The sequence below is a fragment of the Amphiura filiformis genome, chromosome 1, assembly GCF_039555335.1.
Source record: "Amphiura filiformis chromosome 1, Afil_fr2py, whole genome shotgun sequence".
NCBI lineage: Eukaryota > Metazoa > Echinodermata > Ophiuroidea > Amphilepidida > Amphiuridae > Amphiura > Amphiura filiformis.
Window position 1 is genome coordinate 83,277,460 of NC_092628.1, and position 288,358 is coordinate 83,565,817.

Sequence of the window (288,358 nt, forward strand, 5' to 3'; positions counted from 1 at the left end):
TAAGTGAGTACAATTATAGTTACAATATTTACAATCTATTGCTTTTTGACGCTTTCATTAGAGATCATATTTTATACATAAGAGTTGGTGACTCTCACTGTTTAAATACCAACGGCTTTGCTGTTTGAAGGCTTTTCATTCGTAATAAGTATTCTACTTGCTGCATAGACGCTGACGACTGATTCATAAAATAGAAATAAGGGTAGAAGTAATCATCACACTCAGTATTGATCTGTGTGTGAGTTACAATAATACAAAGTTGTCGGAAACATAAACCTCCATAGGACAAAACACTCTATCACTGTCCCTAAAATGATCGATTACCATGTTGTAAATGACCCTTTCAAGTCATGTTATGAACTACTCGTTAGTGAATGATGTATATGATGAAGAGCAATGTAAAGTAGAAATTAGTATAGACTTCAAAGTTATTGAAATTTCGATTTTCTTTCAAATATTTTCCGTGTTATGATAGAAAATGACCTGCGTGTGGATAGTTTTTAAAAACATACATGTACTTCAAATCACATGCGTCACGCCTTATGTTAAAAACACGATATTCAACTTAGTTTCAAAAGACGTGTCAAATTGACCTCTTTCGTGTGTGAATCGTTGATGTAAAATTGGAAATTGGATTGGATTGAAGTTGTACTAAAATATTAACAATACCAATGGGGTGTGTGTGTGTGTGTGGGGGGGGGTGTAGTGATGTGTAACGATCGGCGGCACATTTGTGTTTCAAGCATCAATTTTGACCACTATTCTGTTTTTCACTTGACATTATTGTACAGCTCAACTTACCGTACTTTGCCTAACCAGACAGTCCATGCCAAAATTGATACTACACCTTTGAACATCATACTTGAAAGATGTATGCTATGTAGAAACTTAATTTTGCAATTTCATAATTTGCATATTATTAGCATATTTGCAAGAAAAAACATGAAAATCAATAAATACCTATATTTTTCACAATTTCAATATTTTATTAGAAATTAAGCATGTAGGCCGTTTGTTATGACTTGATGAATGAAACTGTTAGACAGATTTTGATATTTTTGCTTATTTTTCCTTTTTTGCCCCAAAATGTGTAAAAATCACAATTTTTTGTTTTTCCTATATTTTCTTTGACTATTTATCAAATTTCTTAATTTATCTATAATACATTCCACAAACCCATGTCAAAAAATCTGTTAAAGCAGATTTCCAATAAATTGTTCCATTTTCCATTTTGGGTTAAATACTCAATTTTCATGCGTGGGATATTTGAAACATAAAATGAAAACATGTCCATTGCACTTTTTCCTCGAGATGTACTAAGGTTACGGATATTATAATCCCTTCTTTTCACTGATCCATCAGATACCTATTGTTATGAATGATCAATGAAAAGGTTCAGAACTGGGCTACTAATGGTCTTGTCAAGTATCTAAAGTTATTTTCATGACTGTGTCAACTCAAAAATCATTCAAGGTCGAATGTAGGCAAAGTATGATAAGTTGAAAACTATACATCTCACGCCAACAAAATTAACAATTTTCTGAAAGCTTATGTCTGAGATATTTAAAAATTCTTAGTTGTTATACATTGTGAAAGAAAACATATATCATAAAAAGAATTCTATTTCTCCATGAAATTGAATAACTTTTGGAATTTTCAACACGGTAATGGCACACTATGAGTGTCAATAAAATCATAAAATGTTTTATGGTTTATTATACTACATTTGTATTATTTTTAGGTAACAATCTTGTAAATGTATACCTAAATGAAGAAAACTACATTTTAGATCAGATTTGCACGTTGTTAACGCAAAAATTAGACACTTATATCACTTGAAATGCAAAAAGATGTTCTGTCTCCAAAAATAGTATTATCCTCCGTTAAAATAAGATAATTCCAAAATTAGCCAAAACTTGATGCAATTGGATAAAGAATAATTCTGTTTACGTAAATGCGCCCTAGAAGCATACAATATAGGGCTTCGACTATTTGGGTGTCATATCATACGACATATGACCATATTGAATAACTAATACATTGTTCTTACTACTCAAATAGCTGAGCAATGATATTTATAATGGTGCCCGAGTTTTCAGAGGAAGCTTATTTAAACTGTGATCTTTGCAAATGAGTGTAAAAACAAAACTGCACAGCAAAGTGCTCACGCCCTTGATTCAACACTGTGCCAGACACAACAGGGTCAAAAGAAATTAATGGTTAGCTAAACCAGCATGATCATGTCAGGCAATACAAGTCTGCAACTTTTGTTGTACAATGCATATCGTAATAATTATCATAATCCTTTGAAAGCTTTCAAACGTTCTTTAAAAATAAACTACATTTTGTAAACATGACCTACACTACACATCTGGCATATTATTTTATAAGTATTAATTCTCTTTTGGCTATTAAAAACACAATTGTAGTCGAAAAGTATTCAAGTATCATACTTCCTGAAAATCGTCTCCATGGAAAGGTACAAACTAAAACTAAACATTGTTTCGTCCATTTTTGAAACGTAAGGTATTTTATTTGGATATTGTGGAATTTGGATTTGTTTTCAACAGGAGCCGATCTTGCAACAAAAAAAAATTAAAAATTAAAGTAAAGATGTGAGCTTTCATGTACTGTATTACCATCTTTCAAGAGATGTGCCATATTGTAGACAGTGATATTCATAATTTGAACTCCTCTTTAAAAAGAAGGAGGAACGTCAATATGAGACAGAGGTTGACATACATTTCATGACCTCAAATAACTTTCTAATTTATTTTAATACTAAATATGATGTTGGTAACATTATAATTATAATGTTGGTAACATTATTTGCGTTTAACTTGGGGCCCACCGTAAAGTAAGTAATAATGATTAATATTAATAATGATGTTTCATATTGACCGACCCTTCACAATTCGTTTTTAATACATGCAATTTGACGATAATTCTCTATGACATTTGTAAGCCAACCATGAGCATGTGAAGAGCTTCATTGTCCTAAGTCATAAACCAGGAATAAACCTCGGTGTCTACCTGGAACTAAATTAAAGCATTGCTGCACTGATAAATATTGAGCAACTCTTACCGACTGTCTCAGTATTTGACCAAACTGCAGAATTTAATAACATGTGAATAGAAAATATATTTCTCAAAGCGCGAGCAAGCAATGTTGAATTACAATTGTAGTCATTGAAGTAGAAGCGACCGTGATCATGATGAATTGTTAGAATAGAAGTGGCGTATTCAGAGTAACATTTGTCCAGCTTGCGTGGTTGTGTTTTCCGCGTAAAAGCGTCTACGACCTTCTTTTTTGTACGGTTGAAATAAACACATCTGATCTATAATTAATGGATCTTCGTCGTTGTATATGTACAAAAGAGGCATTGATATATATCAGCTGTAATATTACTAGAATATCAAATTTATCGATTCTTATCAAAGTTTGAAAATACGTAAGAATTCTATCATATTTTACATTTTTTTGAATAGCAGATTGTTTTCATTTCCTATTGCAGTTGAATTCATGATGGATATAAGAATCTATAAGTTAAATTGAAGATTGCTTTCACAAGAAAATGTTTTCTTGTAATGTCATCACACATTCGTAAAAATGACGATATGAAAGAGCTCGGGGGCTTCTACAGTCAATTATATGATTATGGCAACAGTTTTCATATTACTAATTAAGGACATTTTGATGTCTTTGTGTAGGTTGGGTGCTAACTTCAGAGTGGAACATTCACAGTTCATGAAAGCACTGATGGGTATTTCACCTTTTCAACTGAATCTTTATCACGCCAAAGGGTATGAATGTGTTTACTTAATAAATGATTATACCTGGTTGCTGTTACACATCATCACGTCGTTGATATTAATTTTGCTAAATCAAAGCGTGTAGTCTTTTGTGTATTTTAGCAGGAAATTGTTGTTTTTGCTACGAGCAAAATATTTTGCACTGTTAGTAGCGCAATTCCTGTTATTCTTTGGTTTTAATCCAACAACAACAATATGTGTCTGCGCCAGATATACCCCCTCAGAAATGAGAAACTTTTGCAAAATGAAGCCCAAATTGAAGCCATTTGGTAGATCATTTTGGTACTATTATTGTGTACAATTTCTGTTTTGAAGTAGCCGAAAATGGATTAAATGAAGTCAAATTAAAGTCATTTCGTGGACAAGTTTTCACTATTATTGTATAAATTATTGCTTTAAACATATAGCAGAAGCGAAAAGGATGGTGTCTGAAGGGATGTGCCCCCCTTAGAATTGATCAATTTTGATCACTTTTGCAAAATGAAGACCCAATTGAAGAAAATAAACGGTAGACAGACACGTCAACATCTGCATCATTAATATCGCTGTTCATATGAAATGTCTCACGCTTTCTGAATATACTAAATGCGGTATAAAAATCAGAAACTTCAGTTAAAGCGGGGTTTCCTACTCTTTGACTGACTAAAATATCATGTTAAACTTTACGTTCCTGGGCATGAAATCAACTAATCACTGAATGATAGAGCATAAAAACCTTCAAGTAAATTCACACATGGATGGTGGCAAACATAGTTGTAAAAGTTCAGGTTCATGATACTCCCGTCACATGAAAATTCACATTATCTTTTACATCACTGGAGAGCATCTCATGTCATGGATGATGGCTTGTATATATAATGTGGAATATTTATGATATCAATATGACATCCCAAAGGCCTCTTTTAACTTATAACTCATCGTTGGAGCGTGTTAATACACCCGTCCCAAAATATAACCACCGCATCTGAAACGAATAAATAAGACTTCCCAGACTTGGGAAACGCAGGACGGGAAAAAAGAAATTGGCATTCTGGAGTTTTAAATCGATGTGGGGTAGTCCAAACACGGACAGAAAATGTAGCCCATATTAAATAAATGCGAATGCAAGTTACTGTTTTTAATACTTTGTGAGTTTTTTTGAACAATTGTTAATGGTAAACATACTTAATTTACTTTATACGTTATTCTTGTTAGGAGTAATTAGGACAACGAGCGCTGTCTCATTTGTTTTGGAGAGAAACTCCACCACTCCCTCATATCAATCTCTTGCATTTAAAACATATATCGTTGCTCGAAATATATAAAAAGCTCTACCACTTTATTCCATTTACCTTTATCCTAACCTTAAATGTAATGTTCAATCAAATTGTATCCAAGATACAGCTGTAATCATCTGATGAAAACTCTTACCCTAATCTCAAATCACAACATATCAAAATAACCAGCTTTAACTTTATTAACCATATCATATAACGACTTGAGGCTAGCCGTATTTATGGTATTGGCTTTCGAGGTGGTCACCATCATGATGATCAGTTGTAGATCATCGAACGAATGACTTTTATGAATTTTACCAAGGTTTCTGAATGGTTCATCTTAATTAATTATTCTAGGAAGTGTGTGTATAACGTTCCTTTTTGTATCCTGAAAGCAATATTCTAACATTTCCATTAAACATAAGATTTTCCCCACAAAACATTAGTGTTTACTGGCAAATATGCCCCTTTTCAATCTTTAGCCGGACAAATGAGGTAAAAATAATGCAAATTTATTTTAGTCCAGCATCGTTATGTCATCAATGCGTGTTACTCCGTCGATTGTTACTGAGGCTGTCAGTTTGATGTGTTATGTACATACAGTGTTATGAATATTGCGTAGACGATCGACGTATGAAGTAAACGCCTTGCTCAGTCCAGTCAAATTTCACATTTTGTCACATATACAAAACCTAAGGCCTTGATTTTGCAGGGTATGTTCATTTATTAAAGTACATTACATTCAAACCAGAATTGTGAAAAATGAGGGCGTATTCCTCAGGAAATGTTATAATAATTCTTTAATTTACAAATCGGTCTTTCGAATACTTGCATGCAAAGGCGTAACCAAATGGGGGAAGGAACATTTTCCACCTCATTTAGGACCCCTTTCTCCTGACCACTCAAACGGAGCAATTAATTGCTCGTCCATGGTAAACGTTTCGATTGCACCCCTTTTGACATGGTGCTTGCTGGGTTTAGCTCCCTACACCCTCCGAACGCCTCCTCGATTGCGAGAGACTGGTTTACATAAATTAAATACTTTGCCTATACTGACGAAGGCGCTTTGACTCAATAATACATAGAAGCAAGATTGAATTTAGTCACTGGGCAAAAATACTCGCGAAATTGCTGAATTGACCCAAGTGCAAAACCTTTGGGAGCATGCACAATGAATAGTATTTATTTCAAATGTGATCAGCAACAGTTAGTTTGTTGCAAAGTTGCTTTTATTGGATACAATACCATTGAATTACTTTCTAATTCATCTTATATATACTTGTGTCATGCAATAATACTGAAATCATTCCAATCGCAAATCACAATTTCTTTGAATCATAGTTACGTTTGATCATAAAAGATATCACTATTCAAGCAGGAGACAAATATCTGATTTTGGATACGTAATAATTGTATATCTTGGTTTATAGGCCCACAAAATTTCAACAAGCACACTAAGATGATTTACATACTAATTAAATTATGCTAAGTAATTTGATAAATTTGATAACCTCGGGCACTAAACCTATTACACCCACTTTGATTTCTATTTATTATCGCGTTACCGTATATAGCCCCCATAAGAATAATAGTGTGGGTATCTGTGGGTGTATTTTATTTCGTTCCTTAAAACCTTTTGCAAAATATCGACCTAGTTTTACAGAAGTGTCGTTGGAGCCAGTGGACTGGTTTGAATGGCAATTGAAGAAAGATGAAAAGGTGAGAATTGTATTATTTTCCCCCTCAAATTTTACTCGAAAAATGGCACTCCTCGAAAAACAATCTAAAAAGTTTTTACAGTTGTCTTGCTTACTATACGACACAGTTGAGAAACGTACATGTATATAGTAACAACTCGTTTGTGCTTAAAATGAAATAATATTTATATTGAAATAATATTTGAACCCAGACGTATTTGTTGTACACTGCTTGTAATATATTACAATGAGGTTTCGTGTGAAGGTAAATTGGCTATTGAAATCATCTCGTATTTCGAAAGCAGAGGTATTTTTGAAGTACAGTTATATAGCGTGCTTTGAAACGGAATTTCTGTCAAGGTCGAGATTATATACATATTACGCACTAAAGTAAGTAGTACGTGGTGAAAATGATGGGATGCAGCTATTCTGTCTTTTATGTATACATCATCCCGTGTTAACAGTGTTATTGTCCCCTCCTCCGTGGCAGATTTGCCCCCGGCTGCCCCTCGATTTGAAAGTCTAGTTACGCCACTGCACCCTGTGTATTAAGATGCTCAACTAAACCCCCAAATGACTTGGGGGTAATTGTGGAGCCATCCTATGTGCACATGGAAGCGGAAAAACACATTTATATTTCGAATTATCAATAAATGTAATTCCCTAAGACATATGTAAGCCAACCATAAATGTAAGGTCAAATTAAAGACTTGAGCTTTAATGCTCAAACGCGATGCATTGTTTAAAAATCAGTGCTATTTTGTGAGGTCTTCTACAAACGGAATATGCACTTTTTCTAAAAAAAAATGAAAGAGCTTAAGGGGGTACTACACCCCTGTGGTAAATTTGCGACTATTTTGCATTTTTCTCAAAAATTAATAACACACTGGTAACAAAAGTTATGTATATTATTGGGGCAAGGATTCTAATTACTACACTGAAATTTCAGTGACTCAAGACAGGCGGTTCAGTATATATGATAGAAAACGAGGTACATCATAGCGGTACCTTATTTCTTATTATAAATAACAAATCGCTTGTCTTGGGTCACTGAAATTCGAGTGTAGTAATTAGATTCCTTGCCCCTATAATATACATAACTTTTGTTACCACTGTTTTATTAGTTTTTGAGAAAAAATGAAAAAATAGACACATATTTATCGAGGGGTGTAGTACCCCCTTAAGGGGGTGTTTGGATTCTAGAGGGAGGGTGTCTGTAAGAGGCACAGCCATCAGAAAATGAATAACTGAGATCGCGCGTCAGTAATTTTCCAAGTCTTTAAAAAAATTAGGCATAGGTGGTAATCGAACCAGGCACCTTTCGGTTCTGAAGCAACGGATAGTACCACTAAACCAACTTCCTATCTGCACTAAAACCTGTGATATTAATTCTTGATAATGCTTAACGGAAAAAATCAATGTACGATGTCATTCAAATAGAAGTCCCACAACTAAAGTAGCAATCGATAAATCTGCTCACTCAATTATCAAATAATAAATAAATAAATAAATAAATAAATAAATAAATAAATAAATAAATAAATAAATAAATAAATAAATAAATAAATAAATAAATAAATTATACAAAAAGAAATTATAAATTAGTTTTCTAAGCCCTACGCTGGAAAAATAAAGCAGCATAAGAAAAATGATGGACGCACGGTTTCGAACAAGCGACGCTCAGAACAGCAACGAAGAAGTCACAACGCCTTAGACCGCTCGGCTACAGAACCACACAGCCTACTCGATGTCAAAGAAATATATTAACCTCTAACGTTACGCAATATTGGCACATGCCACAGGCACATGTCTGCGGGTAAAGATCCTGCATAATAGAAATGCGCACAAAGGGTCTATCCCTAAAATCATACTAACCAAAAGGTCATTGACATGTAACCAATTCTTTGTATACCTTGATACAGTCAACATATACAAAGAAGTATATTATTAGGCGTAGACGCAATCATCAATGCGGGAAGTATAAAACCATAGTTGCCACTCTTGAAAAAAATTTTAGTCTACGGCTATTCCGAAAACGGCCTTGAACCCTGAATTTAGAGGTAAATTTTGGGTTGTTACATGGAATTCAAAGTAATTATATCATGAAAAAACCCACCGAGAGGACTACGATACTTATTCAGAGCCAATCTACATTATGTTATTTGCAAAAGCCGACGATCAAAGTAAAATTATAAAAGTAGCAGGACCAGATATCAACGTTAAATCCCGGTAAGTCTAAAATCGCATCGAAAACGCCAAAATGCAGTCACACCATTTATAATATTACTAAATCACCAAAACGAATTGTAACGTAGGTATGCAGAAAAGAGTTGTATTAGCAACAGATTTGTCTTGAAATATCACCAAAATATCACCAAAATATCTTGAAATATCACCAAAATATCAAATTTCGGAATAAACGCCCCAAATTTTAAACAAAAATGAACCTTCCAAAATAAATGCACATTTGCACTTGGTCATTACCTGGCGCTGTGATTTGGTATTCCTCGTCGCTTTCTATCTCTAGTTACCAGTACTTTTAGTTTGCCCTTACCCCAGCCCTTAATAAATGTGAAAATCTAATGCATCCTTCAATTCCGTGTACTTTAATAGATTACATATCTTCTTGAAGCTAGAAAAAGATTAAAGCGCATTGGATATTGACCATTGTTGGAAATAGGGAATATAATACGCAATACAACTGTGGAGTCAACGAACCCCTTGATTAATAATAGCGCCTGTTCAAAAATACTGGCTACTCCAAATGAATGTGGACTGGATAATAATTATGATCATAATGGTAACATCATTTGCTCTTAACCTGGGGCCAACCGCAAAGTAATTCAAACTAATAATGATACTTTTATATTGACCGTCCATGTATAATTCGTTGTTAATACATGTAATTTGACGGTAATTCCCTATGACATATGGATGCCAACCATAAGAAAGTGAATAGTTTCATTGTCCTAAGTAATACAAGTAAGCCCAGGTGTCTCCAAGGAACTAATGTAATTAAAACATTGCCGTAATAATAATTATTGAGAAACTGTTTTTGATTCTCTCAGATCCTTAATAACACGTGAACAGAAAATACTTTAGTATATTATTCAAAGTTCAAGCAGGTAATGCGGAATTTTAATTGTAGTCATTGAAGTAGAAGACGATGATGATGATAAATTGTTGGAATTAAAGAAGTGCATTCGGTTGGATGTTTTTTCCGCGTAAAAGCGTACACGGCCTTCTTTTTTTGTACAATTGAAATATGCACATTTTCTCTATAATTAATGGATCGTCACCGCTGTACCATGTACAATGAACAATATACCTGTACAAAACAGGCATTAAATCAGCTGTAATATTACTAAAGTTTCAAATTAATCGATTCATATCAATGTTCGAAAAAATGTATATAAAAATTCTATCATAATTTATGCCTTTTTGTATATTAGATTGTTTTCATTCCTAGTTGAATTCCTCATAGCAACGAGTCTATAACTTAAATTGAAGAAACTGTTTTCTTCTAATGATGTCATAACAAATTTGTGAATATGACGATATAAAGGAGCTCACGGCTTCTTCAGTCAAGTATATGCTTATAGAATCAGTTTTGATATCGCTAATTAAGGACATTTTGATTTCTTTATGTAGGTTGGGCGCTAACTTCAGAGTGGTACTTTCACAGTTCATAAAAGCACTAGCGGGTATTTCACCTTTTCAACTGAATCTTTATCACGCCAAAGGGTAAGGATGTGTTTAGTTAACCAATAATTATACCTTGTTGCTGCTACATTTCATCACATCGTTGATATTGATTTTGCTTGAGTCAAAGCATATAGTTTTTGTGTATTTTAGCAGGAACTATTGTTATGTGTACCACAACTAAACATTTTCATAATTAATAGCGCAATTGATATCATTCTTTGGATTTAATCCAATAGAAAGAACGTGGAAAATGCGTTCACTTACTGTATTCACTTTATTCACTTATGAAAATGTCCGCACGTGTCTGTGTTAATCAGGATAATTTAGAGTTTGAATGAGTCATTGATCACGGTTTTGGTTTTATAATAATAACAATTAATAAAGATTCAACTAAACGGAAATGATCATAAGAATTCATTTCAAATGCAAAGTTTATTACTCTGAAAATGAGTAAAGAAAAGGAAAACCGGCAATTACAGAATTGGCAAATATCTAAATGTAAGTCTAAACAATTGATGGGTTCAACCCTAGAGAATGTGCATTTTAAGTAATCGAGGAATGCTTACTCTTATATCAGGTAATGCAATGTAGTACCTCTCAAAAATATGTTGCCAACACTTAAATAACACTATGTTAGAACGTTTTGCAGCAAGGTTTTGAATGTTATTATATTATATTTTATTCGATCCAATTTAAAAAAAAAAGGTTTTTGTAAGAAGTTTTGTATATGTTGAGAGTAAGCTCCATTTTCAGATGGCAGTCTTCAACTCTCACTTTTGAGGGTCAACATTCTAGCTATCTCATTTGATTTCTTTAGCCCTCCACAAAGAGTTGGTACTTCATATCACTCTTTTCACTTTCACTTTCAATTCATATATGCTCCGGCCATCATTACTCGAATATAGGCGAAACTATAATCCTATACCACTTGGTTCCCTTTAGTTTATCCTAACCTTAACCTTAATATTCAATATAATCGTATTCAAAATACAGCTGTAATCATCTCATGCCAACTCTTACCCTAATCTCAAATCACAGCATACCAAAATAACCAGCTTTAACTGTATTAACCATATCATATATATAGAGTGGCTCGAGGCTGTGTTTATTAAATCTAGCCGTATCCTGGCATTGGCATTGGAGGTTGTCATCATCAGGATGATCAGGTGTGTAGATCATTGAAAGAAAGCTCACGGACCCAAAGTTCTGCCCAACGTTTGTTGACACATGTAGTTCATGACAATTATGATTTTAGAGAGGATATAAACTGTGGGTACAGATTGCAAACTGGAAAAATGAATTAGGAGATATAGGTGATTATCTGTTGAAAATATTAAAGAAATTTGCTATATAATCACTAATCACTAAAACTATTCCACCCACGTCCATGACTATGTATTTCTTATCACTACGTATACGGTTTGGTATAGTGTGAGTATATGTGGGTGTGTTTGATAACGACCTTAAGGCTGTTCAGAGGGGAGCACGATCTAGCAGTATTTGCACTCAAATATTTAGGCAAATAAAGCTGACTCACACAAGGAATGGTATAGGTTCTATAAAGTAGATTCCATGGCTTAAAAGGGCTGTCATTTTTACCCCAATATGCATGATGTGCGTTTTAATACATTATTGGCTTTAACGCAAGAATCGCAAGACATATGGAAATAAGTTCAATGTATTAAAATTAAGAAGCACATTGCAGTTTTTAAGTTGATTTGCTAAAATTAGACAAAAATATGTCTCCTGTCATTCCACTCGCCTAAAACATTTTTGCAGTCAACATTCGTACTTCGAAAGGAAAAACATTTTATGCATACTGCAGTTACTGTTCATTTTCCTATACACAATACACAGTGCTCTCACCATTGACGCGTGACCTCTACAAACAGTGTATCTTATAGGTATAGGGCATTGCCTAGTTAACGTCACTCTGTAAAAAATAACCGGCCAATATGTTTTGTACTCTCTGAAATTCTAGAAAATATAGTTTTGTAGCATGTCCTAAATTTTTAGCTAATTTAGATGTTTGAAAATATTCGCACTTTGGTGATTTAGTAAGGAAGGGCACGCATGGCCTGCAAAATTCCCTGTGTAAATCGAATGCAACTTTTAGTGACTATCACTCACTTGTGGACCGCTCTCTTCCGAAGGGCATTAAAGCTAAACCACTTGACAATCAATCAAGAATAATATATAATAGTACATGTAGGCTAAAAACTGAGTAGGTGTGGCATCTGCAAATGTTTGTACCTCCCTGATATGTAAGTGACAAATAACAGCAAAAACAACTCCCATATCTGTCCATAACTTTGGTCAGTGGAGAGAGCCTGGGGATTCCAAGTCGGTGATTATTGATTGGCAAGTGCCATATTTGGGCATAAGTACAGTCCACCATTCAATGTGGAGGATGGGCTAGACTTTATCGATTGATTTTGCTTGAGAAATTTCCTGTTAACCAGGTTTAAGTACTGCAAAGGTCGAATCATGTTTGCTGTGCAGAATAACATTTGCCAATTTTGAAATAGGGAACAGAAACAGTGGCGTCATAGGGGCAGGGGGCACGGGGGGATAGGAAAATTGCCGAAAAACGGCTTGTGCCCCCCATCAGACCCGGTTCCCCCCAATCATGGTCGGTGCCCCCCCATGTGATGACCCACGCAACGCCACTGAACAGAAACAAAATGTACATGTTTACGGCATTGTCATTTTGCACACCATCTGTGTCAGGTAGTTTTTGTGTCCCCTGTTCAGTAAATTGGATGTTTACCCATAATTATGCGAAATAGGTAACATAGCTAGGAAGTTTTTTCTGACCAAGGATCAAGGTGAGACTGTTCAAAAAATCAGTTGTTGTTTCCCCCTCAAATTGAAAATATCCAACAAGAACGATGACACGTCTTGAAAAACATTTTACAAGCCTTTTCAATCATTGTCTTGCATATTTCGAAGCAGTCGAGAAACGTATCAACAACTCGTTCGTGCTTAAATGAAAGAGACGGTGTTTATTTAAGCGTTGTATGAAGCTAAATTTGGTTACTGAAATCATAATTTGAAGGTAGACACATTTCTCAAAGTGCACTTATTACAATGAAGTTTTACGTGAAGACAAATTTGGTTATTGAAATCATATTTTGAAAGCAGATGTATTTTGAAGTCTACTTATTAGAATTTAAGGAAGTAACCTCTTGTATTAAAATAAACATTGAAGTAGTTTTAACTAAAACGGTTGAGACACTCGATTTATTTTTGTCTTTTGATATTGTGTGCTTTGAAAGCGAAGGTCTGTCGAGGTCGAGATTTGACAGATATTGAGCACAAAAATAAGTAGTATATGGTGCGAATTATGGCCTGCGCTTATTTTGTCTTTTATAGGAATACAACACCCTATGTAGAGCATACAGGAGGACATAAGCGTATACTTTCTTTCAAACTTGGAATGAAGTGAATTGACGCATGTGTTATGTAATCGCTAATTTCTTCGCAATCAGTCAACCGATTCCAGTAAAATTAGCGTATAAGATGCAGAATAAAATGTGCTACACACTGATTTTTAGATTCTGATGTCTATTTCTCGACTCACGTCCAAATTCATTTGCCCGGTAATTTTTTCTGGGACACCTTGTATAATGAAAGTCAGACAAATAATGATTAATGATAATGAAAAAGTTCCCTTAGTATAGCTGCGAAGCTTCCAAACAGGGAGCCATTGTGCACTTTTTAGTAGAAGAATTGAAAATGCTCCGATCTTGTAGAGAGACATACCAAATTACTCTTCTCATCACAAGGATTGAAACAATGTATAGTTGTGTTATCTATTGTTATGGAGTTATCGTACAAAAACCACATTTTTAGGCACTTTTTTGGTTATTTCAACTTGCACCAAGTTTGAAAAAAGTGGTGGCAAATTGTTCGTGTAGCTGACAGGAACCAGGAAAAGAATAGTTTTGCCTATGTTCACCTGCAGAGATAGAGGGCAAACAAGGTCAAAGACCATTGGGTGCCGGGTGTCCATAGAAACACTGTTGATCTTTGATTTCCATTGCACACAACAAGTAAAGTAAACAGTTTGAAAGGTAAGTTCTATACCATTTCTTGATTCATATGTCAAGACGAGCAATTTGACACTATTTTTGCTAAAAGTAAGTTGAAATTGTTTACCCCGGTACAACCAAAAATGTGATATTTTACCTAAAAATGAGGTTTTTGTAAGATAACTCAGCAACAATCGTAGATAGCGCAAACTATACATTTTTTTTAATCATTGTAATCAGACGAGTAAGTATCAGTCAAAAAAGATCGGGGCATTTTTGATTTTTACCCCTGTATGACCTTTCGTGACCTCTAGCCATCACCAGGAGTCAAATCCAAAATGGCTCTACGTCTTAAAACCAACATTGGACCGTCCATGTGTGGAAATCCTCATGCTTCTACTAAAAAGTGCACAATGCTTCAGCTTAGCAGCTGTAGTACTATTTGTTTTCAGAAATTATGTGACGGGAAACTCAAGATCGATTGTCAGTAGCCTTTACAGGGATTGAATACGAGTGTCACGGCCCTGACAATAGTCTCTAAGCTTATTTACAATCAGAAATTGAACCCAAGGCTATCAAATGATAGACTAGTGAGTTTAACCCAAATTACTGTCGAAATGCACAATAGTTAAAACAGAAAGTACACCGTCTGTTTAGATCTCCTTTAAAATCGATGGCGCAATTACATCATCAGCATGAGATATCATATCGCCTATGTTTTATTTAGGTTATGTTTGTGTGGTTTTCGTCGAGTTAAACTCATACTTTTTTCCGAGTAATGATCGGCACACATAGTTATATGGGCCCTGTACAAAAAATCGCTTAGAATTTTAAAACAAGACGGTCGATTCATGTTTACTTTGATGAAATCAACTATACCTAAGTGGTTTCTAAGTATTATATTAATAGCTCTGGTTTCCTAACCTCATCCATGTCATCTGAGTGAAAGCATCTGCTGTTCATGCATTCTAAATATAGCATTCAGCGCTGGTAAAAGAAGAACATCTATTAATTGTAGTTCCTCTACACCTTAGTATGTTATTATTACTTTGCACCATTTAACAGTTCTTCATCTGCGACAAAAACGTTTTTAATGACTCTTCTATTGCGATAACCTCAGTGGTCGTAATCAAGAGTAGTAATGAATAGTCACAAACTATCCTTAGGCCCATTCTCCGATAAAGCGTCCAAGTTTGGTCTCGCAAATTGCAAAATTCCAACCACGAAGAATTCATGAAAATCATTCAGAGTCGTAAACTTTAATAGTTTCAGAGCACAAAACAACGCATGGGTGATTTTTCAACAATACTGAATTTTTGAGCAATATTACTTGTACGCATTGGTGGTAACGTATCAGTGGTAACGTATCTGTGAAGCCTTTTCACACTTTTGTCTTAATCGTGCAAGTGTAAAAACTTACCGACTTAATACTCATACTTGATCAGTCATCACCCAAAGTACTAAAGTCTGGTATGGTATTTGGCTTCATTTATCACAGCGTTTTTTCCGAGGGGAGTAGAATTTAGGTAACGTATCTGTGACGACATGAACGTAACGTCAGGATTTTTTGCCATTAATAGACCTAATTTTTTTACTTTGAAACCATTGTGTTATGTACCACATATATAATATAACTATGGAGCCTGCTTGATCCATCACATATGAGAACATTCATATAGCTAGTTATTTTGACAGATTGCTATCCATTAGAAATATGGTAACGTATCTGTGAACAATATTGACGACATAGTCTCAAAGACCTGTTGGAAAAATTTAATAACCTGCGTTGTGATGTTTTATACTTTATAATTAGGGCATGATACCAGCTAATGAAAAGTACCTATAATCCATTATTATGCGCGCATGTATAGCGAACAGGGACACATTATACGGAACGCACCTTGGCTGGCGACATGGAGGAAAACAATGGATATGCATAATCAGCTTTATTGTTTTATACTTTCTAGGCATGTTAGAACCTCTAGCCCCACACATTTTAGAAAGCAACTCCTAAGTATTAGTTATATTTAAAAAAGTCATTTCTTTCTGACGAAACAAGTCTCAATACGACTTGAAACTATGGGCGACACAAATTTGGCTTTTTGAACACTTTATCGGAGAATGTGCCCTCAGATAACTCTATTCTTAATGATTACGTGAACCAAATGTAGTTATTACCATGAATACGTCTGATCTGATGTAGATAATGCACTGCAAAAATATTTTACTCAACACCGAGTAAAAAGTTCACAGCTCAACAGTTGAGTAAACTAAAAAATTACTCAACATTGAGCTCATATAGTTCACAACTCAACAAATGAGTAAAAAATTACTCAATTTATTTTTTACTCAACTGTTGAGCTGTGACCTTTTTATTGAGTAATTATTTACTCATTTGTTGAGTTGTGACCTATATGAGCTCAATGTTGAGTAATTTTTTACTCAACTGTTGAGCTGTGATCTTTTTACTCAGTGTTGAGTAAAATATTTTTTGCAGTGTGGTAATGAATTACACGACTATATAATAGATCCGATGACCGTCTCGTCTCGTGATTTTCATTCTTGGTGAATTAATTTCATAGAATATAATTGTAAAACTTGGTTGTTCGTATTCTTGAAATGAAATTTTGTAAGTGTGACCCCCATCATGGAAATGAGGAAAATCGATCTTCAGATCTTCATAATTTTCATAATTTTTGCATCATGAAAATTGATTTCGAATTCACTTCTAATTATATGTAAATACCATAAACATGTGACTTAGAAGAAAGCCAAGTTATATTTTGAAATGAAAACATAAGGTAAATCAGTTCATAGCTCAAAAACAAATGGCTATTCTATTTGAAATTCATACATACCCTATGTAAGACATAACCTTAATCATCCACACAGGGAGTGTGAATTACAAATGTGGTTACCTGAATGGGTGGCCCCATTATAAATCTACATCCCCTATATGGCTATTTAAGGTCATGTCTTCCATAGGGGGTGGATGGATTTCAACTGAAATAGCTCTATTTTGCAGATAGCTTTCTTATTTTTATTGATCGGGTCGCTGAGCTGAATGCTGAATGTTTAAAACATGCTTGATTTCTCAAACATGTCAAAGAAGCGTGCATGGGCAAATTGCAAACGTCTTTATAGTATCACACTGGCCATTACAGATGGATTTAGATAAAAAATAAAAGAAATAAGACAACTTTCAAAAAATTTAACAGTGTTGCTATCAGCACTGTGCCAAATTCTTGATTCAATCTCCAAAGCCCAAAAGACGTAAACAGCGTTTTCTTTTATTTTATCAGTTAGAATTAGTTCAGGCAATAGTTATCTGTACCGTTAAAGCTCCTGCATTCCGAAAATGACTTGAAGAAACATGTGCCCTACTTTTGTAGGCTCAGAATATTTTTGGAATTTAAAGGGCCGAGTCATGCTCACACGTGGAGCCTTGTTATAGAGGGTCTTAAATACTTCATTCCAAACAAATAATTGCCCTCGACTCAAAAGCTACACTAACTAATTTCTTATCTTTCATTATGCACGTAACTAAACATCTACTAAAAAGCAATTACCACCTTTAAATAATAATGGTCATTGTTCCTAAACCGATTGCCGATGCCAAATGTGGAATATGCAGTCGAAGCAGAATTTATTTCTGCGCATTATGAAACCTACTTTGTTACTATGGTCCCAATTTTGATGTCGCAGCGTACATTTTAATGCAAGTAACCCAAGCAGCAAAATGGGCTATTCCAGAAAATAGACGCACACCCCCTATAGAGGAGTTCGGATATCCGGACTTTTTGTCCAGTCATGACTGTTGGAAATCCAGACTTTTAAAGTGCCCAAAGGCAAAAAAATCCGGCAGAAAAATAGTTCAAAATCAGAAATCCTCAATTTGAGAGCTCATTTTCAACATTTCCGTGATATTTCCTTCATTTGATTGGATTTCCAAGCTTTTTCCAGTAACATTGGCAACTGGAATTCCAGTCGTTTTCAGAAAGCAGACTTGGAAATCCAGACTTTTCTTTGAAAATTTACTCCTCTATAGGGGGTGTGCACCTATTTTCTGGAATAGCCCAATCCTATGGCCTTGCATTCAGTATCCATTGATCCATTGAAGGAAATCTTAGCAGCTCTCATTGGGTTATTCTTTTTGTTTCATGCATTTGAAGGGGATCAAGGTCCTAAATGGAATACAATTGCAAGTTGTCCTTTAAGTGGTAAAGTTACTTTTAAAATTTACTGATTGGGAGGTGTTCACAACAGATATAACCCTTGGTATTCCACTTCTTGTGACCTTCTTGGTCACAGAAAACATTGAACTTGTAATGTTTTAACATGGGATTAAGTAAACAATGACTACTGATGTGAATAATGACATTTTGTTTTATTGTCTTCCATGGACACTGAATACAAGGCAATAGGACTTTGCTGTAACTTTCAAATCTTGAGTTACTCTCATTTAAATGTACGCTGCGATATAAAGTATGGAACCATTGCAACAAATGGGGTGTCATAATGCGCAGAAATAAATTCTGCTTCGACTGCATATTCCAAATTTGGCATACAATTAACGGTTTAGGAATAATAGCCATTATTTAAATGGGGCGATTACTTTTTGATAGTTTATTTATAGGCTACATCTCACAAACCTGCTACTTCATAGAATGTTTTAAAACGGTGTCAGAATGAGTCTTTCGTAAACCGTATAGCAGGTGATTTATTGGTAAATACTTATTAAATCTTTAAACGTATGCGAGTGACTCCTAGTTTACTTACAAAACTGAGAACTGAGGGGCATGTACCCTTTTGAGATTCCAAAATTAAAATGGACAAGAACTTTTAATTTCATCGTTACGGCGTGCTCAAACTTGCTCACTCCTTGTATTTTCATCGTATATCGTTAGATACACCTTATTTGAAATTTATTAAACGACATCACAATATTTCTAAATATTTTGTGTTTTCACGTAGGCATTATGGTATAGGTCCTTTATTATTAGGGTGCAAGGTCCAGGACGTGATGTCCAACAAAAAACAAAAACAAAACACCGCATGTTCATATTGAAAAATGAAAAATAAAAGCAATATTTTGTAGTTCATGTTTTTTCAACAGTACGAGCGTTGCTGTCATCATCATGATGAATGCCTTTGGCGACCCTTGGAATAAAAAGAGACAGAACAAATTAAAAAATCACCTCCGCACTTAAGAATGTCATGTTGCATTGGCGTGAGTGCAACATAGAAATTTCGTTTTTTCAGTGGCTCAGAAAAGGTTTCTTTATTGTTTTTTTTTTGAGAAGACAGATCAATTCAGCGTAAAATTTCCTAACCAAGAAAATTTGAAAATATAAATACTAGATTAGAATTATACTCAAAGGCCTTTGCTATTTTAATGATGTCAGGCGACATTCAGCTAGTGGTCTGCAGCACTACAGAAATATATAATGTGTTAAACTACGATGATCTTGACGGTTCATAGCTGTTTATTGTCCTTTTAGATGGCCAGTGCTTAAGCGAATGTTGTCACCCAGAGTGAATTCGCAATCGCAGTAACACAGCCTGGACACTTGAAGTGGGAGAATATTGTTAACGTTGATTGACCTAGTCGAGTCTGCAAAACAAACATTGGTAATGGTCAAGCAAGCATCTTCAAAAAGACAAGCGATAATGACTATTTATGTATTATTAGTATATTTTATGAGGAGTGTGGGAGATTGCGTAAGTTACACAATGATACCGATGTCTATATTGAAATGAATAACTGGTAATGACAAAAACGAATTGGAATAGGTAGACAGTACTGTCAATTTTCATTTCATAGCTCTCCAGTAATGCGAATCTAAAATGACCAGGAAAACAAACAACGCATTTATAAACATTTTCAAAATTGTCAAAACATGTTTGCTTCTCAGTCAATCACGTTTTTGGACATGCTACGTTTGAAAACACAATCACTTTTGATTTTATTCGCCAATATTAGATTTGCATGTACTTGTCTAAACAATGTACTAAAATTGCACAACATGATAGCTCAAAAGTTTCTCTCAATTCAGAAATCAAAGCCACTTTGTGTTTCTTTTGCCCGTGATGTAAGAAATATTTCAGGTATTCAATGTCACGTTACACTTTTTAAAACAGTAACAATAAGTATTGCATACGAACCACAAACCCGCGGGGAAGGGGATTCATTCGCAGTAGAATGTTTTAGCGACAATTTTCGATTTGCTCAAATTCATACAAACCCAGCTTTTACCAACTTTGTAACAAGAGAAAATGTGCTAATAAACGATGCCAATGGAAAACATAAAACCAAAGACAATGGTTGTGTGCAACTCTTCGGTAATTTCCTTCATTACGTTACACCAATTAAAACATTGGTTGGGTGTAACTCTTTGCTAATTTGCTTCACTACTTTTCCCTACATTAAGGTTAGCAACTATTTTAAACTGTTGCGATTTGGTAGTTCTCGGCATCTTGCGAATGGCAGTGAGCTTTGGCAAAAATTGCATTGATCATTTCATAGCGAGTGTGTAGAAGAATTCAAATATCACAGATATTCTTTTGTAGGTCCTGTGGTTCTTGAGTTATGTTGTAAAGACGGCTGAAACAACAACACTTTTGTCAAACGTAAGGCTCATTAATATGTAAATTTTACAAATATTTTGCTCGAAGTCAGTGCATATAATCATTATGTTTAGGGTATTCCTTTTTGCAGACTTTTGCATTAAAACTTAGTGAAAGTGTGTCTAGTGTATTCTAATGTATTTTATTATGTAAGAATGATAGATAAAAGAAAAGAAATAAAAAAACGAAAGAAAACAAGAAAGATACTTAACCCATTTCCAACACATCCCTTAAAAGTTGCTGTTGTGTAATTCCGTGAACAAAGTTTTGATAAATACATGCAGCCAAAATGTCAACAATTATTAAATCAAAAGATTATATACGATCGGGGCAGGAATAAAATCTATTAAAATATCAGTAAACAGCAAGTCGAATTCAAGATGGTTCACGTCGGTATGCAAAACAGGTTAAAGAAAATGGTTAATAAATTCATTGTTGTGATAAATACTTATCTCGGTCTGGTTGAATCGTAAGTTTAATCTACTCCAAATGAAAGCACTGATTTAGAATAAATTTGAAAACATATGCCCTTGGTATTGCTTTTAAATTGTTATTACCCGCGGGTAAAATTGAAACGACCTGATGAGCCTCACATCCCGCATACATTTTGATTAAAAATAAAATATGAAAGGCATGCACAATCAGATCGTATTTTGTCACTTGCGATTTGTAGATATTTATGTCGTTAAAACTTTAATCGACTTGTTTCTATTTTAGTGGATGTGAGTCGCTTCAATATGGGCGCGAGCTCGGAAACAACAACAATGAACGAGCAAGAACAAGTGGACGACAGAACGAAAGATAAAACGAAATAAACGAAAGAAAGAAAGGATGGGGGGAAAAAAGGAAAGAAAGAAAAAGAAAAAAGAAAGACAATCAAGATATCCGTTTATGTTTCTTTTCCAATCACTCATAATTTGAATGATAATATTTGTTTCCTCACAGAATTGTTTTTTGACATTTTCCTTTTCTTTGAATATTTTAAAATATCATATGAAATTACAGACAACTTGATAGAAAGTAGTATACTGTTATTTGAATGTACTTGCTTCAAGATCAGCTCCCCCTGCAAACTGGTGTAACTGGTTAATTGTTATGTAGAATTGCAGATTAATACGTAGTGGTAATAACAATGAAAATTATTAATTACCGGGAGCGCTTTCGAGGAACTTCCTCGTCATCAGCCGATGTTGTTAGCCCCGTTTACAAAGCACGAGGTGATTTATTCATGTAGTGCGGTAGGCCACATTTTCACCCCTGCGCGGATCTTAAAATATTTTACAAAAACTTTTAGTTTAAACATGACCTTATTATCGATTCGTGACCCATTTCCAACAAATCTCTTTAAAGTTGATGTTGTGTAATTCCATGAACAAAGTTTCGATAAAAACATGCAACCAAAATATCAACAATTATTCTTAAGAAAAGCGATAAATTATATTCGATCGGGGCAGGAATAAAAATCTATAGAATGTATCGGTGAACAGCAAATCGCTTATCTCTAGCAATGTAAATATGAATTCAAGATGGTTCACGTCAATATGGCAAAACAGGTTAAAGAAAGTGGTTAACAAATGCATTGTTGTGATAAATACTTATCACAAATCTACTTCAAATGAAAGCACTGATTTAGAAGAAATTTGAAAACATATACCCTTGGTATTGCTTTTAAATCGTTATAACCCGTGGGTAAAATTTAAGCGACCGGATGAGCCTCATATCCCGCATACATTTTGATGTCCGGCTTTATTAAAAATAAAACATGAAAGGCATGCACAATCAGATCATAATTTTGTCACTTGCGATTTGTAGATATTCATGTCATTGAAACTTTAACATTTAACGGATTTGATTCTCTTGAATGCGGGCGCGAGCTCGGAAAAATAGGAATCTGTTCAACGATTCTCACAGATTTCTTGTGCTGGGTGCCAATTATTGTGCTGTGAATTTGGTCCAGGAAGCTTTTCCATATCAGTGCATTTTGCTGTTGGACAACTGCTTGGTAGCTGACATGTATTTAGAGTAGAGTATAGAGGCAATTCTGTGTGTAATTCTGGTTAATATTGATGACCAGGATTTTAAGATATGACCTTGTGAAAAATTATAAGTTTCTTTTTTGGCTTAGTATAATTTCACGAGTTTATAATATTTATATCATGTTATCATATCATCACTTACTCAGTGAATAACCCTTATAGATGAGTAATGTTAAGGATTTTGAAATATTTTATTTAAGGTCCTTATTTAAAATCCCCTTTAGAGCTGACTTTATCTTATTCGATCTATCACAATACGCTAATAGTCTTCTAATATATGAATGTGGCTGTACATGCGCTTATCTCAGCACTGATAGTGGTTTAATGTGGTATTTAAATCAATGATAAGGGGTAAATATATTGTGATAGATGGACGACGAAATTAAAATCAACTATTAAATATCAAATAGGTATATATTGCAGTACGAGCCTGTACGGCCATTTGGTCCCAGCCCCGGGTCCCAGCATACATTGTTGAAATGCAAAAGGAAATCGTAGTTTTAATACAAATTTCTATGCTATTAATATGTCAAAAAAATGCAGGTAGCTACCTGTCTAAGAATGAATATCGTAGGAAGAAAATTCATAGGGCATCTAAGAAGTAATGGTCCAAGGATTCTTATTTTAGTTTTATTCTGACCAAAAGAAAATCCTTTTTTGCAAGTAAATTTATTTGAATTGTTTACCAGATTCGTGCAGTCAATCTTTTTTCAAATCCACTTCATTTTGGAAAGCTTACAACCAGTGGATTTCGTATACCCAAAAGAATTATAAGGTACCAGTTATGTTCATCACTGTATAGACAAAGACAGATATGTCATAATATTGGAATAAGCAGCCAATAGTCATTCATTGAAATCGTTTAAGAAATAAAGACACGACGATCCAATAACCCAAGGAAGATGCCAATTCTATTTTACCTTTGTTTATCAAATCAATTTCTACTAGGCAATCTAAATAATGTACTCACCATTTACATCCCATAGTAACATAGTTATTCCAATATATGCCATTTGAATATGTATCCAATAAAAGACAAAATATCAAAACGATGCCTCATTATGATAGCACATGTTGTTTCAAAATGGATGCCTGAAATTGACCTCAACCTATAACCTGACCTATGATAACCTACGACCTTAGAAGTCTCTTTTCTGAACAATACAAGTCATAATAGAAATTTGAATTTTGACCTCTGTGTGAATGTTGGCCCGCCATATCTCAAAATTCTCAATGCTGGCAGAGGTCCAGTAAACCTATTTTTGAGGTTGGTGGTCTTCAGAAGCAATATACATCAAAACCAAAACTATGGACACTAAAACAAAAGCATACTCACAGGCAGACGGAGTATTTCCTCTGTATATTGATATACATGTATTAAGAATTACGATTAAGCATAATTAATTTGATTTCGTGCGCTAGTTTGTAATGTTTGAATATTCTATGCTCCAGTGTACGATGCGTAAGCCTTTTCCCTTGTTTAAGTTTGTTGCTTTCACCGCTTAAGAATCTGCATGCTGTGGATTTCTGACAATAAGGTTTTATAGTATGCGATGCTGCAAAAACTGTAGCTTTTCACATATATTTTGTACAACTAAATTGGTGCAATCTAGCTCTAATAAAACAATTCCGTTTCGACATAAGAAGCTCAATGCTATTTGAAGACAAATCAAGGGTGAAATTAGAAGATCAATACGTGGATTTCACAAATTCCGAGCACGTTTAATTGATTTATAAAGTAAACTAAAAGTCATGTAACACATTGACACGTCGTCTTTGGAAATCTTGAAATCATAGAGGTATATAACCAAGAGGGCACGCGCGGGTTACACATGCACTCCATAAATATATATTTAATTAGTTCATTAAGGTAATTCTACATGTTGTTAGTATGTACACTTAAAAACTTTACAGACAAAAACAATAACCGAATAAAGCTAGAAGTGCAGTAATTGAAATTCAACGATGTTGTCATAACAAAAGCAGTCTATATTACGACACACTTCGTGGTATATTTTCTCAGGTCTCAGTTAACCCATGAATTACGAAAGTCCTCACAAAAAATCAGCACTCTAACAAAATCTTGTTTACTAGTATTTGATGTGATTTGATTTGAAGTATTTGATTTATGCTACTTATTTTGTTTACAAGAGCAGGTGCTGTCCAGCGTCCTTCTATCCTTCATATTCACTCTTTTCACTCCTTTTAGATTCACGATACAGAGACTACATTAAGATTGAGCGATTAGATAAGTTCTGAAATAGGTAGAAAATAACCAATCGCGAATAACTCGATCCATATATTAAAACATCAGTGCACAACGACGTAAGAGACAGATGGCGATCAAACCGATGGTATCAGAAGAAAACAAAAGCAATACTAAATCAAAATTGGAAATAGCGTATTCTCACTAAAGCGAACATTACAGTTTCAGGGTTAATCATTGAATTGAATTGGTTTTGTCTTAGTTGTCACGCCAATGACCTTGACACAATTTTTCGCTGTTGCGTTCCATTTTTTAGTAAGACAATGTGTTCATATGGGAATGTGTACAATGTACGTGAACATGTAAAATGTATGTGAATAAACTACTTTGAATTTGAATTTGAAAAATGTGTTATTTGAAAACAATAAATTAAAAAAAGAAAAGAAAAAAAGGACTACAACCCCTTATCAAATTAGAAATTACAATTCTGACACAAATATGTTTTAGAAAACCTTTTGCAAGCGTTTTAGTACAATGATATAATAAATGTTTAATGTTATGATCATTTTGTGACAATATTTTGTTTGTGTTCTGGGAGCACGGTGGCCTAGCGGAACGGGCACTGACTCATAATCGAAAGGTTGTGGGTTCGAGCCCCGGCGACGCCATCGTGTTGTGCCCTTGAGTAAGGCACTTTATCTCGATTACTCCTCTCCACCCAAGTGTTTAAATGGGTACCGGCATTCTTAAATGCTGGGAAGGTAACAGACTCGCTGTAGAGGAGGTGTAGCGATCCCCCTATAGCAACATTACCTGGAGGAGTCTGGCCCAATCGCCAATGAAAGAGAGATGGGCACTCCGATCACTGTTTATACAGGATCGACTCCTTTACTTTTTTTTAAATATTTTGTTTGAAGTTGAAAATGACAGACAAACGTTAAGTGCTGCTGCGTAGACACATTGTAGCGAATGAAAAACAAACCAGCAACATGTATATGAACAAGATTGGTAAATATTTGCCAAATATGGCAATGATTATCTCTTTGACTGCAAAGGAATACTAACCAAAACAATATGATTTCCGGAGTGCAGACAAATAGCCCTAATTGCGTAAGACGATACACATTAAATCTCTCTCTTTACCACCATACAAAGTTTAAATGTAACACAATCGTGATATAAAATAAACCACTTTAATCATTTTTTTTCTTGCCAGTGCATATAAATTCTTGGTCAGTGCTTATTTATAAGCCCAATATTTTATTTTAGTACCGTAATTACTTGGCTTCATTTAAAAGCATTTTCTAATACCTGGCAGTCTTCTCTAACGATTTATTTTATTCATTAGAAGAGAAAACTATAATTGTCCATATATTTGTCTGTGCTCTCATAATAGTACTTCATAATGGTTAATAATGATGGATGCTAATGGAAAATTTATACACAGAATTTCTCTCTCTCTCTCTCTCTTTTGCTTGATTTAATTTGAAAGGTGAGTGGTCTAATGGTTTTTTGATACAATGATATTGTTTTCTAGTATCTCACACAGTGAATCAAAACAATGTGATTCCAAAAATGACCAAGGAATCAAAGCGGATGAGACGGGCAACAGGGCGATAGTACCAAGGCTCAAATTTCACGCATTCCTATACACCTCAATGGCAGCCAGCTGAGTCCCATCCCACCTGAAATGTGATATTCGGCGGATATTTTAAACCTCATTCCATCACGCGTGTTACACGTAGACAAAAGAATGATGAATGTTTACAACCAAATTTAATATAAGATAAATTTTTAAGCAGCTTTAATCCACCCAATTGGGCAGTCACAACGCTAGTGTGTTGCTGTAGCTCGTTGGATTTGTTTATAGTTCAAAACATAAAAAGAGTTCGCTAGTCCGAAGCTAAGGTAAGGAACAGGGTAAGGATAAGGTTAAGGGTTTTTGTTAAGGTTTTGGTTAGGGTTAGGGTTAGGTTTAGGGTACTAACGTACCTTAGGACAAGCGTATGTAACCCAATGATGCATCTCATTTATTCATCATACCATCTAAACATCTCAAGCCTTTTCTCCAGCATGTTCGGTTGCCAAAATTCGTAACTGTGATCTTTTAAAATGTGGGGGAACGATGCCGTCAATATCACCTTTATATTAACGTTATGTCGTGTCTTCACTTTCATGACTTTATTGTTTCTCTGGTAAAGGCTTATGCATCCATCATACATTGGAATATATATAGAAACATTCAAACATTACAATCTAGCGCACGAGATAATGCATAGGCAGATATACCAGAGTAAAAACTCCGGGCATACCTGTCTGTGCGGGGACTTGAATCCCAGACCCCTCGCTTGCGGGGCGAGCGCTCTAACCACATAGCTACACAGACTGTCCCTGAAATTAAACAGGACTTTTTAGGGGGTCGTAACCTTCGGTCACCACCACCCGCTTCCACCGACTATGGTCAAAATGACAGTCTGTGCAACGAGCTTGATCTATCAAGCTCGTTGCACAGTCTGTCATTTGGTAAGCGATGCATTAGTGCTGTTGTAGAAATTCATTTATGGGTTGGTAACTTACCCCTCAGCGTGTAACCATAAAATACGTCGTAAGACAAGGGTTCACAATCCTGGTCTTCTCGTTATATTTTAATAGATACAATTTAACACTGTGTATACCTTTAAATTGTAATGGCATTCGAAACGCCTCCAGTTTTCTGAAACTCTTTTAAACAAACCTCTTCCAACTCTTTATTCTAACATTGCATTTGTCAATTGAAACTTCTTTAATGCAAATCGATGAAGAAGGAAAAACCCACTTTGTCCCCAAATGACTAAGATTGAATGTTACAATTTATTACTTTAACATATCGCTTTAGAATTGCATAACAATGCTTGCCGATTTTAATAATCCACGTATCAACTATAAATATAATGAAATAAATGTAGCATGATATCTATTATCAACAATTTGAAGAGATTCCATCATTGCAATTATTATAATGTAGCAGGTTTAATTGATGACGGGTGATCTCTTACCGATGATGAAATTGAATAAGGCTTGTAGATTTTAATTTCCTATTCGTTATTTAGAAACGCTTCCAAAACCCGCACCCGTAATAAAATGTATAATGCAACGTTTCAGACGGGCAATCATATGCATGAGTTAAATGCAAAAGTTACATTGTATCTGGGCAAGCAGCCTTTTAAGGATATGCCTTGATTTCGAATGAAAACGTTGTTGTCATATATATAATATCTCATAACACCAGTAATATCTTAAATAAGCATCCTTGTGGGGATATTCGTGGATGACATGGTCAGTTTTCAATTAGACTATGTCGAGTTCGTTGTTGAAATAATCATTTATCTGGGTCCCCGAATGTCAGCAATTAAGGCTATATTGCGTGTGACCTAATATTATTTATAGCATCAATACAATAATACTATCTCCATACTTACTGCAATTTAGCGTAGAATAGTTTTAAACGTATTAATTATTTTGTGCTTTTTATTGGACGAATTTGATTATACAAACGATTCAAAGTATAAAATTGCTCCACTTTGATATCACCTGTTAGATGATCACTGTTGTGCCAATATGTCAGTATAAAATGTTTGTTTTTGGCTAAAAATGGAAAGTTTTGAATAGAAATGGACATTTTTCATAATTGCTATTGGTTTTTTTTGCTATACAAAAGCTTTAGCTATAATTGATGTTCTTGATATTAAAGGGTACCACAATTTTAGGATATTTGTAGATATCATAGGTTGGTCAGTTACCAGGTTTCGCGACATTTCAGACGATTTTGCTGACAAAACTGCCAAAAACGATCATTGTATGTTGACCTTTTATATGCAAGAGGTCATAGGTCAAAAACCTTTGGTTTCAGAAAGTTGTCATGATTGACTTTTTTGTTTTGTTTTTAATGCACACATTCATATCGATGTATTGGTATACTTTTTAGTAAAAATATTTTTTCTTGAAATCGGGCGTAGATACAACCATATTTATAAATAAAACAATTTTCCTATTTTAATCCATATTTAATTAATCCGAATATAAATTAGCAAGTCTTAACAGCAATTTTCTGTACAATTTTATTTACAAATTTTTAACTCGAATATTGACTTAAATTTAAAAACCACAAGATTGCTTAATTATAATTTCCCGGCATTGTTTTCTAAAGCTGACTAAAGGATACTTTAACACTTGAAAATGTTCTTGCAATTTTATTGGTTCTTACCCGTGTGATATGACATGTTATAATACACTTTAGCGCGTGCGCGTCGACGTGATACTCGTACGCGCTATTTAATTTAATTAACATTTGGCATACTTAATTTGGCGACATAATTGTTTAAAGTAAAACAACGAGGCGAAACAACGAGGTCGAGTTGTTTTACGCCAAATCATGCATTCATTTCCACCTTCTTTATTTAATTTGAAGCAACGCATTACTAGGAATAAAAGTCTTGACGTCTTGAGTTTTTTTTTTTTTTTCACTCAAAAAATAAACAAATACAAAAACAATGACAAGAGACCATTATATGGCAATTATATATTATTTTGAACGTTGCTTTGTTTGTATTGTACATTTACGCTATGATGGTTTTACTCGGGGTTTAACCCACGTTAAGTTATTATTCTATCTTTTGTAGCACTGGCGATTTTCTCAATAAAATATCTTACGGACTAATAAATGGTCAGATTGAGCAAAAACCTTCTCTTTGCAATTAATTTAAACAAACTATGTACATGTAATAGAACACTTCTTTAAACTGAATTAACATTTTTAAACCATTAATCCGCACACAGGTCTTTCGCTTTGTTTGATCAATTACAAAATTACAACAATAAAAATTGCATGGATTAATATAATCCATAGAGAAGTCGTTGCCCACGTTGTAAAATTAAAAAGGCATAATGCCCAACATAGACAATTACTGTGGTGTTTACGCAGTTGAAGGAAAAAACCTCTCGCTTCGAGGCAATGCTTGTTCTTGATCTAATCGACCATAAAATAGTTTTCACCTGCCCAGTACGATTACAAAGACATTCCTAAGAATGTCAACGCTGTAGGCATTATCCTTAAGCACCTGCTTTTGACTTATAACCTACAACGCTATGATTAAACATTAATTCAGGCAATATGTAACTACCATATTATATAATATGAATCGAGTATTACTTATTTTAAATGTACCCAAGTTGTTATTTCTAAGCTAAGAAGTGTGATCACTAATAACAAACACTAGAGCCTGATATCATCAAATTTACCTGGAAATTCCAATCTATTGTATTTGTTTCTTAAAATATTAGTGAGCGTTATATTTTACGGTTTCAAATTTGAAAGAGAAGTCTGTCATTCACAGTCACCAACATAATACATAGAAAACATAAAACTTCAAATTGCTTAAAGATTACGAGCTGTTGAAACTATAGTTCACATGATAGCAAAAGCTGATTGCTCCCGGGTGTTGTTTTTCTTCTATGCTTCTCTCTAACAGAACATTAAAATGTATAAATAATGGGGTTATGTTGGTATTAGATAGACCAGTGTGCGCAAACGCGTACAATTTTGCGTCTTTACGTACTCTATTTCGTCCACAAACAAACGAATGAAAATGCCCTTCAAAACGATCCATTATTGGATATTGTAAACAATGTTATCATTGTAAACTTAATATTTAGAAGCAGTGGTGGCGGAAGCATTAAAAATTGGTGGCGAGCATATTTTCCTGGGATATTTGCCCGCAAAGCGCGCAAAAATTGGTCATTTTCAGAATTTTAGCCCAGAATGAAGGTCAATGTTGGTATTAGATAGACCAGTGTGCGCAAACGCGTACAATTTTGCATCTTTACCCTATTTCGTCCAAAAACCTGTGTTTTAGGGCTAAAAAGGAAGACACACAGGCAATTATTTCTTTATTTTTTCTTCTTTTAGGAGGTCTTCCCTTGAAAAAAATTAGTGTCCCCGTGCCCCTGCTTCCGCTACCTTTGTTTGAATGCACTTTTTTTTTTGTTAAACCGTTCCTCTCCAGCAGGTATGTAAGCATGTGGAAGACGTTTTGTGACTGTAATGTTAAGGCAAGTCCTATTGTATCTATACTTCGAAGTACACGTAGGTATGTGAACATAATAATGACGTAATCAGACTTACAATATCGATGTGACGGTCGTAAGGGAGGGCAAATACGTGTCCAACAAGCAAAAATTCTAGATCGTCTCCACAGACACTCATGTAAACAATCAGCTAATTTTGAGGGACGGGCATGAGGGGAAGACTGGGAGGTACTGATTACACAACTTGCTGCTTGTTCCCTTTTGCTTACACCGTTGGATCATTGCTAAAAGAGATTTGGTCATACTGTGTAGCAGCCAGCGCTATTTTAATAGTTAAAACTATTTGTACTGATTGAGCCAGTCATACATCCCAGTCATTGAGCCTGTCGTATAACATTGTGTAAAGTAATTTAATTTATTATTAGGGTGTAAAAGATAATGCTACACTCTTTATTTCTATTGTTCCATCACAAAATAGTGCGATTTAAAGAGAAAATAATTTGCCCAAATATATTTACTTCAAGGTAGAACATGTAGGCATATAGATGGCGCTTTGCACATTATTGCAGAATAATACGCCCTCACAGTGCGCGAGTTTGAATAATGGTCTGTAGAGGTTATAAAATTCTAAATAATCAGCCGCATAATGAATGCCATTAAAATATGAATTGAAATGTAAGATTTACAACAGGTTTGAAATTCATGGCAAACGTAACATCTAGCAATCTGTAAATGCTACGACCTTAACCATGATAAGATTAATGGTTAGACATGAATCTTAATAAAAGACACATATCAATCTGTCGTTTTCTTTCTTAGGGAAAATCTAATTACACCTTGAGGGAAATTAAGGAAAATATTTGATATTTACAAAGTCCCTTCAGATAAGATTAGCCTTTCACAAGAGTAGGGACAATTTACAGGTACATGTATTTGATTATATTGAATTTATGTAGAGTATCTTAACTGGTCATTTGTATCCACATTCATTCCTATATCTACTTCTAGGACCCTTGTATATCTAGGTGTTTTTTTCACAAATATTAACCAGGACACCACACCAAACAAACGCAATGAAGGGGGGGGGGGGCAGGGGTGACGTGTCCCCCTCCATCTTTCGCCAAAATGACCCATTTTGTGTTCTTTCCAGCCACTTTTTGACAATTCAGGCCGATTGTTCCCTGCCCCCATACACAATTCAAGCCGAATTGGCGCTAACAAATAACGATACATACATACAAGAGGAAACAAAATTGATGAAACATTCATTGATTAAAAAACATGTTCAAGATAAGGTTAGCCTTCCAGAGATCCAGATATTGATTGCATTGAATTTAAGGTGATCTATGTTAACCAATCTTGTAGAATTCTAATCTTTCTACTAATCTTAGCTTTAAACCAATGATGGTGCCAAACAAACACCCCAGCAAACACAAAACGTTTTCGACATCATTCGCAAAAGGTTATAAAAGGTTGTCAGAAAACGTTTAAATGTCGGGTTATATAAAGGGTACATTAATGGTATAAAACGTTTTCATAACATTAAAAACATTTGTTGGTAATTTACTGCACAGCAAACACAAATGTTTTACAGAAAACATTTAAATGTCGGGTTATATAAAGGGTAAAAAACGTTTTAATAACATTCCAAAAACATTTTTGAAAATTTGGTACAAATCATTCTAAACAGGATGTTATTTTGGGATTGAAAAAAATATTTTACAAAAATTGTTTGCCCAAAATATTTACAATAACGTTTTTAAAATGTTTTCACGACCTTTATATAACCCGACATTTAAATGTTATTAAAACGATTTGTAAAACACATTTTAAGAACATTTCTGTGTTTGCTGGGTGCAAATATTTTAACATAATATTATTTAAGTGTAGACAAAATATTTGGCCAAACATGTTAGCAAAAATAGTTTACAATGACATTTCGAAAACATTATAAAAATATTGTTGTAGTGTGCTTTCATACAAAACGTTTTAAACGATTTCATGACCTTTATGTAACCCGACATTTTAATGTTATTAAAACGTTTTTACCTAAACCAAAACCCAAAATATAACTTATTTAAAACGTTTTAAAAACGTTTTTGTGTTTGCTGGGACGTTGAAGATACAATAGAAAACTAAGATTGATAAACCCGTAGCGACTACTTTTTCGCACTCGATCTAAAACAAAGATTACGAAACAAATGTCACGATTTGTTCAAAAAATACAAATGGATAAGCAATTGAAGAACATTAAAGATGGTGCTGCACCCCTTTACATATTTCTCAAAAAATAATAACACACTATTAACAAAAAGTTATGTATATTATAGGGGCAAGGAATCCAGTTACTACACTGGAATTTCATTGACTCAAGACAAGCGGTACGTTATTTATGATAAGAAAAGAGGTACCTCTTATGTTATTTCTTAACATATATAATGAACCACTTGTCTTGAATCACTGAAATTTCATTGAAGTAATTGGATTCCTTGCCCCTATATACACATAACTTTTGTTACCAATGTGTAGAATTAGTCACAAAATTTAGCAGGGGTGTAGTACCACCTTAACATCGTCCATCCAAAAAGCAGACAAACTGTACACAGTAGAAAAAGCAGACAAACTGTACACAGTAGAACCCGAAAAGAACAACAAAAAAAGTAATGTTAACTGATTTAAAAGCTGAAACTTTCAAGTATAAAGTCTCACCTAAAAGTAGTAAGATGATTTACACATTCGTATCGCACAAGAACTCACATAAAGACGTTACACCGGACGTTACACATAACCCGGAAATATAAGGGCCAGCCTTTTTCATCTATAGACGAATCCAATGAGCCAAGTGATGGTCAAAATTCAGTCAGCCATTACTGAGTCCCGTCTGCACCGAACTGGTGTTGTTAATGCCCAATTGGATGGATTAAAGCCGCTTAAAAATCGATGTTGAATTGTATTTTGTTATAAACTTTCGTCATTCTTTTGTCTACGTGTAACACGGGTGTTGGAATGCCGTTTAATATCCCCGCCAAGGCCACATCATTTCACATTTAAGGTGGGATAGACCTAAGGGTGGGCAGCTATGGCTGCCATTGAGGTGTAGGAATGCGTTATTTATAGCATAATGGCATAATAGCATATTGCATTATTAAAGAATCAAGGAATATCTTTCCAAAATGGGGACGAGGTATTCAAACTACAAACGGATGGGAAGACAAATCTGGATGCTCTTAGTCAGGGAAATCAGGCTCTGGCTACGTAATAGCAGTTTAAACGATAGAAATGCGCTACGCTACAATATAATGGAAAATAAATCTAATTGAAGCTTCGAATTTTAATGCTTGAAAAAGTTACTAGCAGGATTCTTTTGACCTCGTAAACATCCGATAAACCTCCGTTTACTGAACACTTAATAGTGAAGGATCAAGGAGCACTCACTTAGCGCGCACCTTTAGTGCTGTACAAGGCCATAACGGACATCCATATTAACTGTAATTACTGCGTGAGAGTAATTGATACAGATAAGCATACGAATGCGATCGATTGTAGGGTCCCATAGGCACGCTTGATAACCACTTAACAGAAATGACGTTGAGTCTTGAAAACGTTTACTTAAACAACTCATGGTGTTTTAATAATGTCGATATTGTATCTAGCGTCTAAATTGTGATTGCTTTGATCTTTATTGGTAAAATATAATACTTGTGAAGGTTTGTGATTTTCTATTATCTTTTGCTAAATTAAAGGCAAATTTTAATACAAGCACTAATGGTTTCTTCTATGAAGAAAATCGTAGCTGCTAATTACGAATTTGTATGTGTATGTTTGTTTGTAGAGGGGCTTGTTTATTTGTTTATGCGCTTGTTCACGCTTTTATTGTTTATACAATTATTGTAATGTAAATAATCGAGGGAATTTGTGAACTGCAAGTGATGATTTATACCATCTTTTTTAAGAACAAAAAAGTTTAAAAGCACTCATAAAACCTACCTGTGACTGATGCATCAATATTTGGAAAAAGGCACATTAACATGACCATCAACACCGCAATCAGCTTAAAAATCTCCGCAGCTGACATAGCGTTCGTTCCAACCGAACCACACCTCTCTCTCTATCGTAGCGAGATCGCGTAAGTCCCTTTGTTGGAAATCCTCTTTGTTTATAAACCACAGTAAACACGTCTCCTTCCAAAATAAAAAAACAAGTTGTTATTAGACAAGACGAAAGTAATCGGAAATCTCCCGCCAAAATCTCCCGCCGATAAATCGTTTCCCGCCACCACCAAAAACAAAATCACACTTCTCACTGCCGATTACAACAATGCACCTCCCCAAACCAATCAAGATAATTAGCTCTGCTACATTCAACGGAGATGAGTTTTATATGACAGGTTCTGCTTGGTTAAACACTTCTCGCCAAATTTCTTGGTTGAAAATTACGTAAAGTGATTAGTTCGATATCATTCCTCTATGCAAGCAGCTCCTAGGTACTGGTCTATTTTCTTGACGATGATAATCACTCAGTGCTGGGACATGTGAAGCTTCACCCTAATACCATTCATAATGCACACACCTTCCTCCCACGGATAAGTAAAAAGATCAAAAATAATATCTGTCTTACTCTGACGTGCGCCTAACTGGCTGGCTGACTGACTAGCTGCCTGCTGGTATAGATGCTAGTATTCACTATGAAATACTTAACCTGTTGCTGTGTGAAATAAAACATGCATAACGACGGAGCGATATAGCGTGGTAAGCCCTCTTTAGTCTGCAAATCTGTGGTTTGTAGTAATCTTACACAAAGATCTATATTATATTTTATGTCGTTATTATTTTTGTCTTCAAAACCGGAACAATATACGACATAATCGGTGTAATCGATCCATTATTAAAGTGTTAATAAAGTCAAGATTTATTTTACGACTTCTTTTGAGTAAACAGGTTTATATATAGGAAATGATGAAGATTCGGTCTTTTGGGCATCCTGTACTTGGTAAACGCACATTGCAATCTATTGTCTAATAGCTCCTTTAAAGCCTTATAATATGAAATTAGTTAATTTTTTTTTCAAAACTGATTTTTTGGCATATTTGTAATGTTTACACCTTTGATAATTTACACCTACATGGATTCAGCCAAATTTGTTGTGTTTATAGGTCAACAGAGCAATTTTGACATAAAGTCATAATTATGACTTTATGACCACCATAGAACTCCATATTAAACAGCCAAAATAGCCAGTGGGGTTTGTGTCACTTTAACTTGTTATTTATACTTAAAATGGACAGAAACCCTTCCCAGGTTCGAGAATTATTATGTTTTGATAAATCAAAGTGTGCAAAAATATTTGATCCAAAACATATCTTACCCCCAATATTTATTGGTCTTGCTCTGTGTTTTAAAATATTTCTATATATGTCCCGACTAATTTTTTTTAAATCTCATAGCTCGACCAGTAATATGGGCTCAATCGATCCAATTTGATCAAAATGACACATACCACCTTTTTGCACTCACAAGAAATATATAAATCAAAAGTCTGGAGTGTATTCACGTGGTTGGAATAGCTAAAATTGAAAGCGCAAAATAACCTTGACTTTTCTACACACAAGGCGTACGTGTTTACTTAAGAAATAAATCAATGATTTGGTTCATAACATCTAACGATACAGACACCAGATATGTTGAAAAAACAATGATGAGAGACAACCTATTAGCCTATATACTTTCCACTGTTGTTTGATCGTAAAGCAATTGTGCACGCTTCTTGTCTATTACTTTCCCCACTTCTGCAATCAACCATCAGACGTTTTTAATGCTTGAATTATAATTTATTCCGTTTGTGCAATGACGCGTTTTTGAAAATTCCGAAATATCATTAATATTCAAGAATATAATTACAATACAATTGGGAGTCTTTAATGCCTTTTATATGTGTTGTTTCAGAAGGCAATGCACTTAAAGAGTTACCTGAGAAGTCGAAACTCTTAACGTTTAGATCTGATTTTGCTGAGCGACCTTTCATCCATTTAAAGCCATTATAACATTTCCATAAGAAATAGAATTGTGTTTTGTGGTATAAAATGTTAATTTTCACTCTCCGATATGTCCTCTTTAATTAATTTGGGCCCAAATAGATGAGGCAATACAAAACAATTAATCCCGGCGCATATGTCACCAATGCGAGCTATTGATTCGAACGTGAGCCGTGTCAACTCTTTTGATATGTCACGGCTACCCGCACGCCATGCACGTACTGTGTTATGCACATCGTGTACGCGTTCGACTAATATTTCCATCGTAATCACAAAACGACGGTTCCTGCGGTTTATTCAAAATCTCGAATTTCGACAAACATTACAGCTACTTAAAGTCTTCATGTTAGTTTACTAAAGTGTATAAAAATCGTGTAAAAACAGAATTTTGAGGGCGTCCTCATCAGCAAAGACCATGCTGACTGTATCCCTGTATGATTATCTACTGACCAGGTGCTATTAAAACAACTCAGTAAAGTGGATGCTTTTACTGTACCCAATCAAGTCTACATATCAAGGTCATGGCAGGGCATTTACAAAGAATGGTCAAAGGTCAACGTTTCCAAAGAAGTATAGTATAGATGTTGACGCAAGCTAGCTTTCGTGCGGGAAACACAAAAACATACTCGCCAGTCGTGGCCTTTTTATGAGTCTATGGCTGGCCCAAAATCAGTTCAAGACCCGGTTTCCAGACGCAAATTTGTATGTTGTTACAAGTAATTTTATCATCAAGTGGCCCACATAGAGGAATACGACATCTATCGTGAGCCAATCTGCATTCTGTTGCCTGCAAAAGCCGACGATCAGGTAAGAATTCTAAAAGCAGCGTGACTATATATTCGCGTTAATTTCATGATGAGCTTAAAACGCATTGAAAGCGCCAAACTGCAGTCACAAAATATAAAATATTAGTAAATCACCAAAGCAAATGGTAACGTAGGTATGTGGAAAAGAACTGCAATAACTATAACAAACCATGTGCCCAAAGTGTTGTCTTTGGCATGTCGCTTTTTTGAAATATCACCAAAAATATCAAATTTTGGAAAAACGCCACAAAATTTAAAACAAACACGAACCTTCCAAAATAAATAGATATTCGCACTCGGCGGCCCAGTGACTACCTGCCGCTGTGATTTGGGGGTAACTCGTTGCTTCTCCTCTCCAGATACCTGTACTTCAAGTTCGCCCATACCCCACGCCTTAAGTACATTGATGCTTCTGATTTTGTGTAGACATGTGTTATTGATATAAGGTTGTAAAACGTAGATTGAAATGACACTTTCATGTGACAACAAGCTGGACACTTTTTTGCATCTATGTTTAAATTTAGACACCTCAACAGAAAAAAATCCTTGAAGGTAAGCGTTTCAGTTGAAAGTCTTTGTACTGTCATTCATTGCCTAATCGTTAAATACTAATGTAGGCAAACATTACTAACTGTGGTTTTCGCTATTCAAATATTAAAGCCATATTATAACATTTGCTGAGGAGGACGCCCTCAATATTTCCAAGAATATGTCCAAGAATTCTGGTTTTTTTTACAAGATTGCAATATACTTTATTAAACTAATATGCCCTGTAAGAATTTAGGTGCTATAATTCGCGATTTGGAATAAAACGCAGGAACCGTCGTTTTATTTGTACGATGGAAATATTAGTCAAACGCGTACACGATGCTCACATCACAGTACGTACACGGCGTGCGGCATGGTACACACAACCGAAGGAGTGACATGCATTGGCGACATCTGCGCTGGTAGTAAATTTAAGTTTCCTTTGCTTTTCCTCACTTGTCCGGTTCAAAATTTAAAGGGTCATATCTGACAGTAAAAGCTAATAGTTTATGGAAAAGGAATACCAATCTATTTTTATGGAAATGTTATAACATGGCTTTAATGTCGCGTACAAGGGAGATTCATTTACTTAATTTATGATTATCTAATACTTGAGGAGAATCAAACATTTGATGCATCTGGCTGCTGCCACTTCATTCACTTAGAGGCTACTTAATAAAACAAAAACATAAAAAAATAAATCTTTCAGTGGTATGGTTAATTTGTTCTCTATTTTAAGTTAATGCAAAATAAGACATGGCGGTTGAGAAGTTAATTTTCAAGCTTTGTTTCAATCATGTACATGTAAAACAGCTTTCTAATCATTATAGTTCCACCAGGTTTGTTCAATATATAAACATTTTGGATTTTTGTTTGACAAAACCAAGTGACTTTTTACTCACTACAATATTTCGTCCTACATATCGAAGGACTTCATCAGGTATGACTGATGTGGATATCTGGTAAAGTGGATCAGATGACCATGTCAGTCATATCTGATAAAGTTCCCCGATGTGTAGGACGAAATATTGTAGTGAGTACAAATTACTTGGTTTTGTCAAATAAAAATCTAAAATGCTTAGCCTTCTAATAAGTTTTATAATGTAATTGCCATCAATTAAAAACACTCACCAGTTGAAGGTCAGTGGTACTGGCCGTAACGTTGGTTGCTCCAAGGTATGTTATCCGGTTGACTAGATTTAATCTCTAACTTACCAAAGCTGTTTTTAGAAGTTATGTAATAGGCTGTAATATGCTATAATTATTAGAAGGTGATTATTCTAGAATGGTAACAAATTATATATAAAGCCTGGTTAATAAAATGATTGAGAGAACGGTGTTGAGTACAACAGGGAACTCTGTGAAATTTATTTTAGCCAGTGTGGTACGAAAGTTACCATATTGAAGTCTTCAAACTTCGGTTCGCGGTTCTTGTGTGTTGGAGAGAGTAAAATACGCCAAAGGCGGTAGTGAAAGCCAATAGTGCTTGATTGTCTTGCCAACTCAAAGAAGTGACAGACGGAAATATCTCCATCAATGAACTGTGGTATTTTGCTTGACTAACATAGTGTGTTATCTGACTGTCAAGTGTAGCAGATAGCTTGCTCAAAAAATCTAAGAGGCGCTTACGGTCAACCGGTCAACATAGAAGACCATTTGGAAAGCACTAGCATAGCAGCTAGGATAGTGAAAACATAGTCTTTAGTACTTGGACTGCGACTGTGGTAGCCCAGGGGTTTCACTTGGGCAGACAGGATCTTGGACATTGCCGGATCTTGAAGAACTGATACCATCAAAGGAATCTCATCAGAAAGTATGACAATCACGATCTCCAGGCTTAGCTAAGTTAGCATTGTAAAAGAAAGTATGTGTAGTACTCTTAAGTTTAATTCTTGTACGATTTTGTATCGTGATGTGATTGATAGCCATACTGCACTAATTGATAATTAATCAGAAGTTGTTCTTTATATCTAACAGTGTGTTTGCGTGTTTGGTGTTGACTGAACTCGGTATTGATTTTGGCCTGGGTCAATTTAGTGACCATAACAGTAGAACCTCGACTTGATTTAAAGAGAAAATAAATTGATTTACTTTATAATGAATAGCAATAAACATTTTAAAAGCAAGCAAAGTAGATTTAAACTGTCATTCAACACAAACATATATTGAGATAGTTACCTCAATATTTCGATGTGTACAACACACATCCTCATCAGGAGGGCTCCAATGATGAACGGATGGAGTTAAATGTCCTGCTTTCGACCTTTGATCATGTTGATGTCCTTTCTATTGATCGGATTAGGGCATTATATAATGAAGGGAGCTCAAGTCCTTGATCACGGTTGAGCGCTGGAGTGTGTTTTCTGATTTGACATCAAAGGTCGAGAGCAGGACATTCAACTCCATCAGTTCATCATTGGAGTCCTCCTGATGAGGATGTGCTTGATTATCTACCAACACGTATGAGCATACACAGTGATTTTAAAAGCATGTTTTTTAATCCAGTTGCCTAAATTCTAAGAAAATTAAGTACTAAGTACTTTTAAAATCCAAAATTAATAACTGTAATCTTGACCAAAAGTGAAATTCCACATAGTTAATGGTCACTCTGTATTAAGAAAAAGGATCTCTGTACAATGATCTCCAAAGCTGTGCCAATATTGATCTGTGACCTATATCTGTATCCTAGCTCAATTTGTTTTCAAACTTCATATTTATTTCTTTAGTACGTCAATGTACGTCTACCACTCCTTTTCCTTAGTACTTGACATCAGCAAGGTCAGAGGTATTAGGTGTATTTCTGAATCTTATTTAACTGAAAATTTTTAACGTTTCACTCGCTTACATAATATTTTGTCATGTATCATTGGCAAACAATAGTAGTGAATTTTATATTGTTTGCAAGGAGGGCTGTCACTTAGAATAAAAATAACCCGTCTGTTAGTGGAGAATCGGACCGTAATGCATTGCGATATTCATCTAGAATCATAATATATTTCATATACTGATGGTATTGATTTTTTAGCCTACTGTTTCATACATTGGTTGCAATGGTACAATGGTATTAATAGTTTGACTATTCCATTGCATTCGGCGTCGCCTCATGAAGCAAACAAGTTGTAATTTGACTTCGTGCTCTATGTTTTACCATTGCAAGATCAGGCATGTAATATTTATATAATATTCGATGACATATGTTAATTTAATGTCATGGATGTTGTAACTGGGTATCATCGTCACACAACTGTGTGTTTCTTATTTTATTAAAGGTTTAATTTGATTATACCTTTCTCTTTATGCAAACTAAAGCGCACAAAATAATGAAAATGTTAATACTTCTGCTTTTCTTTCACCGTCAATTTATCAAGGTTTATTTTCATCAAAAATTCATTTGTATTCAAACCTTTTGTTGTTATCAGTTGAAACCCTAGGCTCTAATATACATAATATATATTATAAATCTATTAAAACACCATTTTCGGACTACATAATATACATAATGAAATGACAAATAACAGGAGTTATTATGTTTTCAGCTGCTTGTTGAATTGTGTGACTACTAAAGGTGCACGGGTTTGAATAGAAAGGAGTTCCATAGGATAGCTGCAGAGACAATGAAAGAACTTCAAATGACTGCCAATTAGATAAGAGACGCGATATACTGGTATTACAAATGTGTTCGACTGAAAAACAGTTTCTCATCGACATGATAGAAGACTCTTCATTTGCCTTATGTGATGTCGGGAACAGATTAGATGTACAATTTGTTGGTTCTTTTTTCATATTCTACTATTACGTTGATGTACAACAGAACAGCGACAAGTGTGACAAGGTCCCAGAAGTATTCCCACTTCGGTACGGCCATTAGCTGTAGCTAACAAAGTCAGTATGAAGACAAATATTAGGCTACATAAGCGGTCAACAAAATGAACACATTATCGGACGAGAACAGGCTGGGTTATACGCTGCGTTAAGGTGACGCTAACCAGAAACTCTCTGCTTCAGGAAAGATCAAGCTTATGGAGATGGGTAGCTTAACATTGATCAAGACTGTAGTCGGAGACGTGCACGTTGTTACAATGTTGATGTACTATAGTCTAATGCCGCCCTTGGCAGTAGCGTGGCCAACGATGGGAAAGGTGAAGCAGAGTGCCCCCCCCCCTTACAAAAAATGAAAGAGAATAGTCCTCCACTGACAAAAAATGAAAGAAAAAATTGAAAAGGCAAAGCAAATAAAAAGGAGCAAGGAGCCAATTTCCCACAAAATTCACCTCCATTATTGGCCAAAATAATGTCAAATACCAAATTTGTGCACTACACGCGCACGTCGTTCCTAAAAAATAACTTTTGGAAGCGCAAAGACTTTACATTAATATATCCCACCAATAATACCCGGTCAAAATGGTGTAACAGGCAAATTTAGGTCTTTGCCTAGGAAATTTTTATTTTGCCCGACCTAATGAAGAAAGCTGGCTACGCCCCTGGCCCTTAATATAGAATAAAGTTGATCTGATGGGCATTTTGGTTTCAGACATGTTTTGCATAAACCGATGCAGCAGTAGAAGAGGTATTGAAGAAAACTTGTCTGCTACATTTTCTTACAAAAAAGAATGTCATATTCAATCAATTTTCTTGTAAGGAAGATAACCAAGAAACATCATGTCTTGATGCAAAATGACAATAACGGCCAGCGACACTTTAAGTTAACTTGACAAACAATATTTGCAGCTAGTCTCCATCTTTAAACAACTTGAATACTCGGAACGAAGAATGATTGACCTATGATTGAGTCAACTTACCGCGTACTTAATGCAACCTACATTTACATTGCTTTCGTCAATATGACGAACAACTAACGTTCGCATCTTAATAGGGCAAAATTTGAAAGGCATAGACTTTGCTTCTTATATGATCACAAGCCACACTAAATGGTACATACTGTTAATACAAATAATGACAACATTTTCTATCATTGCGGAAACAATAACAGTGCAAGACATTAGCCAAGACTACTACACACATATCTCGGTTAATAACGACCTTGAATACATCCAGGTAGGTAACTCTGCCTTGCTTTTCAGTGCATTAGTGAGAACAATAAATAGTTAACTTTGGGGGGTGGTGGTGGGCAGTAGAAATTGCTAGGTGTCACGGTGGAAGCATTGACGGCCATAGTATTTTATTACCCTATTTGTCAGCTATTAATAATAAGACTGATTTGTTAGAAGAAGTCCGTAACTTAGTACCAAAATAATGGTCACATGGAAACAATATTCAAACAAACAAATAAATGAAACTATAAATGAAACAATGAATATTTTCATATCAAGAGTGATAAACGGCACAAATGATAATGAACTAAATCTTCAAGTACAGTCATAACACCTTAAACAGATATCACAATGATTTCGTTTGTTAAAAGATCGATATGTAATTAACATCAATTACAGAACACGAATAATATACACGTATTTCAATATTTTCAACCAGCAAGTTAGTCCCGTAAACAAATGAAGTCACTGGTTGGCAAGTGCTGTATACATAATATAATATAGGTTCTTTACAGTTGAAAACCCATGCATAGTTTTATAAACATCTCAAAAAAAGTAACTAACCCCCCCTTAAAATAATGGCCATTATTCAAAAACGGGCGATTGTATTACAAAACTGTAAAATTTGTTGGAAGCAGAATTTATTTCTGCGCATTTGTAACAATTGTCTAAATATTAACGTCACAACGTACATTTAAATCAATGAAACCCAAGATTTGAAAGTTGCTGTAATAATGGACGGAAATCTGTGTAATGATATCTGAGTGTTTTTGTATTGTTGTAAGTGCATCTTTTTCTGGGCTATCGTATCAAATGAGGAGTCAAAATGCGCAGAAAGAAATTCTGCTTCCAACGCATTTTACAGAATTGTAATACAATAGCCCGTTTTTGAATAATGACCATTATTTAAGGGGGGTTAGTTACTTTTTTTTGAGGTGTTTGTTTAGATACAACTAAAATGCACCCAAATACGAAAGACCTATAATAGTACCCCTGACTTGTTCTATATATATTGTGGAGCCATGTATATTCATGAATGCTAGGGTTGTTATTAATGTGTACCGTAATTTGGCTTGGCATGTTAATTGAATAAAACACACCCATGTCAACTTATAGTATTAAGTGCTTGTTAAGATAATTACATATTAAGACGCAATGTAGCTATATCGCACAAAAAAAATCACTTGTTTACACACAAGAAATTGTGTTATTTTAAACATTATGTAATTCAATCAAATTAGAGGTTTTATAATACATAAGGTCGTTAAAGGCAAATGCATTATAAACAAATTCGAACAAGAAATTCGTCAACTTATTAGCAAAATTCTTAATTAATCAACGAATCTTTTTAAATTCCATCATCGATTTCAATATTAATTCGTCATGGACGTGGATACAGTGGGTTGGGGCATAATCGGGATTCCAAAACAGTACAAAACTTAGTACTGTTCGGTTCTTTAACTTTATGGGTACAAAAGCTCATTCTCATTTGAGCTATCGCGATATTTGGAATTCAGATTATTTTGGTAGGCCGACTACAGGCAGATTTACCAATCAATGGTTTTGACCTTATAACCCCCATTTCAATTTTACGTAATATACGTATTAAAATTTATTTCATAATTAATATTGTTGTTAATGCAGGTATTTATATATTTAAATAAATCAAATGAACCGTTACAATTTATTAAGTGAACAATGACAACCGTAAAATTCAACGGGACGTAAAGGTTATTGGTTGATTACGCACAATTACACTCACTAAATTATCTTTCACATAGTATTATGTCCTAGACCTATGATTCATATCTCTGAGAGAAATAGACAAATTAAGCTTGAAAATACAAAGAGCGTATAATTATATGAAATTTTGGCTAAACTCCAAAACCAAACCATCAATTTCCAACATCAAAATGTTATCAAAATTACTTTTGCTCCTTCCTACAAATTAGTAAATCTGTCTTGAAAAACACACTCAAATTTATTTTGCTGGAATGTGTCCCATATTCATCATTCTTTTTAGTCTTCACCCCTTTCCTCTTCACCGGAACAAGATGCTTGTGCTGGATTACCGCACACTTTTAAATGAAATAACTGCTACATATTTCACAAATTTATGAGCGTCTACCACATTCACTCAGTTTCACGGACACACATTAAAAAGAACTATTAAGTTCTTCTTTAAAAACCCACACACATCCACACAGCCCCATAATCTAGAATGACAAAAAAGTGTAGGAATTATTTAGTTTGGTCTACCACATTCACCCCGTCACATGGACACACATAATAGAATCATAATCCCACACAAATCCACACAGCCCCATAATCTAGAATGACAGAAAAGTGTAGGAATTATCTAGTTTGGTCTACCACATTCACCCCGTCACGTGGACACACATAATAGAATCATAATCTCACACAAATCCACACAGCCCCATAATCTAGAATGACAGAAAAGTGTAGGAATTATTTAGTTTGGTCTACCACATTCACCCCGTCACATGAACACACATAATAGAATCATAATCTCACACAAATCTACATAGCCCCATAAGCCAGAATGAAAGGCGTAGGAATTAACTTGTTTGAAAATGTTCTCAATTTCACCTTTTGCCATAAGCTTGAGATTTCTTGGAAGATTGTTGATTGATAGGTCGTTTCCAAATATAGCTATCACTTGACCGGTAAGGCAATATTGACATGATCACGCCTTGACAGACCACTTCTTCTAGCAAATTACTTTGTAAGGCTTTTACTATTATTTTATTGATTTAATGCAATGGTTCCATGTGAATGTTAATAATTGTCACTATGTATTGTGAGTGTCAGTAGTGTTTTGCATTTTCCTGCCATATACCGGGTGTCCCCAAAAATGGTTACATGTAGATTTTAAGTTAATGTTAAAAATATAAGTGTCCTATCCATGACATAATCTACAGGGTGTCTAATAATCTATACCAGGAAAGTTGAAATTTTGCAGGTGGGAATGGCATTATTATTGGTGGTATTGCTATAAATTCAAATTTTTACTACGAGGGTCATTCAAAAAGTTCTACTTCCATCATCGTATCTCTGTTATCTTTCAAGCCAGGATATTGAAATTGCCCATGATTATACTCGTAACTCTTGCCTACAAAATAAAAGTTATTTGATTAAAATGTGATGTTTGTTTGTTAAAATGTGCTGGTTAATGTGAATACAGATTTGGTACATCGGAAACGGTCTGGGAGGAAATTATAAATTTTTATTAAAAAGGTTGGCAACATCTATGTGGAAATCATTACAGGTTTTTCAATTTTGAAGCCAGTTTTCAAACGTCATCACGGTCAAGGTCAAGTCACATATTGGGGTGGGTTTGTGTATGTGACGTGTGGTTCTATACGTCACATTAGTGGGTATAAGATGCGCTCAATGTATCTCCGGGGTGGGGAAAGTCATAAATGTAACCGTAGAAAAGATGACCACCCGGCCCCTCCTCGTTTCTAAAGTACAAAACTATACGTCACTATGGAAAACACGCAAAACGCAATACCCTAACCTAACGTTAACCTTACGCCACCTCGATCGCCGTGTAATCCCTATGGCGTTACTCTTCGTCGGCTTCATTCCATAATGGCGTATAGGTCCGATATGTCACTATGACATGTAGCGAGGTGTGTACGCCACTATGACATACAATGTTTTTCATTTTTGCCAATATTTCTCAGTTAATTATGAAATGTGTATAAAAGGTGGCGTATAGTCGATACGCCACTATGGAAAACACAATATATCACTTTGTAACTATACGCCACATTTAATTATTTAATTACTAATTAATTAGCTAATCATTAAAAACATATGTGCCAATTTTTAAAAAAAATGACCAAAAATCACGTACGCCACTATGGAATACAGCCGACGAATTATCAATAATATTATCATCATATCCAATGTTTTCAAAAATGCTGATTATATTCAACTGATCCTTTAATTCGTTTGAATTCTGAATTTAACATTATTTTGTTTTCATTTTTCGTGTAAAAAGGCTACCATGTTTAACCATTAACACTTATATATGTCCTACACCCAAATCGGCCTATTTTTTCACATCCATATTGTCATATCAGCTTTTATAATCAATACGGAACGACCTAATTACAATAGAACAGAATTAGAACATCTTCCGGATATAGAGGCGTTATTATTATCACATAATTCAATTGGCATATCGAGGATAGTATTTCAAGGAGATAGCTATGTTGGATAAAGGACTTTGAGGATGGCATGGGTAGTACAGAAATACACAAATGATTGCACAATTAAAAGTATTACGACCGATTTGCCCCCAAGATTATTTATAGGTTAATAAATGCGAATCACTTGTTGGAGTGTAATTGTACAAAATAATGCACGCGTACTGAGATCTTTTTTTATATATATAAAATGCTAGTGTGAACAATAGCCCATGAAGTGTGACACAGGTCAAAAACTTATATATGCACTATAAAAGACAACCACATGGGCCACTCAGTGATTCACAGCAGCTTAGGAACAACAAGAGTGAAGGGGTTCAGTAAAGCATCAGACACGTGCAATAAGATGCATATGCACTCTGCTCTTGAAGGGTGGTGTGCAGTTGTTAGATACGTCTCCGACTACTCCATCTGGTAGGCTATTCCAAACGTGAACTGCAGTGTGGATGAAGGTCCGGCCAGTAGATATGGTTCTAGAAACTGTTATGGTCACTAAAATGACCCAGACCAAAATTATCTGCTTCCGATTTCACGCAACAGCAAACACACAAACACTGTTTGATATATAACAACTTAATTATTATTTATTAATTAGTGCAGTATGGCTGTACATCAACTAACAATAAAATACCATAATAAGAATTAATCTAAAAATTACTACAAAGAATATATTTAGCTATGTTTACTTAACCAAGCCTGGAGATCTTGATTGGCTGACTTTCTGATGATATTCCGTTGATGGTCTCAGTTCTTGATCCAAGATCCGACAATGTCCAAGATCCTGTCTATCTAAGCAGTCCAAAGTCCTGATGACTATCACTTCTCACTATCCTAGCTGCTATGCTAGTGGTTTCCAAATGGTCGTTTATGTTGACCGTAAGCTCCTCTCTCGGAGACCTCTTGAGCAAGCTTTCTGTTCCACTTGACAGTCAGATAACACACTATGTTTATATAGTCCAGCAAAATGTCACAGTTCATTGATGGAGATACTTCAGTCTGCCGCTTCTTTGGGTCGACAAAAACTGACACTATTGGCTCCACTACCGCATTTTTCGTATTTTATTCTCTCCAACACACATACAAGAACCGAGAACCGAAGTTAGAAGACTACACACAATAATGGTAACTTTGTACCAATACTGGCTAACATAAGTTTCACAGAGTTCCCTCTTATAACTCTAGATTGCTGTCCATCATTTCCAATCCTGGCTTTATATATCATTTCTCACCATTCCAGAATAATCTTAACAACTTATGGGATATTACAACATTTTAATCATCCCATATATGGCACATTACATTATTCTTAAAATAGATAATTACATCACCATAAGCCAATCAGACTCATTAGTCAGTATACATCAGTTCTAAAAATAGCACATTAACAGCAAATAGCAACACAAACCAATAACCATCATTTACTGTATTGTGGTGTATCATGATTATTGGCATAGTGCCAGCACTTACTACTGTGATAATTATGACCAATCTATTCGATTCCTTTATGTTCCATAAACTTCTACACATTGCTATATATGTATTTCTTGTTCACTTTAATCATTAGCATTCCAGAATATTCTATGAATCTCCAGAATATTCCAAATTCAAACAAATGGAGATAAATATCAAAACAAGTGAAAATTAATGTTTGATGACAAAATATATAACTTTTAATAAATATTGTGGAATATTTTGGGGCACATAACAAAACTGGTACTGTAAGAACATGACACGGCAAGGACAAGCTGGAGCGGGTAGATCTTCTGACTGCTGGTTTTGGTAGCAGTGCCTTCAGATCTGGTGTGCACAAGCTGGTGTGCATTGTGTAGAGGTCTGTTGCTGCAGCAGCACTTGACGTCTTTGATGATGAAGAGATGTGATGTTCGTTCAGCTCTGTACTTGCTTCCTCTTTGCTCACGCCTATTATTCAAAGACAGTGAGACGTATTCCATCATACTGCGAACTTGAACTTTGTAAACGGTTGCTCTGCCTCTGATATCAAGTTTATTTGCAACTTTCCTCAGAGCGAGCAGCTTCTATCCTGCTCTGGATGACACGTTGGAAATGTGCTTTGTCCAGGGCAGCTTGCTGTCAACTGCGACTGCCAGGATCTCCAGCACCTCCTTCTTCTCAGCCAGTTTGGTGGTACCAAACAGGCAATCTAGCTTGGTCAGATTCCTCTTTCTTGATATTGACATTGCCTTACATTTCGATGGCTCGAAGGTCACCTTCCATCTGTCTGCCCGGATCCTCATTTTCTCTAGGTCTTTGTTCAGGCTTCATGGTTGTCTCTAGATGTAATCTCATAAAACAAGGTGGAATCATCTGCGTAGAGGTAGAGTTAGTTTTCACACTCATCAACGAGGTCATCAATGAAAACAGAGAACAAAAGTTGGCCCAATATTCACGCTTCGATGAAACGATCTGTCAGGTAGTTCCTAATCCAGGTCAGCAGCTTGCCGGATACTCCTTTTGCTATGTATTTCGAGCAGAGGCCATAATTCCAGACCCTGTCAAATGTTCCTTTGATGTCCAGGGCAATCAGACGCATTTCGTTGCTTCTGTCCAGGAAGTTGGACCACTCTTGAGCCAGAATGATGAGGATTTCAGCTGTGCTGTGGTGTGGCCTAAATCCAAACTGTCTCTCTGATATCAGTTGGTTTCCAAGGAGGTATTTCTGAAGTTGTTTCTGTACAACAGGCTCTGTGACCTGGCTGATGATGCAGAGCAGAGAGATTGGGCGGTACATAGATTGATTAGACTTTGAATCTATCTTGTGAATATGGATGACAGATGTAGTCTTTCCTTGGCTTGGAGAAACCTCACTTGTAGAAGCAAAGCTCAAACAGCAGGCTGAGTGGTCATACAAGTTATGCGCTGCATTCCTTCAGGACTCTTGCAGGGATTCATCAGGACCAGTAGCTTTATCTGGTTGCAGATTCCTGAGAAACTTCCTAACATCTTTGACCTTGAAGGCTGTTTTTTCCATTGAGCAGGTTACTGAATACTGAACTTCAGGGGCAGATTTCCTTCTACGCTGGCAAGCTGACATTTAGCGGCAAAGGTCTGGCAAAATTTTTCAGCTTTGTCTTTTGATGTAGTGTAGACTTGACGTCCATCCTTCAGCACTGGTATAATCAACTCTGGTGGACTTACCAGACAGGGTGTTAACAGTGTTCCACAATTTCGTGCTGCTGAGGCTGCCATCTGAGAGTTTCGACCTTCTCTGAATGATTACATTCCTTTCTACCTTTTGTAAACTTATCCTTGTTTTTCGTGGTGTTATTCTTTTTTAGCCTCTTGGTTGCTGCTCGTTTGCAGTGGTCATCAAACAATACCATGTTACCAGTATTCTTATAAACATGATAAACAAGCATTGCTGGTATGAAAATCTCCGTTGCATCACTGACAATAGTGGTAATGTTGCTTCAAGCTTCTTCTGTGTCATCAGATTGGAGTGCAAGAGACCAGTCTGCAGATGCAAGAAAACCTCTTATTCCCCAGTAGTCTGCCATATTGTACTGTCACGCTTTGCGCTATAGGGTTTATCTTTAAAATGAACTGGGCCGTAGTCCGAAGTACCCAGTATTGCATGTACTGTGCAGGTGGCATTTAGATTAGTGATGACCAAATCTTTGACCCGAACAAAATCCACAGCTCAAACCAAATAAGACATTATGATTTTTAAATATTTGTTGCTAAAATAGGCACTTAGCAGTGGGAACGCCCTAAGATATTGTTAGAAAAAGAAGACACTGAGGAATTCCCAGCAAATTTATGTGAAAACTTACATGTCTTTTGGGGAATTCCCATTGTTTTGGATAGTTTTCGTTCAAAAAAAAAAGCCTGTTAACATCACATTACAAAAGCCCCTAGCCCTGTTGTGCACGACCCACAGTGACATCGCCCCGATATCTTCATGGTAGAAATCGCCATGGTAGGTTGAATCCACAGCCACCCATGGCCATTTTATTCGGACCTTATGAGATGCATAATTAGCGAAGTGACCTGACTAAGGCTACTGACAATAACCGGGGTAATTGATTTCTCGCTGTGTGAGTAAGCTTGTATACGACATTGCGGTCAATGGTTATACTGCCTCCACTGAGTAGTGAGTGCAGCTAGCCTGCTGCGCGCTGTAGTCCATACAGGACCAACGCAATATAACATTAGAGTTTTGGTCAGATTTTGAGTTCAAAGCGCACGGCCAATTTTCAAAGCGCACGCTAACGACTATCATATCTGTTCAACGCGTATTTTCAAGTGTATGAGACCACATCTGGTTTCTTGAGAAAAAATCATTTGCGGGAGATTTTCTAACCCAGTATCCGAAGATTTTCGTCTGATATCAAAATCGTGCATAGCAATTCACGTGTATACATCCCGTGTATTCATTTTAGTGTCTCTGCTGCACCAAATAATTATTAGCCAGGCGATGTCGGTGTGCGACCTCACCTCACACAAATAAATCTATCTCTCCAGATGACCCATTTCCGTCACAGCAACGGATCATTAAAGCTGTATCAAAATAATTGGTACCCATCAACTGTTATATGACTGTTTATAGCATTAACAAACAAATTATTCGGATCCTATGTTGGATTTTGATGTGACAGTAATGTCCACTATCACTGGAAAATGATGGGTACCAATCATTGTGAAACAGCATGTAATCATCTCGATTCACGATATGACCAATACTATTACAGCGAGAAAAACAACAACTTGCTTTTGACGAGCACAAATCGGACATTTGATCGGATCATAAATATATTTAGTTGGATAGTCTGTGTTAAGTTAGGTATGACTTACATTCGATCCAAATTTGAATGGATCATAAATATATTTAGTCGCATAGTCGGTGTAAAGTTAGGCATACATGAGTAACATGTTTTGCTTTAATATTGATATCAGAGGTATATAGCAGGCGCCCTGTGGGTACCCTTGAGCATTCCAAGAAATTCATAGTCAAAGTTTACACAGGGATCGAAACTAAAAATTGTTCCCAATTTTGTTAAAACCTTATTACAAGGATTCATAAAAAAATATTTCGTTTGACCTTCCTGCGACCAATCGGTCTTTAGTTATTGGCGAAAGGGTCAAAGGTTGGAATTTGGACTCCATCTGGGTCAGACACAGAAATGTTACCCAATTTTGATGAAAATTGTCTCTGTTTCGTTACCATAGTAACACACCAAAAGGTACTGCCCGTTGAATACCAATGATGTTGACGTATTGTCAACGATATGTCGGTAACGATATGTCGTTCATCGTAAAAATTATTTTTCTGAATTATTATAAGGTGTATTATATGAGAGGTAGCCTTAATTCTCTCGCTTTCAATTAAGTGTTTCTATTTCAAGTTATAGGTGTTTCTAAATGTCCGTAAAATAGCAATTTAATATTATTTAAATAATTAAACACTTTATCCATTAAACTTTGGAAGCCTTAGCACACTCCATGTAGGCTGAAAAAAATAAAATGTTTACAATACTATTTGGGTAATATTCAAAAAACAAGAAAATATGTTTTGAAAATATATTCAATTTCATCCATCGCCATAAGCTTGCGATTTCTCAAAGATTGTTGTTGTTAGGCCACTGATCACGCCTTGACAGACTTAGCACATCACTTTTCAAGATTTCTCCTGTTTTATACACTCATAGAAATTGTTCGTTGGCATTACTCAGTAAGTTGATGTAAATCGTTGCGTCAACTTTCCGAGTAATGCCAACGCGTACAATTTTGAGTAACGCTGACTCGATATCATTATGTTGGTCGCACTCATTTGCACTTACTTTATTGAATTGTTACAACTCAGAAAATGAAACTAGGTTAGCATAATTTTCTAGAGGTGTGCTATAGTATACAAAATTTTGCACTGATTACAAAAATAAATATTTGAATACTGCTAATTGTGCAGAAAATGATCCAATTACGTGAATTAAGTAACAAAGTACCAAATTGGAATAACTCAAAACAATATTAGTACCAGTAACTTAATATGAACGAGTTACATCAACTTACATGTTGAGTTACAATAACTCAACTAATTGGTTCTTTGAATCTTGTTTATTTTTCTAAGTTCCCTGAACTTGAATTCAGAAGTTGGCATTACTTAAAAGTTGACGCAACGACTTACATCAACTTTTTAAGTAATGCCAACAAAGTTGATTAGTTGACGGAACTTTTTGAGCTTTTTCAGCATTTTTTAAGTTCGGATAACTAAAATGAATTTTGTTTTGGTAACTTTTACACTATTTGTGAGTTGTCCCAACTTACTCCTTTTGAATTGCGCCAACAAGGCGAACAAGTCATTTCTATGAGTGTCTTTTCTCAATAGATAGTTTCTATTATTATAATTATTATAAAGAATTCGTTATACTGCAATTAATGCGTTCAGTAATTGCTGCTTTGTACTCATTCTGCAAGTCATGGTAACTAAACAGGTTCATCCGGTTTGGTAATTAAGAAATAACAAGTCATTTAACAATCAACTGTTGTCCCTCTCACCCTCTCTCTCTAAGATTTTTTCTCCCCAAATTGAAAATATGATCGATCACTAATACTATATAGCTTAGTTCTTTTATTGGCTCTCGGATTCTTTTTTATCTAGTGTATGTGTCCTGCTGTATTCATACTGTTAGCTTATTCTTTCTTCATTAAAGGTCGTACCTTTATTCATTTTAATTTTCTCGTAAAAGGCTATCAAGTTTAAAATAGAGCTTTGCCATTTACAGATACATACCCGACAACAAAATCGGCCTATTTTCTCACATCTACACTGCCATATCAGCTTTTATGATCAATAGTTTCAATACATAATGATCTAATTATAATTGATCAGAATTAGAACATCTTCCGGATATAGGGGCGTTATTATTGTCGCATAATTGAATTCATATACCGGGAATAGTATTTCTAGAGAAATAACATTTGAGGATACCGGATGACATGGCTAATGGAGAATACACAAGTGGGTGCCGATTGGATTTTTATGAGATTATTTCTATTATTATGCACTAGATCACATTTCATATTTTGTTCTTCCTTTTTGTAAGAATTGTACACGGAATAAGCCTAGACTTCAAGAAGGGATTAGACAGCTTTTTTAAGTAAGCTGTATAATCCATCATGTCTTGATACTATGTGGCTTAACTCTGATATGTCTGATATATAAGTATCCTCTTTAATTACGCAACCAACTCCAGGTTTCGAATATTATTTCAATCGATTATAAACTTCACCTACAACCCTCGTCAAAATATGCTGGGACACATACTATGTTACACAGTGTCATCGCCCTGATATCTTCATGGCAGAAATCGCCATGGTAGGTTGAATCCACAGCCACGTATGGCCATTTTGTTCCGACCTTTGAGACGCATAATGAACCGAGGGACATCCGACTAAGGCTACTGACAATAGCCCATGCTCAATAAGAACTGTGCTCGACCTCACCTCACGCAAATCTATCTCTCCAGACGACCCATTCCAGTCACATCAATCAATCATAATATAATCATCTCGGTGCACCACAAGACCATACTATTACAGCGAGAAATACAAAATTTGCTTTTGATGAGCATAAATCGGAAATTTGATAGGATCTTAAATATATTTACACAGACATAAGCTTGAAACAAATTACTTACTTACCGATATTATCTGATGCATGTGAAATACCCGTCCAATGCTTATAAGGTACTTCTTTATACTTGTTTTTTTATTTTGCTAATATCATAAAAAAGAGCAGTTAATCAGTATAAAATTATGGGGTCTCGTACTCGCAACAAATTAATAGTTATGCTAAAATGGATCAATGGGATAATCAAATGAGTCAATTGGGCAAAGAAACTTTAATGAAACACCTCCACACAATCTATATCTGCCACCACCACCCCATTTTGCCGAGGTTTGTGAGTTAGGTATTCAGCTCAAAGACCACTGTTTCATCCTGAAGCTATTACTGACACATAAATTGATCATCAAATAATCTTAAATGAAAAGATAATAATCAACTTTGATGAATTTGAATATATTAGTGGATGCGCAGCTTTCTTGATTGGTAATCCGTCAAACCACGCAACAATCCGATTACTCCGTCGTGTTAAATTGAAGTTAAACGGATAGGGGTTCATACAAAATTTACTACTTTTTTACAATCCTATTGCATAGAATAAAACACGTGGTCTTTTGTTTTGCAAAGAAATGAAATCTGATCAATACCATTTTCTCATGAAATGGCAGTTGGATTTGATATGAAAAATAAATTGTGTGTGGTTAATAATTTGTATTGAAATGACGAAGTCAACCAAGTAGCCTGATTGTTGACATTTAAAAGCGTTAATTGTTTGTGAATATCGGCACAAAGACTTGTATTGAAATCGACATTTTCAAATAGCTATCTTTTTTCATTAAACTTAAAGAGGATAAATTGGCGGAAACAATGGAGTAAGAATTGTTACCTTTATTGCTATATTACAACAGTTTAAATATCAATGGGTTGAGGCTTATTCCTCGTCGCAATTATAATCATCAATGGTAAGCAAATGTTCTCAACACAGATCCAAATAGTAAATTAGGTACTCACTAGAAATATTTGATTCCTATCAGGAAACTTGTTCACTCTAGTGTGGTGAGTGGTAGTGTTTCTAGATATTATCGGCAAACTTTGTGACGGATTTTGATGTCGTCACATGGGTTGCTCGCCGATGGATGATCTGATCGTAGATGCGATCAAGTCTGTACGCCCCCTCGTCCTTTTTCATGGTGGTGTTGCCTCTACTCCTAATCCAGATGGCCTATTTGAGCCAACGGGTTGTTTTATTAGCCTCTTGGTCGATGACTTTGGCCTCCTCCCACCCAATCACGTGATTATTAGTTGCAGTGTGCTCTGCTGTGGCTGACTTGTATGTTTCTGTAGTTGATGCTTTCCTCTGAGCTCTGGTGAAAGTTTTCTCACTAGCTTTTTCTGATTCAGTCTTGTGTTCTTTTAGCCTAGTGGACAGTACGCGACCTGTTTCCCCTATACAGGTTTTAGAGCAGCTCTTGCAAGGGATTTCATATACTGCTTCGTCATGTCATCAAAATCCGTCACAAAGTTTGCCGATACCTAGTGAGTACCTAATTTACTATTTGGATCCGTGTTGAGAACATTTGCTTACCAGTGATTTATGAACGATCCTGATGAATCTGTTATAATAGGTATAATAGGTAACCATTTTTTCTGACCTTAATATAACGTTTAGGCATATTTATTTGTCTAAACATTTATTATACTTCTTTTTCTAACGCTATAAATGTGAAATTATACTTATAGTGTTTTTTAGACGATTATACATGGGAAAAAAATTGCTATATTACACTATTTTGGCTCATGCTCGGCTGAATTTTGATGGAAAACGGGCTTTTTAACACCTTTCTTCTTTTCATTTGCCCTCTACATTTTCGTTTTTTCATTTTGTCCGAGGGGCACTATCCTCTTTCATTTTGAGTGTGTGGGGGTGTGTGTGTGGAGGGGTGGGGTGCACTATGCTTCACCTGCCCCACCGCTGGCTACGCTATTGTTGAAATAATGTAAATTAATGTGAATCTGATGACATGCCTGTAATTCAAGAGATTTACGTAGGAGATAGGTCAAACTATACCTTTTTCTGAATTATAAACATGACAAAGCGCGCTTAGGCTTGTGGGTTTATGCATATGCGTAGCAAACTATAAATCACGGTGCTCTTTGTCATTGGTAAATCAATACATTAATTACAACTAAGATGTTCAAGCAGGAGAAAAGATTTGAAAACGATGAAACGTTGCAAAGCCGTACGAAATAGCATTTGGTTTCGTTAATCTGTATGACTTGATGCTGTATTTATATTAAAGACATGATTGGTGGTAAAGTTGAAGTCCTGGAATTTCGGCGAATACTCCCATACAGAATATATAAATAAATTCAATTGCTTTGTTCTTCAAATGTCACAAAGAGACTCGATTCTTTTTACATGTAGTCTTTTTAGAGTTAAAGAATGCTGCTTGAATATCACCCGAGTTTATTTCGGCACACTCCAATCCATGTAGTAACAATGCCTGAATGATGTTGTTGTGGTTTATTTATCAAATTGTTTGCCTTAAAAAGGCATTCACCATGATCGCCGAACGAACGTGTATAAAGACTCAATTTGATTGCGTGTTTATTTTAGGCCAGTAAATTGCATTCTAAGAACTGTTGGGCCTGTTGACATTTTCACACAATATGTTAAAAGGATGATTGTTACGCGACATACAATTACCTTTACAGAAGCACATGTACGTATCCTGAGAGATGCTAATTATCAATCGGAGACGCGACATGTGAAATTGAAGCCATGCGATTCATTTATTTTACAAGATTCAGTAGCGGAGAAGTCATATTAAGGGTAGAGGTATTGCTGTTCGAAGCAGCCAAAACAAATCGATTTCATTATCTAAATCAATATAATATTGAAAAATAATACTTTTTGCAAAAAATAATGTTTTGCAAAAGTTTATTATACAAAACATATACTTTGAAAGGTTGATTTTATTAATGTTGATAAGTTATGTACGTTTGACAAAAGTGTTTCAGCCCTTTTTACAACATAACTCAAGAACCACAGGACCTACAAAAGTATATCTGTAAGATTTGAATTCTCGCTATGAAATTATCAATGCAATTTTTGCCAAAGCTCACTCCCATTCGCAAGATGATGTGAATTACCCAATCGCCACAGTTTAAAATAGTTGCTAACCTTAAGGGCTGGGGTATGAACGTTTGGACAGTATTTATTTTGGGACATCAGAGCACATCAGACATATCGAATTACATTCTGAATACGAAGAATGTCATTCTGATATCAAATAATTTTGATTTTTGAAATTCGCAATTTAATACACATTTTATGGCAAATCATTAAAAATTGATATTTTTGATATTTAACAGTACTTGAAGTAAACTTTATAAATCTGATGATTTATACTTAAAGTGTATGTAGGTGGGATGAAAAGCCGACGATCAATTGAAAATTTTGACCTCTCGTATTGAAGATATGGATTTTTTTCCCAAAACACCAAAAAAAATTAGGTCTTTTTGGGAAAAAAATCCATATCTTCAATATGAAAGGTCAAAATTTTCAATTGACCGTCGGCTTTTCCTCCCTGCTACATACACTTTAAGAATATATCATTAGATTTATATAATTTACTTCGAGTACTGTTATATATAAAAAATTTGAAAAATATCAAATTTTTATATTTTTTCAAAAAAATTGGATTATATTGTGATTTTAAAAAAATGAAAATTATTTGATATCAGAAAGACATGCTTCGTATTCAGAATGCAATTCGATAGGTCCGAGGTGCTCTCATGTCCCACAAAAAATACTGTCGAAACGCAATAAACGCTCATTTTAGATCCCTTAACATGGGCGGATGCGAAAGTTACTTCTTATGTTCAGAGAAGTCAAGTTTTCTTGATATATCAAATGCTTTTACCTGCCGATAGATTGCAGACGGTTTTGTGGGTTACGTAACTTTTATGTCTCTCGTCTTGGCGAGATAGTTAATAGTACAACCAGCAACATCCTGATTGCATTTGAGTGGTACGAAAAAAAAAGTTTTTGGTTTTATTTCAAGTTAAGATTTCAATTCATTTACATTAACACTATTTTGTTTTGTTTCTTTCTTTTTTGAGGTTATTGTATTAATATTACATCGTATGACACAATTCGCCTGAAAATTCGCCATCATTGACGTAATCCGTTTTTCATTACATACCTGTGGGATTTGCACCAGGAACCCGAACGCTTAAAAGCCATGGTTACACATAACCCAACTAAAATCTAACCGGAATCAGCCAAATTTATTGAGCTTGTATCAGAGAGATTTGAATTAATTAATGTCTTAATAAGGTATTAATTCCCCCATTTAACAATCCAGTTAAAGTTTTAACCTCGAATTATGGAAACATTTGGGACTCATAACTGCTAAATTGTTGGTCTAAAGTATATAAAAGTATATACATATTTAAATGGACAAGGACTTGACGAATCCATCTGCGAGGTCGTTTTTTGACTCAAGTTTAATTCGGGGAACATAACAAAAACATTACTAATTATTTAAGATAGGTTTTTTTTTTTTCAATTTGACCAACTTATAGATTTTTTTTATAAAAACGGTTTTAAAATAATGCTAAATTTTGCAAAACAATCACTGAAAATCTGATTCTCGTCCAAATTCCAAACATTACCTAGATATTTATATCTAAACGACTTGAAAACGACTTTTCTTGTCTTTATGACTCCGCGTATTTCTTCCCTGATTAAAATGTTTTATGGATGAGACAAAATGAGATTATGGATGTGTAATTATCACCTTATCAAAATATGCAAGATCAAAAAATTTTATACAGAGGCCTATATTCAAAACTGCTCAAATTTAATTGTTTGAAAATAAACCCTATTCCAAAATGTGCCTCTGATCATAATGATTAGGACCGATTTGTAGTTTATGCCTAAATATAGCCACTTCGGGACACTATTCAAACTAACACACAAACAAACAAACACCAAAGCAAAACGCATAAAACTAAGGATGGAATCTTTTCATGCTAAAGTAATATTAAAGCGCACAACTGCTACATGTACTCTCCATTAGACCGCGGCTCTGGAAACGGTATGTCGATGACATTTTGGAGATTGTCAACGAAAATCAGGTTGATAATTTAACCTCTCATCTGAATCAGACCGACCCCACGGACAATATCAAGGTCACCTATATGAGAAAGACCATGAGAGGTCAATACCGTTTCTTGATACACTCATCGTCCGAAAACCCAACGGTTCTGACAAGCTGCTGGTTTATAGGAAAGCAACGCATGCAGACCAGTACCGCAATTTCGCTTCGCATCATCCGATACATCATATTAAAGTTAGGGGTGGTCCGCACGCTGTTGGATAGGATGAACTGTGTTATTACAGAAAAGAAGGATGTAGAACAGGAAGAGGACAAAATCAAACGCGCCCTCAAACAGAGTAGACGTTTAATCAAGTAAAACGCAAAATGGACAATAAACAGGTGAAGAAACCGAATAAGAACAAGGATTCCACAGAAAGAAAGAAAGAACTTGTCATCATTCCTTATGTTGAGAAATTGTGTGAAACGACCACTAGAAAGCATAACATTTCCACCGCGATACGCCCTCATATTACCCTGAGGAAACTGGTAGTTCACCCCAAGGACGAAAAAGATCCCCTCTGTACGACCGATTGTGTGTATGAAATACCTTGCGCCAATTGTGATACTACTTATGTGGGTGAAACAGGTCGTCGTTTTGAAACTAGATTGGGTGAACATAAGAAGGAATCGGACAAAGTAGCAAAATGGAAAGGAATCTTTACTAGACAAACCAAGAAACAGTCGGAAAGTGAATAATCCAAATCAGCAATCGCAGACCACGCAGTTCAACATAATCATGTTATCGATTGGGACGGCGCAAAAAGTTCTTGACAAGGAATGTGATCTGGGGGCTTGCCGCATCAAAGAATCTATGTGGATAAAAAAAGAGAGCTCCAAACACCATGAACAGAGATGAGGGGCCCATTTTCTCAGTCACGTATACGATCCACTTCTGGGCGCTAGTTTTTTGGTGACCAATCAACCAGAAGAAAGGATCAAGTACCATAACTCCGATGGTGGCTTTCGACCAAGATGGCCGAAACTGTCAGGTCAGTAAAATATATTTGGTTTTGGCAAGAAGAACATTCTGTCAATTACATGTACTCTCTGACAATTAAAGCAATGAAATCTCCAAGCACAGTCATATCACCAATCAGAATTCGTTACGATGCACACAAGGTCTGAGTAGTTTGTAATGCAACTTGTACAGTTAATGAATAAAATATTTGTTAATTAAAACTTTGATGTGCGATAAGCATCAATTACAGAGCATATAAACGTGTTTTAACGTTTTTCAACCAACAAGTCAACCCAGTTATTTGTGGGTACGTTGTACAGGTGTAATACATAAGTTGTAAAACCGCACAGTTTTATATCTAGATAAATACGAAAGACCTATAGTAACCCTGACTTGTTCTATATACATTATTGAGCCAATTTATATTCATGAATGTTAAGGGTTGTTATTAATGTATACCGTAATTTGGTTTGGCATGTTAATTGAATAAAACACAACCATGCCAGCTTATGGCATCTATTTTAACTACATTGCAGTTTTATATATTCATGTAGATACCGAGGCTTTGGAGATGCATTACATTGTATGACACATGTAAGAGTTTTACGTGAAATGCTTGTTATGAGATCTGTAAACACTTATAATATCACATTAGCATTCATTATCAGACACACATTATATTTAGTAAACATGGTAAATATCTGTTGTCTCAAGTTTATGTCCACAAAAACACAAAACACAATACAAAACTCTGTGTCTACCGGGAATATACAGGGAAACGACTAGGACTAATTGTGGAGTCATTCTTTGCACTCGTTTTAACAATAAAGTAAAAGACCGTCCACCTTTATACCAGGAGTACTAAAGGGCTGCCCGGGGGACCTAGCCCAGACCTGTAGAATGGAGGGTTTATGCAATCCTAGGAAATATTTTATTTCTCTTTTTTGTTCGTATGAAAATATTATAAGGTATATTTATTTCAAACTTGGTATTTATATAGAATAGTAAATTCTTTACATATTTAAGCTAAAATGTAGTTACAATAATTGCACGTTCCTGTGATATTCAGCCAAGAAATTTGGCATATATTTTTTGTACAACATAGATTTCCCATAGTTCTTGCTAGTCGAAAGGGTGTACACACATAACGACATAATATGGTTACATTTTGGTATCAATGGATAGAGAAGACACAGAGCAATACATTGGTATCAGAAACAACGCTATAATAATGTTTTAGTATAGACAATTCTGGAGAGGAGGAGGTTGCAACAAACATATTTTGGTACTTTTGTCATAGTCATAAATGATTTAAATGTGTTAACATAGCCTACTAATGGTTCAGCCGAAAGCCGTGTATTTAAGACAAAAATAAGGAATTTACATGAATCTTTAATTTATGTACTGACAGTATAAATTAGCTATATGTATTTGAATAGGGCCTCGACTTCGTCAATAATGCTGCTATTTTCTTCGTTTTTTTGCCAACATTTGTCATTTCAAAATACTAAATGACAATTTAAATGACTTATCCTTCACTTTTAAGCAATTTATAAACCATTTTAATTTTTTACACTTTCGCTGGGATCACTGAATGGGTCTTTGATAAAGTCTAAAAAACACAAATGAAGACCTGAGCGCAAGAAGACCGTAAGTCCACTTGGCCCTTCAACATGTATACACTAAAGTTGCGTATAGTTTCGTATAGATTGGTAATGTTTTATACATGTTCAGGGGCCAAAAAAAAAATCTTTCACAACCTTTCATGATGTTTTCACCCTGGAACATGTATTAAACATTATAAAACCCTAAGAAACTACACGTAACTTTAGTGTATACATGTTGAGGGGCCAAGTGGACTCACGGTCTTCTTGCGCTCAGGTCTTCAAATGTAATTAAATCAAATGATAGGTTTAATAGTACACACGGTCGTTTGTAGCGACTGCACAATAATTAAATTCAAACGAGAAACTCATCAACTTGTTAGCATGATTCCTAATTAATCAACCGCCAAGTTATTTATAACTTGATTGCCGAAGCTTTTTAAATTCATCATCCAATTCAATATCAATTCTCCACGTCATCATTTGGACGTTATGTACGTGGATAACGTGTGGTTTGGCGGTTTGTCTGGTATAACCAGGATTTCAAATCTTCATGTCTATCCTTGCACAGTTCATACTTGCGCCCGGAACTTGCGCACTAAAACAAAAAGACCTCTGAATGCATAAGGTCAACGTTGAGTTATCCCTGTTGACTAGAGATAATTTAACTACGCATTAGTAACGAGATCATTTTGGCGTATGACCCCACACACCTTTAGCAATCAATGCTTTTCACCTTAACCTCCATTTCAATTTCCATAGTCTACGTATTAAAATCTATCTTTTAAATGTTGCTTTCAATGCATGTAATCTTTAAATAAAATTAATTGGTCCTTATTAAGGTGATACATGCAAGACATGGGCGACTTTGAGAAATACTAATCACATTTGTTCAAAATATTCCTCTGGTAAAATAATTTAGAAAAATGGATTCAATACATGTTATCGGACATCGGTTGCCATGGAAACATCGGTCATCTTTGGATTTAAAGGTAAAAGTTTGCGCTCAGTCTTTTTTACACTTCCCGTGGTCCAAATTCCATTAAATTATATGTATTGTGTTAGAGTAGCTTCAAACTCAAATGGAGAGTAGAAAGCAAAATTATACTTCTATGCTACTCACATTTGGTACACTCACCGGAGCGCTTTCACCGGGTGCGTCTTCAGCGGATGTTATTGTTCTGAAGAGTGTTGTTGCTAGTGATGTAGTACTAGGACAGCTCCGGTGACGTCACAGGTGTTGATGACGTCAAACAGGAAGATGTTGTGCCACCCCCTTGGTTGGGGGGGGGGGGGTCAGGAGGTTGTCTCCGACAGGGTCTATGTCTAAGATAGCAACAAGAAGGACATTTTTGTCACCTTACCCCCAATACGTGGAAGGACTTTCGGAACGGCTGCGCAGGGCTTTCAACTCTGCAGGTGTTAGCACAGCTTTCAAACCTCAGAATACCCTACGCAGATCTCCTGTCTCCCCAAAGGACAAAACTGAACAAGAAAAGCAATCTGGTGTTATTTGTACAACATCATTTGCAAAGACTGTGACTCCCTGTACGGGGGTGTGTCTGGATGCAAGCTCGAAAAGAGGCTAACAGAACATAAATTCAAAGCGGCAGTTCCAAGTCAGCGATCAAGGAACACATCGATAGGAGCAAAGGGCACCCGATTGAATGGGAAAACGTAAAAGTGTTAGAAAGAACTTCACTCGTTAGGGTCTTGGAAGCAATCCATATTAGAATTAAAAGACCCAGACTGAACCGTGACAAAGGGTTAGACATAGACCCTGTCTGGGACAACAGACTTCTGGCAGCTTACTTTTCAAAATTCCTTCGTTTTTCTATTTTCTTAATGGAAGGCTGTTATTATTATTTTATTGATTTACTGCAATGAGAAATGTATTCAGTAATTTTAAAGTAAGCACTCATAAGTTGATTGCGGAGTGGCGCTCCTTATTTTAGCCTTTAGTTTCTCATGATGGATAGGGCAATTATACAGAGTGAAACAAACAGCGTAAATGTGGATGGAAACAGTTTGGAAGTCGGTGCAGCGCTCGGAAGGGGGGTTACAGCGAAATTCTCTGAAACATATTCAGGATAAGAATCGTTTTCTTAATATTGGTACATGGAATGTTAGAACACTGTCCCAATGTGGGACTGCAGAACAGATCAAAATAGATTGACGTGAGCACCTGAAGATAGATGTATTGGAATAGCTGAAACGCATTGGACTAGCAATGGAAATGTGAAGATTACTGATGGATGGAATCTTTACTATTCTGGAGGAGTCAAACACCTTATAGACCAAGTCTACATGCCTGCTACATGTAATATATGAAAGGAAAATGAGATTCTGGAAATTTATGCTGAAATCCAGAGATTTGTTGATATGATTCCAAAGAAGGAGAGACTAGTGCTCGTAATTATGGGGGACTTTAACGCTATAAGGTCCATTGCGTTCCATATTTGCAAAGTTTTGGCACTTAGTCTACGGTTTCGAAGTGCTGCCACCCTGGTGTACCGGTCTTCTGCAACCGTTGTTTTTCTTGGGCGGTCACTTCTGTGGATCTGTCTTTTACATCTCCGGTCTGACGAAACTTGGCTTTTAGCTTGGAGATCATACTGCGGGAAACTCCAAAAGTTGCCGCAACTTGATTCTGAGGTATGCTAGCCTCAAGCTGACCAATAGCTCGAGCCTTATCCAGATTATATAGCGAATTTGTTCGGAATGCAATGTGTCTGATGTGCTCTCAAGTCCCGCAAAAATACTGTGCAAGCGTTGCTATTCAATCCCTTAAGATCCCTTTCTCCGGGATCTCCAGTTTCCTCCTGCATACAAAATCAGTGATTAGTTCTTTGGCTAACATAAACTTCACCAATAGACTTTGTGTAACCCGGCAATAACTCCGTTGAGGGCATTTTCAAAATGGCCACCAAACATGTAATGAATGCGAAGTGAGTCTCTTTTTAACTATTTATTGATGGTATAGGTACAAGAAGGCACTATGACTCAAAGACTATAATGGGGATGTATTATGTAGAGGGCGTTTTTCATAATGACTGCTAAATCCCATTAAATTACGTGTTAAGGCTTAAAACAGGTACAAAATAATGCAAAATGATTCTGTTTTCAACTATTTATTGATGGCATAGGTACACGAAGACACAATAACGGTAATAAATGGTATGATTAGTTGGCATATGTTAAGGGCACTTTTCAAAATGGCCGCCAAATCTCATGGAATAACGCGTTAATACAAACTGATTGTTTAGTAGGTGAAAATATTTGTGACATTAGAAGTGGGTAGAGAGCTCTATTTAAAGTAGACTTTAAACTTTCCAGGTTTGCGGCAAAATCACATCGAAATGAAGTGTTTCTAATAACTCGGATTTATTTGTGAGTATAAAACTTTATCAGCACTTCCAAGTCCCGGTATCAAGTATTGGATAAGTCACAGGAAAGTTGGACAAAACAGAAGGATCGTGACCATTACCGTCGCTCGGGCGATAGAAGTTGCCCGATTGCAATAGACTACATCCTGAAATCAGCAAAGGGTGCAAACAGAATTGACCTGATATTTAATTTCTACATTGAGAGATCAATCAAAGGTTCTGAGAGAATGCGACACCATACCAGTCGTCCAAAAGAACTATGCACGATCAACCCAGAAACACCATTACCAATAGAAATGGAAAGGATCTAAACTTATATCAAGAACAAGCAGAAGCGCAGAAGATCACAAGCTCAATGTTGATTTTTGAGAAGCCGATGCTCGCATTGTTCCCCATGCATTACATGCAGTCAAAAATGAAACATACAGGATCATAGTGCTGTCCTCAGATGCAGATGTATTTGTACTTATGATGCATTACTGGAATGAGCTTCATTCTGAAGGACTAAGCGAGCTACAGGTAAAAACTGGTGTAGGCGATTGAACTCGCTACATTCCCATACACAATTGGGCATCTAGTGTTGGAGCAATCCTCTGTAAAATCTGTATTGTGTTGCATGCAACATTATGAAATGGTCTCACTGTTGTATCCTAACCCTTAACTGAATCCAACTCTATAAGTACTGAATCCAACTCTATATGGGTTTGCAGAGGTTGAGGAGTTGCTAATGCCAGATACGGCCTTCAGACCAGTTCCTACGGAGCTTGCACTGCAATGTAACTGTACAAATTATAATGCAGAAAAAAAGTTATGCAAATGGAAGAGTGTTCAAGATTCAGCTTCAGCTTGTAAGAATCCGTCAGGATGTTGATAAAAAACGCAAAATTGTTTCCCATAGGACATCCGAAAATGCAAGATCTAGATCAACTTTTTTACCCATATAGTTTACGTTATTCGGTAGGTTTTCTGTGGGCATCACTAGTTTATTTTGCAGAAATTTGGCAACCATTTCGTACCTTTCCTCATTGTCTTTATTGAGTCATACTGCCTTGCTGTACCTCTAATTTTAACCAACATTTCAAAGTAGAATCAGTTTGTACTCATTATTACCTATGCTATTAATATATGGTTGATAACAGAATCAGTTCATTGTACCGGTTTTTAAGCCTCAACACATGATTTAATGGGATTTGACAGCCATTTAAAAAAACCGCCCTCTACATATACATCCCCAATGTAATCTTTATTGAGTCGAAGTGCTTTCTTGTATAGAGTTGAAACGAGAATCAGTTTGCATTAATTGATGTGGCCATGAACTCTTTCGCAGAAACTTTTTTCTCATATGTAAATAAAAGTATTCCCAAAGTCACAAAAAAGCGCAAGTTTAAACTTTGGTTCAAAAGAGATCTGAAGCGCATGAGTACCAAAAAACATAAAGCGTACCACAGAGCTAAGCGCACTGGGAACCAAACCGACTGGGATGCGTACTGTACTTTAAATAACCAATTTTCTTATGCCAAAAAGCCAGGCTTATAGTTCCCACTGGGAAGCCAAATTTGCAAAGAATGATAATTCGAAGAGCTTTTGGTCTTTTGTTCGATCCCAACGTGCTGAACCAGATTCTCGTTCTTTTGTTATTGATGGTGCCTAGTCATCAAATTCCTCTGTTATAGCTAATGGCTAAAAAATGGCTAATGCCAGTGGTACTCTTCCTTCTTGTTGGAAGACAGCAAATGTTGTATATAAAAAATGTAATCGGTGTGATCTTAAAAACTATCGCCCGATTGCTCTCACATCCATTGTTGTTAAAATGTTGGAGAGCATTGTTTCCGACCATATTCGCAATGTATTTAAGAAGTGATACATTTTATTATTATAGTGTGTCTCGTCTCAAGTTAAGAATAATTAGTGCGTTCAAGCGGTTGCGTCGCCAGCGTACGGACATATCGCCCTTCTCCACGTTTGTATACGCCTCGCTGGATTAGGTTTAAGCGCGCGATTGAATCTGCCACTGCAAAAATCCAACATGGTGTTACTCTAAACTTGACACTAGACATACTATAGATATTTTAATATCTATACATGACACAAAAAATATCCAATGTGTCATGTATACTGCACATCAAATAAGTTTCTACTCCATTTATATTAGTTTCAAAGAAATAGCTAGTTTTGGGTACAAAACTAGTAAAATTCTAAAGATTCTCCAGACAATTTGACATGTGATTTGTCCATTTGAAACATCTGTACGACGCGATAATTTCATGGGGCTGGCCTCTATACTGCTCTGCGCAATTAACCTTACACTTGTCCGGTGTCCACCTGACACAAATTTTTCCAGACGACCCATTACCATCCCATCCTTCACAAATGAATCATAATCATCCTGTTTCACCGATTATTGGCCAATAATATTACATGAATTGACGAGCACAACTCGGAATTTTGATTGGATCATAAACATATTTTACAGATATATAAGCGTAAAACAAACTACTTATTAAAGTGAAATTCCATTCCCCAAAATGAAATTTGAATAAACCCCCAATATTATCCGATTCAAGCGTGACATATGCCCGTCCAATTTTTGTAAGGTGTTTCTTTATATTTATCTTTTTCATTATTTTTTATTTCGCTAATATCACAAAAAGAACAATCCATCAGTATAAAGCGATTGGGCTGTCCTACTTACAACAATAACTGAAATGTCGGTTATATAAATATGAATTAATATAAAATTAGTACTAGTTGTGCTAAAATGGATCAATAAGATAATTAAATGAGTCAATTGGGCAAGGACGGTTTAATGAAACACCTCCACTCCATCTATATCTGCCACCACCGTCCCAATTTTTGTGAGGTTTGTGGATAGGGTATTCAGCTCAAACACCAGTGTTACATCCTGAAGCTATTACTGACACATAAATTGATCATCATATCATTTTAAATGAAAAGATAAATCAACTCTGATGAATTTGAATATGTTAGTGGCTGTGCAGCCTTCTTAATTGGCAATCCGTCAAACCTCGCAACAATCCGATTACCCCATCGTATTAGATTGACGTTTAGATAGGGTTTCATACAAAATTTACTACCATTTTCGACAATCCTATTGCATAGACTTTGAATAAAAAATGCGGTCTTTTGTTTTTTAAAAGACTGGAAGCTGATTATCTATACAATTTTCTCATGCAATGCAAAGACGGTTGGATTTGATATCAAAAATAAATTGTGTGTGGTTAATAATTTGTCATGCAAATCATCTGGTTATTGTTGACATTTAAAACCGTTAATCGTTTGTTAATATTGCTACAGAGACTTATACTCGAGGTTTTCAAATGCAAACCTAATAGGTATATTTTTTCATTATACTCTAAGAGGATCAAATTGACGGAAACAATGAAGTAAGAAATAATACCTTTATTGCGATATTTTAAAAGTTTGAATGTTAATAATTGAATGTTATAATATTAGCAAGTTAATAAAAGGAGAACTCATGGGCAATTATTTTGTCTGACCTTGAAATTAATACATTTAGGTATATTTGTTTGTCAAAACAAACAAAATGGATCCTACCAATAGAGCATTGACAAGCATCTTTCTGAAATGAAGTCCAGGCAGAAGAAACTCTACATTGCTGACGAATATGGCAAGCCAAATGGCCCATTACGTATTGCGACAACGCGTTGCTTTCGAAAGCAACGCGTTGCTAAGCTCAACCAATAGATATAGAGCTTTTAGCAACACGTTGCTTTCGCCTTCTGAAAGCAACGCGTTGCTTTCGCAAACAACATTGTCATTCTCTATGTCTTATGGCGACAACCAATCCCAGCGACTCTTGTGAAAGCAACGCGTTGCTAAAAGCTCTATTTCTATTGGCTGGCTTAGCAACGCGTTGCTTTGGCAAAGCAACGCGTTGTCGCAATACGTAATGGGGCTTTTGGCTTGCCATAGACGAATTTGTATTGTGATCTTTTACAACGACACTATGCGTGCACGACTAATGGGTTTGTGTGTCAGTACTCAGTGGGGGCATATGTGGGTGGATTGTAGGTACTTAGAGGTTATGCAATACATGACCATAGACTAATAAAACACAGACGAGTCACGATCCACCAAGTGACAAAATCCAGCATTATCTATCATCTGTTAGGGCCAGTTTAGGCACAACTTATAAATGTAGGCCTACCGACGGAAATATTTTTTGACTAAGGAAGTTGTGAATTGTTGACCCGTTTTTTTTTTTTGTTTTTTTGCTAAGTGTGCTCTAGAAAAAAATGGAAGGGAATACAGGGCAAAACTTTCCAGCAATTTGCAACGCGTCTTTCCGTTTGAGAGAGATTGCGATTTCCAAACGTAGGCCTACGTATCGAACGCCCGTACAACTTTGGCACCATATTTTACCATTGTACACGTGGCTAAGCTTTTATACCATAAACTTATTCTGTCGCCAAAAGATGCTGAAATCACTTTACTTCATGAAATGTTTCCAATCCCATCCCCCACGTGAAAAAGAAATCTACGCCACTGGACACAGTTCTGCTCTCCAGAAGGAATTCCCCATGATAAAACAATAAAACAGGTGCCCGGGAACAGGTGGCAGGTATGAATTGTTGAGGGATCGATCTAGAGACCTGTCTCTCTATCATCTTAGAAGTGTCCTCTAACATTTAGAAGTGTCCGCTACCTTTTCAGACAGTACTATGGTTGCTAGGTTTTGTTGGTACTCTTGCATTTCAGTTTTTCCTGAACTCAGTTTGTTGCTTATCATGTGTTTATTTTGCCTGCAATATGCATGTTTTTGAACTCAGTGTCTTGCTTATCATTGTGTATATTTTTGCCTGCAATATGCATGTTTTTGAACTCAGTTTCTTGCTTATCATTGTGTATATTTTTGCCTGCAATATGCATGTTTTTATTATGTTTCAGTTCTGGTTTTTTTCTCTCTGCTCCACAGCCTGTCTGCTTTGTTATTCGCTCTTCGCATTCCCGTGTCGTTGTTTCTTTTTTGCATTCATGTCTTGGAACAGTGAGAAATGTTTCTGCCATTGAGGATATTGATGTCTGGTTTTTGCGGTTCCTTGTGTTTTTTTGCTCTGTAATCTTCATCAAGGCGTGTCGCTCTAGAGTCTCTCTCATCTTTGTTTTTAAATTAAGTCTCTATTTGTAAACTATTTTATGTTTTTATATCTGTTTTAAATTGTTTCATAATGTGTATTTTTATATTGCTTGTATTTCCTTGCTAATTCAGTTTGTAATATTTTTATTGTATTCTGGCGCTTAGAGGCCGCATTTGCGTGTATTAGTGCGCCTTTTAGAAATCTCGTTTTATTATTATTATAATAATAATAATAATAATAATAATAATAATAATAATAATAATTTATTCTTATATAGCGCATTACATCAAAGACCACAAGGCGCTTTACAATTAAAACATGTGTACGTAAAAAACAAAATTGAATTATAAATATACATCATTAAGCAATAAGAAACAAATGAAATAGGCACACGATGAACATTGCACAAAAGGGATTGCACGGAAAAAATGCATGCAAAATGAGCAAAGAAACAACTAAGTGAAATGTTCAAAGTGACGGCATAAGCAATAAAGCAAAATACGTTTAACCAAACAACAATTTTGTATAAACAACGGCAATATACTGCAAACAGATTAATATCAGAGATGAAATTAGAATCATAAAAACACATATTTTTAAAAACGCCAAGCTGTACACTACATTGATAACACGTGAGTAGAAAAAAAAATGAAAATGAAGTATACAGCGAAGCAATTAAACACATGATCAATTCAATGCAATATCAAAAATGGCAAAACACAAAATCAAGTTGAATATGAAAAATTCCAAACAAATGGATACTTTTAACGCAAACAATACCAAAAGTGGCGAAGCAAACATATTTACACCAGGTATAATACTCAAATGAACAGAGCAATCACGAGAACAACCAAGAAAATAACTTGAGTTATACGAGGTGTATAGGCAAAATATTATGCGAAACATATTGCACACTTTTTTTAAACATAATTAATAACCAAAATTGCACAATTATTAATAATACAATAATATCAAAATATCAACAAACAATACCAAAGTGGCGAAGCAAACATAATTATCTACACCAGGTATAATGCTCAAATGAAAAGAGCAAGACACATCACGAGAGCAACCAAGAAAAAATAACTTATACGAGGTGTAGAGAAAATATTATGCGAAACATATTGCACATTTTTTTTTTTTAAACATAATTGATAACAAAAATTTCATAATAATTAATAATGCAATAATATCAAAATATCAACAAACAATAGCAAAGTGGCGAAGCAAACATATCTACACCCGGTATAATGCTCAAATGAAAAGAGCAAGACACGTCACGAGAGCAACCAAGAAAAAACTTGAGTTATACGAGGTGTAGACAAAATATTATGCGAACACATAATGCACACCTTTTTAAACATAATTAATAACAAAACTTGCATAATAATTCATAATACAATAATATCAAAATACGACGCAATAGTTCAGACAATGAGTATACAAAATCCAAATGATGAAAAAATTCGCGGGTAACACGAAGCACAGAAAATGATGGCAATGCTAACTTGATGCAGAACAAATGACGTTATTAACTAGAGGAGAGGTTACTAGCACTTCACTCTAGTTAAATCAGAATAATATTGCGAAAATTAAACAGAAGCAGATGGAATGATATACTGTATGCAAAATGAAGCGATAAGTGACACAAGGGGAGAGATTACTAGCACGTCACCCAAGTGTTGTGATGATGGTTAATCCACGCAAAACTGAGGAAACATGGTAGATTATTATTATTATTATTATTATTATTATTATTATTATTATTATTATTATTATTATTAACATGGCTGCCATGTTAAAGGCCCTTTCAGTGATTTCACAGGAACATTAAAAAAAATGGAAATTTGTCAGAGTTGCTTAGAAATAAAGAATAAGTCTACAGAATGTCATTAAACCACTTTTCCCCTGAATACATCGACAAATTAGTCAAAAAACAGAAGTTTTAGAAAGGTTTTCTAAGTTCAACTCAGATCGACTCGAGAAAATCAGACAGAAAATCGAGATTTTCGTACAGTGCGCCACCAATCGACTGGAAAAACTTCCTAGTCCAGTGTTTCTAACACGGGGAAGTAGAGTCTAAATTGATTTAAAACAGACGTTTAATTTTTGTAGTAGAAAACAAAATAAGCAATTAAAGGTCAGTTAGGTCACCGAGGCAAACTAACGGTCAATTCAAATATGAAAAACAGTTAAAATTGTGTATTTTGTTTAAAATAGTAGCTACTGATGTAATAAGTAGTAGAAACAATACGCAACGCGTGTTGGTAGTTGGTACGTGGAGAGTGAGCTTCTTTCGATCTCGAGTCGGACTTTTTGTACTGTCAGTATCAAAAGTCCAGAATCATGCAAATGCTTTATTTTGTCTAAAATACACGGCTTTCGACCGAACCACTAGCAGGCTATGTTAGCACATCTATGCCAATTACAAAGGTACCAAAATCTGAATTTTGATGATTTTTACGATCGTCCGGATGAGCAAATCACTGAATGGGCCTTTTTAACTGTTACTCCAGGTGAGTGAAGAACTTGCTAACGTGAGGCTAAGAAGTGTTTACTTTACCTTGATGAACGACGTTGACTTCAGGACCGCGTCACGGTCAAGGACCGTGTACGAGACAAATAATCTTCAAGTGGGTTATAGTATAATAGATGATGCCTTTGCACACAGATCCTGCTTTGCAGAACCTCACCATCGATTTAGACAACTCTTTCGTGTTTGTGGCTATTCTATAAATTGTTTACATATGGATCATACACGGTTATTTCTATCTTATAGAATTGCAGATCTGCACGTAGTGGTAATAAAATGAGAATAATTTAAATTAAATACATACAGATATTTATTCGGGAAGCAAAATAAACAAGTAGTATTGAAGTTTAATTTAAATTATTCTTACTTCTAACTTCATTGATTCTAAATAATATAATAGAGTCCGTCTCTTATTTGACTGAATAATGAAACATATCAAGTTCATTAGTCTTGATAGACAGAACGTTTAGGGGGTGAAATGTCAACAATGTTGAGTTGTTGACCGTTTTATTTTAATAGAAAACGAAAATCACCTTGCAGGTGCATTTTTGCTTGGACTTTTTAAAAATGATCATTTCAACATATTCAATAACATTTACTCAAACAAGGGCATACGCGGCATTTCACACCCTCGCAAACTCCCCACTTCTGTTTCAATCGCCTATAGCAAATTGGTTGCAATATTTATGCCTTATCAAACGACGAAGAAAATAAAAATGTACCGGTCACTCGGTCAGAATATACCATGTATTCGCGTTACTCTATATACGATCTTATTACTGGAATTTGAGTCTTTATATAGACCATTTGTTTTCTGATCTTTTGACTTTAAAAATCTGCTGAAGGCAGAATCAGAAATAAATATCTGTGTTAAGTGGTGATCTGACATACATACATACGGCATATGCATACTGTAAAACATAAATAAATTGCAACCGAGCGAGATGATCAAACAGGAAGATGCCTCGTTTATTGAAAAGCCTCGATTATAAAGCAGTTATTTTTGTCAATATCTATGCCCTGGTGCTGTTAGACATCTGTATGATCTGAGGGAAAGTTTCAGTCCTGGAATTTGTAGATAAGTAAAGAAAATGTAGCAAAAATAGAATGTAGTGTTTCAATGAGTTGTAAAAAAGAATGGTGCTTGAATATCACAGTTTATTTTCGTTATGAGGGGAAAATTCCCCAGTCAGAACTCTTGCCCCCCCCCCCGTTATGTTATGGTAATGTAGGTAACGGGAGTACCCATCCTGCACAAGAACAAATATACACAATAGGGAACGATTGCTCGCTACAAGAGAAAACTGAATATAATCAAAAAGTAAGAATGAACTGTTTACCAACCCATAGTGTTGCAATTAAACAAGACAACAAATAAACACAAATCTTGACCGGCACACAACCCAACTTGAAAAAAGCAAGGGAATGTGCCGGCATGGGATTCGAACCCACGACATTCCAATCTCTAGACGGACGCTATTCATTAGGCTACAAGCTCCCACTGATAAACAAACGGTTGAAACTGGGTGTAAGCAGTCGAGGTATACAATACATATAAAAAAAACATTACGCAAATACACAGGTGCAGGAGATCATTGCTGATGCTTAATCGTTTCCCCAGCATAATACAAGTAAAATAGGTAATGGGGATACGCATCTTGCACAAGAACAAATAAACACAATCGAGGAACGATCGATTTCTCGCTACAAGAGGAAACTGAATGTAATTAATAAAAGAACAGTTTACCAACCCAAAGTGTTACAATTAAACAAGACAATCAATAAACACAAATCCAGACCGGCACACAACTGAACTTAGGATGCATATCCGCATTATCTACTTACCACAATGTACGATCTTTTAAAATGAGTTTCGTCAATTTTTTTCAAACCCGATTTTTTTTGCATAATTGTAATGGTTTACAATTTGAATTTACACCCAATTCGATTCGGCCAAATTCTTTGTGTTTTGAGGACAACGGAGCAAGTTTGATTAAATCCCCCATAGAACACCACAGTTAAGCGGCTAAGATAGTACCTTATTAGTTTGGCTGAAGTGGTTGGTCACCCACCTTTGCACAGTATTTTTTGTGGGGCCGGAGCACATCAGACACACCAAATTGCATTATAAATACGAGGAATGCCCTTCTGGTATCAAATAATTTAGATTTTTTTTATTCGCGATATAATATAAATTTGATGGCAAATTATTAAAAATTTATATATTTCGTATTGAAGATATACATCCCCCAAAAAACTCACCAATTTTGGTGGAACAAAATGAACTTCAATACGAAAGGACAAAATTTTCTTATGGTGGACAGCTTTTCAACCCAGCTACATGCACTCTAAGTACATATCATTAGATTTATAAAGTTTACACTGTTAAATGTCAAAAATATAATTCCTTAATAATTTGTCATAAATTTTTGTTTCAAAAAATCTAAATTATTTGATATCAGAAGGATCTACTTCATATTCAGAATGCAATTTGGGGTGTCTGTGTTCTCAGGTCCCACAAAAATACCGTGCAAATGTCGCTATCCGAGCCCTTAAGATGACCAGAAAATTTTTCTGACAGTTGTTACTAATAATATTTCATAATATTTAGCAAAACATAACCAAATTCAAATTTGACCGAAATGGTATAATAGTGTATTGAAGCTTTATCAGCAATATTTATGACTTTTTAAAATGAGTTTGGCCAATTTTTTCAAAGCTGACTTTTTGGCATATTTGCAATGTTTACACATGTCCAAATTTACACCTAACTTGATTTGGCCAAATTCATTCTGTTTTAGGACAACGCAGAAGTTTGGAATCAAGTCATAATTATGACTTAAAATCCATCCGAGATCAGGGATTTTAATGGGACCTCTAAGACCGAGATTTCTAACAGACGTGGGATTCGATCAATCACGTCAATTAAACTGGTCAAACATCGGATTACATTAAAAAAAACGTTTGAAACGGTTTTTAACCACTAATTATGATCAATCTGACATTTCTTAGAATATCTGTTTACAAAAATACTTGCTTTTAAATGACTTTGAATATACTGTCCTGGCTATCAGTTTCTGAACGTTTCTTCAATTTCAGCTGTTATATTACATGTATATATAGACACAACATTTTTAACTAAGTGAAACCAAGTATTGGCGGTTGGGAGCATACGCTCACTTGCATTTATTTATATATTCTACTGGCAGACGGACTTTCCAAGTGGGGTCGCCTTAAAAAAAATCAAAATACATAGGGGAAAACGTGGATATTCACAGCAATCAAATACAATCAAAACCTAGTAAACAAGTTTATAACTCTTTAGCTTTGGTTTTAATACACATTTTATAAAAGCAAAAACTTGCCATTTTAATAGCACTTGCATAAAAGTACATCATACAAAGTACAATATTTGAAGTTACGATGTTGTTAAGTCATCAGTAAGCAGTATAGAAAATGACAAGTCAAACATAGGGTGGATAAAAATAAGATTTGTACCCCAAATTGCTTTTCTATATTGGAATTTCATCCACAAGATTTACCTTGTCACTTCTTTCACAGAAATTCAAAATATTTGCAATCGGTGGTTTTACTATAAATACCCCTAACAAGACAGTTTTGTGCATTAAGGTACCACAACCCACGGGATCCTCCATTTATGTTGCCCATCAATGTGCTCTTCAGATCTAGGAAGGACATTGAAGAGGTGTGATTTTAAGAGGATTTGAGTGTAACAGGCATGATATGGGTGTTTTCAAACGGCTACTTTCCTTCACATGATTCCAAATATTACTTCATGTATTGCAAAATTTCTTGTTTCAAATAATTATGCCAAAATTCTTAGACAAAATGTGTTTAAATAACTCTTCTTCATGAAACTTTTCTTTAACATACTTTTCTGTAAGATATGCAAACTTGCAAAAAGAAGAGACATTATTCCAGACTATCATATACATAAGAATAATGTCAAATATTTTGCAGATTTTGACTAAATTGGGTACAAATCACTTGAGAAACAATCTCTTGAGAAACAAGAAGAAAGGTGACCAAACCACACCTATTGAGCAGCTTGTCAAGGAAATATGTTGAGACATGTGCAAAAAAACTTAAGACTAGTAGTCTAAACAAGGTGAAAATCGGATGCGTGTAGAAACATATTTCTACCGTATTTGGAAAGAAAATAACCCGATTGTGATTTTCTAACTCAACAATCCATCTGGAAATGATTTAGAGACACATGGTTTGCAGATTACAAAGTGAGTCAAGAAAAGTGTGGACAATAATAGTGAGTTACTTTAGAGTTTTAGCAACTTTGTATATTTTGTACCATGTTTCACAAAATAGAAGAGTTCAAAAATCAAAAGAACTGATGATTTATTCACCTGCATTAAACTGAATCATACTTTGACCAACAAAACTTAACACTCCTATAAAATTTGAAGCATAACTCCTTCAGTAGTCAATGACTCCTATTAATAAGTATTATGTACACATTTTCTACACATATACCACCCTCAATATTGTAGGTACAGTACTATTCATTCCGTTGAGCTGTTAAGACCCATGCAGACTTTGTAGTGGATGCAGAATATTTGGTGTAACATGTCTTCGTTGTTTAATCTATTCCCATTATATTTCCAGTAATGTTTAAGTTCTAACAAATGTTTGATGACGTAAAAATGATAATATATTTCCACTAGACATTCCATATAACATATTATGGATTTTATATCATCAAACATTCGCTGGAACTTTAAACATTACTAGGAAGAGAATGGGAAAAGATTAAATAACGAAGACATATTACATTGAATATTCTACATTGAATGCTCACGAGTCTGTAGCAAACCTTAGTCCTATTTAATAGGAAGTTTTTACTTTCATTTTTGCAAAGACAAACACACCACCGCCATCATACTTTTTCCCATTCTTTCAAGAATGACTTAAAAAATACCATTGTTAGATTAGATGCAAACAAATTAAGCTTCTTTCTTGTTCAGCCATGTACTTCTTATAATTTTAGTATACAAATATTGGATGTTTATGAGTACAATGGTAAGAATATTTTCATTCAGTGAACATGGACTGCTTCATTCAAGGAGCTTTTGCTGAGTTGAATGGAAAAGTTCATATTTCACTAAATGAAATAGTCTGAATGAATAAAAACATTCAATATTTGCTTTATACATATGAAGAGCTTTGTTTCAAAACCCCTTACATCCACTTCAGAAATTTTGAGAAAACATTAATAAATCATTTAAAAAAATCATTGATATAAGGGGGTCTGCAACAAAAGCAGTTTTTGGCGGGATGCCTGTGTAGGATGAACATCCCGCCAAAAACTGCTTTTGTTGCAAACCCCTATATATCCATTGTTTTTTGATGATTTATTAATGTTTTCAAAATTCTGAAGTGGATGTAAGGGGTTTTGAAACAAAGCTCTTCATATATAAATCTTTTTCTTCCACTTAACTTTGTAAATCACCAGGAAAACAAAATAAATTAAACATTGCTAAACTATATTTATTTTAGAAGCAACACCAGCATCTATAATTGGCGATTCGAGAATTTGACAGTGTTGACATGTTATCTGTGCGGGAGTGCAATGGAAAATAGACTATTGCACTCACATGGAGTGCAATAGTCTTTTGCCAAAAATAGCATAACTAATTAATAGTAATTGGCCAATCCAATGACAAGAATCTTTGCATAACGTATGTTGATTTTATATTAAAAACAATCCAAAAATGAGAAATATTTGTGAAATAACATATTCAAATAAACAAGGGAATATAGAACATGTGTAAGGTCTGGAGACAAGTACACCCGACAAGTGTAAGGTCTGGAGTTGAATTTCAGTTTTGATTTTGTTCAAAACGTTTTAGTAACATTTAAATGCTGGGTTATGAAAATGTTTCAAAACATTTGCATGGAAAAAGAAAACAACTCAAAAGTGTTAATTGTCATAATTATGTTTGCAAATGTGTAAAACAAATATTTTGTCCACACTTAAATAACATAGCGTGTTTGCTGGTTTAACAGATGTAAGACCTACTGATATGGTAATGGTATTTAACAAACATGCACATCTATCTGTGGTCTATATTACTCATTCTACAACTGCGGTGTGCCATTTTATTACATATAAGAGGCTACAGATGTTCACGATTCTTTAGTATATTCAATAGGTACAAAATTGAAATGGAAGACTTGAAAACATGATTTCATATCATTGATAATTACACAATTGGTTTGCTTGATTCACATGGTTAGGCATAAAAAACACAATTTTTTATTAATTTTGTTATAATATATGGCATAATCTTATGTAATCCAAAAGAGCATAAAAAGAAACATGGAAAATGATGTTGAAATAGTCACAGATCTTCACAATATGAACACCTATCATATGAACCAGTCAGCACAATCAATAAGGTAGCAGTTCATGAAACACGACATTTTACAGGCCATACAAATAATCTTGCTTTTTGGGAAGTAATAAGCCAATTTGATAAAATATCGAACATTTTCTGCAAGTCAAAACATTAAGCTTTCAAAGAGTTTGATTAAAAAACCAAAGTGACCATAATGACAGTGAATAGCATATGCAGCGACAAACAAGTTATGAAACTAATGAACGGTACAAATTCAGAAGTTGCAACCCTATCGGTTTGTACACATCATACATGTCACAAGTGTTCACTTTCTGTCAACATTTACCGTAGCAAGTCCCATTGTCAGAGGCACTCCCTATTATTTAACATGTTGAATAAAGTTATTAACATGTGCACAACCAATAGGGCTGCAACATTTGCATCTGTCCAGACACCTTGCGGTTTTAACTTCATAACTTATTTTTTTCTGCTTTATTCGCCATTAATGATATCTCAAATTAAAGAAAACATCCTTGCTGTCATTATGGTCACCTTCGGTCATTATGGTCACCTTGATTTTCAAAAAAACCCTCTTATTTATGATCTGCTATCTTATTTAATGTGCTGATCTGATTATAGTTGTCACATTATCACTCAAATATTATAGTAACAAGGTTAAGTTTTTCATGCACAGTAGATGTGGATGGGGTGAATTTCAGGCTCCACAGGTGCCAAAATCTTGAAAAATGCTCTGATTTTAACAGGACTGGTCTCAAAGTTATTTGTTGGGTAAGAACAAACCATAAGGTATAGTTTGCATTGTCTGGGATGCTTTGTTGCTGGAGCAAGAAAGAAATTTATGCATCCAGTTCATTCAGTGTATACATGAAACTTAACCTTGTTAAGAAGTTACCAAATTGTATCACCTTACATAATACTAATAATCAAATCAATGTAAATAACAGATGGTTGACATCCTGAATTCAGAGCAATGTGAAATTTCAATGTCCACTTTTGATGAAGATGATTGTCATACTGTGCAAGTTTAGGAAATAACTGTTTGCACAAAAATGCCAATTTGCATTAACCAGTTACAGACTTCTTCCTTTCATGTCTATTGCCAGTTCATGGCTCTCCTTGCATATGGCGGAACCGTGCAATGGGCGGATAGTGTAAAATCTCTTATCAGGTAGTTCTCATTGACAGTTTTATACTAATCTGGGGTCGACCAGTTGAAACCGTCAATCAGCAGAACTGGTTGTCGTTGATGAAAGAAGCATCTTGAAATAAACCATTACAATGGGTCACACATGGTGTTGAACCCGACATCAAATAATACTTCGCAACCCTTTCACATATATTTTGTACTCCATTGTTTACTCAACTATTCCACGAAGTGATCAATAAGCACAAAAATTCATGCATTTTCATGCAATAGTAAAGTAATTTAATGATGTATATATTCAAAAGTAAACATAAATAGAAAGCAAAATTAAACTTATACTCTACTCAAATTTGGTTCACTCACTGGCTACCAAAATTTGAGTAGCGTAGAAGTTTGTCCATTAGCCTATCATAACATGTTTTTTTCAGTCGACTTTGTTGCTTGCACAAGCTTCCTGTCTCTGGGACAAAGAATTACCAAGATCTGATACTTGTCTCTCCTGACACAAAAACAAAGACTTGACTTGGGACTTATTCATTTCAGGAGTCCAGCAGTTACTACATTACTAAACATTATAAACATGTAAAAACCCAGACAAATGTGGGACAGTGTGGTTTGGCAGTGGACTATTCTCTGAATGTCGCTTTAAATCGAACAGATTCAAGATTAGTGCATATCTCTTTAAAACAATTCCTTCTGCATGCTAGCAAAGATGACCAACCTGTTAGGAATTCAAAAGTTGACTCTCAAATATTCCTGCCTACTATTTAATCTATGTATGCATGTAGATCATAAAAAATATGGCACAATCTGTGGCAAAACTATATATACATTATATAGTAAAATAGTGAGACATAACTTCCTGCCAATCACAGCTGTTGCATCATCACAACATCAACAAGCTTTGAAAAAGTCAGTGGTTCACTGAAGAAACTGTCAGCAAGAAAATAGTAATTCCCACATAGGAGGTTTTGAAACTGATACCCTGTTTTACAGAGGCTTTGATTTCACAAAATTTGCTTCTCTTCATTGCCTCAGGATACCTGGCCCTTAAGTTTTGGTGTTTTGTCTGTAGTGCCTTACTGCACAGAGTTATTGGTTAATGGTCCAAAACATAATAATACCGTATTCAACTTAATTAGCGCCCCTCCTCTAATTGATCCCCTGTGATTAGGTTATGAATTCATCATTCAGATGAAAAAAAAACCCTTGGCACTTGAACTATTTTTGTTTGAGCAGATTCAGCATTGCTATTAAATACCTACATATACTTCTAAACAAAATCTTACAACAATCATATTCCATTTCAAATACTCATAGAAAACTTGAGGTAAATAGTAAAAACAAAACAAAAAAATTCCACATGCACAGCCCGTCTTTAAATATCTACACCAGGCAACGAAAAAACCAACCCTGTGCTACAGACAGACAAACCTTTCAAATAAGGTTGTCAGTCTTTTGTTTTCCAAATGATCCCCAAAAGCCAGTGGAAGTTATTTCCCTCACTTCCATCTCATTTTTCAGTTAAAATCAATAATTTTTTAATCCCTCAAACAAGACATCGGGGTCGGTTGGGCCCATATAGAACAAGATTTTTTTGTGTCTCCTCATCCATATTTGAAAAGTGAATACAGAAATAAAATAACTCAACCATCAAAATAAAGTCAATGTTTTGACTTCCAAAAGTCTTATACCAAGGCAAGTTAAACCAGTCCTACCTACTCAAGGCTGCAGCCACCTACATTGGTAAGAGACAAAAGCTTCCTTCTCAGACATAAAAATAATAATGTTCAAGTTTCAGGCATTTGGTTTACTCGTACATTACTTGAGGTGCTGATCCTGGTTGCGATGGTTTTATGTTGGTAGACTAGGAGAATGCGTCCCTGAATATTATCAAATGGTTTAAATGGCTAAAATGTATCTTGGGCCAATTGGTCAATGAAAATTCTATAAAGTGTGCCGAAGCCTATGGGTTGGCATTGTGCACTGTACATCCCCAAATTTATTTATTTTTGGTTCCTGTAATATTTTTTACTTTTGTGTTGGGGCAACCTGTGACACTACCGCTAAACCAACCTGTACGATTAAAGCAATGTGAAACCAGCAACATGTAAAGCTGAATTTATATTAAAGTGATAGTCCGCTGAAATCAAATCAAGATATTATACAAATATTGACTGCTATGAGGGGCATGGTTAAAATTATAGGCCCAAGGTGATCTCATAACCATGACTTTTTGAGATCACCGCGGGCCTATAATTTTAACTATGCCCCGAATAAAAAGCAGTCAATATTTGTTTTATATACCAAATCTTAAGATTCTTGTCATCTGTTTGGTTAAAAGCATCGATTTTGGGAAGAGAAATTAATAGTTTCAATGCGAACAGCACACAGATTACAATCTGCGATTTCTGCGTAATTATAGCGCGTGAAAACATTAACGCGTCGTAATATCATTTTACGCTGGGAAAAACGCGCAGTTTGATCGTGGCGCACGTGACCGGTCCATAGTTCATTTCCATGGACCGGTCCATAGTTCATTTTGCGGGCATAGTTAATTCAATGACTGCACTTTCAACCAATCTGATTACAGGAATCTATATATGAGGTATATAACATGTATTATTGCTTCATGGAGAGAGCCAGTTTGTTGGACAAAACTGAATCATTCTCACTATAGTCCATATATCTACCTGCAGTCAGCGGCACTAGCTTTGAAGTTCAACATGTGCTGCATTGGCTTAGCATTGCTTTCTTGTGTGTACTTACGTGCTACTTTGATCGTGCACATAAAAGTATGTACATGCACCAAGTAATGCAAGGTTAACATAGAACATGTTGCACTTCAAAGATAAGTGCCGCTGACTGGAGGTAAATATATGAACTATAACGACTGATTGTAGTCTAAATTCAACTTCAATGTGTTAATACTTCTCTTCTAGAACATTGAATAGGTTTCTCTTAAGTGGCCTGTTGGACAGACCAACAGATAGACACAGCCCTCTTTAATCTACTTATTTTTAATACACTTGTAAAAACCCAAATATTTCAGACCTGATTAATAGACTTACTGTTATATGCATACCCATGCATACTATACATGTAACCTTGGAATTTACCAAAGGTAAATCAAAAACAAAAATCTTCAAAACACACTGTCAACTATCCTCTTGTTGCTTGATTGCGTAAAAAAACCCTTTCTCTTTCAAAAGGGAACTACCTAGATTCTCAGCACACATAAATTGTAGTCAGCATCTACATCAATTTCTTGTTAAAAAGTCCTGAAGACTCACATTTCAGGGAACTCGCACTCACACACAATGCAGTCTATAATCAGAAAACGTCTCATAATTGTCAGTGTGCACCAACGTGCACCACCTGCAGCTGACGTTATGTACCTCGGGTGTAATTATAATAGGCTACGCCAAACACACTAGTGGCGAACCATGCGGTGCAAGTCCACCATGTGAGGAATGTGAACACTCCTCTAAAAAGTACTGGAGAGAACACATTGCGTAAGTTTGTTAGTGTGAGTTTGAATTGTTCAGCTGCTTCGCTGTCAGGTGCGCTGGTTGGCGGTGTTGCAGGAGACACGTCTGGTTCGACTGCTGCTGACGCTGATGAAGTTGAGTTGCCGTACAGAAAATTAAAAGCTCCAAAGTCATAACCACCTGTGTAAATACAAATGAACATAAAGAGTTTATATAATAGAGTATATACCATTCATGTGAGCCATAGAAGACCATCAGAGCAAACCTGGGGTTATCTACAAGGAAATAAGGCACCGAATGATGCCTCTAAAACAGCCCTTAGAATAATTTGTTGGGGATTAAGACTTGTGTGCGTATTGGACAATTTTTTCACCCCTTTTCCAACTTTGTATCTTGAAATGGCTGAGTGCGACTTATGGCGGGTTTCGTCGGAGCGGGTCACATATTGTTTGACATTGTTTGATCTATTGTGGTTTAGTTGATCTCAGGTATTGAACCCTGGCCTCATGTAATTGGATTTTGTGGCTAGCACCACCCCATTGGTTCAATTGAACTTTTCACAAAAGCTTAGAGAACTAAGTCAAGGCTCGTAAACTAATTGTTCACAAGGAATGGCAATAATAACTACTGGATGAATAATCTAATCTGTTTTGAGGCTATTGCATGAAAATGCCAGAGCTTATTTTGGACCTCCGTTTTTGTCATCAGGAGTGATTACACCTCACTCAAAACAAACCCTTCCCTTCATGTAATAACCTCAAAACAGTCATGTGCATTTATTGTCTAAATAAAAAACTTGTACTGACCTGTAGATTTGAGTAGACATGTAAAGCTGAGTAATACTAGCATAGGAGCCACATATTGCAAGGCTACTACACAAAGGTAATAAAACACTCGTACCACCTGAAAATAGAATCAACATAATGATTTGTAAATAGAGGTTGCCTTTTTTTCCATACATCATAATGATTACTGCATACTGATAAGTAACAAATATTTGTCAACAAATCTTCCTATACACAGTGTTAAATCTTCCTATACCTTTGCACTCCATGGAGTCTACCAATGTTAATCGGTGATGAATCCACACTTTTACAGTAGCGTATATACGAACACAAGTTAACAGAGTCAAGCATACGATACGTGTTACACTTGAAACTAGTGTATGTATACACGCTTACATGTTCTTTGATTCAAGTGCCTAACATTGCCGTTTTATTGCGGATATCAATGGAGAAATCATTATCTTAACTTCTAATGACTAACATGACACTCCTCATTAAATAATCATGTGAATAAGACATCTTTAACTTGTTTTTGTTATTGAAAAGGATTCAATTATATTTCACCATTGTTTACCACCATATAACAACCACACAGACAACGTGGAGTCATGTACATTGTTAAATGGTGATGAACACCGGTGAAACATAATTGAATCCCTAAATAAAATGTCTGCGTTTTTTTGTATTAATCTGTCTAGAATTAACTGATTCTTTTTACAGTACAATGCCGTTTTTGCCTTGCTCCCTATTGCATAAGGCACTTTAAACTTGCCCAACACAACAGCAAACCTGTTATTCACACCAATTCTCGTCATTATGTTATGTTGCCTCAGTTATGTAACATTGTATTGACTATGTGGCTTACGAGTTAGCTATCGTAAGATCTTTGAGCAATCGCTATTCCATCGTGTATTTGATACACATTGATGTGCTCAATTGTAATATTACTTAACTTTGTATAGCCTTGTTATACAAAGTTATACTTGTGTTATTACTTAATTAAGTAAGTTTATATTTTTTTCTACCTGATATATTTGTCTTGTATGTTTACATGTCCGATCCTACTTCTTTTAACTCTGAACTAGTCTCTGATCTTATTTTCCATCCCTTTTCCTTTAATAGCTCACTACACCCGTCTGATGGTTTGTCTGATGATGCTGATGTCACAAATGCTAATGAAGCTCGCTGTACCTACTATGATTCAAGTACTATCTCGAGTCACCAGCCTAGCATAAATGACTGTAATTTATCTCTCTTCCATTTAAATTCCAGTAGCCTTGCTAAACACTCAAATGATGTCATTGACTATCTTTCTGTTTTAAACAACCATTTTGACATCTATGGGTTCTCAGAAACCTGGTTTACTTCGGATGACAATTCTTTGCTTTGTGATTTTGGTGATTTCTCCGTTGAAAATTGTGTTAGAGAAAAATCGTCATGCGCGGCGGAGTGTCATTATTTGTAAAGTCAAGCATCAATTATTCTATCAGACCTGATCTAGCCATCACCGCCGACGATTGTGACTCTCTATTCATTGAAACAACCCATAACTCCCAAAAGATCATCATTGGTGTTGTTTACAAGCCAGAGTATGTCATATTTGCTGATTTTATATCCTCTCTAACAAATCGCTCGCTCTTGTTTCTAGAGAAAAAGACTTGTTTTATTATGGGTGACTTCAATATTGATCTTCTTGTCCACGAGCACAATTCCAAGGTTTCTGAATTTCTTAATTTATTTTACTCACATGATTACATCCCTACCATCACTCGACCCACCCGCATTAAGACCAACAAAAGCGGTCACACCTCTGCAACACTAATCGACAACATATTTACTAACGACATCACTAGTATCATCAACTCTGGTATTGTTGTCACGGATTTATCCGATCACTTCCCTGTATTCATCACTAAACAAACTGATAACAACAAGCCAATCAAAACTACATTAACTCACCAACAGCGTCAATTCCACACGAACAACATCAATGGTTTAAAAAACACGCTTTCTCTAGTTGATTGGCAGGTTGTTGAAAGTTCTACTAACCCAGATGATGCGTATAATATCTTCATTCATAAATTCAATGACCTTCTTAATATTCATTGTCCGCTAAAAAATAAAATAATTTCTAAGCATAATACCCTAAAAACCTTGGGTAACTAAAGCACTTATTAAATCTATTAAAACCAAGGATAAACTTTACAAAACTTACACTTCAAAACCGAACTCGGAAAATAAAAATAAATACACTAATTATAGGAACTATTTAAACCAACTTCTTAGAATTAGTAAAAGAAATTATATTACAACTAAAATTGAAAATAATAAAAATGATACTAAAAAGATGTGGCAAGCGCTCAATAACTTATTAGGCCGTAATAAAAATCTAAACTTCCTGAAGTTTTCGTAGATAAAGATGGCACTAAATTAACCGATAATAAACAAATTGCTGATCAATTTAATTCATTCTTTGCTAACATAGGTATATCACTAGCTAATAAGATTCCCGATCCACCTCCTGAGTTTAAGCATGCGTTCTCTTCAAACAATATCCCTCATAGTCTATTCCTATCTCCTACATGTTCCGATGAGATCATTAAATTAACTTCTAAACTTAAAAACAGTCACAGTAGTGGTGATGACTGCGTCAGTAATAATCTTCTAAAACAAATCATTCCTTCCATCAGCACCATACTTGCACATATCTTTAATTTATCACTCTCCACTGGCATCATACCATCAACACTTAAAAAAGCCAACGTTACCCCTATCTTCAAGTCTGGTGATAAACATGACTTTACCAACTATAGGCCCATCTCCATTCTTCCAACTATTTCCAAACTTCTGGAAAGAATTGTATACATCAGGATCCAAGATTTTATCACCCACAACAACATACTAACCAAACATCAGTTTGGTTTTAGACCAGGAAGGTCCACCAACATGGCAGTAAATGATCTCTACTGCAGGATTACTGACAATCTTGATCAGAAACTGCACACAATTGGAATCTTTTTGGATCTCAGCAAGGCATTCGATACCATAAACCACACTATCCTTCTTGATAAACTTTATCATTATGGTATCCGGGGCCTTGCTAATGATTGGATCCAAAACTATCTCTCTGGAAGAACCCAAAAAGTCATGGTTAATGGTGTTTGCTCTCATTCTTCTGATGTTACCTGCGGTGTTCCCCAGGGATCAATTTTGGGCCCTCTTCTTTTCCTCCTCTACATTAATGACATTCCCTGCACCACATCTATTCCACATTTTATATTGTTTGCTGATGACACCAACATCCTTTTTGCACACCATGACCCAAAATTACTTGAATTAACTATAAATAAGGAACTAAAGATAATATCTAACTGGTTCAAACTAAATAAATTGTCACTAAATATAAAGAAAACTAATTATATTGTATTTAAAAATAAACATAATAATAAACCTGATATTTCATATGATATAAAAATAGATAGCACACCAATTGAAAAAGTAAATACAACTAAATTCCTAGGCCTGCTTATAGATCACAACTTATCATGGAACTCCCACACACAACACATTTCAAAAATAGTTTCCAAATACAACGGTATCATTCGCAAGGTCCGCAATTCATCCCCTCATCTTCACTTTTCACCCTCTATAACTCTCTTGTTCTTCCATACCTGTCTTACGGTGCTCTTGTGTGGGCTGACCCCAACAACACCAACTTACATTCGCTATTTCTTCTTCAAAAGAGAGTTATTAGAACTTGCACCTACTCCCTATGGCTTGCTCATACTGACCCTCTATTTTCCTCCCTTCGCACTCTAAAACTCTATGATATATACAAACTTCAACTTGGCTCTTTTATGTATCAATTTCATAATGGTCTTCTCCTCCAGATCTTCTACATGACAATTTCTTTAACGTAGATGTATCTGCTCATTCTTATAACACGAGACATGCCAATGAGTCATTCATCATCCATACTAACACTATTTTAGCTGGCAATACTTCTAAAACCAAAGGACCCCTTCTCTGGAACACTATTCCACTCAACATCAGACACTCTGTGTCCCATGTTGCTTTCAAAAGCAGGTTGAAAAAATCTATGGTCCTTAAGTATGAATCGGCGTAGCCGCTGCCTATACTCGAAGCCTTCGGTACTTGTATGGATTGCTAATTTTGCCTTATTCTGGTTCCTTTGTGTGCTTTAATTGTCATCCATTGTCTGCCCTCTTACAATAGTACTCACCGAGCTTCTTCACATTAGGCCCTATTACTGTTTCGTCCGGAATCACCAGAAGCCTTCGACACTTGTTCCATCTTGCTCTTGATTTAAGTAGTAGCTATGACCCTCACTATTCTCCTCTATCTCTTTCATTCCTCTCCCTCTTTCCTATTTTCTTCTCTTTCTCTCTCGCTCTCTTCTTCTTCTTCTTCTTCTTATCGGATAATGTGTGTTTTTTTCTGTCAACGAGGTCTCTGCACCCCACGCCCAGCGTTTAGCAGAGTCCTCGTCAATCATCTTTTCCCCTCCCATTTTCATTTTGCTCAACAACCTAATTCTAAAATAAAATCTCTGTCATCATGTATAGCCCCTCTCACTGTAAAGTATGCTGAGATTGACTCATTAACATTGTTATCCATTGTATCAATGGTCATTTATGTATTTTGTAAAATCTAATGTATCATACTTATGATTCTTATCATGCATTACTATGCATTATATTATGCATCCATTGTATCAACATGATCAACAAACATTTAAAATGTACTCTGCCATCACTATAACTAAGAGAATTAGAAATATTATTATTATACTATTTTATCATTATGTTATTACATTATTATATTATAATATTACTATATTATCATTACATTATTATGTTCTATTATGTTATATTATTAAAAACATTAAAAATTTTATATTTATTATCATGTATTGCTATGTTATAGTTGATAGTATGTATTGTATTATTCACTGAGCATGTTTGTAGAGAGCCAGCTTATCCGTTGTAAAGCGCTTATCATCGTAGAAGTACTTCAAAATCAATTGCCATTGCAGTGTGGTATTTCCGTGATAAACTACTATAAGCACGCTTCGTAATATCACTATGCATTTAAAGTGTATTTTGGTCAATCATACATAGTAATGCTATTCTAACTTAATTATATTGATTTAATTGTTACTGCCTAAATGTATTGATATTTATTTATACCAATGACTCTTGTTTACATTTAATTTTATTACTTTGTTGAGCTATTAGTATCACTTGTATATTGATGTTGATGATTGATGAAAATAAAATATGAATGAAAAAAAACCTGTTGGAAGAGTATATGAAGAGTGGTTAGAATATTATTGGCTCTCATTAAAGGTGTCAATTCAATGTCAAGTGGGACCATAATTTTATTGGATATTGATTGAGGAAAGATTTATTAAATTGATATTAAATGAAAAAGCAAACTGTTATCACTTACACTTTTCTGCAGTTCTAAACTGTTAATACGACCAGCCTCTTTCTTGAGTTCATCCACTTTTTCTTTGGCCATGTTTAAGTAGGACTGAAGGTACCTTGTCATAAGAAGCACTCGGATAAAGCACATGACTGGTATAATGGCTATTCTAAACAGATCAAATGTGGTGTCACTAACTCTGCATATGAAAGACAAAATGACAAAAAACAAAGTCATGGCGCATTCTTTTCAAAACAAGGCGGTTCTCGAACCATGAGTCTAGCCTGCTTTCGCGATTAGTTTTGGTAGAAGTAAATGAACCTGCAACAACCCACGGTGACCCCGAAATGACCTTCCAAAATTTGGCTCTAAATGCTGACTGTACACACAAAGTTTCATGCCCATACAATAGTTTTAAGTAATTTGACCTCAGATGACCCCAAAATGACCTTCAAAAAATGTGGCTATAAATTGACTGTACCCACAAGTTTGATGCCCATACGACTGTTTTTAGTCATTTGACCTCAGATGACCCCTGGGTGACCTGAAAATCTAATCAGGTCGAGAACTTCTGGTCGCGCTACTCCCCACCAAGTTAGGTCACTGTACCCCATACGGATCTCCAGATAATTTGTTCAGAGGGTATTTTGCTTGTCACCTTCTGCCTTACCCCCTTCCTACCCCCGTACTGCCCATCCTGCCCTCCCACACTTTCCCCCATTACTGAGCAGCTCAACACACTTGCCCCTATCACTGTTTAAAATTGCCGCTCGATACGTCAAATCATGACGAAATACATAGCCTGAGAGCAACTTAATCCAAATTTCAAGAAAACATTTGACCTTAAATGACCTATGGTGACCTTGAAATGACCTTGAAATTATGTGACACAACTTCATAATGTAAAGACCTTCATACTTCACCTATGGTCCAAGTTTCCTTGCGATAGGATTTGAACTGTTCATCTGAGAGCATTTAATCAAAACTTGAACCAAAACATTAACCAAATTTGTCACATACACACACACACATAGTCTCCTGCCTTCCTTATCAGGCGAGACAAAAATTATTACAGGAAAATTCTTTCATCAACATCTAAAATTTACATTATATTAATGTTGAATTCAGATTCGTAAGAATTTGTAGAGATATTTGGCAATAGACATATATATATATTATAGTAATTACTTTTGAGAGTTCTTTTCACAGGTTGCTTAACTCATATAAAAATCACTTTAATATATTCAGATTCCCTACTCTTAAAACAATCATTTCAAAGTCATCTTCACAACTACCCATTTTATAATTCTATTTACGTTTTGTATATCCTTTTTAGAGAGATCCTTATTTTGAACAACAACTATTTAAAAACATACCACTATAGAAAACCTTGAGCACCCTCTGTTTCAGGGTTAGGGTTTAGGACAAGGTTAAAGCTGAATTTATACTTGATCGCCGAGCGATTGCGATGAAATGATTTTGGCTTGTAGGTGGGTGATCACATCTGTTCATATTGTGTTTTGCACCTCATATCGAAGCCTGTACCAAAATAATCTGATTCCTAAGTTTTGAGTTAAACTGCACTAGTGATTTTGATATCAGAGTTAATCACAAAGAGATGTTTAACAATGGCCCATTGAACATTGAAGGTGATAACCACCATAGAGGATGAGGCTATCACAATTTTTGTTCATAACATGTAAACGAACTATCAATATATGAGCTTTCTGATGCCCAAATCTCTATTTTGATAAGATAAAGTGAGGCTGTCATTTTGGTCACACCCCTATAATTCACAGTCTACACTTGAGGGAGCACGGTGGCCGAGCGGAACGGGCTAGGACTCATAATCTGAAGGTTGCGGGTTCGAGCCCGGCGACGCCATCGTGTTGTGCCCTTGAGTAAGGCACTTTATCTCGATTACTCCTCTCCACCCAGGTGTGAAATGGGGAGCTGTTATGAATATTGTCCATTGAGCGCCGCCCAAAGGTATGAGCATGCCTTGGGCATTGTATGGCAGCTGACATATTCTAATGACGGCGGAATAAATGTAAAGCGCTTTGGTACATGTTCACATGTGAAAGGCGCTGTATAAATACCAACATTTATTTACACACCAGAATAGAGCTTATTATATCAAATATATACACTTACATGGGTTCTGCTCTGCCGGTTAATTTCTTGGCCCATTTTGGGCTGAGTAAGACATCTCTTGCCACTGGTTTTACCCATAACAGGGAGACAAACAGAGGGAACAGGAAGCTAAAATGCAATAACAATCTACAAGAATAAAAAGCAAACAAAGACACAAGTTTGAATGCAAGGAAATAATCAAGTACATTTTGCTATATTTAACTTTAACAGAGCTACACCCAGTTTGAGATGGTTAATTGCCGATCTAAGGGTGATCGGCTAAACACTACCAAAGGCAAGAAGCTGCTCTAAATTTGGCTTTTACATCTGAGAGAAAATGAGAAATGAAACCCACTTTCTTCCAAGGTGGAATATTTGAGGCATCTAATATTCCAAAGTGGAATATTTAAGGCACCTAATTATATAGATAATAACCAGAGAGTATACACTGTACAAATGTAGTTGTAAGTAAAGGTAATGTACAATAATCAAAGGTAAATACTTACTGATAAAATGGTCTATCTGCTGAATATTTCAAGGAGTCCACATGCATTCTACCATATCTCAAGCCAGGGAAAGCCAGAAATGCACCCAAGAAAGAGGCCACCAATGCCAGCAAGAACTTGAAGGCAATCTTAGAAATGGGGCTCTTGGAAGAAAAGCCCTGCTGCTCTAAGAACACTAGTGCATCATGGGTAAAATTTCCATGAGCTGGTTGGGGATATACATGAGACAAAACAGAAAAGGTTTTAGGCTAGAAACTTCATAATTCTATTAAACTGCATCTTATAAGAAGTAATAACTTTGAAAGGGTGTAATTAAAACTTGATCATTTCCAAGTGCATTCGGAAATTACATAATTTTTAATAATGTTTACAGGGACAATGGTAAAACTTTTTCACGATGTGAAATATGGACTGTTCCATTCAGTGAGGCTTTGTCGAGTTGATTGGAACACTTAAAAGATCGACTGTTTGGAGCACATGAAAATGGTTAACTGCTTGTTCAAACCAGTCACTTGTACATCATGAGCATTATAAAAGAGGTTTCTAAAATGCTGATCAGACTATCACATAGCGGGAGCAGATTTTTATAAATGATTGCACTACAGTTTTGAAATGTCCAATTGGCCTTTTCAGTAAATCCCATAATTCCTTGCAGTTAGACACCAGATGTCATAATTTGACGTCACACCGCCGTTTAGTGAACATCGCTACTGTGTACTGCAAATCTCGGGTCTAACGCAAGGTATTATGGGATTTACCGGAAACATCAATGCCCCTTCATGTACACAATACAACACTCACCATCCAGTGTACAAGCGAGTGATTAGAAAAAACACCAAACCTTTTTGTGCTCCCAGCAGTCAATATTTCACTGTCTCCAAATATTTTTTTCCATTCAATGTTGAATGTTGTTTTATACAACTGTTTATTTTATAGCAACAATCAAACCTGGCAAGTCCATTTGAAACACAATATTCTTTCAGTAACAATGATTATGACAATAAGCCAATTATTTGAAACCTACTGAAAAAAGGACACCTCTATATTTGTGGTATTAATTTGTGAAGACTTCCTACCCATTTCATCCTCTTAAATAACTTACCATCATTGAGTCCAAATTCTAAGATACGTTCATCTACAATAAGTACTGCCATAGCTACTACCAGAAAGAAGAAACCAAATAAGATGCAGAGTGAGCGCTCCCCATCCTCCTCACTTGTAAAGTACAAGGCCGTGAGAGAAAAAAGCACTTGACTGGATCACTTGGGTTAAGGAGAATATCTTGTATCAAGGTCCAAATAGCCCTTGGTTCAAAACAGGGTCTTAGCTAGAAATTGTGGGTTGCCCGTCATTTGAATAAAATTGCCTGTCCTAATTTGACCTTTAAAACATTTACCAGAAGTCTATAGCCCATTGGGGGGTTCAAAGAGTTCAAATATGTGCTAATATGGTCTTGTTCTACAAATTGGGTCTACTAAAAAGGTCAATTAGCTTCTCAAAACATACAATTTATAATATGGCATCTGTCAAAGGCATTAATTTTGCCCGCCCAGGAGCAAACTGGCCGTCTAAAAGGACGGCCAGACGGTGGCTAGCTAAGACCCTGGTTCAAAATGACATATCTCATGTACAGGTACATTGTACAAAGACATACATTTAAGCACATAAACAAATCAATAATATTTCAACAGTTAGTTGCCATCATAACATACATTGGATGAGAAATTTGCCAAAATTGTCCTATATAAAACATTTTAAAAATGTTTTCATGACCTTCACATAACCCAACATTTAAATTTCATTAAAATGATTTGACCAAAACCAAAACATTTATAAAATTTGGCAAACATTAAATTATGTTTGATGATGGGTAGTATTTGGACAAGCAGCAATAACCTGAGCCAATACTCTCTGTAGAGGAACATACATGTAACAAGGGAATTAACAAATTTCATAGCTGTTGAAATCTTGTGAAATTTGATGAATTTCTGGTATTAAAGCCTCCATTTCTTTTTACAAATAAACATACATTATTATACATGCAAAAAAAAAAAAAAGAAGATGATATTGTCAAAGGATACAGTGTAAATCCTGATAACATAGCCACCCATATCAAACTCAAGTTAAGTTCCCCATCCTGATACAGCCAAGCTTCAGTCAGTAAATACACCACAAAGGCTATTACAGAGAAGTCCACCAGCCACCTATACTCTGTGTAGAAGCGTAATACCACCACATTGAATGGTTCAATGACGCGTAGACGTAGGTCTAACTCTATATTCTTTGGTACAGTGAAGGAGTTGTCTATGGAACCATCAGCTGCTCTTCTTACCTCCTGACCATGTCTGGATGTAAATATGAGAAAATGAATAGTTAAAATAGACCTTGCCGAGATAACATACATGTACATGACCACTGACATCCGAGGCAAATTTTTGGACACAGCTATGTCAAAATTATGCACCATAAAAGTAAGTTGACATCAGTATTATATGCTGGTACCCTGCAATCTTGGGCTTCGCTTTGGTATACATAAAAGTCCTGCCAAGACTGCAAGCATATTTATTTTGCTGCTTTAAACAATATTTTTAAAATGAACATTGTACAGTGAACCGCAACACACATCTACCCAAATGTTTGGCTATTTAAACTATGGCCATTGTCTTCTTAACTTAAATACAGGCATGTGATTAGGGAATTCCCAGAATGGAGGAAACTTGCGAAGCCGGGGGTCCAGAGGGCTTCTACACTGTAAAAACCCTATTGATACCCTCTCAGGAGAGCAATTTTACAGGAAAAAAAAGACACATAAACATGGAAATGAAGACAAAATGTTTAATTTGAATGAAAAAATACCACTTTTTTTAGTACAATGTGAGTGAAAATCAAATACTTAACCTCACTTATTACTTATTACGTAGTTGTCTCACGAGTCGTTTACTTGTGCCGAGTACTTTTCTCGATGTTTTGTAGATTTGGTAATAATTCTTCCCTTATATAAGATATCATGTCCCCACACACATGCACAGTGAGCAATAAGCTTTACCGGCGACAGCAATTTTTTTGATACCATTTTCCTCCACCGTACAGCTCAATTCGCGACCATCTTTAACATGTATTACTTTCACTTCGTGATCCAGCCAGCTCCAGCGGAACTTGTTTTTCAGATCTTTATCAACTACGCCGACGTTCGCGTCATTTTTCAGAAGCGTTTTCATCTTGATTTTGGTTCGATACTGATAAACAAATCCTGTCGATCACGCAATATCAGTTGTCAAAATTAAAGATGGCCGACATATAGAATGCAAGCTTATCAGTGATTGGTTTATATCGGCAAGTGACGTCAAAATGGACCAATCATAGAAATCGTTAGTAAAATTACAATAGCGTTTTTCGGTTTTGCCATACGAGCTTTAAAACCATCCTTAGGCGACTTTAAAAATAGTAATTCATGAATAATCGGCAGTTTTTCCATTCATGTTCGCAGGAAAAACACATTGGGAGAATTTTTGCGTGTTTTTTTCAGCAGGTATTTGCCTTACGGCCGAAACAAGAAGTTCGTTAAAAAAGAGAGAGATGCTCTTTGCCAATGTTCAGGAGCTTAGAGGGGCCCTACCCCCAAAAAAAAAAAATGTCTCAACGGTTTACATTGATCTCAGGGGGTCGGATTTTGGTCTCAAATCCGCAGATTTCCGTGAATCCGCAGAAAAATCACATGCCTGTAAATATGACTACAAATACATATATTGGTATTTTGTGCAATTTAATATCACAAATCATACTTAAATCACAACTAGAAGAGTCAGTGATTTCATATTCAACACTATTAGAAAACCTACCTATTTTTTCTATGCCTTCCTTTGCTCTGGTTGATTCCAGCCAGTTTCTTCAACTCCTCATCTTTAGGATACATATAACGCACTAAATTTCTATGGATACAAAGCAAGAAATACAAGAATGGGACATGTTACAACTTACAAACCAAACTGTTTTCATATTATTTTGTTTTCCTCTTTCTCGTTAGTGCTCATTGAGGAAATTGCATGTTTGTGTTCATGCTGTCTCTTCTCAATTCTTTCTTCTTACAAGCCGACGTCAAACGTCGGCTTGTGCTGTCTCTTCTCAATTCTTTCTTCTTCTTTCTTCTTCTTTCTTCTGGCAACCGCAAATAAACTGCATCTAGCTCCGCAAGAGATTGACAGATTCCAACCAAACTTGACCCAAATGACCACTGGGCTAGACCAAACCATCCATTTGACTTTGACCTGGCTTTGACCTTGACCTTATGGCCAAAAATGTTGATTTCACAAAAATGCTACTCCTTCCACAAATTACATGCAATGATCATGTGACTCATGCATATGAATCAACGTTAACCAGTGCTCAAAACTTGTAAACAGATTTGAGGTCATAGGTCATTAAGGGGTCATTTCCGGTAAAAAGTCTGAAAAATGTGTAAAAAATATTCAAAAAATCACTGTCTTTACAAATTACATAGCAGAGAATCGCCATTAGCACACATGCATTGCTACTAGCTAGGGTCTTTAGGATACCTACAGTGTTGGGGTCAAAGGTCATTAAGGGGTTACTTCCGGTCAAAAACCAAAATTATCAAAAATGTTCAAAATTTTTTTGTCTCAAAATGTAAACAGACCAGAATAATATAACCATCATACATGAATCAGTGTTCCCTGATGTATGCATGGTATTTTTATTTTGGGGGTCAAAGGTCATTAAGGGGTCACTTCCTGTTTTTAGCTGAATAACTTTAAGAATTTTTATCTCAAGAACTGAACATGTTAGAATTTTTTAATAAAATTGGAACAATGCATTTTGTCTGTGTACATAAGGTTTTTTTTCATTGAGGTCAAAGGTCATTAAGGGGGTCAAAAGGTCAATCAAAAATTTAAAAAATCAAAATCCATGTATAAGTTCCGATTAAGCTGAAATTGACCAGGAATATTTCTTATGACATCCTAAGCACAATGCAAGAGCAGTTGACCCCATCCGTAACCCAGGGGTCAAGTTATAGGGGTCAAATTGCGGCTTGTATTCAGCGTCTGTTGACTCTAGTTACAAGCCGACGTCAAACGTCGGCTTGTGCTGTCTCTTCTCAATTCTTTCTTTCTTCTTTCTTTCTTCTGGCAACTCGTGACATTTTGCGTGACTTGCCACGTTTCGCCCTAGCTCTCTTATGCTTCGACAGATTTCAACCATACTTGAGTCAAATGACCACTGGACTAGGCCAAACCTTACATTTGACTTTGACCTGACTGTGACCTTTGACCTTGACCTTATGGCCAAAAATGTTGATTTCACAAAAAATGCTACTGGTCGCATGTCACAAATAGGTCACCCAAAAATGGAGGAGCCGTAACATGAAAATGCTTTCTTCCCACTTCAAGTTTGATTTATTCTAAAAGTATGATATCTATTTTAGAAAGTTTGGTGTCATTTTGTAGATAATTATGTTCTTTGTCAAATACAAAAAAACCCAAGTCAATTGGACAACTACTTTGAGATTTATACTTCAGTATGTAAGATGTGTCAATGGAGGAGCCGGGGCGGGTGAGCTGGGGCGGGTGAGCTCCATAGGGTTGTACACAAAATTGTGAAAATATGGCAAACTTTAAACCTTTGTATCTTAAAAACTACAACTAGCATGGACCACAAATTGCACATATATCATCCTGGATTGTAGATCTACCTCATAGTAGATCAACTGTAACAAAAGATGTAACTAATTAATTGCCTAATTAATTGCTAATTAAGACAGTTTTCCCTATATGTTACTGTACAAAGTGTGCACATAATGCTCCGACATTTCTAAATGGCCTATCTCTTGCTTGAGTCACCCTGCTTATTTAAAAGTACACATATTTTTTAGGAAATTTGATGAGGAATTCAATTTTGCTATTAGTTTTAGTGCCAGACATGGAGGAAAAAAGTTTTGATTGATAATGTCATACAAATTGTAAAATTATTTTACAATTTTTGACCACCCTGTATGTTTAACGCAAGGGATACTAAACTCTTTCTTCCTAATTTGTTTGAAGGGCCCATGTAATGTCTTTCTGAATCCATATTTATTTTGAGCTACATAGCTTTCATAAAAAGAAAATATGGGGTTTACCATGACAAGAAAGATGCTAATTTTGTTGATGTTCCACCCTGTATATTTCTTACCCACCTTGTATTATGATGTTATACTTTGTTGATTTGGCATCCTTGTAATATAAGCTTTTCAGAAATATATACTTTTAATGGTCTAAAATGTATTCATTAAAAGTTGTGTTGAAGTGAATCAAAATTGGTGATATTTTTATCATTTAACATTATGTTACACAAAAGATGACCAATTCATGACATGCGACCTACTCCTTCCACAAATTACATGCAATGATCATGTGACTCATGCATATGAATCAACATGTGGCAGTGCTTAAAACTTCCTAAAAAGAATTGAGGTCAAAGGTCATTAAGGGGTCATTTCCGGTCAAAATCTGAAAAATTTGTAAAAAATATTCAAAAAATCACTGTCTTTACAAATTACATAGCAGAGAGTCGCCATTAGCACACATGCATTGCTACTAGCCAGGGTCTTTAGGATGCCTACAGTTTTGGGGTCAAAGGTCATTAAGGGTTTACTTGATCAAAAACCAAAATTATCAAAAATTTTCAAAAAAATTTTATCTCAAAATGTAAACAGACAAGAATAATATAACCAACATACATAAATTAGTGTTCCCTGATGTATGCATGGTATTTTTATTTTGGGGTCAAAGGTCATTAAGGGTCACTTCCTGTTTTTAGCTGAATAACTTCAAGAATTTTTATCTCAAGAACTGAACATGTTAGAATTTTTTATTTAAAATTGGAACAATGCATTTTGTCGGTGTACATAAGGGTTTTTTTCATTGAGGTCAAAGGTCATTAAGGGGGTCAAAAGGTCAATCAAAAATTTTCAAAAATCAAAATCCATGTATAAGTTCCGATTAAGCTGAAATTCACCAGGAATATTTCTTATGACATCCTAAGCACAATGCAAGAGCAGTTGACCCCATCCGTAACCCAGGGGTCAAGTTATAGGGTCAAATTATGGCTTGTATTCAGCGTCTGTTGACTCTAGTTACAAGCCGACGACGGATGTCGGCTTGTTCTGTCTCTTCTCAATTCTTTCTTCTTCTTTCTTCTTCTTCTTTCTTCTGGCAACCAATCAACTGCATCTAGCTTCGCAAAGGATTGACAGATTTCAACCAAAGTTGACCCAAATGACCACTGGGCTAGGCCAAACCTTCCATTTGACTTTGACCTCGCTGTGACCTTTGACCTAGCTATAATGGTCAAAAATGTGATTTCACAAAAATGCTACTCCTTCCACAAATTTCATGCAATGATCATGTGACTCATGCATATGAATCAACATGTGGCAGTGCTTAAAACTTCCTAAAAAGAATTGAGGTCAAAGGTCATTAAGGGGTCATTTCCGGTCTGAAAGCTAAAAATATTCAAAAAATCACTGTCTTTACAAAATATATAGCAGAGAGTCGCCATTAGCACACATGCATTGCTACTAGCCAGGGTCTTTAGGATGCCTACAGGTTTGGGGTCAAAGGTCATTAAGGGGTTACTTCCGGTCAAAAACCAAAAAGTTCAAAAAATTTTTATCTCAAAATTTAAACAGACCAGAGTAATATAACCATCATACATGAATCAGTGTTACCTGATGTATGCATATTATTTTTATTTTGGGGGTCAAAGGTCATTAAGGGGTCACTTCCTGTTTTTAACTAAATAACTTCAAGAATTTTTATCTCGACAACTGAACATAGTAGAATTTTTTAATTAAAACTGGAACAATGCATTTTGTCGGTGTACATAAGGTTTTTTTTTCCATTGAGGTCAAAGGTCATTAAGGGGGTCAAAAGGTCAATCACAAATTTTCAAAAAATCAAAATCCATGTATAAGTTCCGATTAAGCTGAAATTCACCAGGAATATTTCTTATGACATCCTAAGCACAATGCAAGAGCAGTTGACCCCATCCGTGACCCAGGGGTCAAGTTATAGGGGTCAAATCGCGGCTTGTATTCAGCGTCTGTTGACTCTAGTTCTTTCTTTCTTCTGGCAACCGCAATCAACTGCATGTAGCTCCGCAAGGGATTGACAGATTTCAACCAAAGTTGACCCAAATGACCATTGGGCTAGGCCAAACCTTCCATTTGACTTTGATCTCGCTGTGACCTTTGACCTAGCTATAATGGTCAAAAATGTGATTTCACAAAAAATGCTACTCCTTCCACAAATTACATGCAATGATCATCTGACTCATGCATATGAATCAACATGTGGCAGTGCATAAAACTTCCTAAAAAGAATTGAGGTCAAAGGTCATTAAGGGGTCATTTCCGGTCAAAATCTGAAAAATTTGTAAAAAATATTCAAAAAATCACTGTCTTTACAAATTACATAGCGGAGAGTCGCCATTAGCACACATGCATTGCTACTAGCCAGGGTCTTTAGGATGCCTACAGTTTTGGGGTCAAAGGTCATTAAGGGGTTACTTCGGTCAAAAACCAAAATTATCAAAAATGTTCAAAAATTTTTATCTCAAAATGTAAACAGACCAGAATAATATAACCAACATACATAAATTAGTGTTCCCTGATGTATGCATGGTATTTTTATTTTGGGGGTCAAAGGTCATTAAGGGGTCACTTCCTGTTTTTAGCTGAATAACTTCAAGAATTTTTATCTCAAGAACTGAACATGTTAGAATTTTTTATTTAAAACTGGAACAATGCATTTTGTCGGTGTACATAAGGTTTTTTTTTCATTGAGGTCAAAGGTCATTAAGGGGGTCAAAAGGTCAATCAAAAATTTTCAAAAAATCAAAATCCATGTATAAGTTCGATTAAGCTGAAATTCACCAGGAATATTTCTTATGACATCCTAAGCACAATGCAAGAGCAGTTGACCCCATCCGTAACCCAGGGGTCAAGTTATAGGGGTCAAATTGCGGCTTGTATTCAGCGTCTGTTGACTCTAGTCTATCCTGGATCAGCTGATCCAATCCTGATCTGTACTGTACCAAAAATGACACATCTAGACTCCTTCATTTTGCTTATCTCATACAAAATTAACAATTACAACAACAGCATCATTTTCTGATCACAACCAGCATCTTTCTGACTGCTTGTATTTGTGGATAGCTAGAGCCTTATTCATTGGAAATTATGTCTATGTCGCGGCCGACATACATGTACCTTTTGTAACATGTCACATTTAATTAAACATACACCAACTCTGTGTAAGAACAGATTGATAAGTGTTTTTTTTTCAGTTATCAGCCTAAAATAAAAGAATACATACCCTCTTGCAATAAGCCATTCAGCTAGGGAATGGTATGGAGCTACTTTCTGTAAGACACTAGCTGCTATAAAGCTAAGAATAAGCTGAGCCCCAAACAATGCCTACAAAAGAAATGATTTACATACACTGTTAACATTTTCATAAACAAACAAGTCAGTAATTTTTATTTCCCCAATATAAATCAAGTAAATATTATTACACCTCACTGTGACTCTGGGGATGAGGCTGGAAAATATTAAGTATAGGATAATGGCCAAGGATTAGAGCGTGAGTGGGTAAGAATGGCTGAGCAGCGGAGCGCGGCCATTCTTACCCACTCACGCTCTAACCGCGCCATTAACCGACAATACACACCTATGACGTCGCTATATTGTTTTACCGCTCCATTATTTTCACGAATGGAGTGTTATTGAAATAGGTTGCTCTTTACAAATTGATCAATTACTCATTGATGCGGACAATACACTAATATAATGATCGTACTAAATTTTAGGTGCGAGTGCAAAAATAGTCCGACTCAGCTTTATGTAAAATTTCTATAGAAATACCCATCATATCACGATCCAGGTGTTTAGTTCAAATCATCCGTAACCACCTTCTTGAATTATAAAGATTTAAAATGTTTGTTACACAAATTGAATAAACGTAGATTCGTAAAATCATTAAAGTGATTAGACCATCAATAGTTCTTTATGCCCACTTCTAATGTATTAACTATTGAAGTAGTTGCGTTTGCATAATAAGGAAAATTGGCAAAAAGGTCATATAGCATGTATAGGCTCATATGAAATGGTCATTACAGTTGTCAACCTCAAGAAAACTACACCTATCGCTATACCTGAGCAATGATACTCTTCTCTGTGAATCGAGTTTACGATTTTGGAACAACCATGCAATTATGGACACTATTGTTTATCTTGGATAATTTTGTGATGGAATCATTCCGAGGATATATATCGTTGATTCGCAGCAGAAGGACCAAAATCAGAGTACGAAAAGGTACGAAAATTTTAAATGTACTACAACACATTTTACCTAGGCCTATTATTGTCCTTGAACTTTGTCGGCAAAAACAAAACAAACTTACGCCGCCTTGACGCTAAATAAAAGCCACCTCAACTTCCAGTCCCCCTTCCGAAATCAAATGGAGCGTCCCTAACATTGTAATATTTAATTACCGTAAAATGGGGGTAACTTCGGTAAGCGGGGTAACTTTGGTCGTTCAAATATATTTTTTAAATGGTCATATTTCCGTACAGCAATATTGTTTTTAGTCATATTTGGTCTCAATTTGTTAAGAAATATATTTGGAAGAAGTCGCTCATGTCCAATTTCTTTGAAAGTTACGAAAATATTGGCATTTTTGACCAAAAATTAGCATTTTTTTACATTTTTGCGGACAAAATAAAAATCGATATTTGTGAGCAAGGATGCGTGCTTGCTTAATTTTGCATGGGGACAAATGTCACAAAAAACAAAATCTTGCCCATATACAGCGAACATCAATTTTTTTCATTTTCTTTTCTTCATGGAATGTAATACTCTGACCAAAGTTGCCCCAAATGCGGGGTAACTTTGGTCAGGCTATTTTCAACCCCTAGGGCACCCTTTCAAAATTATTCAAAAATCTTTTTCAACTTCAAGGTGTAGAAGGAACCCTAACGTCATAAAAAGAGATAATTAGAAATATATTTGGTTTTGTTTGGAAGCAGTGGTTTAAAAACTCTGAAAAGTGCCCAAAGTTACCCGTTTTACGGTATCGGATAGGCCTACTGATCGATGTAAGTAAATATTCAACGTACTTAGCCAACAATTTAACCTGCCCGTTTTGATCTTGACTTACTTTTCACAGATTGCATTGTAAGGGCTCGGATAGCGACGTTTTTACGTATTTTGTTTGTGGCACCTAAGAGCAAATCAGACACATCCTTCTGATATCAAATAATTTAGATTTTTATTAAATTCGCGATACAATACACATTTTAAGGCAAATTATTAAAAATTGATATTTTTGAAATTTAACAGTCCTCAAAGTAAATTGTATAAATCTAACGATATGCAGTAAATAGTAGGAAGTTGGCTTGAACAGCCGTCAATCATATGAAAATTGTGACCTTCATTATTAAAGATATAGATTTTTCCTCAAAACACTAAAAATGTAGGTCTTTTTGGAAACAAATGTTTAAGTTCTATATGAAAGGTCAAATTTTCAATTGAGTCGGCTTTTCATCCCAGCTACATAGGCCTATAGTTTAATTACATATCATTAGATTTATAAAGTTTACTTGAGGACTGTTAAATTTGGAAAAATTTAAAAAATATGAAATTTTAATAATTTGTATTATATCGCGAATTTCACAAAATCAAAATTATTATTATTATTAGATATAGGGACAATCCTCGTATTCAGCATGCAATTCGATATGTCTGATGTGCTCTCAGGTCCCATGACAATACTGTGCAAATGTTGCTATTCGCTTCCTCAATTTATTGTATTAATGAAAATCATTTTCTTCTTGTTTTTCGTATCATTGTTTTGCATGAATGAAGTGATGATAACAATACCGCACTTTTCACAAATACTTGCTTTTCAAAAGTGCAATTGATATTAACACTACATTCGTAAATGCCAATACTTTTTCCTGAAAAGTATTTGCTTTTCAGAGAAAAGAGAAAGGCATTCTGAATGGCGTGTTATTAGATCATCGCTCCATTAAGTGGAAAATAATGGAGCGGATAAAACAATAGCGCGACGTCATAGGTGTGTATTAAAATTATATAACACATACAAATATTTCTGTTACTTGTTGGATACTACATCACCTGACATGAAATATATACTATTTCCCCAATATTTCATGGCTGGGAGAAAAGTTTCCATAAACTAGATGGACCGCGGTTCTCGGATGTCATGTTTTTCGACGCTGGCGTCGACCGTGATGCCTCCACCAAAGGGAGTGATGTGGAATTCACAAGTTGATACAAAGCTTCAAGCCTAAAAGAGGAGACTGAATTTGACCTTAGATGACACCTGGACGACCCCAAAACAACCTTTCAATGACCGCCAAACCGCCCAAAAATCTGGCTCTAAATGTTGACCAAGTTTCATGCCCATATGATAGTTTTTACTAATTTGACCTCAGATGACCCCTGGTGACCCCAAAATGACCTTCCAAAAAATTGGTTCTAAATGTTGACTGTACCCACCAAGTTTCATGCCCATACAACAGTTTTTACTAATTTGACCCCTGGATGACCTCAGATGACCCCGAAATGACCTTCCAAAAATTTGGCTCCGAATATTGACTGCACCCACCAAATTTCATGCCCATACGACAGTTTTTACTAATTTGACCCCTGATGACCCCTGGGTGACCCTGGATGACCCTGGATGACCCCAAAATGACCTTCAAAAAAATAGGCTCTGAATGTTGACTGTACCCTCCAAGTTTCATGCCCATACGACAGGTTTTACTAATTTGACCTCAGATGACCCCTGGGTGACCCCAGATGACCCCAAAATGAACTTCCAAAAATTTGGCTCTAAATGTTGATTGTACCTACCAAGTTTCATGGCCATATGACTATTTTTGCTGATTTGACCTCAGATGACCCCTACATGACCTCAGGAGACCTTGACCCACTAACCAATATAAACTTGTTCTGTCTGGGGTCAAGATGCACCCACCCACCAAGTTTGAGGAACGTCGACCCCCACTCTCCGAGAAAAGAGGTAAATAATGAAAATGGGCCCTCTGACCTCAAATGACCTTTTACCTCAGTATATGACCTTGAACCTCACCCAAAAAAAAGTAGCCAGAGTTTTTGACCATGACCCACCTATCCTGAAAATCTGAAGTCAATCCGCCCATCCATGCCGAGATATCGCATCCGGACGGAAGCACGGAAGGACGGAAAGACGGAAGGACGGAAGCACGGACATTGCAAAAACAGTATGCCTCGCGGTGGAGGCATAAAAAGTACTATTGACAAGCGATAAAGTCATAGCCGGTCAAATCTTACAATGGCATTGTCACACACCACACGGTGATTCAAACCGGCAAATCTTCAATTCAGTAACTTAGTTGTGAAAAGAGATCACAATTCCATTTTAGCTAGTCAAGGAAATTTAAGCCTTCACAGATTCCATGAGGAAACACTTGTGAATCTTTTTCGTAGAGCTCTAACAACATTTAGGTACGGGCCTTAGGCCATGACATAGTCTAGTCTAGGCTATAAGCTTACTAAAGTAGGCCTAGAAGCTTATAATGACTGGATTCAGAAATATGTTTATGTGCTAATAAATAATAAAACAAATATCAACTGCTCTTTATTAGTGAAATTATGGTGCTAAATATCTACTCCCCTTTACAGGGGACCTACTAAATAGTAGGCCCACAGACCCCAGTCACCTTGGGTGGTTGTGATAAGTAAATTAGTCATTATAATTAGTAGATTGATCAATGAATTGGCATGATTAGTTCATAAATATTTACGATGTGTAATAAACACTCTTTTGCTCTGGTGGGAAAATAAGTGGCCTCAGGGCTGAATTCAACTGAATTCTTATACCCTGGGACTGGGAGTTGATAAAATTCAAGTCTATACTACAAATGATCTTGAAAATCTTTTGTAATGAATGGTAAAATCAATCTAGAATCATACAATTCATTTTAACATTATTTCCAAATAATTTTAACAGATGAAAATTAAGATTCTTAGGACTTGTAAACAGAACCTGTCTGCTCAGCCAAAAAAGTTTTGAACTTACCATTTCTGTTTTGAATGGAAAACTTGCAACAAATACACTCTGAATTTGATGCACAATATTAGTTATGGTGTAGTCAGCCTGAAAGCAATAAAATGAGAAAAGAATCAATTGTCAAGTTATCATATTACTGTTCTATTGTACCGCTCATGATCACCCAAGTTGTTGGATCTTTGACAAGATGTAACTTTGCTACGGAAAGCGCTGTGACAAAATGGTTCTCAGTTTTGGCTTTCTTTACACAAGGGCTTTAATTTGATTATAAAGTGGTGTGGTTTGAAAGAAAAATTTAAATGTGCCTTTGTTTTATGCACTTGTCACTTGTAGGACGCACTATACGACCCCGGGGAAACGTGTGTCAAGTTGTTGACGCAGGGTACAGTCATGGAAGCCACTGGTCAGTCACAACATAAAGACATCTAGGTGCGTCAATGTCAGTCACTTTACCTGGGTGCGTCAAATGTCTGTCATCAGGGGTTTCACTGGCTTTTAAAAGCAACGTTTCAGAACTCAAAAGTACGATAAAGCCGTCCTGATAATAAATAAATAATTATGCTTATCAATCACTAGTCGAAACAAAGTACATCTTCTTAAAAAATCCCCATCCCCTCCAAAGATGCATAAAGAGTACTAGCGGCATACTGCAGACCATGGGTTTAATATTGAAAATTTTGCTATTTTATATGTCACTAATGTCAGCAAAAATCATGTCATGTTTCAAACGGCAATATCTGGCGATCCATACCACCGATCATTGTGGGATAAAAATAAAATGGCACCCTTTATAGTTCATATATCGAAAAATGACCCTTCGGCATGTATCCAAAATGGCCAATTTCATTCATATAAGCATGCTCTTTTCCGAACCTCGTCACAATTCCTCCGATCTTGAAGCAAGAAATGATGACATCATTTCATTTGGTGGCGAGCTGTGACTAGCTGACTGGAATGCGCTGGTTTAAAGAGGGTTTCCATGATCTTTTCTGACTTTCTGTTGGTATGAGCTCCTTTTATTCTTAAATTTGTACACATAATAGAAAAAGCTCCTTTGAGTAGTAGCGTACTTTGAAGAGTAAATGAGCTGCAGAATTTCAATTTTTTTACTGTCAATGCAGGTGAAATTTCATTCATATCCCAACGTATATAAATCCGAAATTTATTTTTATTATTATTTAACGTGCGTCACTAAGACAGTCATTTTCAAGAAATGGTATGTCAATTATTAATTTATTGGTGCATCAGTTTCACACAATGGTAAGTCAAATTTGGTGAGGCAATGTGCATCTTGGCATGTAGATGTATGACGTTCATCAGATAAATGGTGCACAATCCCGGGGGTCGTATAGGGCGTCGTACAAGTGAGTACTTTGTCCTTCAATAGAATGAAACCCACAATAGCAAGATGAGAAGTATAAATCTCAAAGTTGTTGTCCAATTGACTTGGGAGTTTTTGTTTTTGAAAAAGAACATAATTATCTACAAAATGACACCAAACTTTCTACAATAGGAATATACTTTTAGAATAAACCTAACTTGAAGTGTGAAGAAAGCGTTTTCATGTTACGGCTGCTCCATTTTTGGGTGACCTATTCTCTCGGTCGGGGCCACGTCACATCCATTTATGCATTGGAGTGAAAACAACTTATCGCATATCTTACCAAATTCTTGAAACGCAATATCATTTGGAATGTTGGCGAATAAAGATGATTTTAGGCGATATAATACCCTGATTTTCATCAGTACCGGTACCCATCTTCTTTTTTTTGTTGCAAATTTATGAAGTACCGGTATATAAATATGTTCATCATCTCATGTCCTGAACTTATAAAATATCTCTACATACAAAGTGGTTTTAAACCATTTTAGAAAATCATTTTAGCCCTATATATTGTTTTGTTTACTGTATCCTGGTAACTGAGATGTGTTTCATAACAAACCATAATTTATTCTATTGAACATGTGCAAGTAGAATACATGAATAGAATACATTAAATCCTTTGTTATACTATCTATAGAAATATACTCACTGATTATAACACTGAATAAATTAAATAGGCCTAATCTCTTCCACATAGACAATTTAATACTAATGCAAAAAAATGCAAAAAAAAATGCAATGGGTGTAGTACCCCCTTAAGAAGCCGTCTCTCTCCCCGCGTCCAACAAAAATGATCACGAATGAAAAATAACAAATTTCACTGCGCGTGCGCACAGAGGTTTGATCTTAACTTTCGCTGATCCCCCCTAATCTTTTCTATGTCGATTTAACACACGATTCCCGCTGTTGTTTTGGTTCCAAGGTCACGCGTGAAAATAGCCTAAATTCCTAGGCCCGATCTTGAAACAATAAACATGGCGGAACAAGCACAACCCGATGATCGAAATTTCAATTTTTTTCCAATGTTTCAAGAACAGGTCGGTCAAGGAAACCTACATAAATATGTTTTCTATACTTCACTTGACCCAAATATATGATTTTTTATGGTGATGAGCAGTGTTCGAAATAAGCCCTTATCCTCTTGTCCAAAAATCACTGGGGACAACCATATTGAGAATTGTACTTATCCTCTGGATAACTAGTACGAGGAACCCATACCGTACTTAGCTCTGCTAGTACGGTATGGGTTGATCTGTATGCAGAAAGCGAGTGCAACGTAATTTCAATTAGAGCAAAAAATAAACAGTACAAGGCTCCAGAAGCTTAAATATCGGCATGTTTGTCATAATATTAATTACACGGGTTGTTGTACTTCTTACCTAAACGTGCATGGCTGAAATTGTAATTAATACTCCATTATGAATCAAGAAAAAAATAAGTTTTCCTGAGCACACAATTTCAATGCAACTTCAACTTTTAGTGCCGTAAATATGAAATATCACATGCTCAGGTGTCACGTGGTACATGTCAGCGCTACGTCATTGGCTCTGTGGAAAAGCGATGACGTCACTTTGTTTATAGGCTGTTTTGTGACTTTGATTTTAGTCCCGTAAGCTTTAGGTATCCCAGGCAAACCTTAGTTAACACATTTGCTAGTCAGACCGGGCCAAAACACAATGCATATTTACATAGAAATTTGAATTTTTTTCGAAAATAGGTCGGTGAAGGAAACCTACATAAATATGTTTTCTATACTTCACTTGACCCAAATATATGATTTTTATGGTGATAATCAAGTCGCACATGGAATTTTAGAGGATTTTGATAGCAGTTCCATTAAAAAAAGCTGCTATCGCCATGAGACTAAGATCTAGAAACACCCCTAAATGCCGTTTTGGGGAATTTTGCTATCTGAATCTTTTTGATGAAAGTCAATCTTTGACAAGATGTAACTTTGTTACGGAAAGTGCTATGACAAAAATGTTTTCAGTTTTGGCTTTCTTTATTCAAGGGCTTTAATTTGATATGTAAAATGATGCAGTTTGATGGCAAATTTGAATTCACCTAGCATACCTATAAGCTTGCACGTACCAATCTCTTCAAAACAGAAGAGAAGCTGCTAGACTCACCAATCTGTATAAAATCAGAAAGGGTGATCTACATGTAACTGCTGCGGATAAACGGCTGATTCCAACTAAGAGCACTCGCTTACATTCTGCAAGATATAAACATCTCAACTCAAGAAGTGAAGTATATAAGAACTCTTATTTTCCCAAAACAATTGTCGACTGGAATGCCCTGCCCCCCTCGGTCATCGAGGCACCTTCTACACCATCCTTTAAAGAAAGGCTTAAAGAACATTTAATCCAGCGTATCTAAACAGCTGACCCTAACCCCCATTAGCGTGATCCTCCACAGGAGGCGGTGCTGATTATCAATCCAGATCCAGATCCAGAAACGGAAAGTGCTATGACAAAAAGGTTTTCAGTTTTGGCTTTCTTTGCTCAAGGGCTTTAATTTGCTATATATAAAATGATGCAGTTTGATGGCAAATTTAAATTCACCTGGCATACCTATTAAATCTGACCATGAATCATGATATACGATACGAAAAGCGAACGTCTAGACTACGGATACGGTATATGATTATGGATTTTTTTCAGGTACATGTACACGTACACGTCACATGAATTTCTAACACCAAATAGTCCAGGAACTCACCATAAAGAAGTGCGAAGGTCGTTATTGTATGCTAAGCTTTACCCGTGTAAAAGACGTCCCAAGGTGACGAATTCTGAGTTACCAATAAATTTTCCAGCATGTACGCAACTATTTCAGTTTATTTAAAACACCTCCGTTTTAGTATATGGCTACACAATGCACGGATTCTTATCAATAATGTATCACTTACCTACACAACCCTCAAACAATAATAGGAAATCTAATTTAACGACGAACTTCCGATTTTTTCATCCTAATCCAGCAATTTCCTTCGCTGAGGAGATCGCCATTTTGTCCTCATTACTGGGCGTGGGCAATATCGATTCTCGAAATTCGACAATCATAAAATAAAATACTTGTACTGTAAAATAATACAGGGTTCAAAAGAAATACCCCGCATCATCCCTCCCCCCCCCCCCCAAAAAAAAAACCCAAAACAAACAAAACTAACATTTCTTTGCATTACTTGATATACATTTTGTTGATTTGAAGATCGAATTAAAAAAAAAAAACAGTGAATAGAGAAATCGTTTGCAAAAACATTTTTTTGGTCAAAAATAAATATAGGCCTAGGCCTAATCACATTTTCCAAAATGCTTTCAGAAAGAGTTGCACTTTTCTACTTTAGGCCTAATTCTTGGGGTTTTCCTTCATCTTTTTTCTGTCTCTGATCCTTCAGGCACCCATGCAACCCCATTCAGTGCAAACCGTTGAACTTAATTTTGACTGATCACCCCGGGGGTCACTCCCATTGTGGCCTGTACACCATCCGCGATAATCAACTTTTGAAAAGCACCCTAAACAAGGATTTAACCCTTGGCTAAAAAAATACCATAAACAGGTGTTTTCACACCCTGGGATTTTATTCCTTGCATCAAATTTCATACTCTAAATTTCATTTCCGCGTATTAGCAATTACAATTTTGCTACCCTTTTTTCCAATACTTCATGTTTTTGACACCCTAAACGCGTTACGCGCGTATCCTGCTTACCCACGAAAAACTACCCTTTTTACGCATTTTCATTATCGCGGATGGTGTATAGGTCACAATGGGAGTGACCCCCCAGGGCTGGTCACGTAAAATAGCTTAAAATTAAGGTTTTTTTTGAAGTTTTTAATCAGCAGTTCAGTGTTTCAAAATGATAAAATCACAAAATATGGAGGAGAAATAAGTTCTCCGTGCATACATTTGACCAAAAGGGTGAACATTTCCCTGTAGCCTAATGGGTAGGTTGAAGCATCTTGTATTTTGATTTAAAATCATAGATTTCTTGGATGATGTGGCTACAAGCCCCGGGGGGGGGGGCACTTCAACTTTGGAGGTGACGCGTATGGAGGTCTGTTAAGACTCCCTTTTTCAGCACAGCTGTCACCCAAAGACCCCATAATTTTTACGAACACATGCTCTGTCACCCGAAGACCCCTATTTTTCTATTTGATCTGTCACCCAAAGACCCTTACAAGTTCAATTTAAACAGCAACTTTCATTTTCACTGATTTTGTTACTTATTTTGAAAAAACAATGAAATTTGAAGCCATTTAGAACTAGAAATTCGATTTTCGACATGTTCGAGGGTTTTTGGCGCTGTTTCGGCTCTCACCCAAAGATTCCATTTAAAAAAGGTCATGTTCTCACCCAATGACCCCATATTTTTACATTTTGCTCTCACCGAATGCCAAAATCGTGCTCTCACCCAATGACCCCATATTTTTTACATTTTGCTCTCACTGAATGCCCCTTGGTGCGAAAGTGCCAGCCCTACACCTATATCCATTTCATATTGAAGTGCCCCCCCCCCCCGGGCTACAGAGCATGAGTGACAAGAGATATGGCTGGCTGCTGACTTCCATTCCAATCTATAATTCATCCAATATCTCTGTTGGCCCGTTTTTCTTTGTCTTGTAGGCCTTAGACGCCTTTATTCAAGACAGCCGTTGCAAGAGAGTCGTTTTGACGGGCCTTGGCTACTAAAAAAATTGTTGGTCTACAATTTTGTGTGTACGGGTGAAGAAACAAAGAACATGTCGCTCAAATCTTGGATATGCTCCTTCCTTTTTGGCTGCATACGTTAGCACATAACTTTGATCACGTATAGGCCTACATGCATATGAGGTTGAAAAGTGCAACTTGTTTTTCTGAAAGCATCGTTTTTGGAAAATGTGATTATTTTTGGCCAACAAAAATGATTTTGAATCAGAAGAATGTTGGGAGGGTAGCAAAAGATTCACAGGTTTTAAAATTTTTTCAAATCAACCAAATGTGTGTATGTCAAGTTATGCAAAGAAATGTTTTGTAATGGGGGGGGGGGGTATTTTTTTGTCAAGCCTTTTTTTCCAAGCAGGCCCTCACAGTCACTGCATGATTGATAAATTATAATACATGTAGGCCTTAGGCCTATAGGCCTATGCATATTGATAAAAGGGTAAATTTGCATTACATGGATTGACTAAAACGCTGGAACCGGCATTTTATTATTACGATGGAAATATTTAGTCATTATGCACTATGGAAATATTTAGTCATATGCACACTCCCGGGAATGGCATTTCAAACATAGTGACCCAAAAACAGTCCCTTTTGGTTTTAAAAGATCATTCATGGCTATACTATTATTAGGCCTATACATCAAAATATTTTGACATGCCAAAATAATCCCCCCCATTTGAATTTAGGCATATCCTGGCATGTTCTATACATCACATTTTAGGTCGCAATATCGAAACGGTGCAAATACCTATATACCCGTGCCAATAAGTTCCCCCTTGTCCCGCCAAAAAAGCTCCCCCCTATAATTCAACACCCTGGGATAAGTATTGCATCACCCCCTCCCCTGCACCTCATCCCGGTGCGGCGCTGGTATGAATTGTAAGCCGATCACACACAAGGGGGTCTCAGCCCTACACACTCGTACGCGTCACCTCCCAAGTGGGAGTGTCCCCCCGGAATCAGTCTGACTAAACTTCTTCGATTGATGCAACGACCGGCCGTGACCCAAGTTATGTAATCACTTCGATGTCGAATAAAAAAAATACAACACTACATTGTATAACAAGGGACGCACCATTAGATATCAAGGTGGGGGGGCTTGGTAGTTTTTGAAAAAATTGTCACTCCATCTGATCAAAAAATTGCTTCACCTCAGCCCCCCCAAAAAAAAAAATGCTCCACCTCGGACCAGAAAAAAGATTTGGTGGCAAGGGTGCGAAGAGAGGAGAGGAGAGGAGACAGACATTAAGAGTGATAGGCCTATAGGCCCTATAGTTGACCTGTAGGCTATGGTCTATATTTTGCGTGGTAAAAAAAAATAATAGGACTTCAATTAATAACTTGTGATGTTTCTGGCGAGATGTCACAAGACAACATTACATTCCTTGACACAACTATTGCTATATTTACATCGCACGTTATAGGCCTACTCGTGCGATACACTCTTTTGATGTGCATTGTAGGCCTATAATAGGCCTACAGTGTAGGCAAAACTTTTCAGCGTCAAGGCGCGGCACATTGACTCGCCAGGGCAAGGTAAATGATTCTCAAATAGCCCAATTTTTTAAGCTTCCAAAAAAGCGCCCAATACAGGATATTTGGGCGGATTTACCAGGATTTTAACGCAAAACACCCAATTGGGCGGGAAAACACTTGACTTTAAAACTTCACTGGGAAGTTACTGACCGATCAATAAATGGTCACAAAACCCATTGTAATTTCAATTTGGAGCTTCAAAGACTCAAAACCTAAATTGATCAGCTCGTAATCGGCGGGAATTGTTAGGCTTTCAGTACCACTACGCCGAAAAAGTAGATCCGCGTTAAGAGTGATATTGTTCATCTGGAAGATCTACAATGTGCATAAGAAAGTAGATAAGTATAGGACTTGAATTAATAAATTGTGATTTTTCTGGCGAGGTGTCACAAGACAATTCTCTAAATAAAATATATTGATATTAATCCGCGATGTTAAAATTCCCGCCGATTACGAGCTGATCAAAGTAGGCCTATAGGCCTACATCAAATTATTGCCGCGGCCTGAGACTTGCAAAAGTAGCCCAATTTTAGACAAGTAGGCCTATTAGCGGCATGCTTTTTTGAGTAGCGGCAAGTGATCGCCGTACCGTAGCCCAATTGTGCGCCTAAGGCGCAGCGTTGGCATCACTGATTGTATAGGAAGGACCTTGTAGGCCTACACAGAAAATAGTGAAAGGATTTAGCATAACAAAGGAACAATTAGCTCCGAGATCCAGCATGAAAGTCATGGAGTATGAAATTGCCTTATTTACATAACAAGGCCTAACATTTTTGAGAGCGGAATTCTCATGATCATCAAAAGATTATATTCCGCGACGTTTTAAAGCCCTTCGATAGGCCTACGACGTGCTGGTCAATCTCTAGGCCCTTAAATAATTATAATAACTAGAGTAGGCTACCTGCAGCTGTGAGGGCACTGTAGCTGTACGTGAGAGCACCACCAGCATCAGATAGTGATGCTGTTTGACCTCCATGACCCCATATGACCTCTGACCCTAGATGACCTTGGCTTGATCCCCTTCGACCTTTGATGACCTCAGTTTTATTTGTAGGCCTATATCCGTTTGAAATTTAGAAATCATTTTCAGCTATGAATGCTGGGAAGACATTGCAGTCCTCACAGGGAGTGGTGAAATCTTCCTGTTCCTGTCATATTGAGAATTCATTATACCATGTTTATAGCCCTCGTATCAAGGATTCCACCCACCAAGTCTGTGCCTGATCAGACAAAGTTTGAAATTTGACCCCTCCGTAATGACCTTTGACCTCGGTTGACCTCAATGGTATTTTGCGCATATATTCCCCTCGTAGCAAGGATTCCACCCACCAAGTTTGAGCCCGATCGGACAAAGTTTGAAATTTAACCCCTCCATAATGTCCTTTGACCTCGGTTGACCTCAATTTCATTTCGGGCATATATTCTCCTCGCATCAAGGATTCCACCACCCACCAAGATTTGATTTTTTGATTTGATTTGATTTGTTCGGGTTGTGAGAACCCTGGATAACCCAAGAAAGCCTCTATTGAAGCTTATTTCCATTGGGGTCCATTTGAACGCCGGGACGGGTTGGGAAGGGCGCACACCACCAATAGCGCGTCCCATTGAAATACACGTGAAAACACGTCTCTTCTTTGCCCGATTTTAGACCTTTTCGGCAACAAATTGAACATAAATATACCACCAATCGATTGCAAATCGATGAAAATTTAATATATGTTTCAATGTACGGGTAGTCTTCCGATTAGATTTCAAGAAATGGGCGTTTAAACAAGACCATGACCATTTTAGACCCGTTTTGACCCTGAAAACCCGTTCCTGGTCATTTTCTCAATCCGAGGGCCTACTTTTTTTCAAAAATAGGATTATGCAACTTTTGGGGATCCAAGTTCGTGTATAGGTCTCGATCTTTTATTTAAGCTATAACATGCTTCTCTTTTCCTTACAAGTCCACAGAAAGGCCCAAAATACCTCAAAAAGATTTCGTTTTTACCGGAACTCATCCACATTACATCGTCCGCGGAGTGATTTAGAGGTGTGCGCCCTTATAATGCACATATGTAAAGTCGATTCTTTTCGTTATAGATTTGCAAACTTTATTAAATTTTGGGTTAAATTGTCAAATTTTATTGCTCTAGGATAAATACATTTAGAAAAAATTACGTTTGAAGTCATGTGTCCAAAGCAGAAAATAAACAGTTTTTGTGATTTTGACCATTCTAGGAGTCTTGGTCATTTCCTTCAAAATGCTACTCGCATCAGCGTCTTTTGAATGGTATATTTGCATTTTTATTTCTTTAAACGTAATAAAAGTAAGTTTAAACATTTTCTACACATTCATATTTTTATATTAAGTATCATTTTGCCCCCGAAAAAACTAACATTTGAGTCGTTTTAAGGACACATGCTGAAATTTAATCATGATATTAAATTAATGAAAACTCTCAGAACGCCGAATTTGCTTACTTTTTCATCACTTTAATGAACTTTAACAATGTTAATTAAGAAATTGAAATTACATTTTCACTATAAAACACTTTAAAATCATTAAGTGGCTTATAAAGTTTTAATTCAAATCGAAAATCGGAATCTTACACATATCCGTCCTGTTTTTGACGTGATTCCTGTAAAAGGCCTACTTCGGGCCAATTAAGCCTATTATGCCTTATAATGCACATATGTAAAGTCGATTCTTTTCGTTATAGATTTGCAAACTTTATTAAATTTTGGGTTAAATTGTCAAATTTTATTGCTCTAGGATAAATACATTTAGAAAAATTACGTTTGAAGTCATGTGTCCAAAGCAGAAAATAAACAGTTTTTGTGATTTTGACCATTCTAGGAGTCTTGGTCATTTCCTTCAAAAATGCTACTCGCATCAGCGTCTTTTGAATGGTATATTTGCATTTTTATTTCTTTAAACGTAATAAAAGTAAGTTTAAACATTTTCTACACATTCATATTTTTATATTAAGTTTCATTTTGCCCCCCCCCCCCCCCGAAAAAAAATTACATTTGAGTCGTTTTAAGGACACATGCTGAAATTTAATCATGATATTAAATTAATGAAAACTCTCAGAACGCCGAATTTGCTTACTTTTTCATCACTTTAATGAACTTTAACAATGTTAATTAAGAAATTGAAATTACATTTTCACTATAAAACACTTTAAAATCATTAAGTGGCTTATAAAGTTTTAATTCAAATCGAAAATCGGAATCTTACACATATCCGTCCTGTTTTTGACGTGATTCCTGTAAAAGGCCTACTTCGGGCCAATTAAGCCTATTATGCTTTATAAGGGCGCACACCACCAATAGCGCGTCCCATTGAAATACACGTGAAAACACGTCTCTTCTTTGCCCGATTTTAGACCTTTTCGGCAACAAATTGAACATAAATATACCACCAATCGATTGCAAATCGATGAAAATTTAATATATGTTTCAATGTACGGGTAGTCTTCCGATTAGATGTCAAGAAATGGGCGTTTAAACAAGACCATGACCATTTTCGACCCGTTTTTACCCTGAAAACCCGTTCCTGGTCATTTTCTCAATCCGAGGGCCTACTTTTTTTCAAAAATAGGATTATGCAACTTTTGGGGGATCCAAGTTCGTGTATAGGTCTCGATCTTTTATTTAAGCTATAACATGCTTCTCTTTTTCCTTACAAGTCGACAGAAAGGCCCAAAATACCTCAAAAAGATTTCGTTTTTACCGGAACTCATCCACATTACATCGTCCGCGGAGTGATTTAGAGGTGTGCGCCCGGAACAGTCAGGGGTTAACACCCTACTCTTTTCGAAACTGGCTGCGAGATACATGTACAGGTATGGCTCTCTGCACACGGGACCGACGGCTTAACGTCCCCTCCGAAGGACGGAGTACTTTCATGATTCATTTACCCAATTCTAAATGAACCATGGGAGAGCGGAAGTCTGAATTTAATCTACAGATGTTGCTAATTAATTTCAGACTTTTTTTCCAAGTCAATATCCCAGCCAATTGCCACCGCCGGGAATCGAACCCGGGACCTCATGCACTAAAGGCAAGTACTCTAACCATTGCGCCACGCTCTCCCAAGTTTGACCCTGATCGGACAAAGTTTGAACTTTGACCCCTCCGTAATGACCTTTGACCTCGGTTGACCTCGATTTTATTTTGAGCATATATTCCCCTCGTATCAAGGATTCCACCCACCAAGTTTGAGCCCGATCGGACAAAGTTTGAAATTTGACCCCTCCGTAATGACCTTTGACCTCGGTTGACCTCAATTTTATTTCGGGCATATACTCGCCTCGTATCAAGGATTCCACCTACCAAGTTTGGGCCCGATCGGACAAAGTTGAAATTTGACCTTTGACCTTGACCTCCGATGATCTTTCAAACCACACCATATGTATAAAACGTGGAATGCCCGATATCTATCTATATCCGAAATATCGGAGCGATGCGTCTAAGCGCGGCGAAACGCATTGCCGGACAGACAGACACACAGAGCTTATTATTTTATTAGTAGGCCTATAATAGAATTGTGAGTGGACGCGGCGAATCAGCCGTAAACTCGGCAAATTGTATTCTGAGTTAAAGTGTAAAATGTATGTGAAGGTCGTATTCATAGGTGTATCAATTCTTTGCGACAAGTGTCTTATCAAACGCTGTTTAAATCAATCAATAATACTACTGCTGAAGAGGATAATAAGCTTCTACCTATTTCTATAGAATAGTTCTTGTCTTTGTTTGCTTTGGCTAAATCCTGTTCAAGTGGTAGATAACAAAGCATTGTATTTTGTCTAGGTATGTATAATCAACAATGAACAATGAGAGGATATTTCTGAACCTCGTTGACTTGGGGATGATTTGAAGTGACCGCCAATTATGACTGTTGGATATTTATTACCAGAAATGTAGAAAAAGGGACACATGTAGAACCGATAAAAAATACAATTTTGTCGAAGGAACAGAGTTCAACAAAATCATAACTCCGCTTTTGGATATCGTTTGAAGTCAAATGATATACCATTTTAAAGCTTATGGTATATATTTTCTTAACACAAAATTGACCGGGGCCGACTTTACGGCTGATTCGCCGCGTCCAGTCACAGATTATTGTGAGCTGCATTAAAATTAAAATTGAAATTGAAATTGAAATTGAAATTGAAATTGAAATTGAAATTGAAATTGAAATTGAAATTGAAATTGAAATTGAAATTGAAATTGAAATTGAAATTGAAATTGAAATTGAAATTGAAATTGAAATTAAAAACAATCAATTTTCATGATTTTTCATTCTGACATAGGCCTATCGCAAACCTACTCCAACACTTCAAGTTGTTATCGAATATCGATATTCGATACTAACGACTGTTACCGCTCAACTATTTTGATAACGTCCAGGCAGTGTTTGCAGGGATTTGGCCAAATGATTAAAAATAACGAATTATAATATAATTAGGGTCAACTGATGAATCGGCAGTAGGCCCTAGTAGCTTACTTGGTAAAAAAAATCTTGTCGCACACATTGAATTCTATTTTTCACGAATGCTTTAGCTCGCATTATGAATTTCTTTTGTAAAATCAAACAACCATACGCACAAAAATGTCTTAAAGCCATACCGGTATTAGGCCTATACATTTGCTGAGGAGAACGCCCTCAAAAAATTTGAAATTCTGGTTTTTACACGATTGTAATGTAGGCCTACCAATACTTTAGGCCGTATAAAATTAATATTTTGGTTCTCGACCCGTCCAGAGGATTTTCATGAATTGATGAGGGAGGGAGGTGTTTTTTTTCAGTGTAAAATCAGCATTGTCTGTAGGCCTACTGAGTTTTCGGTCTTTTCCAATCGAATTCAAATGTGAGATTCTGATGGATAAACCCCCTAGAATACCACAAAAAGACTTGGAGGTGGTCCTTGTTCTCTAATAAACTTATTTATATGTATAAAAAATTCATAAATCATTCCAAAGTCTAAAATAATCGAAAAATCTAAAAAAATAAAAAAAATCTGACAAATCACAGAAAAAGAGGAGGGAGGGGACGAGAACAAAAACATTAATTTTATACGGCCTTAGTCAATAAAGATACTCTGCAAAAAAATCAAGACTTTAGGTGCTGTAGTTTTGTCAAAATCCGAGATTTTGAATAAAACGCTGGAACCGGCATTTTATTATTACGATGGAAATATTTAGTCATATGCACACTCCCGGGAATGGCATTTCAAACATAGTGACCCAAAAACAGTCCCTTTGGTTTTAAAAGATCATTCATGGCTATACTATTATTAGGCCTATACATCAAAATATTTTGACATGCCAAAAATAATCCCCCCTTACACCATTTGAATTTAGGCATGATATCCTGGCATGTTCTATACATCACATTTTAGGTCGCAATATCGAAACGGTGCAAATACCTATATACCCGTGCCAATAAGTTCCCCCTTGTCCCGCCAAAAAAGCTCCCCCCTATAATTCAACACCCTGGGATAAGTATTGCATCACCCCCTCCCCTGCACCTCATCCCGGTGCGGCGCTGGTATGAATTGTAAGCCGATCACACACAAGGGGGTCTCAGCCCTACACACTCGTACGCGTCACCTCCCAAGTGGGAGTGTCCCCCCGGAATCAGTCTGACTAAACTTCTTCGATTGATGCAACGACCGGCCGTGACCCAAGTTATGTAGCTTCTTTATGTAATCACTTCGATGTCGAATAAAAAAAATACAACACTACATTGTATAACAAGGGACGCACCATTAGATATCAAGGTGGGGGGGGGGGGCTTGGTAGTTTTTGAAAAAAATTGTCACTCCATCTGATCAAAAAAAATTGCTTCACCTCAGACCCCCCCCCCCAAAAAAAAATTGCTCCACCTCGGACCAGAAAAAGATTTGGTGGCAAGGGTGCGAAGAGAGAGAGGAGAGGAGAGAGGAGAGAGAAGAGAGAAGAGAGGAGAAAAGAGAGAGAGAGGAGAGGAGAGGAGAGGAGAGGAGAGGAGAGGACGTAATTGGGAATTGAGTAGGTCCATGTCTAAATAAACCGCACTGTCGGGTCAATCAAAAGTACCGGTAGGCCCTATAATAATATAGGCCTAGCTGTGCTTATTTTAGGCAGCTTCCGCCGAAAAGCATGTAAAAATTACTGCGGGCCCGCCGATATGCATATGGTCATTTTTTTTGGCCAAATGCTCCAATTTGAACGAAATTGGTCTCAAATTGCTTGTTATGTAAAAATAAGTCAAATAAGGAATAGTTGTAACCATGTAGGATGTTTCGTTACCTAGGAAACTTCACAATATAGGTCAATTAATAGGCTGTAATGGGGGATTGACCTTTATGGCCAATTTTGTCAATAACGAAGCATTTTAGACAGGGCAAACAATTCCTTTTTTGACTTGCTTTTGCATGACGAGCAATTTGAGACCATTTGCGTTGAAATCGGAGCATTTTTAATTTTTGGCCCCTGTGTGGCCAAAAAAAACTGACCACCGCTCAAAATTTGACCTTTTTGCTATAACTCAAGAACGGTAAGTCGCAGGTAGGTCAAACTATACTTTTTCTGAATCCTTGCAATGAGAGGAATAATTTGGTGTGCTTGTTAACCAGATTTGAGCAACTTTGAAATTTGACCACTGTGTTGACCCTTAACCTTGAACATGGCCGTAGTGCCGGGAAATATTTTTTGTTAACATCTTGAATTTCTTGAATGTGTTATAGGACCATAAAAGGAAGCTAAAAAAGTTGGTTTGGTAGAGTCCTGGGGGGGGTGCACATTAAAACCTGGTAGATACCCGACTACAGCACTTTAATGTTTTAACCAATAATTTATACAATAACAGTGAAAAAAGTGGCTTCAATAATTGGCCTGTCATTTCGAAAATTTTATTTTTTCGGCTTTTTCAAATTTTACACAATAAGTTCTTTTAATCACTTGTGGCAAGAAAAAATGTCTATAATTATTTTCTTTTTCACAATTAATGGTTAATATGAGATTATTTTTGTCAAAAAAGTTTGTCAAACGACTGCTCTAAATTGCAGCATGAAAACAACCCAAAGCTCAACCATGACAGTACAAAATATATATCGTGATTTGCTAACTGGTCTAAAACGTATTAATTAAGGATGGCAAAATAAACACGCTTACGTATTATTCTATAGTCTTGCTGCAAATTACTTTCTCGAATGACAAATCTTATATTTCATGACAAAGTATTAATTAGTCAAATTAGAACATGATATTAACTAATTATTCTATTGTTAGTATACTCAATAAGAAATAATAATAAACAACTCCGGGGGCGGGGGAGCACTCCAACTTTTGAGTTGACGCGTATGTAGGGCTGTTAAGACCCCCTTTTTCAGCATCGCTGTCACCCAAAGACCCCATATTTTTTTACGAACACATGTTCTGTCACCCAAAGACCCCTTATTTTTTCATTTGATCTGTCACCCGAAGACCCTTCCCAGCAAACACAAAAACGTTTTAAATAAGTTATATTTTGGCTTTTGGTTTAGGTAAAAACGTTTTAATAACATTAAAATGTCGGGTTATATAAAGGTCATGATAACGTTTTAAAACGTTTTGTATGAAAAACACACCACAACAATATTTTTAAATGTTTTCAAAAATGTTATTGTAAACTATTTTTGCAAACATTTTTGCCAAATATTGTGTCAATACTTAGATAACATTATGTTAAAATATTTGAACCCAGCAAACACAGAAATGTTCTCAAAATGTTTTTTTTCAAAACCTTTTAATAACATTTAAATGTCGGGTTATATAAAGGTCATGAAAACGTTTTTAAAACGTTATTGAAAATATTTTGGGCAAACGTTTTTCGCAAAATATTTTTCAACCCCAAAATAACATTCTGTTTAGAATGTTTTGTATCAAGTTTTCAAGAATGTTTTTGGAATGTTATTAAAACGTTTTTATACCCTTTATATAACCCGACATTTAAACGTTTTCTGTAAAACATTTTTGTTTGCTGAGCAGTAGATTATCAAAAATGTTTTTTAAGGTTATGCAAACGTTTTATACTCTTAATATACCCTTTATATAACCCGACATTTTAACGTTTTCTGACAACCCTTTATAACCTTTTGCGAATGATGTCGAAAACGTTATGTGTTTGCTGGGTTACTTGTTCAAATTTAACAGCAACTTTCATTTCTCACTGATTTTGTTACTTATTTTGATAAAACAAAAAAAATTGAAGCCATTTAGAACTAGAAGTTCGATTTTCGAGGTTTCTGTTGCGCTGTTTCGGCTCTTATCCAAAGATTCCATTAAAAAAAAAAGGTCATGTTCTCACCCAATGACCCCATATTTTTTACATTTTGCTCTCACCGATGCCAAAAAGCATGCTCTCACCCAATGACCCCACATTTTTTACATTTTGCTCTCACCGAATGCCCCTTAGTATGAAAGTGCCAGCCCTTCACCTATATCCATTTCAAATTGAAGTGCCCCCCCCCCGGGAAACAACTATAGCACTCAAAACCATATGAATTTGTCATTGTCATGAGTTTATTTTCATCATATTGCTCATTATGGTAATCAACCCATCTTACTATTCTGACAGCTGATGCATGAACATAACCATGATGATAACCCTTACACTTTAAATGGATCTACATTAGGAAACGAATTTGGAGAAAACCTTCCGTTAATAAAATACTATGCTGAGCCACCAGCCTGGGTGGCTCACGCTCCAGTAATTTCAGATGATTGAGCTCAGTAATACATCAATGAATGTCTTCCAATTCATGAAAACAAATAGATAATCAGCTTATCGGATTAAAAGCTTAAAGGGAAGGTGTTGCTGCTCAGCGAGTGTTTGTAATTATCAGAAGGTTTTCTCCAAATTCATTCTCTAATGAAAAAATCACTTTCATGTATTAAGGGTTCCAATTTTGCCCTCTTATGCGGGTACATGAGGTCCTGGGTTCGATACCCTTACACTTGCAATGAGACGAACAAAATCCCTTACATGTGAGACTATATCCTGACACATTCTGCATCACGGGTATTGGCCTTCTAGAAACGTGGGACTGGTTCAATTCGGGTCTGAATAGTTTTATAGAAACATGGACTGGTTCAGTTCGGGTCTGAGAGGGAATATGATTTTATAGAAACGTTGTGGGTTCAGTTCGGGTCTGAGAGGGAAAATAGTTTTATAGAAACATGGACTGGTTCAGGTCGGGTCTGAGAGGGAATATAGGGCCTAACTTTTACTGGAAAATGGCAAGTTATGCACCAGGTTGAAATAATCACAATATCACTACAACAATACACCTTGCATCATTTGGATATATCTTGTTTGGCATGACCTCTTCATTATTTGTCCCAGCACGCGATATAATGCGCACAAAATATCTTTACTTCCCCTATGAAATTTCGTATTTTCTTCAGAGTTCGGATTATGCATGCAGAAGAATTCTTTTTTGCTAACCTGGCTACTACTAGTGGCTATTTGTCCAAAAAACGAAACATCTTTTATATGAAACGATCACGGGAAATGAGTCTAATGTCGAAAATATTAAATTTCAAGGTTTTTTTTTATTATCAGCAATAGCCACTCAGATATGAATGCAAACATCATGAAAATTAAACTTCTGGTTACCACGTTATAGGCAATTTATCAGTTGCTCAAAACAAAGGAATGTGAGTATCTTTTTTGCCAATAACTCAAAATTAATATTAGCTACACTAGACTGAAGATGATCAAAAGTATCTTGTGCGTGAGAGGTTAAGTTTGAATAGGTTCTGAAAATGCAATATTCAAGACATTTACCACGTTGTTATAGACGAATCTCATTTCACGCATTCCTACACCTCACTGGGAGCCATAACTGGGTCCCCGTCGGCTACAATGCACCCAAAATGTGAAATGATTCAGCGGGAATTTTAAATTACATTCCATCACCCGTTTTACACCTGCGGCGAAAACACACGTAGACAAAAGAATGATGAAAGTTTACAACACAATAGAATTCCCTTCGGCAAAACACACAGCTTCTACATGGTCTATTGCCTTTTACGTGCGGTACAATGTACAAAGAAAATAAACTCATACACCATATCAAACGGTACTTCAAATGGATGTCTAGTACTTGCGAACAAAGGGACTATGTATGAATAGATGCGATGGGATTACCTGCGGAATTATCTCTATTATATAACCATCCTCGTCCTTGCATCTAGGCGTTAGGCGGCTTTTATTCGCACAATTTGGCGGACAAAACAGTTGGTGCAGCGGGGGACCCGGTAATGGCCGACCAAATCCTGACCATGACTTGGCTCGTGAGATTCGTCTATTATGTACATGTACCGTCTCAAATAAATTACACGTGTTACCTTTATATAGGGTCCACAACTTATAAGTTCCCCCTAAATACTTTTTCAAATAAATCGAAAAATATTCGACAAAATGCAAACGTGTAAACAGGTATGGGTAGCCGTATTTGTTTTACACATGTGGACCAAATTATAGCGTCACACGTCATTGCGTTCAGTCACAATGGTTTATTATGTAAAAAAAGAGACTTAAAGACCTGACTGCTATGGACTCAGGTGCAACTTTTCAAACGGCCTCTTTTCTTACACGATTAACCATTGTGACTGAACGCAACGATGTGTGACGGTATAAATTGGTCCAAATGTGTAAAACAAATAGGGGTATACACACTATTTTACATTTATACATTCCGTAAAATATTTTTCGACTTATTCTAAAATGTATTAGGGGGGAATTTATAAGTTGTGGACCGTATACTTAGAATTAGAAAACTTAGAAAAAAAGATTCTTAACAATCATATTTTATTACTACTCTGTAAAATATCGTCATTGTTTGATGTTAACGAAACATGAAGAGGAAGATGCATACGATAATAATAGCAAGTGATGCTGCCATGGACGATGCACCAGCGGTGGTCGCTGGTGGTTCAGTAGGAGTTGGCCAATCGGGTGGAGCTGAAAAACAGGATGAAAAATATACAAGTCAGACGAAACTTTAATAAACACAAAATTATGGCTTGAATGACAATTATTATATACAGGTAAAGATAATGCAACCCAACTTTTTACGACGTTTTTAAGAATTGTTGACAATTGTCCCACAAATTTCCCTCTAGCTATGATATGCTGATAAAAGATAATTAATTGAAATGACCATTTTATACATATTTCGCGATTGTTGTTGAAAATTGTCTCACAAATTTCCCTGCCTAATAACGATGGTAACATTTTCACTGAAATTCGAAATGTGATAATAGGGTGTTATATCATAAATTCTCAACAATCGGTGTTATATTAACGGTAATCTATATAAATAAAAGGAAGTCGCTAAATCTTGTGCGCGAATAGACTCGGAGATGATTTCACTTTCAGCTCTGATTTATTGGTACATTGATCGGGTACATATTGCCATTAAACCATCTGAGATTCATTTTTGCAAAAATTGGTGGTAACTAAGAGAATAACATAAAAAACTGTCGTGTTGCTATGCAAAATCGATCGCAGTGGCATTGTGGGTAATAAGGACAGTGTGAACCGCGTAATAATATTTCCATTAAAAACCATACGCAGAGCAACATTGCCCCGTTTTCTGCCAACTGCGAGGTGGCCAAGAAATGATTCAGGCTATCTAGATGCACAACAGCGCATAATTTAATAATGATCTTACGAGCTTTTCGTCCCTACGCAGATCTACGCGCCCCATTTACCGCCACTGCATCAAGGTTGGCAGCCAAGAAATTAAGGCTACGACGCGTGAATCAGGTCTTTGCGTCATCACTAAGGTAACGTAGGAAACAGTGGTCTGGTAGTCTAGAGTGGTGATAGTGCCTGCGTGGAGACCCGGGGTGCAGACAGTCAGTGTACAATTTCATTATTTATTCTAGGCCTATGAATCGTCCGGAGATTGAGGAATATATACGGGAAATGCATTGCACTTTATTTGGTTGAAAACGGTCAACAAATATGGTTAAAACCGGATTTTCTTTTCCCGGGCCTTTTTATTGTCAAAACTCAGTGGTAGCGCGTACCGTAACTAACTGGCAGCGCGTTGGTGTTAGTGCGTTGGCGTACAAGGGATGTGACTCGCACGCACGGGTCGCATATGCATAGGCCAACTTTCCGTGCCAGAGAAAAAAAAAAAAAAAAGAAAGTAGGACAAAACTGAAAGGTAGGCCTACTATGGATGGGTTATGGGTACAGGGTTGTGGATTAGAGTAAATAAATAAATAAATCTATAAAAGGAAGACGCATATGCATAGGCCAACTTTCCGTACCAGAAAAGAAAAGAAAGTAGGACAAAAAAGGGGTAATGGGTTTGGTTAAGAGATTACCAAAATGATAAAAATCGTAAGGATACGGGAGGCAGGAAGGAACCTAAAAAATGAAAGAATAAATAAATAAATAAATAATTCCTGAAAAAAGGAAGCTAAAATAATGAGAACAGAATTAAATACAAACGGGAAATCACAAGCTATAACTTATAAGCAGGAAATATGAAAAATGGGAACAAAATAATAGAAAAAAACACCTAAAGCTAAAAGGACAAATCTAAGTAAGGGTAGATTTATAAAATAATGCATATGAACGGGTTTCAATAAATAAATAACATGGGAACGGAAAATCACAAGCTAAGCAGCATATATCTATTGGAACAAAATAGATTTATGTAGAAGAAACTGAAAAGAAAGAAAGAACAAAATGAATAAAAAAGAAAAGAAAGGGAAGACAAAAAAAGATACGGGTATTATACAGGTTACTAAATGAAACGGGAGCAAAATAAAGAAGGAAAGAAAAAAACTAATCAGGAAACGTAAGAAAAAAAAGCTAAAATTAAAAACTAATCAGAAAATATAAGAAAAATGAAGCCAAAATAATGAAAACAGAATTAAATATATTAACATAAATAACGGGAAATCACAAGCTAAGCAGCATAAAAAAGAAGCTAAAAGGGAAACGTAATAAAGGACAGATTTAGAAAATAATGGGAATGCGGTTAGGCCTAAATAAATAAATAACATGGAAACGGAAAATCCCAAGCTAAATAGCAATTTTTAATGGGAACAAACTAGACCCATGTAGAAGAAACTGAAAAGAAAGAAAGAAAGAAGCTAAATGGAAATGCAAGAAGGAACAGGTTTAGAAAAATAAAATTTACCTTTTCAATGATTCTACCTTTTCAGTAATTCCTCCTGTTTTAGTGATCGCTCCCATTTACTCATCTAGCGGGGACCCGCGCGAAGCGCAAAATATCCCATAGTTGTTTTAAAAATCATTTAACATGCATTTTGTATACCTGTCTATAATATTATCTTGTTATGGCACAAAATGGGTCCTCTTTCAAATTCTCAGCGACACCCAAACCAAATTCGAGTACCCATCCGAACTCCGAACTCAAACCTGGTGGATTTTAAAACTAATGCTTAGCCGGCCCTCCTGTCAGGTTAAAAACATATAGCTACCATATCTAAGTGCCACTACTGATGCCAATACAGAATTAACAAAGCAGACATGTCAAACAGCTAAACAGTGATGGGTAGATTTCTAAATCTTGTCATTGCTCGTAGCAGAGAAGATATGGCATCTTCTCTGCTCGTAGTATTAAGTACTTAACTTAGTCTTAAAAGGGCATTTCGTGATCCACAGCCTCATCCCCCATTTTTCTCAAAAAAGTTGAGATTTTTATACCACTGGAAAATTCTAGTTACATACTGTTTATGTGCAAAATGTCTTGCAGATTAATTCGTTTAACAAAAATATCACCATATTTTAATTCAGTGGCCTCTATGGGGCAGTGGAATACACATAAGGCCGTGTAAAATTAATATTTTGGTTCTCGTCCCCTCCCTCCTCAATTTCTGGGATTTGTCAGATTTTTTATTTTTTTAGATTTTCAATTTTTTAGACTTTGGAATGATTTATGAAATCTTCATACATATAAATAAGTTTATTAGAGAACAAGCATCACTTCCAAGTCTTTTTGTGGTACTCTAGGGGTTTATCCTCAGAATCTCACATTTGAAAAAAAAAAGGGCCTCATCGTTTCCTCGAGCACTGTTGGAGAAGACCGAAAACTACTCACAATGCTAATTTTACATTGAAAAAAAAAAAAAACAAAAAACACCTCCCTCCCTCATCAATTCATGAAAATCCTCTCTGGACGAGAACCAAAACATTAATTTTATACGGCCTAATCATGCATTACTCGCGAAAACAAAATCGGAATTAACTGAAAATTGGAAAAGGAGGATGCTATGATCACGAAATACTCCTTTAAGAAACAAACAACGATTTTCAGAGCCGCTATGTTTCCACAAAGAAAGGATAATAATATACGACTCTTTTCAGAACCGCGTACGGTATACGTTTCCAGCAGGAATGTTTTAAACAACAAAATTAAGCACAGGTCTGGGCTTTTTCAGCGCCATCCAGGCCCGTAGCCAGGATTTTTTTTGAGGGGGGTGCTGATTTTGAAAAAGTGGACTTATAGCGCTAACCGGTGGGGTTTGATTGAGTTATGCCAAAAGAAAATTAACAAAACAAACATACCAAACAGGTAAAGAGTGCTGCGTAAAGATGTCTAAAATCATGCAAATGTTAAACATTGAGAAATAACAATAACACTGACCCGATTATATCGATAAATACATTAACACATACATATTAGCGAGGCACCGATTACAACCATCTACCAGGGTTAACAGTATAAACCCCAATTTACCAGGGTAATATAGATAGTGTAAAGTAGTAGAACCATATAACCATGAAAAACCTGAACTTGTTAACTTTACCAATTAATTATGACGTCAGTGTTGTGGCTTTTTACTTTGTTTGCAATCTTTGCATTGCATGCTTTTGCTTGAATGGCGTGGGAGCTATGTGAAATAAAAACAATGTGAAAATGGATGATAATGTAATCATTGAAATAATTTCAAGCAATCTTTCGCAATATCACTTAACGAAACAAAACAAACTACTATCAAATAGCATGTTCTATACTTGGAAGAAAATGTAGCCTATAATCTGATACATGTACAATCAAGTAATATACCTGAATACACTTAATCGTCACTTTATATTTATAATAAAATCATGTTTTGATTTCATTTCAACAAGCGACATAGAAATACAAATGTCATTATAATACATCAATATTTTGGTGAGGAAACAATAGAAAACCGAGTCGAAGAAACAAAATCCAATGAAAGTCTGTGGCCCTTGTTTTATGCACGTTTTTACAGAAACCTTTGTCCATTATTTCAGCCAAAGACTGCTAAGTCTTTAAAAAGGAAAAAAAGGAAGAATTTCCGTCAACTAACATTCGTTAGGAGATAAATATGAGTTGAAATAGATTGAATAAGGAATACCTTTTGAACGACAATTCTACGTCGAGTATAATATGTTCTTAAAGGACATTGGACCTCGACCAATCTGTCGTTTCAAGTTATGAGTTTCAGGATTGGTTTGGGTTTTGGTCACGTGGTTTCCAATTATCCTGCCTAAGCTCTTGATTGACGTCATTACCGACACCTTGTCTGTACCCTTTGTTAGAAACCTGTGTCTGTGGGATGTGTGGGAGGGTTATGGAGAGAGAGAAAGAGAAATAGAGGGGAGAGAGGATCGGAAGAGGGAACGGTAGGAAGGGCGAGTAGAGCTCGAGAGTGGAATGGAATGGAATAGCGTGTTGGGGAGAGGAGATATCGAGTGTAGTAGGGGGAGAAGGTAGGGAGGACGCGAGGGGGAGAAGGTGACACTCGCGACCCGGGAGAGGAGCTTTCCCGGGACAATAAACTAATTCATAATCAAATCATCTCCATCATCATGCATTGCTTATGTCTCATAGAAACAAACAAACCAAATTTTTTATGACGCTGATACTTCCAGCATCATGCCAGTCTTGTTACCGTCCACGCATGATTGATATCCGATCCATTATTATATTATCTAGATAATACATAAACACAAATGTGGATATGATCCGATAATAAGCTTAGCACAATCATGACAATAGGCTATTATATACTTATGGTACAAGTGTGTGTCCTTTCTACGCTAAATTTGAATTTATTACTCTATCACTGGGCGAAAAGCGTTTGGTATTTGCCAATGAGCTAGTGGCGCTTACTCCAACCATGGAAGAAAGAGCAAAAAGCGCTCTACATCATTGGGTAAAAACCAATCGTTGTCGCTCAGCGATGTAGTATAAATTCAGTTTTAGATGTTATGATTACAGAAAAGTTCTGTCCCTCTTTTTAATCCCCCGATTTTCGATTTCTGAACAAAAGAGAAACGAAAACTCATAACTTGAAACGAGGGATTGCCTGAAATAGGAAACTGATTGAAAGATAAGTATTATTGATCCTTTCCTAACTGCAAAATAAATCTAAGGTATAGTGTGGAGTATTAGCCCGAAACACCAGCTTCTCTTGCATATCCGTACTTGCATTGTATTAGAAATACAATAGCATACATCGATTCGGTCATTATTCTGGTCATTTTATGATTTTTATTATACGGACCGGTTCAGACTTCGTGCAGGAGATATCAGTGGAAATCGGAGTGAAAATTCAAGTTTGAGTTATTTTTGGCTTCATGAGTTTAACGAGCCCATCATATCAATTGATAACAAAAATACACGTTACTTCAAATCAACGTGGTACGGATTTAGTAAAACCGAAATTCAAAATTACAATAAAGTCAAACTTACTATCAGGCATCCAATCTGAGTCAGGCCAGCCAATTGTTTCACCCATATCTGCATTTTCTTTCTCTAACCAATCCATTAGCGGTTGGAAATATTTCACTAGTGGTTCAGCACTCATCTCTCTTTGTCCGGTTATCTTCTCCATTGCATCAGGCCATGGTACACTTGAACCAAGTGACAACATATCACTGCATGGGGAAGATAGTTATGAAAAGAGTAGGGGAATTACTGTGTCAGTTATTGTTAGTTGATAGAGAAACGCATTAAGCTTACAAGCTGTAAGAAATTAATATTCCGCTGGTTCGAATCCGAACGGTTCTGATTTTCTCTCCCCTTTTATCACAGTGCAAGTTTGCCTGAGTTCCTTTTTTTATTCACAATAAAAGTAAGTAACAAATTAATATGTTTATATTTGTGACAAAACACAGGAATGTTTAGCTTGAATGCTAGTGTCGCCTTCAAACCATCTTGTTTTAAAATAGAATAGATTAAGGGGCCTAATTTAATAAGTTGCTTAATGTATAGAATACGACCAAGGCAAGTATTTTGTAAAGTATTTTTAAATACTTAAAAGTATATGCTTAATGTAGGATGTAACCTAAATGAATGATGCATATAATGTAAACCAATCTGCCTGGATGATTGATAATATCATGATATTCAATAAAAAAGCGGACGTGATATAATGCGCTACATCATGCCTTACAATAGTTACATGACTGCCTCTCATCTCTGTTCTCCAACTTAGATTTCTCACAGAACTGCATATGGTATCGATTTGGACGGGGAACTCAAGCAAATCTTACCCAAGAAGTTTGCCGGCCTCGTGTGACTTATAGATATCACATTTTAGTAACGGACCGGTGTGTCCGGAAGCATTGCACATAGCTTCATGAAACTGGAACTGAAGAATGTGACTGATAAAGTACCTGCATTACATAAAATATTAAAACAAAAACACAGTAATATACACCAGTCAGGCTCATGATAAAAGGTTTTTTACAGTCCTGCTTCAAATTGAATAACTTTTACTAATACGCAGATCCACAAACTCGTTAATCCAAAAAAGTTGATATTTTTTATACCATGCATCAGAATTCAGACACATAGGACTACGTTTTTATGCATAACCTTTCTTACAGATTTTGTCGTTTGACAAAGACATTGTCCGATTTGTATTTTCTGTCTGTTGAAATATATAAATTATAACACATGTGGCAGTGTAATACATGTTATTTATGTGTAACTCGAAAATTCAATGTCCAAATCAACTGACATGTTGGTAATAGGCATTTTGCGTGGATGTCTATTGAAACATACACTAAGAAATAGGGTGCTAGAACAACACAATACACATTACAGCTATACAGTAACGTATATCCGTATGTTAAAAATCGTTCATACTATACTAAATCAATTCAAAATAAATGGGAACAGTTCAGGCCAGTTGGTGACCTTATTTTTCTGATCCTACCTTTCTGACCCCACCTGACCCTGGTCACTAAATGGCCTCATCGATAATTCCAGGAAGTTCAATTAATATTACCTAATATAGGGAGTATCAGATGGAATATGATACTTGGCAGCAGGATCGAAATCCGACTCGCTTCTTGCCGTTGGTGGAACCAGACCTTGAAAATCCAATCTGAAAAGTGATTGTCAAAAAAGACTATGATAAAATGTGTTACATTGCTTGAAATTATAAACCTGTATGACAATACTCTAAAATATCGTAGCTTATAATCTAACCAATCCATATTTTTGGTAATTTAAAAAAGACCAAGTAATTGAGGCGACAAGATGTATTCAAAGAATTCGAATAATACGTATTATATTTTCAAGTAAAAATAATATTTATTATGAAAACAGTTTGATGATATCAAACATTTCACCTCAATTGCCACCATTCCTGGTTGAATTGCGCATCTTGTGTACTTCCATCAAAGAGACCCCATCTCCACTGATCCATCAATATAGCAAATGGCAAGAAAGCTATTTTATCAAGAGCTATGCTCATAAGGTAGTTGATGTCAGCATCTGCGAGAGGAAATTATGGAAATATCTTATTTATATCTATAGATAAATACAGTTGGTGCGGAAGAAAGTGTTAAAGGGGTGAAAGCCGGGGGGAGGGTGGCGGGGGGGGGGGGCACTTCAATATGAAATGGATATAGGTGTAGGGCTACTAGTAGGTATGTCACAGTGGCTGCACAATAATTCTGCTACACTGTGCATGCAAGCATAACAGTGAATTGAAAAGGGCGCGCTTCAAATTTGGCCAATTTTAGAAAACATCCATGTCGATAAATGAATTTCTTCATATGCTTCATTTATCCAAATTGTTTAAATTTTTAATATATGGTGTGTGAAGCCTTTCCGAGGCTAACATCGGGTCCTTAAATAAAAATATTGTTTTGTTTAAGAGCTACTGCCTGTTTTTATGGATTTTTGAAGATCGCTCATAAATCAGTAAATATAGGCCTATTCAAGTAAAGGAACTACCACCATTTAGCTGAAATACTAATCTTTCTTAGCATGTAAATTAATTTCGTCGACAACGAATGAAACACTTCCCTAATACTAGTTGAAGCAAAACATTAATCAATGATATTTTTAGGGAGTAATTTTCCAAACCACAATAGCTCTAAGCCATTGTGTGTGTCCAAAACCATACTATTTTTTGTATACGCGGTACAGTCAAATAGCTTTTGCTTTTACCGATTATCCTCCCATGTTAATCCAGATGACAAAATGTTAATTTAAAGTCTCATTGCAACTGAATTTTAATGTTTACTTTTCGGACTTGGCTTTGAGTAATGGTGACACATACCATGTTTACAGTAAAAATGAAAATTATATTCCAGACACCGTCAAAATGTCAAACTTTTTATTTTTTTGTATTGTTTTTAAATAATTAACTGCAGTTCATTTATTCAACCTCATAACAGGATCATACTTAAAAATTTATAATGAATGAACAGACGTTCATTAAATATTGAAAAAAACCTAAAATTACTCATGCCTAATTTGCATAATAATATCATAAATACATAATTAGCTGTAATTACCTAATTTGCATAATTAATTACTTTTTGTGTATTTTTGTTATCAATTGAAAGAACTTTGTATACATATGTGTGCAAAAAAAACCGCACCTTTATATCATGTACGGTTTCCTATTGGCATCAATTTTGCATATTAATTAGCTGAACTTAGTCATTTTTTGAGATTTAATTTGTCTGCAGATTGGCCGAAATTGCTAAAATAGTATATTTGGTTAATTTATTATAATTATTCAATGATAGATTTTTAAATTTTGTTTTCGGTAACGAAGTCAGGAAAGATATGCATTTAACATGTGATATTTAAATTAACGCTGCTTTTTCAAGCAAGCGTCCAAATATACCTTCAAAATCTTAAAATGTGCCAATTTTGTCATTACAGCCATTTGTGGCAGGATTTCATTCCATCTACGAGCATCTTTAAATTGACACTACGCCACAATGCATTGACCGATTTCAATTCTGTTTTTTGATTTTTGATGCTTTAATAAAGCTCAATAATGTAGGAACATTAAATAACATGTTTCTGCTGCGATTATTTTTGAGGTGATATGCCTACTACTAGCACTTTCGCACTAAGGGGCATTCGGTGAGAGCAAAATGTAAAAAATATGGGGTCATTGGGTGGGAGCATGATTTTTGGCATTCGGTGAGAGCAAAATGTAAAAAATATGGGGTCATTGGGTGAGAACATGACCTTTTTTTTTAATGGAATCTTTGGGTGAGAGCCGAAACAGCGCTACAAAAACCTCGAAAATCGATTTTCTAGTTCTAAATGCTTCAAATTTCATTGTTTTTTCAAAATAAGTAACAAAATCAGTGAAAATGAAAGTTGCTGTTCAAATTGAACTTGTAAGGGTCTTTGGGTGACAGATCAAATGGAAAAATAGGGGGTCTTCGGGTGACAGAGCATGTGTTCGTAAAAAAATATGGGGTCTTTGGGTGACAGCGATGCTGAGAAAGGGGGTCAGCCCTACATACGCGTCACCTCCAAAGTTGGAGTGCCTCCCGGGGAGGGTGGAAGATGGTGGACGGACATGACTGACTTCGTGGAAGATGATGGGGATGGGTAGATTCTGCGTTGGCTGTAGCAGTGGAGCTTTGATTGAGAAAAAATGTAGATTACTGAGAGATACACACTTAAAAATTACCCTTATGGGGTTAATTTGACCCCGCAGGCAACTGTCAATTATGCACCGACAAAAAAGGGCAAATTTAACCCCTCTGATCTAGTGTAAAATTTGACCCAAATTGCGGTTAAAAATTACTCTATTTAGCATGTTTAGGGTAAAAAAAAAAGATTTGACTCCGAATGTAGTCAGCTGAAAAATCACCTTCTTATACATGTATTAATAACGGTTAGCAAATGACCCCTAACGTGGTTGAAATGACTATTCAGCAGTCCCGATTAGAAAGTGACCCTGTAACGTGGGTCAATTTAATATGATGTCAAACAATAGAAAACCCCGACCGTGGTAGATCTAACCATGAATAGGGTTAAATAGGGTTAAATAAAACTGACCACGATATTTTGACCCCTTTGTTTTAAATGTGTGGTTTGTTGGTTGTAAATAATTTCTCTTTCTCTTGGGTTCCTTTCTACGTCCTTTTACATTAATATGGTGAATATTTTTCCAAATTACATTAAATTGTATTGACAGACTTTTAAGTTGTTCTATATTTGAAAAGAAAATATTTTGAGGGTTTCGGACCACAAGGTCCTATCTGCAATAGCTGCTCCATAGACAAATATATACATCAAACAACAACCAAACGAAACGAAACAAAACAAAGTAACATGTACCAGGATCGTCCACAATTTCATCAAGCAAGCCAATATCGTGAAGATGCTGTGGGGTAGAGACAGATAGTGCAAGGACATCTCCAACGGCTTCATGAAATCCTGGATTGGCACCACCACGGTACACTACGGGTAGATCTTTGTATTGTAGAAAATATTCCACATGACCCATCTCATGGTGTATGGTAATGAAACTCGACTGTGTGATATCTGTACATTGTTTCACTCTGTTAAAACAAAACGATGATATAGAGTTATAAGAAATGAAACTATTGTGATCACCATACCTGGATCATCAGCAATTTCATCAAGAAGTCCGATATCATGGAGATGTTGAGGTGTAGAGACTGAGAGAGCCAGAACATCACCTACGGCTTCATGGAATCCAGGATTGGCGCCGCCTCTGTAGACTACGGGTAGGTTTTTATACTGGAGGTAATACTCGATGTGACCCATTTCGTGATGAACAGTGATAAAATCGTCTTGTGTTATATCTGTACATTGCTTTACTCTATGGAAGCGAAAAATAGTTTGATATTAATAAATGAAAGACAAAGATAGTTCCCGTCTGAAATTCTGACAACTAGACAGAAAATGCTGTACTGCGCAGGTCGGCAACCAATCAATAATTATCTTTAAGATGTCATTGAAGTACCATGCAAGTGACGTCGCACCATTGGTTCTATATACAAAAGCGCAGTTGTTAATGATATGTCATGAGGCCAATGGTGCTCCAATTGTATTGGCCGTGGACGGCGAGAGGTCAATTTGGTGGTGATGTCACAACTCATTAAAGTTTGTCACTCAGTCTGTGCCAAATTGTTGTAATGTCATGACTGCTCGAAATAATCATATTCATGAGCGTAACTCGCGTATTTTTAATATTAATTTTATACTTGCCTGAAATCTTTCTGGTTGTAGAAATCCCATGCTGAAGCATGGCACACAACTTCCCTATCAGTAGGTTTCTCAATCATGGAATGGTCCCAGAATTCCTGAGGCATTTCTTTAAGGCCAAGGGATGCAAAGAATTCATCTGATGTCTGGAACATCTTGAGAGCATCATAACCCTGCAATGCATATTTTATACGCAAGAAAAATAATGATCATAATCATTCCAACATGCTATATAGTGGTTAGAGCGTCACGTCTAGTCTAGTGAAGGCCGTAGGTTCTAGTCCCTCTAGTACAGTATAATTATATAAACAATGTTTTAATGGCGATATATTATTGTCTTTATAAAAATGATAGTGTCTTAGGCCCCAGTTGTCAGCGAAAATCTGCAACTGTGCCGAGGCCTATGGGTTGACACCGCGCATTATTATAGATCCCACAATGAATTATTATTATAATAATTATTATTATTATTATTATTATTATTATTATTATTATAATTATTATTATTATTATTATTATTATTATTATTATTATTATTATTATTATTATTATTATTATTATTATTATTATTATTATTATTATTATTATTACAGATGGCCCACGAACAAATAGTTCCATGTCGTATTTTCAAACATCGCACAGGCCTATTAGTGGTATGTAACCTATATGATCTGACTTGGAGCTCTTGGGTGGATCAGACAAGAAACATCTTTTAATCTGGGTACTGATCCTTCAGTCTGATTGCGTTCTTAAGGTTCTTAAGGTAAATCTCGCCTTAGAATCACTTAAGATACCAATCCAGCTTTGGGACCCACCAGCTTCATCGTACTCATGTTGGTGGCCAATGGTGTGGGAATTATCTTTGTACATTATAGTGTGCTATCAACAGGACATGTAACTTCTGTACATTTCATTCTACAATTGCGATTTGAACAATAGTGATATTTGTTGGTGTATGAAAGGACAACTGTCAACTCGGTGATAGAAAACATTACCTTTTCTCTTAAAGCTGGTGTAATATCGATGTCCGGTTTCTCGGGGAATGGTTCGCATATATCTAGTAAGTTAAGCCAGGATTGAGCCCACATATTGCCTGAATTAAAAACAAACAAACAATAGATATAAAAAATGGTAGCCATTACAATTATGGAGTTGATGATTATGGAACACATTAAAAAGCCCATAAAAAGATGCATGTATTCATGTAGGTAAACAACGTCTTTAAGCATGCACATATCAGTTACACGAGATAATCCAACAGCAGCGTCTGATCTTGTTTGGAGGGCCTCAATCATATGCACAAAAAAAACATCATCTAATATTGTTATGCAAAATGATTCTAGAGGATTTGTGTTTTTTAGACACAGGTGTGTTCTATGCTTTATAGTATTGTGTACAGATTTGATCTCTGAGTAAAATTGACATGACCGACGGTCTAATTGGCCACTGAAATTCCTGAAATCTTTGATAAATAAACCGAACCTGCGTTATCAAGCGCATCTTTCGAGCTCTGGTCGAGCACGAGTATTGATTATGCGATAACGTATTTTTGGTTTCATTGCAAAGTATTTCTGGAATGACCAAAATGGTAAAATCAGTATTCGTCATTTTGATCAAATGCTATAATCTATACAACCTGTAACTTAATTTTATTAGTATCATTACGGATCGTCAAATATACAACACACAAAGTCCTTTTTAAAATTTTGGTACAACATACCCAATAAATGTGCTGGTATAGGTCCTTCAAGATTAATGTATTTGCTTCCATATACGTTGTAAAGTTTTCTGCGCACATATGCATGAAGTTGCTGGTAGAATGGCTTGAGTTGGTTGTAAAGTTTCAAAACTTCAGCTTCTAAATCTTCTACTTCATACCAGGAACGCCAATATGCTCCTTGATCTGGCTGATCTGTTAATGAAATGTAGAATGACAATTTTGTTCTCACTCTAGTCTAAATCTGTATGATGAAGTGAAAGGGGCTAATTTTTCTCTTAGCGTTATTAGTGACCCGATGATACCGATAGTATTGCAGTACCTATATTTCAATAAGCCTTTTTGAAATATGGTGGGCACAAAAGGAAAGGGCGTACTCTGAAGTGAGTAATCCTTTGTCAGCTGGGAAGCATACAAAAAATTACTCATTTCAAAGTACGCCCTCTCTTTTTGTGCCCACCATATTTCAAAAAGGCTTATTTAATTCGTTTAATTGTTTGCACAATGAAATAATTTAAGACAACATTAATTTGTTGGTTAGCGTGCAATAGAGATTATTTCTATACCACTTCCCATCTTAAGGGGCTCGGATAGCGATGTTTTCACGTATTTTTGTGGGACATGAGAGCACATCAGCCATATCGAATTGCATTCTGAATACGAAGAATGTCCTTCTGATATCAAATAATTTAGATTTTTTGAAATTCGCGATATAATACACATTTTATGGCAAATGATTAAAAATTGATATTTTTGAAATTTAACAGTCACTTATAAAAGTGTATGTAGCTGGGATAAAAGGCCGACGAGCTTTTGAAATTTTGTTGGCGTTTTGGGGAGACAATTTCGGCAAAAGTGCCTCTTAAAGCGACCAATTAGGGCAAATTGGGGTGGTTTGGGGGGTATGTTTTTTTGTGAAAAATTGGTATTCTGATGGTTGGCAAAAATAGCAAAAAGTAAGTATAGAGAAAGTCAGCATCCGAAAGTCGGCGTGGCACATCCCCGTACAAAATATTTCGAAGAACCCCACCCCGGAATCTAAAGTAAACTATCAAGCCGAATATTAAATCGTACCGTTAGCCACTGCAGCCAAGTTCTTCAACCTGACATACTCCTTGTAGTCTTCTCTGGCAGGACCACCGACTGCATCACGCCAACCATCCCAAGCCCAATACAACTCAGCATAGTTACGAGATTCCGCTAGTATACGAGTCAAACCTGTTGGAATTGATGGAAAAAAACCAAAATAGTGAAACAATAAAATACGAAATATGAAGTTGGATTTATACTCAGCATGCTCAGTCGTTGCGCTAAGTAGCGACGAGCGAATCAATGTGACAGGACGCTTTTTATTGCATATGAAAGTGATTAATCAAAATCACTTGTTTGTCGGCTAGTGACAGACGGTAACTTCACTTAACACCTGTATCGTGCACTTGGGACCTTAAATACGAAGTTCTATAGAAATATTTTGCTATAAAGCGTATTTTCCAAATATCATAGTAATCAGTTGGAATTGTTTAACCCTAGAACTACGTCTTAAAAATGCGCGTCTTACGCCCAAACGACTTAATCTAATTGCAGATTTATCCTTTGAGCTCATTTTAGTGATAAAGTGTTTACCCCAGCAAGTTACCCGGGATTAGGACCGACCATCAACGATGACCATAGAGGATCATAATGGCATTATGTTGGGAATGTTTGTACTTATTTTGTATCTCTGGATAGAGGAGACCATAGCTACAGCTGTAGCTATACATTTCATTGAAAACTTAAGTAGGTCAGCTTGACTAACGTAAAATTAGTCCAGATGCATGGTGCCCATCTTGACTAACGTAAGGCTAGTCAAGCCTGCTTGACTAACGTGTTTGACCAACTTGACGTTAGTCGAGCCGGCTATAACTTGGTTGACTAACTTGGACGTTAGTCGAGCAGGCTTGACTAAGTTGCCTTACTAACTTAGACGTTAGTCAAGCCTGCTTGACCAGCTTAGGTAAGTTCCACAAAGCATAACCTCCTAAATTTAAATAATTTAAAATGAGGGAGCCTGTTCCCACATCTCTTATACCTGGCTCAAGACTGTAGCAATCATCGTCATCGAGACAGACCTCACCGGTAGAATATCGTGTCTCCATAGAGGCCAGTACATCATTTAACTGAAGTTAAAGAATTATAATTAGATATTTTACAAAAACAACAACAATAATATAATAATAATAATAATAATAATAATAATAATAATAATAATAATAATAATAATAATAATGATAATGATAATGATAATGATAATGATAATAATAATGATGATGGCATATAATATTAATAAACCATACATCTTGCAGGTCTTGTGGATCTTCCAGAGCTGAATCCCCAATGTATAATAAATCCTCAAGTTGTCGAACAGTGTCTTCAGTGAAGCCATCTCTATCGAATTCTGATGCGTTTGCTCTTGCTTCTTGCTGAAAGGCGGCAGAAATCAAACTTTGTTCAATCTGCAGTAAAGATATAAGCATAAAATTTAAATGACATCAAATGAAGGGAAATATTTACTGCTTACACACCGTTGCCACCTGTTAGCCATTATCATTATGCATGCACGCGAATATGCAAATCTGAATACTTTGAATATGGCTAAAGGTAGACATGATTTTTCAATAGTTAAGTTATCATACAAATGTACATGTATCAAATGAATATTTTCTTTTTGTGAAAAAAAATGTCTTCCTTTGTAAGTAATCTACATTATTATTTACGCTTTATAATACCTTTTATAACTAAATAATAAGGATTTTTTACGTTGACAATGATAATAACGTTTTTACATTGACATTGATGCTTGTTTGGTATAGAATAAAATAAATCTAGACTGAACTTGGGCCTCACATTCAAAGAACCACACCCGATCATTTTATACAATGATACTAGCCTATAAATTATGAAGTGTTGAGAATAGGTTACATGACGCGGTTTTTGATGGATCGGGGCACATTTGCAACTTTATTTGATGTTACACACAACCTTTATCATGTTTATGCCACTTCTGTTATACCTGGTTAGGGCATTTAATATTAACGTACGTAATTTACAATGTTCGACAAACTACGGTCTGGCTGAAATATAGTACCATAATTATGCACTGATGGAAGTATGTTGACATTATGGACTTTAGATAAAATATGTGTCTATGACAAAAGCTGATTGTCACAATAATAACACAATCAAAGTCTAACAAATCATCGATATCACCTTTTTACCTTTGTCTAACTGGTAGACAAAATAATACGTTTGCATTTCATCACACCTTTGGTGTCTACATCGGTTACCTGTTAACGTCAACAGCATTGTATTTTTTTTATTAAAAGAATTAACTCCGGGTTTAAGGTTAGCAACTATTTTTAACTGTTGCGATTTGGTAGTTCACAGCATCTTGCGAATGGCAGTGAGCTTTGGCAAAAATTGCATTCATCATTTCATAGCGAGCGTATATATCATTTATATACTTTTGTAGGTCCCGTGGCTCTTGAGTTATGTTGTAAAAAGGGCTGAAACAACAACACTTTTGTAAAACGTACATAACCTTTTAACAACAATAAATCAAACACGTTTTCAAAGTACAGATTTGTAGAATGAACTTTTGCAAAACATCAAAGTGTTATTTTGCAATAATATATTGATTTAAATAATAAAAATCCATTTTTGGCTGCTTGGACCAACAATACGTCGTGTACCATTGAGTATCATTTTCCTTCAAAATTGATAAGGATAGGTTATTGCGTTGAAAAAAAATAAATTAAAAAGAGGGTATATACAGAAAGCCGTTGTTGCTGGTAGCCTAACTGACGTGATTCATTATAGGGGTCGTAGTGGAATAATGTAAAACGCTTTTTTATTGTTCTAAGGCCGCTATTATACAGGCTGCAAGAAAAAAAACCAAAAGCCATCATAGCGTATATGTGACGTGTCATGTCAAAAGGAGACACTTTTGGGCAGGTTATGAATTTTGAGTTTTTTACATATCTTAGATATAGAGATATTTTGCTCCACAACGCCGTTTTCCCCAATGAAATCGGACATTCTTAAGCGAAGATATTGAGTTCGAAAGTTATGGTATTATAAAATTGGAAATTGAGATATCGGCGTTTAAAAATATTATTGACAATGTTGAGAGTAGGAATTAACTTGAAAAATGTCTCAAAAACTACAAGATGCCAGTTATATTCCGGTCTGATACTATCAGACAATATTTTTAGTATTAATAACATCACAAATTCTCAACAAACCCAAATTGTGAAAAAATCACACACCGGCAGATTTTTGGCTATATCTCCATTTATGATCCTGCCCAAAAGTGTCTCCTTTTGACATGACACGTCACATATGGTTTATACACTGAAATATGCAATGTATATGCCAGAAACATTTTATTTGGCTTCTTTTCTTGTCCGGGTCTTGTCGAGCGGGGCAACTTTCGCAATTTTTACGCATATCAAGTTTGTACCGCGTAAAGCTGTGTACTATAATCTGAAATCACACACACACACAAAACCCAAAGATTTTTCTTGTGTTTATATTTCTTGCCACATACTGAACAATAAATAATAATATACTATTTTCTATCATTTCAAATGTCCTTTTGTTTAAAACTAACTACGTATACCCGTTAAAGCACCCAATCACTCATACTATTTTATGGTTCAATATCATTACTGTTGGTATTCATTTAGTTGCAAAACGGCACAAAAGTGGCCCAAGTTGGTTTATGACTAGATTACACAATTTACTGTATCGTTTCTTGTCGACCATCAATTTGATTGCAACAAAGCTTTTGTATTATCAGAACAGCAAACATGTGACATATATTTTTAATATTTTTTCTGCACAAATTACGCTACATTAATTTAATTCAAGTCACTTGAAAAGGATACAGGACTATTAAATGTACCTGTTTATTAAAACGTGCCTGAACAAAAGTGGCAGTGTCTTCAAATACAATTTCACTAATCGGTTCTGTATTATAGTGAACGTGATGTTAAGCATGGACTTGGTATATTTATATCAGTGTAATTATGTTAAACAAATTAGCACTTTCGAGGAGTGGATGCAATCGTTGTTTTTCAGTACCGTATTATACATGATCATTTTGTCAAATGCTTGTAATTGTCCATCGTATGCACTTTGGGTTTACAGGCACATTACGTCTATTCTGTATTTTAGCGTTTACAGGGCATCTATTATATTTAAAATGCTATCATCAATTACCAGTCAATTTGTCGTTATGTTTGCACTTTGTTTTAACCCTAGCCTAAACCTGACTAAAATCTTAACTCAGACCCTAACCCTAGCCTAACCTTATTCTTAAAACTAACCCTAAAACCAATGCTAACATAGTATAATAATGGACCATCAAGATATGCAACACCAAGAAATCTGTACTTATGCTTCTAAAGTTGTTTAAAGCCATTTTATAACATTTTCAAACAAAATAGATTAGCATTTCTTTGCCATAAAATGTTAGCTTTTACTGTCAGATATATCCCCTTTTATTTTTGAGCCGAACAACTACGGCAAAAGCAAAGAAAATTGGAATTGACTACCAGCGCACATGTCGCCAATACGTACCACTCCTTCGGTCATGTTGTGGTACGTACTGTGTGTTATGAACATCGTGTATGCGTTCGACTAATAATATAATTCCATCGTAATAATAAAGCGCCGGTTCCGACGTTTTATTCAAAATCTCGGATTTTGACAAAACTACAGCACCTAGAGTCTTGATTTTTGCAGGGTATATTGGTTTAATAAAGTACAATTTAATCGTGTAAAAAAAGGAATTTTCAAAATTCAGTGAGGGCGTCTTCCTCAGCAAATGTTATAATATGGCTTTAATATTCCATTCTTCAATTTATTCTCTACTCATACTCAACGCCGTTGTTGCTGGTAGACAACTAACTGACGTGATACGGGTTGTGGAATAAATGTAAAGCGCTTTTATCTATTGTCAAAAACATTTCTGTTGGCTTCTTTTCTTGTTCAGGTCTTGTTTGAGCTGGGGTTCTTTCGCCCTTTTTAAGCATATCAAGTTAGTACCGCGTAAAACAAATCATTTATACTATTTCTATATCACTTCTAATGCTCTTTTTTTTAAAACTACGTATTTTTTATACGTTATACCCATTAAAGCACCCAACCACTCGTCCTGGTTCATGGTTCAATTCCGTTACTGTTGGTATTAATTTGTTCGAAAACGGCACACAAGTGACCAAAGTTGTTTTATGACTAGATTACACAATTGACTATGTCGTTTGAACACAACAACGCTTTAGTATTAGCAGAATATATCTCAACTGAAATTAAAATCACACTGTCCCGAGACTCCTCCCCATAATTCTTAGTGGACGAGGAAAGACGTGGAGGACTGGAGGTCAACATTGAACATCATGTAGACAAGGATGTGGTAGTCCTTGCAGCCATAATACTAAACATAAAAGCAATTCCAAAAAACAGACACGCAACATGTTTCGGTATCCTTTGATAATGATAATGCCAAATCAAATGATATCATAATCTCGTAGTAAACTATATCTTACATATTTGATTTATACAATTACTTATGACAGGGGAGGCAAAGCTTTTTGAATGACTCTCAAAGTTTAAAAATTGATGTGGGTATTCAACCAGATGAATGAGGCGCCAATATTTTCCTTTTATTTCACAATCTGATGGCGAAACACTATGACGGCCTGGTATGAAGCACACTGTCACGACTTCAGATAATAAATTTTTGATATAAATTTTATGATAATAGTATGTAGCATTTATATCTAATGCAAGGTAAAGGTGACAATAAAATAACAGCTGAATCTTTTCAGAAAAATTCTAAACGCACAATATATCATTTTGTGCTATATATAAATTAACGATTTGTAGAATATTCATGGCAAGACTTTGAATTCTGACTGTTATATTCTTAGGACCAATTCAATAACGAAGCTGATGCAAACAAATATATTTAATAATAATAATAATAATAATAATAATAATAATAATAATAATAATAATAATAATAATAATAATAATAATAATAATAATCATCTAAGATGCGCCTTGAAGGTTTGCAATACATATCTGCTTACTTTTGCTTCAAGTTACAGAGAAAACACCAAATGTTTGTAATTTGAATTAGCTTTACGATAATATACTTTTTATCTTATTATCTTATTATCTGAACGTTTGGTAGACCAATATAACACCAATATAACACCAATAAAATCTTTGCACATGAAGATAATATTCATTATAGTACTTACCTGTCTCGTATTAGTCTTATCATTTATATCAGTTTCATAAGCCCATTTTGCAAGTTCTCTTTTATAAAATACATCCATAACCCGCTCATTGTATCGCTGCAAAAATATGATAGCTTCTTTTTCGTTGCTATTAGATCCGTGGATACTAGATTTACATATCGCTATCTCGACTGGTATAAATAAACATAAAAGCAATCCCATCAAACAAATATGCAACATGTTTCGGCACCTATGTGGTTCAATCGAGCTGTATCAATTTACCCATCGCTTTATCAGTGTCAATGATTACCACAGCATTTGGTCATGAAACCAGAAATTCCGTTTATTCATCTAAAATTCTCTACATTTTATTGACATACAGTATATAGTATATACATACAGTATATAGGCCTATGAACATACAGATTTACATGCGCCATAATTGCACAATTATTCAATACTTTATTTGTGATGGTATTTTGGCAGCAGCTGTTATACAGGGTGTATCAAAATAATTGGTACCTATCAGTGTCCAGTGATATGGACATGACTGCCACATCAAAATACAACATTAGATCCACAGATTAATGTCATAAACAGTCATAATAACAGTACATTATGGTCATTTCAAGAAGACCATATATATGTTGAATTGGTAAGAAACAGGGTTTTCAATAACCATCAAAACTGATGGACACCAATCATATACAGCCTGTAGTAATCCTATAACGTGGCTTCATATTTTTATCTGATACAAATTAATGACAATTGCATTGTCGCAGATATCTGTGTTTTTTGCTATAGCATCTGGATTCGTGGTATCCAGGCCTAAAGGTTAGTGCGTGGTATACAAAATATTAAAACAATTAATGAAATAACACAGTCAAGTTTGTACGGTAGATAATTATTATAGGACCGAAAGGCAAAATTTAATGTGGGGTGGTGTGTTGTTTATTATTTTGCTTCGTGTGAGGGGTGGGATATCTGATTACCAGCTACTGTCGGGGGTGTGGTGGGGTGGGGTCCGGATGGGGTGTGTGAGACAGGATGGGAGGATAGCACGCGGGAGCCAATGACGTACCATGCACGTACATGTAAAAATCGCTTACCCTATACACTCATAGAAATGACTTGTTCGCCTTGTTGCCGCAATTCAAAAGTAGTAAGTTTGGACAACTCAAAAATAGTGTAAAAGTTGCCAAAACAAAATTCATTTTAGTTATCCGAACTTAAAAAATGCAGAAAAGCTCAAAAATGTCCGTCAACTTATCAACTTTGTTGGTATTACTTAAAAAGTTCATGTAAGTCGTTGCGTCAACTTTTTAAGTAATGCCAACTTCTGAATTCAAGTTCAGGGAACTTAGAAAAATAAACAAGGTTCAAAGAACCAATTAGTTGAGTTATTTGTTGCAACTCAACATGTAAGTTGATGTAACCGGTTCATATTAAGTTACTGGTACTTGTTGTTTTGAGTTATTCCAATTTGGTACTTTGTTACTTAATTCACGTAATTGGATCATTTTCTGCACAATTAGCAGTATTCAAATATTTATTTTTGTAATCACTGAAAATTTTGTATACTATAGCACCCCTCTAGAAAATTATGCTAACCTAGTTTCATTTTCTGAGTTGTAACAACTCAATAAAGTAAGTGCAAATGAGTGCGACCAACATAATGATATCGAGTCAGCGTTACTCAAAATTGTACGCGTTGGCATTACTCGGAATGTCGACGCAACGACTTACATCAACTTACTGTGTAATGCCAACGATCAATTTCTATGAGTGTATTGATGCGCCTAGAAAATGTAATAAAGTGTCTGAGTTCACCAGAAGTGTTCAAAATATATTCACGCTTTAAACACCGTTAATAAATTACACTTTTTACTAATTTTAAACCTTCTATATCTATACCTATTTATATTGTTACATGGTTGAATAGGTGTTTCTACCTGTGCAATGAACCTCTTCAACGCATACAGACTAACGACACGGTCGTTGAAATACTAATGTAGTTAATATTTTGCTGTAGACTGAATTAGTCAGATATTGATATTAATACCACTGTGCAATGGAATTCAGATGTACAATGTACATGTTATGGGCCCAATTCATAGACTATTCATTACGACTTTTTGTAGGCTATTTCTTTGATTGAAATCGAATTTATTAATATCAAGCATTGAGTTTCTGGAATTCTGAAAACATGAAGCACGAAATGTACAAGTATGTTGGCCTATATAGCATAAATCCCTAAAAAGAAATTAAATCAATGGGTAATTTGCGGATTGTGGCAAAAACAGAATAAGACGGTGATACGCACTAATGGTGTCATATTTTATCTTAATACAATAAGTTTCGTCCCAATTGTGACCGATTTAGTGAGTCCGATTTCAGTCCCTTCTTTGCGTCTCAAGATTCTCCTTTAGTTAGTCTATCCGTCTTTAGCATTGTTTGCTTGTTAAGTTGCTATATGTTTAAGTTCTTACCATTTTTTGCTGATTTTCCTCTGTTATATCGGTTTGATAATTCCACGAAGCCAACACATCTTTGTAGTAAACGTCCATGGCCATTGTGTTATAGCTGTCTAAAAACGCTTTTGCATCATCCTCATTGTTATTCCGTATCATAGGCGATCGCACATTTTTAGATCTTGGTACTTCGCGTGGCACACAGAGTACCAATGAAAGGGAAATGACCAAAATCGCGAGTGGAAAAGTAACCTGCGCCATGTTTTGACAGCAGTCCAGATTGAAAGATTCTTAAAAAGTTTGATGTTCCGTTGACAAGGTGTTGTACTTTGCTCCTGTTCCAATTTAGATTATCTCTGGCTGGGCGTATATCAATGTCTTATCTTGTTTATAGCAATGCTTGGTATCATGATCAGAGAGTTCACTTGTTGGTACACTTGTTCATATAATATGTACCAGGCTTAGTGTACTTACACGGAAGTTATATTGACTTTATCTGTGACTGGGTTGATTTCGATTTATACTTCAGTGGCCCGTTTTAAGCATTTGATAACAAATGAGCTCGATTACCGCTCGTGTGCCACAACGTCGCTCATTGGACAAAAAACAAACCAATCTCTTTTTGATATGAAAAGGTTTTGCAGTAACGTTATCTATGACTGGCTTTTCGACCCTGTAGGCTATATAGTTATTCACAAATCCGAAGCCTGCACCTAAAGCCACGTTATACCCAGAAATCAATCTAATCAGACATATTGGTAAATGCCTCCCGCCAGCGTTATATTTTCCGTAGTTAACATGGTTACGGGCTGTGCAATAATTATGAGCCCTGGGGAGGGTAAAAGGGGGGGGCAAGACATTTTTAAGGGGGAAGCGATTTTTGGCACGCATTCACGGGGCGCCTTTCTAATAAAACGCTCTAAAAAGGCTTAGGAAAACGGTACGGAAACGCTTAAATATGCAAATTTTCCTGCTCGCTGCTGGATTCTCTTGTTTTAAAGTTTGGAACATAGACTGATTAGTTATGCATCAATGTAATGTGTATGCAGCATTGGCTACTCTGGCATGCTTAGCACGGCCAAGCTGGACTCACAAGTATTCAATCGGGCCAGTTCATTCTCTCTACTCCCATATTTTGTAGGTAGTCGTTGACTCTCCTGACTCTGTGGGGGCGACCGTTGCAATCTTGGAGGATTGCATGAGGTTCAAGATTGATTGTAAAGATATGGGATTGCAGCTTGCTGCACAGAATAATGGTCAATTTGGCACATTCTGTTTGAGACCCACTACCGTACATTCACAAGACGTGTAATCAGGCGTCAAAAGGTGATTGTTTCAAATGTGGTGTCATTGAAAAGGGGAATAAAGTAGCTATATATCTATTGATATGCAACACAATAATTATGAACATGTCACAAATAATCTGAGATGATATGCTTGAAAATTTTTTTCCAAACTTTTGTAGAGGAGTTTAGATTGACTTGTTCGACTTCTCTGCTCATGAATATTGCACTGCGAAAAATTTCTTTTGTATACTTTGATCAAGGTCATTTAAAAGTGATATTCTGTGTTTACACGATTATGCAACAAATTGAAATGAAAACCGAAACTGTTTTCTACAACTTTTAAGTTTCTGACAAAGGGTACAGACAAAGGTATAGGTAATGGCAGGATAATCAACGATTCCAAAAAAATAAGTCCCCCCTAAGACATTTTGGTATAATCCAAAAAAACGGCTTGATCAATTCTCATGTTTTAAAGCTTGGAACATATAGACTGATTAGTTATGCATCAAGTGTACGGGGTTTTGTTGTTATCTTTTATCATCTTCACTGAGAAATCCCGCCTTTTCTACATAGGCTTTTTATGCATCACTTTTGGTTTCATACCTCTTTCACTTAAAACAAATTAATCAAAAAGGCATGTTTTTATATTTTTTTGTTTTTTATCAAAATAACTAAAGTTAAGATGTTACACATTTCAATTCTAATTGAATTTATTAGGAAGGAACAACTTGCAACTGTAACCTCAATGCTAAATCTTGTGTTCATTGATTAATTTAACCAATAGACAAACAAATTTTTGGTTAAATCCTTTATGCTGGATCCCAGTACACTTAATTTATTGGCCATTCCTTGAATGGTTCAAAAATCATCTATATGGGTGGTCATTATCAAAACTCAACTTGTTATAAGCGGACAAGTGAGGGACAATACCACCTTTAAGGACTTTGCAGCAAATCCTGCAGCATGCGGGAAACCAGTTTGACCAACAGAAGAGAAGAACGACGCTTGGAAGCCATCTCACATGGAGGAAGGCCTATCCATTATTGAAAGACATTAATAAGCTGCAGGATTCATTTTAATTTATTTACTGAACCATAAAACTGTTTTTGAATGTATGACACCTAAATCAGGAAAAGCTTGAATTTAATTAAATTAAATTACAGATGCTCCTTTTTGAAAAGGGAAAAAATTATCAAACACAAATTGAAGCATAAAAAGCCTATGTAGAAAAAAACCTTTTTTGGGCCGAATCCTGCTTGAAGAATGGAATGCCACCCCATGGCTACGTGTGACCAGGCTGGTGAGCAGCATGATGAAGTGTCTGGCTGTTATGGCTGCGTATGGTTTTTTCATCCACTTTTGAGGTTTGTGACTAGTGTTGATTGAGCACAGAATAATGGTCAATTTAGCACATTCTGTTTGAGACCTCGCTACATTCACAGTAGTGCATGAGGAAATTTAAAAACTATTGTTCTTAAATTGACGTATTTTCGTCCATAATTTACTGCTACTTTCGATTTACACGTTCACTTCGACTTCTAGAGACTTTCATGTCAGGGTGGTATTAAATAGCCTACATAATCCTCAGGAGTTTGATGTGTGTGTTTTAGAACTGCATTTCGCAAAATCTGTATTTACAATATCTTTTGGGCTAGTGGTTTTGGAGGTGACCTCACAGACTTTATACAAGGTGGTCTAAAAACAACTTTAACCCAATTTCAAAGGTTAATCTCTCAAAATTGAAGAGAACGTATCAAACTGTTCCTGTATATTCTGAAGGACCGTCTTTTTATGAGTATCTGGTGAAAATATGAATGAAAAAAAAAAGAATTAAAAATGTGCGCCATTTTTATTTTCGAATGGTCAAAAATAAGTTTATCCACAAGTAAGCCTATTGCCTGCTGCGTCACATTACTTACTATATAGTACATTCAAGTGTTTTTGCCCCCTTGCCCACGGACGTATTGATACACAGGCACGTCGGAAATTTTCACATAGAATTCAGAAATGGGAAGTGCGTGAAAATCTATGTGGCTTGTTAGAAGTGCTGCAAAGGATGATTTAAGGAAGCCACATCATGCACTGCAAACGTGTTATCACTAGAGTTTCAACTGCCACTTTACTTTTCAAATCCCATTGAATTCTGTGCAAAAGATGTTGTTTAAGAATTTTGCGTGTGTCATTATTACTTGGTCGATTTCAGAATAAAAGTGATGTATGCTTAAAGGATAATTAACACCTTCTGTAGGTAACATAAAATGTGAAATCGACTAGCATTTTGAATGCGTTTTATTGTAAATATATCAGTCCAAATTCAAACTTAACCATGCCCGTCAATGCAATGTGCGAGCAGTGGTGTCATGTTCACTCACACAGTTGTGCTAACCGCAAGTCAACACAGTTGCGTGGTGTGAAGTGCTTAAATCATCCTCTGGAAGTGCTGCAAACTACCTAAAAATAGCTAAAAAGAAATGCAGCTAAATAACTGCATATAAATTATTGGCTTATGCTATTCGCCAAAACGAAACGAAACGAAATCAGTTCCGTCGAATAGCAATTGGTTCCCCTAAATTACTATTCGACGAAACGAGAATTTTGAGCCTACATGTGAGTTAATTTCAAGTTGAATTCTGGTTAAAACAGCTGCTTGCATCAATGCATCAACAGGGATTGACCAATACCAAAATCACAGATTTTTAATCTACTATTAAGATATAAATTAATTCATTTCGTCGAATAGTAATTGGTATCCCTCAAATTAATATTCGACGAAACAAGATTTTTGAGCCTACTTGTGAATCCATTTCAAATCGAATTCAGGTTCAAAACAGCTGTTGGCATCAACCAACAGGGATTGACCTCTACCACATATTATCCATCTATATTGAGGTGAAAATGAACTCATTTCGTCGAATAGCAATTGGTACCCCCCCCCCCAACTGCTATTCGACGAAACGAGAATTTTGAGCCCACATGTACATACAGCTGCTTACGTACATCAATAGGGATTGACATATACTAAAATCACAGATTGTTAATGTTCATATATATTAGGTGTAAATGAACTCGTTTCGTCGAATAGCAATTGGTACCCCTCAAATTACTATTCGAAGAAACGAGACCTTTGAGCCTACTTGAGAGTAGTACTGTTGGTATTTTCCATGAAACAGGGCTGCACAGAGAACGATTCTCACAACGATTCTCTTAAACTTAGTTTGCGAGAATTACAATTCTCCTAAATTCGCCCATATTCAAAAGGCAGTAAGTTAAGTTGATTCTCTTTATTCTTGCAAGATGAGTTTGTGAGAATCAATTGTGATTCGCGCAAAGTTCAACGAAATTGCTCCACACTGATGACATAATTCCCCATCCCACAGGCTTCATTCGACTTAAAATTGGCGCCAAATTGTTTTTTAAATTCTTTTCAATTATTTTGTCACGAAATTAATTTGTAATTGGCTAAAGTTGTTTTTGGACCACCCCTGTACATTATTTGTTGGAATCGCGCTGGAATAACAATTTTGTTTCTTTTTATAAGATGGAGAAATGAAAGCATTATAGTCTCAGTTTGATTATTTCTATGTAATCAATTTATTTCTAGATTAATCAATATCAGTCCTTAATATGAACCTGATGTTAGTAAACGTCTTGTGGTCATGTTCCACAAATTTCGGACGAAACCTGCCATATGCCAGGTTGGACTAGTGTATTTTAGCATCGACGAGGCGCTATTACAGCATATAATTACTATTCAGGGGAGGCTACTGAATGGTAATATTTATAATAATTAAAATATTGTCGTTCAGTAAACTCAAATATCTGCCCTATACAGACCGCAAAAGAATTAGGGTACCATTATGTCTACCCCGGTATATCCTAAAAAAACAATTATGTCAAGATTGACACAAGCAGCTAGTAGATGCACCCTTTCGCTCTGATTCAATTGGTTATGAATTAAGGAACGATGATCTAAAACGCAAGGAAGTAACTGAATCAAAACTTAATTGTCAGGTTGGTCTAAATTTCAATTGAATGAACACAGCCTGACATAGCGTGACGATTTTTGCGTACACTGCGCGATGTAGGCCTACGCCAGCATGTGCGACTGTGCGTGCTTAATGCGCCAGTGAATTCAACCATGCCAACTCACTGGTTGTTTTAATTATTTTATTCAAAGTCGTGTGTTCGCGTTGTAGTTTGAAATACGCGATAAACAATTGCGATTGGATCGAGTACAGCTGTTGAAAGCTGTGTTCATTCAATTAAAATTTCTAGTATAGTGTATTTTAGCATCGATGAGGGCGCTATTACAGCAAAAAATTACTATTAAGAGGAGGCTGCTGAAGGATAATATTTATAATGATTAAAATATTGTCATTCAGTAAAGTCAGTGCTTTATTTATTCTTTGAATATAAAAAATATACGCTACTGGGAAAATAATATAACTGTCCATTCTGTTTGCATCGAGTACGTACCCTTTTTTACAACTTTATACATGCACAGACAAAATAACTAATTTTACACTGTTCAATGTTTGTACAGGGTGTATCAAAATAAATTATACAGTTTGAAAAATGTCACTAGATTAAAAAAATATAAGGTATTTGGTCAAAATTATATAGTTGACAGCTGAATCAACATCCTGTCTTGTAAAATCACTGGCGTGTGACCATTAATATTACTCAGTGGCTATTTTTGCTAGCCGAGTAAAAATGCAGTTGTGAGACGTCAATTAAAATCAAAGCAACATGAAAATGTTTATCCACTTTCTTAGTGGCCAAAATTCATATAGATGCAGATATGAGCTCCTTAAGATGCCATGCACACCATGTCTTATGAGAGACATCCAGCCTGGGGACGTCAACTTGTGCAATTACGTGTCTCTGGAGTTCATCAAGGTCTGCAGGAGGGCTTGTGAAAACCTTTGATTTCAGTTAGCAAAACAAGATGTAAGATCAGAAGATCGTATGAGCTATTTCACTTGGTGCTTCAAACCAATCACACGATTGCCAAACAATTCAGCAAGGCGTTCTGTCAATTACTGCAAAGAAGGATGTGAAACGGTGATTTTACAGTTGTGAGAGGACAAGATGTTGATTCAGCTATCAACTAAATTATTTTGACCAAAATACCTCATACTTTTTTTAATCTAATGACATTTTTCAACTGTATACTTAATTTTGATAGAGCCTATATAATAAAACTCCGCTTTTTTATGTAATATAGATACCATAATTATCTGCACCAATTGGCTGATAAGCTTTTATATATTTATGTTTTGATGTAACCAAATTTAATTAAACTGATTTGTACCACAATGAACCACAGGGTGTTATCGCCCCTATTGTTTGTTAAACGTATTGTGCATCTATGATATTTTTGTTCTGTTCCAACAATAAAAATCACACGGACTCGTCGGAGTGACGTCGAAGCGCAAGTAACCAAGTAACTACCTGGTAATTAAGGTTGAAATGCACCTCCAACGATTTCCTCGTGGGGGTAGCAGAAGTTACAGAACTCATTCACTCTTAATGTTACCATCAACATTCGGTCGATAAAACATATTGGCCTATTGTTTATCAAATATAATTCTCAGATATTATACGAGTATTAGTTGCTTCATTAAGGTCCGCAACCATGGCGTAAATCCTTTCAGCACTTATTGCATCTGATGACTGGAACGAGCCAAAGGAGATTAAAGATATCGAGACATGAGCTGGGCTTGTCACCAATATCCAACGTAAGCCATTCCTCAATATCAGTCATACCGTGTGTTTCAAGTAGATTAATGATATTTCATACCGTTGACATACCATAAAATAAACATCAATTAAGATTTTAACATATCATTTAAGTCAATCAACATTTTAGAAATCAACATTTTTAAGGACAAGGATATTATTCCGGAACGAAGAACAATGTACATACTTATAAAAGTCTATCCTTACGTTGAAGGCCCCTATTATATTACATTAGTTGTCATCGTAGCCCGTGGATCATTAGAATGATAAAGAAAAGTTCATATAATGTTGATGTTGATAATTTCGACGACGTACTGCGAAAGTCTGTAATTACAAAATGATAAAAAAAATAGAAAGTAAAGGATAAGATAAATTAAGACTGGTGACGATGAAATGTGTTTCTTGCCTACTACGAGTCAATGGATATTTCAATGGTCCAGTTGTTGGTCTGATTTTGTAAAAGTATAAGACTAATAGATTGGAAACGCCCCGCACTGGATTATTTCTTTGCTGTATAATGAGAATATGTGTATGAATATTTTGCTACGGTCACATATCTTGTAAGTAAAATCCCACTTTTGGCAACTACAGCCTCTTTGGCAATTAGAAAATACCGTTGTGACATGATGCTTACATCAACGTCAAGGACACATTCTTAGCTCTCAAATACCGTTTGTTCTGTTCAATTTGCTTTTTTTAATCTCGAGATATGTTTAGTTAACAACGAAAGGGTAAAATCACAATTGTGCCACTTTTACTAGGGAATAGGGCTGCACATGTAAATCAATAATAGCTGATGTTGATGCGTCTAATGCAACCCCCCCCCCCTTCGGGGCTCGTGCATTAGACGCATCAACATCAGCGTTATTTATTTGTGCATTATTTGTCTAATTTCATTAATTTGTCAAATTTCATGAACTTGTCTAAGTTCATTAACCTATAATTGTGCAATATTTGTTTGTCTTTTAACATGTCTTGAGTGACAAAGAGGACAGTATTTACCATGATAAAATCATTGACATACACATGTATTTAATTTTACAGCAGAATATCTATTTATATATTTGTCGTAAGTGGGAAAAGAGAATCATTATACCCGTATCATGATAAAACAGTAAAAATAATTTTGCATTGTTGTGTAATTGATGCATTCTTTTGATTTCACGAAAGAACTCTTGATAAACTTGATGCTATCATTGATTTACATGTACAGCCCTCTTCCCATGGCACAATTGTCATTTTACCCTTTCGTTGTTAAGTAAGCATATCTTGAGATTAAAACAAGCAAATTGAACAGAACAAACGGCATTTGCGAGCTAAGACTATGCCCTTGACGTTGATGTAAGCACTACGTCACAACGGTATTTTCTAATTGACAAAAAGGGCGCTTTTCACTTGCACAATTTTTTTTGATTGAGGCAGGCTGTAGATGTGTGTGATATACTCGTTTACCATGGTATAAATATTTCACATAAATACCCCTATAGCTTCAGAACTAATACTTCTTTTGCACAATATTTTACCATAGATAGAAGGATGATTGATTTACGCGCATTTTGATACCCCATTCGTCCAATAATTAAAACAACACAAAAAGTATACGAGTGGATATTCATACGTAGTGGTAGATAAAATGATTAAAGAGTTTAACTTCAACACTACACCAGCCGGTCAACAAAGGTTTTGTCACCTTGTCTTACATAGAAGGCCTTTCTGAGAAGTTGTTTATCTTTATGGCGGCCTCCACTGATAGGTCGTCATTTACTAGTATAGATAGATACTCTCGCGTGGCTGTTCTTACTTCGTACTCGTTTATTTCCAATACTTTGCGCTTTACAGCTATCGCGTGACTCTAATTATATTTTCAATTATTTCATCCATTATTTTGTTTGAAATATGCGGGTAAAATATCTTTTAAACTGGTATTATTTTCTTTTTCTATGAAATTGCAACAGTCAGGTGTATCACCATGTGACTCTATCATGCACCTAACCTGTAACATTAACCGACTTCTAATTATAGATTAATGAACGCAAGTGCATTATTTTTTCTTTCTTTCTTTCTTTCTTTCTTTCTTTCTTTCTTTCTTAATGAACGCAAATGCATTATTTTGTCTTTCTTCCTTCCTTTCTTTCTTTCTTTCTTTCTTTCTTTCTTTCTTTCTTTCTTTCTTTCTTTCTTTCTTTCTTTCTTTCTTTCTTTCTTTCTTTCTTTCTTTCTTTCATTCATTCTTTCATTCTTTTTTTTCTTTCTTTCTTTCTTTCTTTCTTTCTCTTTCTTTCTTTCTTTCTTTCTTTCTTTCTTTCTTTCTTTCTTTCTTTCTTTCTTTCTTTCTTTCTTTCTTTCTTTCTTTCTTTCTTTCTTTCTTTCTTTCTTTCTTTCTTTCTTTCTTTCTTCTTCTTTCTTTCTTTCTTTCTTTCTTTCTTTCTTTCTTTCTTTCTTTCTTTCTTTCTTTCTTTCTTCTGACGCGAGTCAGTTAGTGAAATGATGGATGATGCTCCAAAGTCGAAATTGTAGGCATAGGTATAAAAGTAGGTCAATCAATTTACACCAGCTTGCCACGTGGCTCGAAATTCGAAAAACTTTTTAATTAATTTTAGAACTTAAAGCTTTAAGCCTGAAACTACCAGCCAGTCTACATCTGCCTACCACGTGTTTTCAAAATTCATTAACTTTGAAATTACATTTTTGGAATTAGAATATTAAAACTGAACATTCTTTTCATTTGTTAAATATTGTAATGTTTGGATGTTTGTTGGCAAAGAAATAAATGATGACAAGACGCGTGTCGACGCCCATCTTAACAAGTTTGAAATTAATAAGGCCAAGTTCTTTCTCAATTTTTCCTGCTATTTCTATATGCTTTTTTACCATTTCATATAGTTTTATTATCATGTGTACTTGTACCATATTTTTTCCACCAATTTCAAAGCACAAAATACGCTCAGGAGTGCTTTAGTAGCCCCAAAAGACAAGACAGAACCCATTAAGCAATCTGGTATTGTGTATGAGATCACCTGCGCTGATTGTGACGCAAGTTAATCGGCGAATCTGCCAGGAAGTTAGAGAAAAGGATTAGTGAACACAAATCCACGGCCGGCAGTTCCAAATCAGCAGTCAGGGAGCACGTAGTTAGATCAAAAGGACACCAGATTGACTGGGAAAATGTAAAAGTGCTAGAACGGGAACAAAAAGAATATTCCCGCAGAGTTCTGGAAGCTATACACATATGAACTCAGAAACCGATACTGAATCGTGACAAAGGACTCGAAATAGACCCTATCTGGGACAACCTGCTGATGCCCCGGGGGGCGGCGGCGCTACATCGTAACATCCTAAGACGTCAATCATATGACGTCATCAGTGAAGGTTATCCCGATCGTAGACAAGATATCATCACAGCATCACCATCTGCTGAAGACGCTAGTCGAACTAGTGAAAACGTTCCAGGTGAGCGAAAAATAGTGTAGTGTTGAAATTAAACTCTTTAATCAACACAAAAAGTGTTTTGAAAAAAATACCCGAATTAAAAAGTTGCAGCTATATTGTATACCGTATTGATTTGAAGTCAGCAATCGAGAATCAGATGTAAAGTTATAGAAGTAAACTTTAATATCTAATTTATGTATGACACGGGATACCAAACATTTCCTAAGAATGTGTGATGTCAATGATGCAATGTTCATGGTTTTGAGAAATCAACATGTCTTTGAATCAAAGCAAACGCACGCATTTACGCCCAAACGACCTAAGCTAATCATATATAGATACATCCTTTGCGCTCCTTTTATGGATAACATTTTTACCCCAGGACCTTACCCGGGGGTAGGGCCGGCCGTTAAAGATGATCATAGGGGTGGGGGGGGGGGTTGGTTGAGGCCACCATTGGTTCTACAGTGAAATCAATGATTTTCATTTCTTTCTTGTGAAACTATTCCCAGAGCTACTGAATCAATTTTGCCTATACTTTTGTACATACCCAGAATTTACCAAATTTACATGGGTGCCATCACATTATGACGTCATAGCGGGGCATGTGGGGCATGTTTGTACTTATTTTGGTATCATTGGATAGAAGAGACCCATAGCTATAACAACCCTCCCCCTCGTAGTCCTGGGGTACAAAATATGGTTTAGTAGTTCCAGGGTTAACCTAATCTTAAAGGAAATCTGTACCATAAGGGGTGCACCATTAGATTTCCAGGGGGGGCATGGGAGTTTTTGAAAAAAACTTCGCCCACTAGTGAGACGAAAAAAAACAACTTTGCCCACTAGTGAGACAAAAAAACAAATTTTTGCCCCACCCAACTTTGTATAAAAATTTACATTAAAATTGAAAAAAAAAATACTTCGCCGCCGAAAGGCGGCGAAAAAAAAAAATTGGTGCTCTCGGAGGCGAAAAAAAAAATTCCGCCGCCTTCGGCGGTGAAAAAGAAAATTCTGCCTGACCCAAACTCCCATGCCCCCCCTGAGAATCTAATGGTGCGTCCCTAAACTAATCAATGGCTATATAGTTGCAGTAATAATAAAAACGACAAACAGTAAAAGTCCCAAGCTTATATACGTCCAAATTAAGGAGAAATTCTTAATTCCTTACGACAATCAGCGACATGTTTGTAATCCATGGTGGCGGCCATATTGATACGCGATGTATTTTATTACGCTGTAACGGTACCCCGATTTTGAAACCAGCGAAATCCGTGCCACGAGCCACGTCCCTCGTGAACTTTGGTGACACGAAGCGAATACTACCAAAGTTCAGATTCAACATTCGTTCAAAAGAAAACGCGACAATTTTTACCCATAAAACTACAGAAGAACATAATAAAAATTCCCTTTAAAGGGAAAGCCAGCTTCAATGCAGAAGATGCCTTGTAATAAGTTTGGGTGGTGGCATTTTTAGGATCACTCTTTTTTATTATCCATCATGTTTCATGACAGTCCACCAAACCATCAATGATGAGAACATGCACACAGAAACAGCAAACCAAACAACTCCTATAACTTCCTGTCAATTAATTACTCCAAATTGTTCTGTCTTTTTGTCTTTTCTGCCTTTTAGGCTACCCTTAGCTCATTATTAATATAAAGAAATGCAGTTTTTAGTTAATTGGCTAAAAACTGCCATCCTACTTGCCTTATACATGCACATTAATTTTATATTAATTCGCAATTTATACTTAATATAGCACATTATAAAATGTATCAAGACTGATATTGTTCAATTATAATAGGCCTACATGTATATAAATTATACCCATATCAAAAATAGGCCCTGAAATTGCATCGAATTTTTCCCGTTGAAAAGACAAAACTGATGTTTAAGATAAATTATTTCATCAATGACATTTTGAGTCATTTTTATCCATAAAACGATACAGGATATAGGATATTTTTACTTTGACTTTTACGTCCATAAAGGTTTTAATCATGTTATCAATACACTCACATCTCATGCTGTGCTGATCTCCAGGAGGTCTGCTAATGTAAATCTAAGAACGCCTGATAACAAGGATTCTATAACTTTCTTTCGTTGATATGCTGTGGAAACTATTATAGGCCTGGCATGAACTTTTAATGTCATATTTCCTTCAAACCATAACTTTTGAAATTCTCACTCGTTTTCATTCGTTGAAACGGCAAAACATACTTTCTTTTTCTTACAAATCCAATAACAGGTCTATTATATATTTTCACCATAAAAAGTTCCGCAAAGTAATTCAAACCAATGCTAGTACCCCGTAATCTCTTTAGCAAACAAAGACGATCTCCGAATTAGATCATAGCCAGCTAACGCTGGCGAAAAAATGTATTTTAAGTAATATTTATGATCAACAATGTCTTTTGAGAACGAAAAGTAAAAACAGCACTAAAAAGCAAAATTCGCTGTGCGCCAGTTGATTCATAGTTGTGTGCCCTTAAGGTGCACTGAGCCTGGATGGGCTCTCTCTCTCTGTCTCTGCACTCGTGGAAGCTACATGTGCCTGGTTGTGATTATCACATTAGATTAATCCCTAATCCTTTTATTGGCGTGGTGACAGCTTGGATTCGAAACCAGTCATCTCTGAAGTCTCTCAGCTGACCTTCCTGACGAAATTGGTGGTCATCTTGAACCCTAAATGTGTGATCTTTCACAAGACTGTGAGCGACCAGTAAGCTTAAAACAGTAAGCTTAAGTCTGCAAGGCTGCATATTAGCTTTTATTCTGGTTCACATACACGAGTGTAAAAACAATCAGCAATGGCCACAACACATCGTGCGCCGAAGCAATGGCCTCTAACAAAGAACGAAACAATAAACTCATTTGAAAGCTGGAAACATAACCTCCAGTATACACTGTCATTAGACCCAAGCTTTTCTCCCTACTTGGTTGAAGGAGCGGTATGGGGCAAAAAGTCAAAAACTTCCCTCTTCGAGGTCTCACTAACGACGGTGAGGACATACAGGAAGCCCAAAGGAAAACAGCAGTCCAGAAAAATGCTGCATTGGAGCTTATGCTTGGACAAATAGCCAACTATTGTCCAATTATCTCACGAAATACAATACTCAAAAACTGCACCAGCCTGAAAACGATATGGCAAGCCATCCGTCTCCATTTTGGCTTCCAAACAACAGGTGGCCACTTCCTAGAGTTCAACAATATTACCCTTGGCCCTGATGAACGGCCAGAGGACTTGTACCAGCGTCTAGTAGCATTCACCGAAGACAACCTCATGCGTGAAGGAGGCGGCATCAGTCACCATGACCAAGTCATCGATGAAGATGAGGAGATTACGCCTACACTCGAAAACTTTGTAGTGTTAACGTGGTTGCGTCTTATAAACCCTGATCTGCCCCGATTAGTAAAGCAGCGGTACGGTACAGAGCTAAGATCCCGCACCTTGGCTTCTATCAAAGCCGAAATTTCTCAAGCTCTGGATTCGCTCCTGGATGAGCTGAGCGCAAACGATGCTGCTCGCAGCATGCGCACTAGTAGTCAATGTAGACCGATGCCTAAATTGAAAGCTAAGAAATCATTTGGTAAATCCTGCCCTCTGTGTGAGCAAGCTGGTCGGCATGACCATGCGCATTTCTTAAGCGAGTGCTCGTACCTCCCTGAAAAGGACAGAAAATACCTGGCCCGCGCTCGTCAGCTTAACATCCTTGATGATTGTGACAGCGACTCAGATTTAGCATGCGCCTTTGTTGACCAATCTGACCTTAGTGCGCAGCCCAATGTTCAGACAGCGCTGCGAATTCATGTTGATCAGTCTCCTTATGTAGATGCATTCCACAAGCACCATGCGGTCCGCATCACCATTGACAGTGGATCCACTGGTAATCTCATTCGCGAAAACACTGTCCAACGATTAGGATGCCCCATTCATCAGAGTTTGCAGTCTGCCCGTCAAGCTGATGGGTCATCCCCTCTTAAGGTAGTTGGGGAAACAACCCTCACCTTTACTCGTGACAGACACTCCTTTGTCTTTAAAGGTCTAGTTGTTAGAGACCTTGACGAAGAAATCCTTGCAGGTATTCCCTTCATGAAATGCAATGATGTCGCAATTCGCCCTGCTAAGAACCAAATCATCTTGACAGATGGTACAATTATCACTTATGGCGCCAACAAGAGCCCCAAATCCCAGCACACTGTTCGTCGTGCCCATATACTTCGTGGACCTTCTCAAAACACTACCATATGGCCAGGCTCATACGTTGAGGTAAATCTCCCTGCAGACATCATTGAATCAGATGCTACTTTTGCCATTGAGCCCCGTGTTGATACCCCGCTCGGTAGGTTCCTACCGCCCAAACAAGCCTGGCCCAAGCCTGATGTAATCACAAGTATTGCAGGCAGGGTTCGCATTCCCAACAATACTGGTGTGCCACTTGTCATCAGAAAGCATGAACATCTTGGCCAGATACACACTGTTTTTTCACCATCACTAACTTCTAAGCCATCACACACTGCTGCAGCAGCATCAGTCAGTGTCCCAAAGCCCAGTTCACCGGTTAACTACTCAGCTGCTGTTGCCCTTGACCCAGATGGTATACTTGGCACTTGTGAGCAATCCAACTTCCGCAGTCTTCTCGATGAGTACGATGAGGTTTTTGACCCTAGTTTCCCAGGTTACAATGGTGCTGTCGGCCCTTTCAAATCTGTGGTTAATATGGGACCGGTCCAACCCCCCAACGCAAAGGTCGTCTCCCATTGTATGCACAGGATAAACTCCAAGAGTTGCAATCAAAGTTTGATCAGCTTGAAAAAGCAGGCGTCTTTGCTAGACCTGAAGATGTCGGTGTGTGTGTCGAATACCTTAACCCGCCCTTTCTTGTCAAGAAGCCTAATGGAGGCTTTCGTCTGGTTACTGCATTTGCTGATGTCGGTAGATATAGCAAGCCACAACCCTCTCTAATGCCCAATGTGGACTCAACATTGCGTTCAATTGCCAAATGGAAGTATTTGATTGCCACTGACTTGACTAGTGCTTTCTACCAAATCCCTTTATCCCATGAGTCCATGAAATACTGTGGTGTTGCAACTCCCTTTCGTGGGGTGCGTGTGTATACACGGTGTGCCATGGGTATGCCAGGTTCTGAAACAGCCCTTGAGGAACTGATGTGTCGTGTCCTTGGTGACCTCTTAGAGAAAGGTGTCGTAGCAAAACTCGCTGATGACTTGTACTGTGGTGGTAATACTGTGGATGAACTTGTTGAGAATTGGCGTCAAGTTTTGCAAGCTTTGTCTAAGTCTGGGTTACGTCTTTCTGCTTCCAAAACAGTCATTTGCCCCAAAAGACAGTAATTCTGGGTTGGATTTGGTCAAATGGAACCCTTTGTGCTAGCCCCCATAGCATCGCCACACTTTCCAGCTGCTCGCCTCCAAGCAAAGTTGGTGGCATGCGGTCCTTCATCGGTGCATACAAGGTTCTGGCCCGTGTCATTCAGAATTGTGCCAGTCTGGTAGCCCCATTAGATGATGCTATTGCAGGGCACCAATCAACTGAAGAGCTTACATGGTCTGATAGTCTGCATACTGCTTTTCACAAGGCTCAAGCAGCACTGTCTTCCGCTAGGGCAGTCACACTTCCCCATCCCAATGATCAGCTTTGGATCATTACTGATGGATCCGTGAAGAAACATAGCATTGGGTCGACATTGTATATTTCCCGCAATGACAAACTCTTCCTCGCCGGGTTCTTCAGTGCTAAATTGCGTGATCGACAGCCAACATGGTTACCCTGCGAAATTGAGGCGCTGTCTATTTCTGCCTCCACCAAGCACTTCAGTCCCTATGTTATTCAGTCCAAACACAAGACATGTATCCTCACTGACAGCAAACCTTGTGTTCAGGCATATGAAAAGCTCTGCCGGGGTGAGTTTTCAGCCAGTCCTCGCGTGTCCACATTCCTCTCCACTGTCAGTCGTTTCCAAGCATCTGTTCGTCATCTTGCAGGATCAGCTAACACCCCCTCAGACTTTGCTAGTCGTAATGCCCCTGACTGCACTGAGCCCACTTGTCAAATATGCTCCTTTATCAAACGTGAAGAGGAAGCAACTGTCCTTCGTGTTTCCGCACATGACATTCTGTCCGGGAAAGCTAAGCTCCCCTTTGCCAGCAAAGCAGCCTGGCATGCTATTCAGCAGGAATGCCCGGATCTGCGACGAACACATGCTCATCTAGTTCAGGGCACTCGCCCTTCAAAGAAAGCTACTTCTGTCAAAGATGTGAAGCGCTATTTGCAGGTTGCATCTATCGCTAGAGATGGCCTACTTGTTGTTCGTCGTGATCAACCATTGTCCCCAACTCGCGATTGTATTGTTGTTCCCAGACAGGTCTTAAATGGTCTTCTCTCTGCCCTGCACATCCAACTTGACCATCCCTCCAAACATCAGCTCAGTTTGGTGACCCAGCGTTACTTTTATGCTCTTGATATGGACAAGGCTATTGATCAAGTGACATCAACTTGTCACCAGTGTGCTTCTCTGTCCAATGCCCCTAAGACATTGATCGAGCAGTCCTCAAGTGACCCTCCCGATGCAGTTGGCATTTCTTTTGCAGCTGATATCCTGAAGCGTAGCCGCCAGCTAGTCCTTGTGCTGCGCGAAACCTCAACGTCCTACACAGCTTCTTGCATTGTCGAGAATGAACAACATGGCACGTTGCGTGATGCCCTGATTCAATTGTGCATTGAACTTCGTCCACTTGATGGCCCCCCTGCAGTCATTCGTACTGACACAGCACCAGGGTTTGTTCGACTCGCCAATGACAAACTTCTCACACGTTACCATCTATCGGTTGAGATCGGTCGTATTAAAAATAATAACAAGAATCCTGTTGCTGAGAAAGCCATTCGTGAGCTTGAAGATGAGTTGCTCAGACAAGATTCTACAGGTGGTCCGGCTACAGCATTATCACTTGCCATTGCTACTGCAGCCCTTAATACTCGCATCAGATCCCGAGGTCTTTCAGCCCGTGAGATGTGGTTTCAGCGAGACCAGTTTACCAATGAGCAGGTTCCTTTCACTGATTGTCAAATGATTCAGGCCCAGCATGCCTTGCGAAAAGCCAACCACCCACACAGTGCTCATTCAAAGGCCCCATTAGCCTCTGCCTCCCCAGCAGCAGAGTTGGAGGTTGGTGATCTTGTCTACCTCTACTCAGATCGCAAGAAATCTCATGCTAGAGATCGCTACTTAGTCACTACTATCGAAGGCCCATGGTGCAACATCCGCAAATTTGTGGGTTCTCAGCTTCGGAATACTTCTTATCGTATCAAGAAATCTGAGTGCTTTAAGGTCCAGTATTATCCTGACCTGGATTCTCGTCCCTTTCCCAAGTCGTCTCCACCCACCGAGGATTCCGAGTTTGTTGAAGTGGTCCCTGAATGTACTCCTCCAGAGCCTCCTTTCATACCTGGCGAGTTGTCCACACCTGCTACTTGTGACCCCCTGCCCAGGAATGCTAATCACTCGCACCCCAGTTCTGAGTCAGATCCACGCGATCCCTTGCGCGATAGCGGTCATAGCTCCAGCAATACCTCCGGTTTGGTTGCACAGTCTAATCCATGTACCGGTAACAGCAGTGAGGTTAGTGAAAGTATCCCCCAAGCTAGTATGGTTGGCCCTGAGATCATGCCACCATTGCTCACACAAAGGCGTTCCGCGCGCCTCACAAACTTCCTGAGCACCTGAAAGACTATGTGTTAAACTAAATGGACAGGTCACTGTGTACTATGACATTAATCCATCATTGGTGTCCTCCTATATGGTCACTTCATTGAACTTTGAACTGATTTACGTATGTCATTTGGAATTCTAAAAGAAAACTCTGGAACTGACGTTTACTTCTTTGAACTTTGAACCATTTTACATTCATGTTGAATGTCAGTTTGTCATTGCAGACAAAAAGACTCTTGAACTGTTGATGTTATTGACTGTTGGCACATTGCCTATTTTGAGTGTTCTAACCAGCAGTGTCTTCATTCACATAAGCTGTTAGATTGGTTTCTGCAAGTCAGTTGTTAGTAGTAGTTGTTTAGTAGTGTTATCCTCACTTCCTTGTGAGGAAAGTGATCTTTTTTTTCTAAAAAAAACCAAAAAGAGAGAAAGAGGTAGTTACGCCAGTTGATTCATAGTTGTGTGCCCTTAAGGTGCACTGAGCCTGGATGGGCTCTCTCTCTCTGTCTCTGCACTCGTGGAAGCTACATGTGCCTGGTTGTGATTATCACATTAGATTAATCCCTAATCCTTTTATTGGCGGTGGGGGTCGCGAATGCCATAGCAATACACGCTCGCCGTGGGTCTGTGTGAAAGGTTACACTATACCGCTTGTGGCAGAAAGGACTCGCAAGCAGCTATCATGGATTAAAAGGATTAAAAGTGCTTTTTCTTTGTTAGGAATATTCCGAAATTCATATAGACCGTCTGGTATGTTTAATTTAGGGGTATATAACTATATTAGCCATTGATTAGTTTATGGTACAGATTTCCTTTAATAAAGGTGTGGAGGACAACATTAATGAAAGCTTTAAGGGGGTACTACACCCCTGGCCAATTTTGTGCCTATTTTTGCATTTTTCTCAAAAATTATAGCGCATTCGTGACAAGTAAGATATGTATATTATAGGGGCAAGGACTACAACTACTGGAAATGTTATTTTAGCACAGACAAAAGTTGTGGTGTTACAGTCAAAAATGAGGGAAACCAATATTTGATCAATAAATCAATAACTCCTTGCCTTGAGTTGCTGAATTTTCAGTGCAGTAGTTGTAGTCCTTGCCCTTATAATATACATATCTTACTTGTCACCAATGCGCTATAATGTTTGAGAAAAATGCAAAAATAGGCACAAAATTGGCCAGGGGTGTAGTACCCCCTTAACAATATTATAATAAATCATTGTCATCATCAGATTAAGTTATTCACCTGATAATTTAGTATAATGACCCTTGTTATACTTCAATGCCTGCTTATTTGCTATTAACGGCAACTTTTATTTTCTTTCATAAAAAGCAATACTGCGTTGTTAATGTTGAACGTTATTGGAGAAATGGAATATCAAAATGCGCCTAAATACACCATTTCATGACAAAATATGATTCTTATTATGTTTATTCAGAGTCTTTAACGTGTTCGACCTTTATATGCACGTAGTAATAATAAAAAATACGTGAGTTTGAAACCATCTGTACAAATATTTCTTCTAAGGTGCATGATTACAAGTATCACGTTACTTATATAAGTAGGGTGCCTATAAAAGTAAGAAAGTGCAGGATTTTGGCAACAAATCAGCAGGATTACCTCGTGGCATCCAATCAGTATCAGGCCATCCTAATACCTCTCCGTTCTTTTCGTTTTCTTCTATTAAGTATTCCATGAGTGGTTCAAAGTATCGTACCAATGGTCTTGCATCCATGGTACGTTGTCCAGTCACAGATTCTAGAACATCAGGCCATGGCTTGCTGCTGCCTTCTCGTAACATTTGGCTGAAAAACACAATTGGAATTGATGACGCAAGAGCATCTCTTATTTTTAATTATGACATCAACTCTCACGCCGGTTTGTTTACATTCGGCAGTCAGAGCCCACGGGCTGTGACCGCTGAATGTAAACAAACCGCCGTGAGAATTGATGTCGTACGTGAAGAATCTTCGATACTGGCTAGATAATTAACCTCGCCCCGTCACAGGAGAGCGATTTTGAATAGTTAGACGGGTATGCACTCACGGAGTTTGGAAATCACAACTTCTATTGTTGCTCTACTCGGTTCAACGCACACTTATAGCAACGGAGCGACACCTGTTCTAATCTTCTCCTCTTCGTCTTTCATGTTGTTCTTTCTGTTGCAATGCGGAACTTTCTATCTAATAATTTGATAAAATTCGTGTAAGTAGTAGTCCGTGTTTACTATAAAGAGTTTAACATTCTACTCTTGCTTCCGGACAACTAACGTATTGCAAATCGTATGCTATTTTCTTTATCATCTCACAATGTAAACGTAGTGCTCCTTGTTTCGTCATCTTTATTATGATTTTTTGTCACATTTTATGTGGCGTCCCTTCAGATGATCTCAATTATGTCACCAACGTATATTAATGACGTTAATATATTAGTTTGCAAATGCACCAACCCATGTACCAACATCGTAAACCGCGACATTAGGAGTTTTTGGAAGTACATGACTGTAAAGACGAATCCTATTTCATGCATGCCTACACCTCAATGGCAGCCAAAGCTGGGTCCCCGTCGGATACATCCCACCTAAAACATGAAATCCTTGGCGGGGATTTTAAACTGCATTTCATCACCTGTTACACGTATATAATGGAATGATGAAAGTTTACAACACAATACAACATAACATCGATTTTAAGCGGCTCTAATCCACCCAATGGGGCAGTCACAACACCACTTTGGTGCGCCGGGGACCCAGTCATGGCCGAATAAATTCTGACCATCACTTGACTCGTTGGATTCGTCTATAGTTGATCAGAATCTTTTGAGTGGACCATTATCCAAAATGGCAAAAATCTAAAGTTTTGGAATTGTTTACGTTATAGTTCGCTAATCAAACAAAACCTGAATCAACGACGTTAAGCGTATGTAGTATATCTCACAAATAAGAAGTTTTAACAAGATACCTAATGTTTCAACTTATTACTAGTACTATTACTATTACTATGATACATACGCAAGTATTCTGCCGGCTTCTTTAGACCCGTAGATGTCGCATTTATAAAGAGGTCCAGTATGTCCAGACGCATTGCATAGTACATCGTGAAGTTGAAACTCCAATATTTTACTCACAAAATATCTGAAGAAAAGAGTCAGTTAACAATTTTAAATACAGGTATCAATGCTCAGAAAATATCCCAGTTATTTTAGGTACAATTCGTCGACGTTATCAAATAGTGACGTATTCGACATTTTCAACATTTTTGAGAAAATTTGAACAGTAGTTTGTTATACTCTGCTCTATATATTCACCAAAATCCAGGCCTCAAAGTGGCTTAATTAGTAAGATATTAATTGATTCAATTATGTCGAATTTGTAAAACCCCTTAACAAAGTATTTGCCGATCATCTATACTGCGCAAGCCCAGTAAGCCGTACCTGCACTTGGACGAAATTGCCGTTTCACATAGTGACGTATTTGCGACCTTGTCAATGCACGGTAAAATTGCTGTTTTGTCCTTTTTACGTATTTGCCCAACTGTTTCTCATAATGACGTATTTGCACGACGTATTTTATTTAATAGTGAGTTTTTGCTCTGATAGTGATAAGTGAATTACATTGAAAATATGGCATATTTGCATTACTTTTAACCACGTTTTAATCGGCAATAATGTTTTAATTGAGAGTATGCAGCAAATAAAAATCACTTAATTTTCAAATTCTATTTTCTCGAAATGCGTATTTTGCAAACTGGTCAGTATGTAATACGGCCGACGAATTCTTCAGCGTTTCACTTTAAACGTCGAACTGGTTATGCATTGCTTGAAACAATAGTTGTTTTGATATTCTATTGAAAAGTTATAATGAAATGAACTTCCAGATAGAGGATATGAGGATTGTCATATTAAGAATTTGTTAAAATAAAATTCTATTAAACTCACGCTAAGTAAGGAACATCAAAGACTACATGAAGTTTTGACGCTGGGTCAAAATCCTCTGGTGCTCTGGAAATAGGCGGAATTACTCCTTGATATTTCAGCCTGAAATTTTAAAAGAATATATTATTATCCAGGATCAGTTTTTGTATAGGAGATTCGGGACAATAAGCAGTAATCAAATGAGTTAATATTCATATATTCTATTGTACATAGGATGCTTCAGTTTTTACACAAAAAATATTTCATTGAAAAATCTTCCACTTCAAAAAGGATTTCAATCTTCTTAAGCATGTGCAATAAATTAGCATTAAAATTAATCTTATTTTAAAAGCATTTTTGAAATATTTAAGTTTTGACGTACAGTACAATGCTATAATGGTATACTGCACTTATTTAAACCATAATGGATTAAAGAGTTAACACTATTAATACGGAATCACTATTTCACCGTTTTAAAACTATAAAATGTTAAAACTTCAAGGGTTGCAGTTTAAAGCTTGTAACGCGTTTTTGAGATAATGGTTTAAAGAAACTATTGCCGAATTCTTAAAACAGTGCCAAGTTGAAAGCTTTTAAACCTATATCAGAAGGGATGATAATGTTAAGCAACACATCAATATTTTTTTAAAATATTTAAAGATTTTTTAATCGCCGGCACGGGTCTCCAGGATTACGTGAGGCACGATTTTGATTGACCGCTTCAAAGTGCCTTCTAGCGTATATAAGGCTCCTTTTCGCTTACCTCAAATTCCACCACTCCTCATTATACGAGCTTTTAGGTATTCTTCCATCAAATACGGCCCATCGCCATTTGTCTACTAGAAGACCAAATGGTAGAAAAACGATTTTGTCTAGTGCCATATTCATAAGAAAGTTGAGATCCGACTCTAAAAATAAAGATGTTAAATACAAGATTTCAGGTAAGATTAAACTGATTCACACAAGCAATGATTTTTACTCACAAAAATGTTCGAGTCACATCCGTGAAGCTCTTCTTCAGTTGTTATCGGAGACGTTGGTTGACCGGTCACGTGACCCAGGGAGTAGACCCGAATCACGTGACCTGATGAGCGGCCGATAGACGTCTGGCAGATGATGTCTTCCCTGGTCCTTATTCAGGTCTGGTTCTGTGGCTTGGATGTAAATAGCCTCCTTAACGCCTCTTTCAAACCATCTACTTTCAGAGTCTATAATTTTCACATTCTGAGATGTGAATCTATGTCTTTGTTGGCGCATATGGGCACCTAAGGTCACCTTTAAATACAAGTTTAAAGGCGACCTTCAAACACTTTCTGTCAGATTCAATAAATCATTTGCTTTTATTCAATTTATACTGAAAAGAATATATTCTACCAATGAGTGCCTACCTAATGTGATTAGAGTATTATTTTATGATATGCTGTAAAACCACTTACTGTAAAAGCTACTTGATTGGGGATTCCCCATTTTATTTTACATCCAGAAAAGGTATCAACTTTGATTTAACAATCTCTCTTGGAAGAAACATAGTAGTTGGCGCAATGAAATGGTAGTTGGCACAATGTTTTCTGATAGATAGATAGATAGATTGCGCCCAAGGACACACAACAGTCGGCGGTTTTTACAGTTAAATGACATCCCGAATGATATATACAGGGTGTCCCAGAATGACTTATACCAGTGTTTGAACAAAATATCAAAACTATAATATAGCCAACAGTGTATCTAATCTTAATGAGTGCAATACAATGACACACATGTCTCCTACTTATTCTGTGACTTTCGTGGAAATAGCTTGATTCGTTTTGGCGGGATATTGCTATTACTGAAATTGGACGAAAACTTGATGTGTGTAATTTACAGTGCAAATTACAGTAAACGTGGATCCTTTATCACCATCGTCCAGCTGCACTGTGCAATATATTGGAGAAATCCCACATTCCTTTATACAGGAAATATACCAAATTTGGCACAGATGTAGAGCTTACAAAGCTGAATAATTCTTGATATGGGATAATTTCATTATGACATCAGATATTTAGGTTTAAAAACATACTTTTTATGTATTTTTTAGCACAATATTTACCCTAATCTAAAAAATCTGAGAAAGCTAAATATATGTAAAATTTAAAATGTAAAACAATTATGACCCATAGAAATGCCATTCGTATCTAAAAAAATTCCATCTTTCCCGGTATAAATCATTCTGGGACACCCTGTAGAAATTATTGACAGAACTGCTTCCTGAAACTTTGGACAATACAACTAAATATCTCCGCACCCTGTGTTTTATGGTTAGAATTTGGGGCTACAGTTAACAGGCAAGGGTTTAGTGTTACTATTATTAAGATGTGGCAGGGTATTATTAAATATTAAAAGATACTTTTTTCATATTTTTACATTCTTACGTGTACTTCTAGATAACTTCAGTTGGGAGTGCAATATTTGTACTTTTAGGCTGGAACATTATGAAGAAGATAACAGAAACCCTTCTATTCAACTTAATAAGTTATCTGCTCTTATCATAATATTTCTCAGAGGAGTTTTAAATACAGTAAGCCAAAGAATATCCTAAATAAAGACATATCATTCGTTGAAATTGTTTAAGAAATAACGACACGACGATCCAAAAATCCAAGGAAGATGCCAATTTAAAGGTTGCAGTTTGTGCCATTGCATGCCCTTTTGATTTGTACACAGAGCGTTCGCGAACAAGTGAACTAGCGCCGTGCTTCCATTGATTATCACGTCAAAACTAGCGTTATGCTTTCATTGATTAGAACACGAAAGTGCAACTTTTGATTTCGTCTCTTCATTAGGTTTTAGATCACCGTTTCTTTAATTCTCAACCAATTTCAACAAATAAGGACTTGAATCAGAGTTCAAGAGTACAGGTATTGGCTGATTGTTTTAATTTTGACATATTTGTCTTTATTTAGAATATACAGGGGTGAACACAAGTGGTACCTTAATTCTTTGGTTTACTGTACAACAAGCTGCATGGTGTTTATTTATCTCGGTATTGTAAAACAGCAGTTCATATAAATTTCACGATTATTTTTTAAATTTAATTACCCACGATTTATGACGTTTCCGCATGGCTGTATGTGTGAAATTGCAATTACTAATGAACATTTAATGTTCATTTTTAAATGTGTTTGGAAGATCGGTTACGGGAAGTAGGTGATGGTGGTGTGGTAGATTGTTTCCAATGAGTGCCAATTAATGTGCCACTATAATGTGACGGGATTTTGAATAGATGCACGGGCGTATGATACGTACGATTGGAAATGGCAAACTATCTATATGGTTATTCAGTGCAGAATTGTGTTGGAAAATACGACGCATTTTTCAAGCAACGTTTGCGTGGGAGATATTTTAGAATTAACCCGATTATTGACGTTACATTTTTCTGGGCTAATAGACGATTTCTGAGGTGTTTAAAGTCTTGATTCTGAAAATGAAAGTGCAATGTTGGTCACAAGAGTATAATAAGTTTAGTTTTTTGGAACAAAGCAAAGTGGGTGGAATGGTTAAGGCTTGATGACACATAAGTCATGTATGATTTTGTGCCAACCCAATGCAATCAAGTATAAAATGTAACATACCAGGGTCATCGACAACTTCATCTAACAGTCCAACCGATTGAAGATGCTGTGGTGTGTTGACTGAAAGCGCGATAACGTCGCCCACAGCTTCGTGAAATCCGGGATTAGCTCCCTCCCTGAACAGCACAGGTAGATGCTTGTAATGCAGATGATATTGCGTGTGTCCCATTTCATGGTGAATAATATTAAAGTATGCTTGGTTGATCTCTGTGCACATTTTTATTCTGATGAAAAACAAAACAATCTTGTGCTGAGCATTTATACGGTGGAGGATTTTTGTCATTTAGGCATTCTTCTTTTGTTCTGCTCAGCTCTTTCAATGACACACACACTACACAAAAATATTGCAACATTTTTGCAAAAGAAGAATTCCGCGAACAGTAAATGAACAATGCTCCATAATCTTGTCTATTTCACATGGCGTACTGAATGGAAATTATATTCTTTCCATGAAATAAGTACAATGGATGAAAGGTGTCACTTGTGGTGACATCACGGAAATCTGTTTGAATACAGAGACTAAGAAACTTTAGTCCACAAAATGGCTAGAATACTCTAGATGCCTTCAGAATGGACAAATGTATTAATTGGTTTCTGCAAGGTATCAGGAAAATGGTCACTGAAGACATTTGCACGGATAAGTCTTGCAATGGGATACCCGGGAATTTCAATATGGTTACGTGGTAATTTCATAAAAAACATAAGGTAAAGGTAAAGGTAAAGGTAAAGGAGACGATCCTGTAAACAGTGATCGGAGTGCCCATCTCTCTTTCATTGGCGATTGGGCCAGACTCCTCCATGTAATGTTGCTATAGGGGGATCGCTACACCTCCTTCACAGCGAGTCTGTTACCTTCCCAGCATTTAAGAATGCCGGTACCCATTTATACACCTGGGTAGAGAGGAGTGCCTTACTCAAGGGCACAACACGATGGCGTCGCCGGGGCTCGAACATAATGGCATTTAAACCCGTAATTAACATACAAGACAATGTTTCTGGTTCGATCCAAGGCCTTATTGAATAGCTGCCTGATCTTTCTTTCTGCTGAGTCCCTCAGACCTTGAAAAACCGTTGTTTTCTAATGCGTGTAACTTCTTCCACAAGTCATATCCATGAATCATTTTCCCACCACCATTTACCTGATACCACCTGATACCTTGCAAAAAGCACTATTTCTGAAACGGATTTCTGTGTTTCCCATTGTAAGCACTGGAATAGGCGCATGATTTCATCACAAGTGACACTTTCTATCTCATTATTTATGCTTATCTTACTTATTATATGAACATTTCCATCCCGTATGTCATGTAAATGTGACAGAATATTGGATCAATAATTATATTTACCTTACAGTTTGCGGAATTCATTTTTTGTGTAGTGTGTGTATATATAGGGTATTATCATATTAAATTATGCTCTACTGGTATAGCAGTATTTTCATATATTCTATATTTATTCTGGCTCTGTCAAGTACTGCATGAGTAGCAAACAAGTCCAAGGTTGGTAAAAAATAGAAAACAAAAACAACTTTATCTTACTTGCAGATTAACAATTTCTTGACGTAATATTTTGCAAAAATAACATTGTAACTTGTAAATGTCAAGGGTTTTAAAAGATTCTTTTTTCGTTTGTGAAAACAATGCCATGAGATGGTTAGCCCTTAATCTTCTTCGGCCATAACAATTTTCAGAATATTATAAAAGACAATTATATTTCCCTTCCGTGGTATCATTTTGCAGGCCTGATGTCAAACATAGGTTTTACGTTACCTTAGATGTAAATAATGCTTACTCAAACTTTAATTACCCAAAGTCTCTCCGATTGTAAAAATCTTGAGCTTTAGCGTGACATTGGAATATTCGATTATCGTTTGGTTTCTCAATAATTGATATATTCCAGAACTCCTGTGGCATAGGAAGCAGACCAAGAGAAAGGAAGAACTCTTCAGCAGCTTGGAACAATTTTAGTGCGGTGAAATTCTGTATTGGTGAAAAGTAACATAATTTGGAACGATTTCACATAACAAACAAAGTTATTAAAAATACAAACAGTATTTTTAAAGACCATTCTGTTCATAACTCCTCGCCCCTTCTCCTGATCTGAATTGATTCTTTGATCCATCTTGCTTTTTTCTCTCTAAGATTTTTCTCTCCCCAATTGATAATATGATTAGCCCTGGCTACATGGTCACTAATAGTACGTGTTCGTGTTCTAAGTCACGTGTTTGATTCACTGTTGTCAATGACGTAGAAAAACATAGATCGCTGAGCTCGAGCTGGTACGTTGCCGTTTCATTGACAATCACACACTGAATAAGCCATTATGAAATGAAGGGACCTAACAAAATCAGCATCAAATACAACTAAAATGGAAACTGAATTTACTCTAGCATGTATGGATTAATAAAATTAAATAAATTACTTGTTTTAGCATATTCAACTTTACTGTGTACCATTTTATCAAAAATTGCTGAATAATAAAGGCAAGCACGCTCCTAAATCTAGTTCATTCGCCCGTTGCCATGCGGCGCTACAGGAACGGCGACTGAAGGCGAAATTTCGTAAAGTGGTAGAGTTGTTTAGCGTGGCAACACTGATGAAATACCAGATTCAGACGTGTTTGCCTTTATAATTCAGCAATTTTTTGATAAAGACAATGGTATACTGGGAAATTTAATGCGTTTTAATACATGATTTGTTCAACTTTGGGCACTCTATCCTTTCTACCTCATTGACTGTTGTAGACTGCTAGCAAGACTAATATCGCTACCGGAAGTGACATAACGTCCCGCCAGTCATCAGCTGTTGGATCATCACAACAACATCAAGCTTCGAAAAAGTCAGTGGCTCACTGACGAAACTGTCAGCAAGAAAGTAAGTTTCTTATTGCTTTTGACAAATCAAAAACTTTTAGATTGTATTATTACCAAACCTGATAAACCTGTTCCAAGGTTTTATTAGCTATCTGTACCAGAGCTATTATCTGTATCATATATTCTTTATCATATCAAATCTAAAGGAACATGTAGAATTTACCATTTTGTCGTGGCAAAATATCGAAATAATGAGGTGATTCTTAAAAAGTGGCGCTAAAACTTTGAAATAAAGTCATCTGGGTAAAATTGTTACAAATGGTCAATCACTTACAAAGAATAGATCTAATTTGAAATTATACCTTGCGTTTTAGGACTTCCGATGAATCCACAGTTGGCTTGTCTGGATATGGTAAACATATGTCTAGTAGAACTGCCCAATCCTGAGCCCACATATTACCTAGATAAATAATAAAATTTAATTCATTGAATTGGACAAAATATTAATAATTTTTTTGCTTCAAGACAGATTAACTGATTGATTGACTGATTCGTTTGTTCGTTCACTCGGTCATTCATTCATACTTTCATATCAAGATCTCAGGCCCCGGGAATCAGGCCGTGATAAAAGAAATTTCAATTTCATATTTTTGATCCAAGGGCTTGTAGAGCAAAATTATACACTTGATTGGTTGAGAGTGACATTTCTTTTCCTTGTTCTTTTTCTTCAATTCGGTGTCTTCCTTTTCCCAAAACACCAAACAAATTTAGGTCTTTTTGGGAAAAACAATTCTACTGACCATCCAGGATTTGAACTTGACGCCACAGATGTAGATGATCGAACAATTGTTTGAACATGATAAAAGCTGGAAATTGGACAGTCCTTCAATAGTTTTGATCATATTATCCAAGTATTAAGCTTCTTTCTTAATACAACATACGTTGTCTTTAGGGGCCAACATTACTGGTGTGCGATGGGCAGCCCATAACCCGTTGGCAGTGAATGCTTACATGGAACACTGAGAACGCTCTGCTTTAGCGTCTGCTCCTCACCCACCACGTACCACGTGGTATCGTTATGTGGATGGTACCTTCAGCGTAATTAAATCGGCGCATGTGGAAGAGTTCACGAATCACATGAACAGTCGGGACCCCAATATCGATTTTTTTACGCGCGAGGAAGAGGGAGACGGATACGCTAATCTCTCGGAAACAAGACGGATCGGTGAAAATTTACCGCAAACCTACTCACACGGATCAGTATTTGAAATTTGGCTCGCACCATGCGCTGGAACACAAACTGAGTGTCGAGAGGATGCTTTTATACAGAGCGGAGACGGTTGTTACCAATTCTGATGGTAGATCAAAGGAGATAAGACATGTGAAGTAGGTATTACACGAGAACGGCTATCAAGACTGGACATTGTTCAGGGCTCGTCCTAAACAAAAAGAACAAAATAAGAACAGCGACGAAAATAGCAGCAAGAAGGGAATTTTTATCACCTTGCCTTACGTGGAAGGCCTCTCGGAACAATTACGCATGGCTTTTAACTCAGTAGGTGTTATAACACAGCTTTCAAACCTCAGAATACCCTTCTCAGATCTCTAGTCTCCCCAACAAAGGACAAAAACTGATCAAGAAAAGCAATCTTGTGTTGTGTATGAAATCACCTTGCAAAGACTGTAACTCACTATACACTGGTGAATCTGGACGCAAGCTCGAAAATAGGCTATTAGCAGAACATAAATCAAAAGCGACCAGTTCCAAGCAAAGAGCACCAGATTGACTGGGAAAAATAAAAGTGTTAGAGAGGGAGTCTAAGGACTTCCCTAAAAGACTTAAACTAAAAGACCCAGACTGAACCGTGGCAAAGGGTTAGACATCGACCCCCTGGAACCATGGGGGCGCCACAATATCTTTATGTTTGACGTCTGTGATGTCATCGGAGGTGTCTCAACAACATCACTAGCAACAACAAATCTTCAGAGCAATAACATCCGCTGAAGACACCGGTTGACCCGTTGAACGTGCTCCGGTGAAGTATAACTTTGCTTTCTATGTTTGCAAATGAATATTACAACACCATTTTGACAAAAATGTTGTTGTAGTGATTTTTTTTCATACAAAACATTTTTAAAACCTTTATAAATTATAAAAGCAAAATGTTAATGTCATAAAAACGTTTTAAACACATTTGTGCGTTTTTGGGGTATGTAATTCTTGATGTAATGGTCGGCTCATCGTGATGCTCTCCAAGTGCAGAATTACCAGCATTACCTTTGTTATGCTACATACATATAAATCGTTGCCGGCTAATAATCTGTGCTGCATGTAGTACAGAGTCAGAAAATATGAATAGATGTTTTAAAATTACTAACCTGTAATAGGAACAGGTATCGGACCTCTGAGATTCACATAATCACTTCCATATACATTATAAAGCTTTCGACGAACATAGGCGTGTAAGTGTTGATACAATGGTTGCAACTGCTCATAGAGAAGATCTACCTTTTGTTCAAAGTCGCCTTGTTCGTATGCTGATCGTAAAAATGCACCCCAATCAGGCTGGTCTGAATATTTGTGAAAGATACAGTGAAAAATAGGAATTTGATAAAGAGCAAATGCATTAATAAGTAACTAAGGATGTAAGTATTCAAGTAGCTACAAATAAAAGAAATAAAGAAGTACATATCTAGATAAATAAATATACAGAGTGGTCCAAAAAGAACTTAATATAATTTAAAAGCTTAAGCTATTCCCAATATTGTTACATATTTTACATATATATATATATCTATCTAAAAATATGTGGTGAAACAATAAGCTTAATTAACACAATGGCAGTAGTGTTACGTCTCAAGGTGGAGAATCGTTTTGTGTACACGTAATTCAATGGGATGTGTCCGCCATACGGGATGTGTCCGCGTTGGGCATACATTCAATGGTAAACACCGGGTGAATTTACCAATATGCATGCCTAATGTAATACTGTTGGTAATTGGATACATCCCACTGATTATTGTGTGGACAAAGTGATTTTGGACCCTTTGACATAAAACTGCTCCTGCCATTTTGTTACTTTAGCTTCTCTTTCGCTATTTTTTCACCACGTGCTTTTAGAAAGACATACATTTAGAATATGTAACACTTTTGAGAAAAGCTGCTCTAAACTATTTCACATTGGGTAAAATTCTTTTTAGACCACCCTGTATATATAAGTCAAAATATATCAATATAAACATTTAAGTAAATAAATAAATAAATAAATAAATAAATAAATAAATAAATAAATAAATAAATAAATAAATAAATAAATAAATAAATAAATAAATAAATATAAACAAAGTAATGCAAAATTAAATTTGTATGCAACTGGCAGTTTCATCCATGATGGCATCATCAGGCATACTGGTCTTAAAACTACAGTACAAGCACACACATATATAAATACAATCGTTATACACTTGACATAAACTGCTTGAACCTAAGCTACAATAGTCCATCATAAAAAGAGTTAGTTGAAGTTGCGAAAACCATCAATAATCAGTTGGCCAACCAAGAAAAATGTCATGTTATTCCAAAGTCACTGAGTTTGTATTTTCCCTTATATCTGCATTTTGATACCAGTTCTGAGCGTTTATTTAGGGTTGAGTCTTTATCAGCTGTTAAGATATGATATTTTTCTGATAGGCAAAGATTGCAGCGTTTGGTGAATGGGTTATAGGGGGCAGCTTTCTGTATGATTGACCATTTTTCTTGGTTGGCCAAGTGATTATTGATGGTTTTCGCAACTTCAACTAACTCTTTTTATGATGGACTATTGTAGTTCAAGCAGTTTATGTCAAGTGCATAACGATTGTATTTATATATGTGTGTGCTTGTACTGTAGTTTTAAGACCAGTATGCCTGATGATTCCATCATGGATGAAACTGCCAGTTGCATACAAATTTAATTTTTGCATTACTTCTGTTTATACTTACGCTCTCCTTTACGGATCGAGCACTTTGTTTACTGGCAAGTCAGCTTTATCTACTTCGTAAATAAATAAATAAATAAATAAATAAATAAATAAATAAATAAATAAATAAATAAATAAATAAATAAATAAATAAATAAAACACCATTTTGACATTTCGTAAATTCTAGCGGTTGCCAGGGAATGGATCCAAAATGCCTCCACCTCTTGAAATAAAGCTTATAATTCATGTGAGTAAAGTATTTCATTGCTATATAGGATGGTGTAATTAAGAGAATAATAAGTCTGACGTATGTTGATTATACTCGACAATGGAGGTTAAAAAACAACCACTGTTGCGCATCTTACGTCCCTTGTCGATCAAACGCCCACGACCCGTAATTGGTTAGATGCAACGTAACCAGGGGAGTATTATTAAGACTAAAATACCGAAGTTCCTCATAAATAAACATGGATTTGCTCTGACGAAAGGATGAGTATTGCACTCGGACACCTTTTGATATTCGCAACCTTTCTGGACACTCATTCTGAATTCACAGATGTATAATAACAAATCTGCAGAGCATTCGGTGTTAATTTGTAGCGTGGTTTATCCTAGCTGAGCTGGTAATTACTTACTAAACCATGCCAAAATGACCTATAGAAGATATGCCACCCCCACACACGTAACTTGACTTAAAGGTCAAATTAATTGCTGTTTTTTAAATCTTGGACGGTGCAAATGCTGAAATCCCAGAGTAGTCTTGAGAATGAGCCTCTTATTTAGTATTTAGAGCGTTTTGTCATGTTTCAATTGAATCATTTTTACAATTGAATGGGGCTAAATAACGATTTAATCAGTCTAAGCCCCATCTGAAATGCGAGACCAAAATCAATTTTTAATAAAAGTGGTATCACTAAATAAAACAGCTGTATATGGTAACTTTATTAGATTTCGTTTTTAATTAATAATACAAAATCTACATTTTTTGTACAAACTTACAGGATGGTATCGTATTATTCTTCTATTTAATTGTGTCAACTTTGAATTCATCGGTTAAGAACCTTTTGAAACATTAGAAAAAGTTGGAAGACATCTTCCATTCACCCGTATGTGGTGAATTGACTACGTAATAATCACACACCCAAGGGTATAGGCCAACTGCACGTATCCACTCCTTTCGAAAGCCGTATCTTGCTAAACAAATGTATTTAGGTCAAAATACCATAATTAATATTGATTTGAATATGTTAAAAAAAACACCTTAACAAACCGACTCACGTACTGATGTAATTTAAACCAAGCATTTTGACTGTTTTATAGTTTACTGGAGTCAAACCTACGTTATGTGACACAAAACACTGACAAATAAAAGTTTAGCTTTGTGAAGAAACTTTTATATATAGTAATGCCTTATCCTTAACACAGCTAGAGAAACTGCAACTGACGGGTAATGACGGAGATAATAATATGAATAAAACAAACTTTTCGCTGAACAAAGAACGACCTTTGACCTGACATAAGGTAAGGTCAACACTAATTGAATTAGACTAGACTTCCAGTCTTTTGTTAACCTAACTACAGTGAATCAAGACCCGATAATGTCATTGCTACCATTCATACTAAAGTTCATAAAAATTCACTCGATAGTATCGACCATAATGTATATTCGAGCCAAATTTGGACACCATCCGGATATTTTCCTTCATCTACCTTGCAATATTCATAAATTTTGGCTATAATGCCCATACTTGGCAAACAGGCCGATGGTGCTTATTTCACAAATTTACAGCTATCTTCTCTTTAGATGTTTACTGAGGTATGTAGAGCATGGCCTTCAACACGTAAAATTGCGAAGGCTATTTAGCATAATAAAGGTTTAGTTCCCGATACAACGTGGAGGAAGAAAACTGATTATTTGCATAATACACTATTTGTGTGTGATTAAATCCCTTTCTATCGCATTGTGTATAAATGATATGTCATTTCCAATTGTATTGGCTGTGGACGGCGAGATGTAAATTGGGTGATGATGTCACAGCTCATTACAGTTTGTCACTCGGTTTATGGTAACTTGTTGTAATGATAAGTGAATAAACATGGCAGATAAGATATGATTTATTCAAACCAATAACACCAAGTTTTTGCAATGAGCACCGGGCTTCATATTTCTCGTAATTGTATAATATGTCAATTTCATTTGTGTCAAATGGTAGGAATTAATACACACATGGTATTGTTACAAGCTGAAAATTTAAACACAACTTGGGTCTGGTAACTCGCCTTATTTCTAAACAAGTAAATATCCAAATATTATCTGACAAAAATTTAATAAACTGCTTTTGAAGTGTTTTAAAAGCATTTTGGCAAATCTTTTCTACCTCAAAATTTATTTTCAAAAGTGGAATCCCGGGGATGCAGCGGTAATGTGCTGTCAGGTCTGTAACTAATTTAATGGCCGGAGCCTTTTGTCTGAAACAATGTGACCACTTTTATGAATAGCCTGTCGGCAAATCAGTTCAGCACAAAGGATGTGTTAAGTAATTTATTGTTTTTCCGTGTTTATTACAACCTCCTTGAGGTATATGCATTGTACGAAGTATTACCGCTATCACCGGTATCTGAAGTAGTGGTTTCAACAAGAATGAAATCAGCAAGGGTGTAAACTTACAAAGTACATAAAATTGTTATGTCTTTCATAGTAAACATCTACCAAAAAGTAATTACCCCCTTTAAATAATGGTCATTAATTCCTATACGGTTAACAGTATGCCAAACTTGGAACATGCAGTCGAAGCACAAGTTATTTCTGCGCATTATGACACCTGATTGTTGCAATGGTCCTAATATTCATGTCGCAGCGTACTGAAAGTTGCAGCAAAATCCTATTTCCTTGTATTTAGTGTCCATGCACGTGCTTTATCTTTTTCGAATTGTAACATTCAGTCATTCTTGCTTTAATTTTTTTATTATGGTCGATTGCTGTGATATTCCCACATAATATTAAAGCTAAATATAGCTTCGCCTGACATCCTATTTAAAACTATTCAAACTATTTAAAGGCCTTTTTCGTCTAGCGATGTTGTTGCAGATGTCACAACATTAAAATACATGGCTTAACATTGAAGTCACATACACATACCATTTGCGAACGCAGCCTTGTTTTTCAATTCCACATACTGGGCATAATTGTCGAGATTGCCCGGTCCCACCGCATCCCTCCAGGCCTTCCATGCCCAAACAACATCGTCATAATTGCGAGAATACGCCAGAATGTTGTAAAGATCTGTCACAAAAAGACAAAATGAAAACATGCAAAATTTTGCTGATAAAAATGTGCGTATAATAACCCCAGTTAGGTTTAATATGATTGAACTATGCAAAATATAATGACTGAAATAGTTTAATAATTATAGCGTAGAGCCTTACGTTATTAAACTCACACAACCTCTGACCTAAACAAAATACTATTTCCGGTATTACAGGGTGACTGAATCAACAAATACCTTAAAGCATTTTAGTTCAAAATAAAGTTGAATTTTACAGTTGTTGAAACTTTCTATACGTGATTATTCAATAGTCAACTGCAAAACCTTTTTTATTTGATTTATTTGACTCTACTTTAAACTTTGAACTAAATTAAAACGATGTATCGAGATCTTCCACTCACATACCTGGCTCCAAATTTAGACATTCACCATCCGGTTTACACACATCTGCAGTAGTAAATGTGTATTGCATCGTCCCCAAGATTTCAGTAAACTGTCAATAATAGTAATTATCAAGAGCACACAACTTAATTTCTTAACGTGGAAATTATCAAATGAATTTTGAAAATACAAACAAGAAATCAGTGGGAATATACTGAGTACGTACAAAAACGGTATTAAGAGTAGTATTGCGTACCAATCAAAGAAAATCAAAAATAGTTGGCAGACTTCAAAAAATGGAATTTCTTCTTACTTTATATCAGGATGCAACTTTGGTCAAAGTCTACAAAAAGCAAAATTATCTCATCACTGCACCTTCGTTACCATAGCAACGGCCAAAACATCAAAATGACCGGTTTTAGACTATTTCGGCACTTTTACAAGGCTAAAAAAATAACAAGTTTCAGGATTCACCATATAAAGGAAAAATAGAAGTAAACCTTGAGAGTTCCACGACATAATTGGCAACATCTAAGCTTTTTAAAAATACAGTTGTTTTAACAAACAGTCTGTCCTACTTGGGATATTCCATTGTTTCAAATAGGGGTGTTTTTCGTAATTTTTGACTTTCTGAAATATAGCAATATTCAATGAGCTGTAACCCCCAAAGTGGTGCTTTTTATATGTTATATTTTTCAGTGTGGCTGGACTAGATAGTACTGTACCCAAATAAATAAAAAAAGTTCTGGTAATTTTAATATAGACAAACAGTGTTGCCATAAAGATAGGTATTTTTCCATAAAATAAGAGTTAGACCAGGTTAAAAATGTTACCACACATGAAAGGAAACATTCTCACATAGTTTTTCTGGACCAGTTTTTCATGAGCAACAAGAATTTATGAGGTAAAAATAAAAACCATGTATCCTGAGAACTTCCTGTGAGGGTGCTTTATTCAAAATGGCTGCCAAAATCCAATGAAAAGCTACTATACGTTTAAAAAGGTCGCATAAAAGATAAAAGTGACTAGATTTCGGATTTGTATTGATGAAAGTAATGTATAACTATGTCAAGGTATTAATAGAATGGTACCAACAGGTCACAGTTGGGAACGCTTTTCAAAATGGCCGCCAAAATCCAATGAAAAGCATATATATGGTTAAAATAGTCACTTATGAGGTATGATTGCAGTGGCGTAACGTCATAGGGGCACGGGGTTACATGGCCCCTAATCGATCTGAATTTTAAGAATCCCAAAAACGGACTGCCACCCATATTGGTTGGTGCCTCCCATATGATAACTGGTGCTACGCCACTGTATATGCTTGACCAGATTTTGGTTAAGCATTGATAGCAGTAATGTAAATATACGTCAAGATATTAATAGGAAGGTGCCAGGAGGTCACAGCTGAGGGCACTTTTCAAAATGTCGGACCAACATAGTACACCGTTAAACTTAAAATAGTTACTTAAAAAGAGGTATAATTGACCAGATCTTGAATTAATATTGATCCCAGTACAGTAAAATTAAGTCAATGTAATAATAGGAAGATACCGGGGGTCACAGTTGAGGTTGCCTTTCAAAATGGCCACCAAAAAGAGCTGCATGATATCAGCCACAAAGCCACAGATAAAAGTGTTAAGAAAGAAAGTTGTCTTTGATAAGAGAATGTAATAGTTGTCTTTGATGAATCATTCAATAGTTGTCTTTGATCATTGTCACCTCTAAGCAAGTGTTTCAGAGTGCTATATAGCGAGCTACAAAGTGCTATATAGCGAGTCAAGATGGCTAATATGATTACCAAATCTCCAAAATGACCACCAGAGAATTGTCCCTATGTATTGACTATTGACAAAGGGCAGGATATTTACTTCATACTCTTCTTGGTTTCACTGAATTCTTTTATTGTGTGTTTATCTTCGAGATCACTCACATCGATATCACTACATTAAGAAAATTATTCTTCATTATCTAGCCTATCTGAAATCAAAGCGGCATATAGGTCATATATATCTTCTTTTGTGAAAACGTTGCATTCTCTGAAAAGAAGATAGCTGCACTTTGAGTCTGCTAAAACCTTTTCCTTCTTTGACACCAATATACTGCTTTGTTCTCGATGTTGGTAAAGAAACTGTTGAAATCACAAGACAACTGTGATTACCTGGCGATAACTTTGGATGTCATTATTGTCATACCTCTTGTTTGTCTCTCAACATACTTGATGCTTTATGTCAAGGAAAAATGCAACAATGATCAATTGTCTTGCATATAGGCCTACTGGCAAAAGCGAAATCCTCATACATGACTGGTACATGCAGGTGTAAATGTCCTGACTAAAGTCATCGGGTCAACGGCACATGCAATGCCAGTTGCCTCTGCTGTAACTTCAAGAAGCAAAGTTAAAAAGTGACACGCTGGCCTATTCAAAACAACACGGACTAGACATCTGGTTTGAGAGTGGTAAATGGCTAATTTGTGTGTGCCTTTGATTTAAAAGAAAAGGAACAAAAGAAAACTGAAACAAAAGAGCTGACAAAAATACAAGTTATGAAAAGTACAGAGAAGTAAAAACTGAAATAAATATTGCTTTAAAATAAAGCTTCATCGAAGAAACTGTGTAGTCTCTTTGTTGCGCTTGTTGGAATCTTATTGCACATCGTATAGGCAAATTAATTTGTCACTTTTAAAACTGGACCTTCGTCTATTCAATTGCTTGTAATTTTTCTTCTTGAGGTCACATTGGATTCAATGTGGTGTCATAATGTGCAGGATTAGATAGTGCATCTATTAAAAACCCAATTTACCCCAATATGGTTAAGTTTTGAAATAATTGTGCTTATTTTTCCAAGTGCAACTTGGATCGGGGGGGGGGGCTCTCAACTTTAGAAGTGACGGGTATGTGCCTACCAGTGTCGCGAAGTAGGGGCCTATCGGTAACAAAGCGTTATTTTAAAAAAGGGGGTCATTGGGTACAAACAAAATAAAAAAGTGGGTCATTGGGTATAATATTTTGAAAAAAGGGGTCATCATAATACTATTTACAGAGTGTCCGTCCGTCCGTCCGTCCGTCCGCGCGCTATCGCGTCGCGCATAGCACTTTCGCTGAGTCCGCGCGCTATTGCGTCGAGCGGAGCGCTTGCGCTGAGTCTGCGCGCTATCGCGTGCACGCGGATCGCTTTCGCTGAGTAGCAACGGGTAGCAGTGTGTGCAACTGAAAGCATTAGGCCTAACAGTGTGACTACCAGGTGCATCTCATCGGACCAATAGGCCTATTTCAATACGGAACGAGTGCATAGGCCTATTTCAGTAGAACATGACTATTTCCGTGGTCCTCCAAAATGGTTAACATTAAAATAATCAGTTATGGTAAGGCATTATAACCCGTTATATTAGGCGTTATTGCGTTTACTAATTTCGGGGTATTTTCGGGATCCTCCTTGGAAGACGTAGGCCTAGGCCTATATCATAGTAGTCAAAAAGGTCAGGGCAGGTATATTGGTATTAGACATAGGCCTATTACAAGAACTGCCCGATCCGAGAACCGCGAAATCTAGTTGAGTATAAGATTTCAAAAAATGGGTCATCGGGTAGAAATTTTTGAAAAAAATGGAGCAAAATTTGAAAGTTTTGACATTATTTTGTTGCATTTTGATGACGTTCTTCTAGAAAAAGGGGGCATTGGGTAGCCGCAACCAAAAAAAAGAGGGGTCATCGGGTATGACTTAAAAAAGGGGGTCATCGGGTATGACTTTTAAAAAAGGGGGTCATCGGGTATTAGTCGACTTTAAAAGAGGGTTGACAGGCACATACCGTCGCTTCCAAAGTTGAGTGGCCCCCTGGGGTAAGGATACTTTCTTAGTGCAGTATATTTAGTTATTGCCCTTTGTGAACATAAATTATTCCTGTGGACATTTTAGTGGTCATCTTGACTTGGTGACTCGTTCTTTTGCACCCTCAAAACGATAACTTAGAGGTGACAATGATTGAAGACTACGATTACATCAAAGACAACTATTTCAATGTTTCAAATATTTTTTCAATAACATTATCTGAGGCTTTGTGGCTGATTATACTGTACTTTGATAAATATTAATCCAAATTCAGTTCAATTATGCCTCTTAAGTGACGGTGTACCATATATATAAGCTTTTCATTGGATTTGGCAGCCATTTTGAAAGCGTCCTCAACTGTGACTTCCTGGTAGCTACCTATTGAAATTTTAATTTAGCGTTACATTACTGTCATCAATACTTAAACTGAAAATCTGGTCAATTATACCTCATAATTGACTATGGTAACTGTATAATGCTTTTCTTTGAATTTTGGTGGCCATTTTGAAAAGCGTCCCCAACTGTGACCTCCTGGTACCTTCTTATTAATATACCAACTTATTTATACATTACTTTCATAAATACAAATCCATAATCTAACAAATTCTATCTTTTATCCACCTATTTTAAGAGCATAATTGCTTTTCATTGGATTTTGGCAGCCATTTTGAAAAAAAAGCGCCCTCACAGGAAAGTTTTCAGGATACAGGATTTTTACCTTATACATTCTTGTTCCTCAGTTTCTCCTTTCATGTGTGGGACCTAGCTCATTTTTAACCTGGTCTATTTGGCCGTTTTTCAGCATAGCTGTATGATAGGAAATAACAAGATGAGCAACAGCTTCACTGAGAGACGTTTTTTCTGGCAACACTGTCATTAAAATATTATCAAATCGTGTCTCACTTTACGGTGTATTGATGCCAATTTCTTTTGGTACATTATCAACTCTAATCAGGATTTTCAGTGAAAGTAAATGCTCAAAATCCATATTTTTCCACACTACCTTATAATGTCAACAATCCTAAAAAGTTCAAAGTTTCTGGCAACACTGCTCTCCAGTAAAACAATTACCAGAACTTTTTTTTCTATAGATAGGTAGACCAATACCTTATCTACCTACCCTGCAAAAAATAATTTAAAAAAAGCACCACTTTGGAGGTTACGTCATTTTTTAAAAGATCATTTTTTTCATAATTAAATTAATGAAAAACACCCCTATTTTACAAAATGGTATCTACCATATTGAAATAATTAATTGTTTTGTTTACTTCATTTTTGGAAAGGACAAGGATGGATACTTCATTGTATGGGAGAAGATTATTTTAATTCACGTTCTTCATACAGAAATATGACCTAATATTTAAGCATTTTTCCAGTTGTGAAAAGGGTAAAAATAGTGAAAATTGAGTCAATTCATATTTTGGCCGTTACCATGGTAACCATAGATGAAGAGGTAAAATTTTAACCAAATTTATACATGTTGACTCAATGTCTAACCATGTGCAATGTATAAAGAAAATCGATTTTTTTGAAGTCTGCCACCACATCTTTGATTTTTATACACAAGGTCTCTTAATTTAAAAGGATCTTTAAAATTGTAAAACAACTGAGAGAAAAGCAACAAATAACCCGGGCAAATAACATTATAATTATTTTATTTGGATCATAACCAAAAGATATAGGCTAAACAGTGTTCCGCAAGGATGATTTTCGGGTCAATTTTAGCTTTATTTATGTCTAATGAAATAACTAATACATCTAAAGTATTCGAATTTATACCACAGATGAGACTACCACCAGTTTGGACTCACAAAGTTAGGTAAACCTTATAGAGAATTAATGTAAGTAAGCAGTTAGTTTCAAGCCAATAAATTGTCAGTCAATGTCATCAAAACCAATAACATGATACTAGGTACACCCAAAATGATATCAATGAATAAAGGCTGGCGAATCACACTGGATCTTTAAAAAGGCCCTTTTGCCTTTCAGCATTTTAGTCAATAACGTGTTGTTTTCTCTTTTCGTTGTAATGATTTTCATTTAAAAAAATGTGAACACAATGTGATTTAGCTACTGCCCCAGACAAACCTAATTTAATCGGCATTATTAGCTAACGTGGCTTTCGTGCCAAAGAGGTTGCAATTGCAATGCACTAATGATCGCTCTTTATTAATGTCATTCAGAGCTTCTTTAGGGAATGGTCGAATTATGTTCAAAATGTCATTATTTTGACAAAGTGATGAAGCACATGACTATTATACTTAATACTTGTACTTTAATACATACTAGCTAGCGTAACTGAGTCAGCAAATTAATTTTGCTATGATATATTGTTTTTAATCCAAAGAAAGTTCATTCTTAAATCAAAATCAAAAATCATTCTTAAGAAGCACGTGAGTGACCAACCCCTATAGACTGAACATTTATTCTCTTCAAAGAGTCAATACTTGGATAAGAGTGGATTTCCATTCCAATGCGAATATATTTCCACCCCATTCAGAGCGCATTTTAACCACAAAGGGGTGGATTTCCGCTCCAATTAGAATACATTTCCACCCTATTTAGAGCAAATTATCATTCCAAACATGCCAAAGGATTAGTCAATCATGAATTGTGTATGCATAACTCTTTAAATGTGATTGTACACTTTTACATAATACCGAGTATAGTTTCAAACCTTGTCTTTAATGTATGAGCTAATACTATAGGCAGTACTAAGTTCCTCCTTTTTACATATTTCTACCTGGTATTAATTGATTTACTTCATTCTGTTGTAGGTGTATTTTAAAAATGCAATTTCCAGTTCCTTAGATCCACTTGGAGGAAATAAATCGCGCGTTACAGTGTTTTCATCAAGGTAAATGTTTAACATATGTAATGATCTCATCTTTTTAAACCTAATACTTTGGATCAAAACCCCTTAAAAGTTTGTTTTAGGGAAATTACCTCTTTAAACTTGTCATCCGTGAGTGCTGCATCGCCAATATGTAATACTTTATCCAGCTGACGTGAAACATACGGACTGAACCTGCTCCAGTCGAACTGAGATGCATTATTTCTGGCTTCTTTGGTAAAATCTGATTTGATCACTTTTGCTTCTGTCTTAAGAAAACAATAATAAGAAGAGCAATGAATAAGCGTCACATTTTACGAAAACACGAAGTACAACATATCATTGTTATATCATTCTCTACCTATACAGTCATTTTAATGTTTAGTAGAACGTAAGGACACTTGATTTAAAAGCGTACCACATTGAGGCGTTTTTAAATAAGAATATTAAATATTTTGCCACTCAAGTCAAGAGCCACAAGACAGGTACACTTTTTAAAAAAATACTCTCTTTAAAAAATTGATAAAATGCGAAATGCCACTGACAGAGAGCATGATATTTAGCGTTCGAAATGTGTGTATATTTTGTCGGGCTGTAAGCTTTTGCCTTTTTCAGGTTAAATAGGTTTGCCAGTCTAGTGGTACAAAATGACGTTTTAAAATTTCTCACCATCGAACAATGAAAGAATTCTACGAACAAAGTTTATTCAGGGATGAAAACGGCTCATAATTCTCTGGTCATTAGAAAGTCAAAAAAGTTTATAGTTAAATTTGAGGAAAAACAGGGGTCATACAATAGAAAAGGGTTCTATTTGTGAAAAAAAATAAAAATTATTGGTTCTTTCATATCAATTCTAACAAAGCAAAATTGGCACCAGACATGGAGTCATTCGTTACCGAGGTCAAAACAGCGAAAAATGGCATCGCCATGATCACATGCAATACAATGGGCAATTACTTAATTTGCTGTGTTGCATGATGAGTCATTCTAGTTTTATGAATGGCATTCATGCTATAAATGGGGGGGGGGGGGCTAGACGAGTTCAAGTACAAAACTAATAACGCAAGGCTACCTCTAATTTCTCCAGGAGAAAAAAAAATCGCATTGATTTATAGTGCGCTACGCACTAGACGTTGATCCACAGGTGTCAAGCCTTCTTTCTTGAGCCGTCTGCAAGCGTTCGTAGTTTGATTGTCGGAATCGACTTTCTGATACTTGTAACTCTTGATATGAAAACAAAGTTATAACTTATTCATTCGAGAGGTTGCAAAAAAGACGTAGGATCTATAGATAAAAAGTGCCATTTAAGAGTCTCCTTTCTAGTTCTATTGTTATAGATCCCGCGATTAGTAGCGTACGTAATATCAAGTTGTTTTTACAAAGATGGCATTTTTATCTCAATAACCTTTTGGTTTTGTTAAAGAAAATCAATTTTATTCTATTGTCAAGAAATGTTAAAGATGCTAGTGTGACATTTAAAATGATTCTTTTTTTAGAAATATTGTGATGTCATTGCAGTTAAGAGACGTTATTCAGTGTAAGATTCAAAATATTCTATCTGAAGTCGGATCAATTCAAATCTGTAAAATAATTATGACGAATTTAATTTCATTGACGTGCGAGTTTAAATAAGTACACTGAGTCAATTAGAGTCAAGCGGTAGCATGACCAGCAAGTTTTAAAAAAACCCGACTGATAAAGAAGAATAAACAGATGCACCGCGGACTATATTTACACGAAACAAAACGCTATTGTTCTGTGATATTTTTCGCTGGGTACAAAATATATCTAAAACCATGCTAAATCTTATTTACTGTCCAAAGTGTAATATCTTAATAACTCATTAATTCAAAAAGTTACACCAATCTTACAGTCAATCCGATTGTTTGATAATAACAAACATTCTTGTATTATTTCACGTGGTATTTCATAGCCAAAATTAGTGTAAAATCATAGCTAATCATACTGATATCCAGAATCTTTCGTCACTGCTACAGCCATACATGGCTGTCACTGTCGCACTACTTTTTGAGATTCACTTTCAAAATATACCCTAGCATTTTCCTGGATACCCTACATACAAATTCTGGATCCCATTCGCAAAAAAATCAAGTTTTTCACAATTCTTTTATTCTTTCCGGACCACAGGATACATTCATATTAATAAATACTCCACTTTCACACGTCGTTATATCGGGACGTCCCCGTGGCGAAGTGGTTAAGGCCATGGACTTCTAATCCACTTATGAAGTTTTGCCCAAGTTCGAAACTTCCCACCACCTTTTTTTTAAATGTTTTATTAACCAATTTATTGTCATAAATCAAGAATAACACCATTTCGAACATCCATTGCTATTGTGATATTATTTTTTTTTCATCAAACAAACAAGTTTGATTTTTTATTCACATTTAGGCCTAGGCCTAGGGCCTACTTTCACCATCCAGATGCTTTCACCATGCCTGACTATCATGATATCTTCGTCATTTAAAACACATTTATCAGTGGCTCTGTTCACAGCTCAGACTGAAATTATATTTGGAATAAATATTATAAATTGTCACAAATTAAAATCACAAACAGCGAAAGATCGCCAACAACTGCCGCTGAATATTGTTATCCAACTAGATTTCCCCACAGGGCTATAAAGAACCACAAACCGCGAAATTTGGATATACTAGATTGCCCTGCAGGGCTATAAAGAATCACACACCACGAAATATGGATATCCAACAAGCTTAAACTATAAATTAGCTCCCGATAGAGGGCAGGGCTTGATAAGGGAAATTAAAATCACAAACCGCGAAAGATCGCCGACAACCGCCGATTAATAGGGATATCCAACTAGATTGCCCCGCAGGGCTACAAAGAACCACAAACCGCGCAATTTGGATATCCAACCAGATTTCCCACAGGGCTATCGATTATAAAGAACCACAAACCGCGAAATATGGATATCCAACAAATTAAGACCACAAACCGCGAAAGATCAACAACAACTGCCGCTCAATATTGATATCCAACTAGATTGCCCCCAGGGCTATAAAGAACCACAAACCGCGGAATTTCGATATGCAACTAGATTGCCCCACAGGGCTTCAAAGAACCACAAGCCACGAAATATGGATATCCAACAAGCCAGATTATAAAGAGCCACCAACCGCGAAATATGGATATCCAACAAATTAAGACCACAAACCGCGAAAGATCAACAACAACTGCAGCTCAATATTGATATCCAACTAGATTGCCCCGCAGGGCTATAAAGAACCACAAACAGCGAAATTTGGATATGCAACTAGATTGCCCCACATGGCTACAAAGAACCAGAAACCACGAAATATGGATATCCAACAAGCTTAAACTATAAATTAGCTCCCGATAGAGGGCAGGGCTTGATGAAAACCACAAACCACGAAAGATCGCCGACAACTGCCGCTTAATAGGAATATTGAACTAGGTTGCCCTGCAGGGCTACAAAGAACCACAAACATTAAAACACGATTATATTGCCTACTCGGGGCATTTAGACGCTTCCGTAGTATAGACTTAAATATAATGCGCATTTACCAGTTCCGACTTGAAGTAGGCCTAAATCGGACTTACTCTCTGTGTCTCTCTGGCATTGTCAACATTGGGTGTGTGTTGTTCATATTTATATTTTCTTTACATATTTACGTTGCCTTGAATAATTAAAATATATTGATCATTTTGTACGCCTCTTAACATTACAGTCACGTGTGACAAGCAAGTTTTAAAAATAAACGACTGATAAAGTTTTGTTTAATTATTTATTGTCATGAATCCAGAATTGCAACTTCAAACATCTATTTTTCGTTTTATTTGTTTTATGGAGCACATCCTAACCTGATGACTTTCCAAGCTTGGAGCTGCTTGGCTACATTCATAAAAAAGAAAAGAAATCTACCAAAAAAACGTTGACAACGTAAAGAAATCAGCAAGTTTTAAAAAACCCACCTCGGCTCACTTTTTGAAACTTGGTCCCATTTTAAACACCAACAGCAACTCAGTGTTTTTTATTTTATTTCAACAGAACACAGCGTTTCCAACAAGATTACAAGCCTACGTGTTATTTGTTTAATTCAATCATTAATCATGATTATTATAAAACAAAACACAATAGGATATTGGCTTACCGTGCAAGAACAAGATAATAACCTTTCAGGTCGTTCCAGAAAGCTTACAAATTAATATCGCATCTGCACATTAAAGATACATAACACTTCTGGAAATGTTTTAAGTTTATATAAATATGATAAAGTTTAAATCAGTACCTTTTACAAATGGGACCAAGTTTCAAAAAGTGAGCCGAGGTGGGTTTTTTAAACTTGCTGATTTCTTTACGTTGTCAACGTTTTTTGGTAGATTCTCATTACACATATTAAAATGAAAATGCGTAAATGAAAAGCGTAAAGACCCTATTCAACCCCAATTAGGAACAGCGTGCATTCTTCCCACGTGCTTTTGTTTATGTTATTATTCTATAGCCTATATTTAATAAGCGTTCTGACGTTCACAATTGGAAAGCCTTGAATAAAGATCACTATTTAGAGACTTCCTTATATAAAAATTATTCCCAAATCAATTTGATTTTCTGATATAAGGCATAAAGAATGACTTGGCATTTCCAATAATAGTTTATAAATTAGCATAGAAATTACCTTGATTTGACTCTAGTTTTGCTCATACCAATGACATTTCTGTGGAGCTTGATTTGTACAGTTATTTCATCCGTCACTTTGATTATACGGATTTTGCTTCTCGCCTATCATGTCTCTGTATAGGTCGTAAATAGAAATGTTGCGTAGGTTGACTTTCGATCAGAACTTCTGAAAACCTGACAGTAATTCTTGTGCGTTTTAATATATGTTTTAATTTATTGTGACTTTGCGTTAATGTATAGTCATTTGTAAAGCAAAATCATACTTTTTTAGTCCAGTGGACTTACTCATTCCATTTTATTATGTTATTCTGAAGCCGTACATGTTCTGAATGCCATTTAATATGATTACTAATACCCTCGGAAGAACAATAATAATTACTGCACATGGAATGAGTGAATGTTTCAAAATAGGCCGACAGGTCACACATGCAAATATATGCAAATAAGGAATAGAACGTGAAAATAATTAATGTAAGATCAAGGCTGTCGAATTCGGACATCACGTTGAACACGTACGCTAGTATATACAGTATGCACATTGTATTTCATAAATAAAACCGTTTAATGTTATTCTTAACCCCATAATGAAAACATTTGTGTCTCATAACTGCTAAATTATTTGTCTAAAGTATATACAAGTATACTTAATTTTTTTAATTGTTGGTCTAAAGCATATAAAAGTATACATATTTAGAATGGAAAACACTTGACGAAATAAACTTTTCTAGATACCCCTGGCCTAGATATTTATGTCTAGTTTTTGAAAATTAATAAAACTAAATTTTTATTGATGAATTGTTCAGTTATGTTTTCCAAACATATTTGGGTTAAAAATGTTGGGGCTTTGCTATAGTGTGACCTTTAAAATGACTCACGATTTTCAGAAATATTGTGATGTTATTGCAGTTAAGAGAAACTGTTTAGTGTAAACATCAAAACATTATATCTGAAGTAGGAAAAATCATCAATTTAAATCTGCCAAAACATGTAAAATAATTATGACTGACGAATTTGATTTCATTGACGTGGGAGTTTAAATAAGTATATAGAGTCAATTCTCATTAAACATATCAAAATGAAAATACCCTAGCGACTAGCGTTAAGACCCTATTCAACCCCAATTAGGAACAGCGTGCATTCTTCCCACGTGTTTTTGTTTATGTTATTATTCTATAGCCTATAATTTAATAACAGTTCTGACGTTTACAATTTGAAAGCCTGGAATAAAGATCACTATTTAGACACTTCCTTATATGAAACTATTCCCAAATAAATTTGATACTCTGATACAAGGTACAAAGAATGACTTGGCATTTCCAATAATAGTTTATAAATTAGCATAGAAATTACCTTGATTTGACTCTAGTTTTTGCTTATACCAATGACATTTCTGTGGAGCTTGATTTTTACAGTTATTTCATCCGTCACTTTGATTATACGGATTTTGCTTCTCGCCTATCGTATCTCTGGATACTGTATAGGCCGTTAATAGAAATGTTGCGTAGGTTGACTTTCGATCAGAACTTCTGAAATCCTGACAGTTATTCTTGTGCGTTATCATGCATGTTTTAATTTATTGTGACTTTGATTTACAAAGCAAAATCATACTTTTTTTAGTCCAGTGGACTTACTCATTTCATTACATTTTATTATGTTATTCTGAAGCCGTACCTGTTCTGAATAAAATTTACTACGATTACTAATACGCTCGGAAGAACAATAATTGTACATTTTATTGATGAATTGTTTAGTTATGTTTTCCAAACATATTTATGTCAAAAATGTCGGGGCTTTGCTATAGTGTGACCTTTAAAATGACTCAAGATTTTATGACATATTGTGATGTTATTGCAGTTAAGAGAAACAGTTAAGAGAAACTGTTCAATGTAAAAATCAAAACATTATATCTGAAGTCGGAAAAATCATCAATTTAAATCTGCCAAAACATGTAAAATAATTATGACGAATTTGATTTCATTGACGTGCGAGTTTAAATAAGTATATTATAGAGTCAATTTTCATGAAATATATCAAAATGAAAATGCCCTAGTGACTAGCGTAAAGACCCAAATCAACCCCAATTAGGAACAGCGTGCATTCTTCCCACGTGTTTTTGTTTATGTTATTATTCTATAGCCTATAAGCGTTCTGACGTTCACAATTTGAAAGCCTGGAATAAAGATCACTATTGAGAGATTTCCTTATATGAAACTATTCCCAAATCAATTTGATTCTCTGATACAAGGCACAAAGAATGACATGGCATTTCCAACTTTTTATAGGTTATAAATTAGCATAGAAATTACCTTGATTTGACTCTAGTATGTGCTTATACCAATGACATTTCTGTGGAGCTTGATTTTTACAGTTATTTTATCCGTCACTTTGATTATATACGGATTTTGCTTCTCGCCTATCATGTCTCTGGACACTGTGTAGCTGTTAAATGTTGCGTAGGTTGATTTTCGATCAGAACTTCTAAAAACCTGGCAGGAATACTTGTGCGTTATCATGCATGTTTTAATTTATTGTACTTTGCTTTACAAAATGTATAGTCATTTGTAAAGCAAAATCATACTTTTCAGTCCAGTGGACTTACTAATGTTATTCTGAAGCCGTACATGTTCTGAATGATATTTACTATGATTACTAATACCCTCGGAAGAACACATGGAATGAGTGAATGTTTCAAAATAGGCTGACAGGTCACACATGCAAATAGGAATAAAACGTGCTAAATAATTAATGTAAGATCAAGGCTGTCGAATTCGGAAATCACGTTCAACGCGTACGCTAACATACCATATGCACATTGCATTTCATAAATAAAACCTGTTTAATGTTAGTCTTAACCTTTGAATAATGAAAACCTTTGGGCCTCATAACTACTACATTGTTTGTCTAAAGAATATAAAAGTATACATATTTGTTTTAAATTGTTGGTCTAAAGTATACAAAAGTATACATATTTAGAATGGAAAACACTTGACCAAATAAAGTTTTCTAGATATTTATATCTAGTTTTTGAACACTTATAAAACAAACATTGTTTAGTTATGTTGTCCAAACATATTTGGGTCAAAAAAGTTGCGTTTTTTGTTTCTTCGTCACAAATAAATTTGGTAAAAAAAAAAAAATTAAAAAAGCTTTGGAGACAATGCCAAAAAACCAAAAACATTTTAACCCAAGTATATTTGGACAACGTACCAAAACAATTCATCAGTAAATTGATATTAATTGTCAAAAAGTTGATGTAAATAAATATTTAGGAAACATTTAATTCCTGAAGTGTTTGTCATTCTAAATATGTATACGTATATTATATACTTTAAACAATTTAGCCGTTATGAGGCCCAAATGCGCATCGAAAGGTTGGACAATCTATTAAAAGAGAGCATAAAATAATTATGTAATATTTTTTGGGGTTACAGCATTGGTGAGACATAGTAGGTTTGGACATTAAAGATGACATTGTTTTCCGACAAACCAGTACAATTGATATGATAAAAAAGACAAAGACAAAAGACAGCATTGTCATTGTGTTATAGATTTAAAAAAATCTACATTCGTCATTGATGAAAAGGTTAGCAGGTTCGCATTAATCCATCAAATGTCGCGGGTCAAGTTCTGTTTCAACCCCTGCATAGAGCATGTGTCCTACGGAAATAACGAGCCATTTGGTCGAGACTTTTGGTCACGCAACCTGCTACTTATGATCATTGCCAAAAAATACAACAAATACCATACCGACTTTACAAATACAAATGTTTCAAAATTTTTCAAAAACTTTTGTTACTATAAAAGAGCACGTTTTAAAACATTTTGTATAACAACACTGCCAAAACTTTTTTTTTTTCACAAAATGTTGCTGAGGTTAAAACACCACATCAAGTTTTCGAATATGTAAATGTGACAACATTGAACATGATTTGAAAATGATCTTGAATGTGTTCACAGCACGGCTTTAACACGTTCGTATGTTAATAACATTAACATCTGTAAACGTGCTTATCTTAAGCAAAGTAGATTTAAACTGTCATTCAACACAAACATTATATTGAGATATATGTTTGCTTATCTTAATATTTTCTGAACATTCCCTAATAATACTGTACCTTAGCCATTAACGAACGAATTCAAAGTATTTTAATATGAAGTGATACACGTATATAACAGAATAATGGACAGTCAATTGGCCGAGGAGGGGGCTGAAATGGTTGCCTTGGTAATAGATTGTTTTGCCACGGACAACAACACCCCTCGGACACTACTTTATCCCACACTTCCACAGACAGTCATCGAGATGTTAACGAAAGACAAGAGTGACTACGTTGAGAGATAAGTTATTCACTGGAGTAAAGTGGGGCTTAATAGTCACTAGAACATAGCACACACTACATGTACTGCAAAACTTTTTGGTGCACTTTAATTTCACAAACGAATAGGTAAACATGGTAAACAAAGAGACGAACTACGGAAGGGAGAGAAATATAATAAAAGACGAAAGATGATACATAAATAAAAAGAACAATAAATGATTTCCAATGTTCGTAGAACTTTATATAATGTTTTCCTACGTGAAAATTTACTGATTCAAATCGATTCCAAAGACTTCAGCTTAACTACGTAAAACTGTAAATCCCTGAATAGGTCTCGGGAATGTGTTTATTTGTACGTCTTTTATTTGAAAACACGCTACCATATCCTTCATTACGGTGCACTGACCACCTGTGCATTATGCCAAAGTGCAAGGGTTCAAAGAATAATGATAAAAAGACTAAGGAACACTTTAACTTCTTTAAATGGACCAAAGAATTCATTTTGAAACATGTGTCAGAACACATTATCCTTAAACGTAATTGTGGTAAAAGAAACCCTTCAAAATGGCAATAACCTCTTCCTGGAAATTTGCTTCACTTATAAAGATATACTAAAGAGTAATTGTTAAAACGAAGAAATTGATTAAAAACAGATTGTAACAAAAATTTTAAAAAAATGCAAAAATACAATTCGTGGTTTGTCGGATTTAAATCCTCTATGCCCAATCGGCGGAATATTAAGTTTTGATTTTCACAACTGCAAGGTTGTCACAACGGAACGATTTCGATATCTAATTTCATCACTTTTTACTACGTCAATGTGTTTATAAATAGTCAAGTAAATGATTTTAACAATGTATTTTTAACAAATTCAATTCAGGCTTTCTTCCAAAAACTTTCATAATACAGTTAACCTCGTGACATAGACATCAATCAGTACAGTAAATAGCATTACCAATTTGTTGATCACATTTATCTGAAATGATTAAAAAAAACCACCCAAAAGTGTATTAACAAGACGATCTTAGACAATGTTGGATAATCAAATTCACATTATTATTAAATGTATTCAAATCTGGTCAACGACCTTTTGCCGCCAGATCATTAGATCTATATGCACCTATAGGGCGATACTGTAGCATCTAAAATAAAAGTTAGTCCAGTTGATCAGTTTTTAAATAAATAAAATATAGTCGTATTACCGTTAAAAATGAACAAATAAGTCAATAAATTGATAAATATATAAATGAAATAAATAAATAAATAAATAAATAAATAAATAAATAAATAAATAAATAAATAAATAAATAAATAAATAAATAAATAAATAAATAAATAAATAAATAAATAAACACATAAATAGATTTTAAAAACAATCTTATTTAAACATTATTGCCGTTGATTCATTTGTGATCATATTGCGTGATTGAGTCACAGGAATACTTTTAAATACTATTTCCTTTTCGCGCGTTATTTCCCAAAGGTGAACCTCTTGCCAAACTTTTAACTGAATATACTCACCAGCAAGTTCTTATTGTGTTGAGTAATATTGATGTAGAAATTCCATTCAGCCAATGATTCTTGATGGTAAATTATCTCTGCCCTTTTATTGAATTGATTTAAGAACTCAATTGCTTCAGTCTCGTTTTTGTTAAGTTGTTGGTTTGCCAGCTTAGGGTTGGAATCCGACGCTATAGTTCCCTGACATTTCGACACGCAAAAGATGAACGCTATATGTATGCATATCATTAATACCAGCTGTAAGCGATACATTGTTGGTGCTTATTATCTATGTTGACATTTAATTCAAATAGAATGTCTCCGCTCGCAGGATCCAGTTGTAAACTCCGCTATGGCATCCTCGGTTAAGTGAGCTCCCATGTAAGTTCTTTTTATTGAGTCGTAATAACTAACAGTCAGTAACAGTTCACAAAATTTCACTGCAGAACAATTGAAAACCAATTGCTGTTATGTTCCATAGCTCGTGGTTCAGGTAGTGAACAAATAGAATTTGTGCTTATTACCGGTTGATTTGCACTTGAACATGTCTCGAGGTATTCAGGGGCTGACAAGTCGCCAATGCGTGGAAGATACCTTTTCATGTAATTAATCGCGCGTTAACTTTTGCATTGAAAAATTCACGACACTATAGTTTACGCCAGCCTCAAGTTTCAACTATGCCCAGCCGCTGTTCGTGTGTATGTGTGTAGCCTCGTACACAAGTAAATATAGTAAATGCATTGGGATCGAGTATCCAGAAGTCAACCAAAAATTAAACAGTTAAACGATGAGCCAATTGATTCAGAGAATAGTGTGAGTAAGTTATTTAGTAATGAACGTGTGCTACTGAAACCATCTTAAGGAACAAGTACTACCTTTAAAAAGACAATATGCCATGGATAAAGATCATGTTTTATTATTTTTGGTATGTACCTGGAATGCAATAGGAGAACGTGAAGTGGTATCAGAAGTATAGTAATAATAATGGAAGTTACAGTAGGGGCTTATTTAATAAGTACTGAGTGGTAGTAAACGTAGTACCGAAGAGGTAAAAAATTAAGAAAAATCGGTAAAGAGGTAACCTAGTCGTAAGTTGGACCAAGTTAATACTAGCAGTACTAGTAGCAAGTAAAAGTATACATAGTAAATAGATATAATAATAGAAATGGTATAGTCATAGCAGTTGGTATTTTCTACTGGCGCTCGGGTAAATGATGCGTGAAAATTTAGCGTTAATTCTATATTATAGAATAGCAAAAAAAACAAACAATTTAAATTAAGAAATAATTGATTTATACGGTTATGCTTAATTGCATTTCCTGACTCATAAATAGGCTCACGGGTACCGGAGCTCTACGTCCGCGCCTGCATGAAGAAATATGAGAAGTAGTAGCCAAAGCAGAAATCAGAGCAGTAGAAGTAGCAGTACTCTTTTAGAAGAACAGTTGTTCTTCATAGGTTCAATCAAATATTTTTTCACCCAATACCGTTTAACAGAGTATATTGCATTTCATAAGGAAAGTGCACGACCGGCCATCCTATGATACTACCACATGGGTTTGGTCATCAGGCCCCAGGCTCTATCACATTAAGCATGTTAAGGAATGCTTGGATCGAGGGCAACAGTTTGAACTATAACATGGAAAGTATGTGGTGTAAGGAGAACTGCAGGTCATTTAACTATATTACAAACCATAATGACCGAGCAATGAAGGCATTTAACGTGCACTGATCCACCAATCTCGAGCTTTTAGGTTCCCAAAAATTAATTGCTTCAAAATCTGCATAAATATGTTCTCTATGCTAAAGCGTTTGAAATGTAAAACATTCGAAGGTGTTTCAGACCCTTCTAAATTTTGACAAGAAATAATTTACATAATTATTACAAACACAACTCAAAAAGGAAGTCCTTACTCCGATGATCCGTTGTTACAGTAAATCTTAACCTGATCATGTGATAACAATTTGATTGATACGGTCGTATGGAGAATTTGAGGTCTATGTAGGCTCTGATGTAGGCCAAATGCGGCAAATTTGAAATTGAGATAAAGGTTAAAGTATGGAGTATTAAAAAATATATTAGAAAATAGACATCACAAAACTTCAGAACTTTAGAACCAAGGGGGCATTTTTGATAATTGAGTTATCATAATTATTACCTTGTGCAAACACTAAGGCTATCATAATGAAAACACCATATTTGGTTCGAAAGTTCTGTTTGTTGACAAATAATATTGACACAATGAAATTTGGTGCGTTTTCAGTCCGGGGGCACTTCAATATGAAATGGATATGGGCTGATACTTTCACAGTAAGGAGCATTTGATGAGAAATATGGGGTTATTGGTTGAGAACATGACCTTTTTTAAATGGAACCTTTGGGTGAGAGCCGAAACAGTGCCAGAGAAACTTCGAACATTGAATTTTTAGCTCTAAATGGCTTAAAATTTTGTTTTTTCAAAATAAGTAACAAAATCAGTGATAAATGAAAGTTGCTGTTCAAATTGAAAAATAAGGGTCTTGAGTGACAGATCAAATGGAAAAATAGGGGTCTTCGGGTGACAGAGCACGTGTTCGGAAAAAAATATGGGGTCTTTGGGTGACAACGCCGCTGAAATAGGGGGTATTAATAGCCCTACATACGCGTCACCTCCAAAAATAGAAACTAGAAAATAGTAGCCTACCTCTATTATATATATAAATCAGTTGAAAACAGCTGAAATATTAACTCAGCTTTAATACCGTTCAACAGTGTATTACATAAGGAAAGTGCACGACTGGCCATCCCCTACTACTACACGGGTTTGGTCATCAGGCCCCAGGCTATGTCACATTAAGCATGTTAAGGAATGCTTGGATCGAGGGTAACAGTTTGAACTATAACATGGAAAGTATGTGCTTGGATCGAGGGTAAACGAACCACATGTAATTTAACTAATTATATAACAAACCAGGCTAGCTGTGCAATGAAGGCAAAGACATAAAACGTTTAACATGCATGCAATAATCGACGAATCTCGATATTGAACTTCTGTTTATATTTTTGACAAGAAATGTTCTTCAAAATTATTATAATACTGGCGATTAGAAAAGAGGGAAAAATAATTATGCGTTTGGAAGCCAAAATATACCCAATCTTAAGGGCTGGGGTATGAATGTTTGGACAGTATTTATTTTGGGACATTGGAGCACATCAGACATATCGAATTGCATTCTGAATACGAAGAATGTCATTCTGATTTCAAATAATTTTGATTTTTTGAAATTCGCAATTTAATACACATTTTATGGCAAAACATTAAAAATCGATATTTTTGATATTTAACAGTACTTTATGATGATTTATACTTAAAGTGTATGTAGGTGGGATGAAAAGCCGACGATCAATTGAAAATTTTGACCTTTCGTATTGAAAATATGGATTTTTTTCCCAAAACACCAAAAAAAAATTAGGTCTTTTTGGGAAAAAATCCATATCTTCAATATGAAATGTCAAAATTTTTAATTGACCGTCGGCTTTTCCTCCCTGCTACATACACTTTAAGAATATGTCATCAGATTTGTATAATTTACTTCGAGGACTGTTATATCAAAATTTGAAAAATATCAAATTTTATAATTTGTCATAAAATTTGTATTATATTGTGATTTTCAAAAATTAAAATTATTTGATATCAGAAAGACATGCTTCGTATTCAGAATGCAATTGATAGGTCTGAGGTGCTCTCATGGCCCTCAAAAAATACTGTCGAAACGCAATAAACGTTCATTTTAGATCCCTTAAAGCAATAGTGAGCTATTTCAAAGTCATAAATCTTTGGGCACATACTTTGTTATTGTTAAACAGTTCTTTTCCACATACCTACATTACCATTAGCTTTGGTGATTTACTAATAATAATTTACTAATAATAATTTACTAATAATAATTTTGTGACTGTTTGGCGTTTTTAATGCGTTTTAAGCTTACCATGAAATTAACGCTGATATCTGGAGATGCTCCTTTTAAATTTATGTCTGATCGTCGGCTTTTGCAAGCAACAGAATGCACACTGGCTTAGGATAGATGTCGTATTCCTCTATGTGGGTCTCTTTTCAGAGGCAGTCCATGCAAATTGGATAGCATGAGCAGTTTTTTCCAGATTTAATTCAACAACTGCATTGTACCTCTTAATTATATACTTTGATCTTAAGAATAATCGTATTAAGGTTAGCAACTACTTTAAACTGTTGCGATTTAGTAGTTCACAGTATCGTGCGAATGGCAGTGAGCTTTGGCAAAATTGCATTGATCAATTCATAGGGAAGTATTCAAATATTACGGATATACTTTTGTAGGTCCAGTGGTTTTTAAGTTATGTTGCAAAGAGGACCGAAACAACAACACTTTTGTAAAACGTACATATATTGAGTCAGATAAAGAAATTCGAATTTCTGGCTGTTTTGACCAACAATACCTCGTCTACCCTTACTATGGTTAATCCACTAATATATAAAAACGAAAAGTTTTGAGCGTTTTCCCCTCCCGAGAAAGATCATGCATATAGAGCGGAAATGACACCCACCCCTTATATCAAGCCTTTTGATCTCCTGTATAGTACCCATACTATTCCTCTTGTGTGTCAGTTTTATTTGTCTTAATTTTAAATGCAAACAACGCTAGCGTAGGCTCTCCTCCGACCCACCTTAACTATATAGGTGTAACATGATTTCGGTATGTACTCGATTTCGACAGTTTCTGGCACATGTATACCAGAAATTCACGGCGACAGGTGAAACAACGCGCAAAAATAGATCATTATGCTCATTACAAAACACACCTGTGCACGGTGCTGCGATAATTGGACAGATGATTAGATTAAGGTACACACATTTGAACTCTGGGAGAAGGCGTCTAATTTCGGTTTCTAAATTGGTAAAATTTGCTAACAGGAAATCTAGTGTGCATATAGTGGTACGTGATAATACTTAATAGTAACAGACACACTTAGATACATGTCGATCATTCGATCCTCTTATTCCAGTGAGCATTACCAGGGGAGAGGAGAGGGAATAAGGGATCTGAGCTAAACGGAACAGAGGAAAGAGGGGAAGGGTAATAGGTAGAAGAAATAGATGAAGGGGAGTGGGACAACGAAGAAGATGATCAAAATGAATTAATTAAAGTTACTTGACCAAGGGCTGTTAAACTTTATCAACCAACCTATACCATATGACTGGTTGGAGATTGCAAAATATTTTGTTGTATTGTACAACTTATCTTTTAAAGCGGCGTGATCTTTTGTGCGTAATTATAAAAATGTTTGAAGAAATCAAAGAGCCCTTGGAGTAAAACTTGTAGTGTAATGATTGACAGGCACAATTTCTATCAATGACAAAACTTCATTTTGGTAATCGATCTAAAAGCAAACGGTTTAAATTAATTTTGAATTTAACCTTAATCAGTAAATATGGCACCTCTTACCCTTTTTAGGTCAATGCTGTTTTAACTATTATACAGCGAACCATTGTTGAAGCTTTTCCATATGCATGTTCAAAAACTCTAGAGAAAGAATGAGGACACATAATGTTGAAATAACCCTTTGTAGGTTTTCGCTGACCACTATCGCTCCACAAACCATTTAACAACAACACAGGGACTTTGCAGCTTCAAGAGCGCACACCCTAGACATTCCACAAATGACCATCGCAACCAGGACAATATTGGGGTAAATTTGTTTTTGTAATAGATGCACTATCTAATCCTGCACATTATGACACCGCATTGAATCCAATGTGACCTCAAGAAGTAAAGTTACAAGCAATTGAATAGACGAAGGTCCGGTTTTAAAAGTGACATCTACATATGTAAGGGGTGGTCTACCAGGGATTCTTGTTCCATGTTTGGGTGCAGCAAACATGATTCGACATTTTGCAGTACTTAAACATGGTTAACAGGAAATTACTCAAGCAAAATCAATCGATAAAGTCTAGTATATCCTCCACATTGAATGGACTGCACTTATGCCCAAATATGGCACTTCCCAATCAATAATCACCCACTTGAACCCCACCCCCCGACTCGCTGCACTGACCAAAGTTATGGACAGATATGGGAGCTGTTTTTGCTGTTATCTGTCATTTACATATCAGGGAGTTATGAACATTTTTATGAACTCAGTTTTTTTTAGGCTACATGTAATGTATACATTATTCTTGATTGACAGCAAGTACAAAAAATATTCGTCAAGTGGTTTAGCTTTAATGCCCTTTCGGACGAGAGCGGTCTACAAGTGAGTGATAGTCACCAAAAGTTGCATTCGATTTACACAGGGAATTTTGCAGGCCATGCCGTGCCCTACTTACTAAAACACCAAAGTGCGAATATTTCCAAATATCTAAATTAGCTAAAAATTTAGGATATGTTACAAAACTATATTTCCTAGAATTTCAAAGAGTACAACAAATATTAGCCGGTTATTTTTCACACATTGACGTTAACTAGGAAATGCTCTATACCTCTAACATACACCGTTTGTACAGGTCACACCTCAATGGAAAGAGCACTGTGTATTGTGTATAGGAAAATAAACAGTAACTGCAGTGTGGTCCAGTTTATCAGGTTGGCAACAGGTTCGAAACAGTGCCCAGCGAAGCATGTTCTCCTTTCTCTGATCTTCTCTGAGAGTCTTGGAAGGTCTTCATACAGCTCTTTGTTGCTTATGTGCTGCTTCCAATGGATGTTGTACACTGCCCTAAGCATTCTGGTGTAACAGCCGTCCAGCTCTTTAGATTGGGAGTTACGGTCCAGGCTTCACATCCATATGTTATCACGGTTGCACTGAAGACCCGCAGTTTGCATTTCTTTAGTAGAGCAGACTTCCAAATCTTGCTTAGGCTGTTGCATGCTCTCCATGCTGGTGCCTTGTGTGTTTTGACATCATGCTCTGTGCTAGCCATCCATGCTCCGAGATATTTGAAGTCTTTCACCTCATCTAGCTTTGTGCTATTATTTGTGCTGATGTTAACTTGCTGATCTTGGTTAAAGGACATGAACTTTGTCTTGGTGGCATTCATCTTTAAGCCGACTCTTCCGACTGATGTTTCTACCCTTTGTAGCAGTTCCTGAGCCTATTCTATTTCTTCTGACAGGAGGGCGATGTCGTCAGCGAAGTCTAGGTCTGTTACCACTTCTGGCCCAACTCGTCTGCTCTTTCACCTTTCTAGATGGAATCCAAGTGCTTCTTCCTTGCCGTCTATAGCCATTCTCAAGGCATCACACAGAGATATGGGGCGAGGGTATCAGAACACGGGCTACGATGTCAAACAGCTCAGTTTTTCTATCAGGTGAGATCACTCTGGCTCTGGTTTTCTTGTATGTCCTTCCAATAGCGTCTACAATTTGATTTGGTATCCCATAGTCTATGAGGATTTGTAGCATCTTGCATCGATGGATAGTGTCGAAGGCTTTTCTGAAGTCAATGAATGTTATAATGGCTGGTAGCATTTTGGCATTCGCTCCTTCTATTATCCTCCTAAGAGCCAGTATGTGGCTGACAGTAGTTTCTTCCCACTCTGGAGCCATTTTGGTTGTTTCGCAGAAGTCTATCAACTTTATAGGTCTTATCCTGTTGAGTATCATCCTATTGAAGGTTTGGGCTACAATTGAGGATAGGCTGATGCTACGGTAGATACCTCTTTGACTTAGGCACAACATCTTTTTTTGCTCCTATAGCGCTGTCGGTGCCCGAAGGGGTACCGATGGAATTTTTATTGTACCCTGAACATTTGTATAGTGCAGCTTGATGTTGAGATCATCCTCTATTGCCTGGTTATAGGCTCCTGCTAATTCAGAATTTGCCTGGTTATAACTGAGTCTGTTGTCTTCGGTTGGGCTTTGTTAAGTATACGTATAAGATTAGCTTAGGTCGTTTGGGCGTAAACGTGTGCGGGTTTTTTTTTATGACGGATAAAACATCTTAGGGGGTTGTTCATAGGGTTTTAAATGAGCAGTCTTTAGTATATGAATTATAGGACTTTTCTTTGTGAAGTTACCCCAATTTATCAATCACCTAAAACAAAATAACACAAAAAAATAAGATATCCGACTCATTTCCCTTGATCGTGTCACATAGGCTTTTTAGTCCCATGATACATTGCGAATTAAAACACTTGCGAGGAGTCATGAATACGGCATATTGCCTTTGCAGTGTTATTGAGGACATGATAAGTGTTACTGTATTCTGTGTTAAACAAGGGTATGGAACTTTACTTTCTACCTACTAAATTACTCAAAATCCACCAGACTGATAAACCGTGGATCACTCCACGTATAAGGAAACTCATACCAAATCGTCAAGCAGCATTTGAAGCTCATGAAACCTCAAAATGGCGCCAGTTGCGTTAGAGAAATTGAGAAAGCTAAAGTGAATTATAATGCGGACAGAGTGAGAAAGTTGCAAAAGACTGAACCTCGTAAATGGTATCCACAAATCAAGTGTATGCTTGTTTCCAGCAATTCTGATCTTGACATGCACATCCCAGGAGTGGATAGGGCTAACCACAAGGCAATGGCTAATGCCATTAATTCCAAGTTTGTGAGCGTATCCTCCCATGTAATCCCTTGGATCATTCTGAGCTTCCAACCTTTTTGCCCGCTGTGAAACCTGTCCCCGTTCTTTATCCATGGGATGTGTATAGAGAGCTTAAGAGAGTTAAAACTTCAAAACCAAGTGGCCCGGATGGAATTCCTTATGAACTGAGTGGCCCTTTAACAGATGTGTTGAATTGTTCTTTTGAGGAGGGAATTGTGCCACACCAGTGGAAATCTGCCATTGTTGTCCCCATTCCAAAGCAACACCCATCCAACATTGATAAAATGAGGCCTATATAACTTACTGATATTTTTGCTAAGGTTGCTGAAGGGTTTGTGGCAAAATGGATTGTGTATGATATTGAACCATATATAGATATTAATCAATTTGGGAATGTCAGTGATATTATCAACATCTCATTACCTAATCAATCTTGTGCACACACTTTTCCAAGGTTCAGACAAACGCAACAATGTGGGAACGGTAGTCCTCACGGACTTCTCCAAGGCATTTGACCGGGTAAATCACAATATAGCTGTTGAAAAGTTGATTGCTTTGGGGGTCCGGGGGGCTATCGTTCCTTGGGTTTGCAGTTTCCTCAATAATCGTACTCAATGTGTGAGATATAACCAAATCATCTCTGATTATGCCCCCTTGTGTGCTGGTGTCCCGCAAGGTACCAAACTTGGTCCAATCATTTTCCAGGCTGTCATCAACGACGCTGCTCAAGGTTGCAGTTCTCACTACTGGAAATATGTCGACGATCTCACATTCGTTGAGAACCGTGTGTGTAGTGAGAAAGGCAACCTTCAGTCTGATCTTGATGATTTCCTGTACTAGTCTGTAAGTAACCACCTGAAACTCAACCCTGACATATTTCAAGCCATTCAAATCTGTTTCATGAGAAACCCACCTTCTCATCCCATTCTGAAGATAGGCCATTGATTGCTTTCTTTTGTTTCATCTGACAAAGTCCTGGGCATCTTCATATGAAGACCTAAGCGCAAGAAGACCGTAAGTCCTTTTGGCCCCTCAACATGTATACACTCAAGTTGCGTATAGTTTCGTATAGTGTGGTAATGTTTTATACATGTTCAGGGGCCAAAACAAATCTTTCCCTACTTTTCATGATGTCTTCTTGCGCTCAGGTCTTCATATAGCAAGATCTTAAATGGGATGCCCAGGTGGATCACATGTGCAAGTGTGCTAACAAACGCCTCTTCATGCTCCGTTCTCTGAAACGTTTTGGTTTCAACGTTTCGGAGCTGACCACAGTTTACGTCCCATTTTGGAACACTCTGATGCCATTTGGCATTCATCGCTCACTGTTAAACAATCCAGTACACTTGAGCGTGTCCAAAAAAGGGCATGCAGAATCATTTTGGGTGCAAATTATATTTCGTATGATAATGCAGTTAGTGTATGTAAGCTAGGCTCTCTCTCTCTCTGCCAGGAGGGAACAACATTCACTTCGCGCAATCGCTTGCTAAATTAGAGCGTACCAACATGTTGCTCCCTCCTAGTAGAAGTGAAGTCCATGGAAGACAGCTGAGAAATGCAGCACATATCTCCAAATTGCGTTCGCGCACAAGCAGATTTGCCGAAAGCCCCATTTCCTACTACATTAATCTGATCCATGCCAAGTTTTCTTTTCTTTTTTTTGGCTTTATAATTATGTGTAATTGGTTTCTTTCATAAATATTTGTTATGTTTCTTGTATAATGCAATGCGTTTGGCCGCGATGTTGTGCAGGTTAATAAAATCATATCATATCATATCATATCACACCTTTACCACATTAAAAAGACATGTTGGTAATACAAGGATTGAAGCAGCATTCTCCAGATAAGTTCATCTTCAGAATAATTTTGGTCTCGATAGGCTTAATTTGTTAGGGTGGTGTAGAGTTCAAGACCTTTAGCTATATACCTCTTGATAATGTCATATCCAGTCACCGATTTACTGCCTTCAGATGGCATCGGTCGAAAAGCCATAGTTTGAAATGTCCTTCGAAGGCAATTTTAAATTCGAACTATCAAAACCAATTTTAATCCCTAATCTTTGTGTGTAGTTTAAAAGGATTACTGGATTATTGCAAACATATGAAATCCGAAGTTACCAGAGCCGTGGGGAAATCCTAAAATGGGGGCAAACTTGAGTGGGAGTATTTAAGTAGTGTTAGTGTTAGTTGCAGATTAACGTTGGCCAGGAGTGAGTGGACATATAAATCAGTGTTCATCTGATGCCACATATGGAGTTGTAACAGAATCTTACATAGATCGATTACAAGAGGCGACGTTATGCTAATTTGTGTGGTTATTGGTAGTTATTCATTCCCCAGCACCTAACTTGAATATAATTTTAAAATATCTAATCTTGCTTTGGTTATTTACCATTTTAACAGCCGTAAACACTTCTTTAACACAAGTATTTTCTATGTAACACAATCATGACAATAAACGGCTGACGAGTAAGCGCCATCATAAAATCAAAGCATTGTAGCATTTGGAACGGTAGGTGGCTACGTTAGAGTTGCATTTCAATTGTCAAGCAGTACCTGCTGTTCGAGATTCAGAAGGTTTTATTTAGAGTCAGATAGTTTAATCTACAGATATAAAATAGGAACATATTCACTCAAGGCGTGCGTGTCTTTACTTTAATCTAAAGTCTGCACAAAAAGTAACTCAGCTGTTATAAATACGCCTACAGATTCAGAACTAATAATTGTTTTCACAATAGTTCAACATAGCGAGAAGGATGATTTATGTACACGCATTTTGATACCCCATTCGTCAAATGTCGTTCAATATTAACAACACAGTAGTGCTTTTACAGAAAAATACCCGAATTTAAAAGTTGCAGTTTACAGCGATCAATGGTTATAATGCCAGCATTGTAAACACATAAAGCCCACCATTATCTTCGCGCTTACTTCAAATCAATACAAATAACTGCAACTTTTAAATTGGGGTATTTTTCTTTCAAAACACTGCTGTATTGTCAATATTGAACAAAATTGGACAAATGGGGTATCAAAATGCGCGTAAATAAATCATCCTTCTTTTTATGTTGAAATATTGTGAAAACAATTATTAGTTCTGAATCTATAGGCGTATTTATAACAGCTGAGTTACTTTTTGTGCATACTTTATAGAAGTAGATATAATGCACAACCTATATCCACTAGGCAATAAGGCGCTGGTTGAAGTGCGTCGTGCAGCTATAACACAGCAAGTTGAACCGGATAGGATTAGATGGGAATATGTGAAGAAGTTCTGCTTTAGAATGTAGGAAGAAAACCGAAATTTCTGAGGAAAACCTAAAATCAGAAACTCACGAAACTACAGCAAGTATTAGTCCGGTATCTACGGGATCATGTTCACATGCATTTCCAAGTCAAAAGTCTTTAAGGGGTCAGATCACGGCTTAGACCACAGCTATTTTTAGTTTCTGTTTGTAATTCGTTCCGCAAGTTGCAATTTTGTACCACACAACAACAACAATAACAACAACAACAACAAAAAAAAAAAAAAAAAACGAGCCTGAAAAATATTTAAATAAATACCGACAGACCGACCCTGACTTTGGAGGTTGAGGCCAATACAAAATTCTTGTTTTATACCATTATTTTCTTCATCATTTTATGTTAAAATGTTCCATATAATTGAGATACTATTTCTAAGTAATAGGACCATTGCTGCTAAGACTCAGATGGTAATTAAAGATGGTTAAATATTAATAAGTTCGAACTGATCCTTTAGGGTATTTGTGGTTTTTACCATATATATCCATAAATATGCAGATGAAGTTTGAAATATATTTACAGACTTGACATTAAGTATGGAATATTTTTCACGAAGTGCCAAGACAAGTCTGAAAGGGGGTCTGCTTATACTGCACGGGCTAAATATTTATTGGGGTGTGTCGGGAGATGGTGTCAAATAAATATTTGATAGAAAATATAATATCCACGCGGTTACCTTATGGTGTTCATAATATTCTTATTACAAAGACTTGTAGCTGAATATTATTGGTATTAATACATCGTTTACAATGGCAGCGCATCAGCTCTATCATTGCTGATGTCATCCGTGTTTGAGATGCACCAACGCCCTCTGTGACAGAAAGTCACCAGCCAATCTAGCAGGCATATCATAAGATGTTGTTTGGATAGTCACGTGCACCTTGCCTTTGCTTCTTAGTGAATCATTCTGCATTCCAGTCACAATAAATCTTGTGTTTATTGTAAGCTAAGTAAAGGGAAACGTCTCGGATCTGTAAATAGGAGAAGCATCAGAGGTACGCTAGCTAATTGTGGAACAACTACAAATAATTATTATTTCCCTCTCAGCCCTCTAAAGTTGCTTGCAAAACTGACAACAGCTTCGTATGGTCCAACACGAACTGCGTTTACCTCAACATTATTCCACTAATACTCCATTATGTGCTTAATAATAATGTTACAGGTTTCATGAAGCTTGCAAGTTTGGTACTTTTACCTTAAAATTAAAAGTGGGTACTTTATTAAGCAGACAGTAATATTATTGTCGAAAGTACGATTTATTTTGCTATTTATTTTATGTGATTAAAATATAACTACAGAGCAACAGGGCATAAATGCCCAAAACTGCAATTTTGGACAGATTGACACGTAATATAAAATCTAGCTTAAAGAAAAAGATGTCACTTACAACATTTGTTGATCAAACCCTGATCTTTAATAAGGTTACAGAATTTGACAGGTTTTCGTACATTTTCATATAATTAGCCTAATAAAAGGAATGTATGAAAAAAATGAATTTAATTTTTTATCGTCAAAAGGTAATATGTTATATAATCAAACTTACTTATGTGTAGTGTATATTGTTCGTAAATTATATAGCTTTTAATTTTTTGGCATTTATGCTCTGTTGCATTGTAGGGTTAGGGATCAGTATTCCTATTCCATAGAATAAAGAGTAGAAGTTGCAAGTTGTCATAGCAGCAGCAAAACGTTACGTTTCTTCCTTGGAAAAAAATAAGGGGGCATGTATACCGCCTCCCCCATCCCCGCATTCCGCCGCCTATGCCAATAGACCACATAAACGACGCTGTTTGTAATAACTGATATATCACCACAACAATAGTACAACTTATTGTTGCTAATGTCAAACTTGTCACACATGTAGATGAGAGCATGATATAGTTTCCGCTTCATTTACCTAAGTCATCAGCCAAAAGAACACGTACGCTTCACACGGGGGAAGACCGGATTATTCCCACTTGGTCCAATCCCATTTGGTCCAATCCCACTTTGTCCAATCCCATTTGGTCCAATCCCACTTGGTCCATTCCCACTTGGTCCAGTTCCCACTTGGTCCAATCCCATTTGGTCCAATCCCACTTTGGCCAATCCCACTAGGGCCATGTCCCACTTGGTCCATGTCCCACTAGGGCCATGTCCCACTTGGTCCATGTCCCACTAGGGCCATGTCCCACTTAGTCCATGTCCCACTAGGTCCGTGTCCCACTAGGGCCATGTCCCACTAGGTCCATGTCCCACTAGGTCCATGTCCCACTAGGGCCATGTCCCACTAGGTCCATGTCCCACTTAGGCCATGTCCCACTAGGGCCATGTCCCACTTAGGCCATGTCCCACTTAGGCCATGTCCCACTTAGGCCATATCCCATTTGGACCCGTACATAGGCCTAGATGTACATACAAAGATGAAAAGGTTTAGAAGAACAGAAAGGAAAAAATGAGATGATGTAGAAGGAGCAGAATAAGGTGGATGAAAAGGGTGAAGAATAGACAGAGAAAGGAAAAGAGAAGTAATCAGTAGGACAAAGGAAGGAGATGGAGACTGAAGGAGAAGAAGGGATTGTTTGCCAACATAATGCCGGAGACTATGAACAGAAATGACCCATAAATGATGATCTTTGGCTTGTATAATAATTATGTGCATAATCATACGAAAGTGGCATTTTATCATAGGCCTATGTAATTTGCATAGTTCGCATTATATTATATAGACCATTTAAGGTTTGCAAATTGTGTGAACGCACATCGTCACACACCAATTTTGCAAGAAAAATGAGAATATCTTCTATCATGCACGATAAGTTGACGAAAAAAAGATACCCTGTTCTACGTCGGTCGGCCTTTTTTTTCATCTTTTTTTTTTAAATGACCCAAAAATCACCAACATTTGTAAATAATTTGCAATTTGAGAAAATACAAATAAAAACTTTCGTTCCTGAAATTTCCGAAATTTGGGTCGGCATTAATTTGTACAGGTATTTTTTTTTCCCAATTTGTTCAAACTCTGGGTCGGTCGGGCCCGTAGAACAGGGTTTTCTTTTTTTGTTGCCTAAAAACAAAAACAAAATTGCTCCTGTCAGACTCAAATCAAAATGGGTACCATTAGACTCTGAAAACCAAAAATGAAATTTGTCATCTAAGATTCACATGACCACAACCAAATCTTGCAACAAAAGAAAGAAATGCTCTTTACAATAAACTCTATAACATCCACGATATAGTCATCAAACCTCGCCCCCCCCCCCCAAATGCATGATAAAGCTCAACATGTACATAACACACTCGTAGATATGTACAACTCCAAATATATCAAGGAAGATGGGGCCTTTCTTGACCCATATAACAAACTACACATGCCTTTTACCAGAAGTCCATAAACCACCTCCAGATAACTTACTCTTCCATGCACATCCTATAATGCCTACTAATTATTAGTCATAATGGACCTACATCCAAAATATCCACATGTTATGACTATTTCTTAAAACTTATAACCTCAATACAATCTATATAATTATGTGAACGATGCTTCTGACATCATAAGGGGCTGTGCAATAATTATTTTCCCCCAGGGGGGTAAAATTTCCGAACAGCCCGCCAAAAATCGCTGGCCCCCCCTCTCGGCCTGCCAAAAATCGCTTGACCACCCCCCCTCTCGGCCCGCCAAAAAATCTTTGCCCCCCCCCTTTACAGATGCCAAATTTTTGAGATCCCAATTTGCAAACTTTAAATGGTCTAGATATATGTTGCGAGCGCATCGAGCAGGAAAATTTGCATATTAAAGCATTTCCGTACTGTTTTCCTAAGCCTTTTTAAAGCGTTTTATTTAAAAGGCGCCCCATGAATGTATATGCCAAAATCGCTTGCCCCCCCTCTAGGATGGCCAAAATTGCTTCCCCCCCTTTCGGCTCGCCAAACATTTCTTGCCCCCCCCCAATTTTACCCTCCCCCAGGGCTCATAATTATTGCACAGCCCCTAAACAAACTAGAGGCTAACAAACCAGTCCCACTCTAATATCTCACTAGAAATAATAGTTGGCACAGCTATATATACTGAAACATTATTAATCTGAAGGTATAGCATGCAAAGCCTTTGAAAACTCCAGGTTAATAACATGTTTTAACAAACCACCAACTGAACAATTTAGAAATCTTTTAAGTCTCGTTCTTGAATACAACACCCTTTTTCAAAAAAAATGGCATGGTCATGCATGGGACCCACTCTCAGTGCAACTTTATCCAATCTTACATTATATTCTCAATTCCTGGATATACTTAGACGACTGTGATCCTATACCAAAGAACAGAAGAACTTAGACAGACATTGACTATCTTTCTGTTCACAAACACTTGTTAGGGGACCTAAAATTATTTTCAGGGCCCCCTTTTGGCCATGAAAAATGTATGTCAACCCCATAGAAAATATAGTGTAAACTCATGTTCTGCGAGAAAATATTTTGGTGATTTTTTAATGAGCCTCTACAGACGGATAAAAATATTTAGGACCCACTTTTTTCATCAGCCCCCCACCCCCGTTACAACTACAGGCCCTACTATGAAAACTAAAACAAGTACTGAAAATGACCAAAAACAAATATTATAACCATAGTGGGACATGGCCCTAGTGGGATATGGACCAAGTGGGACATGGCCCTAGTGGGACATGGCCCAAGTGGGACATGGACCTAGTGGGACATGGCCCTAGTGGGACATGGCCCTAGTGGGACATGGCCCTAGTGGGACATGGCCCAAGTGGGACATGGCCTAAGTGGGACATGGCCCTAGTGGGACATGGACCTAGTGGGACATGGCCTAAGTGGGACATGGCCCTAGTTGGACATGGACCTAGTGGGACATGGCCTAAGTGGGACATGGCCTAAGTGGGACATGGCCCTAGTGGGAATGACCTAAGTGGGACATGGCTAAGTGGGACATGGACTAAGTGGGACATGGCCCAAGTGGGACATGGACTAAGTGAGATTGGACTAACTGGGTCTGGACAAAGTGGGATTTGGACCAAATGGGATTGGACTAAGTGGGATTGGACCAAATGGGATTGGACCAAGTGGGAATAGCCCGGGAAGAACACGTACGAGGCTGAACTTTACCCACATAATTTCTCGTTTTTCAGGAGAAATACGCATAAAAAATTGCAACGAGTGTCAACTTGTAATGTAACAATTAATCTCTTCGAATAGAGATAAACTTGTTTTTGCAATAGACCTGACCTTTAAGATAATTCCTACATGGTTATGGTTTTGTGTCACTGTTGAGGGCATTCAATTTGTTTTATGACCACAGTACGATTGCATGACAACTTGCGATTAGAATTCTCTACTCACGAACCATGTTTGATTATATGAGATTGCAAGAAGGGATGAACGAGTTCATGGGATGAAAACAGGATAAAATCCAAATTTAAAATGCCTTTATAATTGAGGTTCTGTTATCTAGAAAGATAATCTTTCGATAATGGGAAACGTGTCAACTAATTATATTCAGCGCTCCCGATGCACTTTATCATAAAGGAAAATGTCAAAATATACTTTACTTAGCTATAGATTTTATATATATAGCGTAATTACAAAAGATTATTGCGCTTTTACAGAAAGTGTAGTAACTTGTTTTCATCACTTGAGGAGGCAAATCCAAATCATAAAAGATTCAGCGAATTATCTACAATTTATGGGCAATTTCACGTAAGATTATAATATCTTACACCAATACGTTCAGTTTTATGGTAAAGTGCCTCCAACTACACAATTATGATGGGTGATTTGTAAATACCCGCCGGGTTATTAATGTCTAAACAATACATATTTCAATTATTGCTGGTGCATTTCGTAATGTACACGAAATATTAAAGAATAAAATGAGCTATTCACGATTCATTCCTGCGGTAACTATTATGGTTCATTTACGTTCGTATGATAGTGATTGAAATTAAGTTTGACTTCAAAATGCAAATATATTTCAGCTACCTTATGTGTTATTTGCCTTATGGCATGACGTTTTCAAATATTAAAGGTCTACTGTATTATTTACCTCGCAGCTATAGCAGGTTTTTGTTCATAAAATGTAAGCTTGAAGCTATGAAAACAATGGTGAATAAAAATTTTAGGTTGATAAACCATCCAGAGACTGACATTGATATAATCACTAAGGGTGTAACTTTAGAATCTGTTCAATAAATATAAGTTTCCGTTATTGATGTTAATATATTTGGTTCGACTGCTTGCATCCGAATTCTTTCAACTTTACGGTTTAAAATTTGATTGACAAACTGGTTCGTCAAAATACCACCATTTTTACATTTTGTTTTTCAATTAAACGAAGATGTCAATGCGAATATGACTGGAATTAATAAACACATCCTCCGAAGGGTGTTGCGTACAGACGTTTTACCTTTCATATCACAAATAATAAATTCAATTTTCAATAACTTTTTTTAAACTCGATAATATAAGCTACCCTTGGGCATCATGATTGTCCTCGGGTCTTAATAACACTTAAACCATTACCACGCATGTTTCTTAATTACCAAGGAATTCTACCAAGACAGGTGTTCTGTAATTGTAGCACCCAATTGAATTTAACACACTATTCACCTCTATTTAAATTTCGCTTGACGAAAATAAATACATAAAAGGGTATATGCCTATGGTGTTAGCATATAATGACAGGAAATTGTTCATTGCACCCTCTTGAAAACAAAATTATTTGCCTGGCAAAATTTAGTCTGCTAAATTAATTTCAATGAACTAAAGCGAAGGTCAATGAACTAAAGTGAGAACTATTACGTTACAAATGTTAGGAAGTAGCCGTCTTACTTTGGTCAATAATGTGAACTGACAGGTTTGCATTTCAATAGATATGATCTTCAGCTAGTTTTCTTTCTGCGTGTAAATAATACAGGAAGATTATCACTTTTGTTCTGGCACATGGAATCAGATTGCTCTGTGTTCTTTGTATTATATCATGTGCAATGTACTAGACGCGCGTCCACATTCGCCATAAAAGTTTTATCTTACAAGTGCGAGTGATCAGCGTGAACGTACTAGTGCAGTGCGATAATTCAAAAATTGTTTAAACCTAAAGCTATGGTAGTTGATCCTGTTACGTCATCACTTCTAGGGCGAATATGCACTGTCAATGTTATGTATGGGCTATAACTGTTGAAAAATGTGTCTGATTATTGCTATGGTTTTCTACATGTAATATGAAAAGGTTATTGCTTGTGTTTTTGTACTTTGATTAAATATTTTGATTAAAGTTTGTTTGCGCCGCACGTGTTGGTAATGGGTCAAAACATAAATAATTGCGTCCTTGCCACCAAAGGCATGATGCGTTATCGATTGATTGGACACAAACAGTAACTGTGATTCAGATCTCTTACCGTTAAAGATGAATATAGAAGGGGTACTTCAACCCCCATAAAATAATTGGTTTTAACAACAATACTACATTTCGCTGTGTCCTACATTTCGTTTTTATGTTTTTGCATTACTTACTTACTAGACTATCAATTTACATTTCTCTAGCAGCACACCGAGGGAATTGTACCTGAGATCTATGATAAGCCTCACTTTAGAAAGTAACCACATTAAATGACTAAAAGGGATTAGAAAAGGGTGTTTTCTGCTAATATAGTTTTTTCTATTTCACAATGCCTGATAATATTGACTTGGTACCATTAGCTCATAAGAAGTAGGCCAAACGATTACATCTAATTCATACCTCTAAGATAATTCTGTTCTTCCCCTCAGTATCGCTTTCAATCTCTGATTTCCATAACTAGCAATCCTTTCTCTTTCTCTTTCAATTATGCGGTTTTTCCTTTTCTTTATTATTGTAGCCCATAGATTACATCGGTGCTCTGGGAATATCGAAATTCAGCATACAATCTATGTATTTTAAAGTACCTATACGTGAATTCAGCAGGATTTTATATTTGTGCTGCAAATAAAATAATCTGGTTTCACTTCAAGACATCATATTTATCTAATTTGGCTATAATTACAACAGAAAAATTAATATAATTAGAATGATATCAAGGGAATGAACAACGAAGACCAAGTAATAGCAACATTCAACAAATATCGTTGTGTAGTGGTTGCACAGAACAATACTGTCAAACATTTAATATTTAGTTTAATTTGAATCGAGTTGTTTTAATTCTGATCAACCGAGTGGTTTTACAGAATGTTCTTGCGCAACAAATATATACAGAGTATTAAGAGTAACAATACTATGTTATGAAAAGGTTGTCAATCAAGCTCTCCATATAGGGAGGTTGCAAATTTATAGTCTAACAAAATAAAGATTGTCTTAAGCTGTCTTAGTAGGAAACTGAACGTATTGGTGTAAGATATTATAATCTTACGTGAAATTGCCCATAAATTGTAGATAATTCGCTGAATATTTTACTATTTGGAGGAGAATTAAATTAAAAACAATCACACTCTGAGGAGGTTTTTAGAGAATATGCAAATAATTTGAAAGCAATATATGGCTGACCAGAAAGACATTGCAAGCATAGTTCATGATCATGTTTGCGAGACAATTTAAAAACAAGACGAGCAACTCAACTTTGAAGACATTAAAGCTGAGATATATTTGAGATGACCATTATAACCGTGATCTAATTCATGTGGACAAAACGTAATTCATGGTGATTATTTTCTTCATCATTGTATTTTCTTATTCTTGATAATATGTTGAATAAACTGTCATGATTGCACTCACAACAAACACCGACATTCTGTTCTGAATTAAGTGGTATTAATTAAAGATGGTTATATTATACATATGCCAGACATGGCAATTACGTTTGCAATATTGTGAGCTGCAGTAAATTGTCAATAAATCGAGAGAAATATTATCTAAATGTTAATTTAAATCGCAATTACTTTGACATTATAAGCAATCAAAATGTTTGTAAATAATCTTATTATATACAAACACATGTAGCTGAATTGTGCTTTAAGATATCAATTATTAAGTATACCATTAGCTCAATCATTGCAATAGTCATCCGTGTTTGAGATACATCAACGCCCTCTGCGACATCTAGTAGCCATATTAATATAATATTTTGTTTGGATTGTCACGTGCACTTGCTCTTACTTCTTATTAAATCTTCATTCAAAGCGCAATGCGTCTTGTGTTTCTTCTTAGGTAAGTAAGGAAACTAAATATTTGAATCAACATAAAAATATATAAAATAGAAGCAACACTACCACTAGTGCCACACCACAAGTAATTATTTTTGTTGTCGCCCTCTAAAGTTCCTTTAACCCTAACATGACGGTATATTACAAAATACCACTTGATATATGCGCTGTTCGTGCATGCATCCCACGTGGTGTGATGACGCAATCGCCCTAAGTGATATATAGGCACGGTTTCGCTGGCCAGGTTCGAATCCCACCCAGAGCAACCAACTTCTTTCCTTATTTTCTCTCTTTATTCCTTCCTTCTTTCCCAAACCGTCGCCAAAAAGCCCTTAGGCGGTTAGGGTTAAAGACTGATATCAGGTCCAACAAGCACCGTACTAACTTAAATATACTCTATAGTACTGCAGTGTAATTTTGGAGTCAAATTTGGAGTCATAATTAAGCCCAAGGTGGTACAAGCAACAACATTGACATATGTGACCGTTCACGGCGAATGAGCCATAAATTCCTCCCCCTGTCAATTTTGTTTTATAAAAAGAATAAAAAATAAACATCATAAACTTAAAAATGGTATATCATTTGACTTCAAACGATATCCAGAAGCGGGGTTATGGTTTGTTAAACTTCGCTCCTTCAACAAAATTATAGCTTTTTTCGTTTCTACGTGTGTCTCTTTTTCCACATTGCTGGCAATAAATATAAAACAGTCATAATTGGCGGTCATTTCAAATCATCCCCAAGTCAAACGAGGTTTAAGAAGGTTCTCTCATTGTTAATTGTTGGTTATGCATACCTATACAAAATACAATGCCTGGTAACCTACTGCTTGAAAAGGATTTAGCAAAAGCAAACAAAGACCAGAGTTATTAAAAGTTCTATAGCCATCTAAGGTAGAAGCTTATTATCCACTTCAATAATAGGATTATTGATTGGCGTTGTGACTATCAAAATGAGACAGATGTCGCGCCAGCTTAAGTTACCGATGAATACGACCTTCGTACACATTTTATACCGTAACTCAGAATACAATTTAGGGAATTTACGGCTCATTTGTGCTGCCGGGTCACATATACACTCCTTGTAGGTCACTTAAAGAAAATTACGTTAGCCAACGTAAGCCCTTTGTGCAATCCCATAAGTCATAGATCAAAGTTTATACAGCTTCCATGATCTTCCTTTTATACCACTTGGTGTTCATGTCCAAGATCTTGGTGGGGTGTCTTTTGTAAGCTATTATCGTATACCCGCAAGTGACCAGATATGTCAAACAGATGCATACATAAGGGCGGTATATTCAAATGCTATGTCTGGATCATTGAGTATCGATCGCGCAAGTAGGCTTATACATGTATGTGTGCGTTGTCGCTCCCCGGGTTTTGACATAAATTACAATGACGTCGTGATTGACCCAGCGTTTTTATTTTATCATTAGAAAATTAATCGTCGTTTATTACGAGTCCAAAGAGTCATACTATACAGTTCAATTAATCAAAATTAATTTGTATTAAATGTAAAACAAACAAACAAGTAGAGGCCTATGTCTTACTATGACTGTATTCCTACCAAAATCTGCTTTTCAATACACTAGAAACGTGTTGATATGTATATCTTTGAAAATCGCCAGGCATTAAGGGGGTACTACACCCCTGGCCAATTTTATGCCTATTTTGGCATTTTCCCCAAAATTTATAGCACATTGGTGACAAGTAAGATATGTTTATTATAGAGGCAAGGACTACTGTACTGAAAATTCAGCAACTCATTTTTGACGGTAACCCCACAACTGTTGTCTGTGCTGAAATACAATTTACAGTGCAGTAGTTGTAGTCCTTGCTTCTATAATATACATATCTTACTTGTCCTCAATGCGCTATAATTTTTAAGAAAAATGCCAAAATAGGCACACATTTGGGCAGGGGTGTAGTACTCCCTTAAACGCAGGAACCGTGGCACAGATGCTTCGTCGCCTGTCATTCTTTAGCATTCATAGTGCCTTGGTAGTGGTTCGAAAACTGGTGTGAATTGTAGTACTTTTTATTCTTTTTACTAATGCGCTGTGCCCTTTTTCCTTTCAAACACGCCCCTGAATGGAATTGATGGCCAAGTACCCTTACCACGGTTTGGAAATATAATAAACTCTTCATTTTGTGAACAAAAGGTAATGTTCTCAAGATAGTGACTATGTGTTGCTGTTGAAGGCATGCAGTCTGCCTCGTGGCCACAGTAGGATTCTCTACTCACGACCCATGCGAGATTACATGAGACTCGGTGAACGAATTCATGTGGATGGATGGAAGGAAATAAAAAATAAAAATAGATTGCTGTTATCAAGAATGATAATCTTTCGATAATAGAACACATATCAACTCATTACGTTCAGTGCTCATGATGCAATTTGTTTTATCCTTGAAAATATAGAAACATACATTATTAAGCTATGGATTTCTATACCGTAACTACAACAGATCACTGCACTTTTGCAAAAATCTACATTAATTATAGTAATTTGTTCTCATCAATCAAGTATAATATTCTAAATCATATAATATTCAGCAAATGATCTGCAATTTATGGGCAATTTCACTTAAGATTATAATATCTTCGACAAATCTGTTATGTGCAGTTGAATAAATTGCCCCAGCTACGTAATTATGACGGCCGATTGTTAGATATTGCTTATGCATTGCGTAATGCTGTTCACGAATGAAAGAATAAAACTAGCTATTCACGATTCATTCCTGCGGTTACTATTATGGTTCATTTGCGTTCTTATAATGGTAATTGAAATAAAGTTTGACATCAGAATGCAAACAGTTTTCAGCTACCTTTATTATGTGTTGTCTGCCTAATGGCACGACGTTTCAAATATTAAAGGTCTACTGTATTATTCAACCTCACAGCAATAGCAGGTTTTTGTTCATAATATTAAGCTTCGAGCTGTAAAAACAATGGTGAATAAAGCTTCGATTTTCTTCCAGGTTGATATATCATCCAAAAACAGACATTGATATGATCACTAAGAGCGTAACTTTAGAGTTTGTTCAATAAATATAAGTTTCCGCTATTGATATTATTATAATCGACTGCTTGCATCAGAATTCCATGAACTTTACGCTTAAAAACTTGATTGACAAATCGGTTCATCAAAATGACACCATTTTTAACATACTGTTTTCAATGAAATTGAAAAATGTCAAATCGAATATGAAATGACAAAATTAATAACCATGCCTTCAACGGGGGTCGCGTTTAGTATTTCTACCTTTCATATCACAATTAAAACATTCAATTTTCAATAACCGAAATTCAAACTCAATAATTTTAGCTATCCTTGGGCATATTCTTATTATGATTGTCCTCGGTCTTACGAACACTTAAACCATTAGCACGCATGTTTCTTAATTACCAAGGAGTTCTACCGAGACAGGTGTTCTGTAATTGTAACACCCAATTGAATTTAACACACTATTTTTTTATCTCGCGTGAGAAAAAAAGGGGAAAAAAGGTTGATGCCTATGGCGTAAGCCTTTATAATGACAACTACTTGCTCATTGCACTTTCGTGACAACGAAACTGTCTGGTATGAAAGTCTGGTATGTGATAAAGGTTAAATCATGAAATAAGGGGAAAAAGTATATTATATCACGTTAATATCTTGTAAGTCTTTCGTCGTTTTAAACGAAATATTTACCGTATTCTAGTACCAGACAATGGCTAGAATTGAATACTTTGACAGAATGTTACATCAATTACTCAAACAACACTGGCTTGTTCATCACATCACTGGTATTATCACATCAGTGGTAATGTAATATATCGTTATGAATTCGGCAGAGTGACGAATCGAGAATTTTGAGCAAATTGAATTTTAGTATGCTTATGATATGTTTCAGCTAATCTTTCATTTCCACCAAAAAATAAAGGTAAATATTACCCCCCGACGTAGTTATTGAAATTTTGATTTGGACGAATCGCGCCTAAGTGCGATAAATGAATTCGGCAAAGAGACGAATCGTATACTTAGCTGTACAAATCAGGTTGGTCTATAGTATTATATAGCTGGAAACCCCGAATTTTCTATATTAAATGTCATATACTGATATATTTGATACCAACGTATAGCTGTAGGTATCTTCTATCCAGTGATACCAAAATAAGTACAAATATTCCCCACATGATATCGCTATGGCTTAAAATCCTGCAGAAAATCATACGCAAAATATAGGACAATATTATTATTTCTGATTTAAAATCCTCGAGTTTTTGCTAAATATTACAAGGATGACTATTTATAACTTATATAGCCTACCAAGTTAAGTCAAACGCCGTTTACTCAGAACAGCAATTTTTCGGATTCGGCACTCTGCCGTGTTCATAACGAATTATAATGTAATATGATTACAACAGTAATTTATAATGTAACTAGATTACAACAATTATACCAGGTAAATATTCTTTTATCTTGCTAAATATGCTAAAATTAAAGTACCTTCCCGTATCATTATCATCAGGTGCCCTTAATCACCCTTGACTACTAAATAAAGTTGTACATCCAATGGCGTACCCAATGGGGATCCGGAGGAGGCGCCTCTAGCCTGAATCCCCGGCCTCTTATTTGCAAATAGCAAACACGGCGGATTCGCTCGTACACAGCAAAGTGGAAAGTCCGTGCGTAAGTGTTTGAGGACTGGAAGCTTAGCGGTAAAGGATCTATAGGTCCCCAATATAGTCGGTACATTGCGACCCGTCGGTACAATTCGCTACATTTTATCATTGGTAAAAGAATTCTTTGATTAGTGGTATTTAAAACCGAAAACTTCAATTTGGCAAACTTTCCCATCAAATTGGTACCTTTTGCACGAAGTATTTCGCAAAAATCAGCTTTGATCTAAAATGGCTATTGGTATCTATTTTAGAATAACCAGTAAACATGATTGTACAATTATATTTTGATTATCATAGTATCTTTAAAGGTTTAAAGGTGACCACTGTTTCTTCCATATGATTACACATGTTCGTACATGTACATTTGAACATCGCACACTTTAGCATGTTCTTGAAATAACCGGCTCGATAGAAAGTCAATTAAAGAAAAATGCCCAACAATGTGCACATTTACGCGCAATCGCAGAAAAATAATAATAACAAAATCGGCTCCCATGCACCACCACCTTCGGCTACTTAAACCAAAGTTCGAAATCATATTTATCATAGGTAAAATTTGGGAGCCCTTCGTACACTCTGTGTGTCAAAATAAAATTGTGCTGTGATTGTTGACTTTCGAATCGACGTGTGAGCAAATCTTGCACACGTAATAGTACAGGGCGCTATGGATTTGGGATTTTCTTTTGCTACATTAGTGGAACCAATTGTTTTTGGCATCCTTGAACCTGAAATGATAAAAATTTGATTGGTTCCATTTTTTCTATGCTCCCTGTGGTTCACACGAGGGATCGAAGGTCATAGTGAGGTCAAAACTTAAAAATAGTTCTATCGTGTTGTAATGTATCTCAAATTGTTCCACTCATCACAGGGAATGAAAAAATCAATTGTCATATTTTTCTACGGTGCCTAGTTCAGGAGTTAGAAGGTCGGATAGGTCAAATGTGAAACATTTCATCATCCACAGAGGTCAAAATTAAAAAATGGTCCGATTTCAACGAAACTGGTCTCATATTACTTCCCGTATAAATATAGGAAATCTCGAACATCTCGTAATTCACAATTTTGGTGGATTTTTTATTGTCATGTCCCCCTTCAGAGTTTATGCAACCAAAGTCCAATAGAAATATGTACTGCATAACCTTTGACCCATGATTTCATCACATTTAGAGGTTATACACTTCTCAAACAATTCCTATTTCGCTTGCCGAGAGGAGTATTTTGACACAACTTGCGATTGAATCGATGCATTTTGAAACATGGGCCTATGTGCATGAGATAGTTGACATTTGACATAGTTTACGCTATAACCCCTGAACTAAGCATTCTAGTGCAGAATGATAATTAACTTTTTTATTCCTAGCAATGAGAGGAACAATATGAGGTATATTACAACATGATAGAACAAATTTTGATTTTTGGCCCTATTATGACATTCGACCCATCGTGGGAAACACAGGGAGGCATAGAAAAAATGGAAATAGTTCTAGTTTTGTCATTTGAGGTGTCAGGATGCTAAAAACATTGGTTCCACTAATGTAGCAAAACTAGATCCTAACTCAAAAATCACCCGATAGCGCCCTATACTATAAAACTGTTATCGATTGAAAGTGCATGTAGTTAGAATCCCGCGCACAAATTACACTGTGTTTTTTCGACTGAGAGTGTTAAGTTCTTTCCTAAGGAAAAATTCTTTCTCAACGACGCAGATGATTTTCTGGCACAGGCAAATGCCAATTGTAGCAATAACGACATAAGTCGTGTTGATGTGGTTTCATTACATCGAGCTAATGAAGTGAATTTAAGTCCCCTCAAGGTTGAATAAAAAGCGGTAACGATGACGATATATTGCCATTCGATGTGTCCTACTTTCTCAAACTCGGTGCTTTTTTTAAGTAAGACTTCACTCGATATTGATGAATCTGAAAATTGGAACACATAGTAAAATAGATGAACATCGGCTCTGTAGAGTACTGCTTTTGGTAATTGATCACTGCGTGAAATTTGAAACCGATATCAATTTACATTTCTTTAACAGCATACCTGAGGGACCTGTACCTAAGCCGTAGTTAAGAAAGTTACTAAATAAAATGACTAAAGGGGATGACGAAAAGGAGCCATTTTTGATAACAAAGTTTGCTCTAATTCATAATGCGTAATATTGGCATGTCACCATTATAGATCAAGATTTTATACGGTACTGTTTCCGTAACAGTATACCAAACAATTGCCTTGAATTCACACACCTACTCTTTCTTTCAATATCACTTTCATTCTTTCATTCTATAATTTTCTTACCTATAGCTGTATATTGCTTTTCAACATTTTCTTTGTGTCTCTTATCTCAGAGTTAAGAAAGTAACTACATAAAGACAAAAATGGTGAGGTTTTCTAATAATATATTGTGTTCTATTTTATAACGCGTTATAATATTGGCATGACACCATTAGATCAAGTTTTCATAGGGTATTTTTTTATAAGAAGTAGACCAAACAATTACCTTTAATTCATAATACTATTCTTTTTTTTTCAATATCAATTTCATTCTCTAATTTCCATAGCCAGTAATCCTTTCAATATTTTGTGCGCTTCTCTTTTCTGTATTAGCCGGTAGCTTATGGTTTTGATAGCTATGTTATTGAAATATCAAAATTCAACTTGGAAAAACCATTTACATATTTTAAATTACCTATAGGGCTTACGTGAATTTAATATGACTATATATTTCTTCTGCAAAAAAAGTTGCCTATGATCATATATTGTGTAAACATAAAACAACACAGTAATTTATAGTTGAGAATAAAAACTCATTTAAACAAATGTTACGAGTCGTACTTGACTCAAGGCCAAAATCACCTTTTACCCGAACTCACACGAATGCACAACACAAATACACTGTTTGATTAAGCTAATAAAATCTAAGTCTTTAATTGAAAGCAAGTTATGATTGGTACACTATATGACAACAAATGCACATACACAATAATCAAATATAATCACTCTTCAACTATTTAGTACTTAGCCAGCATTCTTCTTCTTGGTGAACATAAAGAGTTCTTGCAATGTTCTGGACGGCTGATGTATACTGATTATCTTGCCCTGCGAAAATCAGCGAAGTCCTTTGTACGCTTGCACTGATAAATATCCTTGCGTATAAAATCCTCACACAAATCTCCTTGCGCTGCTTTCTCCAAAATTAATTCCTTGCGCTGCTTTCTCCAAAACTGCTTTCACACAATATCTCCAAGATGCAGGACTGCGATGCAGTTGTCCCCACTTATATTGACAGTTGTGTTGGAACAAAAAGCATAGATCATCATATTTAGATACTCTATGCATAAACCAGACTTCAGCAAGTCAACAGAAGATTATATATTCCTTTCTTGGAAGAAGTACGTTCTTTGACGTATTCTAGATCTTCTCCGACAACACTGGCAGGTAGTAGTACATTGACTATTTGAAATAATTCTGGTTTGCAATTTCCTTTCTTTGAAGGAATTGGACTGTAAGCATATTAGCTATCTAGCCCACATCAACACTATAAACTGAACAATTGTGTTTACATTTTCTTATATCTCAAGCACTGGGAAATCCCAAGTATTAATAGCCAAATGTGATCTTGGGAATTCCCAAGCCTTAATTATAACATTAACCTTTCTCATTACATCACTTCCTTAGGGGAATTCCATGACATCATTTTCACTTTACAATCTCAGGGGACTTTCCAATTGTGCAACACACTGAAAAGGGGAAATCCCAGCTATCCATTCAATTTGCTGAGAGGGGAATCCGTAAAATGTCTCATGACATAGATTTTAATTGTAAACAAAGATAATCAAATTAAATTACTCAGGGCACATCACACAAACCATTACAAATATTTACAGTTTGCACAGAACAATACTGTTAATTTCAATCGAGTTGTATACCTATCCCGGGATACCAATATTGATCAACGCAATTATCATTTTAAAGATGTTAATAATATATGCTTGCAAAATTGTTGAAGTCCTGACCTTGAAATACCCCCCCAAAGAGGTTACATGTAGATTTTTGAAAAGAATCTAAGTTAATGTTGATAATCGTTATGTTGATGACAGGAGATACAGTGTGCAGAAATGCCTTTACCAAAAACGTGTTCCTCTCTAATAACCATCTTCCTTTATTTATGTTACCACCAAGAATCAAGAAGCTCCAGAACTGATTTATTTTCAAATGTTCAATATTTAATTGTCAATATGTGACCGTCCACGGCGAATGAGCCGTAAATTCCTCCCCCGGTCAATTTTGTTTTATTTCGTGTTTAAAAAATAAACATCATAAACTTAAAAATGGTATATCATTTGACTTCAAACGATATCCAGAAGCGGGGTTATGGTTTGTTAAACTTTGCTCCTTCAACAAAATTATAGCTTTTTACGTGTGTCTCTTTTTCCACATTGCTGGCAATATATATCAAACAGTCATAATTGGCGGTCATTTCAAATCATCCCCAAGTCAACGAGGTTTAAGAAAGTTCTCTCATTGTTACTTGTTGGTTATGCATACCTGTACAAAATACAATGCCTGGTAACCCACCACTTGAACAGGACTTAGCAAAAGCAAACAAAGACCAGAGCTATTAAAAGTTCTATAGCCGGCCATCTAAGGTAGAAGCTTATTATCCACTTCAACAATAGGATTATTGATTAGTTTTGACTATCAAAATAAGACGGATGTCGGGCCAGCTTAAGTTATCCAGCTTAAGTTATCGATGAATACGACCTTCGTACACATTTTACACCGTAACACAGAATACATTATAGGGAATTTACGGCTCGTTTGTGCTGCCGGGTCACAATTATGTTTTTTGTGCACTAAGTTCAACCATGATAAAAAAAAAGAGAGAAATGAAAAGTAATAACGAAACATTATTAAAGCAAAGATGTTGATGGTTAGTCACCCTTGACACCCCTATCATCTTGCGGTCATAAATTAAGTTGCTTTCAAGAGTTAACAGACACATACAAGAAGGAAAAATAAATAAGATCTTAAAAATCACATTTTAATTTAAAAATTACGTTTTATCATCACAAACCTTTTTAATAGGACACCTTGTACTTCAACCTGGATGCTTTCGTAATCTATTTTGATACTCATGTGAATGATGTGGTTAGGTCACGATGGTTATTTTTTGCTGTGAAATACCAAGAGAAACATGACAACCCCCCCAAAAAAAAACAAACCAACATCTACAATACTACAAGCAAATGCTTCAAGCAGAAAATAATGGGCAAAAAAGTTGAGAAGATAATGCAAGGAAATGAGATGTCGACATAAAAGAAGAAACAGAAGTTTTTAAACACATTATTTAAAACTCTTCTAGTGGGTGGCTGTAAATGTTGTTTGTTAAATTCTAAGTATAAAATTTAACTACAACTGAAATTCGTGTTAATTGATATCAGCTCGTCTATTACAGCTTTTAGAATTGTTAAATGGTATTTTGCCAAATCCTATCCATCTCATTTGTAGTTTGCAAATAGATACATTTTTGGTCCTGAAAATAGCATATACAATAATCATTTATTTTATTAAATGCCTATGCCGTTTGCAGTGGTTGCAAAAGTTGTAATATTAAATTAATAATATAAAATCCAAAAGGTAAAGGTAAAGTAGTCGAAACTGTATTGTACAGGACCGAGTGCCCATCTCACTTTCGTTAGCGATTAGGCTAGACTTCACTGTGAAATGTTGCTGTAGGGGGATCGCCAAACCTCCTCCACAGCGACGAGTCTGTTACCTTCCCAGCATTTAAGAATGCCGGTACCTATTTATACAACTGGATGGAGAAGAGTTGAGATGAAGTGCCTTACTCAAGGGCACCAAATACTTTTGAGAATTGTTAAATGATATTTTGCCGTACACATGTCAAAAGAGATGTTAGTCGTATTCGCCTGATTTGCAGTTGGCAAATGGAAACATTTGATGGTCCTGTAGATATCATATAAGTTCACTATTATTATCAAATGCTCATGGGGTTCCACACTATACTTTGTATCATATTTATGCTATAAAAGGCCGTGTTGTGCTTACAAATAACTACTAAACTCAATTATAACTTTGCTCCTAGCCTTTTATTATCCTGGTAAGAATACATATTGCTTATCACATAGGTATATCATTATTGTACAAATATTTACTCAAGATCTTTATTTCAGGATTGGTGAGATCGTTGGAAATAGAGTGAGATATGCGGATGAAAATTGGCAATACTGTTTTCAAATAAGCTTATAAGTATTGTAAAAGACTTGTAACTTAATAGTTCTATTGGGTAAATAAATCATTTACTATTTTATCCATCGTCTCATGCGTGTGTGATGTGCCCTGAGTAATCTATCTGTTCATTTAACTTTGTTTACAATTTAAAGTTTTTTCATGAGAGATATGAGAGCTGGGAACCTCCTTTCAAGTAATCATGCAAGAGTCAAAGACAAATTTTGGGAATCCGTTTTGAGCAGAAAAATAAATTCAATCATATTTATTTTTGGACCTTGGAAATCACCATATGTCTCAATGTGACCATTGTGTCGCATGATGTGGGAAAGTCCTCGTGGATGTAATAAGATAAAAGTGACAGAAAACAAGTAATTATAGCTACGGAATATCCAGTTTTACTACTTTGGTATAAGTTAGAGTTATCTGAGTTAGAAAGGGGTTAGGCTTTCCAATGTGTTGTAGCCAAAATGTCTCTACCACTGCGCAGAGTCGTATTCGGAGTCGAAGACGTAATCAACTACGTGTAAATCATAGCACGCATCCTTGATTTGCGGCTTTTGTGTAGAAGTTACTGGTTGTCCTAAAGGCTGTGTAGACTTAACTTGGTATAAGTAATAAATAGTCATCCCTGTAATATTTAGCAAAAACTCGAGGATTTTAAAGCAGAAATAACAATATTGGCGTATATTTTGCGTATGTTTTCTAGGATTTCAAGGGGGCGCACTCACATTATTAAGCCATAGCGATACCATGTGGGGAATGAAAACAAAGCGCTGAAAGACCCTTGCTTTTGATAATTTTAGCTCTAAAAGTCTCCGAAATTGCTTATTCCTCGCATTTCTGGTCATTTTCAACCAGAAACCAAGAAATACCTTGATTTTTACTCCGAAAGGCCCCCTTTTCTAGGAGATTTTCAAGCAGAAACCAAAAAAGACCTTTCATTTTGACTGTTCGCAGTTTTTTCCCCGGTACGCCGTGAACTTCCAAAGACCCAGCACCACAAAATACCGGGGGAGTATACCCACCACATATTGATGAATGATGATGTGTCCCCGGAATCAGTATTCCTTCTATAGAATGAAGGGTCAAAAATATATATTAAATACAGTTTTGTTCCTGAAGTTACCTCAGCAGCAGCAGCAACTGTAATCATTTTCTGTAAAAATGTCTGTTAGCTTCAACATAACATAACATCGTAACAAAATTACATAACATATAAACATAACATAAAAGTAATATGACGTAACATAAACATAACATAACATAGCATAACATAATGTCTTAGTACATAAGATGTTCTCATGGATTAGAAACCACATATAACTACATCTGCTCGGATATGCATGACCGCACTGTCTGTTAACTGATTATACAACTAGACTCAAATCAGACCGTGCTCCGCAAGGGAACACGAGCGACAAGAAAGTCCTTTCATAAACAAAATAAGGTTTCTAGGACAAGTAAACATGCTGTAACTGCGGGGTGGTCACATCATAATTCAATTGTTGATGCACGAATCTTCTGTACCATTCGGATTTCTGCTTTAGTTGCTAGTACTCTGTTTGTTTTACCTTCTTCAAGTACCCAAAGCTAGAATAAGAAGTTAAGCGGCTATTATATCATCTGGAACGTGCTACCGTGTAGTTCTTGGTTTACCCTTGAGCTCCAGGTTTGAAACAACAGTGAACACTTGAGGTGTATGCATTGTCTCTCGAGCAATGGAAGGAAAACAAACCAGATTGACCCATATACATGGACCTTCAAAGGCATTTGTCGAGATAAACAAGAGTTCTCTAGCGAAAATACCTTCGTGAATTCAGAATTAAATTACAATGTATCTTTAATTATCTTGGATGTTAAAAAAAAAGTACATGTCTTTCATCGTTTCTTGTTCGGAAGGTTCTTAATAAGTGTTTGAGCAAGGAAGAGCATTCAAATTCGGGTTTAGTTCCACGGAGTTAAAGGTCACCTGCTGACCTGTCCTTTACTACAGCAAATTACAAAACATTGCAAAAAGAATTGCAAATTGGAATTAGTATACGCATTATGTAGATTATATGTAGTGAATTGTTTTTGTGCAGAGCAATATCTTGTGAATGTAGAATAAATTTCCCAGGATAGCGATTTTGTATATAGATGTTGAAGACATGGAATCTGCGTGTAGTCACAGTGAGATTTCATGACAAAGTAAAATGAAAACTCACTCCTCACGACCATTGTCATGCATGAGAGATTACATGAAATTGCAAGAAGGAATGAACGAATTCATGGCAATGAAAACAGATTAAAAACGCAAATTAAAGATGACTTTAAATAAAATTTTTTTTGGTTATTTAGAATGATTATCTTCCGATAATAGAAAACATATTAACTAATCACGTTCAGTGCTCATGGTGCACTTTAGTTTATCCTTGAAAAAGTACAGATACACATAATTTCATAATTATTATTAAAGATCATGTGTTTTAATTGTACATTATTTGCAGTAATTTATTTTAGTCATTCAAGTATACAAATTCAAATCCTAAAAGATTAAGCAAATCATCTACAATTTATGGGCAATTTAACTTCAGATTATACGTTATATCTTTCAAAAATGTCTTACAGTTTACAGTGAAATACCTCCAACTACGCAATTGTGGCGGGGGATTTTCTTAAATACCCACAAGATTATTGATGTATAAACAATAAACTGTTCCATTATTGCTGATACATTGCGTACACGATTCCGTCCTGGGGTTACTTTAATGGTTCATTTGCGTTCTTATAATGGTAATGGAAAATAAGTTTGACATCTAAATGTAAATATGTTACAGCTACCGTATGTGTCATTTGCCTAATGGCATGACGTTTAATATTAAAGGTCTACTATATTGTTTAACCTCGCAGCTACTGCATGTTCTGGTTCATATCATTTAAGCTTGACGATGCTTCGATTTTATTTTAGGTTGATTAACCATCCTAAGAGCGCAAATTTAAAGTTTGTTCAACAAATATAAGTTTCGGCTATCAATATCAATATATTTGCATCGACTGCTTGCGTCCGGATTCCGTCAACTTAAAGCTTAACATAGCGGTTCATCTGAACATTTTTAACATACTGTTTTTCCAATGAATTTAAATTTGAAGGATGTCAATAAATCGAATATCAAATGGCAAGAATTAATAAACACGTCCTCTAAAGGGTGTCGTGCACAGAAGTTTTAAGCTTCCATATCTCAAGCTACAAATGCAATTTTCAATAACTGAAACTTAACTTAATTTTTTTGCATGTAAATAATACAGAAAGTGTTATCAATTTTGTTCTGGTGCATAGAATCTTATGATTCAATAACAGCGCACATGATATGCCAAATCTAAGTTAAGAAAATTGTTACATTAAATGTTTAAAATGTGAGTTTGTTCTATGTCACAATGCATGATAATATTGGAATAGCACCAATAGATCATGTTTTATAAGGTATAGCTCTATTCTTCTTTTTAATATCACTTTTATGAAGTTGTTGATAAAGTTTCTCATGATAATGTCATCACTTCGTTTCATATACAGAGTTCCAGAAATTTTTTCTTAAAAAGCGTTCCATCAGATCAGAGCATTCGAATTCAGGAATAGCACCGTGTTATTAAACCGCGATATTAAAAAATATTATCCTCAATGTACTACGTAGAGAAGTGCAGTTGGTTTTGTTTGCAGTGCAGAGGATATTGATTTTGTGTTGCTGTTGAAGGCATGCAAGTTCTTTCGTGACCACAGAACGATTGCATGACAACCTTCGATTAGAATTCCCTACTTACGACCCATGTGAGATTATGTGAAATTACACGAAATGATGACCGAATTCGTGAGAACAGGCTAAAAATGCAAACTAAAGATTCTTGTAGATTATAGAATTTTCCTATATAGAATGTTCATCTTTTGATAATGAAATACCCAAATAACGTTGTGTGTTCATAGTTTATACAAAATACTTTATTAAACTACGTATTGATAGAGCCTAATTACAAGAGGTCATTACTGCAAAAAGTACATAATTGTTGCAATTTCTGTTATCAAACACTCAGTAATGATCAACAATTCATGGGCAATTTCACTTTATCTTGCACTACAGTTTTAAAATGAAATGTCTCAACCTACAAAATTAAGACGTCGGGTAACATCTAAACAATGAACGTTTTCCTTATTGGAGATTACTTGAAATTAAGTTTGACATCAAAATGCAAACTGATTTCAGCTAACTTATACGTTATTAGCCAAATGGCACGACGTTTTCAAATATTTTTATATTAAAGTTCTACTCTATTCTGCAGCTATATCAGGTTTTTGTTCATAACGTTTAAGCATGAAGCTTTGAAAACAATAGTGATAAAACTTCAATTTTATTTTAGGTTGAAAAACCATCCAGACACAGACATTGATATGATCACTAAGAGCATAAATTTAGAGTTTGCTCAATAAATCAAGTTGATTTATATTAATAAATTTGGTTTGACTGTTTGTATCAGAATTCTTTCACTCTAACGCTTAAAAATTGATTGACAAATCGGTTCATCAAATTGGCATCATTTTGAACATACTGTTTCTATTAATGTGAACGATGTCAATTTGAATATGAAAAAAAACCCAAGAATTAAGCTCCAAAGGGTGTTGGGCGCAGAAGTGTTGCCTTTCATATCACAATTTAACAAAATTCACTTTTCAATACTAGTAACTGATATTTTAACTCGATAAAAGAAGCTATAATACCCTTGGGCATATTCTGATTATGATTGTACTTGTGTCTTAACACTTAAATCATTTCCACGCACGTTACTTAATTACCAAGGAATTTTACCGAGACAGGTGTTCCGTAATTGTAGCACCCATTGAATGTAACACACAATTCACCACTATTTGAATCTCGCGTGAGATAAATGAAAGAAAGGATGAAAGAAAAAAAATGGCTTATCCCTATGGTGTGAGCCTATAGCGACAAGTCCTCGGTCGTTGCACTTTTACGAAAACAAAATTACTTTCCATTAAAACAATCTGGTAAATAGTGAAGGTCACAATCATGAAATTAAGTGAAAGCTGTTATGTTAGGTAACAAACTAAATACTCGATGACGTCCTATGATGCAAGTGTATTTGTTAAGAGACTGATTCATTACCCATAGCTGGTATTATGAGTTTTAGAATAACTTACATGCAACCAATCAGTGGTTCTCATCATGCAGCTTAGGAACAACAAGAATGAAGGGGTACCAGGTACAGTAAAGCATCAGGCACATGAAATAAGATGCTCATGCGCTCTGCTCTAGATGGTGCGCCGTTGTCAGATTACTCCATCTGGTAGGTTAACCAAACGTGACCTGCAGTGTGAATGAAGGTCCTGCCAGTAAATGAAGAGCTTATTTCCAAACCGTGTTAAGTCCACAAGGTTCACTTTGAAGAAAATCAGGAATTTTCTTTATGGCAATGAAAACAAGTTTGATTTCTATAAAATTACATTGAAGTGAAGGTGACATATATAGGAGCATAAAAATATGTAAAGTTAAAATCTAGAGACTTTTTATTTTTTTTTAATGAATTAATTTGTTTTAAAAATAGCATGGACTTAACACGTTTTGACACAAAACACAATTTCTGGCATGGACTTAACACATTTTGACACAAAACATAGTATCTGTAACACAGAACTAACCATATATTTCTCAAACTAGTCTTAAAAGATAACAAATTTATTAAAAACATACAAAATGTTATTCTCTCTACTATAAAACACAATTTTGCCACAAAACACATTGCATCTCGAACCCCATCCTCCCGCCCATTTTTACCCAAATTCAACGTTTAAAATAGTTCAAAATTCAAAACTTAGTTGTATTGCATTTCTCAGAATTGAATTAACGTCATTTTCACTGACAATAAGTGATGTCCTGAAATATCCACTTGTTTTACCACATTATCGAAATTTCCCCCTCCCCCATGCTGCCACCCTAATCTCATATTGACAGTCGTAAGTTTTTAAGTCTTTAAGTCGTAAGTTTTTATATACCTTTAACTTTTAAATAATACCTTGAATTTTGATAATCATACAAAATAATATCAAAACCTAACTCTACCACCATCCTCTAACATTAATTCTACCATCACAACCTCTCCCTCTCCCCATTCCCAACTTGTTCATGTTTTTCTGGAGGTATCTATCAACTATTTAAGAATTCCCATACAAACTAGGCCTACTAATATAAAACAACAACAACAACAACAACAACAACAACAATAATAACAACAACAACAACAACAACAACAACAACTTTTTATTCAGACCAAATTCAGGTATACTAGTCTCAGGACAAAACAAGAATGAAGACACAAAGCAAGGCAGTGTTGTCAATCATGCAGAACTTGGGTGATTTACTATTGGAAGCCCTATGCCATGCTACCTGCCTACAAGCTGCCCACAAGGGCAGTGTTCGTGGACTTACCACAGTTTGCTAACAAACTGGATTGGACTTAACACGTTTTGGAAAAAAATCGATACTTTGTGTGTCAATATTTCGGAACTTGACTAATTTTGTAAAAAAACACAAACATTGCTGGATAGCCCTAGTTACTCAATAATACCCATTTTCATCAAAATCTCAATTTTGAAGGTGGGTGGACTTAACACGGTTTGGAAATAAGCTCTTCAAATATGATTCTAGAAACTGGTACTGCGAGAGCATGACAAGACATGGATAAGTTGGAGCTGGTGGCTCTTCTGACTGTGGCAGTGCCTACAGATCTGGGGGGCTTAAGCTGGTGTGCATTTTTGTGCACTATTGCTACAGCCACTTGACGACGTCTTTGATGGAGAGATGTGATGTTCAATTCAGTACTTGCTTACTCTTCGCTTTAATCCTATTTGACTACTATCATAAAGTGCAATTATCTGCACAGGATATCGTGATTATAGTTTCAATAAGTTTCTGGATTTTCAAACAATAGTTTTACTTATCATAATGTAAGGAAATATTAAGAACATGAAGTTTTGCGGTAGGTAATGAGGCAAATGACACGCATGTCACATCCAAAACAGAAAAACCTACATAAATAATGATGTAGAAAAATGTTTCAAAATCAGCGATATACTGTGGCAGATTTTCGCGAATTTGTCTTTTTTTACCTCTTCAAGTCCGAAGGAAAAACAAGAAGAAAGGAACTGATGCATGAGATCTAATATCCAGGAGACACTTCTTTGATAACAACATAATACTGTTATACCCCATTCACGAAGATAATCCTATACGTGCCTGTATGATACAATCCCAAAGGAGTAACTGTGAGGTCCGTCTGGCCAAATTCTGTAGACTTCAGGGTGAATATAAAAGGTTAATTTAATAATACAAAAACAGACATTACGTTACGTGAATTACTGATCAGGTTTGAGACAATCTGTTTCTCTCTCACTCGCTCTCTCTTCTCTCTCTCTCTCTCTCTCTTCTCTCTCTCACTCACACACTCTCTCTCTCTCTCTCTCTTTCTCTCCCTCACTCTCCCCTCCTCTCCCTCTCTTTCTCTAACTCTCTCTCCCTCTCTCTTAAATTGTCTACGAGCTATACCTTTCCTTACTAATTTAAGTACAAAAAGATCTCAATATCGAAAGTGTAAATATCATGATTATCGAGGACAACTTTGAAAGCCCCTCATCACGTATTAATTCCCCAGGACTAATTCTGTTTGGTGGTTTGATTGTGGTTTGATTGTCGACATTTACGTGAAGCAAAGCTGGCAAGTACATAGGCTAAACGTACGCTCGAGCTCTAATCAATTAAAATTGCACCACGTTAGAATACAGCGTACAAACTTCACATGGTTGTTTGTTTGTTGTTTGTTTTGTTTTGTTTTTTTACTGAGAGTCTGACGCTATATCCTTAAGGAACAAGTCTTTCTGAACGTCGAGTATAGACCATGCCCATTGTACTGTGTAGCAATAACGACATAAGTCAGCTGATGTTGACGTGGTTTCGTTACATTGGGCTAATAAAAGGAACTAAAGTTTCCTTAAGGTTGAACTAGAAAAGGTAATATATACAATGAAAAAGACTGCCTTTCGTTGCGCCCTACATTTCTCAAACACATTGCTTTTTATATAAGACCTCATACTGAAACGATATTGATGAATTTGAATATAGCAATGCAGCTTAAAATAGAAGAACATCGGCCCTGTAGGGTGCAGCTTTCGTTAATTGATCAGCGTGTGGATATTAATTTACATTTATCTAACAGATAACCCGGGGGACCTGTTACTGAGAGCTTAACAAAACATTAGTTAAAAAAGTACTCAGAAAAGAGCTACATAAAATGTCAAAAACAGTGAGAAAAAAGAGCTTTTTCAGATAACAGAGTTTGTTTTATTTCATAATGCGTGATAATATTGGCATGACACCATTATATCAAGTTTATAGGGTATTGTTCGCAAGAAGTAGACCAAACAACTGCTTCTAATGAATACCTCTGTTCCTTTTTTCAATATCATTTTCATTCGCTAAATTTCATAGCAGCAAGTCCTGTCTCTTTCAACATTTTGTGTAAGTCTATTTTCTGTATGAATAGGCCGTAGGTATTCGTTTTGATATTGGTGTTCTGGTAATATCAAAATTGAAAAACCATTTATGTATTTCAAACTACCTATACATGAATTTATTATGACTTTTATATTTCTTATGCAGAAAGAAAAATAAAGATTCACTTTACAACATAATAGTTTTTCTAATTTGACTATATAAATATAATGATACATTGTGTAAACATTGATCCTTGATTTTAGCTCTACCTTTGATAGAGTAGATCAACATAATATTTTTGCATTTTTACAACTACGGGTTTAGAGTTTTGGTATTTTGCAATGGATTCAAGGTAGAAAACAGATAGAGATGAATATTTCCAGTGGGTGCCAGTCACCTCATGCTCTTCTGCATCTTTTGAAAGCCCTTATTCTACCTACTTACTGAATGTGTTGTTGTTGTTTGGAAACCTTATCATAATTGCCTTTTGAACATATTGGAAACAAGTCAAAGGAAAATATCAAACGTGTTGATGTATAGGAATCATAATGCAGTTATGTTGCACAGCAAACATGATTCAACCTTTGCAGTACTTAAACCTTGTTAACAGGAAATTACTCCAGCAAAATCAATCGATAAAGGATAGTCTATCCTCCACATTGAATGGTCGACTGCACTTCACCCATTTGAAATCCCATGACTCGCTGCACTGACCAAAGTTATGGACAGATATGAGAGCTGTTTTTGCTGTTATCTGTCATTTACATATCAGGGAAGTACGAACATTTGCAGATGCCCCACCTACTCAGTTTTTAGCCTACATGTAATGTATACATTATGCTTGATCGACAGCAAGTACAAAAAATATCCGTCAAGTGGTTTAGTTTTAATGCCCTTCGGAAGAGAGAGGTCTACAAGTGAGTGATAGTCACTAAAAGTTGCATTCGATTTACACAGGGAATGTTGCAGGCATGCCGTGCCCTTCCTTACTAAAATACCAAAGTGCGAATATTTCCCAAATATCTAAATATAACGTCACAGGAGTGTCGGTAGCTTTCTGATTGCTGTGTCGTAGGTCCTTGAAAGGTTATGGCGCCGTCCCCCTCCTCTGTTGAGCGAATAAGATTCCTCCCGCCGGACATGTATGGCCTCCTTGACCCCTCTTTCAAACCAATTATGTTCTCTATCGAGCACTGGCACATCCTTAACCTTTCAAGGACCTACGACACAGCAACCCGCTGACTCTCATGTGACGTCATAACGCGTGACGTCAAGTGTGTCACAGGTCAATAGTTCATCATCTGATCAGTCAGCCTGATGATGCATCTTGGATGAGACGCGATACTGTCGCTATCAAAAATGCTGTAGTAAGTCCAGATGAACAGATTCAATATTCATTTTATTATGTTTATCTACCTGGATGACTGAGAATATTCAAAAATTTATAGAAAGTTAACTCTCAAAAATAGGAGATACTGGATAATATGGTAGTCCATCAGCTCATTCATTACGCATGTCATCCGTGTTTGAGATGCATCTACGCCCTCTACGACAGAAAGTCAGCACCAATCTAACAGCCTCTTATGAGATGTTTCTTGCATTGTCACTCAGTCTTGCATTTACCTTTTAAAAGAACCATTCCCCATTCAAATTACCATGAATGTTGTGTTTCTTCTTAGGTAAGTAAAAAGGACTACTCGGATCTATAAATAGAAAAAAGCATTTGAAGTACTTAATTGTGTCCCTAAAACAAACAATAAATATATTTGCTGGGCATTACAATCATGCAAAACGTAGAAATTCAAGAAACACTGATGGCGTCGCTGTGAAGCAAAGTACGCATTATGGCGTCTGGACTGTAGCTGACCAACGATATGGCGTTGATAGCTGGACTATATAAAACTATACCTGCTCGACGATAATGGACCACATAAACGATGCTGTCTGTTAATAATAACTGATAGAAGAAACCCAGACCGCTCCGAAAGGGAACACGAACGACAAGGAAGTCCCTTCATAAACAAAATAGGGTTTCTAGGACAGGAAAACACGCTGTAACTGCGGGGTGGTCACAGTTAATTCAATTGTTGATGCGCGAATCTTCTGTACCGTTCAGATTTCTGCTTTAGTTGCGAGTATTCTGTTTGTATTACCTTCTTCAAGTACCCAAAGCTAGAATAAGAAGCTATATCCGCTATTATATCATCTGGAAAGTGTTACCGTGTGGTACTTGTTTTACCCTTGAGCTGCAGGTTTGAAACAACAGTGAACACTTGAGATGTATGTATTATCTCGCGAGCAATGGAAGGAAAATAAACCCGATTGACCCATATATATGGACCTTCAAAGACATTTATCTCTTATGAGTTTTCTACTGATAATCCCCTCATGAATCAGTCAAATTTGTATTTTAAAATTATCTTTCAAAGGTTCTTCTTTTCAATCAGTTAAACGATAAACACATACGGAAGCTAACTTACAAAAGTAAAACAATTGGCAATTGGCAATTGATGACTTTAATGGAAGACATGCAAGTGTTAACGTTGCCCAGTTAAAGTTTGTTGACACGCCTATATTTTTTGTTTTCTTTGTATTTGAAATGAGCAAAATGAAGGAAGAATGTTTTACGTATGCATGTTTTTGCAGAACACAGCAACATTTTGTGAACGTAGGTTAACTTTCTTAGCATAATGACTTTGTGTCGCTGTTGAGGGCATGCAATATGTTTTGTAGCTCCAGTACGGTTGCATGACAACGTGCGATTACAATTCTCCAGTCACGACCCATGTGAGATTATATAAGATTGCAAGAAGGGATAAACGAATTCATGGGACGAAAACAGCCTTAAAGGCAAATTAAAGATGCCTTTAATTTTGAGGTTTTGTTATTTAGAATGATAATCTTTCGATAATGGGAAACGTATTTAACTAATTATGTTCAGTACACATGCTGCACTTTATTTTATCATAGAAAATGTACTTTAATAAGGTTATACGGAGTAATTACAAAAGATCATTCCATCTTGACAAACATTTAGATTGATGTAGTAATTTATTTTCATCACTCGAGTATATAATTCAAGGAATAAAAGATTCACCAATTAATGATCTACAACGTTTGAACAATTTCACTTTGTATTTTCCACCAATGTGTTGCAGTTTTACAGTAAAATGCCTCCAACTACGTAATTATGACGGGTGATTTTTAGATATCTGTAAGGTTATTAATGTCTAGACAATAAACGGTTCCATTATTGCTAATGCATTACGTAATGCTTTTCATGAGAAATGAAAGTACAAAGTAGCTATCCACGGTTCCTTCCTGGGGTTACTATTATGGTTCATTTACGTTCTTATAATGGTAATTGAAATAAGTTTGACATCAAAAAGACTTCATAATGCAAATATATATTTGTGTTATTTTCCTAATGGCATGACGTTTGCAAATATTAAAGGTCTACTGCATTTTTTCATCTCCAAGCTATAATAGGTTATTGTTCATAACATTTAAGCTTGAAGCTATGAAAACAATGGTGAATAAAGCTTCGATTTTGTTTTAGGTTGATAAACCATGCAGAGACAGATTGATATGATTACTAAGAGCGTAACTTTAGAGTTTGTTCAATAAATATAAATTTCCGTTATTGATATTAATATATTTGGTTCGGCTGCTTGCATCATAATTCCTTCAAATTAACGATGGAAAATTTGATTGACAAAACCGTTCATCAAAATGGCACTATTTCTCACATTCTGGCTTTCAATGAATTTAAATGATGTCAATTCGAATATGAAAGAACAAGAATTAATAAACATATCCTCCAAAGGGTGTCGCGCGCAGAAGTTTTAGCTTTCATATCACAAATAACAAATTCAATTTTCAATAACTGAAATTTAAGCTCGATAATATAAGCTACCCTTGGGCATATTCCTATCATGATTCTCCTCGAGTCTTACTAACACTTAAACCATTACCACGCATGTTTCTTAATTACCAAGGAATTCTACCGAGACAGGTGTTCCGTAATTGTAGCACCCAATTGAATTTAACACACAACTCACCACTATTTTCCCGGGCTATTTTCATCTCACGTGAGAAAGAAAAGCAGACAAAATAGGTGTAAGTCTGCATAATGATAACTACTTGCTAGAAGTGCCTGTTACACTTTTGTGACAACAAAACGTTTCGTCTGGCAAGAAATGGACTTTATACTACTTAAATATCCCAAATGTTGGTGAAAATTGAAAAACAAGTCACAGTTTGATTAGATTTCTAAAATGAAGAACATATTTTAACATTTGACAAAACAGTTTCAAGTTTTAAGTCTTAACATAGATACGCAGTTTTCATCCATTTGAAATTAAACTAAACAAAAATAAAAAATATTAAGTTATATTAGATGTAATAAAACAATGCACAATTATGTTAAAACCTTACAAGCAAAGTTGTGAGCATTTAAACATGCAAATGTCTAGTAAATAGATGCATTTTGTAGGATTGTAGATTAAATAATTAAGCAGTGGACCAAGACACTTGTGATCAAGCCATCAGACCAGATGGCGAAAGCTAAAGAAGTGAGTTTCTTTTTATTGGATTTGCCTAGCAAAATGTTTAATTATTATGCAAATGTCTAATTTTAAAAGTGAAAAAATACCCCATACAAAGAGAAAATATTACAACAAGTGGAACCAAACCAGTTTTTTTTTTTTCAATTTTCATATCTGTACTTTTCACAGCATTTTATTTCTTAGTTCCTCTGTTTCAGTTATCTATGCCCGTGTAACGGGGCAGAGATATTCTGCTTATGCTCTTAATTCTTCTCCTCCTTTTCCTTCTCCTTCTTAAGACTTTTTTATTACACCATATCTTAAAAACTAAAAGCGTCCTGGGGCCCAAACTTAGTACAACGATAGCCATGACCTCTAGATATTTCCTGGGGTAGTCTCGACCCCAGAGATCAAAGGTCACGGGCCCAGTGGCCCAAATGTAAAAATACAAAGCATGCAGTTTCTCATCAAATAAAGTTGCCACGGCGCCCGGAGTTGGTACACTGATAGCCCCAGGGGTACTCTATATTTACAGGTATACATGAGCCCCATATGTCATATATTATGGGCCCTAGAGCCCCAAATGTTAAAATAAGGGGCAACAAGGCTAGGTCTAAAACTACAAGGGCACTAGGGTTCATATGTGGCACACTTATGAGCCCTAACATATAGATGTGCCTGTTTTTCATTTCGGCCCCAGATGTTCATGGCTAGGGGCCCCATAGGCCCAAATGTGAAAACAAAGGGCCGGTCGCTTCTCAGCAAATAAAGTAGCTACAAGGCTCAGATTTGGTACACTAATAGGTCTTCAGAATTACATTGTTATATGTCTCATATGTCACATAATTTGGGCCCAGGGCCTCAAACGCTAAAACATGTGGCCCGACGTTATTCAGTAAATAAAGAAGCTACAACGCCCTGCTTGAGAATACTGATAGCACTTGAGAATTATACCAAAACATATGTACTTGAGCCCCATAAGTCAAATAATATGGGCCGAAGGGCCCCAAATGTTAAAGCAAGGGGGGTTAACCGCTTAAAGGGACACTCCGTTTTGCGTTTAAAGGGGTAATCAGATATTTTCTTTTTGAGACATTTTTTTTGCATGGAACTTGTTTATTGCATTATTTAAGGAGGTGCGCGCTTAAGCGTTTACACAGCAAATGCAATTAAAGGGGTATTCCTTTTTCCTTCGTGGTATTTCGAGATGTGCCCATTTAAGACCGAAAGGTTGGTTAGTAAGTTAGTAAGCAAGTAACATACACTTCTATAGGGTGTGCCTGCACGGCCCACCAAAAAGTTGTAAAGAGTACAGAGAAGATAAAAAATGTAAACTAAAACAAACTCCTTCAATAAATATTTTCTGCTTTTTCACCTCTTTTAGACCCGCTTCTTTATCTTTGTTTGTCTCTTCTGAAAGCAGACCTTTGTCCGTTCAAATTCTTGTAACTTTACTTGCTGAGGTCGCAGCAGATCAAAAGAGGTATCAAAATGTGCAGATATTGCATCTATATATTAAGAGAAGGTGCACACATTTTTGCAAGTGTTCGGTATATATTATAATAACACACATTAAATACGATTAAACGATTTAATGTACGAATAAAAATCATTAAACTCGTTTGCGAATGTTATACCAAAATATGAAAATTCAAATGTGTAAAAACAAATCGTGACCCTAGACTCTCCAATTATTCGGAAAGGGCAATACATTGTATGCCTAAGAATGCAACGTAACGTAAAATAGAGGAACATCAAGCCTGTTGGGTGCACCTTTTGGTAATTGATCAGTGCGAGAAACAATATCGAATTACATTTCTCTAACAGCAAACCTGAGGGACCTGTACCTGACAGTTACTACATATAACGACAAATACGAGGTTGAAAAAAGAGCTGAGTGCTAGCGTTGGCAGTATTTTGTGGTAAGAAGTAGATACATTTGTTCTAATTCATACCTCTGTTCTTATTTGCAATATCACTTTCAGTTTAAAATTGTCTAACCATGCAAACCCTAAATCTTTCAACATTTTGTGTTTCTCTCTTTCTGTATTAATACAACCCGTTAATACCGCCCCTAGCTTTTATTGTTTGGATATCAGTGTTCTGGTAATATCAAAATCCAGATTTGAATAATCATTTATGTATTTTAAATTACGTGAATTTACAATGACGTTTTTCTCTGGCGAAAAAAAACTAGCCATATTATGCTAACAAAAAAATTGCCTTTCAGACCTGACTTTCATTTAAAAGCATCTGCGTTTACCAGTATGCTTGTTATACCTTTTATTTTGACAACAGATTATATTACATGTGTTGAGAATTTGCCACGATGATTAGCCAAAACTTTAAAACCTCGCGGCATCAATGTCAAGGTTATCTTTTAATACGAAAAGAAAAAGGTATTCTAGGTAATATTGTAATAAGTCAAATACATTTCACAATCAATTGCTGCAAGAAGAAAAGGGGGCATAAGTAAAGAAGGTACGAGGATGGTAAAAAACTAAAGAAGCCCTTGACTTATTTGACTTAACTGCACAGGACTTTGTGTCCCTTTGCCCCCTACCGAGTAAGCTTCCACCATTCAGTTGTCTGTTGCTTGTGTCTTTGCTTCATGTGGGGTCATTCCCAAATTCCTCTGAATTTGGTCCTTCCATCTGGTTGGTGGACGACCCGGTGGTCTTTTCTTGCTGAAGTCATTAATGTAGGCTTGGTGGGGAAGCCGATGTTGAGGCATCCTGAAGATATGCCCAGCCCATTTCAAACGTCTCCGGCAGATGACATCGTTGATGGAGCTAGTGATGTTGAGACTCTGTCTGATGGAATTATTGCGGATTTTATCACGTAAGGGAAACTCCAAGCATTGCCCTAAGGCATCGCATTTATAGAACATCCAGTCTGTGTCGATCGGATTCACGTAACGCCCACGATTCTGACCCATAGGTGGCAATAGGGAGGATGAGCGACTGGTAGATCCTTACTTTCAGCGATCTGGTGATGTCATCGTTAGACCAGATGGTATTTTTTCAATCTGCCAACTTTGTGCGACGTTTAATATCCTCTTCTACTAAGTTATTTACTTTGTCAATGGGCATTTGGTTCAGCGTGATATCTCCTGGGTCGTCAGACATGATCTTGCATTTTGTTGTGTTAATTTTCATTCCTCAGCTGCTGCATGCTTTATCCAATTCATTAGTGGAGATTTGCAGGTTCTCAAAGTCCATATCCATGAGTGTGGTGTCATCTGCATATCGGATGTTGTTAATGCACATGTCACCCATCTGCACACCTGAGCCTAGATTTTAGATGTCCTTCATGACAAACTCCAGATATAGATTGAAGAGGCATGGTAAGAGAAGACATCCCTGTCTAACACCAACTAGGACTTCAAACCAATCGGTGATCTTTCCATTTACCACGAATGAGCATTTGGTTTGCTCATACATTTTTGCAATGAGGTTCACCAGTTTGGTGTCTACTCCTACTGATCGCAGACTTTCTAAAGGGCCTCCCTCCATATGGTGTCAAATGCTGCTTTGCTTTGAAGTCTACAAAGTTCCAGTGTATTGGAATGCGTCTTTCTTTAGCCTTTTCAAAGATTTGGCGTACTGTAAATACCGCATCTGAGGTACCTCTGGAACTCCTGAAGCCACACTGTTCCTCTCTCAGATGGTTATCTACAGTCTGTTGTATTCGGTTAAGAACCATCCTACCGAATACTTTTCCCGTGATTGAAAGGAGGGTAATAGCTCTGTAGTTAGCTGGGCCAGTTTGTCAACCTTTTTGTACACAGGGGTTATTAGACATTTACTTTTTCCTTCAGCACAGGCGGTGTTGATGATCTTCAACAACATTTGTTTCAACATGGGCCCTCCTGCTTCCAACGCTTCTGCTGAGATCGTATCCCAACCACACGCTTTGTTGTTTTTAAGCTTCTTGATGGCCTCTTCAACTTGAAAAAGACAAATTTGTTGTAGCGGGGTTGACAGGCTACGTTTTGGGGTTAAGTATATTACAGTCTCTGTGGAATGCTGTATTCAGATATTTACTGAAGTATTCATCCCAGTACTTTATTACTTCCTCTTGGACTGTTTTCAGTGAACCATGTTTGTCTTTGGCGGCAATTGAACTTTGGCTTTATCCCCTGCTAGTTTTGTGACTTTCTTGAAGAGATCGTGGCTTATGTTCTTTGCATGGGCTTCTTCCATTTCTTCTTGTCAAGAAGTTTTCTTTTCCACTGCTTCACTTGATATATGACCCCTTTGTTTAGCTTCCGATAGCAATTCTTGTTTGAAGCTGAGGGGTTGTTTAACATCAAGACTTTGGCTTTTCTTTTCAAGTGGCACATTTTCCTGACTTCTTCAGGCAATCCTTCACTTGGTGAGCCCTCCTAATACCAACTGATTTTTCAGTATCATAAGAAGAAGATACGAAGAAAGTGTTCATGGTGAAAATGAATGATCTAGCGATGATGGCGACGTAAAAGTTGAATGAATTAATGATGAAAGGTAGAAAACAGGGATAATAAAAAGAAGAGTTAAGAGAAGAATACAAAGGTGTAATATGTTATATTAAAAACGTTTCCATTGGTTGTCTTAGTGTATAACAATTATTAATATCACATTATACAAACCAACCAACAATTAAATTTGGGTTAGTTAGTATCAACTCGACTCATGCAACTAAATACACCCCCGGGAATACACCAAACACTTTTCAGAATATTGTTAAATGGTATTTTTCCATACATCACTTTATGTACAAACCCATCAAGAGGTGTCAGGCTTACACATCTCCTTTGTAATTTTGAATTGGATACCTTAACCTTAATGGCCCTGTAGACATCATATACAATTTCACTTTATGAGCAAAATGCTCATGGCAGCCCATATTATATGCTCAAAATAACATTTATTTTGTATCATATTTGTGATACAAAAGGTCGTATTATGCCTATAAAAATAGCTACTAAACCCGATTATAACTTTGCTCCTAGCCTTCTACTATCTTGGTAAGAATATATATTGCTTCTAATCACTTAGCATAGGGATATTATTTTTGTGCAAATATTTACCCAAGATGCTTATTTAAAGATTGGTGAGATCGTTGAGAGTAAAACATGCCCATTGGGCGGGTTACGCGGGGCTTTATTGCAATTATTATTTTATACTGGAAGCCGAGGATAGTTCAACCATTGTCATTTTAAATCGGCCAACTACATCTCCTGTGAGTAATTTTGTACAAGTGCACTCTTAATTGGATGTTTATATTTGCCAATGAATATGTGTTACGTTATGTACTGATGAGTGTTTTGTTATGCATTGGTGATGGTAGTTTAACCCTAGAACTGCGAAGGTAGGGGAGGGGTTGTACCAACACCTCTAAAAATTATATCCTTCATAAAACTTAAGACGCGATTTTCATTTCGCTCCTTTACTCGATAGTTAGGTTGAAATAGTCATTTCCTTTTATATTGAGGAGAAAATTCGGTGAAAACCACATTTTCCTAGAATATGTAACCGAAAATCAATTTTACTTGTACTTTTGTACATAGCCAGAATGTTTGCACTTATTTTGGTATCACTTGATAGAGGAGACTAATAGTAAAAAGAACAAAGTTCATAAATTTGTGCCGAATTGACATTATTTTGCCTATGTACAGTACAAAAGTGAAGATTTTACCGGCAATAAAAATGTGCGCCAACAAGATCTCATCTTGGTTTTTTGATGATTGGCTAGATGTTACGAGCCGTTAATGACTCAAGGCCAAAAAAACCTTTTTCCCAAATTCACAGAATGCACAACAAAACACACTTAAGGCTGGTTCAAAGTGAATATTCGAAGGCGAATATTCGGCTTCGAATACGTTTTGGGCGTCAAAATATATGCGGCTTCGAATATAAAACTATGAACCGGAGAAAGATATATTTCTACAATTCATAGCTTTGCCCGACTGTTAACAAGTATTGCCCGTTGAGAATTTCTTTAACGAAGTTAATAAAATCATAATAGGTAAACTCCATTGAACTATTGTCATGATTTAATGTCTGTATAAATGGGTCTAAATAGGAGCAGTGGCGTAACCAGTGGGGGCCGGGTGCAAGCTGCCCCCCGGACACAAAAAAACCTGGAAGAAGAGTCCCCGGAAGAGTCAAAAATTGGGAAGGGGAAAGAGAGAAAAGAGGGAAGAAAAACAAGGAAGAGAAAGGGAAAGAAGAGAAAAATGGGAAGGAGGAAGAAGAGAAAAAAGGGAAAAAGGGGGAAGAGAAAGGGGAAAGAAGAAAAGAAAAAAGAGGGAAGAAAAGGGGGAAGGGAGAAGAGAAAAGGGGAAGGGACTCAAGGGAGAAGAGTAAAGGGAAAGAAAAGAGAAAAGGGATATAAAGAGGGAAGAAGATCTATACTACTTTCATTGTGAAATTTGTACTCTGAAACACTGATATTTTCTAATATGCCAAAGACCAGGAGCTTCATGGCGCTCAGCCCCCTTGACCCCCGCCTGGGCTTTGCCCCTGGACCCCACCGACTCCACCCGTTTAACGCTTCGTGGCAAGCGAGCGTTCTCTCGAATATAAATACTAAAACTTTTGATCAGAAATTGGGAAATTTTTCAATCTTGCCCCCCCCCCCGGAAGGTCAGGTCTGGTTACGCCCCTGACCTGAATAGGAGTGAAAAAGATTTGGTTTTCGGGGCATTTACGACCTGCCTGTAACAGGCGCGGAGGTTGACCCATACCTTCTTGTAGGTTTCAACTGCAAAGCAAATCAAGAAATGAATGAGTAATAGATAAATAAATAAAATAAATAAATAAATAAATAAATAAATAAAAAATAAAAAAATAAGTCAATAAATAAGTAAATAAATAAATAAATAATTAAATAAATAAAAAAATAAATAAATAAATAAATAAATAAATAAATAAATAAATAAATGAATAAATAAATAAATAAATAAATAAATAAATAAATAAATAAATAAATAAATAAATAAATAAATAAATATCATAAGATATGATTGAAGCGACGACAAATATGACAGCCCTCACAAGTGTTATATATGAGACCACCCACGGTGACCCACCAAATATATATCTGTCGAGTTCAACAAAATTCAACTCCCACAAATATATTTCCGGTGAATACTTTTTTCATTGGCTGATATCCACTTGAGATCGGTATCATCAAAGTAGTATTGCTCTCATTTCATGATTCATTGAGCAATCAATTTTGGCATTTGACCGAAATACGCGTCAAAAGATAAAAAGTCTCGTTCCGAACTTGTGTAGGCCTACATTGCTAGGGCCTAAGTGTGTTTTAATGCCTGATTCACAAATTATAGAAATAAACAAGAATTTATTTTAAAAGAACACGCAATGATAGGGTACCAACGCTCGTGGTTTTGGTTGTTCGGCATAGTTTATGAGCACATTTCCAAAATAGAACCAGACTAATAAAATAACACTGATTTTACAAAATAAATAAATATGATATCACAGTTTAGGCCTACACTGCTGGTCTATCGAAACCCAGCTACTTCAAAAGTGTGAAGTGTTTTGATCCATGCAATCTCAAAATCAATCGATTGAGATGATTAGCGTACTCGTCCCAGTTACATAACAGATGCGGTTAAATGATGGGCGTGGTTACCAACCATATTTGGAGTTATTACGTTGTCATTAACTGGGTTGATTCAGGTCAGAAGAAGATAAGAAGAAGATACGAAGAAAGTGTTCATGGTGAAAATGAATGATCTAGCGATGATGGCGACGTAAAAGTTGAATGAATTAATGATGAAAGGTAGAAAACAGGGATAATAAAAAGAAGAGTTAAGAGAAGAATACAAAGGTGTAATATGTTATATTAAAAACGTTTCCATTGGTTGTCTTAGTGTATAACAATTATTAATATCACATTATACAAACCAACCAACAATTAAATTTGGGTTAGTTAGTATCAACTCGACTCATGCAACTAAATACACCCCCGGGAATACACCAAACACTTTTCAGAATATTGTTAAATGGTATTTTTCCATACATCACTTTATGTACAAACCCATCAAGAGGTGTCAGGCTTACACATCTCCTTTGTAATTTTGAATTGGATACCTTAACCTTAATGGCCCTGTAGACATCATATACAATTTCACTTTATGAGCAAAATGCTCATGGCAGCCCATATTATATGCTCAAAATAACATTTATTTTGTATCATATTTGTGATACAAAAGGTCGTATTATGCCTATAAAAATAGCTACTAAACCCGATTATAACTTTGCTCCTAGCCTTCTACTATCTTGGTAAGAATATATATTGCTTCTAATCACTTAGCATAGGGATATTATTTTTGTGCAAATATTTACCCAAGATGCTTATTTAAAGATTGGTGAGATCGTTGAGAGTAAAACATGCCCATTGGGCGGGTTACGCGGGGCTTTATTGCAATTATTATTTTATACTGGAAGCCGAGGATAGTTCAACCATTGTCATTTTAAATCGGCCAACTACATCTCCTGTGAGTAATTTTGTACAAGTGCACTCTTAATTGGATGTTTATATTTGCCAATGAATATGTGTTACGTTATGTACTGATGAGTGTTTTGTTATGTATTGGTGATGGTAGTTTAACCCTAGAACTGCGAAGGTAGGGGAGGGGTTGTACCAACACCTCTAAAAATTATATCCTTCATAAAACTTAAGACGCGATTTTCATTTCGCTCCTTTACTCGATAGTTAGGTTGAAATAGTCATTTCCTTTTATATTGAGGAGAAAATTCGGTGAAAACCACATTTTCCTAGAATATGTAACCGAAAATCAATTTTACTTGTACTTTTGTACATAGCCAGAATGTTTGCACTTATTTTGGTATCACTTGATAGAGGAGACTAATAGTAAAAAGAACAAAGTTCATAAATTTGTGCCGAATTGACATTATTTTGCCTATGTACAGTACAAAAGTGAAGATTTTACCGGCAATAAAATGTGCGCCAACAAGATCTCATCTTGGTTTTTTGATGATTGGCTAGATGTTACGAGCCGTTAATGACTCAAGGCCAAAAAAACCTTTTTCCCAAATTCACAGAATGCACAACAAAACACACTTAAGGCTGGTTCAAAGTGAATATTCGAAGGCGAATATTCGGCTTCGAATACGTTTTGGGCGTCAAAATATATGCGGCTTCGAATATAAAACTATGAACCGGAGAAAGATATATTTCTACAATTCATAGCTTTGCCCGACTGTTAACAAGTATGCCCTGATGACAAAGGTAATTTCTTTAACGAAGTTAATAAAATCATAATAGGTAAACTCCATTGAACTATTGTCATGATTTAATGTCTGTATAAATAGGTCTAAATAGGAGCAGTGGCGTAACCAGTGGGGGCCGTGGTGCAAGCTGCCCCCCGGACACAAAAAAACCTGGAAGAAGAGTCCCCGGAAGAGTCAAAAATTGGGAAGGGGAAAGAGAGAAAAAGAGAGAAGAAAAAACAAGGAAGAGAAAGGGAAAGAAGAGAAAAATGGGAAGGAGGAAGAAGAGAAAAAGGGAAAAAGGGGAAGAGAAAGGGAAAGAAGAAAAGAAAAAGAGGGAAGAAAAGGGGAAGGGAGAAGAGAAAAGGGAAGGGACTCAAGGGAGAAGAGTAAAGGAAAGAAAGAGAGAAGAAGATCTATAGGCCTACTACTTTCATTGTGAAATTTGTACTCTGAAACACTGATATTTTCTAATATGCCAAAGACCAGGAGCTTCATGGCGCTCAGCCCCTTGACCCCCTGGGCTTTGCCCCTGGACCCCACCGACTCCACCTGTTTAACGCTTCGTGGCAAGCGAGCGTTCTCTCGAATATAAATACTAAAACTTTTGATCAGAAATTGGGAAATTTTTCAATCTTGCCCCCCGGAAGGTCAGGTCTGGTTACGCCCCTGACCTGAATAGGAGTGAAAAAGATTTGGTTTTCGGGGCATTTACGACCTGCCTGTAACAGGCGCGGAGGTTGACCCATACCTTCTTGTAGGTTTCAACTGCAAAGCAAATCAAGAAATGAATGAGTAATAGATAAATAAATAAAATAAATAAATAAATAAATAAATAAATAAATAAAAAATAAATAAATAAGTCAATAAATAAGTCAATAAATAAATAAATAATTAAATAAATAAATAAATAAAATAAATAAATAAATAAATAAATAAATGAATAAATAAATAAATAAATAAATAAATAAATAAATCATAAGATATGATTGAAGCGACGACAAATATGACAGCCCTCACAAGTGTTATATATGAGACCACCCACGGTGACCCACCAAATATATATCTGTCGAGTTCAACAAAATTCAACTCCCACAAATATATTTCCGGTGAATACTTTTTTCATTGGCTGATATCCACTTGAGATCGGTATCATCAAAGTAGTATTGCTCTCATTTCATGATTCATTGAGCAATCAATTTTGGCATTTGACCGAAATACGCGTCAAAAGATAAAAAGTCTCGTTCCGAACTTGTGTAGGCCTACATTGCTAGGGCCTAAGTGTGTTTTAATGCCTGATTCACAAATTATAGAAATAAACAAGAATTTATTTTAAAAGAACACGCAATGATAGGGTACCAACGCTCGTGGTTTTGGTTGTTCGGCATAGTTTATGAAGAGATTCATTGCAAAGCGCTATATATCCATTCCTACATATTACTTATTTTGCCCTCTTAATTATTAATTATAATTATGAATTTGACTGATAACAACGCATTACATCTTTATTCGGCCCAAAATAACAAAAATGGGTGAACTTCCATGGCAAACGCATTTTTATATCAATAACCAATGATTTACCACCCCGGACCTCACACGTGTTTCTGCCAGGGCAGATGCATATGGGGACCTCGAACTGGGGCCAAACATTATTTATGTAAAACCGGGGTGGAGGCATAAATCTGAATTTGGAGTTAGACTTTTTTTCTGCATCAGTCGATTTAAATAGAGCTACGTTAATATGGAAACATTCACTTGTACATTTAGGTTTATTGTAAGCCTAAATATCATATTATTTGCATAAAACATTACTAATCATATAAAAATGGGTACTCTTGTACCGCACTAATAAGGGGGCACACCACTAAATCAATGCGCAGTAGGTCTATTTATTGTGGGACATTGGAGCACATCAGACATGTCGAATGGCAAATGATTAAAAATTGATATTTTTGATATTTAACAGTACTCAAATGAAACTTAATAAATCTGATGATTTATACTTATAGTGTATATAGGTGGGATGAAAAGCCGACAATCAATTGACAATTTTGACCTTTCGTATTGAAGATATGGATTTTTTTCCCCAAAACACCAAAAAATATCTTCAATATGAAAGGGCAACATTTTCAATTGATCGCCGGCTTTTCCTCCCAGCTACATACACTTTAAGAAAATATCATTAGATTTATAATATTTACTTCGAGGACTGTTATATATCAATATGTGAAAAATATCATATTCTAATAATTTGTCATAAAATTTGTATTATATATCGTGAATTTCAAAAAATGAAAATTATTTGATATCAGAAAGACATTCTTCGTATTCATAATGTAATTCGATATGTCTGATGTGCTCTCATGTCCCACAAAAATACTGTCGAAACGCTCAAAACGCTCATTCCAGATCCTTTAATTTTCATTGGGGATTTTTGAAATCATCGTTCGTCGAACGATATTCAGGTGACCTCGAGCCTTTCATATAAATCAATAGTATCTCGCTATCAGTTGCGCGATATTTAATCCGATTCAACTCATATTTTATTCGTTGCCGTATATATTTTGACGTCACAAAAAGTATTCGAAGCCGAATATTCGTCTTCGAATATGCACTATGAACCGACCCTTATTAATTTAGTTAACAATATCTTAGTCTTTTAATCAAAAGAAAAGTAAGGTTCAACATTAATCTAGTGAGTAAACATAAATGCATACAATCAGGCAGCCTTCTTCGTGTTGTTGATTTTAAAGTTCTGGTATATGTCCTGATCCCGGGGGCGCCACTAAAATATAATGATGTAAGCATGCGTGACCAAAAAAAAACGCGTGAAAAGTAGTCCTTCAAGGAGGACCACGCTCCATTTAGTACGATAGTCCACGCCGTCAGGCGTGGGTCCTTCTAGATTAGACATATCCTGACCTGGAAAGTCGAGGGAAATCTCAAACTGATTAACCACGCCTACTGACAGCTACTAATGATATTCAGCCAATCCGATTGACTAAATATCATCAATAGCTGTCAGTAGGTGTGGCTTGCCTACCTGCTACCAGAACACTAGCTTCCAGCTTGGAATTGACACCAGTATTGCGTAACAAAATTGATTATTAACCCTCTTCAGTTGCATGTGTTAATCCTGTTATAATACTCGGTTTTCTTCTTACCCTCAGTTCACTGACCTGTAGGTTGCACACAATCAATTCCTTTTGTCATCACTACATTTAATATTGTCCTGGTTAACCTCGATTCCTTACTATTTTTGTATAAAGGTTGTGCTTGAAATTATTGATTGCAGTGCAGTCCATTCAATCAAATGTTGTCATAAACCTATTTGATCGTAGTGCATTTGTTATGTGTGTGAGACGAACTGTCTCGGTAGATTGCAATCATGCTTTTGTTGAATGGATTTGAGTATACCGCCATATTTACGGTATGATACGTCATATGCGCAACCTCTATTAATTGGGATAGTTGGCCTATTCGTTTAACATGTTTAAGAAAAATATAGAATTGGAGGACACACGCTTCATAAAAACTTTGGGTTTCACTCATTTATTTACTTTAATTCCTTTTCTTGAAAAAAAAAGAAGTTCAGCAAGTTCTTTCTTTCTTTCCTTCTTTCTTTCTTTCCTTCTCTCTTTCTTTCTTTCATTATTTAATACGGGCCTATAATTACATTTATTTCATGTATCATCATTTATGTTTTATTATTAATGTGTGTTCATTAATTATTCATTTATTTATTTTATTTTCGTTGATTGATTTATATATTGCCATTGATCAGGCTTATATAGCTTATATCGAGAAATTATGATTTCTTTCATATTTGCTTGCTTACTTTTTTGTTTAGAGATTTTTAGATCAAACACTAATCATATCAGAACCAGAGTATTAATGATTATTGATGCTTAATCAGTCACTAATGAATGAATATCATGCATATGAATTATAAACGAATGCAATTTGTAATTGAATTATAGAATGAATGATTGGTTGATTGAGAGACTGATTAATTTGAGATTGATGAAGTTATGAGCGGTCAATAACTATTTGGCTGACTGATTGAGATTGCCAGATCTAACACTATGAACCACAATGGCCTCATCCTAATGACATAGTTCAATAACCTCAATTAAATACTCAATAGTGCAAATTTGACCTCAAGTTTCAGAGTATGAGTTTTGTATCCAAATTTTCAAAGGTCATTCAATGACTATACAAATGTATTGGGGTTAAAGAATTGTGCCCTTATTAATTATAGATGAGCATGTTGTGGATCCTAGTGTAAGACCATGAAGAGACAATTGAGAGACTGATTATAAATTGAGTGGTTACTTGACTCGATTACTTGATTGATTGATATTTTAACATCAAGATACGGTACATTAATTGCGAGACTACAATGTAATTTGTTAATAATTGATCGTTAAATGATTATTAATTGATGCTTGATGATGAGTAGTTCAAATTTAATTTCATCAGACTGACTATTAATTTATTGTGATTCTATTATATTATATTATTATATTATATTGATTGATTGGATGACCTCCATATCAAATAATTCATTAATCAATTCATTAAATGATTCTGATTGTTTTATTGATTGTTTGTTGAATACTTATTGGGCGGATGTTGGTTGAATGAAACAACGATTGAGTGATTAATCAAAGAATCCCTTGAACTTGAAGAACAGTTTGCATCCATTTTTCGAAAATCGGAGTGACTTTTACTTTTTCACCCCTAGCATGCAAATTGACCTTGGACCTGTCGAGCCTCAAAACTTGGTAACTATATGTCCTACGTGCAAATATGTTTTACTTTTGTAATCCTTGGACCTAGACAAATAATTTGACATGTTTTTAGTGAATTTGGAGCATGTTTAATTTTTGCCCCCTATATGGCTATGAGCATGTAAGGTGTTTGAGGGTCTTTTTTGAGGGTCACGGAGTTCCAATGGTTGACAAAAGTTTTGAATTCAGCATACCCGAATGAAACAAAACAATGTGGTTGCCAGCTTTTACGCGAACTTGCCGCTTGATGCTTAAATAAGCACATTTCCAAAATAGAACCAGACTAATAAAATAACACTGATTTTACAAAATAAATAAATATGATATCACAGTTTAGGCCTACACTGCTGGTCTATCGAAACCCAGCTACTTCAAAAGTGTGAAGTGTTTTGATCCATGCAATCTCAAAATCAATCGATTGAGATGATTAGCGTACTCGTCCCAGTTACATAACAGATGCGGTTAAATGATGGGCGTGGTTACCAACCATATTTGGAGTTATTACGTTGTCATTAACTGGGTTGATTCAGGTCACTGCTTATGGTAATTCGATTGCGCTGCTGGGGGTAGAGCACCAATCTATAAGGACCAACGCCTGACGGCGTTGATAATAGTGCTACATATTGCGTTGGTCCTGTATGGACTAGTGAAAAGGGGTGTTATTCCCAAGAATAATTATAAGCATTAACTTTTCACATTACATCACTTCCTGGGGTTTCCCAACATGATGTCATGTACACTCTTATCTGAGGGATTTTCCAAAAGTGCAATACAATGAACAAAGGGATTCCCATCAATCCAAAATTAGATCTGATTCAATTTGTTTTTGATCAACTTGAAACATGAGAGAGGATTCACAAAAATTTCATTACATACCAACACTTGCAAAGGGGGTTTCCCATTTCTCATGGAAGTAGTTTTACATGGTAACAAAGTTAGATAATCAAATTACATTACTCAGTGCACATCAAACTGATCGCAAGTAAAAATAATGGGATCATGTGTGCGTACTAATTAGAGGTCAAAATTCATGTGCTCCGTTTGAGCTGATGAAAATGTACTGAAGTCTAGGAAAAGCTTCTTTAACGAAGTTAAACCACGTGAACACACTGAAGGTACCATAGCTGCCTTATGGGAAGAGAGGCTTGCCAATCTAACACAAACAACATCCATGTAAATAAGTGCCAAAGAAGAACTTCCGCCTGATGCCGACTCAAACTGTGCTGAATGAAAATGCCTCAACAGATTAAGAGCTGGTACTGGCAGATGTAAAATGACTCTCAAAAAGCGGGATTATTTATGTGGAACTGAACCACAGACCACGGAGCACATATTGCGATGTCTTCTATTGGTGCAAGAATGCAAAGCTGAGGACCTTGCAGAGAACAATGATTTTGCTATGACTTTTGTCTAGCGTGTATGGACACAATAAAAAGAAGCTTCGGCACATCCCCTTAGCACCTAGGTACTCTTCTTGACACGTAGACTCAATCTCCGGTATACAGCTTAATTGTACCCAAAGTATAATGTTTCATTAACATATTTTGCGTCAAAATAGGAAGTTTAAAATCTGAAGGCAAAAAATATTATGAAGCGGTGACTTTCCATTTTAGGGAGGCGGATGGAAACTCATATTTACTTGTCAGCGCCTGTAAGAGCCCAGTACGTAACAAAATCCCAGTACGTATCAATTTGATACGTATTGGGCTCAACCTCTTCTACCTAGAACAAAAAGTGGCAAAAAATAATTCATCCCGCCCAATACGTAACAAAACTAAAATTTGATTAAAATTACTTTATTCATACTCCCTCCCTCTGTAGTGGTTTTTGTTACGTATTGGGCTCTATACATTTTTTTTTTACGTATTGGGCTCCGGTTGTTTTTCAAGCAAATTATGGATATATTATGTGCATGTGTTTTTATAGAAGTACTTTATATTGACCCAGTAACTCATTTTGAGTCTTTCTAGAACAAAATATTTGACAGTGTTTTATCTCTAGACTTGGAATTTATTTGTTACGTATTGGCCTCTGGTTATTTTAAAAGGACATTATCATGATTAAATGCATGTTTTTGTTATAGAATTACTTTATATTACTCAGTAAATCCTTTTGAGTCATTTTGAGTCTTTCTAGAAAAAAAAAATTGACAGCGTTTTTTCTCTAGACTTAGAATTTTTTTTTTTTACGTATTGGGCTCTGGTTATTTTTAAAGCAAATTATGGGTTTTAGTTGCATGTTTTTGTTATAGAATTACTTTATATTGACTCAGTAAATCCTTTTGAGCCATTTTGATTCTTTCTAGAAAAAAAAATTTGACAGTGTTTTTTCTCTAGACTTAGAATTTTTTTGTTACGTATTGGGCTCTGGTTATTTTTAAAGCAAAGTATGGGTTTTAGGTGCATGTTTTTGTTATAGAATTACTTTATATTGACTCAGTAAATCCTTTTGAGTCATTTTGAGTCTTTCTAGAAAAAATTTTGACAGTGTTTTTTCTCTAGCCTTAGAATTTTTTTGTTACGTATTGGGCTCTGGTTATTTTTAAAGCAAATTATGGGTTTTAGGTGCATGTTTTTGTTATAGAATTACTTTATATTGACTCAGTAAATCCTTTTGAGTCATTTTGAGTCTTTCTAGAAAAAAAATTTTGACAGTGTTTTTTCTCTAGACTTAGAATTTTGGTCTCTGGTTATTGTGGTGATTAGTTGCATTTTTTGTTTGCTATAAACTTATTTTATATTGACCCGGTAACTCATTTTGAGTCATTTTGAATAATTCTAGAACAAAGCTGATTATGGTTATTAGGTGCATGTTTTTGTTATAGAATTACTTTATATTGACTCAGTAACTCATTTTGAGTCATTTTGAGTCTTCTAGAAAAAAAATTGACAGTGTTTTTTCTTTAGACATAGAATTTTTCTTGTTACGTATTGGGCTCTGGTTATTTTTATCATGGTTATTAGTGCGTGTTTTTGTTATAGAATTACTTTATATTGACCCAGTAACTCATTTTGAGTCATTTGTGACTCTTTCTAGAGTCATTTTGAGTATTTTTAGAACAAAATATTTGTCAGTGTTTTTCGGCTGGATTTTTTTTGTTACGTATTGGGCTCTATACATTTTTTTATGTGTTTTGGAGGTTACACTGTCGGTAAAGCTCTTTTATCCGGATTTTTTCGCATATATGGACATGAGCTGACCTCCAGTTTATCGAAGAAAGAAAAAAATCGAATGGGTCTAATTTTTTGTTACGTATTGGGGTCTATACATTCTTTATGGGTTACACTGTCGGTAAAGCTCCTTTATCCGGATTTGTTCGCATATATGGACATGACCTGACCTCCAGTTAATATTTATCGAACAAAGAAAAAAATTCGAGTGGGTCTAATTTTTTGTTACGTATTGGGCTCTATACATTTTTTATGCGTTTTGGAGGTTACACTGTCGTTATCCGGATTTTTTCGCATATATTGACATGACCTGACCTCCATTTAATATTTATCGAAGAAAGAAAAAAATCGAGTGGGTCTAATTTTTGTTACGTATTGGGCCCTTGACATTTTTATGCGTTTTGGAGGTTACACTGTCGGAAAAGCTCTTTTATCCGGATTTTTTCGCATATATGGACATGACTTGTCCTCCGGTTAATATTTATCGAAGAAAGAAAAGCATTCGAGTGGTTCTATTTTGGGCTTTATACATTTTCTATGCGTTTTAGAGGTTACACTGTTGGAAAAGCTCCTTTATCGGGATTTTTTTCGCATATATGGACATGACTTCCAGTTAATATTTATCGAAGAAAGAAAAAAATTCGAATGGTTCTAATTTTTGTTACGTATTGGGCTCTATACATTTTTGTGCGTTTTGGATTAATATTTATCGAAGAAAGAAAAAATTCGAATGGTTCTAATTTTTTGTTACGTATTGGGCTCTATACATTTTTGTGCGTTTTGGAGGTTACATTGTCGGAAAGCTCTTTTATCCGGATTTTGTTCGCATATATGGACATGACTTGACCTCCGGTTAATATTTATCGAAGAAAGAACAAAAGATCGAGTGGGTCTAATTTTTTGTTACGTTATGCGTTTTGGAAGTTACACAGTCGGAAAAGTTCTTTTATGCGGAATTTTTAGCATGTATGAACTTGACCTCACCTCCGATTAATATTTATCGAAGAAAGAAAAAAATTCAAGGGGGTCTAATTGTTTTGTTACGTTATACGTTTTGACTCCGACACTCTCAGAAAAGTTCTTCAATCCGGATTTTTTTGCATAAATGGAGTTGACCTGACTTACGGTTAATACCTATCGAAGAAAGAAAAAGGTGGAGAGGGTCTAATTCTCGCTATTCGCAATAAGGGCGCCGCCAGCGGTTTGCGATGATCGTGATGTATCATGGGATGTAATCGTGATGTATCATGGGAAAAGGTCGACATCCAAGTCCGCGCAATACGAATATTACCATGCTATTACATAGGAACACGTGACAATATTTTTTAGTTTGTCAAAATAAAGGTGTTACACGCGAATCGATACTCAATAATACTTAATAATGTGATTTGAAATGTGCACAATTAATTTTTCTCTATCGATTTGCGTGTAATACCGTTATATTGACAAACTAAAAATATTGTCACATGTTCCTATGTAATAGCATGGTAATATTCGTATTGCGCGGACTTGGATGTCGACCTTTTCCCATGATACATCACGATTACATCGCGATTTTTTCGCATAAATGCACTTGACTTGACCTCCGGTTAATATTTATCGAAGAAAGAAACAAAACCGAGAGGGTCTAATTTTTTGTTACGTTATGCGTTTTGGCTCCGACACTGTCCGAAAAGTTCTTTTATCCGGATTTTTTGGCTTTTTGTCTTGACCTCCAACATTTATCGAAGAAAGATTTTTTAAAAATCGAGTGAGGATTTAAAAAAAAAATTTGTACAGATATAGAAACTAAATGTTTTTTTTTTTTAATTTAATTTTTTTGAGTAGTAAAATTGACAATGTCCCTAATGGATGAACCAGTATTTAATACTTGTTAGGATTTTTAAAAGCTGAAAGTTTAAAAAAAATCGACTGGACCGACCGGCCCATTCTTCCCATTTTGAACATAGAATAGCTTGTTATTTAGAGGGCGAATGCGTACGGGATGAGAATGTGCTGGGATGAAAATGTGCGGGCCGCGTGGAAATATACGTGGTGAAAGTGTGCGGGGTGAAGTGTCCAGTATTATCCCATACTTACAATTTATTATGAATCGGATATTCATATTGGTATCGGTACCTTGCGAAAAAGTTATATTCGATCATCGATTTTTATTACACAAGATAATAATTATCTAGCTCTGTTCAGTATGGGCGAATATCGTGAGTAATTATACAAAAAATATGTCCAATATACGATATTTGTTAATGTCACTGATATAATTTGAAAACAAGCTATTTAAACGTGTGTGCAAATCCTATTGGGTGACGCACGTTATAAAAATGGAGAAATTATGAAAAATTTTTAAATTATTATCCTGGTGGGCCAGAAAATGTGTTATTTTAATGCTTACATTCTTAAGAGGGTTGACCATGTGTTGTATTCTTTCTTTTTTATTTTAAATTGTTTTATTATTATTATTTTCTCTCAAAACTTGCCCTTCTCTAGGGAGAATTTGCTTTAAAATGAGTATATATATGGCCGTTGCCATGGAAACTGCCTTCACTTTGAATGCTCCTAATAGCTTAAAATTTCGTCACTCCCCCACAAACACTTTTGTGGGTCAACCAGGAATCAAATTTAAAAGAAGAGAATCCATTTATCTGGAATCCGTCACCCCCCCCCTCTAGCCTCCTGTTATGCACACGGTGCGCCTAACTTTATAGGCCATATGCCTTTAACCATTATTAGTTTTCTAAATCACACCAGAAAGCATCAAATTAGTTCAAAGTAGTCGAATGTCAATTTTCCGGGGGCTTTCCACTGAAGCTCTGGACCCCGACAGAGGCCTACCTAGCATTGAGCCCCTGGACCCCCTGTCGATGTCTTTGGGCACGCCCATGATATTCTTGCAGCAATTTCATGTTCAAAGAGAAGCAAGAAACGTCATTCCCCTCCATAGTAATTTCTAACTTGTTTTTATACTTTTGTAGGCCAACATCGCGGCATCACATAATCAGCTGTACAGTGACTTGTTAACTCTAAAAGTAAATCTATGATTTTAGTGCTGTAACATTTTGACTGGATAATGTGAGAACCAGTACAAGTGTCAACCGAAAGCATTCGATAAAAACAAATCAAAAACAAAAAAGACCAAGGACTTGTTTTTAGTTTAAAACATCAATTTTTTTTTACCTGATTGGTGGGAGGAATCGAAAGGGGGAACGTAAAAATCGAGAAAAATATAGAAATCCTCCATCCCCCCTTGCTGGCGTAGATATTAAATGACCGCTCCCTAAATACTGCAAAAATCTGAAATGTGTGAAAATCATAGATTTTCTATTATGTTGTCCTGCAATCACACCAAATTTGTCTGAAACCAATTAACATGAGTTTAGTGTAAGTTTGGCACATGTGTAAACATACAACAAATTTGCAAAAAGGTTTTAAAAAATCTGTAAAAAATCGTGCATTAATTGTGGCTTTTAAGGGGTATGCAAAATGAAGGGGCAAATCTTCTCGTTCTATTGGTGGCATCGGTATCAATGTAACTTACATGCTTTTAAAGGTAGAAGCCAAAAGGTGGTACATCACTGGTGTTTTAAATTCACTTCATTTTGGAAAGCTTACTATCAACGGATTTCGTTAAAATTTGGATATGTGTTGCTAACACATTAGGAAAATAATGTTGATATGTAAAATGGAAATAAGCGCTTCCTGATTTCTTTTATGACTTCATGAACTTGGTGCTCCACACCTATCAAAAAACAAAGTGGTTAAAATGCTTCTATTTTCAATTTTGAGCTATATTTTAACTTGCGACATTATTTCACTGAAACTTAATTAAGCCATAGGTAACAGGTTACCACAACCACACTACAGCAATTCTTGTCACCTATACCACCATATTAGGTAGTTTTTCGTAAGCTTCACTTTTGTGATTTTGGTAATTATTTTATATTTATGTGTCCAATCCATCTCAACTAGGCAATCTAAATTGTACTCACCATTTACATCCCAAGGAGTAGTAGGTTATTGCCGATTCTAGCACATTTCTGTCATTTCCCGTGTAAATCGTCCCCAACCATCAAATACACAGTAAAATCACAAAAACCTGTGTAACTGCCGTGTAAATCGACTCAACCACCAAATACACAGTAAAATCACAGAAACCTGTCTATTTCTGTGTAAATCGACTCAACCACCAAATTACACATAAAATCACAGAAATGCTGTGTAACTGCCGTGTACACAGGATTACACAGAAAAACATCCTTGCATTTTTAATTCACCCCAATCCAAATTACACGGAAAAAATTCCCCTGTATTACAACTTATCTAAAAAAAAAATGCAGGGAAAAATTTCCCTGCATTTCAACTTATCAAAAAAAAAATGCAGGGGAAAAAATTCCCCTGCATTTTTGTTAACCTCTTCATCAAAATCAAAAATTTTTTAATTTTTACTTTTAATATATTATTTCACAAAAATTATCCACAAGACCAAATTTGTCTTGATAATTTTTTAACATAGTCATATCTTTTTTTTCAATCGGTGGTTCGTTTGTAACAAACTCAAGAGTCTTTTTCAAAACCTCGAACTCCTCTGTCCTTTCAGGAAAAATCCAAGGTGGTCTTAAACACAATCTCATCCTGTATTTATCCTTATACCACTTAATGTAACACATCAAAAGGTTGATTGCCTGAATTCTTACTTTGTTTCCGTTGTAACCGCTGACAGCAACAAACAGGTTTCCGAGACTAGTACCATTCCACATATAAAAATCTCCTTTGGACGAGTCTTCCAGTTTTGGAATATTTCATCATCAGCGAGCTCAAAATAAATCGAATCTGCCATCTTTTATTCAAATAAAAGATGATCGTAGCATTTTGGATTTTTACTAGTGCTCTTTTGGATTCTCCCGAGAGAAGAATCAGGATGGAAGCTAAACGCATGACAGAAATTTTAAAAGCCTACAACGATGCTAAAGAGACAGAATGAGTACAAAAAATAAAAAAACCTCATGTGATTATTAATCACAAGAGGTTTTTTTGTCATAGTTTACCACACCCAGTTTAAAATGGTTGTAATCAAGTAGGTTACTACAAATGCTGCGTATCCAGTAACTAAAGGATCCCGTCCAGCACAAAATTCCCACGGTTCTCTAGGTGCGCCGTCTTTGTATCTACCTTCAGCTTTTACTAATCCGTTTTTGTACCAACATGTCATATACGTGGGATAATTGTCATCAAACTCCAACTCAGCCTTTATTTTTGTTTTTTCCTCGTCGTATTTGAAATCGGGTCGAATCTTGGTGGAGTCAATTTTTTTTTTGCATAAAAAATCATTCGATTTTTATTTTGAAAAAATGAAAAATCGAAAATCTTTTTTTTTTTTCACTGTTTTGGGGTTCACCCTCTGTTAAGATTTTTTTGCACAGTTAATCAGATTTATACCAACTTTTGATAGTTCCATCAGGCAAACGTTCATATTTCAGTTGGCCGTTTTTGTACCAACTTTTGATATTTCCATCCGGCAAACATTCACTCTTCAGTTGGCCGTTTTCGTACCATCTCCTTGATGCTTTATCAGGAAATGTTTTAGACTCCAGTTGACCGTTCTCGTACCATTCCCTCGTGGTTCCATCCGACAATTTTTTACTTATCAGTTGACCATTTTTGTACCACCTCCTTTCAGTTCCATCCAAACGTTCGTACTGCATTTGTTGAGTTTCCATACTTTTATTTACAATATTTTTTCTTTAAACTAAAATAAAAAATCCCGTGGCACAATTAAGTGCTATGGGATTTTTTTTTTTTTTTTGTCGTAGTTTACCACACCCAGTTTAAAATGGTTGTAATCAAGTAGGTTACTACAAATGCGGCGTATCCAGTAACTAAAGGATCCCGTCCAGCACAAAATTCCCACGGTTCTCTAGGTGCGCCGTCTTTGTATCTACCTTCAGCTTTTACTAATCCGTTTTTGTACCAACATGTCATATACGTGGGATAATTGTCATCAAACTCCAACTCAGCCTTTATTTTTGTTTTTTCCTCGTCATAGTACCATCTCCAAACACCGCATGGTTTTTTTTCATCATCCCACATTTCTTTCCAATACTCTCCGTACGCTTTCAGGTTCTCAACCCAGTTGTCATCCGTTAGATTTGGAAGATCCATTTTATTTAAACGTGGTTATTTGTACAAAACGAACTTAAATTCTATTTTAGGCAGAATGAGTACAGAAAATAAAAAAAAACATGTTGTGATTAATAATCACAAGAGGTTTTTTTGTCATAGTTACCCCATCCAATTAAAAACGGTTGTAGCCAAAAAAGTTGACGCTAATGCAGCGCATCCAACGATCAAGGGATCCCAAGGTTTTGGTTTGCCGTACATTGTACCACTCAAAACTCCGCCGTCTTCGATCTTGCATTTTCTATCTAATAATCCGTTTTTATTAAAACTTGTATAATACTTGGGATTATTACCTTCAAACACCATCTCAGCCTTCATTCTGCGTTTATCTTCGTCATGGTACCATCTCCAAACGCCGTGTGGAATTCCTTTATCATCCCACATTTCGTCCCGATACTTTCCAAATTCTTTTAAATTTTCGATCCAGTTTTTACTCATTAAATTTGGAATTTTCCAAATTTCTGCCCATTCGCCATTGGTTGGCATTTTATTGTCAGGATCCATTTTATTTATACAAAACAAGTTTGATTTCTAATTTTTTATTTTCTACGGATTCAATGTACTTCGGAGACTCTCCAAAGCTTCTTTTTTTCCTCTTTCCAGTCCAGCCTGTTCTGCCTCTGTACGAATTTTATGTTCTCTATCAGCCGTAAGTTCAATTAGATCCGCTCTGGTTCTGTGCTTGATTCCAGCCTTGTGACCTCTGTAGTTTTCCAACTCTCGCCGAATGTGGTGGAAGTCTTCGTTGCTGACCCGTCCGTCTTCGAGGGCTTTGGACACCAGATCATTTACCGTATTCAAACTGGACTCAGCCGTTCGTTTTACGCTTTCGTGCTTTTCCAATTTTTTCATGGTAGCCTTTCCAAGAGCTACGCATGCCGCGCTAACTAGACCACCAGCGATGGCGATTCCACCGAGTGGAATGCTCACGATCGCGCCAATTCCACTGGCCAGCGTCCCCACAGCCCCTGTTCCAGATCCGACCGCGATGAGCCCGGAAACTTGAGCCGTGTTGTAGAACATGTTCCACGCTGCCTTGTATTTTCTCCTCAATTTCTCCCTCTCGTTAACCTCGTTGTCCAAGAAATTCCTAATCTCTTCGATATTTTTAGTCGGAATTCAACTCCTCGATCTTCGCTTTCCTGAGGAAGATCGGGATAAAGTGGCGGTGCGTTAGGTTTCTTCATGCTTATTTATTTATATCACGTTAGTCCAGCAAAACTTCGTGCTCCGTAAAATTCGAGATGTGATTTTCAACGAAATGCTGTATGCTTTCTTGCTTGGTTAATTTTTTTCGTAGAAGCTAAGTATTCCCAGTTGCTCAAAATTCATGTTGATTCCAAGGAGACTTACCAGGGCTTGAGTTCTGTAGACATCTGCTGAAACCCCGTTGATCCAAAAGCGAAGCTTATTTTCAACGTACTCGATCGAGACATGATGCATAATCGTAGTGTCCGTTTGAACGGATGTGGAAAAGGGGTTGCCGTGCGTTATTTAGCACTTTGAACGATATCGAGTCGTCGGTCCAAGTAATATTTAGGTACATGAAGAAATTCTGATTAGACTGAAACGTCAAAGAACAAGCGTTCGCTGGGGCGTTCGGCGGGTTCACTCCCGATTTTACCGAAAAAGAGAGGTTCCAAGGCTGAGCAATAAAATGTGGGTTGTTGAAGAAAATTTCTAAAGGTCTAGTGAGTCGCATGGGGTCAAATCTTTTCCGGGATTCGGCAAATTCGTAAACCCAGCAGTGATGCCAATTTGCATAGGCCTAGCGTTGAAAGTGTTGTTCATTCCGTTTTAATTTCGATCAACTTGTCTCTCTCAAGTCGATGTTTTTTTGGCTCGGATGGAAACATAGTGCGTTCCGTCTTCGTTCATCCATACCATGAATCTCCCCAAAACATGCAAGCTGGTATCGTGCTCGTGTCCAATTTGCTGGTCTACGTACTCTTTCGTCACAGCGTCCTCGTTGTCCGTGGGAGTTCCGAGACCCGTGACTCTATTGCCGCTCATAGCGAGTTCGCCGGTCATCGAGTCGCCATCCTTCGAAACTTTTCTGTCGTTTAACCATGAGGTTAGGCTGGTCACGGAACCCATAGTAGCTGCATCTTGCGGCTCGGTTGGATTCATCAACCCCGTTATTTTTTTTCTTCCCATGTTAATCCTTCCGGTCATTCGCGCTCCAGTTTTTTGACGTACGCGGAAAGATCTACATCTTCGCCAGCTATTGACGTTGATTTTGTTTTGATCGTTGGTCCCCAGATAGACATTCTTTCTTTTATTTTATCGGATTTCAAATTCCAAATCCAGCGGTTGATCGTGATTATCGAGCTTTCTCGAAGAATTTTTCCATTCTACTTTGAAGTTGAAGTCGAGCTCGTGGATGGTTCCGTTTTGCAGTTTTTTGAAACTCGGCTTTTCATAGGTCGAAACGAAGTATTCCCCGAACGCGACGTTTGTGAGATCGATGGACCCAAGAACCTGACCTCCCTGCAGAACGTCGTTGTTGTTTTTGAGATTGTTCGTGGTTGACAGCTGATTCAGGTATACGAGAATTCTTTGAGGTAAAAATTCTATCGCCCGATCTCCCGTGTATTCACCATCTGCTAGCCACCCTTCGTCGTCCAATCCGAACATTTTTCGAACGCGGTCCGGAAACCAAATCTGATACTGCTCGGGGATTGTCATGTTGAGTTTCCCATCGTGTTTGTCGAATTCTAATTCGAAACCGTCGATTTGACTCGTGAATTCATTTACGAGCAGGTCAAAATTATACAGCCCCGGGCTTATTTTTATCGCTTCTTCAGGTCCCTGCCCTCCTTGAGTGTACCTCCATTCGAGTTCTTCTTCGACGTTGAACCAACCTACTCGACCCGAGATCCTTTTGATTCCAATTTTTAAGTTTTTGCCGTTATTGTCTATACTTTGCAACGGGCGATAAGGTTTTCCTTTGCCGGTGCCGGTAATTGTAACAAACATTTTTCTTTTATCTTTCAATAAAATGAGAACCGGAGGAGTATTCGAACCGACGCACGGTTTCAGTCTCGTGAATCAAGAAATTCAAGTTAGCAAAAAAGGAAAATTTTACGTAAGATTTCCCAGTTTGTGGCAAAAGTACAAACTTCCGAGAGTCGTGGAAAAAGAGGTGTACGATGACTGGCTCTCCAACCAGATGCAATTTTGGCAAAACCAGCTGAACTTCGCGGTCTGGTGCGCCACGTCAGGATGCGGGGTGTCCAAAGAACTTCTCAGTCACAAAGATCCGATGATTCGATCCGTGTTCAGATTTCACGCATATTATCAGATCAGAAGAATCCTGTCGGAAATGTCCTGTCCACTACCCTCGGAGGAATCCTTCAATCCTCTGAACAACGGGATCGACACCTACGCTTACGAAAGAATTTGCAACGAATTTGGAGTGTCCACGAGAGCTAACTGGAGACAAAAGTTCGATCTTTCCAACGGAATGGGTAGTTACTTCTTCAACAAACAATTTTACGACTGGAAATTCGTGCCCACCAAAAAATGGTTGAAGCTTACCAACGGAGGAAACTACAGTCAGTCGATGGACTGGAAAGTTCACTTTGACGCGGACAGCTTCGGAGGTGTGGACAATCAGACTGACAAGATTCTATACATTGAACAGCTGTTCGATCACGATCCGGATATAACCGACAGATCCATTCGGAAAGGAGATGCCATGGCTGCTATCGGCAGTTTCGTGGCAGACACTTGGAACGAGGGTTTTACACGTGCGGGAGTTTCGAGAATCAACGACTCCGTCAGGACTTACACGTGGGCAATTCTCGGATCCCAAGCTCAAGCCAGATCCGACATCTTGGGCTTCGGCAAGGCGTTCGACGCTCAGAAACAATTTCTAGCAAACGTCGAGGATGCGATCAACTCGGTCGTGGATCTTCCGGACTCGATCGACAGATACCAGAGAACTCTTCAGTACGCTCAAAGCAAATTGGATTTTGTCGTGGGTCACGGACTTTACTTGCTTCCGAGCAATATGGAAATCCTCGTGGGATCTGTGAACGGATACAACAATTTTATTCAAATCGCCACGGATGACATGCAGATAGGGCTAAACTCAAGCGTAAACACCGACTTTCGACCGAATGTTGAAGACAGTGCTCCTGAGGAAAGTCCGTTGTTTTTAGAGGAGGTTGAAAGTCCACCCTTGACTGAAAGGGTTGAAAGTCCACCCTTGACTGAAGAGCCTCTAATGCATGATGAGAAAAAGCTTTCTCTATTTTTGGCAGCCGCTGCAATTTTCTTATTTTTCTGGCAAACGGTTTAAAAAAATACTTCTTTTTGACAAATTCCATAACTGTAGTGTACAACAAAATTCCAACACCCAAAGCTAATGTCCATATGTGATCAGCTAGAAATCCAGCAACAGACCCCGCAGCTTTGAGACAGAAATTCACAACAGCTCCGATGATCCCTGGAAGTGCGATCAAAGCTTTGTCTCCAAGTTTCAAAAGGAGATTGGCTATTTTCTTGAGCTGATCCTTAATCCAATCGGTCCAAGTTTTAGGCTTTGGTGGGGTTCGGGTCCTGGTGATGGTCCAGGTTCAGGACCTGGGTCTGGTTTAGGAGGACCTGGTTTTGGTTCTGGAGGCTTCGGTGTGATTGCTGAGACTGCGGATTTGGTGGCTAACAGAATACCCTCGACGACGGTTGCTATCGTCATTCCGATGGCTGTGAGCAGCGAAACTATGGTAACACCCTCTCGTCTAAAGAGTTCTCGAATCCGACTTCCCGTGGTAGCATCGCTGTCTATGAAACTTTTGATCGATCTTCGCAAACGCTGAAGCGAATTTCTGACCTTGGCATCTTGATCTGCGATGGCGTTGTCAAACTCTTTGATATCGCTTTCAAGCTCCCTAGCTCTTTCAGCATCTTCTTCGCTGACAGGTAGCAGAGGCTCTCCTTCATCACCTTCGTAAGTTGGGTTAGTAAAACTGACCGAACCGCGTCCTTTAGACTTTAATTCTTTCAGTTCAGTTTCCTTTTCATTCCTTCTTCGGACAAGGTGCTCATAGACATCAGACAGCTTCTTGAGTTGTCCTCGTTCGGTTAAAAAATTTCGGATTTCTTCGTGATCTACAAGAGGATCATTTGGCAATTCATTGGCTAAACCTTCCATGTCTTGGTTTGTTTTTTTAAGACCCTCCAAAACTCTTTTAGTGTTGTTTGGTCTACCAGCGGGTGTAGTGGTTAGGGGTGATACATCTCCCGCGCTAGTTGACGCTTTTTCGGCACTTTCCTGCACTTGCGGCGTTAATCCTCGTTTGAAATCCTTGATTCCGAGACCTATTTTGACAAAATTGGTACCTCCTGGATCTTTGCCTTTGACTTGTTTAGCTATCGATTCTAGGGGGTAAAATTCGCTCGAATTTTGTTTGGTTAACCAAACTTGTTTTTTTCTGTAACTAACTTTGATTCTTCCGGTTTCATCTACCACAAAAACCGCTTCAGTAGCAAAGATCGTTCCTTGTTGCGTGTATCCTAAGCGTTTCACGTAATCCCGAAACTCATCCCTAGCCAGTTCCGCTTTTTGTCGATTCAATGTTTTGACGGTTCTCCTCAGGGAAGGACTGTCTTCACGAAGTTTTAATAGATCGAGTCGATCGTTGAGATCTTCGATGGAATTTCGACTCTTATCGGAAACGAAACTCACATCGGGATTTTCCCAACCGACGCTTCCTCGTCGTCTCTGACCCTCCGTTTGTATTTGCTCATCACCAAAATCAGTCTCAGCCGGTGTACCACCAACTGCTCCCGTGGTATCTCCGATCGTATCTTCGAATTCATTGAAGTCATCCATCTGAATGTCTTCTCGAGGATTAAAATCTGCCATCTTTTGGTTTTATTTTACGTATAAATAAAAGATGGCGACTGAATACGGATACAAATTGGACCCATACCGACAACTTCGCAAAGCGCGAGGAGTTAAAGGTAAAAGACGTAGCATTCGGAATACGCACGTTCCGAGTACCATCGACCAAACCGGAATGCTCACGGTGAGATTTCCTGGTCTTGGAAAAGATGACGTAATATACCCTGGAACGAGTTTTCTTTGGTTCAAGATTGCTCTAAATTCCGCCTCTGGTGGAAATCAAGATCTTAACAGGACTATCGTAAATAATCTCGGAAGAGCGATAGTGTCAAAAATTGAGGTTAAATTGGAAGGACAGAACATCTTCACTCTGGACGATGCTGATATATTCCTATGCTACCAAGATCTCTGGAAGACGAGCGAGGAAAGAGAGAACGCCGCTGATCAGGGCATCCAGTCTGCGGCAGGTCGAAAAATAAGAATCGACGCTGGTGACAAAGGTACAGATGCCAAGGATGTCGCCGAAGGAAAGTCCTTTGGCGACAACATGTTTTGCATCCCTCTGGACTTTGAGATGCTGAATTCTCATAATCCATATTTCCAGTACGAGATGAAGGACAGGCTGAGTTACGAGCTGACGTTCAACAATTACGGAAAAGTCGTGGTGTCCACGGATACAGCAGCCAGCTATTCCATCTCAGATATTACCCTTGAGTTTGATGTAGTCAATGATCCTGAGCTAGCGATGGCTCTTAGGAACAGGGTGAATGGAAAAAGCGTCGTCATGTACGACAGAGTCACCAGACACAGCAAGGAGTCGCTTAACAAGTCAGACACCATCTGGAATATCGCTCTAGCACCGCGAGCAAAGTCCATGAAAGGTATTCTGATTCTCTTCGTAGACCCAGCTGCGGATGGAGGAGGAGCCAATTACGCTCGAGATACCGAAAAGTTCTACAACCCAAAGATCAAAAAAGTTTCAACAACGCTCGACGGTATTCCAAATCAGCTGCACTCCTCTGGGATGCTGCCTCACCATCACTTCAAAGAAATTCAAAAGCACTTTGCGGATGGAAAATTCAGAACTGTTCCACACGTAATCAAGGAAGCGGGATTGGCTGATGTGAGGAGGCGAGATTATCTCACGACCAAGTATGGTCTTTGGTTGGACATGAGAACCACGGATGATGACACGTTGCATGGATCTGGTAGGAAAATTGAAGGAGCTAGTCAGAGTATTCAGATCGAGATCGAAAAAGAAGCCGAGACGGCAGGCGCGTTGAACGCTTACGTGTACTACATACAGGATGCACGGGTGAATATCGAAGCCGGAAGATTGCAGAGCGTGAACTACTAGAATAAAAGATGTTTCCAAAACACGCGCACTCGGCTATAATCTGCGGAGCCACCGGCTGTGGCAAGACTGAATTTGTTCTGGATTTACTCGAGAGGGAATACAAGAATTTCTTTGAATACATCATAATCGTTTGCCCTACCTGGACGCGCAACAAAGCGTACTTAAACAGATCCTGGTTTTTTAAGGACGTTGATGTCATTCCAATGGATCCTAACTGGTGTCCAAAGTCCGACGATTGGCTGAACGATTGTTTGAAATTTGGCTACAAAACTTATGGAATACAAGACGGACACACACTTTTCATTATCGACGACTGCAGCTCTGACAGATCATTAACCAAAAAGAAACAGATGCTTTCTCAGCTAGCATTCTCGGGAAGACACGATAATTGCTCCGTTTGGGTGCTTACACAAAAATATAACTCCATCGTTACCGATCTCAGAGAGCAGACAAAATGGACAGCCCTGTTTTACACAAAAGATCAAGATAGTTTCGGCGAGACTCTAAGGGAGAACGATATAATCCCAACTCTAGAAGAAAAGAAAGAGATCAAAAAAAGCTAGCTAAACAAAAACATTCCAAACTAATTCTAATTACCGAGCAACCGACTGAGTACTGGTGGCAAAAATAATCTTAAGATAAAAAGCAAGATGACTGAAATTGAAGATATAGTTAACGAGGCGATGACCGTGAGCGTTCTGCCCACCCTGAGCGAAACGCCTACCATAGACGGAATGTCTACTTTAGACGGTACGGCTACACGGGAGGAACTTGTAAACACGGACTCTGCTAAAACGGAACAGCTGCGGGAGCGGTTGATCGGCGTAGCAGAGGCAGGAAAAAAGCAAAGAGTATTTGGGAAAGACCATAACCTCCGCTGAGATCGATAGGCTTGATCAAAAGAGTCTGATGAGACTCTACGCCAGATACGAGGCTCACATGGGTGGGATAGTGACCAGGTCAATGAAAAAGCACTTCGTTACCGCTTACGTAAATTTGGTCGGACTCTTCCTTCCAAAAAATTTGGCGATTACCGATCGCGATGCTCTGGAAGAGTCTCTGAACGAAGGACCCTTTATTGATTTAGCTTTAAACAAATGGACCTGTGGGCTGTATCATAGTTTTGGACGTATGCTAGCTCCGTTGGAGGCTATTCTGTTAACTAGCAACGGTGTTAAAAAGTTGACTTTCCACCAGAAGCGAAGTGCACAGTAGACGACTCCCCAAGTATTGATGTGATTGATTAAGATCCTGGAAACTAAAAATTTTTTTTTTTGTTGGATTCCTATGGTACTTGAACAAATTTGGACATATGCTAGACCCACTTGAGGCTGTACATGCATGAAGTTCAACAGGAGCATCCTAAGATTAAAACCCAAACCTATCCGGAGAAAAGAACCATAGAAACACAAACTTATCCGGAGATGAGATCCATAGAGACACAAACTGATTAAAAATTCTTATCATACTAAAATTGTATGATAAGAATTTTTTTGTAGACGATTCTACAGGTATCTATAGATGATTTCTACAGGTATCTATAGATGATTCTACAGGTATCTATAGATGATTTCTACAGGTATCTATAGATGATTCTATAGGTATCTATAGATGATTCTACAGGTATCTATAGATGATTCTACAGGTATCTATAGATGATTCTACAGGTATCTATAGATAATTCTATAGATTTTTTCTAATAATAAAAGATGAGTGATCTAGAAACCAAATCAGTAGACGTTCCAGCAGCGGACACGACGCCTCCGACAAAAGTGACGGCAGGAGTGAATCAAGCAAAAGTCAAAAACCCGAACCGGGTTGCCGCTGGAAAAGCATTAGCCGCAAGAAACAAAGAAAGGACAGCAAAAATGAAAGCCTTTGAAGCAATGCAAGCAACACCATCCAAAGATACACCTGAGACCATGCCTTCAGACGTGTCAAACTGGTTGTCAGGTCCAGTTCTTGTTGGAGGAGCGGTCGTCGTCGTTGGAGGGATAGTGGCATATGTGTATTCTACCTTAAACGGTACGACTGAAAGCCCACCCACCGTGACCACAGTGGTCGATCATCAACCAAAAGTCGATCCTTTCGATGATTTTTAGTTACAATAAAGAAGATGGCAGAAACCAATCCAAACGTAAAAATGATCGTAAACGGCGCGTATCACGCAACAACGATAAGCCTCGGTATATGGGCTAACTCGTTCGTTATGAAAAAGTTCCTAAAAATGAAGCCGGCTAATCTCTCGCAGCTTGATGCGGAGGATATCGGAAAGTTGACTTTGAGCGTCTATTCGGCTACGATGCTCAGAGATTGGCTCGTGAATCAAGGAATTCTTCCGGATCAAATTATGGCTTAGACATTCTGTCTATGGTAGGTAGGTATATTAAAAACCCTCTTAGCACTATCTGTGCTAAGAGGGTTTTTTTGTGAAAATAAAGAGAAAATGGCGTCACTCGCATTCATGGTTGGTGGAGCCATGGTTAACGCTTTGGCATTTTCAGGGAGCAATTATTTGTTCAACTCTCTCAGTAGTTCGGAAGAACGCAAAAGACACGATCTCGCTCTCGAAAAACTTCAGCACGACCGAGATTCTTGGAATTTAGCGCGTCTTTCAAGAATAGATTACATCAACGATCAATTAAAAAACAGGGTCACGCGGAGAGAACCTTTTGGACGTCGATGACGCGATGAGACAGTATTATAATTTAACGGGAATTTTGATGGATTCTTTTCCACCCGAACCACAACTTTATGATGGAGAGTATCTCGACGAAGATCAAACAAAATCGATTCAGAACGGGGAATTAGCTTTGCTCGGACTGGGATTGCTCGGAACCGGTGGGTCGCTATCAAATACTTTGGATAAAAGTATTTGGGTGGAGCTGAGCCTCTAATCTCTGGAAAATCGTCGAGAGTTACGGGATAATTTCTTCGTTTGAGTAGGTAAAAAAGAGTGTAGTGGATGTTAAGATTATTTCTCTTGGGTTTATTTTGTAGATAAATTTTCAGTATATTATCAAGATCGCATAACAAATTAATGCGATCGTGCCAAAAATCGACGGGAGAATTGCCCGTAATTTCGTAGTAAATCTTGTGAACGGCTTTTGGGTCTGATCTCAAGACTTTTAACAAGTCTTTTTTACTCGGAGGGACTCGAACAATAATTTTTTTCGTTCAAATTCGTAACATTTCCCCGATAGATTTCGATGTATTCTTCAAACTGGTAGGTCTTGGTTTCGCAGTACTTTATCGATTGTCGAATTTGGTCGATGTTAACTCGGGGTGAGTTCTCGTTAAGAGACGTGTCATTTTCTAAACCACAATCATAACACACATCGTCTACTATGTATTCTGAGTTGCAATTTTTACATTTTGGCGGAACTCTTTGCTCCACTCGTGCGGGTTCTTTAAACAACCGAGTGAATTCGGTACCGTATAGGTTGCAAATCGGTTTTTGTTCTGTTTTCGGAGGCGAGTTTTCTTTTTACACAATTTGCAAAAACAACGCTTATATTTACTCGTACACTTCATTTTTGTAACAATAAAAAATCTCCTTTAGACATTCAGTCTAAAGGAGATTTTTTTTGTTGGTTATGGTAGACTGTACGACTAGTCTGAGTCTTCATCATATTCCAACTCTTTCACTACAAGGTCAAAACTGTGGTACATGTTCCCGGTTGTTTTGCTTTCTTTTTTTGCCCGTGGGTCTAACAAGAGCTATTGATTCACCGAAGTCCAAGTCCAAGTTCTCTAGCCTTTTTGTTAGGGTAGAACAACTCCAAACTCGAGTGTTATCACTGAGAGTGATAACTCCGGATTTTCCAACCCTGGTTTCCATGATCTCAAAATTGGTAATTTTGTAAATTCCACCTTCTTCTAGTTCAACCCATTTCAAAATTGAGAATCCTTTTTGCTCTTCTAACAAGTGCTCAAATTCCACCTTCAGTATGCTTGATTGTTTTGCCATTTTGTTCGCTTTTTTTATTAATTAGGATTTTCTTAAACTGTTTTTATTTTTAAATCGGGCTAAAAATAAAAGATGGCTGAAACTAAAATGTCTAAGGTTTACTACAGTCCGAGAGGGTATTGGAAGGGTGTTTCTGCGATAGACAAGCTGGCGAAAGAGGCTGGAGTGACGAAAGAAAAAGCTAGAAATTTTTTTTTTTTGTTTACTCAGTGGCAAATTTACCTACCACCTCCGAAGTACATTCCCAGAGCAAAATTTAACGTAAGTGTACCTAATGAAGTTCATCAAGCCGATTAGTTGTTTCTCCCCCACGACAGACCGAGTAAAGGAAAAAAGCTTTACTAGTACGCGTTGACTGTGGTGGATGTCGCGAGCAGATACAAGGAAGCTGAGCCTCTGAGCTCGAAGGAATCTGGGGAGGTGGCTAAGGCATTTGAAAAATTTACTCTCGAGTTTTAAAGTGGCCGAAGCTTCTGCAGGTCGATCCTGGAAGAGAATTCATGGGCAAAGTGAACGAAGTGATGAAAAAGCACAAGGTCGATATCAGAAGAGGGTTGCCTGGTCAACATAGAGCTCAGGCAATTGTTGAAAGATTCAACAGAACTTTGGCTGAAAGACTGTTTGGCCATCAGTACTCGCAGGAAATACTGATGGAAGCTCGTGGTCAGAAAAATGTGAGGTCTACCGAGTGGGTGGGTAGGCTTCCGGATGTGATCAGAGCTTTGAACAGCGAAGAGACTCGGCTGATAGGAATGAAACCGGTTGATGCTATCAAGAAGAAAAAGATTGAAACGATGTCTTCAGCTCCACAGAAGTTGAAAAATGAGATTAAAATTCCAGGTAACGTGAGATTGAGGTATTTGTACGCTCCCGGAGAGTTGGAGGGAGGTGAGAGAAGACGCGCAACCGATCCCATTTGGTCTCTGGAAACTTACACGGTTGATAGTATCGTGAGGACTCCGGGTGATCCAATTTTGTACTATTTTTGGGATTGATGATCGCTTTCTTTTTGGCTAAATCTTTTGGAAGCGGAATGTATGACGAACCACTCATCGGTTTGTATTTAACTGTGTGAATGCTCAAGTCTACGATCGATTTGAATACCCATCCGCTTCCGCTGTTTTGAAATGTCACAATGTTTTCCAAAATTCTTTCAGACCACCTTTTGTATAATTCATCAAGATCAGTTGCCTCCAGATTAACATCCGTAGTGGAGGTAAATGAGGCTTCTTTGGTGATAAGTTCTCCCGTTTGGAGATTCGTCTTTTCCATCATGCAGCGAAGAACTAGCACAACCTTTGTTTGACGATTGTTGGTTAAAAGGTTCACAACAGGTTGTTTAGTTGCTGCTAAAAAGGTTCTTGGTTCATAACGTGATCTTCCACCAATTTTGTATTGAGTAGTAAATCGATTGAGAGCAGATTCAGTTTCTTGAATTTCAAAAGGTTTTTTTTTCTGCTTGTACAGTTGTTTAATTTTTCGTTGAAATTTAGTCCGTCTCAAAGGTGGTTGAGGTGTGTCCAAAAAGGACCAGTCTTGTGGTTGTGGTCTTTGTTGCGCTTGTGGTTGTGTTGATGGCATGTACGGCGTTGGTTGAAGGATAGGCGTATCGATATTTTGTATCGGAGCATCCAGCGGATCTAAGACATAGTTTTCTTGAAGAATTTTTATCAGATCGGTTTTGCGGGTGTGTCTCCAATCTCCTTGCAGGCCAGCATTTTTCGCAATGGCTCGTAGATCCTTTACCGTATATTCACTCTTGATTTTTTTTAAACGCTCCCATTCAGCGTTCGATGAAAAGGATAGTATTCGTATCATCTTCTTTTATTATATACAATTTTTTATTTTCTTAAACTCTTTTTTATTTTTTTCCAAAAAAAAAAATCAATATCAAATTATTATAAGGATTTCTTTTTTTTGTAATATTTTTTGAAGCCTCGCAATACTTCTCTCTATTCTTCCGGTAATAAGCCGAACTATATTTTTTACCCTTATTTGTCGGAATTCCCAACTCTTTACATAGACCGACATTGTAACGATTCTGCAATGTTACGGGTTTGTAAAATTTGTTTGGATTTTTTTGACTGAGTTGAACCCACTGGTTGTTGTAAAATACGAACAGACGGTTATTTTCTACTTTCGATTCAAGAGTTATTTCTTTTTAACGTTGTAATGATTTTGAATGATTCCATTTTTTTTATTATATTTATTTTTTCTAAATATTTTTTCTTAAATGAATAAAATGAAGAGGTTAAAAAAAATGCAGGGGAAAAAGTTCCCCTGCATTTTTTTTTTGTGGATAAGTTGAAATGCAGGGGGAATTTTTCCGTGTAATTTGGATTGGGGTGAATTAAAAATGCAAGGATGTTTTTCTGTGTAATCCTGTGTACACGGCAGTTACACAGCATTTCTGTGATTTTATGTGTAATTTGGTGGTTGAGTCGATTTACACAGAAATAGACAGGTTTCTGTGATTTTACTGTGTATTTGGTGGTTGAGTCGATTTACACGGCAGTTACACAGGTTTTTGTGATTTTACTGTGTATTTGATGGTTGGGGACGATTTACACGGGAAATGACAGAAATGTGCTAGAATCGGCAATAACCTACTACTCAAGGTATTTTAGTATATCCACCTCACACCTTTTCAATATTATATCCAGTAAAAAACAAAATATTAAAATTGATGCCTCATTATAATATCACAGACTATCACAAGTTTTCAAAATGGATGCCTAAATTTGACCTGAACCAAGTGACCTATAACCTGACCTATGATGACATATAGCCTTTTTTTTTTTTTCAGGTACACCTGAGTGAATATATACATCCAGTTTAGACCTTGGAATTAAAGTCGACCTTTGAACCTTAGTAGCTCCAAGTCAGGCTTCTTCTGCAAATGCTTTTGCTTTGTCTTCACTAAAAATATTTTATAGGATAATATTTGATAGGATAATGCCTGGTAATGGAAATGCAGACTATAAATGCTAGCTACTAAATTAACCTCACTCCCTATGACATAGTTCATAATATATATGCAGCAGTGAGATATCTAACTTGAGGTGGGCATAGAATATTAGCCTCATTTCCCATGAAATTATGAAACTGTTCTGTAGCCCATAGTGGAGGGTTTTTTTACCTGGGGATGATATTAGTTTCAATAGTTATAGGTGTTGACAGATTGATAGTGGTCTGGAAGTTCAAGTTAGTAAATTACATACTGCTCAGGAACTTCTTTAGATCAGATTTTGTTTGCCAGCCAACTAGATCAGTGTGCATGGCCAAATATACAATACCAAATGCCCATGAACTTCTTAAATTTGCATTGAGAGGTACTTGTTCTGACTGATATGGATTTGATATAATCAGCCCAGCATAACAACATTATTTACAACATTGAATTTTAAGGCCAAATGTTTATATCTTCTCCATTATTGCACACAGTATTTTGATGCATTATCTGAATAGGTATAGTTTCATACACGTAGCCCTTAAGGTTTCAACTTTTACTTTTCCTCTCTAGTTGAAAGTAAGTGGCCACTAATGTAATGAAGTTCTTAGCATTAACCAAAACAGGTCCAGTTTTAAACCTTTAACTTGTTGTTTTCATACAATTTTGATTGATTTTGTATTAAATTATACAAGTTTTTGGTTATTTCATGATCCCCTCCAGCTACATCATAATTTTGCACTTCTGTACCAAAAACAAAACCAAAAACAGATAAAATGTGATATTCTTATCATTTTGGACAATGATAATCAGCCTTCTGGAACGTTAAAATTTTACTGTATTTCCTAAAAATCACCCAAGTCTTAAGAAACCTCATCATTATCATTATCTATCACACATCATATCATATCTATACATATCCCAACAGGCTCTACATTAGTAGATATGCAGTCTCTAAATATTGAAGAGCTAATCACCCTAGTGGAACGTTAGATTTACTCTTTTAATCAAAATGCTTAAGGATCTTCACAATCTTATATCTTAATCTTATGTAGGCCTACATATAAAAACAGTATCATTAGCCCTAATTATAAGAAACGCGACCTTATTCAACACCAACGACCTACATTGCATAACTATGTGTTCTAATCATGCCTGAGCACTCTCTTTTAAAGGGTTTTTTATTAAATCTCTTTATAGAAGGTATATAGTATTAAATTGACTATGCATCCATTGTGGAAAAGTTTATTTACTTTATTCAGTGTTATTTAGCATGCATTGCTGAATAAGTTTTCTAAAGATAGTATAACAAAGGATTTAATGTATTCTATTCATGTACTCTACTTAAAGAGAATAAATTATAGTTTGTTATGAAACATGTACTTCATAAATTTACAACAATAAAAAGAAGAGGGATACTGATCAAAATCATGGTATTATAT

General features: G+C 36.2%; 3 protein-coding genes across 4 annotated transcripts in view; all 3 read right to left on the reverse strand.

Moving 5' to 3' along the window:
* Nucleotides 1–36,129, reverse strand: part of LOC140155110 (uncharacterized) — a 66,874-nt gene extending 30,745 nt beyond the window's left edge. Inside the window, exons 1-2 of the mRNA XM_072177817.1 lie at nucleotides 36,055–36,129; nucleotides 35,425–35,618 (exon numbers count right to left, since the gene is read on the reverse strand). Coding sequence (XP_072033918.1) covers nucleotides 35,425–35,512 — 88 coding nt within the window. The 5' untranslated portion in view covers nucleotides 35,513–35,618; nucleotides 36,055–36,129. The remainder of the gene's footprint in view (nucleotides 1–35,424; nucleotides 35,619–36,054) is intronic.
* A 48,470-nt stretch (nucleotides 36,130–84,599) lies between these two features.
* On the reverse strand, nucleotides 84,600–112,883 carry LOC140155126 (transmembrane protein 161B-like). 2 transcript variants are annotated; one of them, XM_072177849.1, is made up of 11 exons: nucleotides 112,773–112,883; nucleotides 108,487–108,564; nucleotides 103,716–103,816; nucleotides 98,184–98,273; nucleotides 96,426–96,689; nucleotides 95,447–95,598; nucleotides 94,345–94,549; nucleotides 93,860–93,985; nucleotides 91,730–91,904; nucleotides 86,279–86,375; nucleotides 84,600–85,652 (listed from the first exon to the last, which is right to left on the reverse strand). In XM_072177849.1, the coding sequence occupies exons 2-11, from the start codon at nucleotides 108,487–108,489 to the stop codon at nucleotides 85,372–85,374; spliced, it is 1,494 nt and encodes a 497-aa protein (XP_072033950.1). In that variant the 5' UTR covers nucleotides 108,490–108,564; nucleotides 112,773–112,883; the 3' UTR covers nucleotides 84,600–85,371. The 2 variants fall into 2 exon arrangements, with proteins under 2 accessions (XP_072033950.1, XP_072033942.1); XM_072177841.1 differs by lacking the exon at nucleotides 112,773–112,883 and adding an exon at nucleotides 112,583–112,721.
* Nucleotides 112,884–125,621: 12,738 nt separating this feature from the next.
* Nucleotides 125,622–205,090, reverse strand: LOC140163616 (angiotensin-converting enzyme-like). Its single transcript, XM_072186933.1, has 25 exons — nucleotides 204,387–205,090; nucleotides 193,978–194,133; nucleotides 187,226–187,313; nucleotides 186,694–186,837; nucleotides 181,973–182,164; nucleotides 179,956–180,053; nucleotides 178,588–178,760; nucleotides 176,782–177,005; nucleotides 173,937–174,081; nucleotides 173,198–173,296; nucleotides 172,272–172,394; nucleotides 170,882–171,066; nucleotides 151,088–151,359; nucleotides 143,646–143,804; nucleotides 143,381–143,468; nucleotides 142,387–142,530; nucleotides 141,316–141,507; nucleotides 140,591–140,688; nucleotides 139,599–139,768; nucleotides 138,986–139,209; nucleotides 135,728–135,872; nucleotides 135,382–135,480; nucleotides 134,642–134,764; nucleotides 133,839–134,023; nucleotides 125,622–128,089 (listed from the first exon to the last, which is right to left on the reverse strand). Exons 1-25 carry the CDS (start codon nucleotides 204,636–204,638, stop codon nucleotides 127,974–127,976), a joined length of 3,894 nt encoding a protein of 1,297 aa, XP_072043034.1. The 5' UTR covers nucleotides 204,639–205,090; the 3' UTR covers nucleotides 125,622–127,973.
* Between the last annotated feature and the right edge of the window lie 83,268 nt (nucleotides 205,091–288,358).

Excerpts from the sequence above, each read along its gene's own strand:
- LOC140155126 (XM_072177841.1), bottom strand. Across the intron at positions 91,905-93,859 it reads ACCGGCAGAGCAGAACCCAT|AGTTAGTGACACCACATTTG; the intron begins GTAAGTGTATAT and ends TTTCATATGCAG. Across the intron at positions 85,653-86,278 it reads ATGTCTACTCAAATCTACAG|GTGGTTATGACTTTGGAGCT; the intron begins GTCAGTACAAGT and ends GTATTTACACAG.
- LOC140163616 (XM_072186933.1), bottom strand. The coding sequence starts at position 204,638 with ATGTATCGCTTACAGCTGGTATTAATGATATGCATACATATAGCGTTC. Across the intron at positions 141,508-142,386 it reads CTTGGCTGCAGTGGCTAACG|ATCAGCCAGATCAAGGAGCA; the intron begins GTACGATTTAAT and ends TTTCATTAACAG. Across the intron at positions 134,765-135,381 it reads TCTGATACTCCCTATATTAG|GTACTTTATCAGTCACATTC; the intron begins GTAATATTAATT and ends TATGTAATGCAG.